Below are 288,358 nucleotides of genomic sequence, written 5' to 3' on the forward strand. Positions count from 1 at the left end.
AGCCTCCTTGCCCAGACAAACTGTTGGCATTCGTTCTCGGTTTCCAGTTGTCACAACTACCGCTGCCTTGCCACAAGAGACACGCACCCCTCCTCGACCAGCTGGCGGACTTACCCATCTCCGGATCCCACCCAACGCCCAGGCGCCCCCTCATTGGCCCGAGTGTCAAGGCCTTCGGGAGGGCGGGATGTCAGTGCGAGCCCTACTGGCCCAAGTCGACGTCGCTCAACCGAGCGCTGCTAAAAGTCAGCCAAACCAAATTGTAGTTGCGGAGAGGCTCGTTCCCGTTGGAATCTATGATTGGTTGAGATCAAGGGCCGTGGCCGGCGAACCGCCTCTCCGAACGCGGATTGGCCAGAGCTTGCCGTCAGTCAGCGAGAACAGACTTCCCCCTCTCCATCTGGCTCCCTGCAGGAGAAAAATTCTCGAGATTTTCCAGCAGGAGGGCCAGTGGCTGTTCTAGCTGCTTGCTCCAGAAATCAGAAACATCGGGGAAGGCAATCTTATTTTCCTACCAGGAAAGCCCCTTCCCCGCCCTCCGTTAACTAATTAGAAAATTTCCAGGGACATTGCCATCGCGAGGTAAGAGCCTAGAGAGTGCACTTCATTTATTTCTAACAGTTTATGATATTATTTATGGGCAGGGTCACATCCCACCGCTCCCGGTCCGTGGAATGGAGAGTAAACGAAGGGTTCGTCAGGGAGGGGAGGGGAAATGTACATTTAAATCCCCCAGTCTGACAAGCAGTGTCTGGGTTCTCTGTGCACCACGTTCTTCCCTTTGGAGGTCATGAATAGCATGTCCCGGCTGGGCCCACCCGGGCTTCACGGCGGGCAGCAGGCGTTTCCTGCTAAGAAACCCGCGCTCGGCCTTGAACTTGACTGCAAGCTGCAGGCGCCACCCAAGCGAGTGGAGTGGGACAAGGTTGGGAGGAAGGAGAGACCATGGACTGGATGGTGGAAAGGGCGGAGGCTGCGCGTTCGCGTTTCCCTGTAGCTAAGCTCCCAGTCACCCTGCTCGAACCCGGATTCTAGGATGCTGCAGGGGTCAGCCCCGCATCGTCGCCGCACATGCTGCTGGGGTGAGGGAGACGTGGAGACATCCAGGATCTGTGCGGGGCGAGGGTGATTGGGGGGCGGAGACCGGGCGGCGGAAGGTGCTGGGGTGAACGCAACCATCTGCAAAGCTGCGCGGGCGGGAGGGTGTGCTTCCTGAGGTGTATCACACTGGCTACTGGCGAGCCCAGAATTCTGAACTGTCCAAGGGTGAGCGTTTCAGGAGACCAGAATAGAGCAGGATGTAGACAACTGGTTGCTGTCGATCTGAGGATGTGGGTTTTGCTTTGCCAGGAGAGGCCTTGTGGCTGGTGGTGTCTTTTTTAGCAGCCGCTTTATTGTAGATTAGAGATTTCATAGGCGACAAAGACCAGACTCCGGTGAAAATAGACGGGGAATTTGGAGTCTCTAAAGCTCCACCGGCTTTTCTGAGCTTCAGACTGAAAATGAGCAGCAAGGCCTCTTCAGCCCTTTGCACCCATCCTCCTCCAGTGCGGAGGAGGAATGAGATTGTCGTAGGTTTCAGGAGTGACTAAAGTGACAAATTATAATGACCTTGAAAAAAGAGTAGTGGTGTCGTGGTATTAGAGGAGAAGAACAGATGCACCACTGGGTAATAAAACAGTTATAATTTTTGAGTAGTGAGTACTAATTTTTTTTCTTGCAACCTTAGTCACTTTCTATTGACGATCAACACAGGCACCTCCCTTGACTGGAATCTTAAAGAAGAGGAAGGACGAGAGGACAGGTGCTGTTGACGTAGTATAGAATATAAAGGAAAATTCTTAAATGAAGTGTAAAGGTACAGGTTTGGAATGTGGTCTGTGAGTTGTATCCACATTAACTAAGATGTTTTAAAAGATATATGGAATTAGAACATTGAATACTTTTCACTACTCCCACGTTCTTTCCTCTATTCACACATCCAAACACGTTCACATCAAACCTAAGGGGAATCCTTTGGGGTTTTTTGTTGTTGTTGTTTCCCTCATATAGACTATTACAGTTTCTTTTCCTTTCTCCTAGCAGAGTACTGATAAAGAAGGTATTGGAGTCCACATTTCCTGAAATACTTTCTGGAAGTTTCCATACCATTTGAATGTATTGGGTGGCAGTGGTTGTCTTTAAAAAAGTAGACAAAAGAAATATTGGCTTTGAGAATGCTAAAATTACCTTGTGTTTCATTTGTGGAAGTTACTGATGTAAAGATACCTGCATGCTGCTTTATAATGGACAAATATGAATACTTTCTAAAATATTTTTGCTGGAGGGATAGATCTAAACACCTTTCTGTAAACTGAACCTCAGAACACCTGAATAATTTTGTCATGTGCTTAAAGCTACAACCATAAATTGCCCTTTTGACCTGCTTTCAGCAGTCAACAGTTTAAACTGTTTAAACTGTTTAAACTCCCAAATGCACCCTCCTGCCAGAGATAGTGAATGCCTCTCTTTTTCCAAAAATAAATTTGGACAGCTCTGAGGTGTTTAAACCATTGAGGGATAATAAAGTGGGAGTGAGATGAAAATGTACAATTGGCATAGCAATTTTATAGCTGTATATGTGGCTTTTCTTCACCACCTTTTATCTTTAAATCAAGTATGTACTTCAAAAGTTTACTACAAACCAAATGCATTTTTTTTTTCCTTCCTGATGCATTTCACCTGAGATTTCCTACTCTCAGGGTGTGGGTTTTTAGCAGTGTGCTCATGCAGTATCTCTGTCTACTCTCATGGTCTCACGGCAAATTTCCAACTTAACCCTCTTTGCTGAGAATCCCTCCTGCTAGTGAGAATTGTTAAACCAAGTGCCAACATTTTTCACTGGGCAAAGAGTTCTATGTCAGGACTTAAAAAAAATTTTTTTTTAATGTTTATTCAATGAGAGAGACAGAGTGTGAGCAGGGGAGGGGCAGTGAGAGAAGAAGACACAGAATCTGAAGCAGGCTCCAGGCTCTGAGCTGTCAGCACAGAGCCCAACGTGGGGTTCAAACCCATGAACTGGGAGATAATGACCTGAGCCAAAATTGGATGCTTAACTGATTGAGCCACCCAGTCGCCCCCTATGTCAGGACTTTAAAGTATCAGATTAAGCCATTAAAGCATTAAAGAGGAAGATGGAGAAGTCTGGGTCACAAAAATCAATGTGAAAATGATGAAAACAGAAAACGTTTTTGGCATTTCTTTATTGACAATATGTAGACTATATTGGGTTTCTGTGTGTGTGCATACTCACACTCTTAAAAAAATTTATGTGATTAAAGTAAATCTGTGGGTCATGCATTTTTGTTTTGATTGGGAAATAAGAAGGAATTATGGCAAAGTTTGGTCTAGAAGGAGGATTATCCATTTTCTTTTTCCTTTTGGTATATGGCTATCAATATAGTTCAGGTTGCTGATATGTATAACCTGTTCTGTCACTAGAATTCCAATCAAGTTCTTTATTTTCTTGCTTAGCATAGTTTTTACATTTTAGTTTTGCTAGTAGAATATGGTGTGTGGGTAATGTGTTCTTGTGCTCTTTAACTTTTGCTCTGACATTTTTGTCTTTAGATGGCTTTCAAGCAGAATTATTTCTGCCCTTTGCCTCTTTTGGATGATTTTTACTTTCAAAGCTTGAATATGAATGTTAAAATGGTTTATAAAAATATAAGCTAGTCCTGACTTCTGACTGAGAGATTGACATAAAGGATTCCTGAATAACTTTTTTAGTTTGCAGAATGATAAATGCATGCGAATTTATAATTGCTGAGCTGACAAATAATAAAAATATCTCTTAGGTGTTTGTCAGTTCTCCATTCTTTTTGTTATGAAGAACACTCATGCCTTTTTTTTTTTTTTTTTTTTTTGCAGACTTTGGGTTTTTTTTTTTTTCACATCATAAATTATACTCTTTTGTCTACTAGTCAAGGTGTAGTCATTTCCATGGGCATCTGGAGAACTGGGGGCAGCTAATGGCTGATTACTTTTTGAATTTCTGGAGGAAACTTTTCCTGATGTGCTGGTTTAATTCAAAGTTGTTATTTAGCTTGGGAACACAGGTCTTCTTTGAATTGTTTCCCAAGGAATATAGAGATTAAATGATATAGTTCTATTGCATTGGAAATATGCAATGTCACCTGCTTGCATAAGTGGTGCTGACCTAGTTTTGTAAACCAGCTATATATCTGGTTCACATGTCATCTCTGCTAATAGTATTCCTTATAAAATATATGTTTTCTTATGACTATTCTGCTTACTTTCTGAGATGATTGTGCAAAGAATAAATGAGGAAGGAGGCCAGGTTGATGATTGACTTTAGTCCATGCAGGCTTAAAGAAACTGCCCAACTTGCATTTTACTTCACTCTTAAGTGTTTCTAGTTGATATTTGTTTCCTGCTAAAATGCAGCTCTGTTTTATTTTTTGAGTTTTGGAGGAGAGAGGGAGAGAGAGAGAGAGAAGAAAGACAAGAGCAACCTAGAAAAGTAAAAAAATTTATTCAGTATTTGTTTCTAAATCTAGAACTCTTGTTTAAAGTAGGTGAACAACTACAAAATAGCCCAAGGCCGAATATGGCATGCATGATTTCAGATTGAAGCCAAAAGAATAGTACTTTGCTTATACAAAATAGACTCATTATATTGTGCACCTGGAACTAATATAATGCTGTGTTGTCAGTTATACCTCAGTTTGAAAGGAAAAAGAATAGTACTTCACTAATTTCTGGTGCACTCTTCAAATGTGAATGGTTTCTAATAAATTTTTATTAAAATTTTTATTTTAAAAGTTTATTTTTTAAAAGTTTTATTTTTTTCTATATGGTATAAAGCTGCTCTGTGAATTATCTCTATCAATAATCAGTACTTAGTTCTCTAGTGTAGATTGTAATACAGCCTGAAATTTCTTCACAAGTCATTATCTTTATAAACACTTTTTTTTGGGTAATATAATGTGTTGTTTCTCTTTGATACTTAATAACCAGAGATACTATGTCTATTCCACCCCTAATATTGTCATAAAAAAGTGAGTTTTGGTCTTTTATACTAAAAGATATTAACTAAAAGGCCAAGAAGGAATGGTCTCCTAAGTCTTTCACGATACATTAATTCTTTGGGAGGCCATTTTTATTCTAAATTCTGTGGAGGCAGGGCTCATATATTGTTCACTGGGCCCTAGATATCAAGGGCGCTTTTTGGAAACTGATCCTTTCCTTCTACTGTTTTATTTAATGAAAGGAGTAATGGCTGTTCTGATACAGAGCTAGACTGATTTCCAGAAATGTATTTGAAAATGATTGTTTGAAATCTCTAATGCATTTACTTATGGGTTCACTCAACTTGGGCTTTGTGTGTGTGTTTTTGTTTGTGCTTTTGCTGAGATATAGTTTTTCAAGTTCATTTTTTATTGTGAAAGAATTCAAACATACAACTGAGAATAATATAATACCTGTATACCCTGCACCAGCATTATAAAATCTTTTCAAGTTGGTTTCTAATACATAAAGGAACAGAACAAAGTACTGTGGAGTTGAATTCTTACTTAGGACCTTATTTGTATGGAAAACTGCCAGAAACACTGCCCTTCCTTCAGGAGTATAGGAATTCCCCCTGACAACACCCAGGGGAGGCCTTTGGATTCAACTTTGGGACAGAGTCCAGAAATGGGGTGCAGAGTAATAATTTCAAAGAAACATAGTCTAGTGTCAGGTGCTGTCTCCTGCTGCAGCAGTCAGCAGGCGGTACTTGGAAGGGCTGGGCTGCTGGGCTTGTAGAGAGGAAACCTGCAGCTGTAGTGTAAATGCATAAATCAGTTGCTTTTAAGTCACAAATGTGGTTCCCTTCAGTCCCAGCGATCACACACATCAGAAATGGCTTATCCTGGAGTCTCTAGGAGTGTTTGCATGAACCATTCTACATTAACCATAGTAATAAAGTATGTGAAATTTAGTAAGTTGATAGATCTTCAAAGAAAATGGAATTTAGATCCTAAATTGTGTCTTTGTTAAAACTTGGGCACTCTGAGTACAGAGCTGTCATAACTATTCTATTAACCAGTTACTTTTCTTATTTCTTTCCCCCTTAAGAGACTTTGTTGTTGTTGACATTTGCCCCTACCTTTTCTTCAGAGCAATGGAGTTAATGAAGGAAGACTATTCACTCACACCGTGTTCTATATTGTTGCTACTCAAAGTATGGGCCTGCTGGGTCAAAAGTTTAGTGTCTTGAAATGCAGCATCTCAGGCTCCGCCCTGGACAGACTAAATCAGAATCTGCATTTTATTTATTTTTTTAAAGTTTATATATTTGTGTGCAGCTGTGCACAAGTGGGGGAGGGGCAGAGAGAGAGAGGGAGAAAGAGAGAATCCCGAGCAGGCTCCATGCGGTCAGTACAGAGCCCTATGTGGGGCTCAAACACCCAAAAAGGTGAGATCACTGCCGGAGCCAAAGTCAAGAGTCGGACTGGTAACTGACTGAGCCACCCAGGCACCCCCAGAACCTGCATTTGAACAAGTTCCCCAGGTGACTGTGGGTTAAAGTTTGAGAAACGCGTTCTATATGATATATATACATTGGCACATTTTAATAGAATTTAAACACTGTGAAAGGGGTAGGCAAATCAGTTCGTTTTCGATCTGCTATTCTTAGGAGCAGGCTGTTAGCTGCCATATTCTTTATGGCCTTACATGTTGGTAATATCCAATGATATATCAGTTATATATGAAGTTACTGATGGAGTCTCTGTCTCTCTATTGCATCTCTCTCTCTCTCTCTCTCTCTGTGTCCTCAGTCGCATCATTTTTCTTAAAGACATTCCATTATTGTTCTACCGACCTTTCCCTCATTCCCGAGTCCTCTGGAGTTGAGTTATGTCAACAGCTGCCTTAATTACTTTGGTCAGAAGTGGCGGGAACCACGTGAGGAGGAGAGTGCTGCTGAGCTCCCGCCTTCTGCAGGACGACCGGCGGGTGACGCCCACGTGCCACAGCTCCACTTCAGAGCCTAGGTGTTCGCGGTTTGACCCAGATGGCAGTGGGCGTCCAGCCACCTGGGACAATTTTGGGATCTGGGATAACCGCATTGATGAGCCGATTCTGCTGCCGCCCAGCATTAAGTATGGCAAGCCGATTCCCAAAATCAGCTTGGAAAATGTAGGCTGCGCCTCGCATATTGGCAGGCGGAAAGAGAACGAAGACCGGTTTGACAGCGCTCAGCTGACCGATGAGGTCCTGTACTTTGCCGTGTACGATGGCCACGGAGGACCTGCCGCCGCTGATTTCTGTCACACCCACATGGAGAAATGCATCATGTACGTACAGTGACTCAATTCTTCACTTTGCAGTTTGCTTTGTACTTCATGTTTAAACTTTAAGCTTTTGGCTGAAGCATTCACTGTTAACCTAGTTAGTTGAGTGGTTCCATTGTGTTGTTTTAAGAACAAACAGTAGCTTAAGCATGCCACTTATTACTGATGGTTGATGGCTATTACCATTTCGGCAGTGTATGTTTCTTTTTTTAAAGTTTATTTATTTTTGAGAGAGAGAGAGGCCCAAAGAGAGGGGGACAGGGGATCAGAGGCAGCCTCCACACTGACAGCAGAGAGCCCAATGGGGGACTTGAACTCATGGACCCTGAGATCATGACCTGAGCTGAAGTCAGATGCTTAACTGACTGAGCCCCCCAGGTGCCCCTAGGCAATGTATGTTTTAACAACTCCTCTGGTGAGGCCGTTGACCAGAATCAACAGCCCTTGATTTGTGATCATTTCAAGTGAGTTAGCATAAAGTACATGATCTCATGTGCCATGAGAAGCACTTAACTCCTACCAGTGCATGGCATATAGTACTTCAATAAATGGTAATTATTCTTGCAAATGGTATGAATAGCTTTGAATATTTGTTAAGAATAGCTTTAAATGATTAGCATTAGTATGAGGAAAATGCATTTAACGAGGCTGTTTTGGAGGTCTTTAAATAGTTTATTTATTGCAGTTATTATTAATGTATTTTAGGGGATCACACTACTGCTTGAATTAAAAGGGGGGGAACATGTGACTATTTCTTGTCTTTCTGTGTTTAGTTATTCATGCTGCTCATCAGTTGATTTATTCGTATGTTGAACTCCGTGGCTTAATTTAATATGAAAGAACTCTTGACCTCTCAGGGTTGTAGATAGAGAGGATTAGATTAATCTTTTAAGGATTAAGACTTGGACTTATATTTTACCGTTCTTAAAGGCTTATGTCTGTGCTTAGTTATTTCCTAATTTGATTTGTTAATCTGTGGATTTTAAGAGTCCATCTGAAAGGTGAACCATGAAGGTCCCTTATATGGAATAATAGCTAGCCAGCTAGCTAGAGGAAGAAGAGAAACTTATTAAAAAATGATTCTTTGGGACTCTTTTTTTCTCCCCACCAAGGGATTTGCTTCCTAAGGAGAAGAACTTGGAAACTGTGTTGACCTTGGCTTTTCTAGAAATAGATAAAGCCTTTGCAAGGCATGCCCACCTGTCTGCTGATGGTAAGTAAAACAATCACATTCTGTAGGGGCCTGGGGAATGTCTAGTACAGAGGAAACAACTTAAGCCCTTTAGGGGTGGGAATTTTAATGTAAATTTATTTGTAAGGATGCTTATGTTGAAAGTGATTTTATATAAGTGATAAATTTAAATGCTGTTTGGAATCCAAGGTTATGTTAGCACCTCACTTTTAAATCAAGTATATTGGACACATTTTGAAAAATTGAAGCTCTAAAATGGTTCTGATATTGAATTTAAATTTTAAAGAGATTTAAGATTTTTAAAATTTGCTCTTTTTATGGATAAAAGGTCCATACTATGAGAAGGTTTACTGTTTTTGTTTTTTTAGATGAATCTGATGAGCAAGTACTGAAATACACTATTGGGTAGTCTTGTTTAGCCAGGTAGAAGATAAGAAAAAATTACTAACTGGTCCTAAATAAGAAAAGACAATGGCTAATATGCACTACTTTCTTTAATTAGAAGAAAGATCTGTGTTCTCCCACTTTTTTATTTTAATGCTTATTCATTTTTTGAGAGAGAGAGAGAGAGAAACAGAACATGAGCAGGGAGGGGCAGAGAGAGAGGAGACACAGAATCTGAAGCAGGCTTCAGGTTCTGAGCTGTCAGCACAAAGCTGGACACAGGGCTCGAACTCACGAACTGCAAGACTATGACCTGAGCCAAAGTCAGATGCTTAGCTAACTGAGCCACCCAGGTGCCCCTCTCCCACTTCTGAAAAAGCCTGCTCTTGCAGCTTTGTGGTAAATAGTGATATTTTTGTTTTTATTTGTTAAACACAAGGGCATGTCAGCTCAATTTAAAAGTTTGTGTGCTATCCTTAAATTTGGAAAGTAAAATGTTTCTGATTTTGACTAAATTTATCAAAAGCATTCAGAAAAATGTAGCTAGTGTTTTCTAGTTAGCTGGCCCTAAAATCTTTTGCTCATAAAGATAATCTTGAAAACTTCTGCAGTGATCATGTAAATGTACACATACAGACCTCATAACTGATTTGAAAGTGAATCATGCAATATTAATCAGTGTTTGGTTCATCTTTTTATTTAAAGGAAGTCAAAGCATCACAGAATAACATTTCACAATTTTCAGTGAGAGAGCATAGGGATGGAAATTCTCCTCAAATTGCAGATAAGGCCAGTTGCAGAGTGAGGGCTGGGATTTTCCTGGCACCCACAGTGGCCTCTCTCATGGGCATGTTTACTGATAAAGCGTACAGAAGATGACTAAGATGGCTCTATTTGCCATCTTACGAGATTTTTCCTGCCCTTTTTTGAGAACCTTACCATCATCGTACTTCTTGGAAAAGCATTAGATTGCACTCTCTTTGTTCAGGGATTTATTTTCTCATTGATAGATTGACTTGGCCCATTTTCTCTTCATGCCTTTGGACTTTTTCCCTTCCAGCTGGCTCCTTACTTTTGAAAAGAGAGGTTGAGAGAAGGTACATTTTAGGTAGAAGATTTAGCTCTTGTCCCTGACGGATAACAACGTGTAAGAGAACAGTAAAACAGTTATAGTTTTATCTTTATAACTCTGAATATTGGTGTGCCTTTGTTTCATCCATTACCAGGTTGGCTGTATCTCATACCACAATGTTTGCTGGCTGTAGTCCAAGTGGGTATCCTGGCTGTTCTGTAAACAGGTAGCCTGCTGGGCAAGGTTTTCAGAGGCAGACAAGTTTATCATGGGAATGTGGCCCACAGTCAAAACATTAACCCTTTATGGGTGCAGTCAGCCCTTCTATAAAGGATCTAATTGACAAAGATGCTTAAAACTGATAGATTCGGCGCAAAAGATGAGAGGAGCCCTCTCATTTATTAAATAATAAATATAATTAAAGAGCATTTTGTACTTAGGGAAAGAATTTGTTTAACTTGCCTACCTTAAAAGAAACTTTCTAAAGGTGCCTTACTCATAAACAGTTGTGCAAAGAAATTAATCATAAAAATATAATTAATTTTGAATAAGAAATTTAAACTGTATTTATTTAACTGAGTTCATCCATCCTATGCTTTGAGTTAATGATCTCAGACCTTTCATAAGATATTTTAAAATTTACTTTTGTTTAATAGCCATTTATTTGTTTGCAAGTATAATGGGGCACAACAGAATGATACCTAGTGTGCTGCTAAAAGAAAGGGGTCTACTGTGACATTGCTGTTCTTAAATCTCGTTTTATATGTATTCCTATAGATCACTTGGTGTGTGTGTGTGTGTGTGTGTGTGTGTGTGTGTGTGTGTGTGTGTTTAAATAAGTATTTTGAAAACAACTTTGAGATTTATTCGTAGTAAGTTGTCAAGGCTTTCAACCTTGCTAAAAATTGCCTTTTGATATTTGGGGCCCGTTTTATCAAATATGTTAAAACCACTGAAAGACAGAACGCTGTAAGTTGTTTAACTTTTCAATTTGTGTATTAAAAGAACATACCTCGTTTCAGATTTCAAAGTTATTCTTTAACTTTAAAACACTTTAGTTTTGGTTTTTAGTAAGAACTGAAGCGGTACCAGTATTATAAGAGTGGATAATATTCCTTTTAGCAAAGTTATATTAGGACCCAGGGCTAGTTAAATAAAATGGTGAAGTAAGTGCAGTTTGCCCCCTCCAGTTGCTTTTACCTTTTCTATCAGCATCAGTCCCATTTCCTGTCCTTGAGCCCTTCCTGTGAGCAGCTTAAAGGTAGGGACCATGGCTTACTCATTTTGAATCTCCAGTGCTCAACAAACACCCTGTACAGAATCTGGAAGGCACTCAATGATTATTTGGACTGAACTGATCTTCATGCCTGCTCTTTCTCACCAAAGTTATGTTTTAAAGTATTTTTTAATGTTTATTCTTTTTTCTTTTTTTTTTTTTTTTGACAAAGACAGAGTGTGAGGGGAAGGGGCAGAGAGAGAGGGAGATAGAGAATCACAAGCAGGCTCCAGTCAGCACAGAGCCCAATGCAGGTCTTGAAGTCACCAACCACGAGATCGTGACCTGAGCCCAAGTCAGATGCTTAAGCAACTGAGCCATTCAGGCACCCCACTCACCAAAGTTATTATAATTTATTCTTTGATTATCCTGGAGCCGATTTAACCAAATTATTAATATAATATATATGTTTTAATGAATTATCACTCCTGTGTGGATTTGAATTTTAAGTAGGGGGAGCCTGAAAATAGGTTAAAACCTAGGAATGAATCACTAATGGTGGAATTTGGGGGTATAAATGGGAGATGTACCCCTCAATTGTACTATATTACCGTTCTTGAGGGGTAGTAAAAGAAAGTGAACGTAAAACATTTTTCTCTTTTCAAGACTTTGGTCCAAAGCTGTCACATCTGCATAAAGTGCTTCCAATTATCCCATTAGCATTTAAAATAGTTACTATTTCGGGGCGCCTGGGTGGCTCAGTCGGTTGGGCGGCTGACTACGGCTCAGGTCATGATCTTGCAGTCTGTGAGTTCGAGCCCTGCATCCGGTTCTGTGCTGACAGCTCAGAACCTGGAGCCTGCTTCTGATTCTGTGTCTCCCTCTCTCTCTGCCCCTTCCCTCCTTGGTCTCTGTCTCTATCTCAAAAATAATAAACATTAAAAAAAATTAAAAAAAAATAGTTACTATTTCAGTTTAAAGTGGGGTGGTTTGAGGAGAATAAAATCAGAGTGCCACCTATGAAGAAACTGCAAGAATCTTGACCTTACAAAATTGCTGGCTCTTTTTATTGATTTGTTGTTGACACATTTTGAAATCACCCTTATTTATGAAGCTAATTTCATCATCGTCTTTAAATGTTTTGTAATTCATGCCAGTTATATATATTATTACAATTAATGAAACCAGGCAGTAAATTCAAATGACATCCCATTACTCTACTGTTTATGAACAAACTATCACTTAAAACAAATGGGATGGTAGAAAACTAAGATTATATATTGTATGTCCTATAAACTCTTCCAAGGGTTTCTAGATTGCATAAGGTTTGAAAGCCGCAAAGCTCCCCAAGAGACAAATGAATCAGAAAGAGAAGTCTTGCTCTGATTTCAGAGTGTGAGATGTTGGTGATAGCATCATGAGTTCCACTGGAAACTTCCATGCTCTTCACATTATCTGATCTCTACAAAATAACCGGTGTTAGAAAGGTGGTTTTTTGACTACCCTTCTCACACTGAGGGCAGCCAAAAGGAAAAACAATAGGGACAATGTGGAAGAGATACTTACTGTGCTGTTACTGCTTCAGCTCATTACTTTGATTTTGGTGTTCGTGAGTCATACATGTCCAGAACACCCATGTTTAATAAATATTGAAAGTGTATTGGTTTATACAGATAATTGTTTACACAGTAAACAGTAATTGCCAGGGGGGTTATACTTTGAAAAGTACAGCTTTTACTCTTATGTTGCCATTCAAAATCTTGATCATTTTTCTTTTGATATGTCGACCTGCAACACCGGGGAAAAGAGAGAGCTGCAGAAATACCCATTTTATGAATTCATAAACTTATAAACATGCATTAGCACTCAAGAGCCTTACTAGCCTATATTTAAACAATGAATTTTAATTAATCATTCTATTCCAAAACAATGCATCAAGCCTCATTAACAAATATGGTACTTCTTGTATCTTGGTATAGGAGGTGCTTTGATTCCTTCCTGATACAAATTTAAATCCCAGTTAATTTGGTGGTATACTGTAGTTCACATCCTCTCTAAATTGTCAGATACAAATTATTCACTGCTATTCCCATGAATTTTCCTGTTAGTTATTGGGACCGTTCTGATATTAGCACAAAACAAATTGACAGGTGTTTTTTTTTTTGTTTTTTTTTTTCAACTCAGTAAAGGTACTGATTTACTTTTCAGGACTGTTGAAGTGTGTGTGTGTGTGTGTGCATGTGCGCGCGTGTGTGTGTGTGAGAGAGAGAGAGAGAGAGAATCAGTATATAGATGTGTGACTGTGTTATACAACATATGTGTTTTGCATACATGTGTTTGTATATAGTTTTTCCTGCCTTGGGAAGCTGTAAAACTGAGAAGTTTTACTCTGATGAAAAAATAGACTCAACTACAAAATACCATCAATTTAGGCAAACTGAGTCTTGGAATCGCTGATTTGGCATCTCCTGGAATATTATATAATTTGCTAGTGAAATTTCTACCAAAATAAAAACCCTTGCCCTTATTTTGCAGCTCTTTCTCTGTCCTCCCCTGTGTTGCAGGTTTGTAATGTTTGAGCACAATTCCTGGGTGAATTTCCTATTTGCCTCTGTGCGTGTTATTTGTGGCAGAGAACTGTGCCCGGTCAGCAGCTCTAGACCTGGAGCCCGTGGACACTATATGCTGGGCTTCAGTGGAAAGAGAGATCTGCTTAATTTTGTCCCAGGTGAAGGAGTCCAGCGGTTCCTAGCCTGGACTACTGGAAGGTTCCCACATCCTCTCTGTCCCATTAGTTGAGATGACTTGCAGTAGGAAATGTCCAGTGAGTGTTAAGACCTTATTGACAGATGTCTTAGTTTCATAGTTCTGTTGTTAGGGCAAAAGTGAGACTTTTTACTTCCATGTTAAATGTTAAATGAAATAAATGCTTATTTAATATTTACTTCTTAGATGCTTAGCAAGCCAGAATCAACAGTCAGTTTTGAAAACTTTCCCATAAATCTGGGATTTTGGAACTGTAAAGGTGGGATGGTAAAAACTCAAGGTCTTTTATTTGTGTGTGTGTGAGAGAGAGAGAGAGAGAGAGAGAGAGAGAGCAGTGGAGGGACGGAAAGAGAGGGGGACAGAGGATCTGAAGGTGGCTCCGTGCGGACAGCAGACAGCCCGATGTAGGGCTCGAACTCACGAGCTGTGAGATCGTGACCTGAGCATGCTCAATCAACTGAGCCACCCAGGTGCCCTTAAAATCAAGCTCTTTTAAATTCCTAGGGGGCAGAGCCATGAATTACAATAGAATCCTAAACAGCTAAACTTGGAAGTTTTTATTTATGAAATTTTAACTCTTTTGATGTAACTAATTAAAAACCACTTTTTAAAACAGCTGCTGCTGACCATTTAGACAAAGGAGAGGAATACTAAGTTCCCTGGACAGGTAGCATCTAAGTAAATGCCTGTGTTCTCTTCCTGGCTCTTCCCATCATTGGAAAAAAATCACAGTAGTGAAACTGTGAAGATTCCATCACATAATGTTTTGGGAAACTCAAAAGTTAACTTTTATAATGTAAACATCACTGATACTTATGCTAAGACATTTACGTTATACGGTGACAAATATGTAATATGTTTTAGCATTGCAGAGATATTACCTTGCACAACAGTTCCAAAATCAAAAGATAAATGGGAAGATAGTGCAACTGTAAATGCTATTTCTCGAGAAAGTAGATTGAGCATGGATATAAAAGATTAAGTAGGGTTTATTAATGTTTTTTCCATTTTACTTCTCTGATTAAAGCAGGCATTTTAATATACCAATTGGAATAAATATATATATATATAAGTATATATATCCTTCCAAAATGCATTACTGATGAAATTTTTTAAATTGTCTTTTTGAAAAAAAAAATTGGTAAGATTGAGCCTTATTCAGTCAAATCAGTAGCACTTCATTTTTCCTAAACCTACTTTTGTAGAAGACATCTTTGGATGATCACCTGAGTATTTTATGTAGATGCTTTAAAGAATTAACCATGTTATTGAAGATAATACCTGCTTTAAATAAGTTGTCTTTTTCAGTTTATTCCAGTTTGCTTTACTTTTTAGCCCTTAATTTCACTTTTCCCTTATTCTCACTTTTGGCAAGGCTCAATGCACCTTCAAAATTTGTAACAAATGATAAAGAAAGTAGGGCAGACACTGTTCGAATAAATCAAAGAAAGATGCAAAAATGCAGTTTGGACTGGATGAAGGAAACAATGACGACCTCAGACCAAGTAACATTTAATTTTGATTTTAGTCAGGGAAAATTAAACATGAACTCCAAGGAAGCATATGGGAAGCTAGAATGAACTTCATTCTCCACCCTCCCATACTTTCCTAATATAATGATGGCTGTAACTTTGTTTCATGTGTGGGAAGGACAAAGATAAGTAGAAAAGAATGTGAACCTTTAACTGTTTTAGGATTTTTTGGTGAACATTTATAATATTAGAACCATTGTAAAAGGAAAGAATATAAAAGACAGCACTTTAAGAGCAGATGGTATGCCCTTGGCATTCTTGCTTAGCTTATTAACCGGTAATACTTTCATGGGATAGGAGTAAGAAATGGAAGAGAAAATCTTCTGAGTGCATAGATTATAGAAAAGTCAGCTTGCCTGAATGGGCTCATACCTAAAAGTCATCCTGCTGTATTAACCAGTCTCATTAAAATACTTTTAATCCTGACAGCTGACGTAGACACAGGCTGTCATAATTATTATATGTTCAAGTCAGTTTTAGTTTATATAGAGGCCATTTGGAGACAGTGATGCACTTTTTACCAAGTAAGGTTAGCAACTTTTTCTGTTTGCATGGAGCCTTGTTACTGAATTAAATACTTCTTTCTCTGCATGCTCTTACTTACATAGTTCATTTGCATTTTATTTGCATACCTCTAGTTAAGTTAGAATGATACATTTCAGTGTTAGTTTAACATGCCTGTGTTCTATTTTGTAATAAAAATTCCATATCCAATCATTTGACTGTCACTGACTTACCCTCTTTTTAATACTGTTTGCAGCAACCCTTCTGACCTCTGGGACTACTGCAACGGTAGCCCTGTTGAGAGATGGTATTGAGCTGGTTGTAGCCAGTGTCGGGGACAGCAGGGCTATTTTGTGTAGAAAAGGAAAATCCATGAAGCTGACCATTGACCATACTCCAGAAAGAAAAGATGAAAAAGAAAGGTACCATCTCCACTGATCATTCTGTGAAGATCATGTTTGTATAGTTCAAAGTAGAAATGTAACCTCGAATTTTAAACTGATTTCATCTTAAGTTTAACCATGCCTTCATTCCTGGGGTATCATGTCATAGCCTTTTTTTTTCTTGGACCAGGATCAAGAAATGTGGTGGCTTTGTGGCTTGGAATAGTTTGGGACAGCCTCATGTGAATGGCAGACTTGCAATGACAAGGAGTCTTGGAGATTTGGATCTTAAAACTAGCGGTGTGATAGCAGAACCAGAAACAAAGAGGGTCAAGGTAACGAAGAACCTGCAAACATTTGATACGTATGCAAAGAATGGATGCAGGATTGTTCCCAGCTACAGGCTTTCTTAGAAAGAAAGAAAGCCACAGTCATGTGGCTGTTAATTGAAGCCACATGACTTTTTTTTTTTTTTTAACTTATTCATTTATTTTGAGAGAGAGAGAGAGAGAGAGCAAGTGTGTGTGGGGAGGAGGGGCAGAGAGAGAGGGAGAGAAAGAATCCCAAGCAGGCTCAGTGCTGTCAGCTCAGAGCCCCAGCTAGGGCTCCATCTCACAAACCATGAGATCGTGACCTGAGCTGAAATCAAGAGTCAGACACTTAATCAACTGAGCCACCAGGTGCCCCCTGACCAACATGACTTTTGTTTTATTTTAATTTATTTTAATTAATTTATTTATTTTTAATTGTTTTAATGTTATTTATTTATTTATTTATTTAATTTATTTATTTTTAACATTTATTTATTTTTGAGACAGAGAGAGAGCATGAACAGGGGAGGGTCAGAGAAAGAGGGAGACACAGAATCTGAAACAGGCTCCAGGCTCTGAGCTGTCAGCATAGAGCCTGACGCGGGGCTCGAACCCACGAACCGTGAGATCATGACCTGAACCGAAGTCAGACGCTTAACTGACTGAGCCACCCAGGCGCCCCAATGTTTATTTATTTTTGAGAGAGAGAGAGAGACAGAGCATGAGCAGGGGAGGGGCAGAGAGACAGAGACACAGAATCTGAAGCAGGATTGTCATGCTGTCAGCACAGAACCCAATGTGGGGCCCGATCTCACGAACCACCAGATCATGACCTGAGCCGAAGTCGGAGGCTTAACCAACTGAGCCACCAGGCACCCCCCCCCCCCAACATGGCTTTTAAAAGGAGTTTATGGGGGCGCCTGGGTGGCTCAGTCGGTTAAGTGTCCGACTTCGGCTCAGGTCATGATCTCACGGTCTGTGAGTTCGAGCCCCGCGTGGGGCTCTGTGCTGACAGCTCAGAGCCTGGAGCCCATTTCAGATCCTGTGTCTCCCTCTCTCTGACCCTCCCCTGTTCATGCTCTGTCTCTCTCTGTCTCAAAAATAAATAAACATTAAAAAAAAAATTTAAAAAATAAAAGGAGTTTATGAAAGGATAGATGAACTTTTCAAATAAAATAAGATACTGGCCTACTGTACGATGAAGTGAGGTTTGGTTTTGCTTCACTCTGCACTGGAATTCACCCGGTAGAATGGCTCTACTGCCCTTCCTCCCCTACACGTGATCATCCAGTCACCACCACTTGGAATGTGTCCCTCACTTCCCTTTTCCACCAAACGAAATAATCGCCCCACCTCTGTTTCTCTGACATCTTTTGTATGCTACTAATCAGTGCCTCCATTACACTACACTTCCCCTAACACACACCCAGTTGTGAGCTGACACTTCCCTCTCTGCATGTGCTAGTACCTAGCACAGTATAGTGTAGGCTCCCAATAATGGCAGCGAATGATTGTTAATTGAATGATTCCTTGTCTTCTAGTTAGTTCACTTGTATTCATTTTGTCAAACAGATACTTACATAGGGTTTACTCTGTGCCAGGCTCTGTTCAGGATAGCTACCCCACCCCATTTTACAGAGACAACAACTCTAGAGCATAGGTGAATTTACCTGTGTTTGCCCGGCCAAAAAGTAGAGGCAGATTTCAAATCCAGGGAGCCTGGCTCCAGAGATAGTGCTCCCAACCATTACAATGTGCTGTCTCCCATCATTTGGCTATCTAGCTTCCTTTGTGGTGATGCTAAGTAAACGTTAGGTTTGTCCCTGGTGGTTGATGCTAAATGTTGCTAATTTCATCCAAATTATAGGCCTTCCATTTTCACTGTGAAGCTTTTTTTAAAAAATGTTTATTTTTTGGACAGAGAAAGAGTGCGTGAGCAAGGGAGGGACAGAGAGAGAGGGAGACAGAGAGTCCCAAGCAGACTCTGTGCTGTTGGCGCAGAGCGCGATGCGGGGCTTGAACGGCCCCCCAGGCGTGAGATCATGACCTGCACCCAAACCAAGAGTCGGATGCTTAACCAGCTGAGCCATCCAGGCGCCCCTTCAATGTGAGGCTTTTAAACACAGATGACCACTCAGCAAACAAAAAAAATTTTGTGGATTTTGAAGATTATTCAAAGACTGAGTCTATGCATTTGGTTCTGATTGCAGCTCCATCACGCTGATGACAGCTTCCTGGTCCTCACTACAGATGGAATTAACTTCATGGTGAACAGTCAAGAGATTTGTGACTTTGTCAATCAGTGCCATGATCCCAACGAAGCAGCCCATGCAGTGATTGAACAGGTGACACAGCAAAACTTCTGCTAGAAAATCCCAATTGTGGGTGGTGGGGGAGAGGAGGAGAGAACAACCCAGATGCAGGTCTTGGTACAGCCTGGAGGGGCTGCCACAGGCTTGAGATTTCTTTGAAATTTCGTGTTTTAGCCTGAGTATTACAATGAATGTTACACTTGACTCCATAATATTTCCAATTTAAATTTTTTTTACAATTCTCCCAAATAGTTAAGTAAAACTAGTATGCCAAGGAATGTGCTATGTTTATTTTTTGGATTTGTACACATCTGGAAAAGATAGTAATAGCAGCAGTAAATTATAATAATAGTTAATAGTAATATCAGTATGTGTCAGACACTCTTCTGTTCATACATATTTAACTCATGCAATCTTCACAGTAACCTTCTGAGGCTAGAGCTAGTATTATCCCTTATCACAGATGAGGAAAACTGAGGCACAGAAGCTGAGAAGTTAAGTAACTTATTCAAGATCACAAAACCATCAAGTTGTGGAACTGGGCTTCAAACCCAGCCAGTTAAGCTTCTGAATTCAACCACTGGACCAAACTAAACTGTTCCAAATAAATATCCAGTATAAGAACACTATAGCATAGGCAACTTCCGGTTTTTAAAAATGGGTGTGTGAAAAAAAAAACAACAACAGAAATTTAAAAAGGTATATGGATAGGTTATGTGTTAGTGTGTCAGTTAGAGCTAAAACTGGGAATATCCAGTAATACCCAATGAAGAAAATGCAAGATTTCCATGTGCTGTTTAATATTCTGTTTGGATCAATAGCTCTTTTAAGTTATAGCCATTGCTTAATCATTAGAGATATGCTTTAATTTAACAGCTATTTTTTACATTTCCCAATTCTTACATTTGCAACCAGGAAGGCATATTTAGCCCAAACTTTTATGTGCTAATATTTGTAATTAAGACATGAAACCTTACTTAAAAATACCTTACTTTTATTTGCATGAAAATAGACGGGTGAGCATGAATTATTCTCTTGGTTACTATGTGTGTTCATGAGATTAAAGAAATGGGCCCAATTCCATGGATGATCACTTCTCTCCTAATTTCACCTACCTGTTTTGAGATACATGTGTTCTCATTCACATAGGTAGTGATATTTTAATGACTCCGTGGTATTCCACTATATTTGTGTGCCATAATTCATTTACTAGTTCCCCTAATCAGCAAATTTAGTTTATGTTCACTTTTCCATCTTATGGGGGGAGGGGGAGCACCGTATAAACCTTATTGTATCTCTGTGCATATCTGCTTCCTTCATGTATTATTTTCTCAGGTGAAGTTCTTAAAATTGCTAGGCAAAAAGAATACAATGTATTCTAAAGCTTTTTTTTTTTAAGTTTATTTATTTATTTTGAGAGGGGGAGGGGCAGGGAAAGATGGAGACGGGGAGAGAAAGAACCCCAAGCAGACTCCACAGCAGTGCAGAGCCTGACTTGGGGCTCGAACCCACAAACCGTGAGATCATGACCTGAGTCGAAATCAAGAATCGGATGCTTAACCGACCGAGCCACCCCGGCGCTCCATCTAAAACTTTTACTAAGGTTGCCAAATTGCCCTCCAGAAATGATATTCCAATTTACACTTTTCTCTAGCATGTTTATAAAGTTTGTTTCTCCAAATTCTTGTCATAGTTTTTTGCCAATTTGATAGGTAAAAATAAATCAAATTTTAATGTTTTTGGTTTGCATCTTTTTTCTTTGTTAGTGAAACTAACCATTTGCACAGGTTTGTTAGCCATTGTATTTCTTGTCTGTGGATAGCTGTTTTCCATTCTTTTATAGACATGTCTGTCTTTTTCATGGTTATTCTAAAAACCTCCTATATGTTAAGTATATATATTTTTTGTCTTTCAATTTGTTTGTAAAACTTTTTTATATTTTGATGCTTTTTATATCAGATATTTTTAATCAACCCTTTCCTTCACAGTTTTGGCCTCAGGCTGTGAATTCTTTTAAAATACATTTGCTGTTGAATATAATCCCAAGCACTTCTTACAATGACTATGTCATTTCCTGTTTGAATTAGTCCCTAAAATTGATTTATAATTCTCCTACTGTAAGAAAATTTAGTTTATGCCACTTTTCCATTTTGTAGGGAGCATAATAAACTTTATTGTCATTATATCTTATACACATCCATTTCCTTGGGGTATTAATTTTTAGGCTAAATTCCTAGAAGCAGAATTGCCAGGTAAAAGCTAACACTGAATTCTTACCTTGTATTAGTCTTTGTGCTAAATGTTTTATATTTTTCTTCAAGAGCTGTATATCTTGTACCTTAGTCCTTTTGGTATTTCTGTTGCTAAAATTGCTACAGTGGGATATAGTTAATATGGTTGTTTGGGGGGGATCATCTGTTATTCTATGTGCAATCTAATAAACTGTGTGGACCTTGATACATGTTGAATGAATCACAAACCATTGTGAAGTATCTGGGTTAGTAACCGCATTTTTATTTTTTTTTAATTTATTTTATTTTATTTTTTAACGTTTATTTATTTTTGAGACAGAGAGAGACAGAGCATGAACAGAGGAGGGGCAGAGAGAGAGGGAGACACAGAATCTGAAACAGGCTGCAGGCTCTGAGCGGTCAGCACAGAGCCCGACGCGGGGCTCGAACTCACGGACCGTGAGATCATGACCTGAGCCGAAGTCGGATGCTTAACCGACCAAGCCACCCAGGCGCCCCAGTAACCGTATTTTTAAAAAATTTAACAGAGAGAGAGAAACAGCAGGGGAGGGGTAAAGAGATCCAAAGCAGGCTTTGCACTGACAGCATGGAGCCTGATGCAGGGCTTGAACTCACGAACTGTGAGAGCATGACCTGAGCCAAAGTTAGATGCGTAACCAACTGAGCCACCAGGCGCCCCAGTAACTGTATTTTGAATGAATTTATAGCCTTCTAGAGGAACAATTATTTCTCTTTGTACAGACTCTGATTTCCTGTGTTTTTCTCTTCCTTCCTGCCAAACCTTGCAGGCAATACAGTTTGGTACTGAAGATAACAGTACTGCAGTAGTAGTGCCTTTTGGTGCCTGGGGGAAATACAAGAGCTCTAAAATCAACTTCTCATTCAGCAGAAGCTTTGCCTCCAGTGGACGATGGGCGTGACTGCTTGCTGGGACTTTGAATTTCTGGGAAACGGTTTTTCACTGAGTATGTCAAGACGGTTTTTCACTGAGTATGTCAAGAAACTTACTAGATCAAACAAGTCAGCTGTGCCAGGCAGGATGCCTCTGTGACTCACTAGATCAGTACACAAGTCAGTGTAAACTAAGTAACCATTTACATAGTAGTTTTTCATTAATAACTCATATTTATGTTCAACTGTATGTACTCAGTATAAATATATGTGTAATTCAACTGTGGTGAATCTTTAAGTTGAGTGAGCAAATGAAAAGTGGTTCTGACGCACTTGCTGAATGTTAAATTTCTAATTTTTAGAACTCTTAGGCAGCTACGAGTTTCGTCTGATCATTTCTGTTCTTTCTTCATTTGAACAGATTCTTGCCTTCAAGTTCTTCAAAACTAGTAGATATTTTGACGGCTCTGCAATGTGTTAGCTGCAAGTGTTTATTTTCAATAGTTCTACCAAGGAGTAAGTGTGAAAACAGAGTTCTGTGTGACTATATTTTGTATTCTGGACCACTTGCTGGTAAATTTCACAATGCAAAAGACATTAATTCAGATAATATGGCGCTGCTAAATTGTATGCATATTTACAACAGTGCAGTTATGAATGTCAGCTGTGTCACTTAGTCTTCCCCCTTCCCCCCCAACCCCCTTCATTGCCTCTTTTTCTGTAGCTAAGAATGTTATATAGATACATAGACTACTTCTTTATATCAGAAGAGTATGCACAGGCCGAATCTTTTGGTCAAAGCCATACAAACTTAAATACTGATGGTATCCAGTATTTTGTATGAAGTTTCCATTTGTTATCTTTAACTCTGTGTTTTGTGTTTTATATGTAGTATGTTTATATCACCTTTTGTATAGAATAAGCAAGTTGGATAATTTGTCAGTAAAAATAATACCACATTGTCTGATAATATGAGAGAGATAGTGTGAGGCTTATGTCTCCTTTTTGCTTCTTTCTAAGATTCAAAGCAAAGAATAAATCTAAAACGTTAAAGCATTCTATATTTCAGCTTGCTAATGTAATTTAGGAATGTAAAACTCTACTTTATATCTGCATGTAAGTTTGCTGTTAAAATGTGAATCTCTACATGCGTGTTTGAAATTATATCTGCAGTTTATTTTGCAGACCATGTAAGTTTGTTATATGTGTGGGGGTATGTACATATGTAAATTTTGGAGTAATAGAGAATTAAAGGGAACAATCCTGCATAGCTCCTTCACCAGTGAGATTTAAATTATTAATATGTTTATCGCAAGGGCTCTTGACAGACGGAGGACAGCTTTATAGTGGAGAACAAATGGTTATTGGCAGGTGAAGAAATAGATTGAAAATGGCAGAGACATTTTATGGCAGGTAAATTATGCAGAAAACACAGAAGCAGACTAGCATGTTGAAACTACATTGCTCTAGGTAATGTGCAAATAAAATAATAGGATGTGAGAAAAATGCTGAGTGTTAAGAATGGCGTGGAGTTTTGTTGTAGAAACCAACAACAAAAAAAAGAAACCAAGAAGGTCAAGTTGATATAGTCTATTCCTTCCACTTTGGGTTTTCATGGTTGAGTTTTTTTTCTGTCTTTATGTTTTATTTAAAGGTTTGTTAGAAGGAAGAGGGCCCAATATAAATATTCACATCTTCTCACCTTTTTGGGAATGGAAGAAAATAAATCTTGAGTTTTCCTGCATATGTTAATCAGGAATTTTCTTTTGATAAAAAAGGTGACAAAGAAATATTTGAATTTTTTTTTTTTTTTATTTTCAAGGAAGCTTAGTGAAAAGTAAAGAACATTACAGGAAAGAAAACAGTCTTCTGTTCATTGTCTGGGAAGTGAGGAACCAAAAGTAGGCTAAGAAAGCTGGAAGACTTTCTTGTTCTTGCTGAGTTAGGTCCCGGAACCTAAATGTAGAAGCGTCATTTAGGAGTATGGAGAACTTACGAAGTAACAAGCAGACGAAAACTCTAAAGCACAAAATGACATTCTGAAAATGTAGGTTTCATTTCTGATTTGAATTCTTCACATTACTATTCCTCTCTTTTACTTTAAAAACTGAGAGTGGGAGTGATGTTGTCAAGCTCAGAAGTCACTGATTCACCGAGGTGGATTGCCAGGTTTACAAAGAGAAATTTGTAGGGCTGTGTTGGCCTTGGTCTGGGGTGGGCTTTGCTCTGCTTTACCCAAAAAGCAGAAATCAGTCAACTTTGCTTAAGCATAAAAACATATTGGTGTTTGTTTTTCAAGCCACAATGTTAAAGTATCATTTGTAGATTATTATAATCCACAAAAGATAATAAGCTTACATGTTTTCAGCTTCTAGGCCTATTACAAGGAATTATGCAAACAGTAGTGAAAAAAAAGAACTGTTCTAACTATAGTCTTTTAGTTATAACTGTGAATTTGCTATGTGGTTATTAACATGTGGGTATAGGTATAATGCAGATTATATTAATGTAATTAAATTTAAATCCATTGTAATTTATGTTTGCCTTTCATTTATGTGTAGTACATAAATCATCTTTATAAAATGTGTTGCCAAACTATTTGCCAACATTTATTTGGCAAAATATGCTTAAAATCATTGTGATTTTTCACAAGTATAAGTTCTTAAGTACCTTGTATATTCACAAGTAAATGCAGTCCTGCTCTCTATCAACTGTTCATTTGTTGTAGATTTTTGTGTTTCTGAAGTGCTTCAAAGTATTATGCATTTTTTTCTGAAAAAAATTAGTTTTGAAGGGATCAGTTTAGAATCTCTATACTCTACGATGTGAACTTTTCTCAAGTTCCAAAATAAAAAAAAAAATTACTTGCAATGAAGAATTATTAGCACATAATCTAAATAGAAATTATGTTTTCAAAGTGGAATTTGATTCTTTTTTGTCTAAGAATCCTGGCAGAGAATGATTAGGCCTATGTGAACTCCTCAATATCAGAAAGGACATTTAGTTTCCTTTCTAAGAAAGGACAAGGATTTATTTCATGGTAATATGATAGTAAGAAAATGAGCCAAGGCAGGGTGAGGGGAAGGAATGGTTAAAGTTTAGCATCAAACAGTTAAATACAAACATGGGTTTGAATTTAGCATTTCATTTCAGTTGTTCACATACCCTTGTCTGTGGAAAGCGACATAAAATTTTGGTTGGATTACATTTTATTGTATTCATGAGATTCACTTATCTTGATGACCTCAGCAGAAATAAAATGTCATGTCTTTAGAAGCCAAATGTGATGACCTGCCTGTTGCTTTTGGCATCTGGAATGAGACTGACTGACTCTGGCAGCTCCCACTGGTTGTTAGATGGTTGAAATGGTCCAGTGATGGTCAACTGAGTGTTCCGGGCTGTGAAACCATGGAATTCTATCATGGTTCTACCACTGGATGCCAGTACAAAATTTAGCAGCTTAATGTGTTCTGAATTAATTTAATTTCTGCTGAAGTGCTCTTGTGTACATTGTTTTATAATTTAACCAAAGTGCTGCTTGGGTGTACTTTGTACTTTTCCCAGTGAGTTGATATGATTGCTGCTTTGACCATTCTTTTAAATGTATGTATTCGAGTAATTGTGAGCAGACTTAAATCATATATCTCAGTGTTCAAAACACCATTTTAATAAAGTATATCCATTAAGCCCTTTTTAAAATCCAAGTGTGTTTATTTGGAATCCAGACGTTCCAATATTTATTATGTGCTCCTGTGACACTGATATACAAGAGTCAATGAATGGTTGGAAATTTAGTAGACAAAATGAGGATGTTTGCAAAATTAACTTGAAGAATCTTTGAAAAAAGTGTATATATACATTTATCTGTTCAAATCTTTTTTATTTGATCTGAAACAAAATATGGCTTTTTTAGTTCCTTCTTCCAAAATATTTGTTGGTACATCAGAGGAAAATGGTCATGATCATTTTTTAATATTTTGCATGTGGTATATTTCACTGTATCATTTCTTTGTATTAAAAAAATAGAAATAGGTGTTTGGCAGTGATACTGCAGACCTCAGCATTATGCATTTAACATAAGCAATTTTCTTTTTTCTTTTTTTAATGTTTATTTATTTTAAGAGAGAGAGGAGGGGAGGTACAGAAAGAGAGGGGGACAGAGGATCTGAATCGGGCTCTGTGCTGACAGCAGAGATCCTGATGTGGGGCTCAAACTCAGGAACTGTGAGATCATGACCTGAGCAGAAGTCAGACACTTACCCAACTGAGCCACCCAGGCACCCCGACATAAGCAATTTTCCATACCCTGTTGTTGACTGAATAGTTGCACTCCATAGGCACAAGAATTTCTTCTAGGTGGTATTCCCTGAAGGTAACTTGGTAAACTCCATGGCATTAGAGATCTATTTGTCCTGTTTTGTTCAAACTCCATACCTAGCGCTCTTTATAGGTCTTGCAATGAGGAGAAAATGTTTGTTGAATCACTGATCATTAATGTTTGTTGAATAAGTTAATGTAGTGCACTGGATTATACTTCCATTAATTTTACGTTAGTGGGGAAATAGTCATTAGATATGTTAAATATTAAGCGAAACATAGTATTTAAAAATTTTTTTAAAATATTTATTTATTTTTGAAGGAGAGAGAGACAGTGTGGGGGCGGGGTGGGGGGGACAGAAAGAGAGGGAGAATCCAAAGCAGGATCCGGGCTCTGAGCTGTCAGCACAGAGCCCAACACAGGGCTTGAACCCACAAACCGCGAGATCATGACCTGAGCCGAAGTCAGACGCTCAGCCGACTGAGCCACCCAGGCGCCCCACAAAACATAGTATTTAATGATGAAGGAATGATATCTCACCTCTTTTGGTGTGTCCTTAGACGATAGTCAGTTAAGCATTTGTATATATATGGTTCAGAGGCTTGTTCCAAACAAAAACCTAAAAGAGCAGTGCTGCATGAACGACTCTAACCTTGCTTTTTTTTTTTTTTTTTTTTTTTTTTTTGGAGACTGAGAGGGGAAATGAATATTAAGGGTCTCTTTCGAATATATTATGTCACTTATTCTCCACAACAATCACACAGGGAAGCCTTTCTAATTATCCTTTTTATAGATGAGGAAATGGAGCATTTGAGTAGCTAATAATGGCAAGATCTAATTCAGACCTCTTTGACTTCAAAATCTGTGTTCCTTCTTTTCTACCCTAACCTCCTTTTATACATTAGCAAAAACAAAACCAATTCACTACTATCAAACATCCATTTTTGCAGAAGGCTCTCTGGTGGACATGAAAAAGAATTACAAGAAATGATCCAGAAATTCTAACTTAGTGGATGGATGAATACATTAGAGTTAGTAACTGAGCATATACCACAAAGATAAATTAGGGTAGAGAACTAAATTATGTCTAAGCCAAGTAAGTATAACTGGGGAGTAACTGTGAGTGAATGAACAGAATTTCTGCTTTAATCAGTACAGGATTTAGATGACTACTTATGGATATCTAATAAGTCAGTTGACCAGTGACAAGCATTTACTGAGAACCTACTTCATATATCTGTATGACAGCAGGGTGGGCCTACCAGGGCTTGCGGAAGGTAGCTGCTTGCTCATCTCCCTAGAAGAACTTTGTCAGAAGGCAGAGAAGTGAGAGAAGTGAGTTATACCAGAGCTAGTGTTCACCTGGACAGGTAAAGCAAAGATGTTTGGAGCCAAAAGAGATCTAACCAATGAAGTCGTTAAGCCTTTGCTCACATGTCAAGGGTAGGTTCTTTCAAGGACCAGGAGACCTATGTCATGTCTTAAGAAGGCAAGTGGACAAAGGCAGAACCAGTTATATATTTTGTACAAAATGAAAATGCTAGGCCCTTATTCAAAATGTGTTAAGAATTTCAAAGACAACAACACAGAACACTAAACTGAATGTGGAGCCCTTCTAAGGTTGTGCACCATGAAGCTGGCCCTGACCTGAGTGAAAATACTCAAGAGCAACATTTGCAAGTTAATGCAGAGCACAGAAAAGAAAGGAGCACATCAGTAAAGCAAGAAGAGTACCCTACAACACAAAAATGTATACCAGCTAGGACAGCACAAAGTCTTGATAGAAAACTTTTCATGATGAAAGCCAAAAGGACTAACTTTCAGTAAAGGTGCCCAGGAGTTGTCCAAGACACCTTTACTTACATTGTCTTATTTATTCCTTTCTAAAATACTGAAAGGTGAGACTAAGCTATTGCTACAGATTGGGTTCCCTAGGAAGCAGGCTCTGAGACAGAGTTCAGATTTGGAGTTTATTAGGGAATGCTCTTGGCAACAACACATGTAGCAGGGATGGGAAAGAGGCAGGGGAGAAGTTGGGCTGTGATGGGGAGAACTTTGGCCCTCCACAGGGAGCTCTGAAATTGGGATGTCCCTTTAGTGTTGCTTTGTTTTGTTTGATTTTGGCTTAACTAATGAGGCCTTTATTACTTCACAAACCAAAGCAAGGTGAGGTAGGTGACAGGTTGGTGACATTGTGAGCATCATTGGAGAATGTTTATGAAAGTGACTCTCTTCTGCAAGTGGCCAGCCGAACTGAGATAAGGTCCTTTAGGACACAACTGGGTTAGGCATGTGCCCTCATTAGAGAGAAAGGTACAGGTCCCCATGAAGCCTCAGGCTGCTCATTACATTCTCTAGAGAGAGCACAGATGTCTACTTCCCTAAATAGGTTGAGGGTGACCACCAAGATGTGGCAGGTAGAACTGAGATGACTTGTGTCACAGAAACTGGCAGTGCCAATTTTGGCAAGGGCCCCAGGCAAGTTAGGAAGTACAATACAACTGCTGGAAGCTTCCCACATATCTAGAACTTATAGGGAGATCTCCCCACTGTGTATATTCAGATGTATGAGTTTCAACTTCAGGAACATGTCTCCCTCATAAAGGTTCTCCTTCAGTGTCATTATATTGAACAAGGAGATAGCATGTTCCCATGTTTCCTGTATGTCTATGGCTTTGCTTCATGTGAACTTTCCTGTGCCCAGCGAGGTGAGACCTTCAGCTGAAGGCTTTCTCAAATTCACTGCACTCATAAAGCCTATCTGCTTTGTGAACTTTCTAGTGCTGGATCAGAGCAGACCATTGGCTGAAGACTTTCCTGTATTTGCCATGCACATGAGGCCTTTCTGTGTGGTGGTGAACTTTCTGGTGCCGAATGATGTTAGACCTTCAGCTGAAAGCTTCCTCCATTTGTTGCACTTGTGAGGCCTTTCTCTCATGGGAATTTTTTGGTGCTTAGCAAATCTGGCTCTAAAGGATTTCCCACATTCCCTACACTCATGACGCCTCTCTGCCATGCGAAGTCTTTTGTGTTGAATGAAGTCACCATTACTGGTACAGAGTTTCCCATATACTCTGCACTCATAATGCCTTGCTCCAGTGTGAACTCTTTTGTACAATAAGGCTAGAGCTTTGGCCAAAGAGTTTCTCATATTTGCTGCACTTACAAGGCTTTGCTTCAGTGTGAATTCTCTGGTGTTAAAGGAAAATGAAGATGTGGGTGAAGAATTTTCCACACTGGTTGCATTTATAAGGCTTTTTTCTCCGGTGTGGGTTTCTGAAGCTTAAAGAGGTTCAATCTTCCAGGGAAGGCTTTCCCACATTCATTGCACTCCTAAAACCTTTTGAAACCACTAAAAAAATGTAAAAATGGATGGAAATTAAGATGCACACGCTAATGCTTTACTAAGACCTGACTTTGAACACTCTTTTCCCCCTATTCCTCATTCTTGGAGTCCCCCTCTCCCCTCCACTTTGTTTTTCTGTAGACTCCTTTGTTCCAAGAACTTTGTATGAATGTTGACATCTCGCTGACCTTAATGTATACTTAGTGATGAGACTTAGACGGTCCGTGCCAGCGCTAGTCATGAGACCACCTTGAAGACGTAGGGCTGGCAGCTGGGACCAGATTACTATCGAAACCGCCCAGATCCCATATTTTCCTCTAAAACCGCTCAGCCTTTTACCCCGACGGGTCTGCAGTTTTGAAGGCATTAGTCTGCTGCAGCCTCCTTTGCCTGCCGAGGAAACAGAAACTATTGTTCCTTTGTACCCCAAACGCTGTCTTCGTGTTCTATTTTGGCTCCGGGGCACAGAGGTCGTTTTTCCACGACAGTTTCTGCAGCGCGGAAGATGCACGCCCTCTGGCGCCTGGCTCTGAGGGGCTGCTGAGGTGGAGCCGCCGCGAGGATTGGCGGTATCTCCTACCCCGCCGGGCGCCGGGCCGCGCAGGCCAAGCAGGCGGCGGGGAGCCGCACCCGACAGCAGCCAGGGCGGCGGGCTGCGCGCTGAGCCGGCTCCCTGCGCTCCCCGCGCTCCCAGGGCGGTGGCACTGCGCCCCGCGGCCGCTCCCCGGCCCTGCGGCGCCCGAGCCTCATTTCCTTAATTCCCTTGGCATTTGCCGGACAGACAGTGGCTTTTCGACTCCTCTTTTCTCTTTTATTTCCTTTCCTAGTTCTTTCCTTCCTCTCTTTCTTTCCCGGGAGGCGGCTGGGACGAAACCTCCGCTTCAGACCTCTAACTGAAGTGGAGAGAACCGCCCCCGCATCCGCTCCAAAGCCCCTCTTTGGGCACCAGGCCTCTACAGCCCAGCACGGAGCGGTCAGCGGATGCAGACTGTTCGGAAAGAGGACACGACTGTCAGCTGTCGGCGGGGAGGCTGTCCCCTGCCTAGGGGGCTACTCGGAGAGGATGGCAGATGAGAGCTGTGGTCTGGCAGGGCGCCCAGCGGCTGGAGGAATAGGTTCTTCAGTCCTGAAGGTAGGTTCTGGAAGCATAAGGCAGCATCCACTAAGTGTCAGCAACACTAAGATAAGGCTGAAAAGATCGAGGGATTTGCCCAGGGTCCCACGGGGGTTTCTGACCAGCTCAAACCCTCATTCCCAGGAACCGTGCCCGATTCATAATTTGTTAAAATGTATGGCGTGGGTGGCTATGTTAGCGCCAATGGACACTAGTTGCGGTTTGGACAACATTCCGGATAGAGTCAATCCTTAGCTAGTCAACACCAATCAGATTCTGTCTTTAAAATCTGTATTAAGGGATGGGCGGGCTCTCTGACTGTATAAGGGGAGGAGCTAGGATCAAGCTGAGCAGGCTGGTTTTTTTTTAGATAATGTGAGTATGCAGAGAGAAGATACTTCCCCAAAGGTGCACAGGAAAGTGGAGGGAGGAGCTGCCTCCATCCCCACAGAACTTCCATTCCAAACCCATGGCTAATCTGAGAGAATTGCTATACAGACCAAAACTCCTGCATGACAAAATACAAAAAGTACTATTTGAGGGTGCTGGCTGGGGATTCAAATCTAACCCTATTTCATCCCAGAGTCCATTATTTTGCACTGCAGAAATAATCAGCATGTATATATTAGTAATTAGATGGGGGAAAAAAATTCATAGGGAACCTGAGAATGCCACAGCTGTTTACTGGAAGCCAGGAAGAATAGAATAATGGGAAAATGTGTCAGGGCAAGAAAGAGAGGACATAGTAAAAGCACACCAGACCAAGACAAAAGTTAACCAAACTCCTATGCTACATGCCTGACTGCATTTGAGGCTCCTACTTCCCCATTTCTCATTTACTGCATTCTACCGTCTGACTCCACCACACCAATGAAACATTCATTTCAAAGGTCCACAATGACCTCCTTGGATAAATACACCGAGTCCTTGTAGCTTTTTTTTTTTTTTTTTTTTAAGTTTACTTATTTTGAGAGGGAGCATGCAAGTGGGGGAGGCGCAGAGAGAGAGGGGGAGAGAGCGAGAATCCCAAGCAGGCTCCGCACTGTCAGCATGGAGCCCAATGTGGGCCTTGAACTCAACAACCACAAGATTATGACCTGTGCGAGCTGAAACCAAGTCAGATGCTTAACTGACTAAGCCACCCAGGCGCCCCCTTGTTTTTATTTTATTTGACCTCTCTTCAGCATTCAGTGTTCCTGCCTACTCCCCTGGCGTTCAGTCTCCTCTCTTAGCTTTCTTATCACCTCTTTTGTGGTTTTCCTGCAAAATGTCCTGCAGGACAAGTCTCCCCTCCTGGATAAATTAAAACTCTTCAGCATTGCATAAAAGACCCTTTCTTTGTGGTCTGTTCTCTGCTACTGCTCCAGTGTAATTTCTTCCACTTCCAATCTCCTTCCTATGTTAAGCTTTATGCAAGTGTAGGTCTATTTTTCTCTCTCTCTGTAACACATCCCCCTACTTCTTTCACAGGCAAAGTTCAAAATTCAGACATCATTTCCTCTAGGATGTTTGTTGTGGGACTCCTCCCATGTGAGTTAAGTTCCCCTTCTATTTATTCCCATGACATCCAGTACTTAACTTCTATCCTAACACTTACTACCCAATATTATAATACTGTGTTTCCTTCCCTTTCTTCACCTTTAGTTTGTGGATTCCTCAAGGGCAAGGACTTGGTCTTCCTATATAGCCCTAACGGTTATCGCTGAGTGGAACATAATAGGCCTTCAAAGAAGTTTGGAATGCATGAATGACATAATTCAAATAGGGGAGAGTTATTATCTCCTTCCTGAGCCTTATTTTAAAACTTGAGAGTACCTTCCCCTTCCCAAAAGATGAATCATGGAAAGAAGCAGAATCACTGTATTACTGAGAGGAGTGAAGTCCTCAATTTCTTCAGTTACAACCCAATTGGATAGGTGGGCTGAGCACCATTGTTTTAAGATCCTGTTCAGTCGGTGTTGGCAAGTTATGCTGGCATAGCTGAGAAAGCATGACTACAGTGCTTAAAGTGAGAAACAATTATGATGTAAGAAGATCCCAATCTAAGAGTCTTCTTAGGTGCTGCGAAGAACATCTTTCCACTGTGATGTTTCTCTGATGCTAAACCTGCTTTTAGAGATCAGATAAATGTGAGACACATTTCTAATGCCAAAGCTTAAAGCCCAACTCATGAGGGAATTCCTGCCCCAAAGTTCTTATGTAGAAACTGAGAGAAAATAGGAATCTGTTTTCTTATAAAGTTTTTTTTTTTATGTTTATTTATTTATTTTGAGAGAGAGAGAGAGAGGGAGAACATGAGCAAGGGGGGGAGGGGGCAGAGAGAGAGGGAGAGAGAGAATCCCAAGCTGGCTCCATGCTGTCAGCACACAGGCAGACATGGGGCTCAATCCCACGAACTATGAGACCATGACCTGAGCCAAAATCAAGAGTCAGATGCTCAACTGACTGAGCCACCCAGGTGCCCCAAGAATCCATTTTTGTTTTGTTTTGTTTTGTTTTGTTTTGTTTTTTGTTTTTTAATCTAACCCTCTTGTTTTCAAGATTACACAGTTTGTTAGATGCCAAACCAGGAACTGGCTTCCAGGCCATACCCCAGAGGTTGCTGTGTAGTTCTTTGGGGACAGGGGACAGGTAATTTTACTCAGGCATAGACAGACACACAGTGGGTACTCAATCTGTTGAATGAAGGAGGGAATGAATGAATGTGCTCTATCATAGTGGTGTAGATGTAAGGGAAGGGCACTGTCATTTCTCCAAAGATGGGAAAATTTAAAAGTTTGGGGGGGACACAAATATTTATTTCAAAAGTAAACTTTATCAAAACAAAGGACGAAAAAATGTTTTGGATGTCAAAAAGGTCTATGTTGCTGAATAATTTGTCACTAATTTCAAAGGATCATGGAGGGGCGCCTAGGCGGCTCAGTCGGTTGGGTGTCCGACTTTGGCCCAGGTCATGATCTCGCAGTCTGTGAGTTCAAGCCCCGCATCGGGCTCTGTGCTGACAGCTCGGAGCCTGGAGCCTGCTTCAGATTCTGTGTCTCCCTCTCTCTCTGCCCCTCCCCTGCTCATGCTCTGTCTCTCTCTCTCTGTCAAAAATAAGTAAACATTAAAAAAAAAATTAAAAAAAAAAAGGATGATGGAAAATCATCTTCTGAAATGTTGACATGTCTGCATAAGAAGCATAGGGGCAAAATGCTTGAGTGTGAAGTCCCAGTTGCCTGAATCCTGCCCTCTTCACCTACATAACTGAGCAGGTTATTTAACCCATGCTATGAATCAGTTTCCTCATTTGCAAAATGGGGCTAATAACAGCACATCAGGTTGTCATGAAACAGTGAAATACACACAACCTACACAGTCATATGCCCATTTTCTGCCACTAGTTCCCGTCTATCTAGATGTTAGTTTTGCTTTTGGTAAATGTTTTCTTTCTATGGTTTTTTCCCCTTCCCCTGGTGTGCCTTTCTTTTCCTTTCACTAACCTTCTACTTTTTCTCTCTTTTCATTTATTTCCCTCTCTGCCTGACTGAATTTCTTCTTCATATTCTTTTTTACAAAAAAATTTTTATTTATTTTAAGAGAGAGAGAGAGGGAGTGCAGAGGAGGGGCAAAGAGAAGGAGAGAGAGAATCCTAAGTAGTCTCTGCACTCTCAGCGCGAGGGCCATGAACCGCGAGATCATGATGTGAGCCAAAATCAAGAGTTGGACACTCAACCAACTGAGCCACCCAAGGACCCCTATCTTTAATATTCTAATACCTCTTCCTCACTTAAAAAATGACTGATGGTATGAACTTTAGTATATCTACAGAACAAGAAACTTAATAATAACTGTTAAAACCCTGTTTTCTTTTTTCCAAACGAATTTTTGATATCTGCCATGATCATGCATCTTTTTTTTTTTTTAACATTTTAAAGTCAGTGAATACATTTACGTTATTTTAGTTCTGTTTTTCTTCACCTCACATAACTTTATGTGGAAGGGGATCAGGATATGCCACTTTGACATAAGGATTATTTTGAGTTGAAGAAAACTGAAAATCAACAGATGTAGAAAGAAGCCTTCTTGGTGCCTCCTGTATTGCATTAAAAGCAGAAACTTCTTAGAAATGAGGCTGTCATAAATCCCTCTCCAGGATGGGTCTACTCCTAGAAGAGAGACCAAGAGTAATCCTGCCATAAATCAAATCCTTCGTGGCCATGAAGAAGATGGAAATGACCACTCACACATTCATAGACAAATATTATCACAAACTTTTTAATCTCCAGTTTGTTCTTCTAAAAACCCATTTGTCTTTCCTAAAGAAACTTATTTATTCTTCCCAAAGAGGTCTTTTTTCCACTCTCCTCATTCCCCTACCAAGTTCAATAGAAAAATTTCTAACTTTAACCATTTAGCTTCTAGTTACTTCCATATGAATAACCTTTTTTCTCCTGTTAATCTGTCATTTGTCAGTATAGTTTGCAGGTCCCCAGGAACTATAGCTTAGAGGGAAGCAAAAGGTTTTCTTCCCCAGACAGTTCATATGCCATGTGTTAATGTAGACCATCTACTTGTTAACTTTTGTTGATTGTGATATCATATACTATAGTTTATGCTGCGTTCCCCTCTTGTGGGGCACATTGTTTCTAATTTTTGCTGTTTCAAACTCTCCTTCCCTTATGCCACTTTCCCTTGCCTTCTCTGCCACAGCAGATCTATACAAATGCACAAATGCATGATTATGTAAAATATATATAAAATGTACTATATTTCGTGTCTAGATCTTCAGCCTTGCGAAGAAAAGGAAGAACCAGGCAGTGTTGCCATCTAGAGAGTCTCTCTTCTCTAGGGAACTGATCTAGACACCAATCATAAACTTTATTGTACCTTGAATTCTCAGATTCTGAATGTTTATTAACAGCACAAATGTACCAGGCAATAAAGAGAGGTGGGGTCAGTCTGCCAAATAAAAATACTTCCTTTGATGTGAGCTTTCCTCTCTTAGAGCTTCTTGTGTCACCAGTTCAGTACATAACAAGTATGAAGAGTTAACAAAGACAATTTGTCATAGTTACTAACTTTCTAGTGTGCTGTTTGGCTTTTAAAATTTGGAAGCAGCCACCGAGGCAGATTTGGCATTTCGAGATTCTGCTACAAGTGTAATTTTATTTTTTCTAATGTTTATATATTTATTTTTGAGAGAGAGAGAGAGAGAGAGAGCGCTTGGACAAGTAGAGGAGGGACAGAAAGAGAGGGAGACACAGAATCCGAAGCAGGCTCCAGGCTCCAAGCGGTCAGCACAGAACCTGATGCGGGACTTGAACTCACCAACCGCAAGATCATGACCTGAGCTGTAGTTGGACACTTAACCGACTGAGCCACCCAGGTGCCCCAAGTATGATTTTATTTTGGGTGATGTTTATAGGCTCAGTTTATATTGTCATTTGTTTTATAATGCTGATTATAAAGCCTTAGTTAAATAATACTATGTGAACAGAACCATGCTGTTAGACTACAAAAGCCCCAAATGAGGTCCTTAACTCTCAGAAGCTTATAATTGATGAAATGAGAAACCAAAGCTGTGAGTTCTGAGGAACTTGTAAATAATCATTTTGAGCCTTGATAATAAAGATATGGAACATAGAATTTTTGACTCTTAATAAACAGTTGCTAAGTCTTGGTTTACTTGTAAGCCTTAAAGGAAATTTGGAGCAACTGTTCCATACCCTGGAACATAGGGATAGATTATCACAAATTTCTCTGGATTCATTCTACAGAGTTCTGAAGACTCCATTACAAACCAGTAGCTAGAAAACAAAAAGTTTGGGATACTAGAAAAGGCCCTTTCATGATTTCCAATGGCTAAGCTAAGAAGTGGTCTCTGTTACTGCCTCTCAGACCCCTGAGAAATGGTTAAAGACAAGAAAAAATAGGACTGGCAAAATATTTATCTGGGACCGCCTTCCTTACTTCCATCCCTTGGTAACTTGGAGTGGATTCCTCTCCAAGGAATCCACTGATTCTGATAAGAATCATCTGTGTATGTAAAAGACTTCTGTTCTTTGACGCAGGGATGGTGCTGGCTGCTTTCAACCTTTCCCTCTTTCCAGTTCTAAGGACTTCGGTCAACCTGCTTAAACAAGATTGGGGATTAAATTGCACCTACATTCTTATAGATATACACTTTTTGAAAGAAATGAAGAATTAATAAACATGATTTTTGCCACAACTTGTCACCTTTGGCACAGTGTTGCCCTTATAAGAAATACTTGCCCTCTGTCTCCGTAAAGAAATAGCTGGTGATTTCACAGAGGTTCTAGGAACTGTCAGTTTACTCCTAGTTGACTGCAAAATAATACACATAGTTAGATAGTGTGGTAAGTCAATGGAAGGACTTCCATTCAGTAAGTTTCTGTCTCCTGTGTTCTATCTTATTTAGCTTGGAGCCAGCGATTTTCAAATCTTGTTCCACAGAACCCAGGAGGGCCTCAGGCATTTTATTCTAAGTTTTTAGAAGTTGGTTTTTTTGTTTGAGATTGGTGGTTATCTTTGATTCTTAAGCATATACAAAAAATACATGAATATATTCTTGTGAAAATTTGTGACTTTATTAAGTACACTTTATCAAGCCTCTGTCCAGTGGTATACTTGACACAATTCTGGGGACTAAGGATTTTTTTTATGAACAAAGCAAATAAAAATCCATGCCCTCATAGAGCTTACATGCTAGTGGAAGGAGAAAAGCAAACATAATTAATAGGGAAATTACATGTTAAAAGGTGATAAGTGCTATCATCAAAAATAAGATGAGGCAGATCAAGAATGCTAGCAGGGGCGCCTGAGTGGCTCAGTCAGTTAAGCTTCTGACTGACTCTTGATTTCGGCTCAGGTCATGATCTCACAGTTCATAAAATTGAGCCCTATATCAGGCTCCTTGCTGACAGTGTGGAACCTTCTTGAGATTCTCTCTCTCTCTCTCTCTCTCTCTCAAAATAAATTAAAGAAAAAAAAAGGAATTGCAATTTTAAGTTAGGAGGTCAGGGCAGGCCTAATTGAGAAGTTACCATTTGAAGAAAAGCTTGAAGGGAATGAAGGAATGAGCCATATATATAATAGGGGAAGAGCATCCTGGGCAAAGGGAACAGGAAATGCAAAGACTCTGAGATGGGTCAGTGTATGTGTATTTGAGGTACTGCAAGGAGATAGGTCTGGCTATATTACAGCTAGCAAAGGGAAAATGAGATCAGAAAAGTAGAGGTGGGAGATACAGATTGTAAAGGTCTTTGGCTTTTACTCTAAGAGAAATAGGAAAGTATGAATACACATTAAACAACAGAGATGTATGTTGTCAACAAAGCATCCCCACCTCCTAATCCCATACTGCCCAGAGATTGCTGCCATTTTGGGTCATGATTCTCTAGAAGTTGTTTTTTTGTTTTTGTTTTTGTTTTTTTAATAAAAAACCCACATAAGCGTGCCTGGGTGGCTCAGTCAGTTAAACGCCAGACTTCGGCTCAGGTCATGATCTCACGGTTTGTGGGTTGGAACTCCACATCAGGCTCTGTGCAACAAGCTCAGAGCCTGGAGCCTGCTTCAGATTCTGTGTCTCCCTCTCTCTCTCTGCCCCTCCCTTGCTCGCACTCTGTCTCTCTCTCTCAAAAATAAACATTAAAAAAAAAAACCATGTAAGTTTTTTTATATGGGTACCTATAAAAACATGTAATTTTGTTTTGTGAGGATGTGCATGTGTTTTAACATTTTGTATGTCCTGTGTTAATTAGCAATTTGCTTTTTACAATTAATTTATTTTGGAGGTCTTTCTTTGTCAAGACAATACATATATTTCTACCTCATTCTTTTAAACTGTTGAATACTCCATTGTATGCCTGCGCTACATTTTATTTAACCATATCCTTTCTGGTAAACAACTTGATGCTAATTTCTTTCCTTCTTTCCTTCTTTCCTCCCTCCCTTCCTCTTTTGACCTCTCTCTTCCTGCTACCTTCCTTCCTTTTCTTTTTCTCCTTTCCTTATTGAATTACTATTGTCTTAATAGTATATTTAATAACATAAAATTACATTACATGAAACATGGGAGAAAACTTTAAAATGAAAATTTGTGTTCCCTTTTGTCAAAAAAGCAATATGAATTTCCTAAATTGAGATCACTTAGATCTGCCTCAGTGGAAAAGAAGCTTCAGTGACTTCTTAAGCAAGGATTTATCTAACGTTTATTGCTCTGTAATAAGGGGAAATCATGAGAGCTTGAGTCCAGTTACTCCGAGCCTTGCTAAGAGTTCACTGGGTCACCTTAGCCAAGTTGACCATAGGTCTGTATCAGTGGGAAGTGAAGATCCAGGGTCCACAGTCTATGCTGGGTTGTCTCTTCTCCCCTCGATACCACCTGAACCAATATGGAATTCAGCCAGCTTGGCTGTTATAGGTCATGTGTGTTAGTCTTTTCTACACAAACTTGATGTCAGTTCCTGGAGTACAGGGACCATGTCTTACATTCCATTTTTTTCCCCAACAGTGCCTAGCTGATTCTTAGAATCATCATTACTTATTTTTAATATGTATTTAAATTATCCTTAAAATTGTATTTGCAAAGTTAGCTCTATTTGGTTTAGAATAAACCTTGCAATAAAATTTCAGCCATGTCTATGGATTTATCAGCATTTCTTTTAAACGTACCATTGATGAGGAAGTTTGTAATTTTGCACTACTTTTTACCTTTAGGCCTTGCCCATATACAATCGCATCACTAGTATAATGCACACATGCTTTGCTTAATTATATTCCAGACAAGATATCTCTGCTTTGCCATGCTTACAACACAGCAAAATGGTCAACTGTGCAAATGTCCTATTATTTCACTTGACATCATCATGTTTTCAGAATACAAAATGCCTATCTAATATGGTCTTACCTTCCTATTCTATTTCTGGCTTAGAAAAGGAGAGCATTAGCAGGCTAGCGTGTTCTAAATATAGCCTCTGTCTCCTCTTCGGATCTCTGGTGGGTCTTTGCCCTGAAACCTAACACTGTCTTTGCTTTGTTTTCTTTCACTTCCTTTCAAATCTGTTGTCTTCCTGCTTGTACTTTTTTGCCAGAAGGCAGGGCCTATGAGAGGAGACCCCCCGATTTCGTCAGAGCTGGCAAAAGACAGGAAGTTTACACAGAGCAAAACTATTTGCTAGGATTGGTTTTGACCCTTCCTCAAGTTGTTGCTTGTGTCAGAGATACTGTTGTCAGGATTCTGTCGTGCAAAGAGAAAGATAAAAATATCTTTCTGACTCGTGCATTTTCTCCCTTTCCCATCCTCTTGCCAGGAACGCTGGAAATGGATCCCAGGCTGATTGGAGGCATTAGGTCATCAGTTTGAATCCCAGTGGTCGAGAAAGAAATGTGGGTAATAACTAGCTGATGGTGGAGAAGAAAGGAACTCAAGGAGGTATGAGAACCGTTCATTTTACCCTGGACATTTCCTCAAGGCTAGTTTTTCTGGAAAGCCTCCGTCTTCCTGGTTGTTGCAGGACCTGGCTGAGGAACTGTTCCATTTCCTCTCTGATTCTTTCTCTTGCCTCCTGAGGACTGGCAAAGGGAAGGTCCTGGAACTTTAAAGAGCTGCAGTGTCTATGGGAGAACCTGTAAGGAGAGAAGTCTTCTCAGTATCACCACTTCCTCTCTACCAAGGCTCGGGCTGCTTTCCTTCGAGCATCACACATCAAAAGTGAAGTGAGTCATCTGTTTTTAATTTTTCAAGTGTTCAAACTAAGTAGAGAATCTTGGTTCTATTTTTGTATGGGCTTTAACAAATTCGTCACATAAACCAGTACTTCTCATACTTTAACGTGAATATGAATCACCTGGACATTTAGTTAAAAAGCAGAGTTCTGTGGGTCTGGTTTGAGCCTGAGACCCTGCATTTCTGCAGGCTTGCAGGCAACCTCAGATCTGCTGGTTCATGGACCATGCCTTGAGTAACAAGGCCTTAAATCCTCTAGGCTTTTTGCTTTTTGGGGGAAAAGGATTGGGGGATGCTGGTGGAATGAAGGGACTTAACCCAGTACATGATTCATGTAGAGCACCTGAAAAGAAAATCAGTCACCTTCCCTGCCCTGGTTGTACCTGCTTTGGCAGACTGTCTCTAGAATTTGGGGTTTCTGTTAAACAGGTTCTAGATGTGGGAAGCAAAGTCACCCCAAGTGAGAGAGAATGTTGGGCTGCTCCTTACACTGCATGGGTCACATTCAGCAGAGCCAGAAATCTTTAAGTGTTGTAATTTTTGGGATTAAGTGTCCATGTCATGCCTCAACCAGTATAGCTACTGGTCACTTTGAACATTTCAGCTTCAATTAAAAATTATGCGTTCTTGAAAAATAACTGGTGTCCCTACCACCTACCATTTCGAGGTGAAGAGTGTAAGATACAGGAATCTATTACATGGTTTAAAGTCAGTTCAAGTAAGGAATATAATTAATAGGTTTTGTTTTCTTATGAGAGGCCTTTAAACTCTCCCAATAGTAGCTCCATCTTAAGTGATTCACATTTATCTGAAAGTCACTTTTAATCCAAGAGACAATCCAAAAGGAAAAAAATGAATAGATTGGAAGTGTACCTATTCTGTCCCTAGTTGAAGGGAGAAAATAGCAATGGGAGAAAAGAAGGGGGAAAGAAAAGAGAGTGGTGGCCTGGGATATCCTAGCTTTGCAAAATGAATAAAAGAAACCCACCCTAGATATCAAATTCTTACCCACACATGCATGAGAGTCCTTCCAGAATGGTAGCTTGTGTCTTCCTCAGCCAGAGAAATGTGCTAGAAGCAGAATAAGTAAATATAAATTTTGTTGTTTTGATGAATGAACATGCTGAAACTATTTGTCATTAAGTTGAGGATTATGCAATGGAATCAAAGTTCAGAGGAATAGACAGGCCTGGTGAAGCCCAGGATGAACCCATTCAACCATCCAGAAAGGGGAGAATTGCTTCTGTTTGAAATAAACTTCAAATAACATTTCTTTCTATTATGGAGTATAACCAGAGGTGATATTTAAAATTTTAACAACCTGAGAGGCACAAACATTGACCAATCAGAACAGAAGCTACTGTAAACAGCCCATATAATAGCAAATGCTAGGCCGTAAGAATGCACAGGACTGAATATTGGCCTAAGCTATTACAGGTTTTAATGAAATATTTATGGGAGGAGAAATTATAAAGCTACTGATGAGTTCAGAGATATATAATGATATTCCTACTACCATCTGCCAATACTCTGGCCCCATTTTCTCAGTGAGGACACTTCTCTCTTTTCCTGTCTTGTCAAGGCCAGAGCAACCCCTCATTTCAGCTGTGTATCTCGTACAACCTACACTAAAGAGAATTCTCTTAAGTCACTGCAAGACTCGAACTCCTATCCACTTCCTGAGTAGCAGGGAAGATGCATCTATTCTATTGTAATGAGTTGCAGCAGAAAATGAACCACGTTATCCTTCCATACAAAGCATTGTCACATACATTATCTCACTTGATTTTCACAAACATCATGGGGTATAGGTCAAGGGGATTACTATTTTACCCTGACAGTTAAGAAATTGAGGCTCTGGTTAAGCAATTGCTAAAAGACACACAGCAGGTTAGTAGGTGTGTGGATTTGACCTGGGCCTGATTGCTTGAAGTTCAGGTTTATCATGTACTTTTACTCATCCTTTCAAGCATCCTCTCAGGACCTTTGACAACCTATATTGTTCTGTAGTAGGATCTTTTTTTTATGACATAATTTGAAAGCTTTGTACATTAAAAAGAATTTGCTTTCTACTTCTTTTGTCAAAATTATTCTCATGTTTGTCTTAAGCTTTGCCTCCATTAAGGCCTTTACTGCACAGGAATAAATGTTTTAGAGCAGTGAATCTCAAACTTTGTCATGCTTAAAAATCACCTGGGGAGCCTGCTAAAACTCAGATTCCTGGGCCCTACCTCCAGAGACTCTGACTCAGTGGGTCCGGGGTCAGGCCTGAGAATTTGCACTTCTAATAAGTTTCCAGATGAACCTAATGCTGCTAGCCAGAGACCATGCTTTTAGACTATGGGCACAGCTTCAGTATTTTTTTATTTTATTTTATTTTATTTTATTTTATTTTATTTTATTTTATTTTATCTTTTAATTTTTTTTAAGATTCTGTTTTTAAGTAATCTCTACACCCATCATGGGGCTCGAACTCACAATGCCAAGATCAAGAGTTGCATGCTCTACCGACTGAACCAGCCAGGCACCCCTTCAGTAGGTATTTTAATATATATTTTTTAATGTTTATTTATTTTTGAAGGAGAGAGAGACAGAGAGTGAGCGGGGGAGGAGCAGAGAGAGAGGGAGACACAGAGTCCAAGGCAGGCTCCAGGCTCTGAGCTGTCAGCACAGAGCCTGATGGGGGACTCGAGCCCACAAACCATGACCTGAGCCGAAGTCGGATGTTCAAAAGACTGAGCCACCCAGGTGCCGCAGTCAGTATTTTAAAATAACATCTTCATGGTTTAGTGAGGGAGCTTAATGTGCTTAATAGCACAGATTATAGAGCCAGAATTCCTGAGTCTGAATATTGATGCCCTCACTTATACAAGCTGTGTAATTCTGGGGAAGTTAACCCTTCTGTGCCTCAGTTTCCTAATCTGTAAAATGGAGACAATGACACTACTACCTTAGAAGAGAGTTGTGAGGATTAAATGGCTTAGCAGTGCCAGGCTCTCTCTATACAAATTTGCTCTTTTATTACTGAGTCTTGCTCAATTCATAATTATACTTTACAATGGAAACAAGAGCAACAAGAATTCACACACATATCAGACGTTCTTTGATGTAGATGTTACCCATGACTTAATCATGAGCCAAACGTGCTCTTATGTTATTTGTGTGAGTCGATGTCCCAGGCTGTCAGTTAGCACTTCCCACCAAGGGGAGAGAGAGCAGACAATGCTGAGAAGTTGGGAAGAGCTTGGTCATTCAGGGCCTTTTGTGTCATCCTCAGGATTTGGACTTAACTCTAATAGTGATGAAAGCCATCAATATAGTTTGAAGGTGGGGAGTACAATCATAATTACATTTTAGGAGTTTAATGCTGCAGTTTGGAGGGTAGTTTGGAAGATGGTGAGGCTACAGGCAGAGGCTGTTTGAATGGACTGTTTGTGATCATCCTGGAGAGAATTAATAAAGGCTTGAACCAAAGCAGTAGGGTAAACTCAGAGCAGCTCCCATGGTTCAGGTGATGGAATGGAGCATATGTCATGAATCAGAAAGGAAATTTGATCTGTACTAAAACTCCTTAGCTTACACCTCTTCCCTATATTGAAACCCCTTGAGGTTGAGGACTGAGCCTAACTCCTATGTAGTCCCAGCCTCTGGCTCCCAGTAGGCCCCTGATAGATGTTTGGTGAGTGAATGGGTGAGGGAGAACAATCAAATCCTCTTGTGGTCTATAGGTTTCTGTGATCTGGCTCTTACTTATCTCTCCAATCTCACCTTTCTCCTCTCTCACCTTTATTCTGGTCACACTTGCCTTCCTTTGGACCTTTGAAAATGGTCCAACTGTGGCCTCCAGCCCAGAGTGTCAAACTGCTGCCTTTGGGGCAAATCTGTCCTGCCACCTGTTACTATAGATACAATTTTATTGGAACACACTTGCGACCCTTTGAGTGTGTCTTGTTTATGGCTACTTTAGTGTTATAATAGCAGGGTAGAGTAATTATGACAGAGACCACATGGCCTGTGAAGCCCCAGATATTTGCTATCTGGCCCTTTACAGAAAAAGTTTACTGATCCCTACTCTAGTTCTTTGAAATTGCTGTGACCTCTGATTTAAAACTCTAACCTCGACAAAACGACATTAATCAAAAAACTGTGGTACTGACATAAAGAAGAACATACAGACCAATGAAATAGAGTGGAGAGCCCCCAGATAAGCTCTAATGTGTGTGCACAAACGATTTCTGACAAGGGTGTCAAGACCATTCAATGTGGAAAAGACAGTCTTTTGGAAAAAATGGTGCTAAGAAAATTGGACATCCACGTGCAAAAGGACTGTCAGACCCTTATCTTGCACCATAGAAAAAATTAAGTCAAATGAACCACATGCCTAGACATGAAAGTAAAGAGTACAAAACTCTTAGATGAAAACATAGGAGAAAAGCTTCATGATGCTGGATTTGGCAGCGATTTCTTGGAAATGATACCAAAGCACGGGCAACAAAAGAAAAACTAGATAAATTGGACTTCTTCAAAATTAAAAACTTCTGTGTATCAAAGGACATTACTAAAGTAAAAAGACAACCCACATAATGGCAGAAAATATTTTCAAATCATCTAATAAGGAGTTAATAATGTAGAATATATAAAGAATTCCTACAACTTAACAACAAAAGCCAAATGACCCAATTAAAAAAGGGTGAAGGACTTGAACAGACATTTCTCCAAAGACGATATACAAATGGCCAATAAGCACACGAAAAGATGCTTAGCATTACTAATCACTAAGGAAATATAAATCAAAACCACAGTGAGATACCACTTCATACTCAATAGATAGCCATAATAATAATAATATAATAAAAGGCACAAAACAAGAGCTGGTATGGATCTGAAGAAACTGCAACCTTTGTGCTTTGCTGGAAGGAATGTAAAACAGTGTTAGCTGCTATGGAAAACAGTTTAGCAGTTCCTCAAAAAATTAAACATACAATTACCATATGATCACTTCTGGGTATACACTAAAAGAATTAAAAGCAGGCACTCAAATAGACATTTTATACTTCTATTCATAGCAACATTATTCACAAAAGCACAAAGATGAACACCAGAAGAATACCACAAATATGGTATAAATTTACAATGGAATAGTCATCTTAAAAGTTCTGACACATGGATGAAACTTGGTGATATTACGCTAAGTGAAATATGCTGGTCATCAAAGGACAAACACTGTATGATTATACTTATATGAGGTACCTAATAGGAGTTGAATTCATAGAAACAGAAAAGAGAATAGTGGTTGCCACTGGGGCCACTGGGGAGTGAGGAGTTATTGATTAGCGTGTGCAGAGTTTCAGTTTGGGGAAATGAGAGAAGTTCTGGAGATGGGTGGTGGTAATGGATGCACAACAATGTTAATGTACTTAATGTCACAAAACTCTACTCCTAAAAAATGGTAAATTTGGGGGTGCCTGGGTGGCTCAGTCAGTTAAGCGTCCGACTTCAGCTCAGGTCATGATCTCACAGTTTGTGAGTTCAAGCCCCACATCGGGCTCCTCATTGAGAGTGTGGAGTCTGCTTGGGATTCTCTCCCTTTCCCTGTCTCTCTGCCCCTCCCCTACTTGTGCTCTCTGTCAAAATAAAATAAACTTTAAAAATGGTAAATTTTATGTTATAGATATTTTACCACAGTGCATGGCTGGTTCTTATTCAGTTTTCAGCTTAAAAAGTGGTATTTCTTCAAGGAGGACTCCCATTACTCTTTGTAACTTCCTTGTATCACATATCACTCTCTGAAGTGACTATATATATATTTGATCATCTGTCTTCATAGAATGTAAGCTTCCTGAGGATAGGGTCTTTGTCTAAGTCAAAGCTATATCCTAACACTTAGTTCTTGGCACATCATAGATGCCCAGTAAATATTTGTGGAATAAACTACAGTATACTCTTGAACATCATGAGTTTGAACTGTGGGAGTTTACTTATACATGGAATTTTTGGATAAATATATTGGAAAATTTTTGGAGATTTGTAACAATTCGAAAAAAACTCATAGATGAACTGCATTGCCTATATATATCAAAAAATAAAGAAGTTAGATACGTCATGAAAGCATAAAATATACGTAGATACTATTTTGTCACTTACTACCATAAAATATACACAAATGTATTATAAAAGGTTAAAATTTATCAAAACTGATGCACACAAATGCAGACCATACATGGTGCCGTTTACGGTCAAAAGAAATGTAACCAAATGCGAAGATGCAGGATTAAATCATAACTATGTAAAATTAACTGTAGCACATACTATACTATGCAAGAATTTTGTATCCATCTCTCCTAGCTGTGATGGTGAGCTTAAGTGTTGCCAGTATCCACTTCGAATGCTGTTCGTGATGATGGTCTTCATATGACTGGGTTTTCTCTCCAGTATATTGTGAATCACAGTAAAATGTTTTCTCTTGAGGTTCTTGCATGTTTTTCACCATGCTTAGTGCCACACTATAAACCTTGAATAGTGCCATGGGACCCATGCAAAGTGCCACTAGTGATGCTCAAAGTGCTTCTAAGAAGCAGAGGAAAGTCATGACATGACAAGAAAAAGTTGAGCTGCTTGATATGTACTACATGTAGATTGAGGTCTGCAGTGTGGTTGCCTGCATTTCAAGATAAATGAATCCAGTGTAAGGAACATAGTAAAAAAAAAAAAAAAAAAAAAGGAAATTCATGAAGCTGTCACTGGAGCTACACCAACGGGGGTGAAAACTTTGTACTTGTTGCAAAATACCTTTTTATCTCCTATTGAAATGCAGCTCTTATTTGGGTACAGGATTAGTATAAGAAAGGCGTACCTATAGACTCAAATATGATTTGAGAAAAAGTGAGGTCATTATATGAAAACTTGAAGCAAAAGGAAGAAGAAAGATCTAAAATTGGAGGATTTAATGCCAGCAAAGGATGATTTGATCATTTGAACAAGAAGTTTGGCTTGAAAAATGTCAAGAAAGCAGGAGAAGCACCAACCAAGAGGCAGCCAGATGCATTCTCAGACACAGTTTAAAAAAATCACTGAGGGGGTGCCTGGGTGGCTCAGTCGGCTGAGCATCTTGGTTTCAGCTCAGGTTGTGGTCTCACGGTTTGTGAGTTCAAGCCCCGTGCTGGGCTCTGCACTGGCAGTGTGGAGCCTGCTTAGGATTCTCTCTCTGTCTTCTACCCCTCCCCCACTCACTCTGTCTCTGTCTCTCTCAAATAAATAAAATAAAACTTAGAAAAAAAAGTCATTGAGGAGAAAGGACATCTGCCTTAACAGGTTTTTAATGCAGACCAAAGTGCCCTATTCTGAAAAAAGTGTCACAAAGGACATTTATTAGTAAGGAAGAGAAGCAAGCACCAGGATTTGAGGCAGGAAGGCATAGGCTAATTCTATTTTGTGCAAATGCAGTCGGGTTTATGATCAGAACTGCCCTATCTATAAAGTTGATAATCCCCAAGCCTTGAAGGGGAAAGATAAACACCAGCTGCTACTGTTTTGGTTGTACTACAAGAAAGCCTGGACAAGGATTGGTTCCTTTTTCTGGATTTGTTCCATCAATACTTTGTTCTTGAAGTCTGGAAGTACCTTGCCAGCAAGGGACTGCCTTTTAACATTCTTTTGATTTTGGACAATGCCTGTCTACTCAGAACCCCATGAGATGTTGAAGCGGTCTACTTGCCCTCAAACACAATGGCTCTAATTCAACCTCTAGATCATGGAGTCATAAGGATCATTAAAGTTCATTACACACAGTACTTTAGGGAAAGGATTGTCAATACTATGGAAGAGAACTACAATAGAGAGAATATCATGAAAGTCTAGAAGGATTACATCATTGGAGATGCCATTGTTGTTACAGAAAAAGCCACGAAAGCCATCAAGCCCCAAACAATAAATTCCTGCTACAGAAACTGCCCAGATGCTGTGCCTGACCTCACAGAGTTTACAACAGAGCCAAGGAAATCATGAGAGAGATTGTAGATATGGCAAAAAAGGTGGAGGGTGGTTGTGGTGAAGGGTCTCAAGATCTGGATCTTGGGAAATTTAAGAGCTAACAGACATCACACCAGAGGAATTAACAGAAGACGACTCAATGGACATGAGTGCTTCCAAACCAGTGCCAGATGACGAGGAGGAAGATGTAAAAAAAGCAGTGCCAGAAAACAGACTGGCATTAAACAATCTGGCAGAAAGTTCTGACTATCCAAGACTGCTTTGGAGTTCTTTTACAGCATGGAACCTCTGTGATATGGGCACTGAAACTAAAACAAATGGTGGAAGAGGACTGGTAGTATATAGAAACATTTTTAGAGAAAGGAAGAAGCATGAAAGTCGGACAGAAATTACATGTGTTTCCATAAAGTTGCACCTAGTGTGCCTGCCTCTCCTGCCTTCCCTTCTACCTCCCCCATCTGTGTCTCCCCTGACACAACAAGACCAACCAACCTCTCTTTCCTCCTCTTCAGCCTACTCAACGTGAAGATAAGGAAGACCTCTGTGATGATCCACATCCACTTAATGAATAGAAATAATCATCATGATGTACAGTTACTAAATATCTGTTGTGTATGTCTGTGTGTGTCTTTTTGTGAAGATCTAGTAACTGTATAACAAGAGCTGTATTGAGACATTTCGTGTCATTATCATCATTGCCTGAGCGTTCATCATTCATCATGTAGAACATTGTGTGCAAGAATTGTATGGAAGTGGATAGCCTATCCTTACACAGGCATAACATGAGTGATATTTAATGTAAAATTAATATTGTGCTGGCTTTCTTACTGTTTTACAACTTTGCCTTCAGCAGATTACATTACTGTACTGGATGCTTCTCTGTCTCTGTCTGTGTCTCTCAGTCAGAATAAGTATATATCAGCCTATCATTACAAGTAAGTGTTTTTTTAAAAAAATGTAACACTGTTTTCAATACTGTATTATGGGGGGACACCTGGCTCAGTAGGTGGAGCATGTGATTCTTGATCTTGGGGTCGTGAGTTCAAGCCCCACACTGGGCCTAGAGCTTACTTTTTAAAAAGGGGACAAAAAAAAAATAATAAAAAAGGGGACAATACTGTATTATGAATATGACTATAATGCTATATGCCATAAAAATTTTATAGTGATTGATTCATTAGTATATTAGCTAGGCTATCACGAAGCAATCATACTGGTTACACTAGGCTACCACAGAGCAATCATACTGCTGCTTCTTCATTATCAATGCATGATTATACTGATAAATAAAAATAATTTCTTTTTCACATTATCTTTTCATTTTTGTTAATTTTTGAAATGTTCATTTATTTTTGAGAGAGAGAGAAAGACAGAGCACAGATGGGGGAGGGACAGAGAGAGAGGGAGACACAGAATCCGAAGCAGGCTCCAGGCTCTGAGCTGTCAGCACAGAGCCTGACATGGGGCTCAAACTCACAAACGGTGAGATCATGACCTGAGTTCAAGTCAGACACTCAATCGACTGAGCCACCCAGGCGCCCCTATCTTTGCATTTTTAAAGTCTAGTTTTAGTGATATATATAACATCTGTAGTGTTTTGTATCATATAAGATAATATTGAGGTGCAGCCACTCTGGAAAACAGTATGGGGGTTCCTCAAAAAGTTAAAAATAGAGCTACCCTATGACCCACCAATTGCACTCTAGATATTTACCCAAAGGATACAAAAATACTGATTCAAAGGGATACATGCACGCTGATGTTTATAGCAGCATTATCAACAATAGCCAAATTATGGAAAGAACTCAGATGGCCATCAATGGATGAATGGATAAAGAAGATGTGGTATATAAATGCAACGGAATATTACTCAGCCATAAAAAACAATGAAATCTTGCCATTTACAGTGATGTGGATGGAGCTAGAAAGAATAATGCTAAGTCAGAGAAAGACAAATACCACATGATTTCGCTCATATGTGAAATTTAAGAAACAAAGAAATGAGCAATGGAAACAGACAGAGAGACAAACCAGGAAACAGACTCTTAACTATAGAAAACAAAATGATCAGTCCAGAGGGAGGGTGTGTGTGTGTGTGTGTGTGTGAGTGAAATAGGTGATGGGGATTAAGGAGTGCACTTGTGATGAGCACTGGGTGCTGTTGGGAAGTTTGAGTCACTGTATTGTACAACTTAAATTAATATTACACTGTATGTTAACTAACTGGAATTTAAATAAGAACTTAAGGGGCACCTGGGTGGCTCAGTTAGTTAAGGGTCCAACTCTTGATTTTGGCTCTGGTCATGATCTCATGGTTCGTGTGATCGAGCCCCATGTCAGCCTCTGTGCTAGGTGTGGAGCCTGCTTGGAATTCTCTTTCTCCTTCTGCCTTTCCCCCTGCCTCAGTAAATAAATGAATAAATAAAAACTTCTAGGAAAAGGCAATATTGATGTAGACACTGAGAGATTTTTCATCTTATAAACAATGTAAATTTAGAGTATCAATAAATACAGTACAGTACTATAAATGTATTCTCTCTTCCTTATGATTTTAATAGCATTTTCTCTAGCTCACTTTGTTGTATATAATGTATGAAATATGTGTTAATCAAATGTTTATGTTATCAGTAAAGCTTCCGATAAACAGCAGGCTATTAGTAGTTAAGTTTTTGGGGAGTCAAAAGTGGTATTTTCATCTGCAGTGGTGGTGGGTACCCCCAACCCTCAAGATGTTCAGGGGTCCATTATAATAAAACCAGCTTAATGAGAAAAAGAGAAAGGGCTCCACCTGGAGGTCGTATTAGTAAGTGGGTTCTGTGGGAGTTTTAAAAGTACAATATTCAGGGGCGCCTGGGTGGCTCAGTCGGTTAAGCGTCCGACTTCAGCTCAGGTCATGATCTCATGGTCCGTGAGTTCGAGCCCCGCGTCGGGCTCTGGGCTGATGGCTCAGAGCCTGGAGCCTGCTTCTGATTCTGTGTCTCCCTCTCTCTCTGCCCCTCCCCTGTTCATGCTCTGTCTCTCTCTGTCTCAAAAATAAATAAACATTAAAAAAAATTAAAAAAAAATAAAAGTACAATATTCAAAAATCAAAGCCAAACTGAAAATCTAACTTCAGTAGTATTAGTTGTGATGGTGGCATGAAAGGGCCTGAGAAAGAAATGAATCAAACGTATTTCTGTAAAGTATTTCCGTATGAAGTCCCTTCTTTCCATATTAACTCCCTTCTCAGTCTCCCAATTCCTAGACCTTCAGCAATTCCTCTCCTTCTTCTGCATGTATCCTCTATTCATTTACTTCCTGTCTATGGCTGCTTTCATGCTACAGTGCCAAAATGGAGTGGTTGCTACAGCAACTGCATGGCCCACAATCCTCAAGTGTTTACTCTCTGGCCTTTTACAGAAAAAGCTTGCCAACCAATCCCTAATGTAGATAAAGATAATAGACTAGATATGTTTATTTACTATTCCTCAAGAACTTTCATGATACTCATTCAAATCAATTTATAAATATTTTTTGAGTGCCTACTATGTTTCAGGCACTGTCCTAGGCACCAAGGGTAGAAGAGTGAATGAAATAGAGAACCCTGCTCTTGTAAAGTTCACCTTCTACTGGGAGAAGACAGATAATAAACAATAATGAAATCAATAATATAGTATGTTAGAAGGTGAGAAGGGCTAGAGAGAAAAGCATTGTAAGGGAAGGGGTAATCAGGAAGACAGAGGGAGATTTTGCAATTTTAAATAGAGTGGAGGTGGGATGCCTGGGTGGCTCAGTCAGTTAAGCATCTGACTCTTGATATTGCCTCAGGTCATGATTTCTCAGTTTGTGGGATCAAGCCCTGCCTCAGGCTCCGTGCTGGCAGCACAGAGCCTGCTTGGGATTCTTGCTCTCCCTCTCACTCTGCCCCTCCCCTTCTCATGCCCTCTCTCTCTCTCAAAATAAATAAACAAAAAATAAAAATAAAAAATAGAGTGGAGGAAAGAATTTAGGTAGAGGAAATGGAGGCAGGAGAATGTCTAGCATGGTAGAGAAACACCTTAGGAAGTCAGTGTGCATAGAAGAACCATTCTTTTCCATGGTCCCCACACCTATGCACTCTGGCTCTGTGCAATATTGGCTGCTGGTTTATAGCATACATCCTGTGCTGTAGGACAATATCCTAGCATTACATGGGGTACCAGCTGGCCCTACAATTGAAACTTCAACAGGCCAGATCACTGTTCTATCAAGCTTCTGCAAGATGGAGGACTTTGAAAGCATGAGCCTATCTCTAAACCTGTTTTTTCATAACTTATGACCATAGTCAGAGACAGTTATATGGGATACCATGGCAATGGATTAGACATCCTGTAACTTCAGGATACTAGGGATGGCAGAAGCTCTGTAGGCAAGGAAAGTAAATTTTTACCCAGAATATGAAGCTATCCCTGAAAACATAAATAATGGTTCCCTTTATGATGAGGAGAGTTCATCATAACCAACTGCTACTACGTAGTCACCTGCCACCCTGGACATTGGTACTGTATCAGTACCTTAGTATTGGCTTCTGCTGTTGACAGATTGGGCACTCAGCAGTAGTTAAAGGCAAAATGGTCTTGGGGAGCTAAAAACCATGTTGTTATCTCACACTTCCTTCCATGCTGCTATGGCCACTTTGTGTGTGGATGTGTTAAGCAAGCATTGGGATGCCTGGAGAAAGAGGCTTCCTTACATTCGCAAAATAGATCCTCTTGATTATCTGATTTTTGACAGCCTTTGCAATCATGGATACCCTCTATTGGATATATACTTGACACTTAAATATTCTCACATTCCAAGAGGCCCATATGCAGTCCATCTTGTCATCTAGCTCCTAGCTATCTGTCCAATCCAACAGCCACTGCCCATAAATAATTATAGGTCTTTGTACCTCAGGCCATAAAACAATCAACCAGATGTACTCCTCAAAGTTCTGTCTGCTTGGGGAATTTCTGTCAATCATGGTTTTCTGTGGTCATGCCTAAATGGGTCATAGTACAGTGAACATTCACTTTTTGTCAGTGCAGTATCAGGTAAAGATCCATCTGAAGACTAGGCCCATGCTTCATTCCCTTCTGTGAAATGCTCACTGGGAAGTCCCCAAGAGGACTCCCACATAGGTTGAGGAAAAGGCAAGAAAGTGGTAGAAAAAGATATCTTAGTAGTTGTAGCCAAGTGGTTATGCACATTCCTTGTGCTCCTGGACCTGCTAGGACCTGGTCTCCTATATACTACTTCCATATGACAGTGGAAAAGTTGCTGTGCACACGCAGCTTTGTGGCTCATCATGGGAAGTTCAGTGTATGCGGCCATGTGGTAGTGTGTGGTAATGTGTTCGGTCTCAAAAACTTGGACCAGTAGCAAGCCAGGAGCTCCTTTTCAAGGGGAGAATATATGTCATAAGAGGAGGTGTGGTCTTACTAAACACCTAGAGGTCTGTGCTGTGACAATCCCACTGGAGCCTGCCTCAAGCCATATATACAATCTTTCTCTACAACAATATACTTCTACTACCATTTGGTCTACCAAATTGTTGTCACTCCATGTCCTAGGGCTCAAGTAGCAAGACAGCTTCTTTTGAAACTTCAAGAAGTTTCTTATACCTGACTCCACTCAAAAATGGTAGCTTTACAAATTATCAAATGAAATGGTTCGGAGCAACATGCTGCATGTGACATGTGTTGCTTCCAAGTTTGAAAGAAGCAAGTATGGTGGGTTTTTGTTTTGTTTCTACTTCATGGTGTGAAGTGCAAGGTACAGAAGCTTACGTCTCATTTTATAGAGGGCTATCCTAATGTTCCCCAAATGATGGAGCCTCCACAAATATCACTGGTGTAGTAGACCTATTAAATTTTATGGAATTTAACTCCCATCCTTTGACATATATGTAAATAAGGTATTTTTGATACTTGTTTCTTCCTGTTGGCCAGATCCAATTGGCATAATGACATTAATATACAGAATTGGCCTGATGTCCTCTGGGATATCAAGACAATCAAGGTTCCTCTCAACTAAATTATGATGGTGGGAGAGAGGCTATAGCTCTGGGAAATGAACATAAATGTATACTGTTTTTCCTGATATGGAAATAAATGCAAATTATGTTTAATTTTCCTTATTGATTAGAAAGGAAAATAAAACATTTGATAAGTCAAGAGTTGTATACCAGGTACCAGGTGCTGTGTTGATTGTCTTCACTAGAGAAAAAACATCTTGAGTGGCTGCTGAAATTGGGATTACTACCTGATTAAGACCACAATCATCTAATGTCATTCAGTATGATCCATCTGACTTTTGTACCAGCTAAACAGGTGAGTTACCTAGCAAGGGTGGAGGAATCACCACGCCAGTATCAGAAATTTTTGTTGTTGGTATTAATCCCTGCAATTCTCTCAGGATGTGGTGTTACTTTTAGGTCCATGTCTTGGTACAGAGGAGGCAGGAGTGGGAGGGCAGCCCCAGGGGATTCTTTGATGCTTCCTGCCATAATTGTTGTCACTCCATGTGGGGTCCAAGTTTAGACTAACTTAGGCCAAGATACCATCTATCTGCTCATCTCCATAAGTTGCTACTCTGAATTTTTGAACCTGGTGGCACATTGTGTCCCTGGGAGTCAATGTCATTTAGGAAGCAATATCTAATAATTCCCAGAATCATTGGGTATTTCCTTTCCTCTAGTGTATAGTCACCCAGCAAAAATCTCTGGGGCAATACTCTTTAAGGCTTCTCCCTGGACCAGCGACCATTAGCACCACTTAGAAACTCATTAAAAATGAAAATTCAGAGGCACTGCACCAGCCCCAGTAAGTCAGAATCCCTGGGAATGGGCCTTTAAGAATCAGTGTTGTAATGAGTTCCCAGCACATTTAAAGAGGCAGTGTCTTAGATCAGTAGTTCTCTACAAAATGATTTTACCCCTCAGGTAGGGTTGACAAATAACATATAGGGATCCCGATTAAATTCGAATTTCAGATAAAGAACAAGTATTTTTTTTTTTAGTATAGATATCTCCATGCACTAGTTTGAATCTGAAATTCAAATTTAATCTGTGTTTTTATTTGCTAAATCTGGTAACCCTACTCTCCAGAGGATATTTGGTAACGTTTTGGCAAACATTTTGGTTGTCACAACTGGGGAAGAGGGTAGGTATGTGTGCTACCGGCATCTTGTGGGTAGAGACTAGATATGCTACCAAACATCCTATAATGTACAAGATAACCACCTACAACAAAGAAATACCCAGGCCAAACTGTCAGTAGTACAGAGGTTGAGAAATGCTAGCTTGGCAGAAGATTTGTGGCATACGCCTATGGCTGTGTCGCAGGATCTTTTCTCAGAAGTACCCAGATTTTCCCCTTCATTGAAGCTCTTAGTCTCCAAAATGACTTAGGTCTGGATATTGGGCACAAGGCATACTTTGGCAACTTGGGTTAGGTTCCACCTAACAGACTTAGGTCTTTTTTTCCACATACGTATGTTAAGCAGCATCTTAGCATGCTGTCAGTTTATGAACTTTTGGGACTCCAAAATCAGTTAGCCATTGGCACAAAGCACAGAAGGTCAAAACACTGATTTTTTAAACTTATTTTTTTACTAAATTTTTTTTCTTTAATTTGAGAGAGAATTTTTTAATTTGCTTGAGTCAGGGAGGGGCAGAGAGAGACAGAGATAGAGAATCACAAGCAGGCTCCACGCTGAGCCTGGAGCCCAACTTGGGACTCGATTCTACAACCTTGGGATCATGACCTGAGCCAAAATCAAGAGTCAGACACTCAGCTGTCTGAGGCACCCAGGTGCCCCAAAACACTTATTATATGCCCCATCTGTGGCTTGTTGAAGTCATTGCCCCATATTGTTTCTAACAGTCCAGCACTCTGCCAGGCCTTCACCACACCGAATCCCTCTATCCTTATTGATATAAGGATACATTTGCACTGCAGCCTCATCTGCCCATATCTCTGAACTGCAGAGCTCTGCAGGGATGCTGGTGCTTGCCTCACTAATGCATTTCCTAATGTCTTGGTGTCTTTTAGACCTTCCCAGAGGGGTGTAGTCAGGGGGTGTTTGAGGAGGTTGCATATAATGGATCCATTCTTATTTTCCCGTAACTTGGCATTCCTTTGCCAAGAGTATGCTAGAGAATATCTGGCATTTCAACCTCATTAACTCTGTGTTATTGTTGAATCCAGGCTTTCATTAGCCGACAGTTTCAAACAGGTAGCACTATCCCCAGTCTTCCAGTCAAAATGTTATATTCCTAACCCTGGAGGAGTACACTTACGTCAATGCTCTTGGCTTAACTGAATATATTTTATCCCCATTGGCTTAACACTTTTAGAATCTATATGCTCAGCTGCTCCCCAGACTTCTGTTGATAACATGTTGGCAAAATCATGTAACTCTGTTAGGGAATAGGCTGCCCCCGCCTAGGCCAGGCTCCCACTGCTCTCTTGGGGGTATCGTTCCAATTTCTTTTGCTGCATGACCAAACTCTCTAAAACCTAGAGGCCTAACCAGCAAGTTGTTGTTATGTCTCATGGTTCTGATTAAATGGATGTGAGAGAGAATGGGAGAGGGATTGATTGGAGAAGGGAATATAGAGAATTCTTTTGAAGAGTTTTGTTGTAAAAGAGAGCAGAGCAATATAGCAGTGGTCATAAGATGTGAGATGAAGAAATATGTTGTTGAAGATGAAAGAAAAAAACAACATGATTGTATGCTGCTGGGCATGATCCAGTAGTAAGAGATAGATATAGTAGTAAGAGATAGATACATCAGTATATAGTATATAGATATAGGTAGTATATATACCTATTGGCTATATCCATATCAATATCAGTATGCGATGATATATAAGAGAAAGGAGATGGGATTTACTGACAAGTGGAGACATTGTCTCAGGCCTCAGATGAATAGGACATTCATCTAGGCCAGAGTGATAAGAGGGAAGGCAGAGTATGCTGGCCAATAGGCAGATATGGTAGAATCTAGAAGTCTCTTTTGCTTGCTTCAGTTTTCTCAGTGAAGTAGGAAATAAGGTTATCAGCTGAGCTACCTGGATAGCTCAGTTGGTTAGGCATCAGCTCTTGATTTTGGCTCAGATCATGGTCTCACAGTTCATGAGTTCAAGCCCCACATTGGGCACCACGCTGCCAGTGCAGAGCCTGCTTGGGATTCTCTCTCTCTCCCTCCTCTTCTTCCCCTCCCCAACTCACACATGTGTGCACACTCTCTCTCAAAATAAATAAACAAACTTAAAAAAATTAAAAAAAAATTAGATGAATTGTTATTCTTATGTGTTTTTCTCCCCCCACATTCGGCGGCAAGGATATAGGCGAAGAGTGGGAGAGATCTGGATTTAAGGAGAGTTTGTGGTTTGGCCACACAAATGGCAATGCAAAAGAATAACAAGGGAGTTTGAGGGTGTTTGCTAGGGTATTATTATAATGAATGATCATGGAATTTCATCTGGTATGGAGACTAAAGTGAACAGTGAGGGATGAGGCACAGTGAAGTATTAGCAAAATTAATGGATTGTACATTTTGTGGTGGTCAAAGGTTTGTTGGAGTGGGGTTACTAGGAGTCAGGTGGAAATATGGGATTTGGTGGTCAGAGAGCAAGACAGATAAGATGGCACCGGTAATGACAGTGTCTATGGTGTGACTGGGAGTGTCTGACTGAAGCAAGGTGGAGAGCAAGGACGTTGGAGGAGAGGTTAAGGTAGTCAGGGCCAGCGTGGTGGGAAAATTACCTATGTGTGTATTGAATTTACCATGAAGCAAGACAGACGTAGCATTAGAGACAGTGGGCATGTACCAGGGACTAAAGTTACTGATAAATGGGGCAAGCGAGTCCTGGAGTCTAAAGATAGCAGCAACTGTGAGAGGCAGTCAGTGATAAAGTCTGATGACATGAAATTTGAAGCTGAGATCTTTGTGTGGAAATTAGTAGTAGATGATCTACTTTGGGATGTTCACATTTTGTGGTGGTTTGTGGTGTGAACATGCGATATCAGAATGTGAAATTCCCCAATGTAACCTCAAGGAAAAGGTTTCCATAAAGCCTTTTCATGCTTTAAACACAAGAGGGCGCCAGAGTCTAGCAAGGCTAGGATTATTTTTGCCTTTCCTCCTGCCAAAGCCAGGACAACAGTTACTTTTGAGAGTGAAAGCGGACACAATTAATACTTACTTGGGGCACTACATGCAAACTGGGACTTTCCTATGCAAACTGGCACATATGCTCACACTCTGCTCTGCACTATATAAGCATGGCCAGTTTAATTATGAGCTAAGTCTACACTGAGAGTTCTAATTCCAAAAATCGCTGTAAATATTTTTGACACACAGATTAGAAAGACAAAAATTACCAAACCTACTTTTATCTTGAAGAGGAGATCAAGAAAGACTTTCTCCTCCACCCCACCTCCCTAATGATGTTTATTGCCTCTCCCACTTTTCCCCTCAGGGCATCTGAGTTTGACTTTAAAGTAAGCCAATTGCTGTAGTCCCCCAAAGAATCTCAGGCATTCGAAAGTAATCCAAAGTGTTCTTTAAATTCCTGTAGTGCTTGGGGTTCCTGGGTGGCTCCTTTGGTTAAGCATCTGACTTTGGCTCAGGTCATGATCTCACGGTTTGTGGGCTTGTGAGCTCGAGCCCTGTGTCGGGCTCTGTGCTCACTGCTCACTGCTTGGAGCCTGCTTCAGATTCTGTATCTCCCTCTCTCTCTCTGCCCCTCCCCTGCTCATGCTCTGTCTCTCTCAAAAATAAATAAACATTAAAAATTAAAAAAAAAAACTTAAAAAAAATTCCTATAGTCCTTTTCTATATATCACTTATCTTCTGTATTACATAGTTTTAAAAAGAAAACCACAGGCCCAAAATGGAGTCACTTACGTTAAGAGCCCCAGGTCAGTAAACCAAGACTTAATATCCAATCTAACTGTAGTTTTAGCTCCACCAGGAATATGATCTTTAACCAGTCAACATACATTTTCCTGGTTGGTCCTAGGAACTTTACTCATAGATCCCTCTGTTCTCTTTTGGAGGAACAGTGCTTCTTTACTAATAATTTTCCCTTTCCTGATCCTTTTCTGCCTTTAAAAACCTTTCCTTTTCTGCAGCTCAGTGGGACTGCCCTCTCTTTTCTGGGTGGGATGCTGCCTAGTTCATGAATCCATTAATAAAACCAGTTAGAGTCTTTAAGATGTACTTGGTTGAATATTTGTTCTTTAGCAGCAGTAATTATTTCTGTACTTGTTTATTTCTTCTTTTAAACATGATTTACAGGCTGAAAACATTAAGAAATTGATGCTAAAAATGGTTCTTCTTAAGGGCTCTGTTTACCACATTCTCTCATTTCTTAATAAGCCAAACTGTTCTTTATTCTTAGTTCAAAAAAAAAAATTAACTCTTGCATATGTTTTTCTATCTATTATCTATCTCTATCTCTATCTATCTATCTATCTATCTATCTATCTATCTATCTATCATCTCTAGCTGTCAGTAATGCAGTATTAACATTATGGAACTTATTTCTACCATTCTTTTTGTTTTGGAGATGCATCCTTCATCATCACTTAATGGGGCTTAATGTAAGCAGTAGTGATGTGGGAAACAAAGGCAGAAGGAAATGGCAGATAACATTAAGTTTCCTTAAACCCTGTAGCCCATTGACAAATAGTTGAGACAGGTGGAGTATAACATTTCCCTAAGAACTCCTTACTGTCTTAATGCTTTGTTAGAGGGAAAAACAACCTTAGCTTGACAATATTGGAAGCATCATGGAGATAGGGGCATAAATGAGTGATATGCAAATAATCACCATTCATGTGTCCTTATTTGTACCCTAACACTGGTACTTCTTGGTGAAATTTCAAGTTATGCCAATAGCCAAGAGTACACAGTCCAAGCAACATAGCTGATAAGCTTGGCTTGTCAGAATGCTGAAGCAGTTCCTGAAGAGATAGTACATGGGTATATGGGCCACAGAAAGAATGAGGACTAGGACAAAGATTGTAAGAATCAGTTATACCAGACTAATTATACTTCTTTCCAGTATAGTGGTTTTGCCTTGTTAAATTAAAGGAGTTTAATCTGGACTATAGTTTCCATAGAATATCAAAGACACAACCCAGAAAACAGTGAATGATGTTGGAAATAAAATACAAAGTTATGGGGGGCATTTTATTCTTAATATAGTTAAAATTTATATAAAATTACTGAAAAAAAAAGTTGTAGTTAATCATCAGATACAATCATTCATTAGGGTTTCTTCTCTAGAGGGTACCTTCGGAAAGGCTTGACTCTGAGAATTGCTAGTAAAAAATAGATGCATTTTCATTTCATGTTGGCGAATGCTTTGGAAAATTGCACCTGTATTTTGACCAAGCCATGTGCACACTTAATAAGCTTAAATGAATATGACTCATTTACAAAATGATGACAGTTGGCATTCCTCTATAGCTTCAGGCATGACATACTACATTATTTCTGTTTCCCACCTCTACTCTTTCCTGGTCTTTCCTGACCAACACAGATATTTTTTTTTTTTCTTTTCATTCATTCCAATTAAGAGTGTATTTAAGGTTTCTTCTCTATGTAGCCCACACGTATTCACCATTTAGTACTGAAATTTTTTTATGGATGTTAAGGAAACCAGGCTGTACAAGGCAAAGCCAGTTATTTTCTTAGGAATCAGTTTGGGGTCCCTTTTAGTACACTAAAGAGGGGGGAAATATTGATCAAGTCTACCTTGTCTTACCCCTATACATTGTTTCTCCTGGGACACCTGGAAGTATTTGTTTAAATCTAGATTTCTCGGTCTGTTTTTTATTATTTATTTATTTATTTATTTATTTATGTATTTATTTATATTTTGAGAGAGAGAGAGAAAACACACAAGAGGGGGAGGGGCAGAGAGAAGGAGAGAGAGAATCCCAAGCAGGCTCCACACCATCAGTGCAGAGCTCGATGTCGGGCTCAAACTCATGAATTGTGAGATCATGACCTGAGATGAGATCAAGAGTCAGATGCTTAACTGACTGCATCACCCAGGCACCCCATCTCTCTCTCTCTCCCTCTTTTAAAGCAGTCTGTACAACCAACGTGGAGCTCAAACTCACAACCCCAAGATCAAGAATTGCATACTCTACCAACTGAGCCAGACAGGTGCCCTGTTTAAATCTAGATTCTGACTTATTATCTACTGAATATGAATCATGTTTGGGGACGTGTGTGTTTCTTAAGAGTCTTAATTTTTTAAAAGCACCTGCAAGTGATTCTGATGTAGCCTAAGTTCAACTGTTATGGCTTTATAATTAGTTGTATCAGTTTAAGTTTAGTGTGTCAGCAGTTATATTTAAGAATCTGCCAAATGAGGGGCACCTGGGTGGCCCAGTTGGTTAAGCGGCCAACTCTTGATTTCCACTCAGGTCATGATCTCATGGTTTGTGGGTTCAAGCCCTACATCAGGCTCCATGCTGGCAGTGCAGAACTTGCTTGGGATTCTCTCTCCCTCCTTCTCTCTCTTTGCCCCTCCCCTGCTCACTTTCTCTGTCTCTCAAAATAAATAAACTTAAAAAAAGGGAGGGGGGTGCCTGGGTGGCTCAGTTGGTTAACTTCGGCTCAGGTCATGATCTCGCGGTCTGTGAGTTCGAGCCCCGCATCAGGCTCTGTGCTGACAGCTCAGAGCCTGGAGCCTGTTTCAGATTCTGTGTCTCCCTCTCTCTGACCCTCCCCCATTCATGCTCTGTCTCTGTCTCAAAAATAAATAAACGTTAAAAAAAAATTAAAAAAAAAAAAAGAATATTGTAATAAAAACATCTCCTAAAAGGGGCAAAGAGCACAGTCTAGGAGAATTTGACCCAGCAACTTTTTTCTTCCAAGCAGGCTGTGTTAACTGCTAGGATCATATCAGTTTTAACTTATAATTTTTTTTGTTTTAACTTATAAAATATTGCCGCTTGCTAATGAAATTATAAGCTTGAAGGAATAGCAAAGTGAATAAATAATGAATACATTGTTAATTAAAATGTCTACATATTAACTATAATTAGTCACTAAATATAGATTATCTAGTTATTAGACATAAATCAATTAATTTTTTAAGTATGCCCAAGATAACAATTTTAATTTTAGAATATTTGATATTGAGAATTCTTCTTGATAACAAGTAGATAGCAAGACTACATATTGAAACCACCCAAAGCAATAAAACTGTCTTCCCTTTAGGAAAAACAAGGACCTAGTCAACAATTTGAAAAGACTATATCTGAAAGAAATTGACTCAGTAATTAATAACCTTCTACAACACAGAGTACATGGCCCAGATGGGTTTACTGGGGAATTTCACCAAACATTTAAGGGAAGATTATACCAATGATTTACAATATCTTGTAGATAGAAGCCAAAGGAATACTTCCTAATTCAGTCTATAAGATCAGCATTATCCTAATGCCAAACCCAGACAAAGATATTGCAAGAAAAGAAAACCATAGATTAATATCTCTCATGATATAAATGCAAAAATTATCAACAAAATAATAGTAAGTTGAATCCAACAATGTGTAGAAAGAAATTACATCACTTGGGATTATACACCAAAAATTATACCCAGCTGGGATTTATCCCAGATATGCAAAGGCTAGTTTAACATTTGGAATAAATTAATGTCATCCATCACATCACAGGGCTAAAGAAGAAAAATCACATGATCATATCAATAGAGGCACAAAAAACATTTGACAAAATCCAACACTCATTCATGATCACAAACTCTCAGTATAGGAATAGAAGAGAATTTCCTTGAAGAAGACACAAAGAAATGGAAAAAGATTCCATGCTCCTGGATACGAAGAACAAATATTGTTAAAATGTCAATACTACCCAAAGCAATCTACATATTCAACGTGATCCTTATCAAAGTAACACCAGCGTTCTTCACAGAGCTAGAACAAATAATCCTAAAATTTGTATGGAACCAGAAAAGATCCTGAATAGCCAAAGCGATCTTGAAAAAGAAAACCAAAGCAGAAGGCATCACAATCCCAGACTTCAAGCTATACTACAAAGCTGTAATCATCAAGACAGTATGGTACTGGCACAAGAACAGACACTCAGATCAATGGAATAGAATAGAGAACCCAGAAATGTACCCACAAATGTATGGGCAACTAACCTTTGACAAAGCAGGAAAGAATATCCAATGGAATAAAGACAGTCTCTTCAGCAAGTGGTGCTGGGAAAACTGGACAGTGACATGCAGAAGAATGAGCCTGGACCACTTTGTTACACCATACACAAAAATAAACTCAAAATGGATGAAAGACCTCAATGTAAGACAGGAAGCCATCAAAATCCTTGAGGAGAAAGCAGGCAAAAACCTCTTTGATCTTGCCCGCAGCAATTTTTTACTCAACATGTCTCTGGAGGCAAGGGAAACAAAAGCAAAAATGAACTACTGGGGCCTCATCAAAATAAAAAGCTTCTGCACAACGAAGGAAACAATCAGCAAAACTAAAAGGCAACCGACAGAATGGGAGAAGATATTTAAAAATGACATATCAGATAAAGGGTTAGTATCCAAAATCTACAAAGAACATATCAAACTCAACACCCAAAAAACAAATAATCTAGTGAAGAAATGGGCAAAAGACATGAATAGACATTTCTCCAAAGAAGACATCCAGATGGCCAACCAACACATGAAAAAATGCTCAACATCACTCATCACCAGGGAAATACAAATCAAAACCACAATGAGAGACCACCTTACACCTGTCACGATGGCTAACATTAACAACTCAGGCAACAACAGATGTTGACAAGGATGCAGAGAAAGAGGATCTCTTTTGCATTGTTGGTGGGAATGCAAGCTGGTGCAGCCACTCTGGAAAACAGTATGGAGGTTTCTCAAAAAACTAAAAATAGAACTACCCTAGACCCAGCAATTGCACTACTAGGCATTTATCCATGGGATACAGGTGTGCTGTTTTGAAGGGACACATGCACCCCCATGTTTATAGCAGTACTATCACCAATAGCCAAAGTATGGAAAGAGCCCAAATGTCCATCGATGGACGAATGGATAAAGAAGATGTGGTATATATATACAATGGAGTATTACCGGCAATCAAAAAGAATGAAATCTTGCCATTCGCAACTATGTGGATGGAACTGGAGGGTATTATGCTAAGTGAAATTAGTCAGAGAAAAACAAAAATCATATGACTTCACTCATATGAGGACTTTAAGAGACAAAACAGATGAACAAAAGGGAAGGGAAACAAAAATAATGTAAAAACAGGGAGGGGGACAAAACAAAAGAGACTCATAAATATGGAGAACAAACTGAGGGTTGCTGGAGGGGTTGTAGGAGGGGAGAGGGGCTAAATGGGTAAGGGGCATTAAGGAATCTACTGAAATCATTGCTTCACTATATACTAACTAATTTGGATGTAAATCTTAAAAAATAAAAAATAAAGTTAAAAATAAATAAATAAAGAAGAGAATTTCCTCAGCTTAATAAAGAACATCTACAAAACGCCTACAGCGAACTTCATACTTAATCATGAGAAACTAGAATAAGATCCCAATAGGATCAGGAACTAGGCAAGGATGTCCCTTCTCACCACTCCTTTACAACATCATACTGGAAGTTCTAATGATTCAATAAGACAAGAAAAAGAATAAAAGTTATGCCAATTGGGAAGGAAGAAATAAAACTGTCTTTGTTTGCATGTGATATGATTGTCTATGCAAAACATCCAAAGAATCAACAACAAAAACTCATAGGGCTAATAAGTGATATAGCAAAGTTGCAGGATACAAGGTTAATCTACAAAAATCAACCACTTTTCTACTTACCAGCAACAGCCAAGTGGAATTTGAAATTAAAAACAATGCAATTTACATTAGCAACCTCAAAATGAAGTCCTTAGGTATAAATCAAACAAAATATAAACAAAATCTGCATGAGGAAAACTATAGAAGTCTGATGAATGAAATCTAAGAATAACTAAATAAATGGAGAAATATTCCACGTTTATGGATGGAAAGACCCAATATTATCAAGATGTCAGTTCTTCCCAACTTGAGCTATAGATTCAATACAATTGCAATCAAAATCCAAGCAAGTTATTTTATGGTTATCGACAAACTGATTCTCAAGTTTGTATAGAGACAAAAGACCCGGAATAGCTGACATAGCATTAAAGAAAAAGAACAAGTAAGAGGATTGATACTCCTGATTTCAAGATTTACTATGAAGCTACAGTAATCAGGACAGTGTGGTATTATTAGTGAATGAATAGACAAATAGATCATGGAACAGAATAGAGGGCCCAGAAAGAGAACCAAATAAATATAGTCAATTGATCTTTGACAAAAGAACAAAGGCAATACAATGGAACAAACAAAGATAGTCTTTAGTAAACAGTGCGGTGCTGGAACCAATGGACCTTCACACACACACAAAAATAATAATCTAGATAAAGTCTGTACACCGTACACAAAAATTAACTCAAAGTGGATCATAGATCTAAATGAAAAACAAAAAATTCCTAGAAGATAACAGAAGAAAAGGTAGATGACCTTGGATATAGCAATAACCTTTTAGATATAACACCAAGGCATGACTTAGGAGAAAAATCATTGATAAGATGGGATTCATAAAAATTAAAAATGTCTGTCCTGCACAAGACAATATCAAATGGATGAGAAGACAGACTACAGACTGGGAGAAAATATTTGCAGACTCTGTCTTTTCCTTATGATCTACCTAAGTGTATATCCATGCTATGTTGCTATGATTAATCTTAGCTGTGAGTAGAACTATATACTGAGTTCTGTAAATCCTTCCATGAATACAGAATCCTTCCATGAATCTCTGAATATAGGGGACCCCCCCAAAACACTAAGGAAAGGGTATATTTTTCTTCCAAGTGCAGTTTTAAATGTTTGGAAGTATTTTAATTAACTAAGTTTATAAATTAGATCAAATATTGAAAGATCTCTTAGAAGTGAATAATAAAATGTGCTAGATTTAGAAATAGAGAAATAGTATTTGTAACCTGAATTTAAGGGCTTGAGGAAAACTAGAGTCTGAAATTTGTAACTTTAATCGTCAAATACTAATTTCTAAAACCCAGGTGAACCTGAATACACTTTACAGCTCACAAAGATGTCCCTCAGCAGGATTCAAAAAACCCTCAAATTTAATATATCTCATCAGCCTGGAGCAGATTGCTTGCCCTCCTAGTCTCAATGGCAGAAAGGCATCTGTTCAAACAGTCCATAGCTCCATATCATTAAGATTTCAGTTAAAAAGAAGGAGCCTAAGATCCAGCCCTATGTATACCATTTGATAGTATACCGTATCACATCATCTTGCAGAATCTGCTTCTGATGGTGATATTGAAATGTGATTTCTAGGGACGCCTGGGCGGCTCAGTCTGTTAAGCGTCTCATTCTTGATTTCAGCTCAGGTGATGATCTCGTGGTTCCTGAAATTGAGCCCCGAGTTGGTCTTCACACTGATAATGTGGAACCTGCTTGGGTTTTTCCCTCTCCCTCTCTCTCTGCCCCTCCCCCCCTCAAAATAAATAAATGAACTTCAAAATAAAATAAATTAAAATAAAATGTGATCTATAAAAGCATCAAGTAGGTAGGGCGTCAAGTTGAATTCATGTAACAGCTGGTAACTCTATGGTGTTAAAGACCCAGGAAAAGCTAATAAAGACTAGTCCTTTAATATTCTTTAATACCCTTGACATATTTCTCCATTGGATGATGAAGAGTGTGGCAGGGGTCTCTAGTAGAACAGTCATGCCTGAAACCTACTTGTTATGCATTAAAAAAACAACACTATAGGGGCAACAGGGTGGCTCAGTCAATTAACCGGCTGATTCCAGCTCAGGTCATAGTCTTATGGTTCCTGGGTTTGAGCCCCATGTGAGGCTCTATGCTGACAGCTCAGAGCTTGGTGCTTCAGATTCTGTGTCTCCCTTTCTCTCTCCTCTCTCTCTCTGCCCCTCTCCGACCTGTGTGCTCGTGCTCTCTCTCTCTCTCTCTCTCTCTCTCTCTCTCTCTCAAAGATAAATAAATAAACATAAAAAAACAACACTACAGTATAAGGAGAAAATAGAGATTTCCCCCCCATACCTAGCATAGTACCTGGCATTTACTAAACCTACCAAATATTTGTTGAATGAATGGAGGTGAATGGGGAAAGGGTTAACATTAGGCAGGGATAGATAAGGCTTCAGCTGCAAGTGGAAAGCTAAAGCAGGAGTGGGGCTTGGGGAGAAGCAGAAGGATAAACACATTCCAGACCTGCCTGGGCAAGGTGCCTTGAGTGGAGTCTCACAAACTTTCTTATAAATTCCCAGTAAAAAGTCAGAGACAACAATCCTCAGCAGCAACCCATTTGGGACCCCTCTCACTCTTGAGAGCTGTATACTTTCCCTCAACAAACTCTATCACTTTGCTCACTCTCTATTTGAGAGATTCAGTCTTTGACTCCACAAGACAAGGACCAGCATCTCTCCCACCCTCCTGTAACAGAGGAACTATTGATTTACTTAGGGCATTAAGATGTAAACATCTCAAAGTTAAATGATAATATGAGGCAGTGGTTCTGGAGACATAAGAAGCAGTAAGTGATAAATTGCCAAATGAATGGAAGTGAGAAAAGTGTTAAGAACTCAAAGTAGGGGGAGACCACTGTAGGCTATACTGATCAAATAAAGCTTCATGGAGAAGGTTAGTCTTAGAAAGTCTTGGCTTTAAAAATATTTAGAATTTGAAGATGGGTGGGGAAAGGCATGAGAAGCAAGAGTATGAGCCAAGGAAGGGAAGTCAGAAAATAAGATGCATGAGTTTGAGATCATGTTGACCCTCTAGCATGGCCACCTCATCCTCTTAAAAAAGAAGAGCAGGGAGAAGCCTCCTAACACCAGGTTGTGGTGGTCCTGCTTCTCAGGCTCAGGAGTTTGGACTTGATTCTTTTATTTTAAAAAATGTCTTTAAAATTTTTTCTTTTAAGTTATTTATTTATTTTGAGAGAGAGAGAGAGAGAGCAAGGGAGGGTCAGAGGCAGAATCCCAAGCAGGCTCCACGCTGCCAGCACAGAGCCCAATGTGGGGCTCAAACTCATGAACTACAAGATCATGACCAGAGCCGAAATCATGAGTTGGATGCTTAATCGACTGAGCCACCCAAGGCGCCCCTGGACTTGATTCTTTTAGTAAGGAAAAGAATGAATGGTTTTTCAACAGGCAGTGTTATAAAGAAAGACTTCGGTGATTCTAGAATAAAGATTATACTCGGGACAAGGGCTAGTAGGATGGTTTAAGTTGGATTGGAGGAGTAAGTGTTGTTGGAAGAGAATAGTTAGGAAACAGATACAACATAAGAAAGGGCTAAGCCACAAGATCAGAGGTTATGGAAAGAGATTCCTTAGACATTGTAAAGGAAGAAGTCATGGGATGGTGACTACATAAGGAGGGCTAAGAGTGTCTTTATGAAAGTAAGAGAGGAGGGTCCATTTTCAGAATGAAGTATACATCTATAGATTGTTTATATTTTTAGTTTTGTTTTGTTGTAATTTTTTTTTTTTTTACACCAAATGAGCTGGAAGCAGTGTCTACATCAGAAGGTAGTGTGGACAAAAGTGTACTTTTTCAAAGACAGAAAAGAATATTTGCAACTCACAATGTTTTTGGAACACGTTATTCCTGGGGGTTTAACTCTTATGTATTTTAAGATTAGAATCTTGGCTTTTCCAAATAAACCTCGTGAGAGTTAAGCAACCCATACTTAGAGGGATAATGAGTGTGCTAATGAACAGGAATGTTGCAGTCGGCTGGGGACTTTGGAAGACGTTTCAACCATTTTGTAGAGAAGAACTCAAGACATAAACAGATTGTCCTTCAGGACAGAGGACAGGTTGTCAAATACTCTGCCAGTGCAAGTGAAGGGAAACACAATTACAGGAATTTTTTGCATGTTTTTTGATGTGTCACTGCTGGTAAATACGCTTCAGGAAAGGATGAACAGCTCCTGGCCAAGGAGGAAGCTGCTTTAAAGAAAGCAAAGCCAAAACAAAGAATTGGCAGTACTCTTAAGAGGCTGGGTAGCTTTGTTCAGGCCAGCCTGGGCTTCCTGTTTTGTGGGCTTCTCAAACATTTTTTGATTTTAACTGACAAATATTGTAGCAGCTTAGGGCCTGGATTTCAAGTCTATTTCCATGCAGAACCCACTCCTCTGATTCTGAAATCAAGTACTCCTGTTAGCATCCTAATCCTCACAGCCAATGCCTCTAAAACAATGCAATGAATCCCTCTGATGGAGTGAATAATGAATCCCCTTTTACAAAAAGCAACCGAAGCCCTTTATTCCTTCAAAGCACTGTCAACTACCCCGTTTATCTGTAGGCAACAGAACACATAAAATAAAATGATGCTTTCTTGCTTAGCCAAGCGAGGCCAAATGATGCAAAACCCAAAATATACTGAGTATGTACGAAACTTTTACAAACACCTGGACCCATGTGGCAACTGTGGGTGAGCAAATTTATGCCCAGGCTGTTGACCGTTGAACATCTGTAGCAAAATCATTCTCTGTGTCCAAATGCTATGCTAACCAAATAAAGTCAATTTTACATACCTGTTATTCTTGGAGCAGGAGACTGCTTTGCTTAAATTCTTTTCTAGGTGGGGGATGTGGGCTTTTTTAGAAGAAACAAAATTCTTTCTTACTTGAAGAAGAAGAAAACTAGAGAAATAGAGAAGAGGAAAGAGAAGATTTGCAAAGTGATTACAAGGAAATCATTGTATTTAGAGGGTTTGGAACCAAACCTCTTCAGGTTTGGAACTAAAACCTTTGGTCCAGCGCTATTTTAAGACTTTCTTGTGTGAAAATAGAGAATAAGTATCTCAGGGTCATCTGTAGACATGATCCTTGTGCCGATGATATCAAATTTTATTTTGATACCATCAATAACATTTAGTTACTCTTCTTTCTCAAATTTAAAGAAAACCTCGTTTCTTAGGTGTAGCTCTCGAGTTATTTTGGAGCTCCAGGTTTGAAATGCTCTAATGAAACCACTCTGAAGCAACAGTCCTACAGTTTGTTAACTACAGCTTTCTTTGGAAACCAGCCATGGTTATCACTTAGCTATAGCCTTGGATCATTGACTCTGGTTGCTAGAATGCAGTTGTTAACTTCACAAAACCTACAAGAACAGGAGAATGCTCCCTTTCTGTAGTCTTACCCTTAGTTCTTTCGTTCTTCCTTTCTTTTTAAAAATTTTTTTGTTGCTTATTTATTTATTTTGAGAGAGAGAGAGATAAAAAGAGAGAGTGCACAAACAGGAGAGGGGCAGAGAGAGAGGGAACTGGAGACAGAATACCAAGCAGGCTCCAAGCTGTCAGCGAGGAGCCCAATGCAGGGCTCATTGCAGGGCTTGAACTCACAAACTGTGAGATCATGACCTGAGCTGAAACCAAGAATCGGTAGCTTAACCAACTGAGTCACCCAGGTGCCCCGCCCCTCAGTTCTTTCACATCTTCATCTTCTAGTCAGTTCCATCCCTCCTTCTGTTCTCACTTCTCTAGTTCTTAAATAACTTGCTATACAATCTCTTAAATCAAATTTTCATTGGTTATGAATGGAATCTCACTGTATTGGTACTTGGCTGAACACCAGTTTCATGAAAGTGACATTTAAGTGGAAACTACCCTCTGAGGGTTAAGGAATTTGGGTGGTAGTGAAAGAGAAAAGGGAAAACAAGGAGAGTTTTATTCCAGGAGATTCCAAAGTGCAGACAGGTTGAGAACCAGTTCTTCTCAATCCTTAATGTGCATATAAATCACCTAAGGATCTTGATAAAAATGCAGATTCTAACCCTGTAGATCTAGGGTGGAGCACAAAACTCTGCAGTTCTAACCAGCTTTCCAGGTGATACTCCTGCCACTTCTCTCTGGTCCCTGAGTAGCAAGGGAGAGGTCACAGGGTCTAGATCAAACTTGGGTCCCTATCACAATCACCTGGGGAATTTGGTAAAACTACAAAGGCCTAGACCTCTTCCTGCTTCAAAGAAGCTGGGACTCTGTGATTCTTGTTAGCTTCCAGGTGATTCTGATGCAGGTCAAGATATAAGAACCCCTGGTCTATTGTGGATTCTGAGCTGTCTGACTGCCCTGCCTGTTGTAACTTTCTTGTGGCCTCTCTTGTTTCCTTTTTTGTACCTTCTGAAATTCTAGAAAAAAATACCAGAAGAAACTAAAAAATCAGAATAATGGATTTTAATGCAGTCTAACATTGGGTATACAAAATGCATTACTCAATTTCAAAAAGAAAGAATGGGTCATGTGGCAGATATGTCCTGCCAAACATCCAAGGATGTTTGACATCTTATTTGCAAAAATCTCATTTTGCCTCACGTTATGCAGTAATCTTTATCTCCCTCAATTTTCAGTCTTATATCTCCTCAACCTGAAGCTTATAGTTATATATGGTATTTCTCCATATTTTAAGGATGACTCTACTTAAAACTATAACAATATCACCAAATAGCCTTGTTTAATTAAGTATATCAAAAGAGATTATCTGGTCTATAGATCATATTTTGTCATTATATGCTAATTTCTTTTTTTAAATGTTTATTTATTTATTTATTTTGAGAGAGAAATACAGAGAGTAAGTGAGTGGGGGAAGGGCAGAGAGCGAGGGAGACAGAGAATCCCAAGCAGGCCTCCATGCTGTCAGCACAGAGCCTGATGCAGGGCTCAGACTCACAAGTCATGATATCATGACCTGAGCCAAAACCAAGTGTCTGACGCTTAACCAACTGAGCCACCGAGGTGCTCCTGTACGCTATTTTCAGTCATATCTTAGGGCCCATACTTGTCTTATATTGAGAAAATCTAAACATTTCCCCCCTCAGAAGACAGATACATCTCCTGGCATGATAGACTTTATAAAATATTGTGTTGATATTTTGTTCTTTTAATATTAATAATAGCTAACATTTATTGTATACTTACTAACTGCCACACACTTCGTGGTTTAACTCATTGTTTCCTCCCAGCAACTTAGGAGATAAATGTCCTTTGTTTTTGACAGATGAGGAAAGCAAGAATTTGGCCAAGGTCGCAAACCATGATGAGCAAGACGGGTAGCTAAAGCCTGGCAGTCTTGCTGCATGATTTCTGCGTCATACTCGTTTAGTGTTATTGTTTACCTGTACATGTCTCTTCATTAAATGCTTGTATGTCTTCCTTTCCCTTTGAATAGGCTCTATTTTTTTGGAGCAGTTTTAGATTCACAGCAAAACGGGACAGAGAATGCAGAGAGTTCCCACATAACCTCTGCCCCCACACATGCACAGCCTCCCACACTACCAATATACCCATTAAGAGTGGTGCATTTCTGGGGCGCCTGGGTGGCTCAGTCAGTTAAGCATTTGACTTCAGCTCTGGTCATGATTTCACAGTTCTTGAGTTTGAGCCCCACATCAGGCTCTGTGCTGACAGCTCAGAGCCTGGAGCCTGCTTCAGATTCTGTGTCTCCCTCTCTCTCTCTCTCTCTGCCCCTCCCTGCTCACACTCTGTTCTGTCTGTCTCTCTCAAAAATAAATAGACATTAAAAAAAAAAGAGTGGTACATTTCTTACAAGTGATGAACATACCTTGGCACAGCATTATCACTTATCACCCAAAGTCCTCAGTTTATATTAGGGTTCACTCCCACTGTTGAAAGTTCTATGGATTTTGACAAGTATACAGTGATGTGTATCTACTATTATAGTATCATACAGAATAGTTTCCTTGCCCTAAAAATCCTCTGTAAGTTAACTGTTTATCCTTCACTCTCTCCTACCTCCTACCTTTCCAACCACTGATCTTTTAACTGTCTGCACAGTTTTGCCTTTTGCTGAATGTCATATATTTGGAATCAGATTGGCTTCTTTTAATAGGCATTTAAGTTTCCTCCATGTCTTTTCAATGGCTTGGTAGCTTTCTTTCTTTCTTTCTTTCTTTCTTTCTTTCTCTCTCTCTCTTTCTTTTAAGTGTATTTACTTTTGAGAGAGAGAGAGAGAGAGAGAGAGAGAGAGAATTAATGAGTGGGGGAGGGGCAACGAGAGAGGGAGAGAGAGAGAGAATCCTAAGCAGACTCTGCACTGTCAGCGTGGAGCCTGATATGGGGCTTGAACCCACAGTGAGATCGTGACCTGAGCCCGAACCAAGAGTCGAATGCTTAACCAACAGAGCTACCCAGTCACCTTATAGCTCATTTCTTTTTAGTGCCAAATAATATGCCATTATCTGGATGTACCACAGTTTATTTATCTATTAACCTACCGAGGGACATTTTGGGGGATGCTTCTAAGTTTAGGCATTATGAATAGAGCTGCTATAAATATCCATGTTCAGATTTTTGTGAGGACCTAAGTTTTCAACTCATTTAGGTAAATGAACACGATTACTGGATCCTGTAGCAAGAGGATGTTTACTTTTCTTTTTAAAAAAATTTTTTTAACGTTTGTTCATTTTTGAGAGACAGAGACAGAGCATGAGTGGGGGAAGGGCAGAGAGAGAGGGAGACACAGAATCCAAAGCAGGCTCCAGGCTCCCAGCTGTCAGCACAGAACCCAACACAGAGCCCAACATGGGGCTTGCACTCACAAACCATGAGATTATGACCTGAGCCAAAATTGGATGCTTAACCAACTGAGCCACCCAGGCACCCTGAGGATGTTTAGTTTTGTGGGAAGCCACCAAACTGTCTTCCAAAGTGGCTATGTGTATTTGCATTCTCACCAGAGACAATTTGGTGTCATCTGTATTTTAAATTTTGGCCTTTCTAACAGGTGTGTGGTGATATCTTATTATTGTTTTAATTTGCAATTCCATAATGACATATGACGTGGAGCATCTTTTCATAGGCTTATTTGCTATCTGTATATCTTTTGTGAGATGTTAGATCTGTGGCCTATTTTCTAATTAGGTTATTTTCTTATTGTTGAGTTTTAAGAGTTTTTTGTATATTCTGATGCTTTTTCAGATCTTTTGCAAATATTTTCTCCCAGTCTGTGGCCTGTCTTCTCATTCTCTTCACAATATCTTTTGCAGAATAGACGTTTTTTAATGTTTAATAGAGTCCAACTTATCAATGATTTCTTCCATGGGTCATGTTTTTGGTGTTATGTGTAGAAAGTCATCACCATACTGATGGTCACCTACATTTTTCTATGTTATCTTCCAAGAGTTTTTTAGTTTTGCCCTTTCTGTTTAGGTCTATTACCCATTTTGAGTTGATTTTTGTGAAGAGTGTAGGTCTGTGTCTAGATTCATTTTTTTGCATGTTGATGTCCATTTGTTCTTGCACCATTTGTTGAAGACTAGTTTTGCTCCATTGTACTGCTGCTGCTCTTTTGTCAAAGATAAGTTGACTGTGTGGGTCTCTTTCTGGGCTCTCTGTTCTGTTCCATGAACAATTTATTTGACTATTTTTTTCTCCACTACCAGTGTCCTGATTACTATAGACTTGTAGTAAGTTTTGTTTTATTTTGTTTTTGGATCATATGTATATTACGTGATCCAAATGTGTATAATTCTTTTTATACATTGTTAGATTCAGTTAACATTTTGTTGAAGACGTTTGCCTCTATATTCATGAGACATATTGGTCTTTTTTCTTGTTTTGTATTTTCTTGTAATGTTTTATTTTCTTTTCCTGTAATATCTTTGTCTGGTTTTGGTGTTAGGGTAATGTTGGCCTCATAGACTGAGTTTGGAAGGACAGTTGACCCTTGAACAATGTGCGGGCTATGGGCACCAACTCACTGCACAGTTGAAAATCTACGTATAACTTTTGACTCCTTAAAAAACTTAATTACTGGGGGCGCCTGGGTGGCTCAGTTGGTTAAGCGTCCGACTTCGGCTCAGGTCATGATCTCATGGTTTGTGGGTTCAAGCCCCACATCGGGCTCTGTGCTGACAGCTCAGAGCCTGGAGCCTGCTTCAGATTCTGTGTCTCCCTGTCTCTCTGCCCCTCTCCCGCTCATAATCTGTCTCTCAAAAATAAATAAACATTAAAAATTTTTTTTAAATAAAAAATAAATTAAAAAAACTTACTTTTAAGCCTGTTTATAGCTTACTGTTGACTAGAAGCCTTACTAATAACATTATATATTGTATTCTTACAGTAAAGTAAGCTAGAGAAGAAAATATTAAGAAAATCATAAAGAAAAGAAAATACACTTATAATACTGTATTTATTGAAAAAAAATCCCTGTACAAGTGGACCCCTGCAGTTCAAACCCATGTTTGAAGGTCAAGGGTCAGTTCTATTCTCTTGGCTTCTATCTTCTGAAAGAGATTGTAGGGAATGGGTATATTTCCTCCTTAAATGTTTTGTGCAATTACCCAATGAACCCACCTGGGCCTGGGGCTTTCTGCTTTTGAAAATTATTAGTTATTGATTCAGTGTCTCTAAAGATATAGGCCTGTTGAGATTGTCTATTTCTTCTTGGGTAAGTTTTGGCAGATTGTGTCTTTTATGGAATTTGTCCATTTCATTTAGATTATCAAATTGTAGGCAGAGAGTTGTTTAGAGTATCTTTTATTATTTACATAATATCCATGGGTTCTGTAGTAATGTTCACACTTTCCTTTCTGATGTTAATGCTTTGTGTCATTTCTGTTTATTTTTATTTCTTAGTTAGCTTATCTAAAGGATTATAAACCCTTTTGTTCTTTTAAAAGAACCAGCTTTTTTGTCCTTCATTAATTTTCTATCAATTTCCTATTTTCAATTTCATTATTTCTGCTCTAATTTTATTATTTTTCTTTTTGCTTACTTTGTATTTAATTTTCTCTTCTTTTTCTAATTTCTTAAGGTTGAAACAGATGACTGAATTTATATCTTTTTTCCTTTTTAATATATGCATTTAATGCTGTAAATTTTCATCTAAGCACTGTTTTTGCTTCATTCCATAAGTTTTGATAAGTTGTATTTTCATTTTCATTTAGCCCAAAATGTTTTTAAATTTCTCTTGAAATTTCTTCTTTGACCCACATGTAATTTAAAAGTGTTATTTAGTCTTCAAATATTTTGGGATTTTCCAGTTGTCTTTCTTTATTAATTTCTAGTTCAAATCCATTATGATCTGAGAGCATACATTGTATGATTTGTTTTTGTGGAAAAAAAAACTATTAAAAATTTTTTTTAATGTTTATTTATTTTTGAGAGAGAGACAGAGACAGAGTGTGAGCAAAGGAGGGGCAGAGAGAGAGGGAGACACAGAATCTGAAGCAGGCTCCAGGCTCTGAGCTGTCAGCACAGAGCCCAAATGGGGCTTGAACTCAAGGACTGCGAGATCATGACCTGAGCTGAAGTTGGTCGCTTAACCAACTGAGCCACCTAGACACCACAAAAAAAAACATTTTTTTTAATGTTTGTTTATTTATGTATTCTGAGAGAAAGAGAGAGAGCATGAGCAGGGGAGGGGCAAAGAGAGAGGGAGAGAGGGAATCCCAAGCAGACTCCATGCTCAGTGTGAAGCCCAACACAGGGATTGATCTCAACCATGAGATCATGACCTGAGACAAAATCAAGAGTCGGATGCTCAGCTGACTGAGCCACCCAGGTGTCCCTTTTCTTGAAAAATTTTAATGATGTGTTTTGTGACCCAGAATGTGGTCTATCTTGGTGTTTGTTCCCTATGAGCTTAAGAAGAATGTGTAATCTGCTGTTGTTGGAAGAAGTAGTTTGTAGATGTCAATTATACCCAGTTGATTGATGGTGCTGTTAACTACATTCTTACTTATTTTCTACCTTGTGGATATGTGCATTTCTGATAAAAGGGTATTACAGTCTCTAAGTATAATTCTGGATTCATCCATTTCTCCTTGCAGTTCTATCAGTTTTTCCTCATGTATTTTGGTGCTCTGTTGTTAGGTGCGTACACATTAAAGATTGTTATGTCTTCTTGGAGAATTGACCCCTTTATCATTATCTAATGTCCCTCTTTATCCTTGATAATTTTTCCTGCTTTGAAATCTGCTCTGTCTGAAATCAATATAAGTAATCTGACTTTCTTTTGATTAGTGTTAGCATGGTATATCTTTATTTATCCATTTATTTTTCACCTCTCTGTATCTTTATATTTCAAGTGGGGATTTTTCTTTTAGACAACATGTAGTTGGGGCTTGTTTTTTTTTTTTTAACCACTTTGACTGTTTCTATCTTTTAATTTTTGTATTTGGACCATTGATATCTTAAAATGATTATTGCTGTTTTTGGATTAGTATGTATCTTATTTGTTATTGTTTTCTTTTTATTGCCCTGTTCTTTGTTCCCATTTTTGTCTTTCACTTTTTTCCCCTGCCATTTATGGCATTTATGGCTTTAATTGAACATTTTATATAATTATATTTTCTCTCCTTTGTTAGTATATAAATTATGTCTTTTTAAACAACTTTTTTTAGTGGTCACCTTCAAATTTGTGATCTATATCAATTTCCTTCTCTCTAAAGAAATTCTTCTTTTTTTTAAGTAGGCTTCATGCCCAGGTTGGAGCCCAATGCAGGGCTTGAACTCACAACCCCAAGATCAAATCTGAGCTGAAATGGAGAGTCAGGTGCTTAACCGACTGAGCCACCCAGGTGCCGCTCTAAAGGACTTCTTTTAACACTTTTTTTTTTTTTTTTTTTTTGCAAGACAGGTAAACTGGAAACAAATTCCCTCAATGTTTGTTTGAGAAATTGTTTCTCCTTCACTTTTAAAGGATGATTTTACAGGGTACAGCGTTCTAGGTTACTGTTTTGTGTTTTTTCTTTTTCAGTACCTCACATATTTCACCCTACCTCCTTCTTGTTTGCATGGTTTCAGAGAAGTTGTACATAATTTTTATCTTTGCTTCTCTGTAGAAAAGGTGCTTTTTCCTTCTGGCTTCTTACAAGATTCTTTCTTTGCCTTTTATTTTCTGCAGCTTGAATATGATATGCTTAGGCATGTTTTATTTGGTATTTATCCTGCCTGGTGTTCTCTTCATTTCTTGTGGCTTTGTGGTGTTATAAGCTGAATGTTAGTGTTTCCCCTAGAACTCATATGTTGAAATCTTAACCCACATGTGATTACATTAAGAGGTGGGGTTTTGGGGAGGTAATTAGGTCATGGGAGTAGAGCCCTTATGAATGAGGATTAGTGCTTTTATAAAAAGGGACATGAGAGATTGCTCTTACTCTCCGCCATATGAGGATACAGTAAGAAGACAGCCATTTACACACTGGGATGCTGGCTCTCACCAGAACCAAATCTGCCAGCACCTTAATCTTGTATTTCTCTGCCTCCAGAACGTTGAGAGAGAAATTTTTGCTGTTTAAGTCACCCAGTCTATAGCAATTTGTTGTAGCAGACAGCTAAGACATATGGTTTGCTGTCTGACCTTAATTTGGGGGAAATTCTCAGTCATTATTGCTTCAAGTATTGCTTTTGTGTCATTGTCTTTTCCTTTTCCTTTTGGTATTCCCATTATGTGTATGCTATGCTTTTTATAGTCACACCGCAGTTTTTGGATATTCTGTTCCTTTTTTTTCTCTTTCTTCTCTTTGCTTTCAGTTTCTGTTGACATATCCTCAAGTTCAAGAGATTCTTTCCTCAGTTGTGGTCAGTCTACCAATAAGCCCAGTAATGGCATTCTTCATTTCTGTTACAGTGTTTTTATTCCCTAACATTTTTTTTTAATTTCTAGAATATTCATCTCTGTTTACATTACCTACTTGTTTTTTCAGCTTTACTTTTTTCATTAGAACACTTATCATATTGATCATAGTTGTTTTAAATTCATGATCTGATAATTCCAACCTCCCTAGCATATCTAAGACTGGTTCTGATTCTTGCTCTGTCTCTTCGAATGGTGTTTTTTGCCTTTTTGTGTGCCTTTTAATTTTTTGTTGAAAGCCAGACATTATATACTGGGTAAAAGGAATGCTGGTAAACAGCATTGTTGGTAAGGTGTGGGACAAGGGGTAGCATTCTGTAGTCCTACGATTGTCTTTTAGTGAGCCTGTGCTCTTAGTTTGAACTTCACAAGTGCTTCTCAGTCCCTACCACCCAGCCTTAGAGAAGACAAGATGGCTAGAGGGGGCTGGAGTTGGTTATTTATCTCTTCCTAGGTAATTTTAAACTTTGATAAAACCCTAATAGGTGGTTAGGGTCTGATAAAATAGTATCTCTTGAAGACAGGCTTTGTTAAGAACAGAATGCTCTGGTTTGTTTCAAAATTGTTTCCTCTTCCTACGGGAAGCTGAGGGGGATTTTTCTCTGATCTTTACTGTGAGCACCTGGTAGAACTTCAGGAGCTAAAACCCACAAAAATGAGGTGATCCTCTTGGAGTTTTTAGCTCATAGACCTGTCCACCAGCAATTTATCAATTGCAGTTCAGGTTTTCTTACCTTGGCACTGGTTTCCCAGAGTTTTTGTTTGTGAGTTTTTGTCCTATTAAGTTGTGATTCTCTATTCACCTGTCTGTCTCCCATTTTAAGGGAAGCAGTTTGCTCCTTGTCCTCACTTCTCTGACAGAGCTAAGAAAAGCTATTGATTTTTCAGTTTGTTCAACTTTTTATTTGGTGTTAAAGGAGTCCAAGGTCCTTATGTGCCTGACTGGCCATTGGAAGTCTGCTTGAATGATTTTAACTACCAAATTCTGTCCTCAACAGCCATGTTTGTTTATATGTGTGAATTAGTTCTCAAATGATCAATTGCTGCTCAAGTGCTTATGTCTTACTGACATAACATCAACCTAGTTAAGAGGCTGGGCCTCACCTACTTGGGTCTAGAAACTGGATCTTCTCAGTGTGCTTGTGCTGATGGGCTCAAGTTGCTGATTCGTAATAAGTTCACAAGAAATTGAGGTATGAATTAGAATGACAATTGATTTTCTTATGGACATTCTATGATTTAGAAACTCAAATCTCCCAAGTGGGCCCTTCTAGATATCAGAGTAGAGAAAATGGGGCACATTTAAGAGCTTTGTCATCCAAGTAATGGAAAATTTTGTGTGAGCTGTCTCTACCCATAATAAAGAAAAACCTCTCTAGGGACTGGAAATTTCACACTGTTCTGATCCAATGTTATTATTAGTCTAATAATTGTGATTACTACTAATAAAGACACCATTTATGGGATGATTCTTCTGTGTCAGGAACTATGCTAAACACTTAATCCTCAGAGATAAAGATTATTATACTTTGGTAGATTAGGAAGGTCATGTGATTTAATCAAGATCACCCACCCAGTTAGTAAAACCCTGAAGCAGGATTCAAAAGCAGAGCTCTCTGAGCCCAGCATATACTATATGGACTCTCAACAATTCTTGGACTATCTGTTTTTTAGTTTCTATAAAGAAGAAACTCTTTGTGTTAAACACATTCTTTATTCTGGTAAGTTATTGTAAATAAAGTTATATATAATTCAGTTTTAGCTTTGGCCAGTTAACAAAGATGATTGTGAAAAGTTTTCTATGAAATTTTATAAACTAGAATATATTACGTATATAAAAGAAGTGTAGAGAATATTGTAATAAATGCTTATGCACCACCATGAGGATTCTTATATGTTAGCATCATTCTCTTCTTTACAAAGAGATTCTTTTAAAATAAAAATCAATCAGGTCACTTTTCTTTTTGAAACCCTCTGATGCGTTTCCACATCTAAATACAACCTCAAAGTACCAATAAGCCACTAAGCCCTACACAATCTTTTACCATTTTCCCTCTCATTATTGACACTCTAACGTTGCTATGCCTTGAAGATGCCAAGCATTTCCTGTCTCAGAACTTTCGTGCAGACCTCTCCCTCTATCTGCAACACTCTGATATCAGTATACTTATAGGATTAAGTTTAACTGAAAGATAGTGGTATAAACAATATAGACACTTATTTATCTCTCATGTTGAAGACATCTTGAGGTGGGCATTCCAGAAATAGTATAATGTTCATGGTTTCAGGGGCATCTGGGTGGCTTAGTTGGTTAAGCATCTGACTTGAGCTCAGGTCATGGTCTCCCAGTTCGTGAGTTTGAACCCTGTGTCAGGCTCTCTACTGTCAGCTCAGAGCCTGCTTTGGATCCTCTGTCTCCCTCTCTGTCTGCCTCTCCCCTGCTCACATTCTCTCTCTCAAAAACAAGCATTAAAAAAAAAAAGCTTAAAAAAAAAGTCCATGGTTTCAAAGAACCCACATTTTTTCTTTGTCATATATGGCTTCTACTCTCAAAGTCATTTCACAGTCCAAGCTAGCCACAGGGATTCCACTCATCATGTTTGAATTCTAACTAAAAGGAAAGAGGAAGGCAGTAAGAATACTCTAGGTTACTATGAAATGTTGGATCAAGGAGGAAATGGAATACCTCGGTTTTTTTAAATGTTTTTTTGAAGTTAAACCTTTGTTGTCTAAGTACGATCCCATCACCTTCATGGCAGCCTCAGAGGACAATAATAAGGTGTCCTTTCAAACTGAACTTGTTTCTATTCACCCTTCTAGTAAAAATGTAGTTGAGCTTGATCTTTCTGTACCACCTATGGCCCAGAGAATTCAGATTTCTTTTATTTTAACAATAGAAACCTTTTTAAAAATTAAAAATAAATGCTATAAAAATTTTTTTTCACAATCACCTGTATTAACAGGTCAAAACTAAAACTAAATCATTTATAACTAGTTTTATAATAACCTATCAGAATAAAGAATGTATTTAGCACAAATGGGGTGATAAAACAGTCCAAGAATTGTTGAGAGTCCATATAGTACTTGTAAAATAAACTCCAGTATATAAAAATATATTTATTGTTATTTATATGTTAAAATTTATAGAATTTACTTATTATGGAGTCAGTGAAAATAGTATTTTTGATGAACACAAGGCTGTTGAAAAGAGAGTTTATTATAGTTGCAGGAAGCCTCTGAAATAAACTTATTTTTGATTTTGTTTTGGTTGTACACTATTGAGAAAAATCTGATTTACAGACTAGTAGTTGGACATGGTTTCAGGTTTTTGTATTGCGTTCATCATCTTAATAATTTTATGATTTTCTTTGATTAAACAGAGATGACAAGAGAAGACTTATTCTGAAATACATATAAACATACATAAATTAGCTTGTATGCTTCCAATATGTTAAACTTACCAAAGTTTAGTATGTGAAAGATAGTATGTGAAAGGGCACTATATGTTTTTGTATAATTTCTTAAAATGTTTAAAAACATTTTTTAATGTTTATTTATTTTTGAGAGAGGAAGAGAGACAAAGCACGAGTAGAAAGGGGCAGAGAGAGAGGGAGACACAAAATCTGAAGCAGGCTCCAGGCTCTGAGCTGACACCACAGAGCCTGATGTGGGGCTCAAACCCATGAACCATAAGATCATGACCTGAGCCGAAGTCAGACAGTTAACCGACTGAGCCACCCAGGTGCCCCTTAAAATGTTTTAAATAAATAAGGAAATACTTCTCTATATATTTATATACTACATGTTGAACTGGAATGTTCCTATGGTATCAGAGGATAATTCTTCTGATGTCCAATGTTTTTAGTTTAATGATATCTTATGGATTGGCAAGTTGCAGGTGACATTCTCCATGGCCTTTGACACCCACCAGACGGGAGATTTACAATCCCAACAAAATTGAGGATGTACTTGCCAGTTATGATACTTTTTTTTTAAGTTTATTTATTTATTTTTGAGAGAGAGTACAAGTCAGAGAAGAGCAGAGAGAGAGAGAGAGAGAGAGAGAGACAGAGAATCCCAAGCTGGCTCCACATGATCAGCAAAGAGCACAATGTGGGGCTTGATCCCACTAACCATGAGATCATGACTTGAGCCAAAGTCACAGGCACAACTGACTGAGCCACCCAGGCACCCCACCAGTTATGATGCTTAAACTTCTGTTAGTGGGTTCACACACAGAATCCCATATGTAGTCAAAGAATAATTGCTGTCTTTCACAAACTCTAGTAGTGTTTGTTTCTGAGAGAACACTTGTTGCTCCTATAAAACTGCTACAGAAGGCAGCCTGTTTGTCTCTTGGTAAAAGAGGCAACACCGCCTAGTACTTTTTGGCAGATTAACTCCACGGGATTTAAAATTCCCTTTTCCTGGAGGTGTTAAAGTGACAATGCTCTTTCAAAAAAAAATTCAGGTGACACTTCTCTGGTAGGCTGACTAAGCAAGTAGGGACCAGGCCCTAGGGAAGAGAAACAGACCTCATTCATAAAGTGTTTAGTGGCCATGGGCAGTGGGTTATATGACCTGTACCATGGCCTACTAGTATGGTAGGTTGGAGAAGTCATATAAAGGTCAAAAGCCCAGTGAGACTACAGAGGCTTCTTCCTTGACTAGCAAATGAGGGAGCCCTGCCAGTTGTCTGGGAGGGCCAGCAGTGGAGATCACAAAGTTCTCTGTGGCTGACCCCATGTTGCAAGACTGTGTTGCTGAAATGGGGGCCAAGAGGAAAGGCCCCCTTGCAGTGCAGTGTGGATTGATGTTCACCTAATGCGTTCAGTACCACCTCCCTACCCATACTTTTATCCTTTCAGGAACAAACAGGCCTGGATTCTAAATGTGCCCCTGCTTGGTTGCTGGTGTGGCCACAAGCTCTACTCCTCAGGTTGCACCCCAACCATCGCCCCCCGCCCCACACCTATCTCCCACAGTGGGCCTCAGGGCAGGGGGCTGGCCTGGGCTTAGGAGCCTGAGGCTGCATGTTCAGACCCTGTCAGACCTCAGAGACTGGCAGGCTGGTGCACTCTGGCACAGCCCTGATGAGGCCAAACAGCCCTGGGGCCAATCCCTAATATCAGCTTTGCTGAGTGGGCCACAGGGCAGATCCTCCCTCCCCAGGTCTACAGGCCCCTTGAACACCATCAGGCTTCATCCCCTGCCCCACCTCCCTCTGGCCTTCTCACTAAGCACCGTTTTCCACACAGCCATTCAGACAGAGGAAGACCCAGAAACTTCAGAGCCACATGAGCCACTGCCATTGCCGTACCTGCAAGCACTGGGACTCACCAAGAGGCTGGTGTAATGCCGGTGGCATGCATCACCACCAGATCGACTGAGACAGCTACCACCCAGGTTACTTTGGGAAAGTTGATATGAGGCATCACCACTTAAAGAGGAAGCAGAGCTTCTGCCTAACTGTCAATCTTGATAAATGGTGAACATTGTTTAGTGAGGAGACACATGTAAATGCTGCCAAAAACAAGACTGGAGCTGCTGCCATCATCGAGGTGATGCAATCAGGCTATTCTGGGGACAGGAAAGCTCCCAAAACAGCCTGTCATCATGAAGGCCAAATTCTTCAGCAGAAGAGCTGAGGAGAAGACTAAGGGTATGTGGAGGGGACAGTATGTGGAGGGAGGTTCTTAATGCTAACAAAATGCTTAAAAACAAAAAGAAAGAAAAGAAAAAAGAATGAACAGGCCTAGGGCAGGAGTCCAGCCCCTCTTCTCTAGCTGGAACTGAAGGATTTATGCACTGATCAAAGTGTGTTGGGAACTTGATGACAGTGGGGCACAGGTTGCCATGGTTCTTAGAGTCCCCCATTGGCACAGTCAAAATCTACTTTGGATGTGGAAACAAATCTCAAATTGGACTATGGACTGACGCAGGTTTATGGGTGGGCTCTTTTGAGCCAATATACAGAAGATGTAACTGAGAATGCCAAATGCATTATAGGAAGTATATTTAAAAAACAAAAACCAAAAAACAAAAAACTTCCTTGGGGTGCCTGGATGGCTCTGTTGGTTAAGTGTCCAACTCTTGATATCTGCTCAGGTCGTGATCTCATGGATCACACTTGTGAGATGGAGCCCCGTGTCGGGCTCTGCACTGATAACTCAGAGCCTGCTTGGGATTCTCTGTCTTTCTCTGTGTCTCTCTCTCTGCCCCTCCCCTGCTCTCTCTCTCTGTCAAAATAAATAAATAAACTTAAAAAAAAATTCCTGAAGCTGATTTGCAGTCATTCCCCTTTTCCACCCCAAGCCCCAGAAAACTGCTAACTTACTTTCTGACTCTACAGCTTTGCCCTCTCTAGGCATTTTGCTAAATGGAATCCTATACTCTTTTTACCCTGGCTTCTTTCACTTATCATGTTTTTGAGGTTCATCCATCTTGTAGCATGAATCATTCATTTTTATTCCTGAATAGGGTTCTATTGTATGGATACAACAAATTTTGTTCATCTTCTAGCAAGTTGATAGACATTCAGGTTGTTTCCAGTTTTGGGCTATTATGAATAATGCTACTGTAAACATTTGTTTACAGGCTTTTGTGTGAATATGTGTTATTATTTCTTTCACATAGATTCCTAGGAGTGAATTTGTTGAGTTATATGGTAAATTTATGTTTCACTTTTTAAGAAACTGCCAAATGGGGGAGCCTGGGTGGCTCAGTCAGTTAAGCGTCTGATTGCAGCTCAGGTCATGATCTCGTGGTTCATGAATTCAAGCCCCACATTGGGCTCTGGGCTGACAGCTCAGAGCCTGGAGCCTGATTTAGATTCTGTGTCTCCCTCTCTCTCTGCCCCTCCCCCATCACATTCTGTGTCTATCTCTCAAAAATAAATACACATTTAAAAATTAAAAGAAAAAAAAAAAAGAAACTGCCAAATTATTTTCCAAAGTAATTGCACCATTTTACATTCCTACCAGCAATGTATGAGAATTCCAGTTTTTCCACATTTTCTTGCTAACATTTGTTATTGTCTGTCTTTGGTTATAGCCATTTTAGGGTAGGAAGTGGTATCTCACTGTGACTTTAATTTGTATTTTCATAATGACTAATGATGTTGAGCATATTTTCATGTGCTTATTGACCATTCATATATTTTTGCTGAAATTTCTACTTAAATCTTTTGCCTATTTTTAAAACTAGGTTAATTTTTTGATATTGAGTTGTGTTATAAATTCTGGATACAAGTTGTTCTATAGTACACGTGTTTAAAAAAAAGACATATGCAGTATTTACATTAAAAAAAATGTTTATTTATTTATTTTGAGAGAGAGAGCAGGGAAGGGGCAAAGAGAGAGAGGGACAGAGAGAATCCAAAGTAGGCTGCGTGCTGTTAGCACAGAGCCCAGAAGTGGGCTGGATCTCACAAATGGTGAGTTCATGACCTGAGCCAAAAACAATGGTCAGACACTTAGGTTCCCCACTTACATTTTTAGTTTCACTACAGGATGGAACGAAAATATATGCATGTTATTTATTTATTTATTTGGGAAGAAAAAATCCATGCTATGGACACAAGTTATCAGAAATATGATTTGCAAATATTTTCTCTAAATGGCTAAAATATTTTAAAAACAACATTTACATAAATGGTTTGTGGAGTTCCTGAAGCCTCTCTGTGTTATCCTAGGATTGTCAGACCACAATTTGAAACCCACTGCTAGTGAGCATTTCAGTGGCATTTTATTTTTTTTATTTTTATTTTTTTGTTTTTTTATTTATTTTTTTATTTTTTTTTTATTTTTTAATATATGAAATTTACTGTCAAATTGGTTTCCATACAACACCCAGTGCTCATCCCAAAAGGTGCCCTCCTCAATACCCATCACCCACCCTGCCCTCCCTCCCACCCCCCATCAACCCTCAGTTTGTTCTCAGTTTTTAACAGTCTCTTATGCTTTGGCTCTCTCCCACTCTAACCTCTTTTTTTTTTTTTTTTTTCCTTCCCCTCCCCCATGGGTTTCTGTTACGTTTCTCAGGATCCACATAAGAGTGAAACCATATGGTATCTGTCTTTCTCTGTATGGCTTTTAAACTCAGCAAGCTGAATAACTCATCTCCGGCAGAATCACTGACTGGTGGAGTTGAAAGGGATCTTACAATTAACCAAATGTCCTTCTAACTTTGTAAATAAACTCAATAGCTTAATTGCAATGCCTGTATGCAAGGTTTTATGGAACACTGGAGGCGGAGCTTAAATTGAAGATAAACAAAAACATCAGGAGTCATTGAGTTTAGCTAAGGCAGGAGTACAAAGAGAGAGAGTCAGTATTTCCTGTTAAGATTGGGGTTTTATTTGCTGGCTCATGATAAAGAAATTTAGACATTAAAGAGAAGTGAGGAAGAACTCTGTAGGAACCAGGCTTTAATAGTAGAAGTCCACCTCATTGGCTGTTGTTTAAATAATAACAACAATAAAAAAAACTCATGCTGTTAAGGAAATTGTATTGTGTTCAGTATAGAAGGGCCAACTTTGCACATTTACCTCAAACCACCCCATGCCTCCTTTGCACATATGATTTGTATACATTTCTTTTTGTACACTCCTTTAAACTTACCTCTTTTGTTCATTTAACAATGAATTTGTTGAGTACCTCTTATAAAGCTAGAAACTGGCCTTAAAATGTAGTTCACACTCTTTTAAGGCAAATATTTAACTAAGAAGTTATAAAGTCATGGACTAAGTACTAAAACAAGTTTTATAGGTATGTTTATAAGTATAAAACAAACAAACCTTTAGCTAGATTGACTAAGGAAAAAGAGAGAAGACTCAAATTATTAACGTCAGTTGGGACATTGCTACTGATTTTATAGAAATAAAACATATTATAAAAGAAAACGATGAACAATTGTCCAACAACAAATCAGATAACTTAGATAAGAGGGACAAATTCCCAGAAACATACAATCAGCCAAACCAACTCATGAAGAAATAGAAGAGCTGAGGGGCTCCTGGCTGGCTTAGTTGGTGGAGTGTGTGACTCTTGATCTCTGGGTTGTGACTTCATGCCTCATGTTGGGTGTAGAGACTACTTAAAAATAAAATCTTAAAAAAAAAAAAAAAAAAAGAAAAGTTGAATAGATCTACAACCAGCAAGGAGATGGACTTGGTAGTAAAAACCTCCCAACAAAGAAAAACAATGGACCAATTAGCTTACAGATAGATTCTACCAAATCTTTTCAGAACTAACACAAATCCTTCTCAAACTCTTCTAAAAAACTGAAGAGAAGGGAACACTTCCTAAGTCACTCTGTGGAGTCAGCATTCCCTGGTACCAAAGCCACACACAGACACAATAGAAAGAAAGAACTATAGACTATTATCCTTTGTGAATATAGACACAAAAATTCTTAACTTAATAATAGCACATCAAATTCAAAACTTATTAAAAGGATTATAAACCATGACCAGGTGGGATTTAACCATGGAATGTGAAGATGGTTCAACACATGAAAAACAATCAGTGTACTATACCACATTATTAGAACAAACAAACAAACAAAAAACTGTGTGATCATCTCATATAGCAAACATATTTGCAGAAAAGATATTTCACAAAATTAACATGCTTTTATGATAAAAAAATCACTCAATAAACTGGGAATAGAAGGAAACTTCCTCAACATGATAGAGGCCATATATAAAAAATTCATAGCTAACATCATAGTCAGTGGTGAAATACTGAAGACTTTTCCCCTAAAATCAGGAACAAAACAAAGATGCCTGCTTTTCCCACATCTATTCAACATTTTAGCCAGAGCAATTAGGCAAGAAAAAGAAAAGCATCCAAATTGGAAAGGAAGTAAAATTATCTCTGTTCACAGATGGTATATGATCTTATACATAGGAAACCCAAAAGATTCCACACACACACAAAATTGTTAGAGCTGATAGGCAAATTCAGCAAAGTTGCAGGCTACAAAATCAACATGCAGAAATTACTTGCTTTCCTGTACTGCGGCAATAAACAATCTGAAAAGAAAATTAAGAAAACAATTTCATTTACAATAGTATAAAAAACAATAAAATACTTAGGAATAAAATTAACTAAGAAGGTGAAAGACTTATACACTGAAAACTGCAAAAGATTGCTGAAAGAAATTGAAGAAAACATAAACAAATGGAAAGATATCCTGTGCCCATGGATTGGAATATTTAATATTGTTAAGATGACAGTGCTACCTAAAATTATTTACAGATTGAGTGTAATCATTATCAAAATCCCAGTGGCATTTTTTTCAGAAGTAGAAAAAACCCATCCTGAAATGCATCTGAATCTTAAGGGACCCTGGATAGCCAAAGTAATCTTGAAAATGAAGAGCAAGTTTAGAAGTCTCACACTTTGTGATTCCAAAACACACTACAAAGCTCCTATAATCATGAGTGTAAGGACAGACATATAGACCAATGGAATAGAATAAAGAGTCCCAAAATAAACCCATGCATATATGGTCAACTGATTTTCAACAGGGGTACAAAGACAATTTAATAGGAAAAGGATAATCTTTTCAAGAAATGGTGTTGGGAAAATTGCATATCCACATGCAAAAGAATGAAGTTGGATCTTTTCCTTATACCATAAACAGAAAACACTCAAAATGGATCAAAGACCTAATGTTGAGAGCTAAAAGTGTAAAACCTTAGAAGAAAACATAGGTGAAAATCATTATGACATTGGATTTGGCAATGATTTCTTGGCTGTGACACTGTTGCTTATTTTACAGGATGTTTTCCATCCTTGGCTTATGATCATTGTGTGACAATGGCAACTCTCAGATATCACGACCACAAAAAGACTACTGGACATTTCCAAACATACTCTGTGTGTTTGGGGTTGGGGGGCACATTATGAAAATATTTATGAAATACGTATGAAAATACTTATGAATAAAATTATTTGCTATCTGAAATTTGTTTCAAAATAATTTGTGGGAAAGGGGGAGAAAAGGAGAATATGAATGAAATGAAGATTGGCCACTAGTTGTCGATATCTACATTGAGGCTCAGCATATCTTTTTCTAACTTGTGAAATGTTGTAATTTTCCATTTTCCATGAGAAAATGAAAAAGATGATGGAGATATTTGAGGACTTGTATTTTCAGCACTACTTCAGCATTTGAGACCCTGAAACTACCCAGCTACATAATATCTAAAAATATTTGATTAAAGATTAAAACCCACTTTTACAAGATTAGGTGAGTTCACTAAGATCAGTAATGGAACAAAGGCCAAGCAAGTAAGCTAACTCATTGGGTATCTGAGATCTACAGTGATCGTTTTGATCTGAGCTGCATCGCACAGAAAGGATGGGGTCAAAGCCTTGAGTTCACATAAAATGGAAATGTAACACCTAGACCCAGGAGAGGTATACCCTCAGATAGGGCAAACTAGAAAGGAAACCCACTCTGCCAACCACAAGACAACATTGCTATCTTGGCATACACTATGAACGGATATTTTAAAAAGAAGGAAAAAAACCCCTCCCCTGAGAATTTGTAGCCACTGGCCCAATCTTATGTAGTTTGGGATCTGAATGTACATTCTTTGCATGATCCAAAAACACAAGCCTATAATTCAAAGGCTATGAGGATGGGTAAAATCCCCAGGTGTCTGAGAGAAGGAAATTCAGACTTTTCCAGGGCTCAAAGAATTCTTTCATATAGGTTGCCCAAAAAACTTAAAAAATTACAAAACAAACATCAAGCAAGCCATGGAGAATAGAACCAGAACCATAAAGACTTAAGATATTATAATTATCAGAATTGAAATGAAAAATAATTCTGTTTGAAGTATTTTAAAATGTAAAAAAAAAAAAAAAAGATACTGAAAACATGAACAAGAATAGGAGACTATCAAATAATTAGGCCAGTTTGAAGAACAACATACTATTTTTAGAAATGAAAAGTATCCCTAATCATTGAAATTAAGAATTTGGATAGAAGATAAATACAACTGTATAGAGAATTAGACATCTGGAAGACATATCTGAAGAAATTATGCAAGATCCAACACAGAGAGATAAAGATGTGGAAAATATGTAAGGGCTAAGAGACATGTAGGAAGAGACATGTAGAAATGGAGCAGCCCATAGGCTACATCCCTAGCCAGAGCTTAGTAGTGCCTTTTTTTCAGGATTAACATGATTTAATTCATTATCAGTCTTATACACTGCTGAGGTTGGGAAGGCCAGGATGGTGGCTTGAGTCACTCACACTTTCATTGTGGAGGAATCTGATTTGGGAAGTCTTGTTACTGAGCAGGGAGCCGTGGAGGTGCCCGAGTTTATCCAGCAGTGTTGAAGACCTTCCCAAAGGCAGCCTGAGACCAGGCACTTCATAGCTAAAGGTCCCCCCCAGTGGCTCTCAGTGCCCGCTGCCCTCTTTACAGAGAGGAGGCACATAGACCTCTAGAGGCACTAGGGATGCAAGATGGCAGCTTGGGGAGGTTCCCCTGCAAATGTGCTGTGTCTCTGCCTCAATATCCCCATCCACACAATATAGCCACACATCCCTAGGCAGAGTTGAACAGCATTGTCTCTCACCACCTCTACCCTTTTATAAGTGGGCAGCAGCATCCCTGCCTGAGGCTTCAAAAAGTGAGCCTGACTCCAGTCCCCTGCTTTGTGTGGTTTGAGTTCCTTTTATTTAGCCAAACTCCTTACCACCATTACCTGCTTCCAGCCCCAAGTCCCTCAACCTGCAGGCTTTAGTAAAATTCTTATCATTTGGGGTTTCTTTCATGGAGTTTCGTATCTTAGATTCACCACTGCCTAGACTTTCCTATTTTTCTTCTTTTACTTTGGTATGTGTGGCGGAGGGGGATTTTGAAGGGTGAGCAAATTCATTCTGCCTTCTTTCTCCAAAAAAAAATTTTTTTTTCTGAACAGTTTTTACAGGAAATAGTGGTGTCATTGTTTCTTATATCAGCACTAAGGTAAAGGGACATAATGCGAGCATAAATTGTCTTCTAGCTGTATCACCTTGGGCAAATTCCTTACTCTCACTATGCTTCAGTTTTATCATCTACAAGATAGAGATATTAATAGAATCCACCTAAGGGCATTGTTGTAAAGATTGACCAAGTTTTTTAAAAACCTCACAAAACTTAAAGGCACTTAGAATACTGCCTGGCAAGTAGCAAGTTCTCAATAAGTATTAATCAGTAAGTTATTATTGGCATTGAGTAAACATCGAGGTTACCTTATGTTTTCCAAATGCACGTTGTTTTATTTTTATTTTTATTTTTTATTAAAAAATTTTTAATGTTTACTTAGTTTTGAGAGAGAGAGACAGAGAGGGAGTGGGGGAGGGGCAGAGAGAGAGTGAGACACAGAATCCAAAGCAGGCTCCAAGCTCTGAGCTGTCAGCATAGAGCCCGACATGGGGCTTGAACCCATGAACTGTGAGATCATGACCTGAGCCAAAGTCAGACATTTAACCAACTGAGCCACCCAGGCATCCCCACATTATTTTATTTTATCTTTATTCAACCCTGTAGCATGGATATTATCACCTTTAATTTGTGGAAAGAAATTGAGGCACCCAAGTATCAAATAGCAAAAACTCGAAAGAGGAGATAAAACATGGGTACATCTAGATTGACTTATGGCTTTGTCACACATAGAATATTGAATGTACGTTTCCTGGGTCTAATATGGGTTCTGGGTGAAGTTATAAGTGTTTGGCTTTATTGACATCATCCATTATAATATTAAACATGACAGTCAGATGTGAAAAAACTCTAACACATTGTATAATGAACCATGTGTCATTTAATGCCCATTAGACTTTAACTTCATTCGTTCCCAAAAATGAACTCTTATCTCTGCAGACAATGAAGTGTTTATAGTAGTCAGTAATGTATCATATGAAAGAGATCAGTCATTGATGAAACCCTCTTCCATTTTAACAACATGACAAAGTCAGGTAAGGGTGGATAGGCCCCTGAATTGCATAAGATAAACCCACTTTTGTTATTCAGTCAATCAAGTTTTATCAATTATCTGTTGTGTTCAAGGCCAGAGAGAGGCAATATTTAGAACACACACTGAGGACAGATACATTACTTTCTCATCATTTCCATTAACAACACCATGAGGTTTTCAGCTTCTCAGGTGTGAGATCTTGATGTCAGTTCCAGCTCTTTTGTCTTTTACCTTCAATGTTCCACCAGTTACCAGGTGCTATAAACTCCTCCTTTGCAATGTTTCTTTCACGCCCCTTTCCTCAAAAATTTTTTCACCATTGCTCTAGTTCAGTGTTTTTTTTTTTTTCATTTTCAGACTGATCTCTGCCTTCTCACACCCCATCCCCATCATCCATTCTGTATGTGAACAGATTAATCTTTTGAAAACACTACTTTGACAATGTCATCCATCTACACTAAAATTTCATTAGTTTCTCACTCTCAAGATAAGTTTAAACTCCTTAGTTTGGCTTTCAAGTCTTCCACAATTTGGTTCCAGAAGATTCTGTCCATTTCTGTTAGTATGTTACCAAGAATACAGCCTTTGAGATGCTTCTTGGGGGATAGGTTCCATGAATAAATGCTGTTCAGTAATGATGAAGCCTACTTAATTCACTTGTTTTAACCTGGCATTTCCCCATCCTTCCTTTCCTCATACCACATATCCATAAAGTCTTTTGTTTAAACTTTTTCTTATTTAAAAATAAATACCCAACATGAGGCTTGAACTTATAACCCCGAGATCAAGAATCACACGTTCCTTGGGGCACCTGGGTGGCTCAGTCAATTGAGTGTCTGACTTTGGCTTAGGTCATGATCTCATGTTTCATGAGTTCTAGCCCCCCATCAGGCTCTGTGCTGACAACTTGGAGCCTGGAGCCTGCTTCGGATTTTGTGTCTCCCACTCTCTCTGCCCCTCCCCGCTCACACTCTCTCTCTCTCTCTCAAAAATAAATAAACATTAAGAAATATATATATATATATATATATATATATATATATATATATATATATATAAAATCACATGGTCCTCTGACTGAGCTGGCCAGGCGCCCCCTGTTTAAGTAAACTTCTTAATTGACGTATAACATAGATCCAGAATAAGTACAGACCATCTAAGTAAACAGCTTAATGTATAGTTATAAAGTGAACACACTTGTATATCTGCCACCCAGATCAAACACACACACATATATATGTATATGCATTTGTTCATTATCAACACTGCCAAGTCTCCATGCTCCACCCTAGTCATTGTCCCTTCCAAAGGTAACTACTGTTTTGACTTTTATCATTATACATGAGTTTTATGTGGTTTTTGTTTGTTTCTATGGAGATATAATGGACATATAACAAACATATATTTGATCGGGGTTGCAGAAACACAGGTGTTTTCACTTTGTAAATATACATAAAGCTGTTTACTGAGATTTTCTGTACTTATTTTGGATGTATGTTATATTTCAATTAAAAAGATTACTTAAAAGACTTTATGGATATGTGGAATTTAGTTTGTTGAACTCTCAACATTTAACCTTTTAGCCTATTTTGCAGGACAAATGTTATTATCTCACTTTCTGACTCTGCAGGTCAATTATCAGTACCTAATCATATTTTTTTTCCTTGCTGTGCTCATTTTTTAGGGCTTGGCTACCTCTGTGAACTTTATAACCAAATGAATTATTTCTTTTCTTTCTTTCTTTTTTTTTTTTTAAAGTTCATTTATTTTGAGAGAGAGGGAGAGAAAGAGAAAGTGTGTGAGAGAGAGTGGGGGTTGAGGGGAGAATGAAGGAGGGGCAGAGAGAGAGGGAAAGAGAGAATCCCAAGCAGGCTCCATGCTGTCAGCATAGAGCCTGAAGCGGGGCTTGAAACCACTAACCATGAGATCATGACCTGAGCCAAAAGCAAGAGTTGGTGGCTTAACCGAGTGAGCCACCCAGGTGCCCCCAAATGAATTATTTCTTACTGGGTCTCTAGTCTGCTGTATGAAACAAATTACATGAACCAAGGTAGTATGGCTCCACATCTGGGCTCTTAACACCCCCTGGCCCCCACCGCTACTCACACATAGACACACAGACACACACACACACTGTCTTTTTCTGTATTAATGCCACCTTCTGTCTTCTCTATGATTTTAAGACTTTGACCACTGGTTTTTGGCATTTCTCTTCTCTCCAAGATGGTCACTACCTTGGCAAAGTCTGTTTATTTAGATGATCAACCCACCACCCTGGCTTTTGTGCTCTTTGATCTCAACTTCCCCAAGGGTAGGCACAATTTTAAAGATCCTCTTTTCCCCAAACCCCAAGATTCCAGTTCATTCACTGGTTATTTACCCATATGTGAATCTAGGTACGGCTCTGAGGAATTTTGCAGTTATTTATTTATTTATCTATCTATCTATTTATTTATTTATTTATTTATTTATTTATTTAGAATTTTGCAGTTATAATTACAGTCCCAAATCAGTTGACCGTAAAATGGTGAGATTATCAAGATGGGCCTGATTTCATTACACCAGCCCTTTAAAAGGCAGAAGGGGAAGTCTGAGAGATTCAGTGTTTGAGAAGGACCTGCTTTGAAGATGCAGGGAATCACATAAGGAGGAATGTGGGCAGCCTGGAGGCGCTGGTTGACAGTCAGCAAGGAAACAGGGACTTCAGTCCTGCAAAGAATTGGGTTCTGCCAACAAGGTGAACTTAGAAGCAGGTTATTCAGATAAGAACCTTCCTTCAGGTAAAAGCCCAGCTGGCTGACACTTTGATTTGTCCCCATGATATACAGAGCAGAGCCGAGCCTAGCTGCCCTAGATTCCTGACCTCCAGAACTATAATAAATGAGTGTTGTTTTAAGATGTTAAACTGATAGAAAACCTCCCTTCCACCTCCATAATCCTATTGTCGTGTCCAAACCATGCAACCTTGTCAAAACCTGGAATTCTAGTCTTAAATGCCAATTTCCTGTGCAGTGATCTCATCCTCCTGTTTCCACTCCTCAGCCTCCAAGTGATGCCTCCATGGGTTCCCTTTCTACCTGTCTTTTCCTGGCTTCCTCTTTCTTTTTCTTTCTTTCTTTCTTTCTTTCTTTCTTTCTTTCTTTCTTTCTTTCTTTCAATTTTTTTAAATTTATTTTTGAGAGAGAGAGAGAGAGAGAGAGAGAGACAAACAGAGTGCCAGCAGAGAGAGACAGAGACACAGAATTCGAAGCAGGCTCCAGGCTTTGAGCTGTCAGCACAGAGCCTGACACAGGGCTCAGACTCACAGACTGCAAGATGGTGGCCTGAGCCAAATTCGGGCGCTTAACCTACTGAGCCATCCAGGCATCCCCCTGGTTTCACTTTCTTATGATGAATCACGTCACCCACTCAACTCCTTGCTCCATTTTTCTATTGCTTTATCCACCTAGCAAAACCACATTCTAGACTTTATTCAACCTTCTAACTTCTCTATCTTTATTAATGGGAATTCATAAGCGAGAATTCTTTGTGAATGGGAAAATCATGCCCATTTGTGGCTTTGATGCTGCTATATTTGTAGAATCTACTCTTAGGGGTCCTTAGTGTTGCTGTGCAGTCTCTCTCTAGGTCCCTTATTACTACTGGGAGGACAAATGTTCCCTCTACCAATTTAGGTCCAGTGGGGTGGGGAAGGAGCTGAAAGTTAACCGACAACAGATTAAAGGAGAAAAGATAGGGTTTATGGGGTTTATATACCAACTTAATAGGGGCACGTTGGGGGGGGGGGCAGGAGAAAGGGCTTCCATGGGAGAACAAAGGACTTTTAGGAAAGACAAATGGGTTTTTAGGGAAACAAATGAAAGTATGACCATTTGTGATAATGTTTGTTCATGCAATTTCTTATCCATGTGGGAGTGCTTGGTCCTTTTCCTGGCAGTGAAGTTCCCTTGAGAGGGGCTTTATGGCTGTTTTACTTTCTGAAGATTTTGTCTTTGGTCAGATAAGGGAAGCTGCGAGAAGGCTTCTTTCAGCATCCACTGACTGCATCTCAAATATCTTTAGTTTAAAATCATCTTTAGACCAACTCCATGGGGCTGGGTGGATCCCTACATTAGTATCCAATTTGTTTACTTAGGCCCTTGTGGTAGGCAGAATAGTGGCCTCACAAAGATGTCATGTCCTAATACCCAGAATGTGGGTGTGTTAGGTTACCTGCCAAAGGAGAATTAGGGTTGCCTATGAAATTAAGGTTGCTAATCAGATGACTTTAAAATAGAAAGATTATCATGGCTTATCCCATGTGTCTAATGCAATCACAAGGGTCCTTTAAAGTGGAAGCAGGAGGCAGAAGATAAGAGAGAAAGAGATATGATAACAGAAGCAGGGGCAGAGTGATGCTCTGTTGTTGGCTTGGAAGCTACAGGAATGGGACCATAGGCCAAGGAATGCAGGTGGCCTTTGGAAGCTGGAAAAGTTCCAGAAAGGAGTGCAGACCTGCTGACATCTTTGATTTTAGCCCAGTCAGGCCCATTTGGACTTCTGACCTATGGAAATGTAGGATAATAAATTTTTGTTGTCTTAAGCCATTAAGTCTGTGGTATTTTGTTATGGCAACCATAGGAAACGAATATAGCTCTATTCCAGGGTTTATCATTTTCTCAAATCCCTGGTCTCCTCACACTGTACCTTCAGCAGATCCTCCAGCTTAGGAGAGAAAGTACATTTCTTTCCATTTTCTTTCTTTTCCCTAATGAAAATATTTATCTGCATGAATCTGCATGACTCATCCTGACTCCCTTTCCTTCCCCCACAATTAAAAAAAAAAGTTTCCTTTTTTTTAATGTATTTTTATTTTTATTTATTTTTATTTTTTTAATGAAATTTATTGTCAAATTGGTTTCCATACAACACCCAGTGCTCATCCCAAAAAATGCCCTCTTCAATACTCATCACCCACCCTCACCTCCCTCCCACCCCCCATCAACCCTCACTTTGTTCTCAGTTTTTAAGAGTCTCTTATGCTTTGGCTCTCTCCCACTCTAACCTCTTTTTTCCTTTTCTTTTGTAATGTGAATGCCTCTAGATTTCATTTCCATTCCCTTCTTAAGGGACCTGATTATACCAGTTAACCACCTTTTCTTCTTTATGACTTATCATCTTGGCACGCACACACATTCCAGCCTGTCCAATCAAATAAGAAATATTCTTTGAACCCAAGATGGCCTTAAGGGATACTCCTTTCTCTCACCTTCTTGTTATAGTGAAAACTTTGGGAGGAGTTATCTGTACTCTGTTTCCATTCCTTCACTTACTCATGGGTGTTCAAGTCATTACAGACTGACCTTCCTGTCACAGACTTCACGGGGGAGCATGGTGTACATAGCTGCTTGCACTGTTTTTTATTTGCTTTATCTTGGAAGTGGTGAAAATAAATATACCTTGGACACATTACAGATGTTATATACATAACCCAAATGCCCCATGTCCATAAAATAAGTCCTGTATGAAACCTGGACTTGATAGGGGAAAATTGACTCTGAGAAGCTCACTCCTTGGAGTGAGCATTAAGGAATATACTGAGCCCTCACTAGCTCCTTGCACTTGGTGGCCAGGCTGGCAATTAGACTGAGAGCTCAGGACAGCTGGGAAAGGCGAAGAAGGCATTAAAAATCCTGTGAGAAGGATGAGCAGAGCTTCTCATAGGTCTATATGGGAGCTTTGATAGTAGGGTGACTGATTCATGGAATTACAGGCCCAGAAAGTTTGATCCTTTAATGAGAATACTGTTGTTGATTTTGCTTTGGTTTGCCATTCTGTATAATAAGCCATACCCTTAATCAACATTAAACAAATTTATATCTTTTGCCTGTGTCTGTTGCTGACATTCCATTAAGCACTGATACCCTTGTGAAAACCATACAGGCAAGTCCCTCACTGGTGTGATTATTGAAAAGGAGTATTACCACCTGACCGCCACAAAAAAAGAAAAACTTCCAGTTATTTTTGGAGTTTCCAAAAAGCAAGGGACACTCAGGAGTGGGTCAGTCTGTTAAGCATCTGACTTTGGCTCAGGTCATGATCACGTGGTTTGTGAGTTTGAACCCCACATCAGGCTCCGTGCTGACAGCTCAGAGCCTGGAGCCTGCTTCAGATTCTACATCTCCCTCTCTGCCTCTCCCTCGCTGACACTCTGTCTCTGTCTCTCTCTCAAAAAATAAATGTTAAAAAAAAAAAGTGAGGCTCAAGTGATTTCATGAATGAGTTTGTTTGCTCCCTTCACCTGAGGTCAGCTTCCTTATCTATCTGTTCGTGTCCATGCATACTGCCTACAAAAACATAAGGTGACACCCCACCCCTGCCAGTGCCCACTTAGATCTTCAATGTGTGTTTAATGGGTGTGGACTCCAGATGGCCCCAAAGCTTTCAATTAGGATTGTAAAGAAATCTTAATTTTGATAATTCTGTAGTTTGATTATAAGGCTCATAAAATATGACAAACAGTGACTTCAACTAGCTTGGAGAGAGTTCAGGAGATCAATGTTCATCAGAGATCCAGTGTCCTTCTGTTTACTTGCTCTGCAGCCTAAGAAATCAATAGAGAGAAGTGGGCAAAGGTCTTACATAGAATATTCATGAATAAACCACAAACGATCATTAAACATTAAAAAAAATTACTCTCACTAAGTCAAAGAAATGTACATTAAAACACTGACATTTGTCATGTATCAAATTTTAAAAGATTAAAATTATTATTCCATCCAGTATTTGTGAGAGCTTAGAGGAACAAACAACCTTTTAAATTTTGGGAGACTGTGAATTTGGCACAAATAATTTTGTGGGAAATCTGGCTATATACATTAGAAAAATTTTTTTGCATTAAAAATTTTAAAACAAGCAATACCTTTTGCCTGAGCAAGGCACCTTCTGGAATTTATCTGGATGTGTGTGATGAAATAGCTACAAGAATGTTTTGTGACTAATAGGAAGATTAGTTAATTATGGTATATAACAAACAAATGAATACCATGCAGCTATTAACTATAAAGTTGTAGAAAGATATTGAATGACAGAGAACCATGTTTGCAGTTTACAATGTAGCAGTTTACAAAATAATAATAGTTACCATCTATTGAGTGCTAACCAGTGATAATAATTCTGTTCAGGGCTTTACACACATTATCTCATTTACTCTTTCTAACTACCCTAAGAGATTGTTTCCACTGATTACCAATAACCACCCGAAGATCAAGTAATTAGTACAAGCAGAAATCTCCAGGGTTTGGGTGAACCAGGGTACAGATGTAGGCTATCTGACTTCTGGGATGATGACTTCCATCTCTGTACCTATTGTATGTAAGCTCATTTTGTTTTTTAAGAAAATGTGTATGCATGGAAAAAGACTAAAAGCAGATGGTATGTGCTTGCTGGCTTAAAGTAATTTTTTTTTTTTTTTTATGTTTCTTTTTGAGAGAGTGAGTGTGCCAATTGAGAGGCAGAGAGAGGGGGACAGAAGATCTGAAGTGGGCTCTGTGCTGAGCCACCCAGGTGCCCCTCCAAGTCATTTTTTTTCATCTTGTTTGATACTACAACAGGAGAGAAAAATAAGTTTAGTTAAATGGTAAAAAGAAAAAGTGCCAGAATGAGAATGCATTCAGTGGGAATTCCAATATCAGGCTCTCTAAATACTGGGCAGTTACTCTTCTCTGGTAATATAAAAAAGGAAGGTTATGAGGTGGAGGGCAGAGAGCAGCAGTCTTAGAAGCTGTGAGTTCCCCATTTACCCTAACTTTTGACCCTGTGCAAACTGGTCTCCTTTCCACCAGGTGACTCACCTGTAAATGAGGAAGGTCATCTTTAGGTTCCTCCCTCCCTATATTTTGTGACCTAAACTACCCAAACAGCAAAACAGAAGGCAGGGCATTTGAAAATGATTAGTGCAGGGGCACCTGGGTGGTTCAGTTGGTTAAGCCAATGACTCTTGGTTTTACGCTCAGGTCATGATCAGGATTCATGGGTTTGAGCTGGATTGTTCAGCCGGGTTTGAGCCCCACGTTGGGCTGTCTGCTCTCAGCACAGAGACCGCTTCAGATCCGCTGTTTCCCTCTTTCTACCCCTCTCCTGCTCGTGCTTGCCTACACGTTTTCTCTCTCTCAGAAATAAATATTAAAAAAAAATAACTAGCCCCAAAATAAAATGCTAACTTATAAGCTAAAATGACTCATTTCTTAACAATGCAATACATTTATGAAATGTTGGCTTTAGTCTGAATTTATCAAATTGATGGCAATGATCAGCTTTAGAGAAATCAGCAAATTGCTATGCTTCTCTCCCTCCACAATTTCCACCTAGAAAAGGAAGAGGCACAAATCACTTCTGGAGAATAGTATAGAAAAGGTAAGCTTCCTGCTCTTACTTCCTTCTGAGTGCAAAAGAGATAGCCCTTAAAGCTTGGTTTTTAGGTGGATCTTTAGAGTGTATTAGAGTGAGATTAGGAATTAATGTAACGTTAGTTAGCACATACACTGACATATCAATACGAAAAAAATCAAACTATTCTAAAAATTGGACTAAAAACAGGCAGAAAGTTTTAATTCTTTTAGTTTTTTTTTTTTTAGCTCTATTTTGGGTGAGGTTATGACTCTAAGTATTGTCATTGTCTTTATACATACATTTTAGTGACTAAAACACTGACATTTCATTGATTTATTTTACTTTTAAACAAAATTATTTTTCCCAATATAAAGGTTGCATATCTGCATGAAACAAATATAGAAAATTACACTAAAATAGAAGGAAAAAAAGAACAGTAATGTCATAACCCAGAAAAATAACACTTTCTTGTATTGCTAGCTATTTTCTAGGTATAAGTTTTTGGTTTGTTTTCATTTTATGTAATTGCAGAATGCTATATTCAACTTATTCTTTTTTTATGTGCTTTTAAAATCAAATTCATGTGTATTTTTTCCATTTTAATAATTCCCCTCTTGGAATTGCCTTCAGAGTTTGCTGGCAACTTTTAAAATCTTTACTGATATCAGTAAAGCTTTATTCTTCAGAGGGCGTTTTTAAATTTTGCAGTTATCAAGAGCCAGCTTTGAAAAATTTTACTCAGCCTTGGCTTAAAGTGACAAATATATTTGTATATGGGTCTTTAAGCATCTTTAAACGGTCTCAAAATTAATCCAAAAAACCAATTTCATCCAAATGTTTGAGCACATCATGGATATATACTTTAAAATCCTTTAAAAGTATACAGTATGGTATTTTTAATATTCTAAAAAATTATGTATAATCAATTCCTCCCTCCCTCTCTTTCTCTCTTTCTTTCTGAAGGAAAGAGAGGAAGCTGGGGAGGAGCAGCGGGAGAGGGAGAGAGAATCTTAAACAGCTCCACCCACAGAGCCCCACCACTGAGAGATCATGACCTGAACTGATATTAAGAGTCCTGCCTCCAACACTATGTTAAACAACAGCAGTGAGAGTGGACATCCCTGTCGTGTTCCTGATCTCAGGCGGAAAGCTCTCAGTTTTTCCCCATTGAGGAGGATATTAGCTGTGGGCTTTTCATAAATGGCTTTTATGATATTTAAGTATGTTCCTTCTATCCCGACTTTCTCGAGGGTTTTTATTAAGAAAGGATGCTGAATTTTGTCAAATGCTTTTTCTGCATCGATTGCCAGGATCATATGGTTCTTATCTTTTCTTTTATTAATGTAATGTATCACATTGATTGATTTGCGAATATTGAACCAGCCCTACAGCCCAGGAATGAATCCCACTTGATCATGGTGAATAATTCTTTTTATGTGCTGTTGAATTCGATTTGCTAGTATCTTGTTGAGAATTTTTGCATCTATATTCATCAGGGATATTGGCCTGTAGTTCTCTTTTTGCTGGGTCTCTCTCTGGTTTGGGAATCAAAGTAATGCTGGCTTCATAGAATGAGTCTGGAAGTTTTCTTTCCCTTCCTATTTTTTGGAACAGCTTGAGAATAGGTATTATCTCTGCTTTAAATGTCTGGTAGAATTCCCCAGGGAAGCCATCTGGTCCTGGACTCATTTGTTGGGAGATTTTTGATAACTGATTCAATTTCTTCACTGGTTATGGGTCTGTTCAAATTTTCTATTTCTTCCTGTTTGAGTTTTGGAAGTGTGTGGGTGCTTAGGAATTCGTCCATTTCTTCCAGGTTGTCCAGAGCCTAAATGTCCATCAATTGAATGGATAAAGAAATTGTGGTTTATATATACAATGGAATACTACTTGGCAATGAGAAAGAATGAAATCTGGCCATTTGTAGCAACGTGGATGGAACTGGAGAGTGTTATGCTAAGTGAAATAAGTCCTACAGAGAAAGACAGATACCATGTTTTCACTCCTATATGGATCCTGAGAAACTTAACAGAAGACCATGGGGGAGGGAAAGGGGGGGGAAGAGAGGGAGGGAGGCAAACCATAACAGACTCTTAAAAACTGGGAATAAACAGGGTTGATGGAGGATAGGAGGGAGGGGAAAGTGGGTGATGGGCATTGAGGAGGGCACCTGTTGGGATGAGCACTAGGTGTTGTATGGAAAACAATCTGACAATAAATTTCATATTTAAAAAAAAAAAAAAAAGAAGAAGAGTCCTGGCTCAACTGACTGAGCCACCCAGGCGCCCCAAATCGATTTCTTATATAGGCTTCCTGGCTAAAACTTGTCTTTTTAAAAATAGAATCCACACCCAACACAGGGCCTGAACTCACAACCTTAAGATCGAGGGTCGCACACTCCACCAACAGAGCCAGCCAGGTGCCCCATAGCTAAAGATTTCAAGCAATGGGTGAAGAATTAGCAGTAATCCCTAGTGTTGCTTTCAATAACGATTTTTGTTTGTAAACGCAAACCGGAAAACAGATGCAAGTACTAATTTCCAAGGGTAGATGCAGTAGGCAAATTTTGGGATAGTCTTATACACTCATAAAGCCTGATAACCAAACTTTTTCTCGAATATGCACACTTTCCGGCTTTTCCACACGAACACTGCTGCAGAGAAGTATTTATTACAGGAGTGTGAAGAATACAATTGAACTGTTCATAATAATATTTTTATTCAAAAATCCGCTCCTCTCCCCCTTAGATTCAGTTCCTGAACTTACTGTCCTGGGGAGCAGGCACCTAATTTCTCAGAAACTCTTTAGATAGCGACCTACTTGCTCTCTGGGTGAGCAACGTGTGTGAGAGACAAAAACCACGGTGTTAGCGTCCCCTGGTGCTTAGGGGCGCGGGACAGACAGTGACCCAATCCAGAGAAGGTATTGATCAGCTTGGGTAGCGTCCTGTGATCACCAGGGCTAACTGCCACTGTCCCTTTGGTACAAGCCCTGGGGAGTTTTGGGTTCAACTCTGCGCTCTCCAGGAGTGTCATCTCCGTGACCAGACCCCGCGGGAGTGTGGCGGTCCGATCCAATGTCCGGCTCTGAGCACACGGAACCAGTTCCCGCCCTCCGCTCGGGCGCCGGGCGGTTAGGACAGCCAGGCAGGCTGCGCCTCTCCTGCTGTCCGCCTGCGGGCACCTACCCCGAGGGAGCCACCGCCCAGCGCTCTCCCCGCCTGCAGCCCGAAGGTAGCGAGGTGGGGCCCGCGTGCGCGCTGCCTGTGTTCGCCTCTTCGCAACCCTTACCCCCGCCCGACCTCGGCCACCCCGACCCGCTGCCAGCCGCCCCTGACCTGCACCGTGCCCTAGAGCGGACGCCTCTCCAGGCCAGCCGCGGCGCATGTGAGTGCGCGGCCCACCGCCAGCGCGCCGACACCATCGGTGGGCTGCCTGCGGCCCGAGCGCGCGGAAAGTAGTCCCGCGGGGAGGGGGAGGAGGAGGGGGGAGGAGGAGGGGGTCTGCCGCGCGCTCCAGCTGTGCCCTGAGTCCTCCGTCGTTACACGAGTCGAGAGCCCGCAGGAGGGAAGTGGGAGTCCTGGACCATCCCGCAGAGTTTCGGAGTCACAGGAAGGAAGCAACCTGGAAAGGAGCCGGGGAGATTTTGGAAAAGCTCTTCAGGATTTAGAAAGCGCAGGACAGATGCTTGATGCCATTGTTAGGAGCTGCTTCCCTAGGGTGTGCTGGAAGGTCTGGCTCACTCAGCTCGGCGTTTATATAAATGATTGTTAGTGCTCCTCCTCTGAGCACACGGACCCTGAGATCGAAGCCCTCGGTTCAGCTGAACCACTATTAACCCGAGTGAGTAAATGGCGAAAGCTACTGGGGATGTTGTGTGGCTTGAGTGGTCCGTGGGGGTATTGCATGTATATTTGGTTGAAAATAGAAAACTGTTCAGTTGAGATGACTAGGTTTGAGTTAGTCCCTCCCACTTTCGTTTGAAAAACGAGTGTGAAATACCAATTGAGAATTCACATCGGTTTTTCAGAAATCCATGTCTTGGTGCAAACGGATTTTGTGTCTGGTGGTGTGTGTTAAGAGCCGGTGGGTGAAACTCTCGTCTTTCTCCAAATGTACGAAACAAGAGTTGATATAAGATGGATAAAAACTTATTGAACATGGAAGTTACTACAAGGTGGGAGAGAAATTTGTTGATATTAGTATTTTTAAAGGGATTAACCAATATATTTTATGTATTTTTCTTATCTTCAGGGCATAAATTTTTGTCCCTAACTTTCTTTGGATGGCTGGCTTTTTAAAGAGCTATTGAGTTCCCTTTTGTAATTTTTTTTCTGTGGATAGTTGATTTTTAATGATTGACTTCAAAAAATTAACCAGCTTATTACAATACTTATTAGAAATAGTACTGAAGAAGTTAGAACAATACAGAAAAATACAAGACCAAAATGTAAATATAGCAGTTAAAAACAAGAACTGTAATGTTGCCTAGTGTTATTTTCTTGCCTAATAGTAAAAATACAAAAGCTCATTCCACTTTTAGAAAAAAATAGATTTATAGTAACAAATATGTATTGGTTATCTTTGTTCCAAACCCTGAGTATTCAGCAAGATTAGGAAACACATTCTTTTGTATTAAGATGCTATTAAAATACACTTAGAGCCAAAATCTGTCTCTGCATTTATTTTTATTAAGCTTCCATGAAGCATTTGAGGTGAGCATAAGTATTACAAGTGGAAAATAAAATACAATCAAGAGTAAAGGGAAGCAGGTTAAAATGGACTTGGACAGATGCTATGCAAATTAAAGTTGCCTCCTGGGAGCCACAATAAAAAGGGATGAATAGTCACACAATTCAATGAGGATAAAGGCGGAAACTTACCAGCTCCTTAGAAAAGCTTTTCTTGGCATTTATTTCTGAGGGAAATGTTTTGTGTTACAGAAGATGCAGAGGGGATTGAAGAACAGCAGTGGGAGAGCAAATGTGTGCCCATCCTAGTAGTCCATGCAGTAGTACATTTACTAGCTGTAGTTGCAATTTTCCTTGCCCTAAGTGTTGTGAGAAGCCCTTGTTGGATGCTGAGACCTTATGGTCATACATGCTGCTGTTTGATGGTTTGGGGTTTATTCAGGGATGAGTCTAGACTTTTTAGAGGGATAGATGGACCTAATGTTCTTCAAGTACCCTGTATTTCTATGTCAGGAGTTTTTGATAGAAGTTTGGCAGCAGATACAGGTTATATCAAGAGGGAAGGCTTATTCTCTGTTGCTTACTGGGGTTATAGGATAGGGTTGCAATTTTTTAGTGAAAATTAAAAAAAACGAATGGCTGTCATCTCTATAGGATATAGGATCTGTAGGTCTGCCTACAGAAAGCTAAAGTTTATCCTTTAAAATATCCATTCTCGGGGCGCCTGGGTGGCTCAGTCGGTTAAGCGTCCGACTTCGGCTCAGGTCATGATCTCGCGGTCCATGAGTTCGAGCCCCGCGGGCTCTGTGCTGACAGCTCAGAGCCTGGAGCCTGTTTCCAATTCTGTGTCTCCCTCTCTCTCTGACCCTCCCCCGTTCATGCTCTCTCTCTGTCTCAAAAATAAACAAACATTGGGGTGCCTGGGTGGCTTGGTCGGTTAAGTGTCCGACTTCGGCTCAGGTCATGATCTCACGGTCCGTGAGTTCGAGCCCCGCGTCGGGCTCTGTGCTGACAGCTCAGAGCCTGGAGCCTGTTTCAGATTCTGTGTCTCCCTCTGTCTCTGCCCCTCCCCTGTTCATGCTCTGTCACTCTCTGTCTCAAAAATAAATAAACGTTAAAAAAAATTAAAAAAAAAAAAACATTAAAACACACACACACACACACACACACACACACACACACAATATCCATTCTCTGTTCACACTAGGTTGTGAACCAGTAATGATAAATTGTCTTGGTGGTTTGGGCCTCATTTCCCACCCCACCGCCCCCCCCCCCCACACACACAGTTTTATGAGAAATAATTCACATATCCTACACAGTTCACCTATTTAAAGTGCACAGTGTGTGGAATCATTTTCATCATCCCCTCCCTTAGAAACCCATTAGCAGTTACTCCCCCTTCTCATGATACCCCCCAGCATAGCTTTTTTTTTTTTTTTTTTGAAGCAAGATATTCTGTTTCACTGAGAGACTGTTACAAAGTGGCTATCTATTTTTTGAGCCACACAGCTTATTTATAGAGATAAATAAAATATCCATTCAGAGAATCATAACATTGAAAGTTAGTACCACACTGGTTGTTGAAACCCAAGGTGAGTGGACGTGAGTAAAGCAAACGAACTGATTTCAATGAAGAAGTTTTGATTTTGACAGAAGGGTACAGTCAAATCTTGGCAGTGTCTGAAACCCCATTGAACAAAGTTTCTTACACTTTTGCTGATCACTAGCCCAATCTCTTTGGGTTTGCAACTAGAAAAAAATTTTACACTTTAGACAAGAGCTGGCTGGAAATCAGTATTTAGGGGCCAGGTAGCAGTAGGTAGCTCTCTGTCATTTCTCTGGTATTATGTTCTCAGAGTTATCTGGAAAGGCAAAACCGGAAGGCTCTAGAAAGTAATAAGCCTATGATCTCCCTCTGGGTCCATTTGAGTGGAGTGTCTTACAAGGTAAGAAGAAAAACTCTCTGACAGGTACCCAAAGTTTAGATACTTTCACACAGGAGGTCCTGCCCTATCTGCTTCCTGACCTGCACAGCCCAACCCTGGCTCCACGCTGACTGTATCCTAGGACAGGGGAGAGAAGGGATAGAAAAGTTGGAGGGACAAAAGAATACTTAGAAAGGGAGAAGAAAATACTTCATTTTGCCCCTTTTATTCAACCATCCTGTATTAATTTGGAATGCCTTAAGACAAGATCATTATCTTCTGGATAAAAGGAAGTGGCCATCAATGGGTGGTTGAGTGCTTTCTCTGTGCAGGTGTTTTTATATTCGTTCTCATTTGATGCTCAGACTAAACCTTCCAGGGAGTATTTCAATCCCATATTTATAGGGGAGGAAGCTGAGAGTTCACTGGGTTACTCATAGTGGGGACAAAAAGACCATATTGAACTTTATTAAAGTTTAGCATGCCTGCCTTCTGTCTCCCTTTCTTTTTGTTTCCCTCCTTTTCTTTCTTTTCATTTCTTTTTTCTTCTCTTTCTTCTTTTATCTTTCTTTTCTTTTTTCTTTCCTTCTTTCTCTTTCTTTCTTTCTTTCTTTCTTTCTTTCTTTCTTTCTTTCTCCTCTCTCTGTCTCACCTGGTAATTTGTTTCACAGTTTACTTACATGTTTACAGAGCAGCTCACTGTAAGTCATGTCGGGGCATAAATTGTTAGGGAGTAGGGAGGCCAGATCTAATTAGGGTCTGATAAATGTCATTCGTTCATTTTCTGCATTTGATGAAAGCACTTCATCTCTCTGGACCACAGTTTCTTCATGGGACCAGAGATCATGTGGATTGGGATGGGAGGGATCTATATTTTATTTAAGGAGTCTAGAAGTGGAATGTGGGGTCAGCTGACATTGCCAGAGTGGTAGTGCAGAGTATCAGGCGTCCTGAGGACATTTCATATTCCTATGTGGCCCATCACTGGGAATGCTAAAGGTATTCCCATTATTATCCTATTATTTTTAAATAATGTTCAAGCTATATTTTACAACATAAGTGTTCTGCCAGTGGAATCATTACTCAGTAAAAGTCTAAAGACCTAGCATCTGGTACGTCAATACTAGCTCATAGCCTCTTATAAAAATTTTTTTTTAAGTTTATTTATTTTGAGAGAGAGAGGGAGAAAGAGAGAATCCCAAGCTGGCTCTGCACTGTCAGCACAGAGCCTGACACGGGGCTCAAACTCACAGCTGTGATATCATGACCTGAGCCGTAACCAAGAGCCAAACCAGGTTAAGTTTGACACTTAACCTACTGAGCCACGTAGTCACCCCAGCATAGCTTCTTCTGTAAAATGGGAATAACTGCCCAATTTGTGAGGGTCAAATGATCCTTATAAAACTTACTATTATTTGGAAACTGTTAAACACTGTCTATATCTGTCTCTCTTTCTATATAAACAATATCTTCAAGATAGAATTTCAGTATGCAACCAATATAAACTTACTGAGATATTTTACATTCTTTTTGTCATATTAAATCTTTGAAATCTGGTGGGTATCCTACATGTACAGCACATCTCAATTCTGACTATGCACATTTCAAGTATTTAGTAGCCACATGTGGCTAGTGGCTGCCATATTGGGTAGCACAAGTCTGCAGCATTAATTAATACATTGGTAGAAGCTGGTTTGGGTGATGCCTTTTCTATTCTGAAAATAATGCTTTTAGTAACTAATAACTTGTTCCTAATACCTACCTGTTACTAATAAAAACAGAAGGAATAAAACTGCAGGAAATGCAAGAATCCAGGAAATAATACTTGTCCATTATTTTAGTGCATACGTACTCTTTGCAAGGAAGTCTAGAGACTGGAGTCTTCGTTCTGCAAACCTACCACCTGACTTTGATTTATAACCTTTCTGATCCATTTATCCTGTTCCATCACATGGGGATACTGTATGTCTTCCCAGTGTACCTCATAATAGTTACCTCAAATAAAACGTGTACTTCAGAAATCATAAAGCAGTAGGCTAATTATAGTTAAAAATCTAATGATATCAGTTCAGTCATACCTAAATCTAATAGTACTATTGATATCATGCCAAATCACTCACCACTTCCATATCAAATCTAAGTTAGGAGTAGAATCCATTTGACACATGCAGCATTGATTTATGCGGATATTACCAGCAACCTAGGGCCAGTTGACCCACTCCAGTTGCGACAGTATAGATCTGGTCTTGCTACTTAGCTGTTCCCTGGAGCTACAGACCACTCATTGTGTTCTGACCTCAGATGTAGATACATATCTCTCCACCCCACCCCACCCCCAGGGAGATATATTCCATCTTACCTGGTAGGATGCTACCCTATCCCAGAGGCAAATTGAAGTGGTTTGAATTTTTCCACAAAAGGCAAATTGCTATGCTTCTCTCCCTCCACAATTTCCACCTAAATAAGGAAGAGGCACAAATCACTTCTGGAGAATAGTTTAGAAAAGGTAAGTTTCCTGCTCTTACTTCTCTTCTCAGTGCGATAGAGATAGCCCTTAAAGCTTGGTTTTTAGGTGGATCTCATTACTCTCATATCATGAATTTCAGCTAATCATAATTATGACAGGGTAACAAGAAAAAGATGTTATTGATGTGTTATCCTTTATAAAACAATGCTTTTGAGAAGGCATTGAAAAGCTGTGATTGGGTTTGCATAGCTCTTGATGAGGTTTTCAAGAACAAAGATGGCATTTTAAGCCTGACATCATGCTTCCATTATAAACATTGAAAAAATTGGGGGTTATTTCATTATTGATTTTAATTTGTTGTTTTGAAATAATTTTTAGGCTTACTGAAAAGTTGCAAAAAAATATGGCACAGAGAGTTTCTGTAACATCTTGTATAACTATAGTAAAATTGTCAAAACTGATAGATTAACATTGGAACAATACTGTAATACTATTAACAAAACTATAGACTTACTTGGATTTCACTGACTTTTCATTATCCTTTTTCCATTCAGGATCCAGTTCCAGGAACTTGTGAAGAGTACTGGTCAGATATCTTATAGAATGCTCCTCAGTTAGTACTTGGTGTTTTCTCATGATTAGATTGAGGTTATGCATTTTGGGGGAAAAAATACCAGAAGGAATCTCAGTACATTTTGTCAGAGGTACATGACATCTTATTGCTGACGTAAACCTTGGTTAAGGTGCTGTTCGCCAGGTCCCCAGTGGAAAGTTATTTTTCTCTTTGTAATTATTAGGTATCTTGGGAGAGAAACCTGGACTATGCAAATACCCGGTTTCTCCTTAGACTTAAATTTGGACTATGCAAATATCTTCTTTCTGCTTAAACTTTGTTCACTAATTTTAACATCCATTGGTGGAACTTGATGTACATTTTACTATGTTGTTCTAATAGTGATTTAAAATTTTTTTCTCCTTCTAAGTTTACTAATTCTTCTTACCCATTTAGTTACTCAACTATTTGTATCAGTAAAAATTCATGGATATTTGTTATTTTATGGGTTATAATTCAATATTGTCATTATTTAATTTACTGCTCAACCTGTTCCAGCCTTGGCCACTAGAACTTTCTTTCAGGTTGGCCTATGTGCCCTTTTGACATACCACCATTCCCCCTGCCTCCTTGCCCAAACTTTAAAGCTTTATCCTTACTTTTTTTTTTTTTAATGTTTATTTGTTTTTGAGAGAGAGAGAGAGAGAGAGAGAAAGAGAGAGAGAGAGAAAGAGAAGGGGAGGGGCAGAGAGAGAGGGAGACAGAAGATCTGAAGTGGGCTCCAAACTGACAGCAGAGAGCCCAATGTGGGGCTCGAACTCACAAACCGCAAGATCATGCCCTGAGCTGAAGTCAGATGCTTAACTGACTGAGTCACCCAGGCACCCCTATCCTTACTTTCTGATACTACAGAATGCTGCAGGCTCAATTTGTATTTTCCATGTCTCAACCCTGGAATCAACCATTTCTCCGAGACATGGGTTCCTCTTTTGGAGAATGTTATTAGAAACCACCATCTGGGCACTAGCTATGTTATTGGGGTTACTCTGGGCTTTTTAAGTTTAATAGATTTGTGACCTAGAAGTGCATGTTTACAAAAAGAATAATGCCTTCAATTTCAAACATTATAGAGGACCTCACTGTAGTTGCCAGTTTGGGTTTAGTCTCATGGGAAATACATAAAATTTTTAGGGTTCAGAGTTTTTTAAAAGTTCCTAGTTTTTCTCAAATGATGACCTGTAAGTGCTTAGAAAACAAACACAGTGAACACGTGAACTTTTATTTATTAGGCTCTGGTAAGAAAGCAGGATTTTTGTTTGTTTTGTTTTTTTAGTTCTGTAGCTTAAAGATATGCATAGGTCATATCTTTGTGATGTGCAAATGTCTTTAAAGAAGTTATGAAGAGAGTAGAGGGTTAACTTTCAGTGGGATCAGAGGGAGTCCTAGGGGTGTTGTCCTGTGATAAGTAGAGGCAGTGCACCAGAAAGATAGGAGATGGATAAAAGATGAGAAAGATAGGTGGATGTGAAGACAGTGCCAGTGTTGGGAGCATGCAGGACTAAGATAGTAGGAAGGACAAGATCATTAGGGGAGAGAAGGTCAAGGGGCTAAAAATTCACTGTAGCTGCCAAGATCCTAAACTTTACAATAGTGTATGACAGTGTCAATCCATAAATGCCTCTTGGAAAACAGTTTATATTTGGATGCTCAGTCAAATGTGGGTCTGTAGCGTTTTGTTAAAAAATAAAAGAATAATACATTATTGCATGATGAAGACCCCAAGACACTGGGGGTGGGGGATTGTCATCCACAAGTCTTACTTATGGTTCTCAGGTTTTTTTTAAAGATTTTATTTTTAAATAATCTCTATACCCAATGTGGGGCTCAAACCCTTAACTCCGAGATCCAGAGTCACATGCTGTACCAGCTGACCCAGCCAGGTGCTCCTCACTCTGTTTTTAACCAAAGGTAGCTATCTCTCTCTCAGCTATCTCACAGGCATCTAAAACTTAACTGCATTGAACAGAGTCTTTGAGGTTTTTTTAAATTTTTAAAAAAATTTTTAATGTTTATTTTTGAGAGAGAGAGACAGAGTGTGAGTGGCGGAGGGGCAGAGAGAGAGGGAGACACAGAATCTGAAGCAGGCTCCAGGCTGTGTCAGCACGGAGCCTGATGTGGGGCCCAAATCCACAAACCACGAGATCATGACCTGAGCCCAAGTTGGACACTTAACTGATTGAGCCACCCAGGCGCCCCGAGTCTTTGAGTTTTTGATGTCCCCTCTGTCATTACCCAGCTCATCTCCTTGTCCAAGTATGTTTTACCTAGTTTCTGCACTAGCCACCTAATGGCCCTTGCTGCTGCATTTGCCACACAGTGCTGCCAGAGTGGTCATTTAAAAACATAGTTAGATCTGTAGTCCTGCTTCTAAGGCCTCAGTGGGGTCTAATTGGTTGTACAGACCTTCCATGATGGGGTCTCTTCCTCTCTGGCTGATCTTGTCCTTCATGCCATGTTTCCCAGATCACTCTGCTGTGATGCTGTGGGGGCCTAGAGTGCCAGACTGGGATTGTTTCCTTGTCCTGAAGACTTCAGCGATCTGATTCTAACTCTCTGTTACTGAGTAGCCTTTGGACCTGAATATAGTGTCAACATTGGATGGTTCAAAGTGGATGTGTCAAATCAGATAACATTAAAATCCATTGATTGATACTTTCGAAATGCAAGGGATGATTTATGGAAGTTAAAATTCAGATTTTAAGTTCCCTTTCTAACAGTGCTCAATACCCTGCTAGCTTCTGCTTTCTGTCCATTCATAAGTTTTGTAATGATCACCTGACAGTGACTTGAGACTCCTAACTCCTTGTCAGGATTTAATCTCTTGGCATTATAGTAAATGTTTGCAGGAGGTATGTGCTTAGATAGCATGTCCTTATGCCTATGAGGCAGAGTTGAAAACTCTCCATTTACTAGTATTATCCCTAGGAAAAAAATGTAAGAGGACGGCACTGAATTCTTGACCTGAGGCTACTCTGGCTTCTCCCAGCATGAGCAATAGTTATGACTGTGGACAGGTGTCTGGCTGAGAACTTTAGAATTAACTTGTGTGCTTTTCTTATCTATGTGCAGTTTCCATTGTGTTATGCATTCCGCTTATAGTAGACTATCAGATTATGAGTGTAGTAAAGAGTAAAATAGAGAAGAATGGTATTTTAAATGCAGGTTATCATTCTTATAATAGATATGCCAGCATCTATGGCAGGAGACTGTTTAAACTTTTTAAAAAAGTAAAAATGTGGCTTCACTAGTTGGAAAACCATAAGGAGAGTAAAGATGACACAGGTAAACCGCCAGAAAAGGGACAGCTGAAAAGTGGAAAAGAATCTCATTAAAGCCCCTCAGTCATGTGTGAAAGAGCTTTTCCACCTGGCTAAGGGACATAATCAAGCCAGATAACAGAGTAGGCTGGGTTCAGGTGAATTTTTAAGCCATTTGGATACTTCTTTTATTTTTATTATATTGTTATACCCATTATCAACAGTGTATTTATAATTCAATTCATATTTTGTGTATCTGGTTGTAAATTTTATATCATCTAATTTCACACTTAATATAAATCCATTTGATTTGAATATGGTGATGTGTGTGTATGTGCTGTGTGCACACTTTAGTTCTATGGGCCTTGGGAAACTGACTTTACAAATATCATATATAGACATAAATGTGTAAGGCTTATTTTTTTGCACAGTAATATATACATGCCTCTTGTTTATTAAATCACTGGTTTCAATGTTACGTTAAGGTATTTGCAGACGAATTTCAGAACAGAATTAAAATATTGTTAAAATTGCAGCTTAATAAATGTTTTTGCAGTGGGTCTAGGACACAGAAAGGGATAAGAACCCAATTAGGACCAGCAGATGCTCTGGAAGAAAGGAAGCAGCAGCAAGTTGGGAAGACGATTTTTGTGATAAGGAAATCTAGAGGTGATTTAGGTTGTTTTTTATATATAAAAGAAGATAAGGCTAATTCACTGGTAGCAACACATATGCTCAGAAAGCTTCTGAACATAGGGAAATATTAATGTTTACTTGGAAGCAGTTTCTTTTGGTGACCCATCTAAACTCAGTATATGATATTAACTGGAGACCCAGCACTTTGAAGTTAACATGGTACTGAGGTTGTTGTATTTTCTTTATTTTATGATCATTAGTATATATTTTTTGTTTCATCTTGGAGTAATGCATTGTTCCAAATGGTGTTAGAAAAAAAAAGTTTGTTGTTGTTGTTGTTGTTGTTGTTGTTGTTGTTGTGTGTGTGTGTGTGTGTGTGTGTGATGTGCTTTAGCTGGATGGTATGCCTAGGTTATACCTGTCTAATCTCTTGATTTGTGACTCAGGAGAATTTCTGAAGCCAAGCCGTCTCTCTGAGGAAGATTGTTGGAATCCTAATGAGGAACTGAGCAGCTTCTAGACAGTATGAATCACAAACTTAATCCTATCACAATGAAGGCGCTTTGTATGCACACCCTTCTAAAATGTGATTGTATTGATAAGTTTTAACCATCTGCCTTGTATGGGCATAGATTATCTTTCTTGGGCACTTTAGTTCCAGTTGGTGCCTTTTATTAGTAGAAAAATCTCAAAAAATCTCTTAAAAATTTCCATCTTGAGCCAATGTCCTATTTAGATTTGGTATGTTATTTGATTGTCTTAATAAGTCTTAGGAAAGGATTAGTGGCTTCCTCAGTGCTAAACATTAAATGAGGATGACTGTAGAAGTGATTGCTGGCATTAGAACTGGCATATTTTGGCTTCTGAAGACATGGGGAGATAGCTTAAGAAGTTTATAAAGTCAAGATGTAAAGTTTATAGATTACTTGTACCTTATACCTTTGCTTTCACTGCTTTAAGAGAATAGGATTTTGGCTAATTATTACCATTCATTGTGTTCACAGATTAAAACTAAGCTATTTACCTTTAATTTCCTGAGTGCCAGTCTTTAGGTGTTTTCCTACTTTACCAGTTACCAAAATTGAATGGAGTGTTATACATGTGATGACAATAGAGCAGATTCTGGGTGCAGAAACAATTACTCAGCTCTTCCTTTGTTTTTTAGCTGTTTTACTATGATATGCCTAGGTTGGTTTTCTTTTATTTATCCTGCTTTGATGTTCCTCGAGCTTCTTCAGTTTGTGGCTTGAGACCCTCATCAGTTTTAGAAAATACATGGTTAGTATTTCTTAAAATGTTGATTCTACTACAGTTTTTCCACTTTGAGGTCTCCAGTTACATGTATGCCAGACCTTTTTCATCATATCCCATATATTTCTTAGACTCTTTTATGTAGGTTTCATCTTTTTCAATCTGGAGGACCTCCCTCCACACACACACACCATATTGATAATTTTCATCCATGTTTCAAACTAGATGTTTGCTGCATATGAGTCTACCAATTCCACTAATTCTCTTTTCTAATCTGTGTCTAAACTGTTATTAAACTCATCTATTGATTTTTTTGTTTTTCGATATAGATTCTGGTTCTTTGGTGATAATATCCTTTTATTCATTTTCTTAAACATATTACTCAGTTATTTTAATGTCAATGTCTGATGATTCTAGTCTGCATTACCTGTGGGTCTATTTCTATTTTCTTGTTTTTAGAACATTAGGTTCTGTTAACTGGCATGTCTGGTAATTTTTTATTGAAAATTTGGATGATGATGTCTTTCAGAGCGGATTTAACTTTCTCCTTGCAGACAAATCAAGTATGAATGGATCAGTAGAAGTTGGTCTATTTCTGGGTTGCCTGTATTCCTGCGGCATAGCCTTCCTGGGACCTGAAAAGCTTGGGGATTCCAGCTGATAACTTGCAACTCCAAAGTTTACCTTCTTAGCCCTGGGAGCTATTAACACAAAATGAACAAACCTTTTTAAAAATTTCAGAGAGTCTTCATTTGGCTTTGGATTCAGGGTAATGCTGGCCTCATAGAATGAGTTTGGAAGTTTTCCTCCATTTATATTTTTTGGACTAGTTTGAGAAGAGTAGGTATTGGTTCTTTTTTAAATGTTTGGTAGAATTCCTCTGTGAAGTCATCTGACCCTGGACTTTTGTTTGTTAGAAGATTTTTGATTACTGATACAATTTCTTTGCTGGTTATCAGTCTGTTCAAATATTTCTATTTCTTCCTGTTTCAGTTTTGGTAGTTTATATGTTTCTAGGAATTTACCCATTTCTTCCAGATTGCCCAATTTGTTGGCATATAATTTCCATAATATTTTCTTATAATTGTTTGTATTTCTGTGGTATTAGTTGTGATTTCTCTCTCATTCATGATTTTATTTATTTGGGTCCTTTCTCTTCTTTTTGATATGCGTTTATCAATTTTATTAATTTTTTCAAAGAATCAGCTCCTGGTTTCATTGAACTGTTCTACTGTTTTTTTGTTTGTTAGTTTGTTTTTGGTTTCTAAATATCACTTATGCTCTAATCTTTATTTTTTCCCTTATTCTGCTGGTTTTGGGCTTCATTTGTTGTTCTTTTTTAGCTTTAGATGTAAGGTCAGGTTGCTTGAGATTTTTCTTACTTTGTGAGGTAGGCTTGTATTGCTATGTACTTCCCTCTAATGACCTCCTTTGCTGCATTCCAAAAGTTTTGGACCATTGTGTTTTCATTTTCATTTGTTTCCATGCATTTTTAAAAAATTTCTTCTTTAATTTCCTGGCTAACCCATTCATTATTTAGTAGGATGTTGTTAACCTGTATGTGTTTGTGGTCTTTCCAAAATTTTTCACGTGGTTGACTTCAAGTTTAATGGCTTTGTGATTAGAAAATATCTATGGTATGATCTCAATCTTTTTGTTGAGGCCTGATTTGGAAGTTAATATATGATCTATTCTGGAGAATGTCCCATGTGCTTTTGAAAAGAATGTGTATTCTGCTGCTTTAGGAGGGAATGTTCTAAATATATCTGTTAAGTCCATCTGGTCTGGTGTGTCATTCAAAGCCATTGTTTCCTTGTTGATTTTCTGCTTAGTTGATCCATTGCTGTAAGTGGGGTGTGAAAGTCCCTACTATTATTGTATTGTAATCAGTGAATTCCTTTATGTTTGTTATTAATTGTTTTATATATTTGGGTTCTTTCAAGATGGGGGCATAAATATTTATCATTGTTAGATCTTCTTGGAGTGTCCCCTTTATTATGATATAATGCCCTTTTTCATCTCTTGTGACAGTCTTTAGTTTAAAATCTAGTTTGTCCACTAAAAGAGAGAACTACACGCCAATATCCCTGATTAACATGGATGCAAAAATTCTCAACAAAATACTAGCAAATTGAATCTGACAGTACATTAAAAGAATCATTCACCACAATCAAGTGGGATTTATTCCTGGGTTGCAAAGGTGGTTCAATTTTTGCAAATAAATCAACTGGATACACCACATTAATAAAAGAAAGGATAAGAACCATATGATCCTCTCAAATGATGCAGAAAAGGCATCTGATACAGTACAGCATCCATTCTTAATAAAAACCCTCAGCAAAGTAGGGATAGAGGGAACATACCTCAACATCATAAAGGCCATATACAAAAACCCACAGCTAATATCATACTCAATGGAAAAATACTGAGAGCTTTTCCTCTAAGGTCAGGAACAAGACAGGGATGTCCACTCTCACCACTGTTATTTAGTACTGGAAGTCCTATTTTCATCAATCAGGCAACAAAAAGATATAACAGGCATCCAGATTGATAAGGAAGAAGTACAACTGTCACTATTTGCAGATGGCATGACACTATATAGAAAATCCAAAAGATTCTGATAAAAATTTGCCAGAACTGATACACAAATTCAGTAAAGTCACAGGATACAAAATCAACATACAGAAATGGAATGGAAGCAGGCAGCAGAAACCTGATGGGTTTTTCTGCTTTATAGTTAACATGTCTCTGGTGATCCTTTTGAGTGGCCGATAGAGCAAAGGCACTAATATTGTATATATATATATATATATATATATATATATATATATATATATATGGCAATTTCTCTAAAGTTTATCGTAAGTTGTTCAGCTTCAGTTTGCAGGACTTCAGGAAGAAGGGCAGTTTTAGTTCTTAATGATTTTAAGATAAAAGAATGGGAGAAGATAGGAAGCCTTAGTTTGGAGAGATAGCTCCAAATAGCCAGATAGTCAAAGAAACCAGAATTCAGGATCCAGCCCAGTTTTATAGGCAAACAGCAAACCCTCAAAGATAATTAATCAGAACTAGAATCTAACATCTATAAAGGTGTGTTTTTGAAATATAACCTTTCTCTCTAAAGTCACCTTCATTCCTGTCAAAAATAGCCCAATAAAGACTAATTTGTTTGTAAAATAAGTCCAGTTTTAACAAACTTGGCCTAATTATTTACCTAAGTATTTACATAAGTATTTATAGCAGGAATAGTAATTGAATATATAGATTCTTTTAAACCTGTTTTGTTGGAACTTTTGTAATGAATTTCAGTTTGAACCTTTGACATTTTTTAAGGCCAAGAGTGAAACCAAATACTTGCCATAAGATTCTACTATAATACCTATAGATTTGGGTGAATTCCTGTCTTCTTGAGGTCCCCCACATTTCCTGAGGTTCGTGCTTCTGTCAGGAAGTGATATTCTTTACTCGCCTGGTAAAGCTGCTGGGAACTCTGTAAGCACGGTATCAGGCCAACACCTCCTAGGGGCTTTATTGGCTCCATAAAGTCAATTTCAGTTCCTTAAAGCTGTCTGGTCATATCTGAGTCTACACATGTGTCTCTCAAATATGACATTCCAGTCAGAGCCTTGGTAATATAACCAGTGTTTCCAATGGTGTCCTGTAACAAGGAGAACAGATTCTTATTGTACTTTTGCAAATAATTATAATTGCCATGAAAGCAAGAATAATTATTGAGAGTTTCTAAATTCTGGAGGGTTCAGGTAGGGAGAAAAGATAAATGTTTTTATGTGTTCACAAAGGAATATTTTATCATATTTTTGTAAATCATAGATATTTTAAGAGAAGAAGTTTCCTTAAATCTGGAAGAGCAGAGAACCAGCAGTTTTAAACTACAGTTGTAAAAACTATAATCATTTTTTCTTAATTCACTTAGTCCCATGTTATTAATTTCTGTTTTGTTTGAGTGCAGTTTTTTTGGTTAGTCCTGGAAATTCTTAGTTTAGTTTTGTGATCTTAAGGGCATCAAAAAACTATATTTGTCAAAAGTCCTTTTTGTGAATCTCCTTGAAGATGAAACAGATTTTGTAAGAGCATCAGACAATAACTATAAATGACAAAAGACTCAAAGATGGAGATGGTTAAAGGTCTGATGAAAGTTCACTATAATACAGTTGACAAGGAAATCCAGTTATTTCTGTGACACATAACAGTTTAATGTTTCAATAATTGGAATTTGAAGTGATGACATTATACCAGGACATATTAAAACTTTAGGAATTTTCTATAATTTCTGGAACAGTTATATAGCATTTACCCACATAATACAATCTAAGAAGGTTTATCATTATTTGTTTGACAGTGCTTCCCATGTAACTTAACATCCAAATAAACAAGGCTAAAGTTTTTGTGAAAAACTTTATTTAGAATTTAAAGTTTTGGGAAGTTTGTTAAAAATATCAAAAAGTTCGAAAGCACATGCCTAAATAGGATTACAGATCATTACAAAACTTAAGTTTTAAGTTTTAACCAAAATGGCACTAAGAGATTCTATAGAAGATTAAATAATTCTTAGCAAAACTCAGCTCCTTTAATATTGACAAGTTTTAGTTTTCTTTGGTAATTAGAGACCTGATAAAAACAAATATAGAAACCCTTGTTTTTCTAAGCAGATAAAGAAAAAAAAATGTTGTAATTTCTTATCAAGAGCAGATCAATAATCTAAGTAAGTCTTATCTTTTTAACAGAGAGAAAAACCAAATTTTAATTTTATACTGGTGTACTTTTTTTCATTTTAGGTTTTTATTTCAATTCCAGTTAGCTAAGCATCTAGTATTATATTAGTTTCAAGTATACAATGTAGTGATTCAACAATTCCATACATCACCCACTGCTCATCACAAGTGCCCATCACCTATTTAATCCATCCTCCCTAGCCCTCTCTCCTCTGGTCAATATCAGTTTGTTCTCTCTAGTGAAGAGTCTGTTTCTTGATTTGTCTCTCTCTCTCTTTTTCCCCGTTGCTCATTTGTTTGGTTTCTTAAATTCCACATATGAGTGAAAACCTATGGTATTTGTCTTTTTCTCATGGACTTATTTTGCTTAGCATGAAACTCTATAGTTTCGTCCATGTCATTGCAAATGGTAAGATTTCATTCTTTTTATGGTTGAATAATATTCCTGTGTGTGTGTGTGTGTGTGTGTGTGTGTATATATGTGTATATATATATATATATATATATATATATATATATATATATCATATTTATCTATTCACCAATTAATGGATACTTGTAAATAGCATTGTTTTTTAAATTTCTCTTTCTGTTGCTTAATTATTGGTGTATAGAAATGCAACAGATTTCTGCACATTGGTTTTGTGTCCTGTGATTTTACTGAATTCATGTACTACTTCTAGCAGTTTTTTGGTAGAGTCTTTTGTTTTTCTATATACAGCATCATGCCATCTGCCAATAGTAAAAGTTTAACTTCTTCCTTACAGATTTGGATGCCTTTTATTTCTTTTTGTTGTCTGCTGTTGTGGCAAGGATTTCCAGTACTATGTTGAAAAAAAGTGGTGAGAGTTGGACATCCTTGTCTTGTTATTGATCATAGGGGAAAAGGTCTCAGTTTTTCTCCACTGAGTATGTTAGCTGTGGGTTTTTTGTATATTGCCTTTACGATGTTGAGGTATGTTCCCACTATCCCTGTACTTTGTTGGGAGTTTTTCTCATGAATGGCTGTTGTACTTTGCCAAATGCTTTCTCTGTGCCTATTAAAATGATTATATGGTTCTTATCTTTTCTTTTATTGATGTGATGTATCATGTTGATTGATCTGCAAATGGTGAACCACCAGGAATAAATCCCACTTGATCATGGGAATGATTTTTTTTAATGTATTGTTGAATTTGGTTTGATAGTATTTTGTTGAATATTTTTGCATCTATGTTCATCAGGGAAATTGTCCTGTACTTCTCTTTTTTGTGTGGTGTCTTTATCTGGTTTTGATATCAGGGTCATGCTGGCCTCATAGACTGAATTTGGAAGTTTTCTTTCCTTTTCTATTTTTTGGAATAGTTTGAGAAGAATAGGTATTAACTCTTCTTTGAATGTTTGGTAGTATTTACCTGTGAAGCCTGATCTGGGACTTTTGTTTGTTGGGAGATTTTTGATTACTGATGCAGTTTCTTTGCTGGTTATCAGGTCTGTTCAAATTTTCTATTTCTTCCTGTTCCGTTTTGGTAGTTTATGCATGTCTAGGAATTTATCCATTTCTTCTAGGTAGTCCAATTTGTTGGCATACAATTTTTCATAATGTTCTCTTATAATTGTATTTATGCGGTGTTGGTTGTGATTTCTCCTCTCTCATTTGTGATTTTATTTATTTGAGTCCTTTCTCTTTTTTTGTTAAGTGTGGCTAGAGGTTTACCAATTTTATTATTTTTTTTAAAGAATCAGCTCATTCTATTGTTTTTTTAGTTTCTATATCATTTCTGTCTGCTCTAATCTTTATTATGTTCTTCCTTCTGCTGCTTTTAGGTTTTGTTTGTTGTCCATTTTCTATACAAGTTTACTTTTAAACTTGTTTATTCTGAGCATAGTCATTCCTGACCATGCATCAAATTCTTTTCCCCTTCACAGACCTTCTACAACTTTCCTTTTCTTTTCGACTTTGCCGTAAGCTTTCCCTCTGTAAAACAATCAGTCTTATTTTAGGACAAAATTATTTTTTTTCTCTCAACAAAAATGTATTCTCATTCCTTATATCTTTCTTGCACATCTTCTACTTTCCTACATACAGAGTTGCTTTCTTTGTCATTTCCAGCAGTCTCCATTACATTTAGCAGAATTTTCACTCTTAGAAACCTTAGTCTTCAGTGAAAACTAAGTAGTTAGGATTTTGAACTGTTACACTAGAATTCTTTACATTGGCAAATTTATGAACACATTTCAGTTTTTGGAAACGTGTTTTTTTCATAGTATAATTTTCAATAAAGGATAAAATCATTTAGCAGCAGATCTAAGTATTTTTAGTTTCTCGGTAATAATACAAAAGCAGAAAAGCCTTGTTTAGTAATAAATGTTTCCGGATTTTATCTTACTTGGAAAATTAGATACCCAATGAATTCAACCCAATTTTTCATTTAGCCTAGCAAAAGTTTTAACTTACCAGAGATTTTGAAAGCTATAAACCTTTTTATGTATTTAACCTATTTGCTTTTAACAATTACCCATGAGAACTTCATGAGACAGACAAAATCCAATAGCATTTTAAGTTATTTTTGCTGACAAATTACAACAGATAGAACACGAATTGAATAAATTCCGGTAGAATAAAAGCTGATTATTATATTTTATATTGATAACTGCAAAAACGTGTCTATTTTAATTAAAGCAGCCACCTTGAGTTAGCTTTAATACCGAATACGTTGCACCTGTGTTCACTTGAAAGTCAATCAGTTTGTTCCTGTTCTCCACTGTCAGTTTTACCTGGGGCTTCTGTGGGGAAGTCTCAAGTGAGTGGTTTAAGTCCAAGGGAGCCCTCGGGCCTCTTCATGCTGATTTGGAGCTGCTCCAGTTTGGACCTTCATAAGGAGGGGGCCCAATAGCTTGCGGTGCTTTGTGCTCCTCGACAGTGACGGTAGGATGAGCAGGAGTGGATAGCGCACGAGGCCTTGGTGTAGGAGCCGCCTGTGTGCGAGACCCGGATGGTGGTACAGTAACAGGACGGGGCGGAGGCGGCAGGAGTGCTGCTGGCAAGGTCAGACGCATAGTCAAAGTTTGGACTAACTTTACTTTATCTCCGTCTCCTGTATTTTCCTCCTGCAGAACCGGCTTTTTTTCTCTGCTTGCTTTTCAGGCCACTGGAGGAGGTGGAGGAGCAGGCAGTGGGTTGGTTAGGCATTGGTCCTGGTGTTTGTGTTTAAGAGGTGTTTTTAGGATTTGCGGTGTCTGCCTGTCTTGCTCCCTTTTTCTTCATTTTTTATGACTATTGAGAAGTGGGTCAGGTATCTTAAGTCTTTGTCTATCCTTATTTCTTTGGCCCATCAGTTGGGTTCCTTGCTGTGAGGCATCTTTATTATGGAGTAACGTAAAAGCCAGAATGTAGGGAATTTTATTCCAGATCATGTGAACTTGAAAAACATTTGAGTTATTTTTATCTTTCTGAGTTCTAGAATGCCCAGTTTCTAGAGCTCTTGCTTTTAAACTAATTAAATAGAACTCCTTTACAGATTAATTTTAGCAATACCAATTGGAGGTAGAGAAAATACCTCATCTGTAACGCATATAGACATTTACACAAACAAGGTGCACACATAATTAGCCTCTGTTTCAGTAATATTTGTGGAGAGGACATCTAAGACCCAACTTCCAAATATCCTCCTTTTATTAAAACAAATCTGATTGCAAGACAGCAGGATACTTTCTGGATCCATTAACTAGTTATTTTCCATTTCCAGTAAGAACTCGGTCGGTTTTGTCCAAAGATATGAAACGCTACAGCAACGAACAAACCGAATGAAGCCCAGAGTACCTTTGTGAGGGTTGGGTCCTCCCCCAAAGCCAGGGGTTCACTGGTTACACCAAATGGCTCCCTAGTTTCTAGCTGCTTGGTCTTATAGCTGGCTTTCTCTCATAGTGTACACAAGAAAACTAATCCAGACATGTCGAAGAACTGCATTTGGGATTTGAGACTCAGGTTATCCTTAAATTTCCCCATTAGTAAGCACTTGCCGTGTGTAGTCTCCACATGTATTGTACGTACAGCCTGCCAGAGTTTCCTGTGGGTGGTTGTTGGTTTTCCAGCAGCGTTAGGCTTTTGAAGCACGGTTCCCCATTCGTTTTAGTTTCAGTTTTATTTGTAGAATAAGGCTTGACTAAGATCTAAGGATATCAAGTGTGGTGGGTTGAGAGGGTGCTGCTTGTGAGAGTTACTTCCAAGGACCGTGATACACCTTCTGATGTCTCTGGATTTCTCTCAGTGAGGTAAAAACCATCGAAGGGGCTGGGAGCACTGGATGATCTGTCTTTATGTCTGTGTCCCTGGACCATCCAATCATTAATTACCTTATTAGATGGAACATTCCTATGGGACCCCTGCAGGTCTTGAGGAATATCCTCTGACACTTCCATTACAGGCTTTCAGTCATCTGAAAGGATCATTTGGCCAGAAGTAGCAAATGTCCTTGCTGCTTAGAGCTGAGTGATTCGGTCTCTCATATTTCTAACCAGAAAATTTACTCAAGCCTTACACTGAAGGTCTAGCAATTAGTATAATGCCAAATTCAAACATCCAGCCCATCAATTCCAACCCCTGTAGGTTATTCCCACCTGAGATCATTCCTGTAACTCTCAACAGCTTGAATAAAAGTCAGGACCATCAACTCAAATTGAGGAGGTGCAGATATCAGGAGAACTCACCCGATATATCTATGAGGTGCTGGGAGTTCACAGGGGTACCTGTGCTGGTACCCAGCGCCTGAGTTGCTCGGAGGTCTTGCGAGAGTTTCTCTAATATCCTGTCCTTCTATGCCAAGTAACATTGATGCAAAATGAACAAATCTTTTTAAAATTTTTAAAGAGAAAAGGAAAGACGAGCCCAATTTAGCACAATAGCCCAGGATACATAATCTTGACAAAGAAGAGAGTGCTTTGGGGAAGGAACATTTGGTGCAGTGTTCTACATGTTTTTTTACATGAAGAGTTACACATCATGATGAAGAAGGGCATTCCAGAAAGTTACAGACTTTATGTTTTCAGCATGTGCAAGGCTGTATGATTTTAATCTTATGGGAACCAAGAGGTTTCTTTTGTTTTTCCTATCTGTATGTTTGATGTTCCTTTTTGGTTGTTTTTTGAATGAAGCAGACATGCAATGTGTGCTCCAGACAGAGGTAGAGCCTATGCTTTGAGGTTTTGCCAAGTCATTTTGACCTTGGTGGGAAATGTAAAGTATAGCTTCCCTGAGAGCCCAGGAGCAGGGTCCACAAATGTTAAAAGTTAAAAATTTTCTTTATCATTGGCTGCTTAAATATTTGCTCAGATTTTTAGCCTCTAGCAGCTTCTTTCTGCCTGTTTTTGTTTTGTTTTGTTTTTTTTTTCTGAAATTTTCCCCATGTGTCTGCAATTTGCCTTGAGAGGAAAGGGCACAGAATGCTGGGTTTGCCTTTGCATTCTCTCCTTTCCAGGATTTTGGTTCTGCAACTCCTAGCTGCTTTGGTTACTCTAATCACACAGAGCTCTTCAAATAGTTGCATGTTACATTTTATCTACTTTTACAATGTTCTCTTTGGAGGATGCTGGGTTTGGAACAGCTGCTCCATCATAGCCAGAGAGAAAGTTCTTCATGGATAACTTTCATTTTTATTTATTTTTTAAAATTTAATTAATTAAATTTATTTTTCTTTTAGAGAGAGAGTGCGCGTGAGCAGGGGAGAGGGGCAGGTGGGGTGGGGAGAGAGAGAGAGATTGAGAATCCTAAGCAGGCTCTATGCTCAGCATGGAGCCTGATGTGGGGCTCCATCCCACAACCCTGGAATCATAACCTGACCCGAAATCAAGAGTCAGATGCTCAAGAGACCGAGCCACCTGGGTGCCCTGATAACTTTGATTTTTAAAAATTAAAACTGGGATGTCAACTATACTCTAACAAAACAGAACACTAAGTTGATGGTCATTTGACATTTCAAACCTAGTTCACAAGCTGTTAAGTTCATCTTAACTTTAGTCTAAATCTTTTAAATTTTTTTTTTTAACGTTTATTTATTTTTGAGACAGAGAGAGACAGAGAGAGACAGAGCATGAACAGGGGAGGGGCAGAGAGAGAGGGAGACACAGAATCTGAAGCAGGCTCCAGGTTCTGAGCTGTCAGTACAGGAGCCCAATGTGAGGCTCAGACCCACAAACCACGAGATCAAGACCTGGGCCAAAGTTGGGTGCTTAACCGACTGAGCCACATAGGCGCCCCTAAACTCCATTTATAAACTTAATACTCTGTTTTTGTTCTAAATTCTATACCTGCTTCATTATTGGTTTGATTTTATTAATAGTTTTTCTACTTAATTCTAAAGCTTCCTAGAAGTTAAATATGTTCACCCATCATGGAAATGATTATGTCATCTCAAACAGTTTTGGAGCTTCTCTTCTTGGCTGATTGAGGGAGCGTAACAGACAGGGATATAGAGTCTGGAGCAATAAATTCAGAGAAATTTCTCTTGTCCCTGACTGCCTGGATTAACTCCCTTTTTATAATAATAACTATATCAAGAACCCAAAATGAAACAACAAAAACAGGTGATGGTAATCATGTGGTCTGCCCCTAATCTTGAGATGTATCGTAATATGATTTTCAAACCAGGCAAGTCTAACTCCCACTTATCTTTTTCCTGTTTTATGAGTTTTGATTAATTTTCATTGTCTGTATTTACTTATTAGATGTTTAATTAACAACTAATTGAAGTTTATGCATTTGGAGTTGTGTCTGCCCCCCTAATATAGGTCCCATGGTTGTTCTTTTCACAATATAGCCTGTTCATTGGAAATGGAACTATTTATTGCATTGTAGTTTAAAATCGACTTGTTTTTAAAGCATGTTTAATAGTGTATTTTATTGAACCCACTGTACCTAAAATATTTTTACTTAAGCATGTAAAAAAAGGACTAATCGGGTATTTTACATTCTTTTAAAAAATTTAGATCTCTATTTTTAATTTTTCTGAATAGAGCTAAAATTGACAAATACCATTACATTGGTTTCAGGTGTACAATATAATGATTTAATATTTATTTATATTGTGAAATGATCACTGTAAGTCTAGTTAACATCTATCACAAAGTCACAATTTTTTTTCTTGTGATGAGAACTTCCAAGATCTGCCGCCTTAACAACTTTCAAACATACAGTGCAGTGTTATTATCTGTAGACACCATGCTGTATATTACATTTCCAGGATTTATTTATTTTGTAATTGGAAATGTGTACCAAAATGACTTGTTTTAAGTGTACTGTTAACTGGTATTTACAATCTGATTTATCTGGACTATCAACTTATTGTTGCTTTTCCCTCTACAGAAAGGCAGAAACTCTCCAGATGTCTTCCAGTAATGACGAAGTTTTTATCCCAATGTCACGAAGAAATACCAATGACCTCCCCACGACAACCTCCAATGACCTGAAGACATTTACCGAAGTAGCTGTGTTAAGTTTTCATAACATCAACTATCGAGTAAAAGTGACGAGTGGCTTTCTTCTTGGTCGAAAAACAGTTGAGAAAGAAATATTAACAAATATCAAGTATGTTCATGAACTTGTATTAAAACAGCTTTATTGACCTACAGTGAGCTTGACAGGTTTTGCTTATTGCAAATAAAGGAATTACATTTGTGTACAACTCTATACAGACATACAGACACGTGCTTTTATTTCTTGTGGCTGAACTTGGAGTGAAGTGGTTGGATCCCATATTAGGTGTGTGGTTAACTTTAAAGGAACTGCCAAATTGGGAAAGTGGTTGCTCTATGTGTATCAACTTTTGTTTGAGAAACTGAACAATTAATGTGTCGTTTAATTATTTCTGGGTACACCCTGTGGTTTACTGAATGGGAATGGCTGTATAATTTACTGGTTCTTGGTTGTGGGGATATAATTATCATCTCTGAACTTTAGTTTTCTCATCTGTGGAACAGAGAGAAGACCTGCTATTGTACCTTATGAGCCAGACACTTTTCGGTACTTATGTCCTTTATGTCCTTTATGTCCTAGATGCAAGAGCCAGGTAGTGGAAATGACAGTATATTGTAAAAGTACTTTGGTTTTCAAATACACTTGTTTTAAATGAGTGTTCCATTTATACAGTAATTTGTACCATTTACTTAATGCTTCTCCCCATTATATAGGCAGACAGAGTCTATTTACATATAAGACAAACTATGGCTTAGCTTAAGTGATGCAGTGGAATTCCAAGAGAAATTAGGAACCAAATCAATACATTTAACTGTATTTTAGAATCCAAATCAGTACAAAACTATGGTTTTCATTCTCTTCATCCAGGGCGAATGCATCATGTCGTGGTGGAGTGGGCGGTAGAGTGGGGAGAGAAAAATGAGCATTTATGTAGAATCTAGTTGGTCCCAGATATCTCTACTCTTTCACAAATGATAGCCATCAGGGTTTTAATGTTTTTCTGATGTCTACAGAAGTGAGCTTGATTTTTCCTGTCTGTGGAGGGGGGAGTGAGTCTAGGTATGCTCAGACAGCATAGTCTGTTTGTTTGTTTAATAGGAGCAATAACTACTCCTAGACAAAGAAAGTAACTTTTTCGGGCTCTTTTATCTGTGGGCAGGGAGACTCTGGGGATCTGAGATCGACGGGGTTACCAGGAGGCCAGGTGCTTTGTAGGATTAGATAGAACTTTGTCCATGGAGTAATACCTACTGTCAAGCTTACTTCCTTGTTGCTTTTGTGTGTTAGTTGAGAAACCCTGAGTAGGAAAATAGGAGAGGAATGGTAGATGCAAAGTTTCCTTTCTGAAAAGCTGATAATTTTTTTGTGGAACATCATAATCAAGAAAATGTTGGTCATGTGGTGCCTGGATGGCTCAGTCAGTTGACTGTCTAACTCTTGATTTCAGCTCAGCCCACGATCTCACTGTTTGTGGGTTTGAGCCACATGACCGGCTCTGCACTGACAATGTGGAGCCTCCTTGGGATTCTCTCTCTCTCGCTCTCTCTGTCCCTCCCTCACTTGTGCTCTCTCTCTCTCAAAAATAAATAAATAAACTTAAAAGAATTAATACTCAAAAAAGAAAATGTTGGTCACTTCAGATTTTGTGCTAAGTGGAAGGTAACAAAGGACCTGAATATGTGCAGGTTGAATAGATTTAAAATGCGTGCTGTGCAAGCATATATTTATCTTGCTTATGTTTTAAAACTACTAGATTTAGTAACTTGGTACTGTAAAAGTGTCATCTGTTCAAGGCTTCATAAAGTTTTATGGTTCACTGGTATGCATTTCAGCAATGGATGAGTTCATCCTTGCGTGCAGAACTAGGTTCATAAAAACTCAGTCAAATCTTGTAATTCTTTATAATTTTATAGTTAAAAGGACAGGTGGGATTGGTTTCCTTGTTTACTCACATGTCTGGTTTAGGGATCACTGAGAAAGGTCATCCCTGTTTTTGCTGCAGTGATTCTTATGTTTCCCCTATCTGTTGATTTCAACTAAGTAGAGTTTCTGGGATGGGGAAAGATTGCTTCCATAAACCTAATTTTTGATTTGTGTTTGATAGCACTGCCATCATTCACAGTAGTAACTGTATTTCAAGAAATCTGATGAGAATCTTGAGTTTTGTTTTTCCTTTGGACATTTTGTAATCTCATTTGTAGATCTAAGTAACTAGAACCTGATTTCCTCTGTCGGGGGAAGAAGACAAAACAAAATCTGACTATTAGCATTCAAAAAGGTAAGATTTTACTTCCTCATGAAAAACCTTTTTGTTACACTTAGTTTGTCCCCATATCCAGTATTTGGGCTTTCCTTCACGAAGGTTGAAGATCTATGGAAAAAATAGTCCATACCAGTAGATGTGTGGATATTTTTTAATCTCCAGGGAAATTTGTTATACTGTTTCAGGATTTTTTTAATTTATAATTTATTTTGACATAATTTTAAAAAGTTTTGAGGTTTATTTTTCAAAGACAGAGAGAGACAGAGCTTGAGTGGGGGAGAGGCGGAGAGAGAGGGAAACAGAATCCAAAGCAGGTTGCAGGCTCTGAGCTGTCAACAAAGAGCCTGATGTGGGGCTTGAACTCATGAACTGTGAGATCATGACCTGAGCCAAAGTCAGATGCTTAACTGACTGAGCCACTCAGGTGACCCTATTTTGACATAATTTTAAACTTAAACCTTGCACTTTTTACTCAGATGCCCCACCTGTCAACATTTCACTGCATTTGCTCGTTACTTTTACTCTTTATATACCCATTATCATTAGTATTTTTCTAAAAGCAAGCTGTCCATATGGTGTTTTATTATCCTTAACTCCTTTGGTGTATGCTTTCCAGAAATAAGGATCCTCTTTTATATAGCAACTCAGTCATTGTTTTGGAGCAGCCCAGGGGAAGTGCAGCCTCATAGTGAATGCAGTGGTGGGTGCTAAGGGACTGTCCGTCAACCATGCCTTTAACATACTTAACTAACCACCACATCATGTGTCTTTTGTCTCATCCAACCTGGTATTTTTCTGTCTCACCCATGAACCTTGATTACTTAGTCATGTTGGTGTCTACCAGCCTTTTCCGCCGTAATGTTACCATTTCTACTTTGTAATTGATAAATACTATGAGGGGAGATACTCTGACATTATTCCAAAACTGTAGTCCTCATTAATCTTCAACCCACCAGCTTTAGCCCCCATTGATTCTTCCTTCCCAAGTCAGCAGTAACAATCACTATGATAGCTATCAAAAGGTGATTTTTCTGTTTTCATCCAACTCTTCAGTATGGATTAGATTGTAGTCTACTAAAAGAAAAAAAAGCTCTATTCTTCCTTTCTTCAGTCATTTCTTTATATCAGTATAGACTCATGGATTTCATATTCAATACCATTCAATAGAATTGCATTATTATCATTATTCTTCTTGATAATCTTACTGTTCCTGATTGGGTCAGTGGGAGACCTTTGCTTTTTTTACCTTGTTCTTTTGATATATTTTCTCATTTGAGTATTTTCTTGGCACAGCAAGAAGTTTCAGACTCCCTGAATACTTACCCTGCTTCAGACCTGGAATTAGCTGTTGTTCCTTTTCATGGAGGATGGTATTTATAAACCAAGATCTGGGTGTTTGGAATGTTCGTTGCCATTGGGATGTCATAGCTTCTAGGCCTTCTCAGTGGGTAGACCTAGGGAATATATATATATGTATATATATATATATATATATATATATATATATATATATATATACACACACACATACATGTACCTAAAGCTTTCTATATCTGTGTATATAGATTAAAACTCATGACTTCTCAGTAATACCTTCAATTCTAATTTTATACCTAGGGTTCTTTCTACATTTCTATCTTTATAAAATATCTCAAAAAATAAAAAACCTGGTTCTCATTATCCTTAATATACTTACTGATTTGCTTACTTTTCTTATTCCTTAATATAAGTAATTACCCTGCCCTCTAGCTGTCACCTCTGTTCCTTCCATCTCCCTTCACAGCCTGTGTTCTGTTACAGCTGTCAAGAAGTTTTTCCTACTTCTTGACATTTTTTTAAAGTTTATTTTTATTTTTGCAAGAGAAAAAAGAGAAAGAGTGCATGTGTGGGGGGTGGGGGAGGGGGAAAGAGAGTGAAAGAGACAATCCCAAACTGACAATGCAGAGCCCGACATGGGGCTCAGTCTCACGAACTGTGAGATCATGACCTGAGCTGAAATTAAAAGTCAGACGCTTAACCAACTGAGCTCCCCAGGTGTCTTTTGACATTTGTTTTTATTGAAAACTTTTTTTTTTTTTAGCTTTCCTGTAAGTAACTGTCATTTATAAAAATGTAGAGACTCATTTATTCAATACATTTTAAGTGTCTATGAGGTGCTTGACATTGTATATGATGTTAGTGACACAGTTATGTCCTCTGTTCCAGAAACCTTCTAGTCTAATGGTGGATTCATACAAGTAGAGCACTTTACTCTTTAGAGGGACAGATAGGGGGATTAGAAGATACCATGAAAGCCCCTAATCCTAAATTGGAGGCCCAGGGGAATGAGAGAGAGAGTGAAGAGTGTGTGTGTAGAACAAGGTAGGGAGGGAAGGTAGCTCCAAGCAGTGGGAATGGCATGGACCTCTTCATAAAATGAGACCAGAGGATTAACCATTATGCACTAAAATGTGATAGATGTGACATGAATCCTTTAGCTAGGTTTCATTTGATGTATTCAATGATCTACCCATTGTACCACTGTGCTGCATGCTATGGTGGGGTGGGGGGTGACACAAGATTGCACCATCTTGTTGACAAAGTTTTACAATACAGTGAGGGAGATTTTCCTGCATGTACATGCTGTAAAGCAGTAAATAAGGGTGGGAAATGAGTTCGGAGGGATGATAGTAGAGTGGAGGGCAGGGTGGGGAAACAAGGGGATTGTAGACCATAAACCAGAACAAACATTAACAGACTTTCTATAAAGGGCCTTATAGTAAATATTTTCATCTTTATGGGCCATACATCTGTGTTGCAAATAGTCAATTCTGTCACTGTAGTGTGAAAGCAGCCATGGACGTAAATGAATGAGTGTGGCTCTGTTTCAATGATACTTTGTTTATGAAAACAGAAAACAGGTGACCAGCTCTTTTTTGCTGGCCCTTGGACTGTAAACTCCAGGAGGCCTAGGACTTTGTTCTATTCTCTGTCCCATGTCCTAGAAGAGTGTCTTGTACATACGTAGTAGTCACTGGATAATTGTGTTGAATGAATGGAGGGAGAATTAGCCACTGCTCCCAACTGGAACTCTTTCTTGCATTTGTGGTTGTATGTTATTGTTGTTTTCTGTAATGCTAGGGTTTAGTGCCAAAGTAAGCCCAGCTTGGGGACCTATAAAATTGTCCTAGAACATTCACATTCAATTTTGGGCTAGTCATTTAGGATTAGTTGGTCTTTACTTGAGTAAATATTTTTAAAACCTGGAGATTTTTTCTGATAATGAAGTCTTAGTGAATGACAAGCTTATTTCTGGTCATTTTAGAAACAGTTACTAGGTAGCTATTAATAAAGAAGATGAATCAAGAGCTACAGATAAATGCATCTTGAAAGTTCACTCAGCCAGTATGTCTTTTTACTTTTGGGGATGGGGGGAAGAGAAGAGGTCATTGAAAGAATAAGAGATTTTTCTGTTCTACAGCTTGTTCCTAGTTTACCAAACTCATTGTATTTGTGCAGTGTTTCTGTGCGAGGCACCATAGTTGAGTAACAGAGTGAAAGCTACATTTCACCCTAGCATCCACCAGCCATTTTACAGTTGTGACAACTTAAGTTGTCCCCTACAGAAAGTGGCATCTATCACTTCTACACTGAGAATTTCCCAGTCCAATTACCTGAAACTTTATAAGGAAGAAAATGATACATATTGAGAATATATATTTTACTATTTCTAATTTAGTAAAAAATTTGTGAGGGTTAAGAACGGGTGATGTGTTTTTTGTTTGTTTTACCTGTGAGGTGCTTTATTCTAGCCATTGACTTTCTACTTCAGATATATTGTTTTTTAGTCTGAGTAGATTTAAGCAGTGAGAACACTCTTACTGGGGATTCTAGAAGTCCATTGACTTGTTAATTGTGTAGAACTTGACTAAGTAGCAAATGAGGTGACTTGAAGATAATGTCACTGAACATTAGTTAAGACTAAAGGTCTTTACACTGTGTTTGGGGGGATAAATGTTAACAGAGATGTTTCACTAGACTCTGCTACTTTGAGGAAACTTGAACTTCCTTGTGTCCTTTTTCAAAAAATATAAATGATTTAGAGAAGAAGTGAAAGGAATTTAGAGGGACCCAAGCCATTTTTCTTAGATGTCTTGAGTATTGATTAACTTCGTTTGTATGTGGGACTTATGTTAATTGACAGTTCAGTGTCTTTTTCTTTTAAGAGTTGGTTTGTGCTTGTTTTTTTTTAATCACTTTCATTGAGTGTATTAAATGCAGACCCTAAATTAATAGAACCAGTTTTGAAACAAGCTATTAAATTGGTATGTCTCTGTGTTTACAGTGGCATCATGAGACCTGGCCTCAATGCCATTCTGGGACCCACAGGTGGAGGCAAATCTTCGTGAGTATAATAATATAAGTCAGCTTTTTCTTTGCAGTTTAAATGTGCTTTTCAAGATTATTTTTACATGAGCATGTATTTGTTGAGCATTTGTAGCCTATCTAGTCTGGTTCTAGGCTCTGTGGGTAACGTGCAATAGTGCTAGCTTGTGTTTGTTTCAAGGACCGGGAAATCTTATTTGGTCAGCTTACTAACAGGACATGATAACAGGACATGATTGGCATACAGCTGTTGGCTATGATTTGAGCTATGGGGAGAGAAAGGAGGGAGAAAATATAAAGTGGGGAGATGGAGCCAAAGGCATAAGTTAAGGCCTGTGTCTTAGACAAAGGAGCACATTGCTTGCCTTGAGACCCCCCAAGGTCACAGCCTGGAAGGTTCTTTCGGAAGTCTGTGCTGGATCAGCCAACAGTGCCTCGGTTTCATGTCTTTGGGCTTTATTGTAGCATATACTAAATAAGGGAAGGTAAGAATTTAAAAATATACATAATTTTAGGTAATCTATAGACTTTCTTGATCAGTTAATTTTCTAACTTGAGCAGAATTTGGATTCAGTGGAGCCGAGAGATACAGCCTGAGTTGGAGAAAAACCACAACGTATATGTCCTCTCATAGGTTGTTAGATGTCTTAGCTGCAAGGAAAGATCCACATGGATTATCTGGGGATGTTTTGATAAATGGAGCACCTCGACCTGCCAATTTCAAATGTAATTCAGGTTATGTGGTACAAGTAAGTATTTATGCATTTTTTTTTTTTTAGCTTGCTTCTATTTCTATGTGGGCAAGTACCTTGGCTGATAGTTCAGTGTACTTCCAACTGACTATATGACATGCTCATAGAACCAGTTTTCTTTCCACCAGCTTTTCATAATCCCCCGTAAGATTCAGAGTAGTGTGAAATGAAAAGGCAGGGAGAATCTGGAATATAACCATGGTAAGGGCAATGGTATCCATTCTAGTTATCATTTCCATAAGACACTACTGAATTCCCTTTTGGCCCTACCTTCACCCCTGTCCTTCTTCGAGCTTAGAAAGATGTTCTGGTAAATCCTGTATAAAGCAGTCTGACATGTCTGCTGGTAATAATCATAATGACCTGTGTCTCTTTGGGTGTACCGATATAGAATGAAAATTATGCCATCAGGCTTTTTCAGCTGTCTATATGTGAAGTTGTTGTCATTTGTATGATTGCAAATACATCATTAGCTAGGACTTTAAATTGAGTGTGTTATTCTTGTGGATTACATTACATGTACTTAAGGGTGATGGTATTAGAAAAGACCTAATACGTGTTATTCAAATGCCATTTTGCTTTAAGGATGATGTCGTGATGGGCACTCTGACGGTGAGAGAAAATTTACAGTTCTCAGCAGCTCTACGGCTTCCAACAACTATGACGACTAATGAAAAAAATATACGGATTAACAGGGTCATTCAGGAGTTAGGTCTGGATAAAGTGGCGGATTCCAAGGTAATGTGGAAAAAACAGGATCATAGCTGGCAAATAGGATCTTACCTGTGTGGATAGTGTAACTCTTATTCAGAAGTTTTCTATAATATGTGTGGTCAAAAGTGACTGCTTTGTGTAAAGATGAGAAAAACATAATATGGAGATGGAAATTAGCCAGAAAAAAACTAAAAGTGTTTGAACCCTGCAAATGAAGTGTGGCAGTGTGCTCTAGTATATAGAAGTGTCTTTGCAAAGAGCACAAGGCCCTTTCCATGTGATGATAGCTCTTGACGCTTTCCCACACCGTTTGTCATGGGTCATCCACTGTCTTTACACTAACTTTCCTTCTTCCTGTTTTCTTTCCCCTTTTAGCTCTTCTTCCTCTTCCTCCAGGAGACTTTGTTCCATTGCTTTTGAGGTATATTTCTGGAATTCTTAAATGGCAAAAATCCAAGGGTTCTGGCTCTACGTTTCACTTTGCTATAATTTGGCTTTCAAAATTATATTTAGTCAAAGTAGAGTTTCATTCCTGTTTTTTTAAGCTTATTTATTTTGAGAGAGAGTGTGCGCATGGGAGGGGCAGAGAGAGAGGGAGAAAGAGAATCCCAAGCAGGCTCCACACTGTCAGTGCAAGGAGCCCAATGTGAGGCTCAAACTCACAAACCCGTGAGATCATGACCTGAGCTGAAATCAAGAGCCAGATGCTTAACTAATTGAGCCATCCAGGCACCCCTAACTTAGGGTTTATTTCTAATTTGTGTAGCATCCCAGTCGTTTTTCTATAGCTTTTCTTTTGGTACTTTTGTCTCTTATTCCCCTCTCCTCTTCATATCTTCCTTTCTTCTGCCAATATTTACTTACATATTGTCTGTTATGTGCTGGGCTCTTAGGTTTTAGAGATAACAGTTTGGGGCCAGAGAGACAAAAATAAATCCTTTTGTGGTTGTGCAGAGTCAGGAGGAAGAAATGAAATGAATGAGAGAACTTTACAGTTGACGACTAGGGATGAAAGATTTGCTGGGAAGACATTTGAAGCTTTGGGTGAAGATGAGCTTTTTAGATTGTGGTGGCTGTAGTTTAGCATTCTTTATTATTTTAAAGATTTTATTTTTAAGTAATCTCTACACTCAATTTTGGGCTCGAACTTACAACCCTGGGATCAAGAATTGTACCCTCTACTAACTGAGCCTGTGGTGGCAATAGTTTAATCCCCCTGTGAAATCTATCCTCGACTTAGAGATAATGAAGAAAGGGGGCATTCTGCTGGCTGCTGCTTCTTGTGATACTGACATTTAAAAAAAAAGGTTAAGTGTATTTTGCTATATTTTGCTTGGAAGCAGCACTCCGGGATGCCACTATTTACTACTTTTGTTTTATGAGTTTATGGGTTTGGGTTTCCTTTGCTTTGGCTCTGTTTTTCATTTTGTCTTTTTAGTAAGGTGCTTTCCAATCTTTATTTTTAGGTAAAACTTCTTTACAAATAGACAGCCATTGCCCTAACTTATTTGCATAGAATTCCTGGGAAATGAGCTGAAGGTAGTTGTTCACTTCTTAGAATTTATTTATCTAATTGATTGAAAATACTTTCAACATTTTTTTACTTTTTATGAAATTTTAAACATAGAATAGTCTGATTACTATCCTAATTGTATGATTATAGTATAATTAATATAATGGTATGATACTAATAACATTCACCTAGATCTCCCAGTTGTTGACATCTTATCCCATATGTGCTTCAGCTTTTTTTTCTGAAGTATTTTTTTGAAGTATTTTAGAGAAAGTTATAAATATCATATTTCACTCCTGAAAACTGATTATGCATCTTAAAAAAAAGACATTTGCCTACATTACCACAATACCATTATAAACTAACAAAATTAACAGTGTCTTAATATCAGTTATGTTAAGCCCCTATTCATTCACATTTTCCCAATTGTCTCCAAAATGTCTGTTACAGCTCAATTGTTACAAGATCCAGCCAAGGGCATCAGTAGCACTTGATTATCTCTTTGAAGACTCTTAATGTAGGAATTGCTTCCTACCTCCCCCCAAACCTTCTTGTCCCCTCCATCCCCACTACATACAATGACATCGACTAGTTGAAAAGACTGAGCCAAAAGAAAAGACTACAGTTGCCCTGTAGAATGTTCTGTCTTCTGGATTTGTCTGAAAGAATGAGTGAGGAATTCTGCAGTGAGTTGGGATATATGCAGGGTCAATTTGGGAAGCCTTATGGTGATTTAAGAAGTGCTAATGTGGTATAATAGAAAGTGAACTTTCTGTTTCCCAAACCACGCTGAGGACTTTTGGAGGGGTGAGGAGGGAGAGTGTAAGAAGATTAATAAATTATAGATGCTTTCCCCTTCTCCTCTCCTACCTTTATCTCCCTTTTGGTTTGTGATTTCAGTATGCCAGGGCCAAATCTTTTACTATTCTAATTTGACTTGGTAAGGAATATATAGTACTGTTAAGCATGGCTTTCACATCAGGCTTAGCCACTTAGCTGATTTGAGCCTCAGTTTACTCATTTTATTAAAGCGAAACCTACCTCTTTTCCGACATTTTTATTTACTTGCTATTTTGAATAAGCAAGGGATGAGATATTGCCTCTTACAGGGTCAGCTCATTGTAGGACCTCCACAAACAATAGTGGCTGTGGTTGTAATTGTTAATAATGATATTTGTGTTTTAGGTTGGAACTCAGTTTATCCGTGGTGTGTCTGGAGGAGAAAGAAAAAGGACTAGTATAGGAATGGAGCTTATTACTGATCCAGCCATCCTGTTCCTAGATGAGCCCACAACTGGCTTAGACTCAAGCACAGCAAATGCTGTCCTTTTGCTCCTGAAGAGGTAAATGCTATAGGAACATTATTCTCTCATCCATGCTGAGAGAATATCTGATCACCTGCTGTATATCAGGTGTTCTTCTTGGTATAGGGAATTCAGCAGTGAGTGCAATTTCTTCTGTCTTTGTTCAAGGGAAACAGTTGATCGACAAATATAAGCGTTTCAAGAAAAATGAAGCACGGTAAGAGCGTAGCAAAAGATGGCTGTAGTGGGGGTGGGGGTGCTATATTAAACAGTAGGATGGTCAGAGAAAACCTCAATGATGTGATATGTGAGCTGCGAGCAAGTAAGCAGGACCTGGATGTCTGGGAGAAGAGAGTCCTCTTTGGAGGGAAGAGCCAGTGGGTCCTGAGGCAGAGTGTGCCTGATGTGTTTAGAATATCAAGGAGGCCAGAGGGACTGGATGCTGGTGAACTAGGTAGAATGGGGATTGCTTATCGATTAGTTTGCTAGGACTGCCATAACGTGGTATCAATGGACTGGGTGACTTAAACAACAGAAGTTTAGTTTTTCATATTCTTGGGAATCTAAAAGCCCAAGATAAGAGGGTCAGTAGAGTTGTTTTTTCTGAGGCCTTTCTCCCTGGCTTGGCTTGTCCGGAGTTATCTTCAATCTGCATCCTCACTTAGATTAAGGCCCACATATGACCTTGTTTAACCATAAGTCCCTCTGTAAAGACCCTGTCTGCAAATACAGGTGTATTCTGAGGTCATAGGGGTTAGAACTTCAACATGAATTTTGGGTGGGGGACATAATTCAGTCCATAACAGAATAGAACATGAGATGGAATTGAGTGGGTGGCAGATTACAAAGGCTTTGTAGGCCACTGTAAGAACTGTGGCTTTTATTGTCTCTAGGTTACATGGGAAACTTTTAGGGAGTTCTAGAACAGCAGAGTGGCAGCTGTGTAGAGAAAAGACTGTAGTGCAAGGTGAGTATAAGGAAAGCAGTCAGGAGGCTGTATTAGCTCAGTGGAGATATGATGCTGGTTTTGACTAGGAATGGTAGTGGTGAGTTGGTGAGAAGTCATGGATTCTGGATCAATTGTAAAGATAGAACCAACAGAATTAGTTCATGAATTGGACATGGGAAGTGATTATTGAAAGAATGAGTTTCTAAAATTTGGGACCTGAAAAATGGAAGAATGGAGAAAAGATAATATAGATAATAAAAAAAATAATAAAAAGAAAAGAAAATAATAAAAAGAAAATAAATAAATAATAAATAACTGTTACCATTTATGTGCATTTGCTCTCCCTCCGTCCCTCCACCCCACATAGTCTTTTTCTGACATCATGTACCATCACCCCTAGATACTCTGGAGTATAACTCTAAGAAACAAGGACACTCCTCCTACAATTCCATCTTACACACCTCCCAGCCAAGGAGTCCACATTGCTGCCAGCACCACCGTCCAACCCATGAACTCCAGCTGGACTTCACCAGTTGTCCCAAAAGTGTCTCTTTCTCCTTTCTGGCTTAGAATTTTCTCCAGGAATGATTTTTAAAATATTTTCTAATTCTGAACAGTTCTTTAGTCTTTTCTGGCTCTCATGTCCTTATCTGTCTTCAAGAGTACATTTCGTAGAGTGGCCCTCAACCTGGATGCATCCAGTGTTTCTCTATGACTAGACTCAGGCCATGAATTCTTGGTAGGGATACCACAGAAATGATGTTGTATTCTTGTGCAAAAATCAGGGGCTGTGTGATTTATTTTATTTTATTTTATTTTATTTTATTTTATTTTATTTTATTATTTATTTTATTGTATATTTATTGTCAAATTGGTTTCTGTACAACACCCAGTGCTCATCCCAACAAGTGCCCTCCTTAGTGCCCATCACCCATTTTCCCCTCTCCCCTACCCCCCATCAACCTCAGTTTGTTCTCAGTATCCAAGAGTCTCTTATGATTTGCCTCCCTTCCTCTCTATAGCTTTTTCTCCCCCTTCCACTCCCCCATGGTCTTCTGTTAAGTTTCTCAAGATCTACATATGGGTGAAAATATAAGGTATCTGTCTTTCTCTGACTCATTTCACTTAGCATAATACCCTCCAGGTCCATCCACGTTGCTGCAAATGGCCAGATTTCATTCCTTCTCATTGCTAAGTAGTATTCCATTGTATCTATAAACCACATCTTCCTTATCCATTCATCAGTTGTTGGACATTTAGGCTCTTTCCATAATTTGGCTATTGTTGAAAGCACTGCTATAAACATTGTGGTACCTGTGCCCCTATACATTAGCACTCCTGTATCCCTTGGGTAAATTCCTAGTAGTGCTATTGCTAGGTCATAGGGTAGTTCTATTTTTAATTTTTTTGAGGAACCTCCACACTGTGTTCCAGAGTGGATGCATCAGTTTGCATTCCCACCAACAGGGCAAAAGGGTTCCCATTTCTCCACATCCTCACCAGCATCTGTAGTCTCCTGATTTGTTCATTTTAGCCACTCTGACCAGTGTGGGGTGGTATCTCAGTGTGGTTTTGATTTGTATTTCCCTAACGAGGAGAGGGGCTGCATGGTTTTGACTTTTCCATGGGTGATGTTCACTACCATCAGCTGGTCATGTTGGTGTCTGCTGGGTGTGCATGGTTTTGACTTTTCCATGGGTGATGTTCACGACCATCAGCTGGTCATGTTGGTGTCTGCTGGGTGTACCTGCTGTGAAGTAATTATTTTTCCCTTTGTAATTGATTAATATTTTGTCAGGGGAGATAACTGGTTATTATGTCCATATCCTGTTTCTCATTAAATCTCTACCCACCAGTTTTAGCATGTACTCACAACTTTTGCCTCGATCAATTATTGGTGTGATGGTTGCCAAGTGATTTTGTGTTTACATCATTCTTTCTACATATATTAGTTGGCATTCTACTACCAAGAACTTTTCCTCCTTCTCTATTCATTTTACTCATATTATTTTAGTCAATAGATTATAATCTGCTATTACTTATTTTCTATGATTAAATTAGCCCTGATTTGGCCATTGGAAGCCTCTTCAGTCTAGCTTTGTGTCCTTTTGACATGCTCCCTAATCATTCTTCAAGCATTTCTCTACTTCCTGGTCAACAAGATGATCCAGGCTCATCTTGTCCTTTTCCTGTGTCAGATGTTTCTCTAAGGAGCCCCGGTACCTTCTGGTGTAGTCAGAATTTAGAAACCAAGATCTGCTTACTTAGTGTAGTGTGCTTGCTGCTACTACACTGGAAGTTTCATTGCTTCCAGACCCACTTAGCAGACATACCTAGGAAATATTTGTGTACATGTGCGTTATGTATGTGTATATATATAACACAGAAATATATTTTTATATTGTTTTTATCAAAGATTTTATTTTTAAGTAATCTCCACACTCATCATGGCACTCAAACTCATAACCCTGAGATCCAGAGTTATATGCTCCACTGACTGAGCCAGCCAGGCACCTATTTCTATTTGGAAAATATATGGAATATTAATTACATATGTGTATACATATATATATTTTGAATAGAATGATAGATACAAACATACATCTGTAACTATTGCTCTGTTAGTATGTGTGTATTAAAAAACTCAAGAATGTGTAAAATTTCCAATCTAGTCTAACATGAGTCCTCTTTTTAGTCTTTTCCCTTTTCACGTTTGTTTGTTTTTTAAAATGTTTATTTATTTTGAGATAGAAAGCGAGAGTGAGCACATGAGTGGGGAAGGGGCAGAGAGAGCAGGAGAGACAGAATCCCAAGCAGGCTTCGTGCTATCAGAGCAGAACCTGGTGTAGCACTTGAACTCACGAACTGTGAGATCATGACTGAGCTGAGATCAAGAGTCAGACACTTAACTGACTGAACCACCCAGGTGCCCCACCCTTTCCATGTTTGTAAATGATTTTTTAGACAGACAAAGTCTTAGCTGTCATTATCTCAATATATTTACTTACTTGGTCAGCCAAGTAACTTAACTGTTAAATACTACTAATCTCTTAGTCACTCTGGCCATTTCCTCTGCCCGCTACCTCTGGGACTGCTCCCTAACCCCCACTTTTTTAAAAGCTACCAAACACATCACCTTTAATGACATCCCCTCCTTGTCATTACCTTGCTTCCTCTGATGCCCATGCCCTCATAAGCAAGTCTCTATGCTAAGATAAGAAGCAATAGGAAGATTTTAGATATCTTAAGTTTGAGATGTCAGTTGCACATATAAGTGAAGATGCCAACTAATGGGTCTGGGGTTCGGGTTCAGTTAGAGAATGCATGATATTTTTGTCATCTGTAAGTATGTTAACAGCATTCAGTAGAGAATGGTGAATTGATGTGGCATACTTGACTGTGTTATGTTTTATCATGTTTTGTTCTAGTTAGCACACAAGCATCGTTCACCCTGTTGGAGGGCTCTAACCTGGTCCTTTTCACACTCCACTGTGCACACTAATCACTAGGGTCGTGTTAAAATCAGATTCTGTTTCTACAGCATGGAGTACAAGAGTCTACATGTCTAATAGGAGATACTGATAATGATGTCATTGGGCCTCAGACCACAAGGCTTTCACACCAATCCACTTTCCTGCTTCCAGTGCTTCACCAGCCCTTTCTTACCGTCTGACTAAAGCTGCAGCTTCTGAGTGAAGGGATTCATCATGGGCTTATTTTTTGATGCAGTCTCTCTTACTAACTTTTTCCCCTCCCCCAGTCCCAACTCCTGCACATACCTCTGGGCTCTGCAATGGCATTGAACTACTTGTAGTTTCCTTAGTAGACCTTTGTTATTGCATACTTTTTTTGCCATGTTCCTTCCACCTGACTACACTTTCTCTTCTTGGCTTACTCCGGTTGGCCCCTTTGACACACTACTTATATTATCTTCAGAATGGGTTATAGTCTTCTATTTTGCTTATAAGAAACCCTCAGCTTCTTTTATTCCACACTGTATTGAAATGATTGATCTACTGGCCTGTTCCTATTTGGGGCGGAAGGAACTTATAGACACTACTAGCATATAGTAAGTAGGTACTTAGAAAATGCCTAAATTGACATGATACCTCTCATAAAATATTTCCAATAATGACAGATTTTTAACTGATTTGGCCTTTGTTTTTTTTCTACCCATAAGTAGTAACTCCTGTGTAAAGGTAGTTTAACAATGTTTTGGCCATGGAATTAGATCAAATCCCAACCCCACCCCTTAAGTAACTGTGACACTTAGGGCCAGTTGCTCAGCTCTCTTAAGTCTTATCTGTAATATAAAGGTAATGGTAGTATTGGTACTGCCTTGTAACAATATTGTGAAAATTTAGGTAAGGCTATCTATAAAGTATGTAGTAGCAAAGACATAGTAAGTACTCAGTAATGTTAGTTGTACCATTAAGGGAAAAGAATGAAAACCAATTCCTAAAGAGCCAAGAGATTTAAATGATCAGTGAGAATGGGGCATGCAATCATTGTTTTAATATTTAGTCTATAATATGTTTTCAAACTTGAGTGTACTTACAGGACTACCTGGGTGCTTGTTAGATGTATGGATTCACTAGGCCCAATAGGTCTGAGAATGTTCAGGGATCTGCATTTTTAAATGGTTCTTTATTTTTGAGAGAGAGAGAAAGAGAGAGTGTGCATGCACTAGTTGGGGAGGGGCAGAAAGAGGGGGACAGAGGATCTCAAGCGGGCTCTGTCCTAACAGCAGAGAGCCCAATGCGGGGCATGAACTCATGAGCCATGAGATCATGACCTGAGCGGAAGTAGGTCGCTTAACTGACTGAGCCTCCCAGGTGACCCTGGAGATTTGCATTTTTAATTACTCTTCTGGTTGATGTAGACTGCCCATAGAACACACTTTAGAAACCCTAGTGCTTCATAGAAGCACCAAATTGAGGTCTCCTAACTATCAGATGGATAAGATGAAATGAGAAGTTAGTAAGAGAAAATCAAGTCGAACTAAGAATAGATAACCTAGAGGCAGGAATAAAGTTGCCACGATGTTCACATTTCACATGTTTAATGACTCAGACATTTAATGACTTTTATTTTTTTCACTTTTAATTTAGGATGTCTGAACAGGGACGAACAATCATTTTCTCCATTCATCAGCCTCGTTACTCTATCTTCAAGTTGTTTGATAGCCTCACCTTGTTGGCCTCAGGAAGACTAATGTTCCATGGGCCTGCCCAGGAGGCCTTGGGTTACTTTGCATTAATGGGTATGCTTGACTTTTTCACGTAGTAAGATCCTTTATTAAGAGAATCCTAAAGAGAGTAAAAGGGGTCTATAGGAATGCTGTTGATTTTTGAGTAGACATACCATGGCTTCCCCCATTCCAACACAACTTTGGTAGTTTGGTGTTAGAATTTTTCTTCACTTTGCAGCACTAGCTTGTTCTTTGGGTCTTTTTCCTGACCTGGTTGAGTATGGCTGCATGTGTGTGCAGGAGTATTTCTACTGGGCCTTACCTGATCTGCTTCCCACTTCAGTTCAGGATATATGTTGGCTTCATAGCCAGTTATGTCTGTTGAACATTTTGGGAAAGGCCTAATAGTATCCTCCAATTATCTTCTTGACTGTATTATGGATCAGGCTCTATCACTGTGTTCCCTCGTAGAAGATGTTAGTCTCCTTTGGTGGAGGTTCATAAGATGCTACTTAAAATTTTCTAGTAACGTTAGATTGCAGATTTAGGCCTTGAGGGGGTGTGAGTGACTTGCCAGTTAATAGAATGACTAGTTGTCTTTGAGGGACCGACATTTCTGACAGTTTTGGACTGCTTGGTTCTATTTAGAATGGAAGTATGTAATTGTTTTTTTACGACTCATGTTGTCTGCTTTATTTTATTAAAAACTTTTAAATGTTTATTTTTTAGAGAGAGAGTGCACGTATGAGCAGGGGAGGGGAAGAGAGAGAGGGAGACAGAGAATCTGAAGCAGGCTCCATGCTATCTGCACAAAGCCTGACATGTGGCTCGAACTCACAAACCGTGAGATTAGGACCTGAGCTGAAGTCGTACGCTCAATCAACCGAGCCACCCAGGCGCCGCTGCTTCATTTTAGAGATATTTGGATACGATTATAGATGATGCTCCATGACTCCAAATATAGTTTTAAATATTCACTAGCCAGTTTTAAAAATTTCCATTTAATGTCCATCATTTAAAGTTAATAAGCACACACAGGTCTAGGGAGTTTAGGGGAGATGAACCTAGAGTCAAACTGGAGGCCAAGTTGAGTCCAGAGGATTGTGCCGCAGAAGCTGAGATAAGCATTCAGCTGTGTTGTGCCAGTCACATTCTCTTGGGAGTGCTGCTCTGGTGATTTGTTCTCCCTATTGGAATTATGACAGCACAATGAATGCATATTTGGCTATCCCCAGGTGAACTTGGAGAGCAGAACACACCCCTGGCCTCTCCCAAGGACAGTCCTGCTGTGCTGTAGCATTCTTTGCTTGTGGCCTTGCTTTGAAGAGCATTAGTTCCAGCTACAGCTTTTTTTTTTTAACTTATTTTTATTTGCACCTATATTTCTATTTTTGAAGAAGTTCTGATAAGCTTCAGAGCATACTGAGGATAGCTGTTTCGGGTCTCATGAACTAAGATGGGTAAGGACCTAGTATGAACTTTCTGAGAGTCCTAGGTTGGTTTTAAGTGTGTATTTTTCTGGGAGACAGAGCATTGCTGAAATGTTGTGTGATTGAATATATAAAAAGAAAAGGTAAATTAGTGAAGGGAGAAGAGAAAAAAAAAAGTAAGGGAGAAGTTGTCAGATTCTCTCCCTCTCCCTCACCTCTCTCACCCCTGTAAGTGAGTTTTTGTTTTCCAAGACCATCAAGTTTGTGTACTTGAGTTGCCTTCTTTTGTAGGTTACCAGTGTGAGCCCTATAATAACCCTGCAGACTTCTTCCTGGATGTCATTAATGGAGACTCCTCTGCTGTGGTATTAAACAGACAGGACCAGGCGGGTGAAGGTATGAAAATCTGTTGAGAGTCACAGGTTATTGCTTCACTGCATTAACTGAAGTTTAACAATGTGGCAACTCATTAAATCATGGCTTTGTGAATTTATATTAATACTGTCCTCTGATAACCGTTGTCTTAGTCCACTTGGGCTACCGTGACAAAAATACCATAGACAGGTGGCTTAAACAATAAACATTTATTTTTCACAGTTCTGGAGTGGGAAGTCCAAGATGAAGGTATCTGCAGATTCATTGTCTGTTGAGGACCTGCTTCCTGGTTCAGAGATGGGTCACCATCTTCTCATTGCCTCCTCACATGGTGGAAGTAGGGAGGGAGCTCTCTGAGGCCTCTTTTATAAGTTTACCAATCCCATTAATGAGGACAACACCCTCATGACTTAATAACCCCTCAGAGGTCCCGCCTTCAAACATCATCACATTGGGGATTGAGTTTTAGCATATGAATCTTGAGGGATCACAAACATTCACTCTATGGCACTGGTCAACACAGATTTTGTTTTCCTTGACTGTTGAGAATATTTTTGATTTAATTTATAAATAAGCATTTATATGATAGTATCAGTTCTAAGGAGAATTTTTATTTAAAAAATGTCCATGGATTTTATAGTGTTTTGAAATGAGAAACTTGGCAATTTATGTATTTGCATATAGAAGAAAACAAAGGCAAGATTTTTCTATTAGGAATTATAACTTGCTATGATAAGATGTCTATTTTAAAAGAATTAGGGTTCAAATATTATAGTTAGGAAAAGGTCAGTAGGTTTGCTGTATTCATAAGTTTATGGGAGTAGTCAGTCAATTAACTGTATTTTTCTTTTTTTTTTTAATTTTTTTTTGAATGTTTATTTTTGAGAGAGAGACAGAGCATGAGCGGGGGAGGGACAGAGAGAAAGGGAGACACAGAATCCGAAGCAGGCTTCGGGCTCCGAGCTGTCAGCACAGAGCCCAAAGCCCGATGTGGGGCTCTAACTCATGAGCCATGAGATCATGACCTGAGCCGAAGTCAGACGCTCAACCGACTGAGCCACCCAGGCACCCCAATTAACTGTATTTTTCTAATGTTGTAGAGCAATGACAGATCTAATAATTTTTTATACTCAAGCATTAGAATTAAGGTATTAGGGAAGAATCTAAGAAAAGGGTTGCCGAAAAATGGGCTAAATCAGTTGTTACTCTATTAATAAAGTTCCCTTTCTTTATCTACTTTTATTCCAAAGCCAAGGAGACTGAAGGACCTTCCAAGAGAGATATTCCACTCATTGAAAAAATAGCTGAGTTTTATGCCAACTCTGCCTTCTCCAGAAAAACAAAAGATGAGTTAAATCAACTCTCAGAGGGTCAGAAAAAGAAGAGCTCAGCCTTTGGGGAGATCACCTATGCCACCTCCTTCTGTCATCAACTCAGATGGATTTCCAAGCGTTCATTCAAAAACTTACTGGGTAACCCTCAGGCCTCTATAGCTCAGGTAACCTGACAGATTCTTCTGATTATGCTCAGACATATCATGTGGGAATATTAGGTTGTAATATAATCTATTTTAGGATTATGCTTATCTTCTACTCAACATTCTATTTATTTATCCCCACTCCATTTGGGATATAGAAACAGCCAACAGAACAAGTAAAACACAATGAAATTTTTACTTAAGGAAAAATATTTTCTTTTTTTATGGGGTTTTTTTTTTTACTACCTAACTCAGAATTTTTGTTGATTTAGACAAGCTGTAATGGATAATCTTTGTAGAAATTTGTTTTCTTCAAAATTGTGAAGTAAAGGAGATGTTTAGCCACATCTATAGTTTTCTGATAGCTGCATGCATTCATTTCCTGATCCACTCAACAAAAGTTCTTACTGATCACATATGGCATTTTGGGAGCTTATATACAGCAGTGAACAAAATGTGCAAAAATAAAACCTCTGTTCTCATGGAGCCTATTTTCCAATGAGGAAAACAGATGACAAATTCATACAGAAATTAACTATATAGCAAGTCAGGTGGTAAAAGAGTCTGTGGAGAACTTTTAAACAGAAAAGCAGAGAAAGGAAGAGAAAAAGATAGAAGGAACAGGGAGGGGGAAAGAGGGAGAGAGTGGAAAGGAGTTGATTGCATTTGAAATCGGTTGGCCAGGGAAGCCTGGATCTGGAAGTCACTGAATGCCTTAGAAGGTCATAGGGGCCAGCTGCTTTCTGAGGGAAGAGCCTGTGTACAAATGTTGTTCCTTATAATTGACCTTCTTCATTTTGGGATTCAAATCTTAGGAGAGCACTAAGATACCTACAACAGTTTGTAGTTACCACAGTGTAGTAAGCAGACTTTAATTCTGTTAAACAAGGGTATTCACTGTCAGATTGACTTTCTTTTAATAATGATGAAATCCTGTTCTTTTTCTATTTTGGCTGGCTCTGTTCAGAGTTGTATTTTTTTTTCTGTAATTCTTTTTTTTATTTTTCTGTAATTCTCAGGTGCTCTGTCATATGAAACTCTAGTATTCCCAGTTCATTGGACCATTCTTTTCAAGGAAGTCAGTTTAGCTAGTTATTTTGGGGGTTATTGATTTTACTGTCAATCGTTGAATTTCTGTCAAGTACTAAAAGATGACATGCTGTTGGCACTAATAAGATATTACTGACTTCTTACCACATGCACCATAATTTTCATACTTCAGTACAGTTGCTTTGTAAGTATTAATACCAAGAATCTGTATCCCTCTTTGAGATACACTGCCAGTTGCTCCAAACATTTTTGCTACTTGTTATTTGACATTTCTGTCAGAATATGCACACTTCTGTGTACTAGCAATCAAGGTTAAATTTTTATTCTTTTATAGTATATTTGATGTCTTTTGGGTACAAGTCTGGTAAACAAAGTCAACCTGGTTACCCATTGTTCCAACGTCACTATTGGAATGTGATGGAGTTGGTTCTTTAGTGTGATTTATAGATTTTTTTATAACTTGGAAAATAACTTAAATTTCTCTTGCCTCTGAAAGTGATTTACAAGTGTCTTGTCCAAGTCACAATATGGTAGTCTGAGAAGAATATGATTAGAATGTGGAGGTATTTCTTTTTTTATTTTTTTAGAAGTTTTTATTTAAATTCCAATCAGTTAACATTTAGTGTAATATTAGTTTCAGGTGTACAATTTAGTGATTCAACACTTCCATACAACACCTGGTGCTCATCACCACAACTGCACTCCTTAATCCCCCTCACCTATTTAACCCAACCCCTCGCCCCCCACCTCTGCTCTGGTAACCATCAGTTTGTTCTCTATAGTTAAAAGTCTGTTTCTTGACTTGCCTCTCTCTCTTTTTTTTTTCTCCTTTTCTTGTTTGATTTGTTTCTTAAATTCCACATATGAGTGAAATCATATTGTCTTTCTCTCTCTCACTTATTTTGCATAGCACAATACTCTAGCTCCATCCACGTTATTGCAAATGGAAAGATTTCATTTTTGTTTTTGGCTGAGTAATATCCCATTACATGTATATATACCACATCTTCTTTATCCATTCATCGGTCAGTGGACATTTGGGATCTTTCCATAATTTAGCTATGGTAGGCAATGCTGCTGTAAACATAGGGGTGCATGTGTCCCTTTGAATTCGTGTTTTTGTATTCTTTGGGTGAATACCTGGTCTGAAATTGCTGGATCATAGGGTAGTTCTATTTTTAACTTTTTGAGGAATCTCCATACTGTTTTGCAGTGTGGCTGCACCAGTTTGTATTCCCATCAAAAGTGTAAAAGGGTTCCCTTTTCTAAAATGTGGAACTATTTCTAATACACCATGACTCTGCATCTTTTGTTGCTAGGCTTACTTCAGATGTAGACCCAGGCCTAGTGCCTCCAGGTTGCATATTCAGCCTACTTGCTTCCTCAATGAACTCAGTTCCACTAAAGGAGTCCCAACAGTGTTCAGAGTAGTGGCAGTCTCCTAGAACAAAGATAGGACATTGCATCTCTCTGAGTATCTGCTGTTCAGATTTGTAGATACTGGAATGTTTGCTTAGAACAGGAGCAGGCAAACCTTTTTTGTAAGGGGCTAGGTAGTAAATACTTTGGGCTTTGTGGGCCATGTGGTCTTTGTCTCTAGCCTTTCCCGTTTTAGCTTGAAAGGAGCCATAGATAATGTATAAACAAATGAACATAGTTGTGTTCCAATAAAACTTTATTGATGGATACTGAAACTTGAATTTCATTTAAATTTCATGTGGCAAGAAATATTCTTCTCTCACTTTTGTTTTCTCCCAACCATTAAAAAAGTGGTAAAAACTGTTCTTAGCTAGAGGCTGAACAGAAATAGGTGACAGGCCATGTTTGACCTGTAGACCCTAGCTTGCTGACCTTCGGTTTAGTGGTTTTAAACTCATGTATGTTGTTTACTTTTTAAACTATTTGAACATGAAGCTGTTAAACTGTTTTATGGCTTCCCGCTGATAAATCCTGTATCAGTTGTATTACAGCCATACCTAGATTTCAACTAGTCACTTCCATGATTCAGACTTTGCTTCTAATAATGCCCTTTAACCAAAGGTTGTATTTGAATGATCTGGGAGTGAATGGATCATCTGTATAGAAGGATTTAATGTTCATTTAATGTGCCATGGGTTTTTCTGATCAAATCAATTTGGAAAACACTATCGTATCTCTTAAAGATTCATTTTTTCTACTGGCACATTTTACATTTGACTAGGGATGTTTTTTGAGTAATGGCCATAATTATCCCTCAAAACTCACCTTGAGATATATTGCTAAACACAGGTGAATAAGACAGAATAACATATTTAGAGAATTTCTTTTTTTTTTTTTTCCTTCTGTTCAGAACAGAGCCCAGGTGCACAGGACTTACAGTATCTCTTCTTTGTGTGCTCTGTTGAGCAATGCTTAGTTTGCCTATTTTTTTTCTCTTTTCTGTAATCCAAGAAAGAATAACGCGGATTCACCTTGTAAAAGCATGACAAAATTATGAGATTGATCATAGCGAACATCCTTTGGTAATATTGACTATCGAACCTTTAGCGAACATCCTCATGGTAATATTGACAGTATCTTTTATATGCAAAAGGAACAAGCATGTAGAGTGTCCAGATTAAAAAGTCCAGACATTCTTAAAGCTATACTGGGTGAACATAGAGACTTGTATACATACACATGCACACATGGTAATGGAGCCATCATCATTTATTTTGGACGCTTATCTGTTGGCATGAAGTACAGTATATTCTGAGGGTAATGAAAATATACCAGGGTAATAGATTTTTTTCTCCAAATTTCTGACTGTCTTATTAGCAAGGGAATTTTAAAGACATCTCAGATCATACTTTTTCCAGACTGTGGTTTTCACAAACTAGCCTCCACAGATCATGATCCTGTTTACCAGTTTGGTTTGCTTCATGCCAAAATATGCTTCAAAAAATTCCTTCAAGTCTTGATACTATTGTACTGTAGTAGTACTGAGGTTTTGTATTTTATTTTTTAACTTTGAAGGTTCCAAGATACATGGTGGGATATTTTGTTTTCTTCAGATTACCATTTCTTACATTTTTTAAATTTAATACAACATAAAAGTACAATACATAGAACTTTCCTAAATAAATTGTGTCATAGTATAACCCTTAATCCTTTGCTTATAGAAGTGTCCTTAAGAGATATTTTGTCAATCTTAAAAATAGAAGTAATGTTTATCCAGTCTACTTGAGTCCTCAAACAGACCGAGTAAGTGAAGGTAGGTAAGAGTGGCAAAAAACTGGCAGCTTAGTTCTACTCGTTTGGCTGCAGGCCCTTGGGCTGAGGTTGCTGGAGAAGCAGTGACAAGAGAATGGGTAGTGAAAGTACTCGGGTACCCTCAGAGAGAGCTGGTTGAATGCTTTGGTGGCAGTGACAGTGCACTTTTCCAGTGCAGGCATAGACTGTCCCCTGGGTCAGATAGGCGAGCCCCAGCTTATCGCTGCTTCCTTATCACATGAAATAACATTGTTAGAATTGTTTTATATGTGCTTGAAACATTTTATTTATTTTTTTTTTTTTTTAAATTTTTTTTTTTCAACGTTTATTTATTTTTGGGACAGAGAGAGACAGAGAATGAACGGGGGAGGGACAGAGAGAGAGGGAGACACAGAATCGGAAACAGGCTCCAGGCTCCGAGCCATCAGCCCAGAGCCTGACGCGGGGCTCGAACTCACGGACCGTGAGATCGTGACCTGGCTGAAGTCGGACGCTTAACCGACTGCGCCACCCAGGCGCCCCGACATTTTATTTATTTTTAATGTTAAAAGTAAAAATATCCTGGGGTGCCTGCGTGGCTCAGTCGGTTAAGTGTTCAACTCTTGATTTTGGCTCGGGTCCTTGATCTCACAGTTGTGAGACCGAGCCCTGTGTCGGGCTCTGTGCTGAGTGTGGAGTCTGCTTGGGATTCTCTCTCTCTGTCTCTCTTTCTCTCTCTCTCCCTCTGCCCCTCTACCCTGCTCTCGCTCTCGCTCTCTCTCTCTCTCTCTCACACACACACACACGCACATATTCTCTCTCAAAATAAATAAACATATTTTTTAAAAAGTCATTTTAAAAAAAGAGTAAAGATATCCTGTTTTTACTTGAGCCTCTTCAAATATAAAACTGCATGTTCACTAGCACAAAGGTTGAAAGTTCAGGTCAGAACTCTTTAGCCACATGGACTTTATTTTATTTCTCAAATGACTTAGCCACGCACTTGCATTGCTTCCCTACTCTATATGGCCTTCCCAGGCCTGGTAGTTTGAACTAGACCTTGAACCGGCCTGGTGAATCAGTGGGGGGATCCTTAGAGTTCTAGGAGTTTACTGTGTTCTACTGTCAGCCTCCCCAACAAACAGATAAATTATTTTTTAATTTAGAAAGCGGTCTAATAACATACACTGTTCCATATTCTCCCAAGGGCTTTGGCTGAACGATTTGAAGTATCTATCTCAATGGAGAAATTTGGTTACGTAGCCATATAATAATCATAAATGGCGTGTTGTTTTTGTCTTTAATTAAGACTTTTCTTCTTTTTTTTTTTTTGAAAAGATAATTGTAACAATCATCCTGGGATTGGTTATAGGTGCCATTTTCTATGATTTAAAAAATGATTCTACGGGAATCCAGAATAGGTAAGTAAATTTGGATCTTGATTTTGAGAAAGTGTTGTTACTTCTTTCAAGCTTATGAAAATCCATTAAGAATTTAAATTTGAGGGGTGCCTGGGTGGCTCAGTTGGTTAAACGTCTGATTCTTGATTTCAGCAGGTCATGATCTCACAGTTCATGAGATTGAGCCCCATGTTGGGCTCTCAGTGTTGACAGTGCAGGCCTGCTTGGGATTCTCTCTTTCCATGGCTCTCTGCCCCTCCCTGTTTGTGCTCGCTTGTGGGCACACACACACACACTCTCTCTCAAAATAAATAAAATTAAAAAAAAAAGAATTTAAATTTGAGACAGGCTAAACTGAAGAGTAGGGTAAGTCAGTGAATTGAAAGCTGGAGGGATATATGTATGTGTGTGTGTGTGTATGTGTGCATGCATATGTATACATATATAGTGGTAATTATATATATGTGTGTATGTATGTATATGTATACATATATAGTGGTAATTTACATAGTACATAAAATTTACCTTCTTAAACAGTTTTAAGTATATAGTTCAGTGGCATTAATTATTTCCCATTATTGCATATTTCCATTATTCCATATAATCCACATTTATACTTTCTGTCTCCCAATTTGATTACTCTAGGTACTGATATAAGTGGAATCCTACAGTATTTGTCCTTTGGTAACTCACTTATTTCCTTTACATAGTATCTTCAAAGTTCATCCATGTTGTGGCACATGTCAGAATTTCTTTCCTTTTAAAGACTGAGTAATATTCCAATGTATGGATATATCATATTTTGTTTATGCATTTATCTGTCTTGGACACTTGGATTATTTCTACCTTTTGGCTGTTGTGAATTTTGGGGAGGAAGAATACTCTGCTCTTCAGAGTTCCTCTAGTAGGACTAAGAATCACGTTGACATAAGACAGATTAACAGGAGAAAATCAAATTCAGTAGCATGTGAACAGGGAATCCACACAGACATGAAATTCCAAAAACAGGCAACATGATGCCTATGTGAGCTAAGGAGAGGGGTGGGTAAGGTCTGAGGATACACTGGGAGAAAGATCTTAGGAAGTTGAGAGATGATATTTGGAAAACTAAAGTTGCCTCTTATGCAAATAAGTTTCTTAGGTAAAGACAATCTTTCTTAGTAACTTTCTTCCTGGTATAGGCTCTCCTTTCCAATGTAAATTTAGGCAGTTGAGGGAGCGGTAAAAAGCTTTTCCAGAATCTGCAGGTAATTGATCGCTTTTAGCTCAAAATAGTCTTCATGTCAAAGTAACCCAAGTTGGAGTGACCCGCCCTTTGCCTCTCATTGAGTAATGCTGCTATGAGTGAGGATTTACAAGTAAATATCTGTTTAAGTCTCTGCTTTAAATTCTTTTGGGTTTATACTCAGAAGTAGAATTACTGGATCGTTTGGTAATTCTATCAAGTATCCTGTCTTCCATAGCAGCTGTATTATTTTGCATTCCTACCAGCAGTGCCCAAGGGTTTCAATTCCTCTGCAACCTCACCAAACTTGTTATTTTCTGTTTTTTTTTCTTTTTCTTTTTTATAATAATAATAACCATCCTGATTGGTGTCGAGTGATATCTCATGCGGTTTTGATTAGCGTTCTCCTAATGATTAGTGATGTTAAGCATTTTTAATATGCTTATTGCCATGTGTATCTTCTTTGGAGAAATGGCTATTCAAATCCTTTGCCCATTTTTTTATTTGGATTCTTTTTATTGTTGAATTGTAAGTGTTCTTTTTATATTTTGGATATTAACCCCTTATCGTGTGTAAATTTGCAAATATTTTCTGATATTCTGTGGGTTGTCTTCACTATTGAGTGTGTCCTTTGATGCACATGAGTTTTAAATGTTGATGTAGTCCAGTTTGGGTTTTTTTTTGTCTTTTTTTAAATTTTTATTTATTTATTTTGAGAGAGGGGAGAGATGTGTATGTGTGTAAGCGGGGGAGGGGCAGAGAGACTGGGAGAGAGAATCTCAAGCAGCCTCTGCACTGTCTGTGCAGAGCTCGATGCACGGCTCTATCTCATGACCCTGAGATCCTGACCTGAGCTGAAGTCAGGAGTCTGACACTCAACTGACTGAGCCACCCAGACACCCCATCTGTTTTTTTCTTTTGTTGCTTGTGAGTAATTTTTTTCTCTATTTTTTGATTTGTTTGCCATGAGGAGGTGGATGAGACTCAGGTTTTTCTGTTATGGTTAGCACTTATATTAGTCTACCTTAGCGAGTTTTAGTCATTATGTGCCCTTAAAAATAGTTTTTCATAATGAGACTTTGTAATGAGGTCTAGCATGCTCCAAATGTAGATGCTCAGTGATGTCCAGGACTGTAGAGTTCTCTTTATACTTCATGTGTAAAACTGTTCTGTGCCAGGCATTGTGCTCTACGCTTTAAATCACAGACTCTGGTTACCCTTCTGCCCAGAGGGATGGGTGATATTATCCCCATTTTACCATAAGGATATGAAGAAGGTGCAGTAGCTTAAGTTGAATCTGTTTTGATGTCTGGAGAAAGCTGATTGTTTATGAAAGAAAGAATAAGCATAAAAGTCAATTCTTCACTTAAGTAAAATAAATGATCTCCAAAATAAATGGAATTAAGTAAGTAGTGTTACTCTACGTTGAGATTATTATGGCAGCTCATTTACAGAGTTATGTCATTGTTTTTCTCTTTACCTCTTCCCTGAAGACAGTGTTCTCTCACTTCCAAGCTTGCTAGTAATTGATGATTTGTACCTTCTGTAAATGCCATATTTTTACCAAGCACAGAGTATAGGTCACAAGATCTATAGAGCCTGTGGACCTTTTGTGTTGTGCAGTTGGAAGCTTTTGGAATAAATATTGGAAAACCTGTCCTTAACTGGCATTTTAAAGGGAAACTGGAAATCTAACCATTAAAATTCTTGATAGAAGAATCCAGAGAAATAAAGAAGAGCTTTAGCAGTTTCTTCAAATTTATTCTGGAGAAATAGGGCATTGGATTTATTTTAATTTGTGTGGTATTTTAAAAATATTTTATTTATTTTTGATAAAGACAGAGTATGAGTAGGGGAGGGGAAAAGAGAGAGGGAGACACAGAATCCAAAGCAGGCTCCAGACTCTGAGCTGTCAAGCCTGACATGGGGCTTGAACTTGTGAACCACAAGATCACAATCTGAGCTGAAGTCAGATGCTTAACTGACTGAGCCACCCAGGCGCCCCTTAATTTGTGTTTTTTGACTTAAACTTGCTGCCACTTTTTCATCATTTGAAATTGCTCAGGAGGCTGGGGGTTTGGTTCTCTTCTTTGGGAATGAATTATCCCAGAGAGGCGCGCTCTGCTCTTTCTCTAACCTGTGTAACTGACAAGCTGGGTTTTATTAGTATATTGAGTTTAAGCTTTTTTTTTTTTTTTTAATGTTTATTTATTTTGTGAGAGATAGAGCACATAAACGGGGGAGGGGCAGAGAGAGAGAATCCCAAGCAGGCTCTGCACTGCCAGCACTCTGTACAGCCCGATACAGGGCTCAAACCCATGAACCATGAGATCATGACCTGAACTGAAGGTAAGAGCCAGATGCTTAACTTAGTGAGCCACCAGGCTCCCCGAGTATGAGCTTCTTTGACCTAATAGTTACCTTACAGGGTTGTGGTGATAGCTAAACAAATTAATGCATATTAAGAAAAAAGATAGTTTTAAAAATATTTGGATAATAAGGAGATATTACAGACATGGATTACCCAATTGAAAAGTATTAGAATACCTTAAATTCTTTAGTAATAAAAGCTGTATTTACTGTTAAATAAATCATCTTATGATTTAGAAGTAATGTCACTATCTACTAGTTCAGAATTCTGATGAACAAACAGTATTATTAGATATAAGATCTGACAAATTGAGCTGAATTGTTGCATGTCCCATATTTCTGAAATTAGCTTTTATTCTGATAGTAGGCTTATTTGTGTGGAGAAGGTTGCATAGCTGCCTTTGTACTAGGTCTGGCTATTTCCTATTTATTAATTATGGGTTAAACATTTACTTTTAAAACAGTCTGTTTTCTGTCTTCTGTTTTATTTATTTTTGGCATTGAAAACAATTACTGAGTATCTGGACTTTTTTCTTTCTTTCTTTCTTTCTTTCTTTCTTTCTTTCTTTCTTCTTTTTTTGAGAGGCTGTACACTTGAGTTTCTATTTGTTCTCTCTTATTTTTGCATCATTTAAATGATGGGTCACTTCAGCTCTTTCAGTTTCAGCTCACATCCTCATGTCAATTAAATGGTTTGGTTATGAAGGGCAGCCTAACACTGTCTGAGGGATGTTAGCATGCTTTTGTAAGATGCGTATGTCTATCCAAGTGTCTTTCCTTTTTGAGCCTTCGTTATTTTACTGAGAAACAAGCATTAGTAGTCTTCCTTTTCTTACAGATGCAAAAATAAATTTTTCCTTTATAAGCATCATTTTGTTTTCTGAGCACGTTTGAAGCCATTTTGGTGATGGCCTACCAAGGATAATATCAAGGCTGTACTGACTGTTGTGTGGTGGAGGTCTATAATAAGGTGTCGACTGAGGTTTTCCTCCCCCGTCATTTTGCCTCTTCATATCCTAGTTTCTTCTTTACTTTAAAAATGTGGCTAATGGAGGCTTTTTTTTTTTAAGCTCTACAGACTTTATTTGGTTCACTATTTCTTTGTTCATACATTAGGAATGATACTTGTTGTTTTTGTTAGGTAAAATTCAAGATAATATTTTTATGACCTGTGTATTCATCAGCACAGGCTGCCATCAGAAAGAACCATAGTCTGGTGGCTTCAACAACAGTTTAAACAACAACTTCTTACAGTTGAGGAGATGAGGGTGCTTCTGTTGTCAGGTTCTGATGAGAGCTCTCTTCCTGGCTAACAGATGGCCACCTTTTTACTGTGTCCTCACATGGCAGAGAGAGAGAGAGCACACTCTGGTGTCTCTCCCTTTCTTTTAAGGACACTAATCCTGTCATGGGGACTCTACCCTCATGGTCTCATCTAAATCTCATTACCTCCCAAAGACAGAATTGTCTCTAAATATCATCTCATTGAAGGTTTAGCCTTCAACATAGGAATTTGGGGAGGACACAATTCAATCCATAGCAATCCAGGACTGTGACTTCCAAACTGTGCTCTGTGGAGTCCCAGGGGTACCACTGTGTGTACAGAGAGATGGTAGGGAGAGAGCTGATGGAGCTCATAGTTCCCTCTGTTTAAACCAGAACAGTGTTCTATTTGATGTTATAAGGTATCATTTGAGGAGAGAGTTTCATGGGTAGAAAATTGATCTAAGAATGTTTAATCGACTGCAGTGCTTTTTTTTCCCTTTCTCTCATTGCAGATCAGGGGTGCTCTTCTTCCTCACGACCAACCAGTGTTTCAGCAGTATCTCAGCTGTGGAGCTTTTTGTGGTTGAGAAGAAGCTCTTTATGTGAGTATGTCTCTGTTCCAGGAAGGGGGCTGTCTTGTATCAGGGGGTGTTGGTCAAACTGGTCATATCCTGTATTGGGCTGCAGGGTGGTACCTAGGGATTGCCAATGTTGAGAAAAAGCATCCAGAGACTGAAAAGGCAGTCATGAACCTGCGGGACCTGATACCAAGGGAAAAAGGAGTTCAAGATTAGGGCAGAGCCAGCAAATCCAAATGCTGCAGATAAAGCCAGCAATAAAGGGGCTGAAAAGGAGCTTTTGTTTTTAGCAAATGATAAGTCTTAATGGCCTTTCACAAGAAAAGTTAGAGGGGCTTGGTAGAGAGAAAGTAGTGGATTGAGCCAGTAAATATAAGGTAAGGAGGTAAAGTTGACAAAGAATGTGAACCCAGCTTAGCCCTCAATGGGAGGGGGACTAGAAGAAGGCAAAGGGCAGCCTTAAAAGAAGGTATGGGCTGTTTTGTTTCTTGTGTTTTTTAAAGTTGGAAGAAATTTGCCCATATTTACATGCTGAGGAAAGGAATCCTTCCAGAGGGAAAGAATAAAGATGTTGGTGGAGGAGTTTGGAATTATAGGAGGAAGATGTCAGGAAGAGGAAGGGATCTAGAAGTAGAGAGGAAAGAAAACAGGATTTCATAGCTGACAGGGATGTATGGTTGGAGGATTTGATCATTGAAGGAAGAAGTGCCATTTTCTATTTTATCATGAGGTTGGAAGAAGTGATCCAAGACTGCATTAGGAAGTTCAGAGGATAGCAGTGTCACCTTCTTCATAATCAAAAGTGGGGAGAAAGTAAAGCTGATACCACAGCTGAGCTCCAGTGCTGGGAGAGAGGGAAGAGACAGATCTGCTCACTGGGAGCAGGTGCTCAGGGAGCAGAATGGGTGGCACTCGGAGGGAGTTCTATAATGAGAAGAAGGGTGTTGCACAGACCTGCATGGAGGTGACATCCCAGGAGAGGCCCCCACCCAAGATGGTGCCTGATGCTGACAAGGATGGAGGCCGGGTGTTCACCTCCAGGATGTGAGAAGCTGTAGTTGTTAGACCCCTGGTGGCAGCAGAAGTCTGTACAGTGAGCAATCTAATCTGTTCTCTGCCTTCCTAAACTAATGTAGGATGAGTTTTTCTTTTTCAGACATGAATATATCAGTGGATACTACAGAGTGTCATCTTATTTCTTTGGAAAACTGATATCTGATTTACTACCCATGAGGATATTACCAAGTATTATATTTACTTGTATAATATACTTCTTGTTAGGTAAGCAACATGACAAAAGGTATGTGTCTTTAGTCTTGGATATGAGGGCGGGCCAATTTGTTTATACCAGCATGTTTTTGGTTCTCAAACTCTAAGCCACGCCAGTGAGATAAGGAGACATCTATCCATTGTGCACACTCTCAATAACTTCCCTGAGGACATTTTTTCAAGACTTGTCCCCAACTAACTTTAAAAACTTTTTATAAAACTGTATTTTACTGTGAGATGCTATGTATCATTTACAAACATGGAAAGAATTCACAAGATTGTTTGACACTGTGCTGGAGGAGCTGGAATATTTAGTACCATTTATATTTTTGTGTGTGTGCATGTGTTTGTGTGTGAAGATAGTGAAAGATGTGACTTTTGGGGCTTCTTAGTTTAATACAAATACTTGTTTGATAGGTGTGGTTATTAGATTCATCTGTGCATTGTGTTTAGGCTTTACCCCAGGCTCACTGCATCAGAATTTCCATATATTTTACTGATACACATAAACACATACACATCAGAAATATATATTTTAATAAAAAATATATATATTTTTTATATAAATATATATTTATATTTTTATATAATATAAATATATATTTATATTTATATAAACAAATAATTATTTATTTATAATATTTAATATTATTAAATATTATATATTTATATTATTATATAATTATATATTTTAATTATATATTATATATATAATATAATTATAAATATATATTTATATAATATTAAATATTAAAATAAATATAATATTTATATATTAAATAAATAAATAAAATAAATTTATATTTATATTTATATATAAATATATATATATATATATATGTATATATATATATATATAACTAAAGCACTAAGAAGATTCACTGATTGAATTAAACTTCCATTTTACAAATAAGAGGTGTGTCAAATATTTAGGCATAGAACCTAGATCCTCAGGCTCCTTCCAAAATCTTCAGATTATATGACCCATAATATTAGTCCATTATGATTTGTAAAGTAGTCTTATGAAATTTATTTAGCCCCACCCTCAATCCCAGAGTTATATGGTGATTTGTCTTGGGAGACTTGGCTTGTGGAGACATTACCCCAGATAGTGAAACCACTGGAAGGTCACATAATCTTCATCTTCCCAGTTTCTTCACACAACGCAGTTATAGCCAGTAGTCATGTGGTGATGTCTGGGTAGAACAAATGTGCTCTTGACAAGTTTCCTTCTTAGAAGAAATGGCTGTAGAATTGTGACCACTTGTGTTGCCTACAGCTGTCCATCTCAGGCACTCAGAAATTGTTAATAATTACACATAAAGGAGCATAGATGTCACATAGAAATGTGCTTATACAGTAAGTATAAAAAGAAAGTGTATGATAACTTTATACAGTAGGATGGGGTGGTCGGATAGAGGATGAATTTTCTTCATTCTGATATTTGTTTCTCAAAATATAGTGCCATTTGCACAGAGCGCTCTCAAATACACTGTTACCTATTGGATTCAACCCCCTCTTTTCTTCCCAACCAAGGATTGAAACCAGTTGTGGAGGCTTTCTTCATCATGATGTTTACCCTTATGATGGTGGCTTATTCAGCCAGTTCTATGGCACTGGCCATAGCAGCAGGCCAGAGTGTGGTGTCCATAGCAACACTTCTCATGACCATCTCCTTTGTGTTTATGATGGTGAGTAGAAACTGTGCTTCACTAAGAATAAATTATTTCCCCTTATTCTTTCCTGCAAATTTATCTGTTACCTGAAACCAGCTTGGAGGATTCTGTAAATTAGATTCTCTGCTTTAAGGAGGCCATGTATTGAAGGATAGCTTATATTAGAGAATGTACAGCTTTTTCTTGACATTCCCTAGCCTTTTTGGCTACTATTCTAATATTATTGCTATAAATTTAGTTAGCATTTTGTTGCAAATGAGTTTTTAAAAGATTCTTCTTGGTGGCATATAGTGAAACCTTGATAAACTGGAACTTCAAAAACCAAACTAGACTTTAAACGAAAGACTAAGATGCAGAAGGGCACTATATCATAATAAAGGGGACAATCCAACAAGAAGATCTAACAATTGTAAATATTTATGCCCCCAACATGAAAGTACCCAAAAATATATAACTATTAATGAGACATAAAGGAACCCATTGATAATAATACAATAATAGTAGGGGACTTTAACACCTCACTTACAGCAATGGACAGATCATCCAAGCAGAAAATCAACAAGGAAACAATGGCTTTGAATGACACACTGGACCAGATAGACTTAACAGATATATTCAGAACATTCCATCTTAGAGCAGCAGAATGCACTTTCTTTTCAAGTGCCCATGGGCCATTCTCCAGAATAGATCACAAATGGGTCAACAAATAAAAAAGATTGAGATCATACCATGGATATTTTCATGTAACAACCCTATGAAACTTGAAAATCAGCTACAAGAAAAAATTTGGAAAGACCACAAATACATGGAAGTTAAATAACATGCTACTAAACAATGAATGGGTCAACCAATAAACCAAAGAACAAGTTAAAAAAAATACATGGAAACAAATGAAAATGAAAACACAATGGTCCAAAACCTTTGGGATGAAGCAAAAGTAATTCTAAGAGGAAAGTATATTACCTCAAGAAGCAAGAAAAATCTCAAATAAACTACCTAACTTTATACTAAAGGAGCTAGAAGAACAACAAATGAAGCCTAAAGCCAGCAGAGGAGAGAAATAATAAAGATTAAAGCAGAAATAAATGATACAGAAGCTAAAAAGAAAGAAAAGAAAGAAAGAAAGAAAGAAAGAAAGAAAGAAAGAAAGAAAAAGAAAGAACCATACAGCAGATAAATGAAACCAGGGGCTGAATCTTTCAAAGAATAAAATTGATAAACATCTAGCCAGACTTATCAAAAAGAAAAGAGAAAGGGCCCAAATAAATAAAATTAAAAAAGAGTGGAGAGGTCACAACCAACACCACAGAAATAACAATTATAAGAGAACATTATGAAAAACTATATACTAACAAATTGGACAACCTGGAAGAAATGGATAAATTCCTAGAAACATATACACTACCAAAACTTAAACAGGAAGAAATAGAAGACTTGAACAGATCAATAACCAGCAAAGAAATTAAATCAGTTATAAAAAGTCTCCCAACAAACAAAAGTCCAGGACCAGATAGTTTCCTAGGAGAAATCTACCAAACACTTAAAGAAGAGTTAATATCTATTCTTCTTAAACTATTCTAAAAAACAGAAAAGGAAAGAAACCTTCTAAATTCATTCCAAGAGACTAGCATTACCCTGATTCCAAAACCAAAGACTCCACTAAAAAAGACAACTATAGGCCAATATCCCTGATGAACATGGATGCAAAAATTCTCAATAAAATACTAGCAAACTGAATCCAACAGTGCATTAAAAGAATCATTCACCACAATCAAGTGGGATTTATTCCTAGGTTGCAAGGGTGGCTCAGTATTTGCAATCAATCAACATGATACACCACATTAATAAAAGAATGGATAAAAACCATATCCTTTCAATTGGTGCAGAAAAAGCATTTGACAAAGTACTACATCCATTCATGATAAAAATTCTCAACAAAGTAGGGTTGGAGAGAATATACCTCAATATAATAAAGGCCACATAAACCCCACATCCTCAATGGGGGAAACAGAGGTTTTCCTCTAAGGTCAGAAATAAGACAGAGATGTCCACTCTCACCACTTTTTTTTCAACATAGTACTGGAAGTCCCAGCCACAGCAATCAGACAACAAAAAGAAATAAAAGTCATCCAAATTGATAAGGAAGAAGTAAAAGTGTCACTATTTGCAGATGACATGATACTCTATATAGGAAGTTTGAAAGACTCCAAAAAATTTTACTAGAACTGATACATGAATTCAGTAAAGTTACAGGATACAAAATCATCATACAGAAATCTGTTGCATTTCTATACACCAATAATGAAGCAGCAGAAAGAGAAATCAAGCAACCAATCCCATTTAAAATTGCACCAAAAACCATGAGATATGTAGGAATAAACCTAACCAAAAAGGTAAAAACATCTGTACTCTGAAAACTATAGAACGCTGATGAAAGAAATTGAAGAGGACACAAAGAAATGGAAAAACATCCCATGCTCATCGATTTGAAGAACACATATTGTTAAACTGTCTATACTACCCAAAGCAATCTACACATTTAATGCAATCCCCATCAAAATGCCACCAATATTTTTCACAGAGCTAAAACTAACAATCTTAAAATGTGTGTGGGACCACAAAAGACCCCGAATAGCCAAAGCAATCTTGAAAAAAGCAAAGCAAAGCTGGAGGCATCACAATTCTGGGCTTCAAGTTATAATACAAAACAGTAGTGATCAAGACAGCATAGTACTGGCACAAAAACAGACACAAAGGTCAATGGAAAAGAATAGAAAATCCAGAAATGAACCCACAAGTATATGGCCAATTAATCTTTGGCAAAGCAGGAAAGAATATCCAATGGAAAAAAGACCGTCTCTTCAACAAATGGTGCTGGGAAAACTGGACAGCTACATGCAAAAGAATGGACCATTTTCGTACACCATACACAAAAACAAATTCAAAATGAATTTTCCTTTTCATTTTGTGAAGAATGTCTAAATGGCTGTCAGAATGGCTAAAATTAACAACAAAAGAAACAACATTTATTGGTAGAGATGTGGAGAAAGGGGACCCCTCTTAGATTGTTGGTGGGAATGCAAACTGGTGCAGCCACTTGGAAAACAGTATGGAGGTTCTCAGAAAGTTAAGAATGGAACTACTCTATGATCCAATAATTGTACTCCTAGGTATTTACCCAAAGGATATAAAAATACAGATTTGAAGGGATACATGCACCTCTGTGTTTATAGCCACATTATCAACAATAGCCAAATTATGGAAAGATCCCAAATGTCTATCCACTGATGAATAGATAAAGAGGAGGTGGTATATATACACAATGGAATATTACTCAGTCATAAAAAAGAATAAAATCTTGCCATTTTTAATGACATGGATGGAGCTAGAGAGCGTTGAGTGAAAGAAGTTAGAGAAAGACAAATACCATATTATTTCACTTATATGTGGAATTTAAGAAACAGAATGAACAAGGAAAGGGAAACGAAAGAGAGAGAGGCAATCTAAGAAACAGACTCTTAACCATAGAAAATGTGATGGTTACCAGAGGGAAGGTGGGTGGGCAGATGGGTTAAATAGGCGATGGCAATTACGGAGTGTACTTGTTGTGATGAGGACCAGGTATATGCAAGTGTTGCATCACTAAATTGCATATCTGAAACTAATATTACAGTGTATGTTAGTTAATTAGTTAGAATTTAAATATAAACTTAAAAAAAAACAGAAAAATTTTGATTTTAAGATTCCCTATATAAACAGCAGTCAATTGCCCAACTTCTATGCTAGTGTTAGAGAACTGCTGACTGGTTTAAGCAATAACTTAATGGTTTGGATGTATCTACTCCTTTCCAAGGGAATAGCTAAGTTCCATGAGAAACAAAATGGTCTGCAGTGTGGGTAGTCTGTCTTGGGTCCCTCCTGTATTTTGAAAAGGAGTGTCTAAAAATACTGAAGCATTCCAGAACCCACACAGTACTGTGTCTCTGCCTTTCTGCGTTCCTGACATTCCCTTATATGAATATATTTCTACTTACCTTTTTTTTTTTTAAGTAGTTACTGAATCCTAATCTTACATGTCCCTTAATTTTACATGCACATAGATGAATCAGTACATGAATCAACTAGTTACCACATTGCCCCCTACAACATGAAGTAAACAGGAATGCTTAGTCTATTAATATACATGTTCTTTCTGCTAGAATAGGAATAGATGTCTTTAAAAGGAAAATAATCAGCACAAACTTTGACAAACTTTGTGAGTTTGAAATCTAAACATTATTGAGAAATTGATAAACCTTGCATGTATTTTCTGTATTATCCAATAAATAACATGTCATCAATACATAAAAATGTCTTGTTTTATATTAGATGCTTCGTCTTATTATTTAAATGTTTGTATATAGAACTTTTAAAACCAGTCATAAAACCATGTTACTCAGAGATGCCATGTGTCGTATATTAAGCACCTGGTTAGGTGGAGTTCAAAAATATGTAGTCCCTCAGCGACGTCAGGTTATGTCTATCCCAGCATTCCTAGGGCCAGTTAGAAATTTTATATGAACCTCTTCTCATGTAGCCATCTGTTGCTGGAGTAATCCTTCCTGGGATCTTCATTGTCATACTGTTTTATGGTAGCTTTAAATTTTTTTTTTAATGTTTGTTTATTTTTGAGAGAGAGAGAGCATGAGCAGGGGCGGGGCAGAGAGGGAGGGAGACACAGAATCTAGAGCAGGCTGTCAGCATAGAGCCCAATGCAGGGCTTGAACTCATGAACCATGAGATCATGAGCTGAGCTGAAATTGGATGCTTAACTGACTGAGCCACCCCGTCACCTGGTTTTTGGTAGCTTTAAATGAAGGTATTCACCATATTTTATGCTTCACTTCACCACATTGTGCTATATACCAGTTCCAGGCTGTAGGTTAAGTATGCATCCTGACCCCCAAATTATTTTTATAGTCATGCAGAGATAGAATGCAAACGTTTTTAAATAACAAATCATACTGTGTTTTGGAAATAGAGGAATGAGATGTTCAGGATATGATCTGGTGTATGTATTGGTGGGAACATATAGTGTCTGTATCGTGAGAACAGTCAGTACTTCTTGACCTTTCACTGTGTGCAGTTACAGAAAGTAAAAGCCTTGAAATTTAAGGGTCTTCCAATTAAATGGCACATATATTATATATTGTCATTCCCTGAGAACCATAAACAGCCTCAGTGATAGAGAGGCATACTCATACAAAGAGGAATGGAAGGAATGTCCAGAGTTGGTCTTAACAGAAATGTTTATAAAGGTTGTAGGGCACTTAAAGGAGATATTCTCTGTAATTCTTCATGAAATCCCCTTACCAGGTCTAATTCTTGGTATTTTCTTTTTGTAGATATTTTCAGGGCTGTTGGTAAATCTCACAACCATCCAGCCTTGGCTATCATGGTTTCAGTACTTCAGCATTCCTCGATATGGCTTTGCGGTGAGTTTTCCTCATCTGTTTCTGTGATCCTAGCACAGGATTAATTCTAGGATTAGAATTCCCAAGCTAGGGACAACCAGAATAAAGCCTAACAACCTTGTCTCCCACTGTGAACTGTGAAGGTCTCCAGGGGTTTCTTTTTTAGGAGCAATGAAGGAGAGTTTTCTATTAAGCCTTAGATCACCTTGATAATCACCTGAGGTTTCCCCAGTTACCCAGTTGTCTGAAGGAGGTGAAGGGTGGGGAGATAACTCCTCATGAGGGAGAAAGATTGACTAATTGATATAAAGAAATATAGTTGTGTTTCAGTTCACTATGAAAATAGAGAATGGGGGGCCTAGAATACGTATTTTATATTGAATTCAGAAAAAAACAAACAAAAAACCCCTCCCAAAAAACAAAGAGCATATAATACAGCCACTATCTTGGTTTTAGAAAGCTAATCAACTCCAAAGAAAACTGTCTTAATATAGTATAATTGGGTTCCTAACTCCCAAGAATTAGCACTGGTTTTGATGAAAATAAACACGAATAACACAAAAGATTCTCACCATAAATAAACGATAGTCACGGAGTACTGCTGTATGATTTTGAGTACACTGTGGGATTATAAAATTGGGGAGAGAAGAAGGAAGGAGCCAGAGGTCTCCCCTCTTTGCCAACTACTTTACTTCCCTTTGTTTTGGAAGCTAAAATCTCAACCTTAGACTACTCAGTTGCCAAGGAAAAGAATTTTAGTTGCTCTGGTGTGGCAGAGACTGTGAACGTGAAGCTTGGTTTGTTTGTAGAAATAGCAATAAAGATTAAACTGGGAGTACATGATAATTCTTTGAAGTTTTTTGAAATTTAAAACTGTTTACCTTGCCCCATCCCCCTTGTGTTATAGGCTTTGCAGCATAATGAATTTTTGGGACAAAACTTCTGCCCAGGACTCAACGTAACAACAAATAATACCTGTAGTTATGCGACGTAAGTTGGTATTCAGTGTCGTAGTGGATTTGTTTACTATTGTGGTGTATGTAGAAAGCCCACTGGGCCGCTTGGCTGGTGTAGGTCCTTTCACTGACTTCTCTGGGTTGTACACCAGTGCCCATCTCCTTGGCACTTGCTTCAGTGAAAATTGTACTTCAGATGGAGAAATGTTTCTGATACGTTGTTCATTGGGGGCCTTTAAAAAAGATTCATTGGCTGTTTTGATTGTGAGTTTTAGTTTTGACTTTCCGAACACTTGAGTTTGAAATGAGCTGCTTTGATATTTTACCAAAGCCTTGGAATATTGGAATTGTATGGAGTGTGTGAAGTGTATGGATCCATAAACTTATGGCTTCCTGTAAGCCCAACCCAAGGCCAGGAGCAAGAGCTAAGAGGGCAGCAGAGGGGAGGATCGTTGTCCTGCCGCGCTGTGGGCACTTGCCTCTTCCTCCTGCATTTACTAGGAGACATTATGAAATCGAGGTCTACAGGACTATCTTTTTTTTCTTTTAAACTGACCCAGAACATCCTTTTTGAGGGATGTATCCTCCAAAGGAGGAAACACCTTTCAGTAAACTGAGAAAGAAGTCCCATTTTTTTGCATAATGTCAAACAGAAATGCAGATTTTGATAAAATCAGAGGATGTTGTTTTAAAAATTGAATAACCCTTTTCTTGTCGATGATTGTTGTTAATGGTTTGATTTTGCTACATCGATCAATGAAAGAAAAGAGAATGCTGGTATCCAGAATCTCATGAACTATTCTCAAGTAGAATAGAAATAATTCTTAGTAATAGGGCAAATTGTTATTTTGAAGTATTTCTGAAAAACCTGTATGAAGAGAAGTTTTCTATATTCTGCCCACTCTCTTCTGTCTTGGTATATAACATTTTTGGAGGAGCTGCACACACATGGCGTACCAGGTAGTCAGTATGGCTTCACCAGGTAGTTTTAGGACCAGGCGCTTTTCTAAACTGTGGCAGGGCCGCTCCATCCTGCTCTAGCTCAGCCCCCACCGAGGCTTACACCTGATTAGGTGGGCCTGCTGCTGAGTATCTGCAGTGCTCATTCCAGCCCTGCTGCGAGAGCAGCGGGGGCAGGAAGCCCTCGCTCACCTCTTTTCCTAGCTTTAGAATTCTTAGCGTGTGTTTCTTTGTATATCTGGTTGGTGGGTAGTGAGCTCTGTAAAGAGCTTTGATCAACTTGGTAGGGGCCTTAGATGTCAGCTGTTAAAACTGAGGTTTTCCCTGTCAGGGGTGAGAGCAGCATCAGAGATCTGAAAACAAATGAATTTTCAGAGATTAGCGACTGAATTCAAAGTGTGAATCAGTGGACTTGGCTAAGTTCCTTAAACCTTAGTCTCTTCATCTTTTTAAATGGGTATAATATTTATTTCACTGGGTTGTTTCAGGGATTAACTAAACTGTTACATATGGACTGCTTAGCATAGTATCCAGCAGAATTGTAAGCCCTCATTGTTACCCATTATATATAAAGGCATAGTTCTTTAAGACTTGGAACCTATGGGAACTGTGAATACATTAAGAGTAAAACTTGACAGATAACTAAGGGTAAAGTTATATTCTTTTTCTGTTGAATTTCAGATGTACTGGCGAAGAATTTTTGGTAAACCAGGGCATCGATATCTCCCCTTGGGGCCTGTGGAAGAATCACGTAGCCTTGGCATGCATGATTGTTATTTTCCTTATAATTGCCTACCTAAAATTGTTATTTCTTAAAAAATTTTCTTAAATTCTTCTTGAATTTACATGATTTATGTGCACATTAAATAGGGAGTGTCTTGATTTATTTTAAGCATTCAATGAAGTGTTTTTGTCGTCTCTTCATTTGGCATCATACTGTTCAGCAAGAATTATTTTTCTAGAAACCGCAGTGAACTGATTTATACATGAAAGAACTCAAGCCATAAACTAGTGATATTATGGACTGTGTATTAGTTCATCTGGTCATACAGTAACCATGGGGAAGACATCTAGTTTATCAACCTAAAACAGAATTGAATGCTGGGAACTTGTGACAAGTTATTAATATTTCTGGTATTAGTTTCCTCATCTTTAAAATGAATAGAGAGTTCATTGCCCTCCAGCTCCAGTATTAGATGAATCTGTGATTTGCCATTATTTAATAAATCATAATAACAAATGTACAGATGCAGTGGTGGAAGTACGAAATCTAATCTATGTTGGAAAAACCCAGTGTTATTTATAGGGCAAAAAAACCCCATTGTGATAGAAAAAGCTTTGATGAGCCTTTTAAGATTATTAGAACGTACTGAGATTTCTCTAGTGGAATCAGAGCACCTCAGGGGTCTCTGCTGGCCTTTGTAGGTGTGGAGGACTGGGAATTGTGACCCTTGCTGGAGCAGTTCAGTGGTCTGTGATCAGGGCAAGGATCAGAGCCTCTTGGGGCACTTTGCTCAAATACAGATGGCCAGGCCCTATGAGCCCCGCTGCATCAGCATCTCCAGGGTTACTCCAGAAAGCCCTGCCCATGCCAGGACCTGGTCATTTCCAAGATTCTCTCTGCCTCTGAAACTTAGTTATGATACACTACCTGTCATAACTGCCCCCTACAGACTTTTTCATTCCTACATATACATCTCTTATTCACGGATCTTCTCTTTGTTCTAACCCTTATCAGTAATAGGGAACTATTTCTTAACTTCTTTTTTTTTTATATATAATTTTTTTTAATGTTTATTTATTTTTGAGACAGAGAGAGCACAGGAGCAGGAGAGGGGCAGAGAGAGAGGGACACACAGAATCTGAAGCAGGCTTCAGGCTCTGAGCTGTCAGCACAGAGTCCGACATGGGGCTCAAACTCGTGAGCTGTGAGATCATGACCTGAGCTGAGGTAGGACACTTAACTTAGTGAGCCACCCAGGCGCCCCTTAACTTCTTTTTTATTGAAGGGTCATGTGGGGAAAAGTGTAGTCCAGTGAAGTATCAAAAAAGGAACATGCTGGTGGAGCTACCAATCTAGGCAAAGAAACAGGACGTTAGCAGTGCATGGATGCCCGCCGCATGCCCCCTCCCGATCACTACTTCCTTCTCTCTGTGCTATTTCTGAAATGATGCTTGTATACTCCTCCTTGTTGCTGTTCTCATGTTTTGTGTTCCTGTGTGCATAGGTCCAGCCTTACTTAAGTCCTTTCCTCCCCCTTTTAATGAAGTATTAATTCTGGAATAATTTTAGATTTAACAGAAGAGTTGCAAAGGTAGTATGGAAAAATTCCCAGATATACTTTACCCAACTTTCCTTACTAACATTTTATATATCATGGTACATGTCAGAAGTAAGAAGTTAACATTGGTACATTACTATTACTTAAACTACACACTTTATTCAGATTACACTAACATGCTTAGTCATTCCAGGATCCACTCCAGGGGATCGGATTGCAATGAATCCTCCTTTTTATGAAAGTAAACATTTTTCAGAATTGAGGTTGAGGATCACCAGTGTGGACCCTTTGCAACTGGTCATCTTGGAGTATCACTTAGTGTCATTGGGTGCCCTGCCATATTGTCACAATATCAGTCCAGGGAGGGACATAACATTATATATATATATATATATATATATATATATATATATATATGTGTGTGTGTGTGTGTGTGTATGTGTATATATATGTGTATATATATATATTTCATAACATTGTATTTTTCAGAAACTTTTTTTAATGATATTTCATTAATGCACTGTCTTGTAACATGTTGTCACACACTCTTTTTACCCTATTATGTGACCATTAGGGTTAATCAGTTTTTCCTGTTCTTGGTGTATAACTCTGGCTTCCTCATAGTTCTCTGTATACAGTCTTCTCCCATTATACAGAGAGTAATATCTGTGCTTCACACACAAAATACACTTAACAGAAGAAACAAAACAGCCCAATATATTAACACTCACTTTTAAAATAAGAAAGAGGGTCATGGTTCAGTGTCTGACATCCTCTCAGGTCATGATCTCATGGTTATTGAGTTCGAGCCCCACATCCAGCTTGCTGCTGTCAGCCTGTCAGAGCAGAGCCCACATTGGATCTTCTGTCCCCCTCTGTCTGCCCCTTCCCCACTGGTACTCTGTCAAAAATAAACAAACATTTAAAAAATGAAATAAAAAAGAATTTAAATGTATCCTCTTATACCTATCATCCTTTTATAGTGCAATTTCCTTATATCCTTTTTTAAATTTTTTTTAACGTTTATTTATTTTTGAGACAGAGAGAGACAGAGCATGAACAGGGGAGGGTCAGAGAGAGGGAGACACAGAATCTGAAACAGGCTCCGGGCTCTGAGCTGTCAGCACAGGGGCCCGATGCGGGGCTCGAACTCACGGACCGCGAGATCGTGACCTGAGCCAAAGTCGGCGCTCAACCGACTGAGCCACCCAGGCGCCCCCCTTATATCCTTTTTATATAATTCTGTTTTTAATTATTATGGTAAACCTATAACATAAAATTTGCCATCTTAACGGTTTTTAAATTAAGGACCATTTTTAAAAGTAACGTAAAAGCGTATATCCTATAAAGTATAAAAGAACATACTAATTTATAGAAATTTAGAAATCAGACTATGTCTATATCCTTTTGAATTTTGTTTTTATTTTCTTGGATGTCAGAAGTACTAATCTGTAATGGGAGAAGATATATTAATTTGGTTTAAAGTAAAAGAAACCTGGGGCACCTGGGTAGCTCCGTTGATGGGGCATCTGACTTTGTCTCAGGTCATGATCTCGTGGTTCTTGGGTTCAAGCCCAAAGTTGGGCTCTGTGCTGACAGCTTGGAGCCTGGAGCCTGCTTCAGATTCTGTGTCTCTTCTTTCTCTTCCCCTCCCCTGCTCACAGTCTGTCTCTCTCTGTCTCTCAAAAAATAAAATGTTAAAAATTTTAAAAAGAAAGGAAATCTCAGGAATAAATGAAAAGTGTTAGCTACTGTTTATACTCTTCCCATTGCTGTCGTGGGGCTTTTACAAAAGGGTGCAGGAAGACTCATTGTGGAAGGCTCCATGGTGGGTTAGGTGAGGCAGCAAGAAAGGAAAGGAAAATGGGTGGCTTGAAGAGAGTTGTTGAAGGGGCAGTGGACATACTCCTCTGTTTCTTCGTCTTGGAAGCCATTCTTCATGGTCTTTAGATTTGAATTACATTAACCTCAATACCTCAATGTTTACATATATTTGAAAAGCAGCATTACTCGTATTTATATGAAATCTTTAGGCCTCCCCAGTGCCTGCTCAGTGCGCCCCAGATCAGACTAGCAGAGCTGGGACAGATGCCATTCTTGGGTCCAAAAGCTTGGGCTCTTGCCAATGCTGATGTCCTGATGGCCACTCCTGATGATGCCTCAGCTGTTAAAATGTTGATGAACCAGATTTCTAAGAAATTTTCTGGTAATTTCACTAAGATACTTTTCAAGATATTCTATTGAAACCCTGTTTCTGTATTACAGAACAAATATGTTGCCTCCTAATAATTTACTCTTCCATAAGAGATTTGGCTACCAGTTGAGATGAGGGAGGCCTCACTGGGTTTGTGGGAGAGTGTGTTTTGCATGTTTAGGAATTGGGACTTTATTTTTTTCAGTGTATGCAAGGGGCATTATGCTCTGAGGAATTAATTCACATAAGCCATCCTCAGAAGGGGATTGGTAAACCAGAGCACCAGTTTACTAATTTAAACAGTAAAATGTTACATAGCCATTTACCTGTGACATTCTTCTCTCAGGTGTGAAACTGAAATCAGAGGATTCTTTGGGCTTAGGATTTAAGGCTAATTTAGACAATGTCCACTACATCCATAGGAATTTGTGTGTCAAGCAAACCTGAATCGTTGCAAGAGCTCATCCTCACCAAGTCCATTCAGGAGGTAATCCGTAACTGCCTTACCGTCCGAGGTTTGTGCTTATTCTCAGTGGAATAAAGATCCCAAAGAAAACCTGGAACCCCACCAAACATAGCTACTGTCTTGCTGTACCTGCTGGCCTTCTGTCTCTTGTTATACACATTAAAAAAATGGTTGACTCACATGTTGCAGCCTACTTTCTGTCCCCATTGAACAATATAAGATACCTCTATTCTAAATTGGAGTAACTCTGTGACTGTGAGATTCCACATTTCTTTGCGGTTACCCAGGGTTTCCCAAGCTTGCCTGGTAAGAATCAATGGTCATCTGGATGCTTATGGAAGGAAGGAAAGAAAGAAAAAGCTATTTTTTTTCCCATCTGTTGAGAAATCTCTGAGGAGTGAGCATAGGAATTCCAGGTGATTCTTTGGGATTATACTGATTTAGGATTGTAATAACCAGTTAAGGTCATTTAACCCTACATTCATTATAATTTGATCTTGATCTAATCGGTGTGGCAATTGCCTTTAAAGGCATATATTTTGTATCCACCTAAATACTGGACTCACATCTAGAACTAAGTGAGCTCATTAACATCACCTGATCTTCAAACTTTTTTTAAGCTGAGGAATCATTCTTGCACCTGGTAAATCCCCCAAGAACAGCACCTATGGGACTCTCATAAGTGACAGCTGGTGATGATTTGGCCGCCTCTCTACAGTTACTCATGTGTCACCCAGGTTTGTGACCTTGATGGACTTATTTAGCTTAATGTGTATCTTTCTCTTTTTATTTTTTTTTAATGTTTTCATTTTTGAGAGACAGAGTGTGAGCAGGAGAGGGACAGACACACACACAGAATCTGAAGCAGGCTGTAGCCTCTGGGCTCTGAGCTGTCAGCATGGAGCCTGACGTGGAGCTTGAACCCACAAACTGTGAGATCATGATCTGAGCTGAAGTCGGTGCTAAACCGACTGAGCCACCCAGGTGCCCCAGTCTGTATCTTTCCTATCCATAAAATAGGGATTCTAATAGTTTCTATCTCTCTAGAAGTGTGAAGATCAAATAAGGTAATGCATGTAAAGTGCCTAGAAGTACTTGGCTCATAGGATGTCCTCAATACATTTTCGCTATTACTGCTACATCCCATAGGACATCACACTGGTTATTAGCGTCATGCTAGTGCCAGTTCATGGATGACACCCTGCGCAGGGACAAGAGCACCATTCTCCAGGACATGTTCTATGCACTAAACCAGGAGTTAGCAAACTATGGCCTGCAGGCCAAATCCCGCCCACTGCCTGTTTTGTAAATAAAACTTCACTGAAACACAGTCACGCTCATTCGTATTAGTATTGTCCATGGCTGCTTTTGCACTATGATGGCACAGGAGTTATGACAGAGACTACTGTGGCCCATAATGCCTAAAATATTTACTATCTGGCTCTTTATGGAAAGTTTGCCGGTCCCTGTATGAGACCAAGAGTTCCTGTTCCCAGCATTTATAGTGTAGTCACACTAAACAGGTCTACATACTAGTGATATTGGCCTCTCTCAGTATCATTTCCTTCAGCCCATTTGCAGGATTTGTGCTTCCCTGTCTGCAGCTGGAGGCTCTGCTCTTTTGGAGCTCCTAAATCCTCATGAAGCGAGCACACTTTTACCTGGGAATACAGTGAGGGTTCCACTGAACCTCAAACTGTCTGCCACTTAGACACTTTGAGATTGGCACACTGGTGATCAGTAGGCAAAGAAAGCAGGTATCGCATTGGTCAACTCTGTTAGGAGAAGCTAGACTTTACTGCTGTATAATGGGGCAGAGAATTCACAGAGGTAACCTGGTATGCTAAACAGGCAATCACAGCCTGGTAAAGGACAAGGACTTTGAGCCCTCAGCAATGAGGGTGTGGATCACTGCACCAAACAAGCAATGCTGTAGAGCTGAAGTATTGGCCAAGAATGAGGAACTCTAGGAAGGGTGGTAGAGGAGATAAGGAGTAACTATGGCCTTGTGAGCAGCAGCAGCAATGGGGACGAGTCAGTTCCACTAACCCTCCTGTAGTATGTTTTCTAGAGATCATAGCTGGGCTCCCTCAAAAAGTCCAGAGTGGACTTTACGTGGACACAAATGGATCTGAGTGGTGCAAAGGGTGGATGAAGGAGATGTTTTTGGTGCTCTGTGGCATACCTCCTTGGCACCTCTGATTTCAGCTGCAGCTGTAGTGGATAGCTCAAGTGAGCTCAGATCACGTCGATAGCATCCCACCTCAAACCTGCACCACAAATCTCTTCACTTTCCTGCTGTGAGGCCTCCAAAGCTGAAAGAAACTCTTCAGCCCCAGTGCAAGTGTAGCCTGAAAGTGTGGGGTGTTCACCCCTCCACCAATAGGGATCAGGACAAAGCCTCAGCCCAGTGTTCTTCAGACGGGGAATTATGAGAGGCATTCTGTAGGGTTCCCAGAGACGGAACTGAGCTTCTGTTGCCTACCTCATTAACACACCAGTATGCTTGCATCTCCTCCTTTCCTGGCTCATTCTGTTTCCTGCTCCTGTTTCCTAGTATCACCTCCCAAAGGACTCAAGTCCTTGTCTTGACTTTTATTTTACGACACTAAAACACATTCCCATTAATACCAGAAACAAAACAAGCATGTGTAGTCTTACTGCTATTCTCCAACATAATACTGTCCTTACAAATGAACTAGCCTTACCCCCAGAAAACCCAAAGAATCAATACAGAATCTATTAGAACTAGTGAAGGAGTTCAACACATGTGCTACATGTAAGATTAATTTATAGAACATTAGTAATTTCCCTTTATATCAGCAGTAACCAACTAGAAAATATAATAGAAGATTCTGTTCACAGTACCAATAAAACCATATTATAAATACATAGGATCATTAAGAAATTTTAAGAAACACTTAAAGGACATTAAAGACGTTCTGAATAAGTGAAGAATTGTTTCTGATAGTGTTAAGATGTCAGTTGTCCCCAAACTAAACAATAAATTCAATGCAATTCAAATTAAATTCCAGTGGGAACTTTTTCTCTGTCCTCCCTCTAATAGGAGCCCACCAAACTTGTTCGAACACTTGCATGGAAAAATAAAGTTTCACAAAAGTAGCTCAGTCAATTTCATAATAAAAAAAAGACCTTACCAAAAAAAAAAAAAAAAATTGTTGTGCAAGAATATCCATAGATCAGTTTGCAAAAGGCTAAAGAGTTTATACATGACCCTGAAATGACATCATGAGCCAGTAAGGTAAAGTGACTTATTCAATAAAAAACTGGCTCATTATTTGGAGAAAAATACCTGTGCGCCTTATACAAATTTACTCTTGGGATGTATTAAATGTGAAAGATAAAACTAAGTTTAATAAATAAAAGTTTTTGATCTTACAAAGGTCTCTTTAAAACCCCAAACACAATAAAGCAAAAAAAAAAAAAAATTGATTTTACTATATAAAAATTAAGGAAATATTGACAAAGTTGTCAGTTGAGAGACATTAACAAGCAAATATTAACAAGAGTCCAATACTGATAAGGTATTAATATTTAAGCCACGCAAGGAACTTCTGGAAATCAACAAAAAAAGACCATGACCCAATAGAAAAATAAGCAATGAACAAAAACATACTTGTTTCCCATCAGATCAAAGTGTAAGAGTTTCAAGGTTTGAATAGGCAGCTTACCAAAAGGGAAACCCAAATGTTGAACATTTATATGAGGGGATGTTCAACTTTAGGAATTAGGAATCAGAGAAATGCAAAATAAAATGAGAACTCACTTTAAAACCATGCCATTAACAAAAAGCAGGAAGCTGGATGGGACTGATGCTGGTGAGGGGACGTATAAAACTGGTAATCTCATGCATGTAGTGGAATCATGGACGGATGCAGTCATTCCGGAGGGCAACCTGAGAGTTCTGAATAAAATTAAATATTTATAGGCCTGGCACTCAGCAGTCTGACTCCTGTTATATACCCATGGGGGAACTCATGAAAAGTCAACGAGGGAATTAACATTAACGTTCAAAGATTTTGAAATAACAGAAATATTAAAACCAACTATTCACTATAGAAATGCATAAGTAAAATGTGGTTGCACATTAGGGAATACTATACAGTCATCAGAATAACTTAATGAAGGTACATACTGCTGAAGAAGTAATGTGTCAATCATATTTTTTGGACATAAAAGAGAAGATGCCTGTTTCAAAGTCTAAACCTTTAGTAATTAGTCTCATGATACAAGGCAAATTACCCCAGCTGCTTCTACTTAGGAAACAGACAACTATTACATCTGTTATTATACCAAGTCTTTATTAAGAAGTAAAGTGCTCAATATTACACATTAATGAAATTCTCAATTGTCGAGAGACTTGCATATGTAACATCTTCTTAAAATCACAGATATAGAGGGGAAGATGATAGGAGAGGGAAAAGGAGGGAATTCTCCATGACTAAAGAGAAAAAAAAGTATGTAACTTACGGGTAAAAAGAAAGAATTTTGTAAAATCGTACAGGTGAAATGAGAAACAAGATGATAATAAGTACATAAAAAGATTTTCTAGTGACCATAATTAATATATGGCACGTGGTCAATACACATGGATACCACATAATGGCTGCACTTCAAATTGAAGTTTGTACATGTAACAACATGGTACACACACATAAATATGTACACTCAATATCCCTGGAATGCAAACTTCAGTACCTAGTAATAAAGAACTTCATGTAGCATATTCAAAAGAAAGTAAAGATGGAAATAAAGCATGAGAAATAACTATTAAAGAAACCCAATGCATATCACTTCTATAGAAGCCAGCTTAGGCAGGTTTGTTTGCTCAGGCTTTAACTGAAGATTTGACCGACATATTCTATCAATCACGTAAACGACTTAAAGCCAGGCATTCAAACTCAGGCCTCCCTTCTGTTGTTCTCCAAGTCAGAGTTAATTCACCAGCAACGCATTCTCTCTTGCTTGTCCCATTAGCTCTCTCAAAAGGTCACCTCATTCAACACTTTTGAAAAATTAGATTTTTTTATTTTTTATTGAGAAATAATCTCTTCTCTATAAATTTGGTGGGACCCTCTCCTAATGAAAACACAAACAAACAAACAAACCAAAAACTGCTGCAAACTCAAACTGTGGCTGATACGTTCTGATCATGAATGGATTTTCAATACCAGAAATTCCTTCTCATTAAAATTGAGCTCCATTTAGATTATACATTCAAGTTTTGAACTGCTGAATCAGACTATTTGAGTTCCATATTCTTAAAACAGCATAAAACTCAAACTTCAGTTTTATAATGTTTGCATATGAATTTCAAAACTCCTGTAAATTTTTGTTTCAAACGAACATATCTGCTGAGTTAAAACCCTCAGTACATAATGAAAACATTTAGGAAGTCGGCTTTCCCAGATTAGTTACAACGTTCATTTCAGTTGCAAGTAAATTGAACCATGCGGGAAGAGAATATATGGACGAATCTTTATACTAAACTAATTATAAGAAAAAGTCAAACTGATGGGGCACCTGGGTGGCTCAGTCAGTTAAGCATCTGACTTCGGCTCAGGTCATGATCTCAGGGTTTGTGGGTTCAAGCCCCACATCAGGCTCTGTGCTAACAACAGCTCAGAGCCTGGAACTTGCTCTTGTGCTAATAGCTCGGAGCCTAGAACTTGCTTCAGATTCTGTGTCTCCCTCTCTCTCTGCCCCTCCCCTGCTCATTGTCTGTCTCTCTCTCAAAAATAAACATAAAAAGAAAAAAAAAGAAAGAAAGAAAGAAAAAGTCAAACTGAGTGACAGGGCTCCTTCTAATTTTCCTATGTCATGGCTAGAGATGACATTTTAACCTACAATCAATCTGGTGGTTTGACGCAGCTCATTTTATTTTTTATTTTTTTTTTTAAACGTTTATTTATTATTAAGAGACAGAGAGAGACAGAGCATGAGCATGGGAGGGGCAGAGAGAGAAGGAGACACAGAATCCAAAGCAGGCTCCAGGCTCTGAGCTGTCAGCACAGAGCCCGACACGGGGCTCAAACTCACAGACCGCGAGATCATGACCTGAGCTGAAGTCGGACACTCAACCGACTGAGCCACCCAGGCGCCCCATCACGCAGCTCATTTTAAATGAGAGTGAAAACAGTATGAACAAATGAAACAGTTATTCCCACGGACATGAACTATAATACAATGATAAAAAAGCACAGTATTCAACATGTATCTTCACCATTCATACACATTCTAGCATAATGACTACATACCCATTCCACGGTTCATAGTTCTTTTCCAGCTCATCTTTTGGAAATGTTTGCCCCAGGAAGGTAGTTGAAACAAAGGGTTCCTTTCTTTAAAGCAAGCTATGTTTTATGTCCATAAACCAAGCCCGAGTGGGAAAGAATGCCCCTACTTTCCCTTCATGCACTGGGCAAAAATGACAATACTGATTTTTGTGACTGGAAATAAAACTCAGAAGGCTTTTGACAATTCTCTCCTAGCTTTAAAGGCTACATTGTTGTCCACTGAGAAGACTCATCCATGGTAGCAAGTGGGCAGACCACTCCATGTACTTTACAAAGATTTTTTTTTCTGTACTCAATATTTACACCTAGGTTTCTTATATGAGAAAAAAAAATCTTCTTTGATCCATGGGCAAAGTTTATCTAAAATAAATTAAAGTGCAGAAGAATTAACAGTTGGTCACAAAGACCAGCATCATATGGTGGTCAGGGCATATAAATAGTGTACTTGCTCTGGCCATTCAGGACAGCCCTTTCTCCCCTATTAGGAACACACACTAACACACATCTTAGACTTGGATATTGGAACTCCCATTTGCACCTGCGCCTTCTATTCCGTCTGCAGACTGGGAGGAAGAAGGGCGGGAGCTTCTGGGGCGCGGCTGACCATTCAGTCCCACCGGCGTGCCTAAACCATGACTTATCTGGGAAGCTGCATCGTCAGACTCCCAGCGTTCCAACTCTTCCCGCACTAGTCGTTCCATCTGCTCCCTGTGGATTTCACTGTCACGACCCAGTCTTTCATCCTAACAAAGGAAAAAGAGATCAGGATGTTGGGGGTTGGGGGATGCACACTTTTGTACTTAGAAATTGCCTTAGGAAATCAGGGGGCCAAATAATCTGTCAACATTAAATAACACTGGCGATTTATAGCATATATAGCAATTCTCTGAGCTACTGGAGTGACTTTTTGACTTAATTCTACCCTTCAGTGAAGGCAGAACCATCCGAACAGTATTAAGAAAGTAATACCTCCAGACTATCATCTGATCTGCACTGATCTGCAGTTATAGACATCTCAGAAAACCTCTCAGATGAAACACTACAAAATATGACTACCCTGATATTTTCTAGAATCAGTGTTTCTGTGTCAGATGACCACTTACCTCCGCCACCCCATCCAGCAGCCTTCCCAGAACCTCCCTTCTCTTCAGTTTGGCCCGCTCCATGATCTCCAGCTTCACGATCACAGCATCAATCTTGGACACGATGCTGCCGATGGAATGCTCCATTCGGTCCACTCGTCTCACCAGGCTGCAGGAAACCACAGGTGAGAGGGGGAAAGCCACGTTGTGTGGTGGGCTGCCTTTTCAGCCCAGCTGGCTTTTCATTTAAAAAAAAATTTTTTTAAACAATTTTTTTTACATTTATTTATTTATTTTTTTTTAATTTTTTTTCAACGTTTTTTATTTATTTTTGGGACAGAGACAGACAGAGCATGAACGGGGGAGGGGCAGAGAGAGAGGGAGACACAGAATCGGAAACAGGCTCCAGGCTCCGAGCCATCAGCCCAGAGCCCGACGCGGGGCTCGAACTCACAGACCGCGAGATCGTGACCTGGCTGAAGTCGGACGCTTAACCGACTGCGCCACCCAGGCGCCCCGACATTTATTTATTTTTGAGAGACACGGTGAGACAGTGCATGAGTGGGGGAGGGGCAGAGAGAGGAGACACAGAATCTGAAGCAGAGTCCAGGCTCTGAGCTGCCAGCACAGAGTCCAACACGGAGCTCAAACTCACGAACCGTGAGATGGTGACCAGAGCTGAGATGGACACTTAACCAACTGAGCCACCCAGGTGCTCCCCAGCTGGCTTTTCAAATGGAAGTGCTAAGATATTTTTCTTAAACAAGATGATAATCAGCAGTCTCAAACTTTAGCTATAAACTCATATATTGCTGATGGGAATGCTAACTGGCACAAATTCTCTGCAAGTCAACATTGTATTAGAAGTCTTATGTATGTTTAGCTTTTATTCAGGTATTCCATTTCTTGAAAATTTTCCGAAGGAAGTAAGTATATGTGTGATTTTTTGGGCTACCAGCATGTTCATTAGAGTTCTGCTTATTAATAGTGGTTCACTGAAAAATGGTTACATTGAATAATTAATAGAAAAATTTTCAAATATGTTATTTTCATCTATACAATGGAATTCTATGGAGATACCAGAAATTGTATGGTGATAGAATATTTAATGGAATAGTGGTATTTACAATATATTAAATAAATAAAGCAGTTAGAAAACACTGTTCACTAGTGATCCCATTATTTTGAATAAAAAAATTTATGTAAATGCTTTAAAAACATAGAAATAGGAGACAATTTCTGGAATGGTGACAGGAGGGCTTTGTAAGCCCTCTCCCAGTGAAACAACCGCCACTGTTGAAAATTATCAAAAAAATTTTTTTCAAAACTCTGGACATTTTCTTAAGGGTACACAGCAAATGAAGAAGCATTTATTTAAGAAAATCCACTGAATTTCAGAGAGTCTGCTCCCTCTCTTTCTCCCCCAGTTCAGCGTGACAAAAGTGCCACTCCAGTTGGGTTAGGCAATGAACACAGGACTCCCACTCCCTTCTACTCCCAGTGGGGGGCTCTGGTATCTCACAGGAAGGGGTGGGCTGCGCAGTTCTCATCCCTGTGCCTCCACCCCCGAATCCATATTGCAGAGGATCTAATCCAGACAAGAGTGGCAGCGAGCTATGAGGCTCTCTTCCTCCACTCATCTGCCAACTATAGGGTGGAGTTTCCATGCCCTGAGAGGCAAGCTGAGAAGACTGAAGGCTGCCATCCCAGCCCAGTGCTTGATTCATGAAACAGGGGTATCACTCTGGGAAGTAGACCACTGTCCCTGCCCCTCTCTCTGAAGCAGTAGCACAGGGGTTTTGCCCAGGGGATAGTCAGGCCACAGAACAGAGAGCTCCAAAGCTTCCCCCCAAGAGAACTGTCTTTATTTGGAACAAAGTGCTAAGCCTAAGAGTGCTTTTGAAAACAATGGAGATTATGGTGATAAACAGTTAAGATGAAGCTGGTCTGCTTTGGAAAATATCAACAAAGAGATACAGATTATTTTAAAGAACCAAATATAAATTCTGGAGCTGAAAAGTACAATAAATGAGATGAAAAAGTCACTTAAGGGTCTCCACAGTAGATCTGAGCTGGCAGTAGAAAGAATCAGCACACTTGAAGATAGATGGATAGAAGCTATGTAATCTGAAGGGCCGAAGAGGAAAAAAGTGAAGAAAAATGTAGGATACCTGTAAGCACCCCAACAAACACAGGGTAGGAATCCCAGAAGGAAAGGAAAGAAAGCAGCAAAAAAATACTTTAAGACATAATGGTTGAAAACTTCCTAAATGTGATGAAAATATTACACATTGTAGCAGCTTAATGAACTCCAAATAGGATAACTGCAAAGAGATCCACACTCAGATCAGTCAAAATACTGAAAGACAAAGACAAAGAAAAAATCTTGAAAGTATCAGAGAAAAGTGACTCATCATGTATAACACTGAGGTAAGATTGCTAAGGTAAAATTGCTGAGGTTAAGACTGCTAAGATCTTACTGCTAATCTTAGCAGTAAGATTAACAGCTATCTTCTCATCAGAAACAATGGAGACCAGAAAAAAATGAAGGGGAAATAAAAATATTCCCAGATAAAAAAAAAAACTGAGGGAATTCATGCTAGCAGGCCTGCTTTAGAATAGCTACTAAAGGAAGTTCTTTAGGCTGACATCAAGTGATCCAGATAGTAATCAGAAGCCACATGAAAAAACGAAGAGCACTGGGTACAGCTAATTATGTAACTATAAAAGGCAGTACAAATTCATGTTTCTTTTCCTTTTTTTCCTCTTAACTGATTTAAAAAGCAATTGTGTAAGACAATATGTACACAATTGTATTGTTGGGCCCATAACATACAGAAATATAATAATATATTTGACAGTAGCAGGACAAAAGAGGGGTAAGAGCAAAGTTGTACTGGAATATGGAAATAACACCAGATGGTAACGTGAACCCACAGGAACGAATGAAGGGAACCAGAAATGGTAAGTAGGAAAAAGAATATAACAAACTCTATAAATATATACTTTCTCTTCTTTCTTGTCTCCTGTAAGAGACCTAAAATTATATGAAGTGATCATTATGACAATGTTGTATTGGATTTGTAACATAGATTAATATGTATAATATGGCACAAAACAGGGGAGGAGTTATATAGGAATATTTCTATATCGCCTTGGATTAAGTTAATATAAATCTGAAGTAGATCCTCATAAATCAATTTGTATATATTACATGCTAGAGCAACTACTAAAAAAATAACTAAAAAATGTAGTGAAAAAATTATTAAAGGAATTAAACTGTAGCTCTAGAAAATATTACTTTATGTAAAAGAAAGCAACAAAGGAGAAAAAGAAGGACAAAAAAAGATATGACACCTACAGAAAATAAAAAATAAGGGACCCCTGAGTGGCTCAGTCAGTTGGGCATCCGACTTTGGCTCAGGTCATGATCTCACAGTTCATGGATTCAAGCCCTGTATCCAGCTGTCTGCTGTAAGCACAGAGCCCACTTTGGATCCTTAGTTCCCCTCTCTCTCTAACCCTCCTCTGCTCACATGTGTGTACACATCCTCTCTCTCAAAAATAAACATTTAAAAAACAATAAGAAGAAAAATGGTAGTTGTAAGTCCAACTATATTAATGATAACATTAAATGTAAATGAAGTAAATATTCTAATCAAAAGGCAAAGATTACCAGACTGGATGAAAAGACCAGGTCCAGCTATATGCTGTCTACAGGGGACACACCTAAGATTCAAAGATACAAACAGACTGGAAATGAGAACAGAAAAAGGTGTATCATGCAAAAAGCGATGATAAGAAAATTGGAGTTGCTATATTAATATCAGACAAAAAAGACTTTAAAACAAAAAAAAATTACTAGAGATAAAGTAGGACAGTTTTTAATGAAAACGGGGTCAATCTATTAGAAAGATATACCAGTTATAAACATTTATGCACCTAACAACAGAGTTCCAAAATACACAAAGCAAAACCTTACAGAAATGAAGGAACAATTTAATAATAATAGTTGGAGACTTTAATACCCCACTTTCAAAAAGTAGATGAAACTAGCCAGAACAACAGGAAATAGGAGATTTAAGTAACACTATAAACCAAAGACCTAAAAGACGCCTATAGAACACTCCACTTAACAACAGTAGTACATACATTCTTCTTAGGTGCTCATGGAACATTCTTTGGGATATACCTTGTGCTAGGCCATAAAAACAAAAAACACATGAAAAACAAAAAACATGTAAATGGAGATACAAACACCAAAATTACATTTTGGGTTAGCGGGAATAGGAGAGATCGTAATGTTTTCTTCTATTTATTTGCTAACTTTCCTATAAGGAACATATTACTTCTATTGAAAAAAAAAACATTAAAAGTTATAAAAAAAAAAAAAAAGAACCTGATGATTAGTAATGGAAAGAATTAAACTGAGAGAGGTGGGAGAAACTGCTTTATCTCATTTAAACTCTTGTCAACACAAATCCTGCCAATTCCTTTATACTTACACTTGAAACTCTTCATAAGAAACCCCACTGGAGATGCTTCCCCTCCTTCTGGAGCTATGCCCACTGTCTTCATCATCATCCTCCTCAGAGTCATCCAGGCTTCTTGGGAAACTTCGGCTGCTCATGGGACGTGGTAAAGAGCTGTGATCCAGATCCAGATCCTCCTGAAGAACATGGGATCACTGGGTGAGGAGCGAGAACACCCAGTCCCCACAGAGCTTCACTGAGGGCTTGGGCAAATGGCAAATGGGTATGTACCAATTACCTAGGATTTCTTTGTGGCTAACACCAGACTGTGATTCCCACACTTGTAAATTTCATGGATTGGCAAATTTTCAAAACAGGTCTTAATGACCAGCAAGGGACTGCTAACTTGTTTGGACAAGAAAGAACATTAAAAATAGAACAAAGCAGAGAAAAAGGTAGAGGAAGAAATATATTATCACCTTTTCATAAAAGATAACACATTTAATAGCCACAAAGTTGGAAGGATATAATCTTACAGTAAAAATTTTGACTAAATGCAGCCTTGTGAAAGGTGATTTCACTATGCCTGGGGAAGTTTTTCACTTACTGGCACCATTCAGTGGGGCAGAGTTTAGAAACTACTCCTCATAGAGAAGGAACTTTAGAATATAGTATTCACCTGCATTCTCTGTACCTCAATTACAATGGATATTTTTTGGTTCGTTTAACCATTTATTTTTAATGTTAATGTTAAAGCTTTTAGTTATCCTTTCTGATTATAAAAGACCATGTGAGTTTACTTCTAACAGTTTCATAAGAAGTATTCAAATGGAAGGCAGTAGTTAGTTTTGTTTCATTATAAATGTTAAAGAACAATTAGCTTTACATCTCCTGGGAATCTTTTTTCCTTCACTCTCATGGACACAGTGAGGTGTGTGACTATACAGGTTTCCCTTTTGAAGCTGATGGCCAGAAAACTTAGGGCCAGACTTATAGCCCAATCTTTAATCAACATACATGTATTTTTATGGAAGCATTTTTAGCTTCCTAGTCTAGTTTTATATTTCACTTTTGTTTTACCTCATTTTTTCATTTTGATTGTTTTACACTGATGCCAACTTATTGCATTTTTACATATTATTATGTTATATATCCTTTTTAGAATAAGCTGGGCATTACAACATGAATTGAGACAGAGAGAGGAGAAAGACTCTCAGTAATCCATGACTTAGCATGGTGTCTGAAACACTGTGGGTACTGAATCAAATCATGTTCTCCTAAATGAGACCCACCCTCTCTTTTTCCAAGTCGTCTCTCATCTGTTGATGTTCATGTTCGGTCAGTTCTTGATCTCCATCTTGGTCGTATTTTGTGAATATTGCCTCAATCTCTGCATCAGTATGGCCCTTCCTGAAATTATTGAGAGGTTACAGATGAAATCACTTGTGTACATAGTACAGTGCAAACAAAGGGACATCAAAATGCAGGAATAAAGGAGAAATTGCTGAATCAGGGCCAGCTCTTCTCTTATTAATATGTGCCAGAAAGACACCTACTCTGAAAAAAGAGCATCTCTATGAGTAAGTGGTTGGGCCAAAAATATCCTTATCACCAAGAACTTATCTTTCCATTAAGAATTTCCCTGGGCCTCAGAAAGAGTGATTCTTACCCTTTGAGATCTTGTCGAAGTTCATCAAAGTTTAACTTGCCTCCGCCTTGCCTCAGACTCTCAGAAATGTCATCCACGGTATTTTTTTTCAGTTTTAGTTTGACCAAGGCTTTATGGTAGCCCTGTTGAAAAGATTTGGTTTAGTTTATTCTCTTTTTACATGCACTTTACCATCCATTTACAGTAGTAACTAACTACCTGTGCAGACCTTGCTCTGCATGGTAGTTGCAGGATTATAAAAATGACCATGCAAGCCTGAACTATGTGAAGTGATGTTAATAATCAACAGGAAAAATTATGATTGCTCCGTGACCTTTAAAACCTTTTATGAGGGGCACCTGGCTGTCTCAGTCAGAAGAACTTGCAACTTTTGACCGTGGGGTCATGTGTTTAAGCCCTGTGTTGGGTGTGGGGATTAATTAAACAAACAAACTTAAAAAAACAACTTTTTTGAACAAATCAGGAGACTACAGATGCTGGAGAGGATGTGGAGAAACGGGAACCCTCTTGCACTGTTGGTGGGAATGCAAATTGGTGCAGCCGCTCTGGAAAGCAGTGTGGAGGTTCCTCAGAAAATTAAAAATAGACCTACCCTATGACCCAGCAATAGCACTGCTAGGAATTTACCCAACCCAAGGGATACAGGAGTGTTGATGCATAGGGGCACTTGTACCCCAATGTTTATAGCAGCACTCTCAGCAATAGCCAAATTATGGAAAGAGCCTAAATGTCCATCAACTGATGAATGGATAAAGAAATTGTGGTTTATATACACAATGGAATACTACGTGGCAATGAGAAAGAATGAAATCTGGCCTTTTGTAGCAATGTGGATGGAACTGGAGAGTGTGATGCTAAGTGAAATAAGCCATACAGAGAAAGACAGATACCATATGGTTTCACTCTTATGTGGATCCTGAGAAACTTAACAGAAACCCATGGGGGAGGGGAAGGAAAAAAAAAAAAGAGGTTAGAGTGGGAGAGAGCCAAAGCATAAGAGACTGTTAAAAACTGAGAACAAACTGAGGGTTGATGGGGGGTGGGAGGGAGGGGAGGGTGGGGATGGGTGTTGAGGAGGGCACCTTTTGGGATGAGCACTGGGTGTTGTATGGAAACCAATTTGACAATAAATTTCATATATTGGGAAAAAAAAAACAACTTTTTATCAAAGCATTAAAATTTTCTTGGTGTTGGTTATAAACTTATTAGGAAAATTTTAAAAACAGTAAAGTGAATATTTATTTGGTACACTGAAATTTAAAACCTCAGAAACACTGAAAATTAAAATGTTTTATTTCTTTGTAAAAAAATTATCCAGACTAGTCTGAACAGCACATGCCTTCTTCCTGTATAACATATGATATGGAGTAAGCATCTTTTCTATGTCTTGGGGAGCTTTCATAATCTTTTCTTAATATGGGTCAGCTCCCAACATTTTATCCTTTGCATTTTCCATGTCATATCTCCAAGAATTCCTTTAATGTGAAGTTGTTTGTCAGTGTCACTTCCTTGAAGACATTGTCAGCCTTTTCCTCATAACCACTGCCCTCATTCATGTTGATAAATGTGCTTCACTAAGCTCTTTGACTGTATATCTGTCTATCCATTGATATTCAAGACCTTGAAGGGTAGTAATGTCAACATTTCCACGCCCAGCTACGTAGCCTAGAAATCTGTTACACTGGTTTTGAATTTCACTTTCAGTGTTGTCATTCTTTGTTTCTTTGCTATGCTTTCATCTTTGCTGGCCCATTCTCCTTTTCCATCACGCATTCTTGCAAAATGTCACATGGGTTTTCCACGGGGAGATACAGAAGCAACACAACTACATGTTCTGTGCCTGAACTGAACAGCAGATGCTCAGGGACCAATCCTAGACTTTGTAAGAAGTGATGTTATGCTCACCGGTTATGATACACATCTGTTACTTATGTAATGATTTGTAGACTGAAGAGCCAGCAGTGAAGTTTATAGTCATGCTATTACAGTTAATATACTGTGATAACTAAGATATTCTGTGAGAATTGCAAGTTTGTACTTCTATACTATTATTCATAGTCAATATACTGTGATAACTGATATATGAACTGCATTGAGAGGCTGGTGTTATTTAACTGAACTAATTGAAATCTGTGCATACCAAAACCAGAGCGCAAAGTAAGGACTGCTTGGATATACTTTGGAGATTTGCTAACGTGTAATAAGCTGTTGTTGCAAAATTCAGGATAACACACATCTTAGGTCCCATGGAAGGGACTTTGTTTTAAGAACTGGAAGTTCTCTGTTCAAACAGGACAGACAACATAGTCCTATGACTTGAACCAACAGAAAAAGATCAGTCAAGGAGCCACTGGTATCTTAGCAAAATGATGTTAGGGAACAAGCTGTGTACTTCAGATGTAGTTATTTGTTGTTGCTTAAGTTTTATACTTTAGACCAAATACAGAAGTCACATTGAAAAGAACAAAGTTACCCAGCTTTCCTGTCCTGCCCTTCCATTTAACAATTAACTTCCTGAGAGGGTGCGTGCTTAAGTGAAAGTCCTCAGACCCTTAGGCTGTGGCCTGATGCCATGGACAGTTTTCCTTTGACTATTTAAAAACTTCTCTGGAAGATCAAGGGTAAAGGGTGGACTACAAAATATTTGTTTCTAAACTTTTTTTTCTCCTTTTAAATTGTATTTGAGATAGAAAAAAGCAGAGACGTCTTCATATTTTTCTCTTCCAATTTATTCTGAATTCTGGAACTGCAAGTGAGAGCCACCTGGAGGTGTTGTCAAAATAAGTGAAGGTGATGAAGCCAGTAGCTCAGCTCTCAAGAGTTGAAAGAGATTGTTGAGAATTTAATTCTAGGGCGTTTACGGGTTCCCAGAATTTAAGTCCAAGTTAACAGCATACCGATCTCTAGCTCTGAGACAGAGAACTTTTTTTTTTTAATTTTTTTTTTTTAACGTTTATTTACTTTTGAGACAGAGAGAGACAGAGGATGAATGGGGGAGGGTCAGAGAGAGAGAGAGAGGGAGACACAGAATCTGAAACAGGCTCCAGGCTCTGAGCTGTCAGCACAGAGCCCGATGCGGGGCTCGAACTCAAGAGCCGTGAGATCGTGACCTGAGCCGAAGTCGGACGCTTAACCGACTGAACCACCCAGGCGCCCCGACAGAGAACTTTTAAATCATTCCTGAAATGTAGCAATCTACTCTTTATTTTAACAATGACAATGGATCAGTGTTGCTGTGGAAAGCTGGCTGAAACAATGCTCATTATATGTAGAGGATGAAAACAATTCTGAGAATTAGGGCTTGTCATACCTTTCTGATAAGATCTGAGAGTTCCATTTCAGCTTTCTGCTGGGCCAAATCAGATTTAACTTCGGAGTAAGTATCATTGATGATGGCCAAAAACATATTCTGTTTGTAAATCAAAGGAAAGTTGAGATTAAAGAAGAAACCTAAATATACTTTCTAAACATCAATCCAAAATTTGACATATGTATTTTTGTTCAGTTTTTTTTTTAAGTAATCTGATGTCTTAAGAAGTCATAAATTAATAGTTTTGCTGTTATATTCTTTGGGAAAATTGTTTTTTCCATTAAGTCATGCCAAAGGAAAATGCAATATATTTTCTTACTTACAAACCATATATTGTGATACATTGTGCAAAAAAAGATAAGAATGAAATACAACAAAATATTGATGTATTTACTGATGGATGGTGGTATTACTCTATTTTATTATTTTTGCTTGTCTATGTTCTCTACATTTTTTTATTTGACATAAATTATTAGAAATTTAGAACTCTACACAGTTCTTCAAATTACAACAATCAATACAGACAAGTGGAATCCTATGCTTATTCCAAATGTTGTTATATATTACTTGAGATTTACAGACCATGTTTTGAAGAGTTAAAAAAAGATCTCTCCAAATAGAAATACAGTAGGCTTCACAGAAGAGGGTCAAGAAAAGCTTAGTGAAAAAGACAAAGACTTTGGAGTCAAGCACATTAGGGTTTCAGTCTTAGCACTGCCAAGACTATATTGTTCAAATTTTCTAATCTTTAGGGGTGCCTGGGTGGCTCAGTCAGTTAAGTGTCCAACTTCGGCTCAGGTCATGATCTCATGGTTTGTGAGTTTGAGCCCTGCCTCAGGCTCTGTGCTGACAGCTCCGAGCCTGGAGCCTGCTTCTGATTCTGTGACTCCCTCTTTGTCTGCCCCTCCCCTGTCTCTCTCTGGCTCTCAAAAATGAATAAAAACATTAAAAATTTTTTTCTAATCTTTATTTTAAAATTTATTTATTCTTGCATTAATAAAGTGGAAGAAATAATACTACAGATTTTTATAAGAATTAATGAGATAATCTATGTAAAAGTACTTAGGACAGGACCTAATGCATGGTAAGTGCTACATATTTATAGCTATTATTATTCAGTGACGGTTAGTTCATTTTCCTAACTTTTCCTCTCCCGAGGATAATGGTTTGTATTTCCAACAGGTTTTTCTTGAAGCACCACACCCAACTGATCCAGTCCTTCTTTAACACGCTCTTCCTTCACTTTTCCGTTTTGACACATAACTATGGTTTGAACTCAGAGTTGTGTATTTGATTATGTCTGTTTTCCCCACAAATCTGTGGAATTTTCATGAGGGCAGAGCTGGTCTCTTACTTTCCTTACCACTGTACCCCCAGTACATAGCAGCTTGCCTGGAAATAGTGGCTCGGCAAATATTTATTGAATAATGGATGAATGAACAAATGGGAGCTCTATTATTGTAATGGGCTACTAAACCATTGCAAGTTAAGGAGGAACACTGTTTAAGATTCTGTAGCAGAAATGAGAATAAAATATAAAATGCATGTAAGTTCGTGGCTTAATGTTTAATTCCGAGCACAGACCTTTGCATTTGGAGCAACATTCCCACCTTCTCCCTCCCAACCCAGGCAACTAATGTTCTCTTTTTAAAAGTTTCCAAATGGCTGTTAGCTAATGCCTGCAAATATCTTAGGTGTAGGGTTAAAGGGTGGGTCCTCTGAAGAGATTTTTAAAAAACCGAAAGTGGCTGAGAAAGACTACTGAAAGTGTGGGGAGAGGAAGCCCCCCTCCTCTCCACCCTGTCTCAGAAGGTTTGCTTAATTGTGCAATCAGAGGTCTTTTCCCGGTGATGACAGGATTTTGCTTCCTGGCTCATTTGGGCCACCTCTCACCACGGTAGCTTCTTTTACAGCCAGGGCAATAAATTAACACCCGGCAGTCATCACAGAAAAATGGCCAACCCTGCACTCGGCTTGTCATTTCTTTAAAGAAAAATCTGTATTGACTGTAACTCCCCACCTCTCTCTGGGGGAGTGAGGGGTAGAGGAGTGGAGTTCAGGGAGAGCAATTCCTTTTTGTGTAACAGCACAAAAAATTACTTTAGTATAAAGACAGAAGCTAAACGCTTCTTTTCATGTTCTAGTGACTGATTTGACGAAATGACTGAACAATTGCAGGGCACTGCCTACCAGAAGACAACATTCAAACAAGTCCACATTTGACCATTTCAAATTGCCACAGGTATGTTCCTCATTTGGCAGAAGGACACACAAAGAAAACTTAGGTGGCCAGCAGTTAACGAAAGGGTCCACTGCAGAGCTCTCAATTCCTGGTTTTTGTTTTCCTAGTAGAGATTCGGGGATTCAGATGCTCCAGAATCCAAAGTACTACCAATATTAGAGATGAAAAAGGCTTACTGTTCCATTTTTTTCTTTAACATATGATAGAAAAAAGAAACTAGAGAGGCTTAACTTTAAAACTAATAACACATTTGTGCAAGATACAAATGGACTTGCGTGATATTGCTGACTCTTTCAATCCTACCAAGGTAGATCTAATACTCAATCTGTAAATAACCACTAAATGCTTGGACCAACTTTGGTAATATTATGCTGAATTACTGAACTTTACACAAAGGATCTTATAAAATTTATTGAAAATGGAGACAATTTTGTTGTTTTCTTATGATGGTGATTAATGTAAGGAAAGACTTAAATATTAGGGTTTGGATAAAGAACACCCACCGCTGGGGTGCCTGGATGGCTCAGTCCGTTAAGCACCGTACTCTTGATCTCAGCTCAGGTCATGATCTCTTGGTTACTGAGTTCAAAGCCCTGCGTTAGGCTCTGTGCCGACAGCCTGGAGCCTGTTTTAAATTCTGTCTCTCCCTCTCTCTGCCCCTCCCTCCTTCTCTCTCTGTCTCTCAAAATAAATAAATAAACTTAAAAAAAAATTTTTTTTTCAATGGTTATTTATTTTTGAGAGAAAGATGGAGTGCAAGCAGGGGAGGTGCAGAGAGAGAGGGAGGCACAGAATCCGAAGCAGGCTTCAGGTTCTGTGCTGTCAGCACAGAGCCTGATGCAGGGCTCGAACTCATGGATGGCGAGATTATGACCTGAGCCAAAGTTGGATGCTCAACCGACTGAGCCACCCAGGCACCCCAAATAAATAAACTTAAAAAAAAACACCCACTGCCTAGGTTAAGCTAACTTAAATGAATAATTACTCAGTAAAATATGTAAATGTTAAGATGGAGAACAAAATGCCTTTTAAAAAATATTAATTAACTTAGGGTCAAAATGTTAAAAATGTTCATTTGTACCAAATCAAGAGAATGAAAAGTTATTTTTGAAAGTAACTTTTAAAGCAATTTCTATCCATTGTTAGCTAGTTTTAAATTTAAAATTTGAATACTCTCTGTGGGCAGTCTCTAGATGTGTTAAATATAAGTAATTCAAGACAAAGTATCTTAAGCTTGACAAGCAATAATTAACTCATATATTACTCTTGACATCCTGGATCTAGCTTGCTTTGTCAGTTCCTATTTCTTTTTTTTTAAAGAAAAGAGGAAAAAGAGGAATGAAAAGTCATGCTAGCAAGTGATCACGAAAGTGCTGACATCTGTGTTAAAAAAGGCTGTAAATATGTAAGTAGTCTACTTTTTAGGCAAAGCATTATTTTAGGTGACTTTATCAATTTGCATGTGACCTAATTTTTTTTTACATTGAATAGACATATATATGGATAAATGAAAGACAATGCAAAAGATTATTTGGTGGCGACTTAAAACTGAATCAATGAGAAGTAAAATAAAATATGTATTCTCATCTACAGTTTTTCCTGAGTCTTTTAAAAAATAAGGACTCTAGAGCATGAGAGAAAAAGGAAGATGGTGATTTATGAAGTTTAAATCACCTCACTGTAAACAAAAGTGTACATACCAAAAGAATGAAGAACATAAAGAACACAAATGTAGTGAAATAAATTGGTCCCAAAACTCGATTAGCTTCCTCAATCTCTGCGAAGTTGATATCACCCAAAATGATACGGAATTGAGTGAAGCTATAAAAACAAAACAAAACAAAACACTACAATACAAAAACAAAGACTGTTCAGCATTGATGTAACATTTCCTAAAGATGATTTCACACTTTTGGACCTCTTTATCAGTGTGCACAGCTGCCAGATAATAGAAAATTGTCAGTCTCCTTGGAAAATTCTTGCTAATGCTAACTATTCGAGCAATTGAAGCTTTCTGGAATAAAAATCATATACTTTTGTGCTAAATACATTATTTCCATTTGGTTAAAAAGAAAACACAATAATTATTAGATGACTCATAAAGCAACCAGTTACAAGAATTTAATCCATAATCTGGCTAAAACATGGATGGTTAACTCTAAACTTCACCATGGTCACCCTGGGTCTGAATTTAAAACCTCTTTAAAAAAAGACTTTGAAAGATAGCCAAAATTGTATGCATTCAAAGATCCAATATCCTCACACGCTCTCAAAGTGGTGTTGAGTGGCCGTGTGTTGCCAATGCTGGGGTCTTAATCAGTAAAATCATTTCCCTTTCCGACTTCCATCGAACAGCAACATAATTTGGTATCCCCCAGCACAAAAAGCCCTTTTAACTTCTATTATCATAATCCTCTTCTCCTTTCCTGACTGACTTCTTTCCAAATGGCGTGGAAATGTAATACTGGTTATTTTTTTTTTAGTCTTAATATCATATATGAGAACTTTGGAAAAGGACAGAAAATTCCTACATCAGTTTGAGTTTCTCGTAGAATATTAGAAATACTATTTTTTTTCTAGAAAATAACCTGAAGTTTAAAATACATGGCAACAATATTGAATAAGAATGAAAATCTAGGCAAATGGTCTCTTAAAAGCTACCATTGGCATTTGGTGCTAAGAAGACCTCTGTCTTTGTAATCATATTGGTTTACTGTAGCTGTTCTACTATCTCTTATGACTTTAGAGTTGCTACCTTAAGTTTATCAGTATTATACATTGCCATCTTTACATTGGTGGGTAATTGCTTCTGGGAAAGATAATTAATTCTTATTTTTAAATAACTATTTAAAACTACTTGGTGGTTAAATAGCAACCATAAAGATTTCTTTATCCTTGAGGAGGCAAGGACGGCTCTGATTAAATTTTTCTTTTATAATTTCATATATACTTACATACAGTCTTGGAAGGTACTGAAGTCATCAACCTGAGTGCCAAAGACAAGGTATGCCAACTGAGCATATGCTAAGAAGATGATGAAGAACATAATTGCAAAGCCAAAGAGGTCTTTGGCACATCGAGACATGGTTGTGGAGAGCTGACTCATGGTCCTGTTAAAGTTGATGAATTTGAAGAGCTGTAAGAGAGGGAAGATATCAACAGATGAATGGGTAAACAGATATAGTATATACACATAATGGAATATTACCCAGCCTTACAAAGGGATAAAGTTTTGATCCATGCCACAACATGGATGAACCTTGAAAACATTATGCTAAAGTGAAATAAGCCAGACATAAAAAGACAAATATTGTATGACCCCAGTAACATGGGGTAGCTAGAATATGAAAATTCATAGAGACAGAAAGTAGAATAGCGGTTACCAGGAGCTGCGGTGAGGCGGGAATTGGGAGTTAGTGTTTACTAGATACAGTTTCAGCTGGAATGATGAAAAAGTTCTGGAAATATATATGATGGTTGCACAACATGGTGAATGTAACTAATGCCACTGAATTGTACACTGAAAAATGGTTAAAGTGATAAATTTTATGTTAATGTGTATTTTACAACATTTTTTAAAAAGTTCATTATTTATTTTGAGAAAGAGAGAACGAGCATGAGTGGGGGGATGGGCAGAGAGAGAGGAAGAGAAAATCCCAAGCTTCCCAACATTTTTTTAAGAGAGAGAATAATGACTTGCTTTTGTCCCCAAACCCAGCAACTTCTATTTTCTCATTCAAAAAGTACTTGTTGAATGCCTACCATGTGCCAGGCACTATTCTTGGAGTTGCAAACAGCAGTGCACAGAACAAAGCTCATCCCCTGATGTTGCTTACATTTTACATGATGGTTACAATACAGTAAAAATTGGTTTAAATCATAATTAAGATGATTAGTGATATTTTTACCCCAAGAAAGATTGAGATAAAAGAGGAATGGGGAGGGGCACCTGGATGGCTCAGTCAGTTGAGCATCTGACTCTTGATTTCAGCTCAGATCATGATCTCAAGGTTCATGTGATTGAGCCCCACATTGGGCTCTGTGCTGATAGCACACAGCCTACTTGGGCTTCTCTCTCTTTCCCTCTCTCTCTCTGCCCCTCCCCTCCTTGCTGTCTCTAAATAAATAAATAAATAAATAAATAAATAAATAAATAAATATTTTTAAGAAAATAAATTAAGAGGGAAAAAAACCAACAAGTGAAAACTAGTTAAAAAAAATCCCTCCAGGAAATATTCATCGCATGTTATTAACTGTCATTTATTGTTTAGCAATGATGTGTCAGGTACGGTGGAAAGAGCAATGTACACTGCCTCAAGTCTTTGCAATGATTTAAATATTGGTATTCTACCCCCAGGTGTCAGCCAGGGCTCAGAGCCAGCCGTCTAGCCCAGCGCTATCTGACTGCCAAATCATATTAAGCATTTCTGTAAACGAGGCACTAAGGATGTCTGTTCAGGATGTTCCTCACAGCCCAGGGGCATGACAACCTGTGGCATAAGTCTTGGGGGAAGAACGCTGGGAGGACACATCAGAAGTCAAGTTGCAATCCCTGCCTTAAAGAACTTAATGGTTCTTAAAGTTTTGGGAGAATGTTTACAAGCAAAACACTAAATAAAATGCTCAACCTGAGGGACACATTGAAAAGGAATCTCTAGAATTTTACTTAAAGAACTCTTACAAATTGTTTCTGGCCACAATAAAATTTTTTTTGAGGGTTGTGGTAATCACATTTCTTTATGTAATTCCCATTAGATTTGGATTATTATTACTATTTTATGATAAAGGTTTGGTGTATTAGTGGTGGTTTTTCCTGAACAAGCATGTAACTAAATAAATAGGAAGAGAGGATGAGATCTATATCCTCTGATAAATCTCAGGCCTTTCAGGTGTGAATACCAATTCAGGAAAATAAATAACTGCTGGTGACTACCTTTTAGAACAGTGCTGTTCAATCAAACTTTCTGACATGATGGAAATGTTCTTTATTTCCATTGCCCTATATAGTAGCCTTCAGCTATATACAGACATTGAGATCTTAAAATGTGGCTAGAGTGACTGATGAACTGAATGTTTAACTGTATGTAATTTTAATTAATTAAAATTTAAATTTCAATAGCCACTTGTGGGTAGTAGCTATTGTCTTGATAGCAGAATGATAGAATTTCACAAGGGACAGCTGGGGAGCTACCCCCATTATTACTAAAATTTTATGCATCTCCAGAATTGAGGCTCATTTGTGTATGAAATGCCCTAACCTTGCACACACATGGAAATGCACACTGTTTTGGAAAAGGAGATGAGTCATAAAGGTACTACTCAGAAGTGTATGTATTTGTCCCAACCTCAATTCTAGGTAAAGCCATATGGCCATATGGCCTCCACCTGGGAAAGAGACAATTCTTCCACAGATCATTTCCAGTGCATCTCTCTGTCCCTCTCCATTCTCCCCAACTTGTTCTTAGTTCCCTTTCCTTCACGTGGTCACCCGATATCAGGTAAAACCCAACCTGTCCCTGTGTTAGTGTAGCTGAGGGCCACAGACCCAAAGGACACTGAGAAGGTGTCTTATTGCATTTGTGAAACAAATCTGCAGGGACTGGTTTTGCAAAACCGCAGGTAGTAGGAAGCATCATACACAGTTAGATGAAAGATCACATGAATCCTGCTAGCTTACTTGTAAAATATGAAGCAGCTTTGGCTGGCATTTGAATTTAACCACAAAAGCACATTCAAGTCCTCCAACATTTTGTGTGACTCATGTTAATAAAAAGAAGGGAAAGGGGCACCTGGATGGCTCAGTCGGTTAAACGTCCAACTTTGGCTCAGGTCATGAGCTCACAGATCATGAGTTCGAGTCCCATGTGGGGCTTTGTGCTGATAGCTCGGAGCCTGGAGCCTGCTTCAGATTCTGTATCTCCCATTCTCTCTGCCTCACCCCCGCCCCCACTCTCCCTCCCCCCTCACTCAAAAATAAATAAACATTAAAATTTATTTTAAATAAAAAAAGAAAGGGAAAAATACTATTGAAAATCCAGAACATGAACTTTGTAAATTACCTTAATCCAGACAAAAAATACTATGACAGCAGCTATATTGTTGAACTGTATTTGCCAGTATGCCAGATGTTCAAAGTTGGGAAAAGTATTTTGATCTTCTAGAAACTGTAGTAGCACCTCCACATTTGATGTTCTATATATGTTAATTCCTATAGCTACCACTGACAGCTGGAAAACAAAAGATTTATATATTATTACAGTGTTTTAGAAATATGCAACTTACCTTAAAATGACTATTTTTTCTTACCCATGTATTACTCCTAGGGCTCAGCAATCTACTTATCCAAATCACTCATACAAATGTTAAATGCTGAGCACAGCCATAATACAAGTAAAACAATAAGCTGCTTGCATTCCCTTTGCTAGCAACAGAAATCCAATAAATGCACGTGTCCATGTGCACAAACACATGAGAGATGTTGCTGTATTACAAAATCAAATTCAAATAGGATGCCTTTTTTGTTCTGCCACTCTCATTTAAATCACTTTCCACCCTTCTGCTTTCTCAGCCCCATCTTGCTTTTTTTTTTTTTTTTTTTTCCAGTTGCCAGCCATCCATTCCTTCTACTATTTAACAAATACATAGTGGACATCTATGTATACAGCACTGTGCCAGGGGCTAAGAGGAACAAACAGAAGTAAAATGCACAAACTCTGTTCTTAAGAAACTTACACTCTGGTTCAAGACCAGGTACACACACAAAAATAAGCAACCCAAAAGCCTACTAAGGAGTTGGCATTGTACAACATAAGGTGAAGGGTAAAACAAGACATTCTAAAAGGGGTGCTCGAAGGAAAAAGAATATGCTTGGTCTTAAAGGATGGTGGGAATGATGGTCAGAGAGGGCTCCAGAAGGCTTGCAGTGGGAATATGTGTGAGCCAAGGGTTTCCCTCTTGTTTCTGTTCCTTAACCCACGACCATGCAACTTTCCACATTTACTTCAGTTCTGGGCCTACAACATTGGTCCCTACATGCATCCATCATCACTGGATTAAGGTATATGTATGGAAAGTGCTAGGGGTTAACCATCACAACCTGGGCTTCCTAATGGGCTCTGAATCCACAGCAGGTGTGCTGTCCTAGGTGCTGAGACCCTTACTGTCCATTCCTTCTCTCTTCTCATGAATGATGGTCAAAGACCACTTCATTAGCCCTTCCTGAGATGGCTTCTTGATCATGACTCCAGGTGATTATCATAGCAGAAAACTGCCTGGATGCCAATCTTTACCATCTTTTGTTTTCTGTGAAGGACTTCCAGAGCAAATCTTGTATTTTTGTGCTGGTGGTAGGATTATTTTCTTTGAGCTCTCTGAATACACTGAAAATGCTTCTCTATGTTGACTTAGTTGAGAGGGAAGGGTTGACTGACTGAATAACAATAGCCCTTTACCCAGCTCTCACTAGGTATAGTTGCTTTGGTCATTTATACAATATCAATATCATATCAATATACTAAATTTCCTTGAGATGTTTTCTTCAAAATACAGAATGAGAGAAAAGATGAGAAAAGAGATTTTGTGAGCATTTGAGTTATGTCCTGAGTTTTCTCTGGGATTGTCATCCTTATCTACGAAAGAACTTTCCTTCCTTAACATAAGCTTCATAAGGGCAGGAGTTTGGGCTGTTTGGTTCTTTCCTATATCCCCAGTGCCTAGAACAATGCCAGACACATAGCAGGTGCTCAGAAAATCTTTGTTGAATAAATTAATAATTATCACCCTTGAAACCTACCAATCAACAAAATTATTTGAATTTAGACTTTTTAACAGTCTTCTTTTTTCAGTAATTCCACTAGTTTTGAAAGACTATTGTTTAGGTCAAACGGTTGACTAAATTAAGTCTATAGATTTCAAAGTCTTTGATGGAAGAAACAAAAGGAAAACACAAAAAATGATTTCAGAGTGGTTCCAAGATGTTGTAATTATATTTATCACATAATTACTTTTCAAGTTTCGGGTGTGCTTTAGCACATTTGGGCCAGATAAAATGAAAACACCTTTGCTTTTTTCATGGGGTTGAAGGTCCAGTGGAGCACAGGGCTTGTTTTGGGGATGAGCAGAAAGCATGCCCTTATTTCTGCAGGGTCAGAGAAGGTTTCAAAGGAGAAGTAGGATTCCAGTAGCCCTTCCTTGTTCTTTACAAAAGCACACTGTCTGAATTATTGTCTTGGCAGTACTAAAAGTTAAAAAAAAAAAAAAAAAAAAAAGAACAATAGCACAGTGAAGCAAGTTTTCAAAGAAATACTTGCAAAATCTTGTGGCTGCTGAGCCAAAGAAACTATCCTTAATTTCCATGACATCATCAGTTATTTTCTCCAAAGCAGGTACAAGGCGATTCACTTAGGTGTGGGAATAAAATATTAAAACTTCTATCCAAGTGAAAAGAAAGTGCTAGAATTCTATTTGTATTTATTTTTAACCAAATCTTTCAAATTTTATGTTGTGAATGTTTGTACAAGTGTATACACACACACACACGCTACAAATATATGGAATACATTAGGGTGTGTTGTCAAAGTTTTCACTTATAGGTGTACATAATCAAAAAGGTTGATTGCCACTGACTAGTCTTTTGTTGATATTAAAGGTATTTGGTTAAAACCCAAACAAACCTGCCACTAACTAGCATATTATCACACTTTTACCATTATTCTCAATGACCTAAACTATAAATATACCCATATAAACTAAAAAAGCAGGGTTTGCAACCTTGGAGTCCCAAACAATAATTGTTTTCTAGAATAGTTTTCAATGTAGATAGACTGCACTCTTCCATCATGTAGTACAGAAATATTTTGAAAAATTCTTCCAGTCTCATGGCCTTTCCTCCCTCCTTAAATAGCGAAATGTCTTTGTTACTCTGTTATTATTAATGTATTGAGAATCTGGGGATCAAGAGCTTACCTACAGGAATTGTGTGATGTGACACAAGCCATTGTGCATCAAGGTTGAATGGCTTCCACACAGTATTCTGGAGGAATTCTTATTTTAAGTAAAAACCCTTTATGAAGAGCACATGCATGTAGCTTGAGAGGCAATAGAAGAGTGGCTAAGAGGGTTATTGTGAGGATTAAACATACTTCTGTATATGAAAAGCACCGGGAACTGTGTCTGACACACATAACTTCTAAAGTGTTAGTGATGATGATTATTATTATTGCTCATGTTAATATTTGTGCAGTATATATCTATATAGTTCTTTTCAATGTCTTAAGCATTCTTTTATTCAAACATGAGGATTTTTTTCTATGTTTAAAACATATTAATAACATACTTCAGAAAATATTTTTCCCTATTTTGCCAACTAATTCTAGTGATGATCTGATAATGACTTGATGTAAATGCTTCACAAAGCCCAAACGAATTTTTGGTTGCTGGGGGCTGGGGGAGAATAGTGGCCAAGAAGTAGGGTAACAGAAAAGGGCACCCTGATAGGATAATGCATCACTTAACTGAGATTTCAGAGGGGCATCTCTATCATCAGACGGAGGATGATGGTGGAAAGGACGGACTTTTAGGCATGTAACAATTAAACATGTCTTTATATGCTTCAATGTGTAACAGGACTCGGCAAAAGATTACACATTCTCATTGATGGGAGAAAAGTTTGCAAAAATGCATTTCTCTACGGAAGCCCCTGGAAGGAAGTGATTAAGCTGATGTGGAAGGGAAACCATATTGAACAAGTGTAAGAAGTTATAATAGAGTCAAGGGCACGCAGGGGATCTACAAGGTGTCATAGTCTCGACTCTATCCTAGCTGCCTTCTGGTTTCTTGCACCTGATACATAAAACGTTGATGGTCCCTCACCTGTATTTTGTACACTGTGGACTATTTTCAGGAAGTTTTAAACTACAAGGAAATTTTCTCTAATTTTTTAGAGAAAATACTTCTCCCAAATATTTTTGGGAGAATATTCCCAAATATTCCCAAATATTTTCTGGATGCTTCTTCTTGCTCTAACTTTACATATGTGAAGAAAAATACAAATTAATTTTTGTTAGCAGTTGAAGAAAAATATAATTAACAAAAACCAGAATAGACAAAACATTGTTTTCTGTGTCCCATCTCATATGGCATGCCAAAGCCAAATGTGAATTACTAAGTTATTCTTTTTTTATGTCTTGGAACTTGTGTGTATCAGCACATAGCGATCACTTTCATTTTTTTTCAAGTTTATTTATTTATTTAAAGTCATCTCTTAAAGTGGGGCTCGAACTCACAACCCTGAGATGAAGAGTCGCATGCTCTTCCAAATGAGCCAGCCACATTATTCTGGTTATTTGTGTGGCTAATTGATAGCTTATTATAAATACCTCTCCACTTCTATATTCAGAAGGGTTACTCATACAAAATGAGAAAATAATTGGTAACACTTAAGTTGATATATAGGAAAGAGAACTTTTAGATTCTCCTTCAGGAATATCAGGATCCACAATACAGAGGAGATAGATCAAGGACTCTAACATGTTTTTATAACAGAGTACGGAATTTTCTATTGTTCTCAAACCTACCACAACAATCACAACATCCAGACAATTCCAGAAACTTCTGAAATAGTGTAGCTTGTGAATGCGAATTTCCAGTATCTCTTCCACCACATAGTAAAAGATAAAAAAACAAAAGATAATCTCACAGGCTGCCAGGAAGAAATCAAAAGTCGTGACATAGCGGATCAGCTTTACAGGCTGAAATTGCCAAGATGGAATCACACCGCCTGTTGCTGGAAATTCAACCAATAACCTGCATTGCAATAAGAACAGTTAAAACAGTAACAAAACAACAACAACAACAACAACAACAACAACAACAACACATGGATGCAGCCAGGAAAGGACATCCATCTACTCTGTCCCTGTACTAACAGGTCCTAAAATTGTAACCACAAGTCACCTCAAACTAGTGGCAGAATATTTTTGATCACAGCTAATAGCTGTGTTCTTGTACAATTCTGTGCCCCCAAAGGAACAAGGCTCCCCAAGTCCTCCTAAAGAGATTATTCCTCCTCAGTTTCCCCTTTACTTTTCTGTTACTTATACTGCTCAAAATGCTCTATAGTTCTTTTTTTTTCAAACAAGAAGGATGTTTCTTGCCAACTTCCCATTTTATAGGTGTCACACTGAGAGAGTTAAATGATTCACTTAATGGTGCAGTTCCCCTATCAAACTAGAAATAGAATATCTACCTCCTTAATGTTAAGATTCTGAAAAGACCTTTAGTTAACTACCAGGTGTAACCTTCTCTTCCGTTACAGGATGCATAGCCACACCCAGAGCCTGAGTATCTAAGACTCAAGCATGAGCAATAATCAGGTCCAGGCAGAGACAATGGTAAATTAGAACTGGTCAAAGAAGTATGAAAATTTTTCCTTCCTCTTCACTGTCAATCACTGTTTTTTGTTTTTTTCTCATTTGATGTGTTGGAGACCAGGGGCAATAAACAAAAACCTGGGAGAGCAATACAGAAACAGCGAGCCTCGTTATAGCCTCAGTGTAAATGTGGAAGGCAGAAAGTAGCTTGTGTGTGTGAAGTAATCTCTTTTTGTCCTGTTCTGGCCCTGCATCTGTTAACTTCTCCAGAAACGTAGGCAGCAACATACAGAAAAGAAGTAATTGCCTTGACAATATTCACTCTTAAAGTATGGGAAGGAAGTGAAAGACATACTCAAGACCTTCTATAAATAGATATTTCCTTAAATGTCAATCAGAGTTGACTGCCTGAGTTGACTGTTTTTTTCCTCTTTCTATTTGCCCTGAAATCATTAGGAAAAGTTCAATAATAATTGCAATCATTATTCAATCATTTCTAGTAATAGCTGTTATTTGACTTAATGTGACATCATTTCCTGTGAAAGTTGTTAAATAAGTGGTCTGGGAAAATCCAACTGGCCTTGTAAAGCAGATTTGAGTTTAGCCTCAAAAATGATCACAAAATAAGGATATTATGAGAATTTATGCTTCTTATTTGGTAGGTATATATATGTGAAAGTAAGTCATGTCAGTGATGTCTGGGTGTTGCTGACACATTCACCAGGAGGATTAAAGTGGGTGAACTCTGACTCTCCCTTGCCTTGTTCTGCTTTTTTCTTTTTTTATAGCACATATTACCTTCTAACCTACTATTTGTTTCTTTTGTTTGTTGTTTCTTGTCTATTATCTATCTCCTCCTGGTTTAACACAAGCTCTGCTAGAGCAGCTATCTTTATTTTGTTCACTGATGTGGCCCAAGTGCTGAGAACAGTACCTGACACATATTAAGTGTCCAATAAATGTTTTCTGAATAAGTGGATGAATGAACAAGAGGCCCCAGACAAGCCAGTAGGTCTTTGTTAGTTTCCTCACTGCCAACCAATGTGACCATGATGGCAATGTCACAGGATCTGTAGAAGGAATTTTATGTGCCTTTGGTGAATCTCAGTGTTAGCAGGTACCTGGGTATCCTACCAAACCTAGGCATACCCTCTGACTACCGTGCTTGTGTTCTGATAGCATGGGCATCATTTGAGAGTGGGAAGCTCAGGGAAATGAGTCACTGTTTGATAGCAGAGGCCGTGGTAACAGAGTATATAGCATTGATCATCATTATAATGAGTAAGAAGAGATGTTAGCAAAACACAGTGCTTTTTTTCTGAGAAGGTTCCAGCTTTGGGATAAACCTGGACCAGTCTTAAGGTTCTTTCCAACTCATAATATTCTAGGATTCTAGTTCCCTTTCCCCAAATATATTTATCCCACTGAGCCTTTGGTTTTCACCCTTCCCTTGCTGTCAGCTCTGATCTTTGGTAGTCCTTTAGCCAGCCGCAGGCAATGGTCTCCTGGTCTATCTCAAGACTAGGATATACATACAAAGACACTGAGGTGGGAGGGAACAGCGCCCTTGGTACACACCTGATCACACAGAACAGGTTAATGTTGGCGTTGTATACCGAAAAGTCAATAAAAGTTGCCCTGGTTCCTCGGTCCAGCCAGACATTGTTCTTGAGGCTAGCGACCTGAGCGGCTGTCTCCTCTCTTGTTCTTGACAAATCCAGGTAATAGCCAGCTCCACTATAGGTTGCAATCATTCCCCAGTGGCTACTCCCATTCAAGTCTTCTTCACTCGTGTATATCCAACTAATTAAAACATGAAATGAAAACAAAACAAACAGATAAAATCAGTGGAACACTTGTGGCATTTATAAAGATAGTTGGGGGGCGCCTAGGTGGCTCAGTCGATTAAGCATCTGACTTCAGCTCAGGTCACGATCTTGCAGTCCGTGAGTTCGAGCCCCGCGTCAGGCTCTGGGCTGATGGCTCAGAGCCTGGAGCCTGCTTCCGATTCTGTGTCTCCCTCTCTCTCTGCCCCTCCCCCGTTCATGCTCTGTCTCTCTCTGTCCCAAAAATAAATAAACGTTAAAAAAAATTTTTTTTATAAAGTTAGTTGGTTCCTGGTGAGATAGAGTATGTAATAAATAAATGTAAGTCTTATCAAGCTGGGTAATGTGCTTGGAGTAGTGCTTCATAAATGTCTTTCTTTCTTTCTTTCTTTCTTTCTTTCTTTCTTTCTTTCTTTCTTTCTCTCTTTCAGAGAGAGCACAAGCAGGGGAAGAGCAGAGAGATAGAGAGAAGAGAGACACAGAGAGAGAGGATCCCAAGCAGGCTCTTCACTGTCAGTACAGAGCCCAATGTGAGGCTTGAACTCACAAACCAAGAGATCATGACTTTGAGCCGAAACCAAGAGTTGGACACTTAACTGACTGAGCCACCCAGGTGCCCCTAATTTTCTTTTTAAGTTTATTTATTTAGTTTGAGAGAGAGATAGTATGTGAGCAGGGGAGGGAGAGAGATAGAATTCCAAGTAGGCCCTACACTGACAGCACAGAGCCAGATGTAGGACTTGAGCTCACAAACTGTGAGATCATGACCTGATGATTCAATCCCTTTACACTAAATCTAGCCAAAACCTAGAACCAGAGGCTTAACCAACTTAGCCACCCAGGCACCCCCTTATTTAATTCTTATACATTTATTATCCCCCTTTTAGGTACGAGGGCCCTGAAGCTTAGTGAGGTCAATTCAGTCTCGATGCTTTTGAAGGTATTGTCAGGAACCTACACCAGGACTGTCTCTAGAACCTGTGCTATTAGCCCTTAGTTTATGTAGCTGCCTTCCCTGGGTAACTATACTCAGGGGCTAGATGACTCTATGCTCCCAGAGAAAACTGCAGCCAAGAAGTACAAGTTCATCAAGTACCACTGTTGGCAACTGAACTAAACAAGACTCCACAGGGCATTTGGGTGTTTAATCCACAAGTATTGAGAGAGGCTCTCTTAGGAACCAGAGGCTTCTTTCGCATTAACAGGGATATAAAGATGGACCAAGTTCCTTTCCCTCTCACATTTATAGTAAGTAGGAAGATAAAAGTTGTAATTAAACAATTAAAATACAAGGTAGATGGATGATAAATCCAACAGAGAAGTATAGAGAAATTGCTCTGGCAGATCCTTGTCTGGGGTCCGGCAACAGCAAACGTGCATAGAGAAAGCTTTGGGAAGAAGCCACAGCAGACCTGGGCTGTGAAAGATAAACAGGATTCAGGCAGGTTTAAGTGGATGAGAAGGGCATTTTCAAGCCTGAGCCAGGTGAGGCCGGAGAAGTACAAGGCATCCAGCTGGTAGTTGAGTTCAGCTCCCATATGATGAAGAAAGAAACGTTGAAAGGTAGACTGTGATCAGATTGTGAAGAGCAAGCACGAAGGAGTCACTGAGGGAAGGTTTCTGAGAGGCACTGAACGGAGTTCCTCTGGTGGCTGCAGGAAAGACTGGAGTGGTGAGGAATAGACACCTCATGTGCAGAAAAGCTGCCATAGCAGGTCTGAGATGGCCCTTTATTCGGAAGGCCTGCTTGCAAGATTGGGCCTTGGCTGCTCTGAACCTTGACTGATAAACAGCTCCCTATATTGACATAAAACTTTGATACATAAGAGTGGCTAACTGTGCCTAGCCTGTCTGTACAAACACAGTGGCTTATGCTCAACACCTTCTTTCCTCCTGGGAGTCTGGGATTTGGGTACATGCCAGGCAGTGGCTGCCTATGTGACCAGAAGCCGATAAATACCTCAGGCAGTGAGTCTCTAATGAGCCTCTCTGACAGATATTGTTGGGACTCGTTACTGGAGGAATTCGGCATGTCCTATGGGACTCCACCAGGAGAGGACTTTTGGAAGCTTGCACTTTGTTTCCTCCAGACTTTGCCCCACACGCCTGTACCTTCTTCTGCTTTTGCTTTTATCTTTTCACTGCATTAAACCTTAGCCACAAACATTACTAGATGATAAATCCTGTGAATCCTTCCAACAAATCCCTGAGCCAGGGTGTGGGCCTGGGGGACCTAACACAGCTCAGTTAGCAGTCCCTGCAATAGGCCAGACATGATGAGGCCTGAGCCAGATCAGTGATAGGAAGATAGGAAGACAGACAGGAAGGACAGAGATAGGACACTGCAGTGACCGTCAGAAGAACTTGGCCTCTGATTTGGAAGTTGGGGCAAGGGAGAAGTGACATCTGAAAAATGATTGGAGGCTCTTTGAATAATGCAAAGGAGAACAGACCCGATAAGAAAGTGAGGAATTCAGTTTGGTCAGACTGAATTATAGGAGCTGGTGGGACATTGGTGGGATATAGTGTTATTTTTTGTTTTCTGTCACTAGAACACAAGCTCTGTGAAGACAGGGGATTTGTTTCTGTTTTGTTTCTTGCTGTTTTGTTGCCCTAGCCAGCACCAAGGGCGTTTCTAGAAAAAAGAGACCTCACTGGGAAAATGCCTGGCACAAGTAAACGCTCGGTACATTTGATGAAGAAATGATAAATTATCAAATAGGGATGAGAGAGGAAGTCAACTGAGTGTCAAGGGAAAAAATGTACAGAAAGAAAAGATCTGAATATAGAATGAACGTAGGAATAAGACAGAAGTGGGAGGGGTTAAGAGGAGGATTACAGAATGAAGGGAACTCAAGCATCACTCTCAGAAGTCACAAGAATGAACAATCAACACCGCCAAGTTCTGCAGAGATGCCAAATGGGATGTACATCAAGAATGGGTCAGTGGGTTGGCAAACTCAATAAATCCACTGGTGGCTTCCAAGAGAGATGTCCAAAGCACAGGTTTAAGCTTTAAGGGGTGAATCAATGGTAAGGAAATGGACGTGGCGAGTGAAGGCTATTCTTGCCGGAAGTTTGGAGTTCAAGGGAAGGAGGAATGGGAGTAATTTGAGAATAGGGCAGAATCAAGGGGTGGTTTAGACACATGGCAGTCCATCCATGGTGGATGGACATCACCCACTCACCCATGCCTCCAGCAGACATTTACTGAGTAGCTTCAGACAGCAGGCAGTGCTCAAGGCTTTGAGAATACAGCAGTGAACAAAATACAGTCCCCACCCTCAAGAAGCAGGAGTGCTGATAAGGAGCTGATGGTGGCAAGGAGCCACCCTAACAGTGTAATTAATAGAGAAGAAGCAATGTGGTTTAGTAGAAGAAACATGGGTTTTGGAGTCAAGCTGGTTTAAGTGCTGTGACACTTTGGGTAAGTGAGCTTCAGTTTTTTCATCTACAGAACGGAGATGACACCTATTTTCAGAGTTGTTTTGTGAAAAGCAGATGAGATAATGCATGAAATCCCTTCTTAAGTAGCGTCTGGTAGTGGCTGTATCCATTTCTCTCACTAATGATATGAAATTGAGTAAAATATTAGACAAAGTACCATAGTTTAAGGGCAGGAACTAGAAAAAGGAGCAGTAGACAAAATCATTACCAAACCTGGAAGAAATGTCTTTGGGATGATTCAATCCCTTTATGCTAAATCTTCTGACGTTTACCTAGTTTGTTCCTTACGGACCCTGGGACTAAATAAAATATGCATCGGATGATAAACAAAGAATCTGATCATTGGAGAGCTGTTTGCCCCCACAGTATAATTGACAAATCTGGAGTGTGGGTGTCTCAGTTCCCAAGAAAGGGATCTAGGGGAACTGATAGAATTAGGTTAGAAAAGTTTAGAAGACACTTCTAACCATAATGACTCACTCAGGGGCAGTGACCCTAAGAGGGCCACCTTGGGACCGCTTGAGAGCTCTTCTTAAATCTTTATAGTAACTACCGTAATTCTAAAAGTAATGACTATCCTCCCTTAACACACAAGATATTTTAAGTATGGTTACAAAAGAATACCAAAAATCCCTGCAAATACCCACAATGACAATACATACTCAACATCATAAACACATCTTTGAGAGGACAGGCTTTAAACCAGACAAAAAACTGCCTCCCAAGCTTATTAGACACTTTAAATAACTGTACTATGAACAAAGATATATTTGTAAATTCTAGTAAGATGAGAATTTCTGTACCAGAATAATTTCCAGTAATAACCTAGTGAATTATATCAATGGATCTAGAAAAATAGGAACGAGGCATCTTAAAAGAAACCACCAAAGGCCCAGATAGCCTCTTTCTTGTGGGCCATGTTTCTTGTGTCAACAATTTAGCCTGTTGAAATATTTGTGTGCAGAAATTGAAGGGGGTAAAAAGTAGAGAAAACCTGAGAAACCAAAAGTCAATTTGGCCATCGCCTCAAGTGTAAGCACTGAAGGCTCACTTAAAGCATCTTCTCCTTGGTTGGGGTTAGAGAATAAATGATGAATGAATGAATGAATGAATGAATGTCAGTGAGAGGCAAGGACACATGGCAACGGGGCACAGACACTTACGCCGTTCCATTTCTTGGACCGAACGGAGCCCTGTCTTCACTACTGACAGAGTAGACATCATAGCACTCTTTAATCTCATCTCTCAAGTCCTGGGGGATAGAACAGGACCCGTTCCTGACTTTGAGCTGCCGTATACGTGGTACGCCTAATAGGAGGTTCTCGTAGTAGATGAAGCTTCGGTTGTCGGCGTCAGTATTGTTGCTGGGTTGTGTCTTCCAGTAAAGCCCATCCAATAAGGCACCTTCTGTGAACTGAAAGTGAAGGAAACAATTAAAAAAATTTTTTTTAACGTTTATTTATTTTTGAGAGAGAGAGGGACAGAGACAGAGAATGTGGTGGTGGGGGGTGATGGCGCAGAGAGAGAGGGAGACACAGAATCCAAAGGAGGCTCCAGGCTCTGAGCTGTCAGCACAGAGCCCAGTGAGGGGCTTGAACTCACGGACCATGAGATCATGACCTGAGCCAAAGTTGGACGCTCAACGGACTGAGCCACCCAGGTGGCTTCACCCCGTGAAGGAAACATTTTTGAAAAGTTCTTTGAAAAGCTCCAAGCTTAGCAGCTTGCTTTGCACTTTCCTGGAATGTTTGCATGACCAACAGTTTGGCAACTCTGTGAACATGGTAGCATGACAAGAGTGGGTTTCTCTGTCAGAAAGATTAGGGTTGGATCTTGCTCCCCTGCTTACTAGCTGTGAGGCCTTGAGCAGGATCCAACTTCGAGCCAAGGTTCCTGTATCTATAATACTCATTAAAAAAATATATATATCCATTTTTTTATATGGTTGCTACCCTTGGTGCCTAGGACTAAAGGTGGGGGGTGTGGTTTACATAAATCCACAACTGTGATCATTTTACTTTTCCCTTATTAAAATAACATCCCACATAACCATGGTTCCAAACTTGCTTGGAGAGGAAAAGACTACAGTTTTGATTACCAGTCTGCCATCTGGTGGATCTTTTAAGTGTCTGGACTATTTTGTCACATTGTGAACTCTAACTGCCCCTGCCCCTGCTTTACCATGGAATTGTGTATATGTGAGAAGTCTCTCATTAGTGTGCCTGTAGGGAAGAAGAAGCTGTTTCTCAGTGTCTTATCCTTATCAGACAATCAAAAGAGATGGATTGCTTTGCTCTGTTGAGGTGGGGAGGGATTCATATTATACAAGAGTGGTTTTGGATGCCAAGTATTTGGATGCCAAGATGTGTAATACACTCTAATTCCTGATGCCTAACTAGGCATCAATATTAATGGGTCCACATGGTCCAGTTTCCTCTATCTTTACAACCACCAGCTCTGACCCCAGCATTTAGTAAAAATTTTAGAAAGCATCTCTGCAGGAAGAAACAATTGTTTCCTTTCCAATTTCCCTTCCAATTTTCCTAGGTTCTGAGCACCATACCTCCCAGATCAGTTTAACATTTTTCCTATGGTATCACTCATAGCTTATCCTCTGCTACTATGTTGGATCTTGTGCAATTTGGGAAGGCTGGATTGAGTTTCACATTAGAGATCTCTGAAAGAAAGTGCCTGCCTTATATCAGGTGCTGTTCTAGAGTATATGCCATCGTAAACAAGGAGACAAAAGACAAAACAAAAACAAACAAAAAAGCAAGACTAAATAACCAGATTTTGCCCTTATTAGGCTGTATATCTAGGAGATAGTCAACAGATATTTATTGAATCAAGAATGGATGAATGAATTATAGACTAGGGTGAAGAAGTTCCTGTCAGGCTAGAAAAAAAGTCCATTTTTCATACTCCCTAGCCATGTGTAAGCATGCTGAGTCTTAGTCTCCTCATCTACCACCCGGGGCACAACATTAGCACTTACCTTGTGTGGTTACTATGGCACTAAAGAAGGTAAAGTATGAAACATTCAACATGCTGCAAGAAACATACAAGATTCTCAACTGGACCATAACTTCCAACAACTCACCATAACCTACATCTCACTCGGTGTTAGGCACATAATGGGTCCTATATATACTGGTGAATTAATTTATGAAGCCAAATGAATAATTTTCAGTGATAAAGAGGTACTTTGAAAGTCATTTACAAAAACAAAACAAAAAACAAAACAAAAATAGAAAAGTCATTTGTAAATACCTTCCAGAAGTCTTCCATTGAAGAAAGAGTTTTAAAGTTTGTTTTCTCTGTTTTGGACACTGGGGTGTCCAAGAAGAGTTGCGACATTATCCGGGTGTAGTAGTACACACTGGAACTCATCATCCCATAGGTCACTGGAACACAGAAAGAGCCACATAAACCCTGTGAGGGAACCCACACACTTACTAGGACACTCCCACTGAATGGGTAGGTATCCACAAACAGTCTGCTCTGTCCCTTGCCTTCCTTCCCTTCACCATTCTTCTAGGATCTCTCCCTAGCTCTCAAGCCTATAAAAGAAATAAATTAACATTGGCTTATGTGAAACAAAACTGGCTTACTAAAGAGCATTAAGTTAAGATCAAGTGCCTTTACTTGACATCTGGGACATGGCTATTCAACTTCATCTCCCCCTCCCCACCCAGATCAGCCCCTCAACACAGGGAGGCTGATCTGCATGGGTTCCTACTGAAGCCATGCTGAGTGTCTCGTCCTGAGGCTGTGCATGTGCTGTTATTCTCTCTACAATAAAACGGGCAGGCGATTCTCTGTTTTACATCAATTCTCCACCCTTCTCTGCTCTGCATACTGTGGCTGACCTCTACAGATGGTACCATGTAGGCTCCCTTGACCTTTGACATCCCATGCATTTGGCCCATAGGGGGTGGAACAGGAAATGGGGGGGGGGGGTGCTGAGGAAAAAGAGATTGGGTTTGTTTCCTCCACCCCTCCTCCATTCCCTCACCACCTGGATGCACTTTGGCAGGGGACCCTCTAACCTTGGCCATAGTTGCTGGGGGAATCTCTCCTCCCACAGCCATACTGGGTTCATGCCATGCCACTCCCTCCCCTTGTCCCCTCAGGCCTGGAGGTGGTAACTGTTCTGAGGGCCTCACTCCCCTTGTTGGTTCCCATAACCCTGCCCCACCTTTGGACATAGTGCCTTCATTAAACGTTCTTTAATTACCACTTTGAGTTTTCCATCCCTTTCCTTGCAGGATGATAACACAGACACATCTTCCTCCCATCTACCTATCAAATCTTGTATGGAACCCTCTAAACTCAAGCTATACTCCTTCCATAAAGATTTTCTGATTATATCAGCTCATTCTGAATGGTCCTAGAGGGAGGTAGGAGGATTAGGTTACAGGAGATCAAAGATTGAATCCTGGCCTGCCTGCTGTCTACTATGTGAACTATGCAAGCTGCTTAAATTTTCTGAGCTTCAGCTTTGTTTTCTGTAGGATGGGGATAATTAGCTACCCCACAGGAGTTTTTGGTGCTTAAATAAAAATAATAACTAAAAATTACCCAATACAGTGGCTGACACTTAAATATCCAACAATGGTGGTTCTTCCTCCTTAATCAGCTTGCTGTAACACCTGCATTAAAAATTTCAGTATTTGAACAAGGAGACGGCTGTCTTACACTGGACTCTAGCAACTGCATGTGTAATACACTCTAATTCCTATAACTAGCTGACAAAAAGCTTCAAGAGGAAACACTTCCCTTTTATAATTCTTTTGACCATAGTTCTAAATATCCAACAAGTGATTAACACTTAGCTGATTCTGTAATAATCTTAAGGCATCGTAAAATGCATTTTATTTTATTTATCTATTTTTTAAAGTTTATTGATTTATTTTGAGAGAGGGAGAGAGTGTGAGCAGAAGGGCAGAGAGAGAGAGAGAGGGGATCCTAAGCAGGCTCATGAATCGTGAGATCATGACCTGAGCTGAAATCAGGAGTCAGATGCTTAATCAACTGAGCTACCTAGGTGCCCCATAAAATGCATTTTAAAACCTTGCATTAAATGATCACTAAATACCTATCAAATCTTGTATGGAACCCTCTAAACTCAAGCTATACTCCTTCCATAAAGATTTTCTGATTATATCAGCTCATTCCGAATGGTCCTAGAGGGAGGTAGGAAGATAACTTACAGGTTATCCCTGTAATCCCTTCACTAAAAGGGGGATTAAGTGCTATTTAATAAAATCTCTTCCTCATATAGTTCCCTTCTCCACCTGAGCAGCATAGATAATTAAGATTATTTAAAAAGAGGAGCAGATAATAGTGATTCAAACATAAGTGTGTTTTAGAGTCCACCTCGAGCAGTCAGTGGATCAGCAAATACATACAATCATGCGGCGTATCTATTTTATCTGGAGGGAAAGGAATGTTTTCCAGTCCCCTTAGTTTTAGACTCCCTCACCTGTCCTCCTGCAACCCACAAATTAGGGTAAGAACATTCCTCTTCAAGTGCTCCATGACTTGCCACCTCTCAAAACTGTACTGGGCCACAGTTAAGGGTTTAGACTTTTAATCCATTCATATTTATGGGACAGAGTGCTTATGAAGATAAGCAAGGTGTGATCTCTGTCCTCAAGAAGAGAAGCTAATAAGTATCCCTGGGAAGAGCATTGTCCAGCCAGCTCCCATAGAGGGATGGACAGGGTACAATAAACTCTACAGAAGCTTTCTGTGGATCCAGAGACAGCTGAGGGAACAAAGCTGATATGATGCTAAAGAAAAGAAGTGAAGGATCCCCGAAGCTGAATAAAAAATTATTAAGTTGATTTTTTCAGTTAACTTGAAATTTGAATTTGCTTTGGATTGACTGATTAATATAGATCATTCTCAAATTTTTTACCTGTGGGTTTTATTGTTTAAAAAGATTTATGACAGATGATTTAAACATTTTGATGTATAAATATGCAATAGTTCTCTATGTATATAAATGTGAGTATTTTAGCCACTGATTAAACATTGTAGCTCTCTTACTTTCCTATATTGTTAATATCGATTGCTTTTGAAATTCTCAGGACCTGTATGAAATTTCACGCTTCACTAAAAGGGAAGTGATGCGTCCCCTTGACTATTTAGCACTATCTGTCAGACATCTAGAGAAACAATGCCATCTAGCTTTGAAGGGATGATTATTCTAACACATTGAATCAGCGAATATTAACTCAGCTCCTCCCTTGTACCAGGCCCTGGGATAATCCATGGGATATCTTTTTTATTTTTTAATTTTTTTTTTTTTTTGAGAGAGAGAGAGAGAGAGAGAGAGAGAGAGAGAGAGAGAGAGAGAAAAGACAGAGACAGAGAGCACCTACAAGTGTGTGCCCACAAGTGGGAGTGGGGCCAGAGGGAGATGGAGAGAAACTCAAGCAGGCTCCACCCTCAACACAGAGCCCAATGCAGGGCTCCGTCTTACAACCCTGAGATCATGACCGGAGCTGAAATCAAGAGTCAGATGCTTAACCAACTGAGCCACCCAGGCACCCTCTCCATGGGATATCTCTGAGAGACAGCTTCATACACTCCAGGAGTCAGCTGTACCATGAGTCCATATTAGGAAAAGTTCTGTGTTAGTGAGCAAGAAGTACTAGCAAACAAGACAGAGAGTGAAAATGGGCAAAGCTGTCAACATTTTGTAAGAGCACCTATGTGGCATCTCTGAGATGTGCCTAAGAGCATCCCTTTCGCCCTCTCTGTGCTGAGGGAGACAGGTGCATAAACCAGTCTGGCAATCCAAGGTGAGGACTGCAGTGAAAGAGGTGGGCCTGGACTTCAGCACAGCTCAGGGAGGTGGGATAGTTGATAAAGGCTTCTCACTGGATCTGCCTCTTGAGCTGATCTTAAGGGATGAGGAAGAACTGAACAGACCAAGAAGGTGACAGCCTAGGTCAAGGCCTTTCTGAGACTCACAGTGGTGTGGTGTGGTTGAAGTAACAGAAGTCATAGGGAGTGGCAGGTCCGAAGAAGGTAAGCAAAGACTGTATAATGTCTTTATTATGTAAAGATTTTAAACTTTATCTTGAAACTGAGGGATTATAGCATGTTAAATGGAAGAGTGACCTGGGTTAATCTGGTTTCAGAGACCGTAATCTGGAGCAGTGCCTGGGAGTCCTAAAAGTCCAGATATTAGATACTAAACAATGTTGTCTAAGGTCACTGAGTCATCTTAAAACTTAAATAAATCTTGTCACTTCTCTACTTAAAAAACCCAGCTTTCCACTGTAAACCCCTTACAAAGCCTACCAGACCTATAGGGTCTGGCCCCTGACCACCTTTCCATCCTTATCTGATAGTACTCTCTTTAGTAACTGTCTTCAGTTTCTGGAATGTTCTGAGCTTTTTCCTGCCTCAGAACCTTCACTCATAAAGTTCTCTCTGCATCTGACTGGCTCCCACTCTTAATTTAGGTCCCAGAGAGGCCTTGTCTGTAGGGGAATCCTCCTCCCCGATTGTCTTGTTTCATATTACTTCTGCATTTAAGGGCAGGGCCTAAATCTGTTTTTAATTAAATTACTGAACAGTTGACTGAATGAATAAATGAATAATCCAGGACAGAGATGATAAAGGTTAAAATAGGAACAACAGTGATGTATGAAGGAAGGCAGATTCGAGAGGCACTAAAGAGGAAAAATGAGAAAAGTGAGGGAAAGCATCTAGAATGATGTGTAGCTTTGGGGAGAGGCATCATGTGGGTAATGTTCACATTAACTCAGAGAGAACATGAGTGAAACAAGTTTGGATGGGGAGGATGATGGGTTCAGGGTTAGGAATGTTAAGGATGAGATTGCTAGGAGATACACCAGTGGAGATGCCTGATAGAAGTTGGCACAATTTTTGTAGTTCATGAGCAAGGTCTAGGGGGGACCTGGAGTCACCGGCATCAAGTACCAGTTGAGAATGTGGAAAAGACCCCCGAAGAGAAAGCCAAAGATCCAGTTGCAGAGAATACACTGGCTAAACACATTTCATAAGGAAAAAAACTAAAAGTGAATAGAGCAAGGAGAAACACAGAAAGAGAGGGACTCCTAGAAGCCAAAGAGAAGCTTCTAGAAAGCCAAATGCCATGCGACCAAATCCCAGAAAAACCTGAAAAGAGCTCTAAAATTTGGCAATTAAGAGGTCCCTAAGTGGGGTGCCTAGGTGGCTCAGTCAGTTGAGTGTTTGACTCTCAATTTCAGCTCAGGTCATGATCTCATGGTTTGTGAGTTTGAGCCCCATGTTGGGCTTTGCGGTGACAGTGCGGAGCCTGCTTGGGATTCTTTTCCCCACTTCCTCCCCGCCCCCCGCGCCCCCCCCCCCCCCCGCCCCGCCTCCTCTGCTCCTCCCTTGCTTGTGCTTTCTCTCAAAATAAACTAAAAAAAAAAAAAAAAAAAAAAAAAAAAAGTCCCTAAGTGACTTTGGTGAGGCCTTTCAAGAAGTATAGGTGAGACCACAGAATAAACAAGAGAGGTGAAAAAACATTACTAAAACCTCCAAATATTTTAATCCAGTTTTGGTTAAAATTTGAAGGAAATTGTAAGTAACACACTGAGATGGAAATCTTTGAGGGATAAAGGCTGACACAGGTGCTTTTGCGAATGACTATACTGAGCTCGGATTACTTCTTCTTTTGAAACAAAAGAGAAAGATATGTAGTATTAATAAATGTTATCACAAAGACATAAAGAAGAGAAAGCTATGCACATGGAGTACAGACTATGTATAAATTAATATTTATAGAAGAATAAATACACATTTCTTGTCATGTGGTTTTTGCTCAATTTACTGAAAAGGACAGAGAGCTTTGTGGGCATAGGCAGTCTTTAACAGTTACTTTCCATGGACTACAGCCTGTGATCTTAGGACTGAATATGTTTGCTGTGAGAAGCTGTTGGAATGTTTGTCACCGGAAATTGAACTAGCTTCCCACCAATGTGATGATTAACCCATGGCCTTTGATTTCCCTGACCTAGTTATCAACAGTGAGTCTCCATGGATTCTCTTGCAATGAGGAAAACTATCTTGATTAGACAACAATCCTTGCAAGATTTTTACAAGTAAAATAAAATATTCATTTCCTTTTTATTGAAATATAATTGACACATAATATAGTATAAATTTAAGGTGTACAATGTGTTGATTTGATACTATTCATTTAATTTCTTAAGAATTTTTTAATTTTAGGGGCGCCTGGGTGGCTCAGTTGGTTAAGTGTCCGACTTCGGCTCAGGTCATGATCTCACCGTTCATGAGTTTGAGCCCTGTGTCAGGCTCTGTTCTGACAGCTCAGAGCCTGGAGTTTGCTTTGGATTCTGTGTCTCCCTCTCTCTCTGCCCCTCCCCTGCTCATGCTCTGTCTCTCTCTCTGTCTCTCAAAAATAAATAAATATTGAAAAAAAAATTTTTAATAAAAAAATTTAAAGAAGCATTTTTTAATTTTAGTTTTTTTAGTATACTAGAATATCTTCTTCCAGAGAAAAAGAAATGGAGACACACAAATTACTTCTTAGAAGGGCTCTTCCTGTCCTAGGATACATCATGCTATTTTAGGACTATGTTGTTTATTTCTCCAATTTCAATACTTCTTTGGACACTGGTGAGTTTAAAGTTAAAGACTTTCTCACAATAACTGATTACATTTTCTACTCTATAAAATATGTTCTATTTTCTACTCTGTAAAATATTTACTGAGGTCTTGGTGTTTTTCTCAGTGACTTGTGGGTTACAAATGTGGTAAGGTATTAACCCTTTGTAATATTTCTTGTAAATATTCTTTACAATTGTTTTCTGCCTTTTAATCTTATCTATTTCTTTGACATGTACAAATACTACATTTCTATGATGCTAACTCAACTAACATTTCTTTATGATTTCCATTATAATGTCTAAACACAGGAAATTTGAGAAACTTCAAAGACTGGAGGGAGCAGAAAAAAAGAAGAGGCAAATGTATTTTTATCACAGATTCACCAAAGACTTTTTTTTGCCATTTCCAAAGATCTTTAATAATATTTATTCCTTTCCTTAACTTTAGCATCTAAGTCACACAAAGAAATACTCTTACTATTTATAACAGTAACCCATATAAAAATAAGTACTTTGATGGTAGATTCATAGCAACCTTAGGTTTCAAGTAAGAATAAATTCTAAATTACAGAGAAAATAGGATTACCTAGTCCCCATGTTATTTCTCTCCTCTGGGTTTATTCAGACTGATTTTAAAGATACAAGGGTTTAGAACTAACACTGATAAAATGGAAGATAACCTTTGAGGGACACTTAGGGGCTCCAAATAAATGCTCAATTAGAACCTATACTTCTTAGAACCTACTGATGAAAGAGTTCGGCCGTGGTCAACGATCTCTGGGAAGAATTTTGCTTTTACTATTCTCACATGATAGTACCTAGGATCTTTTGGTGTATTATTCCCAACCTGCACAAAATCTTTCAAAATAAGTATTTCACAGATACAGGAAGGTTAAATAACTTAGTTCAAGCTTACCTAGTATATAAGTAGTGGAGCTGGAATTTGAACTCAGACCTCTGTTGATGCAAAAAAAAAAAATCTATACTTTTCCTACTGTGTCAAGCTGCCTTCCAGATCCCTATCTATTTCATATCAAGAGCTTCCCATGTGCAAGGCATAGGGCTAAGTACATTCTCTCATATACCCACAAAGTAATGAGTTTGATATTATTGGCCTTCTGATACTGATACTGTTGGCAAGATTTTAAAACTAGTAATTAAAGAGATGGTTTCTGAGCAATGGGGAAAGGGTTCAATCACTAGGAGCCAGTAAGGCATTGCTAGGAATAAATCATGTCTGCTTATCTCATTTCCTTTTTGATTCGGCCAACAGCTGATAGCAGAAGAATGATGGAGTTATTCAGACGGGCATTAATAAGAAAAAGTCTTTCTTATTAACCTATTTCTTGAACATTCTGACCTATATGATAATATAATTCAGTGAACTCCACTCAAAGAGCTTTCACTAATGGATGATGCTCTTAGATCAAACTTTTTTTGATTTATTATTAATCAGGATAAGAGCATGGATGATATCAACTCTATTGATCCAGTGAAGCCAAGAGGAACAGCTGATACTGACATGAATGACTCCAGATCCAAGATAATTTCAACAGATTGGAATGATAAGCAGGTGCTAATAAGATGGAATTTAACAGAGCTGAAAGGGAAGTCCTTTCAGGACTCTGTTCCAGGAAGAAGTGTTCAAATACTAGCTGGGGAACACAGTGATTTATAGTTTGGGGGGAAGAGACTGAGGAATCATTTATGTGAAGGGTCAGGTGATGGGAGGGCGCAGGAGCCACAGCTTTGTATCTGAATAAGGACACTCATAGTCCCACTTTTTCCATTCTTTCATCATGAGGCTCCTACTATACTTTCTTTCTTTTAAAGTTTATTTATTTGAGAGAGACAGAGACAGTGCAAGTGGGGAAGGGGCAGAGAGAGAAGGAGAGAGAATCCCAAGCAGGTTCGGAGCTGTGCAGAGCCTGACATGGGGCTAGAACTCACAAAACTGTGAGATCATGACCTGAGCTGAGTTGGATGCTTAATGGACTGAGCCAACCAGGCAGGAGCTACTGTACTTTCAAACGGACCTGATAAACAGAACATGTGCAGGGGGAATTTCTATCGTGTGGGTACTCAAAGGCATATCACCAATGACATGATTAACAGTTAAAGGAACTGAAAAGGTTTAACCTAGAGGCGACTTAAGGGAGACTTGAATGGCTGTCTCCAAACTTCTGATAGGCTAAATTGGAGAACTTGGTAAAGGTACTTGGTAAAGGTGGGCTTGGAGGGGGCACTGAGAGAGGAAGTTAGACAGCAGTAGACTTGGCTTCATATAAGGAAGAACATTCTAACATAGCCATAGAAAAATGAAATGAATTATTTAAAAGAAGTAAGTCCCTTAACTTGAAACTGTTACTCAATCAGACATAGGATGCCTGACCACTTGAGAGGAACGCTGGAGTGCAATTTTAGCATTCAGTGGAGGTTTGATCATATGGTTGCTAAGATCCCTTCTTAACCAGAGATTCTACAATATTCTGAAAATAAAACTTTGCCTATGTAAAATATGTAGCTACTGGTATAAGAAAAAAATGTGATTAGTGTGAAAAGGAACAAAAAAGCTTTAAAAATTCTAAAATAAACAAGAGAACCCTAATTATATGCCTTAAGGCATGTTTCCTAAAACTCTAGCTATTTGGTTTATCTATCTGGCCTAGATCCCAAACTTGTCAGTGCATCTGAAAACTCACTTCTCTGGGACACATCTAGAAGGCTCTGATTTAGCAGATCTGGGCAAACGGCAATTAAAAAAAAAATTCTCTTGGTGATTCTGATGCTCAAGCAGTTGGTGTGGGCTGGGGGAGGGGGGTGGGCACAGAAAACCTAGACTTACTTATAGGGATACTTACATTTTGCATAAGACATATATGTATGTATGTGTCTATGTCATGCTTAAAAAAACTTAACAATGATCCCAATCAACCTGTTAATATCTAAGGCCACTGTAGTTTAATATTTAAGCTCCTATGCAGGGAGCAAAATCTCCTTCAATATTCTAAGCTCTAACAGCTTAGAACATAAAAGTTAAAGATACCACATCTCTGCCTTTACAACTCTTATTGTAATGAATAGATCTTTTCAGGCTTTTCAGCATTTCTATCATAGACAGAATGTTTTAAAAAGTAATGACAGGGGTGCCTGAGTGTCTCAGTCAGTTAAGTGTCCAACTCTTGATTTCAGTTCAGGTTATGATCTCGCTGTTTTTGAGTTCAAGTCCCCAGTTGGGCTCTGGCACTGGCAGCATGGAGCCTGCTTGGGATTCTCGCCCTCTGCCCCTCCCCCACTCGCGTTCTCTCTCTCTCTCTCTCTCTCTCTCTCTCTCTCTCTCTCTCCTCTCTCTCCCTCTCTCTCAAAATAAATAAACTTAAAAAATAAAAATAAAAAATAATTAATGACATTTCCTTTCTAAACAAGTAACAGAAAAAAACCAAGAAGATGGATGTTGTTGACACATACAAACTTTGTAGCTTAAATAACTTCTTTTTTGCTTAAGTTCCCACTTGGAAATGCAAAGTCTCAGAAAATATAAAAAGAAGTCATTCCCTGTTAAAGCTCATCAAGAGCTGACTAGCATTAATAAAAACTGTGTGTGGGAATAGTAAATAAATCAGTATTCAATTTCTTTTTTTTTTTTAATTTTTTTTTAATGTTTATTCATTTTCTGAGACACAGAGACAGACAGAGCATGAGTGGGAAAGGGGCAGAGAGAGGGAGACACAGAATCCAAAGCAGACTCCAGGCTCTGAGCTGTCAGCACAGAGCCGGATGTGGGGCTCAAACTCATGAACTGCGAGATCATGACCTGAGCCGAAGTCGGACGCTCAACTGACTGAGCCACTCAGGCGCCCCAATCAGTATTCAATTTCTTAAAATTACAACTGAAACTTAAATGTTTCCTCAATCCTTTATGTTCAACTTAGAAACCTTTTTTATTCTTTTTATATAAATCTGATAAATTCAAAAAACTTTTTGCACTTAGTCAACTGAATTCAAGGTGGTCAATTTTAATGTACTAGGAATGGCATTATCAAACTGTTGATTAAATTTTGATTTTTTCCATATACAAAGAAGGGGAGTCCTTTCAAGATTGGCGTTAATTTTTCAGCATTTCTAAGTGTGCACGATAAGAATGAACTCCTTTCCCAGGAGTATGGTAAGAGGTGCCGGTTGCCATAAATCTGCTTCCTTGTCTGTTCTCATAAAGGGCTTTCGAGAGAACAGGACAGGACTCCCATCATTCAGTCCTCTTTGATTGAAAAGATAAAACCCATTGTCTATGACCTTCTGGACTCTGAAGCAAATGGTTTCTAAGACTTGTTTCTGGCTAAGGCTGGACTCCCCTCCTTTCCCCAAGGACGCATGGACATATGAAAGAAGAGAAGAAGAAAGAGGTGAGTCTGCAGTAAGTTTCCTTAGAGTACATGTCCAGTGCTCATTGAAGATTTGGAAGATATTAAGAACTAAATGAAGGAACCCACACAACAAACATATCAAAATCCAAAAGACTGGGACTTTTAAATATGTATATGTATATCCATAAAAGCAGTATTAGGTGACATTGTTTGTATTTCCTGAAAGTTACACTTGGAAAGCCGTTTTGCTAAAAATAATTCTTATGTAGACTTTACATTAACTGATGTAAAAATAGTGACTGTGTATTTACCAGGAAATCTAATACAAAAATCCTTTTACTTGGTTTCTTGGTGTCTGGCAGTTTGCGAGATGCGTGTCATAGTGAAAATGGTCACAACTGGCAATGAACTGGCCAATCAGATAATGCTGAATTTTAATTAATGTTTACCAGAGGAGAGAGGAGGGCTTTACTAAATTCTAAATTGAAATTGAAAACAGAGAACTCCTGAATTAACCCCTCTGATGCATACACAATTCCCTTCAATTATAGTTTTGACAGGTCAAATATTTTCAAAACTTTTCTTTTAGTAGGAGAAAATGTTCTACTTACAAATGCATAAGACTATGAGAAAAAGGAGGTATGTGGCCAGTTCCCGTAAAACACTTTTAAGATACTTCTCACGGTTAGTGTTGCTTTCTTCCATGAGTCTTGTTCCCCAGAGACCTTTAAAATAATGAAAAATATGACATTTTATTTTTCAAATAATGAATGGCAGAAAAAACATATAAAATAAATAGCATAACCTTTAAGGGAGATTCTCCTGCACTTTTCTTGGCATGCTCTGAATGTAACTGGGAAATTGTTTAGCAGGAGTGCCTTTTACTTTAGAATATATCAACCTCTACTGTCCCCCCAAATATGCAAATCACAAGGCGACAATCTGATCATTGTCTAAACTCCCAATCCTATTAGAAAATGGCTTAATAAAAATTTAGGAAGAGAACAGGAAATGAGGGCAGCCTAGAAGAGCAGATTAAATACTTGTGCAAACACATCACCTCTTCCTGTGTGGGGGGAGGACGCAACCTGGCAATTATCCTATTACTGAACCGTTAGTACATGATGTAACTGCATGGCACATGATACCTTTCAGGTCACCCTGATGAAAAGAAGGGCTGCCTGGACCATCATTTCACTAGGGGAATATCCATTAAACTTCTAGCACGCTGGCATAAAATCTCTCTACTCTGTACCCATCTTTGTCCTTAAGAAACTCAATGCTGACTGACTACACTAAACATGCTAAGCTTAACAGATTTTTAAAATGCTAATTAACATATCATCTTTAAATTAAAAGCAACAATCATCCAACTTCTCTCTCTCTCTCTTTGGAGAAAGAGTAAAATCAGCAACCATGTTCCACATTTTAGCAGATGGAAAAAGTGTTCGGCTGGCTGAGTGGGATGACATAACCCTCCGTGAGCTTGCTGGAGGCAGTTACCGCAGTTTTGGACTCAGCCAGCAGACAGACATGGTGGCCATCCAAAACCCCCATTAATGAACAGTGTGGTAAAGTCACATTTCTGGTTACTTGGAAGAGACTTAGTATTTTCCAAAAAAGACAAACTTCTCAATCCTCTCAGTTAGATTAGGTCGGCTATGAATGGCAGCCAACCTGGCCCCTGCATTCTGCCTTACACTCCTATTCCACAGACTTGAACCCCTTCAGTCACTGAAACTCACACAGCCACTGGAGCCACCATGACACCACACAGAGAACAGGGAGAAACGGTATCCAGGCTTTTACTTCATAAAAATGACTTCATCACTAGTGTTTATGTATTTTTTAAGTCTTAGAATAATACATTAATTTTACTCCTAAATTTGGATATTTCATTTCCTTTTCTTTTTTCTCTCAAATTTCCTTTAGGAAAATCAACATCGGAATTCAAAGACACTGTGTTACGCATCACAGGTTTCAACACACGGAAAGTGGAGCATGACTTATGACCAGGTTTGCTTCTGCCAAGATCTGGTAGTTGTCAGGGAATTACTCACTCAGAAGAAATGCAGCAAGCAGAATGTTTGTTCGCTCAAACTCTATCATATTTAAAAATTATTACAAATTTAGATGACATGGAAAATTACAACTCAGAATAACACAGAGGCAGCCAAATATTAGGCTCAGTAGCCCTGGATGCAATCACACTCTTTCTTTGGATATATTTCTTTTGGAGGCCAGACCTAAAGTATACACATAAGTAGGGATTACTAGTCTCTTTATCTAATCAGGAAAGATTGTTGTCTTGCCTCACTTGGTCAGTGATTTCACTCTTTCCCATGGTTTATAAACAATTATGCACTAAGGAATAGTCACAGTTCTTAATATTTACAAATGGTATTGCGACCTATAAATAGAAAAACCAAACTCCCATCAAATTTTATTCAAGCTAAACTTGCAAGAGCCTATCGCAATTTAATTCTAGCCCTCAAATGAAATATTTCAAATAAAAAGAAACAAAGTCCCCTTATTTATATTTTAATATACTTTATGCATTTGATTGACTTTTTCTAAGTTAGTCTACTTCCTCAAATGCTTATTGCTTTAAAAATTTCATCCAATTCCCTCACTGGGTGTGTATATAGGGTCTGTCTGAGGACACAGGGACCTGTTTATATTCTGATGGGTGAGAAATGGCTACATCCACAAATAGAAAATAATTGCTGTCTTGTAACCAACTACTTCCATGTTTAGCACAGCTGATAAAATAAGAATAAAGACAGAGCTCATGTCCCAAATGGCAGCATTCTTCAGAATCAGCTGTTGTCTTTTCCCACAATTGGCCCAGCTACAGAGGGAATACCTGCCTGGCATTTTAGGTACTCACGCTCAGTACATAAAATGTCTCCAGCTGTTAGGGAGAACATGCTGTGAGGGGGACAATCAGACAATATCCAACTTCTCTCATGTTTAAGAAGGCACTTATTCAACTTCAGAGCCCAAAATTGGAGCACTTTATCTAAACAGTGTATATTCCCCTGGGCAGTGGTACTGATATGAATATAGGGGAACTCTGAGATGGAGAATCCAAAACACCAAAGGTGTCTCAAACATAAATAACTGTGAAAAAAATGTCATTGTTGCAACTGTCTTATTCACATACTTCCAAAACCTTTTTATTTTGCAATATATTAAAAAAAAAAAAATCACAAAGAGAGAATGACATAATGAACTCCTCATATTCTTATGTATCTCTGACTCAGCTTCAACAATTATCAACTCAATGCCAACTTTGATTCATCTAAACCCTCACCCATTCCTCTGAATTTTGAAACTAATTCCAGCTATCATGTCATTTCATCCTGAATATTTCAGTTCTATGGTTATAGGACTCAGTGTGGATCATTTGCCTTACACTAACCCCATCCCATCGGAAATACACTGAATGCTCATGACTCATTGATCATGACAATGAGGAATAATGAGGAATAATGTGGAATTTTGGAGTTGGCTGTGTTCAAATGAGGGCTCAGAACTGTGAGATCTTTTCTGACATCATGAGCTCCATTTCCTCATCTGAAAATGGGGTAAGACTACCTCTTTGTGGGGTTGCTCTGGGAATTACAATATTATGTGTAAAGCACATAAAGTGCTTGGAAGAGGCCTGTCTACAGCTCCAGAAACAGGTACAAATCTGAAAAAATGTCCTACTTCTGACATCTAGTTGGTCTAAATTTCAGAACAGTGTAAATGCCCAAATCCATATGAATTTGGATTTCACTGTGAATAGCCTGACCAAATTCTCACTGCATTTATATCATAAAAGAATCCTGTTCTTTTGTGCTTAGATACATGTGGGCTTTGTTTAGGAAGACAAACGCAATCCTTCCTAATAGTTACTTGAATTTCATGGCCACCTTTAAAATGGGAAGTGATGGGTGCCTAAGTGGCTCAGTCAGTTAAGCATCTGACTCTTGATTTTGGCTTAGGTCATGATCTCATGTTTGGTGAGTTCGAGCTCCATGTTGTATTCTATGTTGACAGCGTGGAGCCTACTTAGGATTCTCCCTCTCTCTCTTTCTCTCTCTCTCTCTCTGCTCCTCCCCCACTTGTGTTCACCCTCTCCCTCTCTCTCAATAAATAAACATTAAAAAAAAGAATAAAATATTTTTAAAAAAAGGAAGAGACTTTTTACTACTATTGGGCCATTTAATATAGAAGATTCAGTTGCTACCTTATTTGATACTGACTCCTGAATCTTGAATTCTTAGCCTTCTCCTGAGGTCCAGACAAGCAGATACCACAGATAACAGCCAGCTCCACCGTATATCCCACAGATAGTTCATACTCATATGCCCCATGCACTGAGATTTTTCTTTGTCTAGAAACCTACTTGCCCTGTTTGAGTTAATGGTATCAAGCCAGAAACATAGGTTTCATCCTAAAACAGGCCCTTTTCTTAACCCTCATATGGAATTGGTCCACAATTCTGATGGCTTCCGTCTGTCTCCAGGCCAGCTTCCCTCTGTCCCAGTTCACATGCCTTGGATGCAGCCTTTTCACCCCTCTGTCTCTTGCTTAAGCCTCTCCTGACCTATTCTCCCACCAACCAGTACTATGCGCCTCACCCCATTCTCTACATTCTTGCTAGAATCATCTTCAGATTGACATGTAAAGCCCTCAAGAGCTCTAACTTTTTAGAGGGAAAGTACCAAGAAGCTACAGGCTTGCTTGGTCTTACTTCTGCTATTTTTTCCCTCCTTAAATTCTCTCCTCATCCTTCAAAATGTTAACTCAAGTTTCACTTCCTCTGACCTCTCCAGGTAAAGCTGGCCCTCTCTTCATTGGGTCCCTTCCAAACCTGACACCTGGCATTGCAATTATTTACTTACATCTGTTTCCCCTACTAAACTGAGCTCTTTGAGAGTTGGGTGAATGATAATTCACCTTTGTATTCCTAGTACCCACTACAAAGGAGACTCTCATCAAATGTTTGTTGATTGCCCAAATTCTGTTACTAGCATAACCTTTCCACAAACCCCACAGTAGCAACCCTCCCTCAAAAAATTCTCCACAGCTATGGAAATACAAAATCTCATTTGTTCAAAATTATAGTGCAAATAACAAAAGGAAGAAGTGATAGAGCGAGGTTTAGATTAAAAACAAAGGGAAAGTCACAATAGCCAAAAGGTGGAAACAACCCATGTGTTGATCAACTAATGAATGGATAAACAAATGTGTTGTATACATACAATGGAATATTATTCATTTATCAAAGGGAATGAAATTTGGATACATGCTACAATATGGATAAATCCTGAAAACATTACGCTAAGTGAAATAAGTCAGGCACTAAAGGACAAATATTATATGATTCCACTAATATGATGTACCTACATTAGAAAAATTCAGAGACAAAGTAGAACAGAGGTCACCAGGAGCAGGGGGATGTGGTAATTGGTAGAGTTTCTGTTTGAAATGATGAAAAAGTTCTGGAAATGGACAGTGATCATACAACATAGTGAATGGGAGAGGAGGCATCTATTTCTTATAGTAGCTTAGCCTACCCTGACCAATACAATCAGTACTTTAGGATTTCTCTAGGAAAACAAAAACCCCAAACCCCAAGCATAGGTGTTTAAAATAACAAACAGGAAATGACTTTACCAGGTTGATACATCCATAGAACACATTCAACTCTGGAAATTCAGAAAATTTGATAACTCATGCAAAGTATCAGATTTTATTTTTGCTCTAAAGATTTTGAAGAAAAAAAAAAAAAAAAGTAAGCAAGACCAGTGAGGATGTCTTTAAGTTTGGGGGCAGTCTTTAAATCTTTCAGCCATCTTTCACTGCTTTTGGTCCAGATCTTTACCACTTCTTCACTGGCTGCCTCCTACATGGCCCTCCTGTCTCTCTGTCTCCCTGTGCAAGATCTCCTGCACAGCACACCCCCTGATATTCCCTTTCTGCATGTTCTGGTCCTGTTAAAAACTTGCAACCACTTCCTAATATTTAGGAATAAATTCTCAATTCCTTGGCTGGACACAAGGTGTCCCACAACCAGGCCTCAAACATTTCTTCTTTACTATCCTACTTCTGCTAAGTAGATCTATCTACTGCACAAAGAGCAAAAATGACCATTTGTTGTCCATATTGGATTCATGTCATTAAAGAACAACACAGAGTATGTTGAAGCTGGAAAAGACTTTGGAGATTAAGTTCAACTCTTCCACTTTATAAATCAGGAACTGAGGCCCAGAAAATCTGAGTGAGTGTATAAAACCACGAAGGCAGGAGACCCCCAGGGAAACTCTAGACCACTCTAAGCTTGAGTAATCTCTCCTACCTTTATAAATTGCAAGTTACTTTCTGCCTTTGATCCTAGGGTACTACTTACATATTGCATGTAAGATTTTTGTCATTGGTATCCATGAGGGGGGAAAAAAATCACAACTCATTCATGGTTATTTAGTTTACTTTTCTTGGTTTCTGTCCATAAGAAAATGGTGCTGGTGCTGGTTTAGTTCTTTTGTGTGTGCGAGGGGAGGGGGGAGGGGGAAGGGAGGCACCTAATGCAGGGCCAATGATTCAACAAATGTCACTTATTTAATAAGTGACAAGTATATGTTTAATTTTTAATATATTTAACATTTAAGAAAATAAAATTTATTCTAAAATTTTCCAAAATTAACATTTTCCTGAGTCTCTTCCCCTACTAATTAGACCATTGACCAGAAGTTCACTATGAGCTTATACATTGTCAATTTTCTTTTTAATTTCTTTAAATTTAAAAAATTTAAAAATTTTTGAAGAAATAAACTTGTATATAAACTCATACAAAGATACATATTTCACTTCATTATATTCTTTTATCGAGTTTATTCAAAGAAGGTTAAATGTGTTATCAGACGCTTAACCTTAGTTAAAAGGATCATGACTTATTATTCATTTGCTTATAAAAAACTTCTCTCACATCAGTGAATATGCACATTTAAAATAAGGTAAAGTAATATATAATTTGTTTGGATACAGTTTTGAACCTTAAAAAGTGTTAGGGCTTTTCACTAACTCACATAGGTTGTTCAAAAAGGATCTTTTGTTCCCTGTCACACCATGAGTCAGATTACCTAGCATAAGCACCTACATGAAAGTACCCAAGTGTACACAATTAAAAATTTATGATTTAACTTATATTTATGAAGCACTCACAACATGACAGAGTCATGCTATGCATTTTACAAGTTTCATCTCATTTAATTCTCCCCACTCAAGAACTAAGTATTATAATGATCTCTTCTTAAGAAAAACAAAAATTGGGGATCAGAGAGGATAAGCAGTTTGCTCAAGGTCATAGAGTCAATGTGTGGTGGAACTAGGATGTGGGTAAAGGACTGACTTGGTCTCAATCACATTGCTGTAAAAACACCTGGGTTATTTTGTGCAAGATTTTCAAAACTGACAGGGAAGAGAGGGGAAGAGAAACTTTCAAAAGAACTGAGCATGGAAACTCTTAAAAGTGGAGATTAAAATAATTTGAACGGCGAGAGCAAATGCAACTCTTTTCCAAGGATGCCTCTGACAAAACTTTGCAAAAACAGGATCCTATCTGCTTCTGGAAAATCTGTGTCCTCTAAATAGGCACTGGCAAATCTGAAAATTCCTTTCCTGCCTTTTGGAAAGTTGGGCGCACCGAACTCTGACACATTTACACGCTGCTGGTATCTGGTGACTCCACTGATTTGTTGGAACTTCAAAGAACATTGATTTAATTATTTAGAAACATACTACCAAGTTTTTTAGACAATGTAACTTGTTCTTTGCAACTGTTTCAGAAAAATGCCTAGATTAGAAGTGGCTGCACAACTGTTTTTCTCAGACATTATTTTATTCTGTTTGTGGTGATCTCAACAGCCCGCTCTCCCCAAAACAACTACACACATCACCAAAACATCAGTGACAACTCAGTGACACTCCTCCCATAACTTGGATAACACTACTGTTAACCCTTTCCAGAATGGAATGAGGGGCAATAGGGCATCCAGACCAGTGGAAGCCCCAGATATGCAGTTGCAACCAGTCAGTTGTATCAGAATGTTTTTTCATTCTCTACAAGAAGAAAAATCTCCAGAGGTACCCTTTCATTCTATTACGGCTTTCACGTAGATCCAGCGGTAAAAATGTGCTGACACACCTTCTTCTTTTAGAAGAAGGAGGTATCCCATAAATTTGCACCTACAAGGGCGCAGTGGCGGTCCGCCATGGGTACCGGAAGTAGGGCACAAGTAGCAGAGGTGGGGTACGCGCCTGCAAGGGAGGCGGGGACACAGGAGGGATGCGAGGTGGAGCCCCGGAAAGCCGCCCGCAGCTGGTTTGTGCATCAGCCGCTGCAGGTCGCGCTCTTACCTCGCAGCCCGCGAACCAGCCTCTCGGCCCAGGCCACTCGCGGCGGCTGCCCGTCCAGGGGGAGGTGGCGATGAAGCGGGTCCCCGCCGCCGGCCGGGCTGGGGCTCGGCGGGCCCTGGTCCTCTCTCCGGCGCCGCCTCCCGCTTGGGTGGCCGGTGCCGTGGTAGCCCCCCAGCCCCCGGCCCCGGGCGCCCACGGAGCTCACGGACGAGGAGGCGGCGGACCTCCGGCTGCCCGGGCGCCACTCCACGTCCATCTCCACCACCATTCCTCCTTCCTCGCCTTCCACCTCCTCTTCCTCCTCCTCCTCCTCGGCCTCGAAGCCCGGGTTGTCACGGCTCCATGCCTGCCGCGAGCACGACGAGAGCGGCGGGGAGGGAGAGGCCGAGGCTCCGGCCGGGGGGTCCCGCGCGGCCGCCTGCCGGATACGCTCCATCTCGATCTCCAGGCCCCTCTGCTCGCGGAGGCCGCCCGGAGCGGCGAGGCCGGCGCCCACGGCCGCGCCGCCCGTCATCAGCCGGCCGGGGCCGGCCGCTCGGGCTGCGGGCGGCCGCTTCGGGTCCCCGGGCTGCTGCGGCTGCACGCGGCTGGAGTTCACCATCGCGGTCACTGGCGCCCGGCGCGCCTTCGCCCCGGGCCGCGCTCGGCGCAGCCCGCCGCAGGAGCCATGTTCCTTTCTTCCCGGGGCCCGCCGCCTCCTGCTCCCCGCCCCCGACCTCCCCGCAGTCCCGCGTCCCTCGCCCGCCCCCTCGGCCCGCCTTCCCCTCGCCTCGCCTGGCCCAGCGGCCGCGGCGCGCGGCAGGGGGAGGTGCGAGGAAGCCGCCCCCGCGAACGGCGCGGTTGGCGAGCTGCGCCGGGGCCCACGTTCCAAGTGGAGCCGGCGCCCAGGGCGGGCGCCCACATTCCGTGCGGGTGGAGGGGCTTGGGCAGGGAGGGGGACCTGCGGAGGCGGGGCGGGGAGGGGGGCAGGGCTTCTGGAGCTGTCGCTGCGTGCGTGACCCTGACATAATGCTTGGGTCCCTGTTAACCGCCAGCCCCTTCTGCCTCGATTTACCACATTGGAGAGAGAGAAGAGAGAAAACCATTTTGTGAGATGGTGTGGACTAGCGATATCCAGTCTGCGCTGGTCTGCAGTAGGGGCAAAGAAATCCTCAGTTCATTTGAAAACTACCAACAAACTACTAACGCTGACTTCCTTGCCCTTTGGCGGCCTCCTGTCCCTGATTTTGGCGGCCGCCTGTCCCTTGCCCTGGCGGCTGCCTTTTGGATGGTTTCTTCAAGCTTTGGTCGGCTCCTCTCTCCACACATTGTGGAGACCCCAAGGATTCTGTCCTGGAACTCTCTGATCCCTGGGGCTCCCAGCGTGAGCTCATCCATCCCCTCTCCTCGCCGTTGCCCTGAGCCAGTTCTGGCCTCCAGGTCGAAATCTCACGTTAGGCCCCCCGGGGCCAGAACTTTGCTCTTACTCTACAGAGCACAGCCAACTGGATGTTCTGCAATGGTCTCAGACTTAACCTGTCTCAAATTAAATGCTGTCCTTTCACCCCTCTTCTTTTAAGCCTGCGTCACCTCCTGTAACCTCAGTTGAGATTTGAGGCATCGCTGTCCTCACTTGAAGCTTGCCAAGCTATGCTTCTCCATGATACCCTCATCTGTCTGCTCTTCTCGTCCTACACCTCATCTCCCTAAATCTTGTTACTTCTGCCCCACAAATCTCTGATCGGATCTGTGTCTCTCATCCGTGTTTTCTTGTATATTTCTCATTGGAACAACAAACCTGTCCATTCCACCTCCATTCTCCACTTCAAGGTGTCCACAGGCCCAAATCGTGTTCAGAAACAAAACCGTTCATGTCACATGATGCTTAGATACCTCTTGGGGCTTCCGACAGCTTAAAGGGTAAAATTTAATTTCTGTAGGTTAGGTTAGCAAATTTTCTTCATCTACCCTTGTATTCATTTGTTTGCTAAGGCTGACATAATGAAGTACCACAGACTAACTGCCTTAAACAACATAAATTTATTTTTTCACGATTCTAGAGGTTGAAAGTGTGAGATCAAGATGTTGGTAGGATTGTTTTCTCCCAAGGTCTTTTTCCTTAGCTTGTAGATGGTGGTCTTCCTCTAGTGTCTTCACTTGGTCATCTCTTTATATGTGTCTGTGTCCTAATCTCTTCTCATAAGGACACTAGTCACATTGGATTAGCGCCTATTCTAATGACCTCACTTTAACTTAATTATCTTAAAAACAAAAACAAAAACAAAACAAAACAAAAAAAACCCTGTCTCCAAATACAGTCACATTCTGGGTTGTTGAGGGTTAGGACTTCAACATATGAATTTTTGAGGGGGACATAGTTCAGGCCATAACAGCTCCCAATCTACTTTTCTAGCATTGTTTCCCATCTTGTGTATCCATTTGAGTAGCATCCTTTGTTGGTTCTCCATGTGCTCATAACATGCTGATTTTATTTAGGGGATCATGGCCGCCTATCACCGATTCTGCTGTTTATCTCTTTAGTTATCTGTGTTCTTTACTTAACTTTGAGCTTCTTAAAGACAGGGCTGGTGGTGGGTCTGGAGAACAGGCCTGGCTCATCCTATCCATCAGTTAATTCCCGAGATATTTCCTGGATAGCCCATGCCCTCGGGAGGAGATAGACAAATCACAAATAACTGTCCTGGGTAAGGGTTATGATGCTGCCATCTAAGCAACCTCTAAAGATGCCAGTGCCCTGAACAGCACAATGAGGCTGTGTAGTCAAAGGATTCTTAGTAGTCACATGCCAGAAGAGAGCCAGGCCTGAAAAGAGAGTATAGGATCGGGGCTAACAGGGTCTGCTGGGGAACAGATCTCGTGCAGTATTTTAAAGTGTGATCAGAAGACCTTTAGCACTACTTACAGCAAATGTTAAAAACATGGATTCTGAATCTCTACTCCAGGATTATAGGCCTGAAATTCTGAATCATAGAGGATTCTGGGGTGTTGTGAATTTGAGAAGCACCAATATATTCCAAGCCAATGGGGTTTCATGAAACATTTTCCCATATTCCTAGTGCTTTGTTATCACCTGTGATGCATCAGTGTGGAATCCCAGGCCAAGAAGAAAGTTCCACGGTTCCTGAGTCAAAGGTACTCTTTGTCTTGTCCCTGCAGTGTGCTAAATCTGAACGCCAGGTTCAGATCCTGCTCTGCCACTTCCTACCTGTGTAACCTTGGGTGAGTCACTTTACCTCCTTGTGCCTGGACAAACAGGAGTACTAACAGTGTTTACCATTATGGTGTTGTTGTGAGGAGTTCATGTAAGGCGGTGGAACGCTGTCTGGCATGTGGTAAATGCTCAAGTGCAAGCTATTATTAGCTCTTATATCTTAATTATGATAAATGTTTTCATCTATTACAATAACTCACTTGGAAATTTTTGCCACGACTGGATTATGAGCTTCTTAAGACAGACGCTTGCTGCCTAGCACAGAGGATTCTACAACAAATACTTCTTGAGCACCTATTATGTAACAGGCACAACACTAGGAGAGAATGCAGTTGGTGCAGCAAACAGCCCAGCCCTGGGGGAGTTGCATTCCCTGTGGACCTGTTGAGGGACTGAGTGAACCTAGTCGGGTGTCATCATTTGCAGTCACACAGACAGAGCTTTGATTAAGACTGGGTTTTCTAATTCTTCATGTAGAGTTCCTTTTTTTTTTTTAATGTTTATTTTTGAGAGCGAGCGAGAGAGGGAGACAGGGTGCAAGCAGGGGAGGGGCAAAGAGAGAGGGAGACACAGAATCTGAAGAAGGCGTCAGGCTCTGAGCTGTCAGCACAGAGCCCCACACGGGGCTCAAACTCATTAGCTGTGAGATCATGACCTGAGCCGAAGTTGGATGCTTAACCAACTGAGCCACTCAGGCACCCTTTAGACAAAGAGACAATAAATTTGTGAGGAATTGACAGGATGAAGAAAACAGATGTTTAGGAACTTTAACAAGGAATTCTAAGTGGAATTTGGGTGAGGTAGTAGATTAGAAAAAAAGTAATGAGGTTTTTGCTACACCTTTCTCAGCTTTAAAGTTTCTATCTCTGGTGATGTCTTTTTGCCTAGTACAGGAAGGGTACCCTTTTTTAAAAAGTTTATTTATTTATTTTGACAGTGAGAGAGAGAGTGTGTGTGGGAAGGGCAGAGAGAGAGAGAGAGAGAGAGAGAGAGGGAAAGAGAGAATCCCAAGCTGTCTCCATGCCATCAGCGGAGAGCCTGATGTGGGGCTTGAACTGCGAGATCATGACCTGAGCCAAAGTTGGTCACTTAACCAACTGAGCCACCCAGGAGCCCCAGGAAGGATTTCCTGCTTTCAGGGGATGGAGAAGTTTCTGAGTGTCCTTGTACCTGCTATTTATTAAGTAACTTTTAAAAAAATAATCAGTTCTCCGAAGTGCACATTTTGGGGTGGCTTGCCCTTGGCCCCTACAGTATTAAGTCCATATGAAGGCTTTCAACACAAGAAAGGATTGAGACAGAGAGACTACTCAGGCTGGCATGAGAGAGGAAGGTAGGCAGGGCTAGATCATGGAAAGTCTCAGATGCATGTTCAAGAGTATAGCCTGTATTCTATAATTAATAATGATAATAGTGTGTCTTCATTTACAGTGTCATTCATTCATTCATTCATTTAAAGTAGGTTTCATGCCCAGCATGGAGTTCAATGGGGAGCTTAAATTCATGACCCTGAGGTTAAGACCTGAGCTGAGATCAAGAAGAGTCTGGCGCTTAACCAACTGAGCCACCCAGGTGCTCCCCCCTCCTTTTTTTTTTTTTTTTTTTTTTTTTTTGGTTACAGTGTCAATTATTTAAAACAAAATCTGAAACATTCTTTTAAAGACCATACCATTGTCTCCAAAAGAATTCAAACGGACCAGGGCACCTGGGTGGCTCAGTCAGTTAAGTGTCTGACTTCGACTCAGGCCATGATCTTGCAGTTCACTGGTTAGAGCCCCACATCAGGCTGTGGGATGACTGACAGCTCAAAGCCTAGAGCCTTCTTCAGATTCTGTGTCTCCCTCTCTCTTTGCCCCTCCCTGCTAATGCTCAGTCTCTTAAAAATTAATAAACATTAAAAAAAAAAAGAATTCAGACTGGACAAAAATGCATTCACCCATAGATAATTCAGAATTAAATGTGTGCTTAACACAAGTTTTAATTACAAATTATCACAAGAAATGTGATTTTTTAAAAATTCACAGAATTATTTGTGTAATATAACTTGGATGGTATTTAATGCACTGCATCCTAAAGCCTACATTCCAGGACTTTCACTGCGAATTTAAATCTTCATCTTCATCAACCCTCCACCAGCCATGCAATATGTTTCCTGCTCAAAAACGCATTCACTCTTTCTGGCTTACTAATGTTCTCTTCTGTGCTTTTTCGTTGACATGTTTTTCCCCTTCGGAGCTCCTTGCCTTTCCTCTAGCAGACCTTGAAGCTATAAATTTCTCTCCCTTACCACAGAATTCCTTCCTTTAATATCCATCTTAAAACGCTATTTCTCATAAGAAGTTTTCCTTTATAAAATAAATGAGGTGCACACACTCATAATTTTCTTCACCCAGTTGCCACAATCCTATTGCCTATTGCCATATTATAATATTATTATAATATTATATATTACAATAATCTACAGGGCCTGAAATATTGTGTGGGGCAGATAACAGAGCTGGATACTATTTGGTTTCATTTCATCTGCATGGTTACGTTCTTCTGGAACATGCTATACAAACCCCATCTCTTTGTCTCAGTGCCGTGGTGGCCGTTTAGAAAAGCCATTTAAAAGGCAACTTTACAAACAGTGCGGTCTGATTTAATGCTTAGTATTCCCCACACCTCTGGCTGTATTATCAGACTTGCCTGTTTGTTTCCTGTTTTGCTTTTATTTCCCCATGTGAACAGACGAAGCAGACACAGCAGAAGGACCGTTGGTCCTGCAGATTCCACCTTCCAAAGGAAATCCAAAAGGAGCCTCTGGCGTGTGTGGTGTTGCTTAGCAACCCACCCAAACAAACATGTTTCCCTCTCAATTTTTTCCCAGTCCTTATTTATTCAAGAACACTGTAAAATAAGTTTTTACCACTTGACATCTGAAATCATTAGAAAAAAATTTGGTGTTTTGGGCTTTGTGAGAACTGCTAAGCATACTGAAAATTTTACTTGCTTTTATTTCTCTATTTACTGCACTACTAATACAAGGCTAGGGTTTGTGCTATTCTTCTTCGTGTCTAGAGTTTGGTTTGGATATGTCCCTTCTTCTGTGGGGGGTTGGTTACCTTCGCACTGTTGTTGGGTAACACTGTGATTTTGATGACCTAACTTCTCTATCTCAGTTGCCTTCTGTGATAATGTGGTTAAATATCTAATTTATGAATTCCCACAGAATTTTGCTGAACATATAATGAGGGAATATTGACAAGTTCATCCACTAGACACCAGGCACCATGTTACGGGGGAGATCCCAAGGGGGGAAAGGATAAGACATAATTCTACCTGCAAGGGGATAAAATCTAAGTCAGAGATGCCTGGAAACATCCTTACATCGTTCCCAAGCCCTCTTCTACACCTTGTAAAGACTTAAAATCTTTCTGGACTCAGGCATCGTCTCCTTCTGGAAACTTATGTAGCCATAATCCTGGCCCCTAGCTTGAATTTACTTGCCCCTCTACACTGTAAAACTTTATCTCAACATTTGTCATTTTATATTACAAATATCTGTTAACAGTTGTCTTCCTGAGTAGAATGTAAGTTCCTAGAGAGAAGAAGAGACCCTGACTTTTTTGGTTTGTTTTTTGGCAGTTCAGCAGACATTCCCCTTTCTTATCAAAACAGTAATCAGGTTTTCATGGGGGAACCACGCTCCCCTGTTCTGAGTCCATGCATGCCTCAGATGGGGCTGACATCAGCACTGGCTCCCAAGTGATGAGCGTGGAACTCAGGCGTGCCAACCAGAGCATCATGAACTCTTGGCCCCTGTGAATGGTATTTAAGAACAGGTGTGGGATCTGGTTCTGTTCAATGGAAATCAGGACAGAACTTTTTTTTCAAGTTGTGGAAAAGAAAAGCTTTTCTTCCTGCTAGATTTAGAGTCAAAGGATATAAGTCTAGACAAGCTGGCAGCCAAAATGTTGATACTCATGGGAGAAATGGAGCCAAAAATATTATACATACATAAAAATAAGTATAATGTGAGGGCCGGAAGAATACCAAAATTGATCTAGTGGTAATGTTTGGGTGGCCATGCTATTCAAGAACATTGTGAAATACATTTTTATCATTTGACATCTTCTGGTTTTGTTAGTGACAGATATGATATTTATCATCTATATCTTTATCCAAGTTCAAAAGAATTTTGAACCATGTAGGGCTAAGAATAGAATGCTTTGGAATACTGTGTGAGGCTTTTTTCTTTACCAACTCAAATTTATTCACTAATTCCATTTGGATGTAGTTGTTAAAAAACTTTGAATCCCACTGTATTTTCACTAGCCCAGATTTTCCAAAAGGATATCAGAATTTTTTTTTCAAATGCCTTTTGATGCTGACATGAATGAGACTTACAGCATCCCTAGATCTACCGGAATTTACAGATTACCTGTTAAATATCCATCGAGCACAATCTTAGATGATATAATTAGGGTGCAGAGGAAATTGTCCTTGCATGCAAGAAACTTGTAATTAAGTTGCAAAGACAAGCTATTCACAGATAACGCAATTACTGATAAGTGCTTTGTGGTTCTCATCTGGAAAGGGTTTTTTTTTGTTGTTGTTTTTAAGACTCTGGAGTCCTAACTCCTAAGGATTCTGATTTATTATGTCTTATGTAGGTCTTAGGAGATGAGGAAAGACCAGCTTCTGATGGTATCATTTGAGCCCCTGAACCAGCACTAATTGAAGGCAGATCTAACCCTGGACTTCATTAGCCCTAACATTTCCTTTCTGATTAATTTATTTTAGGTTAGGGTTTCTGTCCCTTATAATTAAAAAATTAACAGATTTCAATAAAAGTGAGTCATACAAACTGTTAAGACTCATGTTAGTTATGTGCATAAGATGCTATATGACCACATGATCAGGCCCCTTGGTCTGAGCATATAGGGTAGCTGTTTTGGCTTCCCACTCTGCAAGAGTTAGGAGATTAGCGACTTTAGAGGATGTTAAACCTTACCTTTCTTTTTTTATATAATTAAATTATAGCTTTGAAATCTTTGCTGTAACATTCCAGAAGTCCTTTTAAAAATGCCTTTTCAGGAGTGCCTGGGTGGCTCAGTTGGTTAAGCATCCAACTTTAGCTCAGGTCATGATCTCACAGCTCATGAGTTTGAGCCCCTGTTGGATTCTGAGCCTGGAGCCTGCTTCAGATTCTGTGTCTCCCTCTCTATCTGCCCCTCCCTGCCCATGTGTGCTCTCTCTCTCAAAAATAAATAAACATTTAAAAAAATGAAAATAAATAAAAATGTCTTTTCATTCTCAGTATTTTTCAATAGCAGTTCTTATTTTTGATCAAGTTCAGTCTATAAATTGTTTCTTTTATGAATTGTACATGTGGTGTAATATTTTTAGAAAAAATCCTTGCTTCAGGGGCACCTGGGTGCCTCGGTTGGTTAAGTGTCCTACTTTGGCTTGGGTCATGATCTCACAGTTCGTGAATTCAAGCCCCGCATCAGGCTCTGTGCTGACAGCTCAGAGCCTGGAGCCTGCTTTGGATTCTGTGTCTCCCTCTCTCTCTGCCCCTCCCCTGTTTGTGCTCTGTCTCTCTCTCAAAAAAAATAAATAATAAACATTAAAAAACAACTTAAAAAAAATCCTGTTTCATCCAAGGCCATGAACATTTTCTCCTATCTTTTCTTCTAGAAGTTTTTCAGGTTTTACATTTAGGCATATAATCCATTTTGAGATAATTTTTGCGTCTGGTGGGAGGTATGAATCAATTTTTTTTCTTACATATGAATGTCCTGTTGTTCTAGCATCATTGGTTGAAAAGACAATCCTTTCTCTCTTGAATCATCTTTGCACCATTTTTAAAAATTAATTGACCATATATGTATGAGTTGATTTCTGCATGTTCTGTTCTAGGATCTAAGTGATCCTAGGTGAAATGCTAAAACTTTTCACTACTATTATGGTTTTTCCCCCTATTTAAAGATTTTGCTTTTTTTTTTTTTTTAAAAAAACATTTATTTATTTTTGAGAGAGAGAGAGAGAGAGAGCAAGCAGGGGAGAGGCAGAGAGAAGGAGACAGAGAGGATCCAAGAGGGCTCAGCCAATGACAGCAAAGAGACTGATGTGGGGCTCAAACTCATGAACTGTTGGATCATGGCCTGAGCTGATGTTGGATGCTTAACTGACCAAGCCACCCAGGTGCCCCCAAGACTTTACTTTTTTAGAGCAGTTATAAGTTCACACAAAATTGAGGGAAAGATACAGAGATTTCCCATGTCCCTGATGCCCTCTCACATTCATAGCTTTCCCCATTATCAACTTTTCCCACCTGAGAGGCACATTTGTTACATCTGATGAACCTACACTGACACAACATCATCATTCAGGCTACAGTTTACATTAGAGTTCACTCTTGGTGTTGTACCTCTGTGGGTTTGGGCAAATGTATGATGACATATGTCCATTATTATAGTAATTCTGGCCTTGTAAAATGAGTTTGGAAGTGTTTCCTTCTCTTCAATATTTTAGAAGAGTTTGAGAAAGATTAGCATTAATTTTTCTTTAAGTGTTTGTTAGAATTCACCCATAAAACCATCTGGGCCCGAGGTTTTTTTGCGGGGACATTTTTGATTACTCATTCAATGTCCTTACTTGTTGTTGAATTGTCCATATTTTCTATTTCTTTATGATTTAGTCTTGGTAGGTGGTGTGTTTCTAGGAATTTAATAATTTCTTCTAATTTATCCAAATTTGTTGGCATATAATTGTTGATAATAGTCTCTTATGATCCTTTATATTCTTGTGGTATCAGTTGTAATGTCTCTTTTTTCATTTATAGTTTTATTTTATTTGAGTCTTCTCTCTCTCTCTCTTTTGGTCAGTCTAGTTAAAGGTTTGTTGATTTTGTTTATCTTTTCAAAAAACCAATACAGTTTTGTTGATCTTTTCTATTGTTCACCTGGAGAGTATTTCATTATTTCTGCTCTAATCTTTATTATTTCTTTTATTCTGCTAACTTTGGCTTAGTTTTTTCTTTTTCTTTTTTTTTCTAGTTCCTAGAGGTGTAAAGTTGGGTTATTTATTAGAGAGCTTTCTCTTTTTCTTAATTCAGGCATTTTGCTATGAACTTCCTTCTTAGAATTGCTTTTATTGGATCCTATAAGTTTTGGCATGTTGTTATTCCATTTTTATCTCTCTCAGGATTCTTTCTGGTTTCTCATTTAATTTTTTCTTTGACTCATAAGTTGTTTAAGAGTGTGTTGTTTAATTTCCATATATTTGTGAACATTCCAACTTCCCTTCTGTTATTGATTTCTAGTTTTATACCATCATGATTGCGAAAGATTGATATGATTTCAGTCTTCCTAAATTTGTTAGGACTTGTACTGTGGCCCAGCATATAATCTATCTGGAGAATGTGCTACTTGTGCTTGAAAAGAATGTATATTCTGCTGCTGTTGAAAGTAATGTTCTATAAATGTCTGTTATGGTCATTTGATCTATAATGTTATACAAGCCCACTGTTTCCTTATTGATTTTATGTCTGATGATTTATCCATTGTTGAATGTGGAATATTGAAGTCCTCTGCTATTGTTTTATTGCTGTTTATTTGTCCTTTCAGTTCTGTTAATACTTGTTTTATATGTTTAAGTGCTCTAATGATGAGTGAATATATATTTATAACTTTTATATCTTCCTGATGAATTGATAGTGATTTTACTTCCTTTGGATAAATATACAGAAATGGAATTTCTGGATCATATGGTAGTTCTGTTTTTAATTTTTTGAGGAGACTCCCTACTGTTTTCCCAATTTATATATCCACTAACAGTGCACAAGGGTTCCCTTTTCTCTGTATCCTCACCACACTTGGTATGTCTCGTCTTTTTGATGATAGTCATTCTAACAGGTATGAGGTGGTATCTCATGTGGTTTTGATTTGCATTTCCCTTGATAATTAGTGCTGTAGAGCACCTTTTCATGTACCAGTTGGCTATCTGTATATCTTCTTTGGAAGAATGTCTATTCATTCCCCTGTCCATTTTTTAATTAGATTGCTTGGTGTTTTTTTTTGATATCGCATTTTGTGAATCCCCAAGTATTTAGGTCATTTTTTTTTTTGGTCAGCATTTTGTAACTTTCAGCATACAGATTTTATACATATTTTCTTAGTTTTATATCTAAATATTTCTCTTTTTTTGGAGCAAGTATAAATGGCACCATTTTCAATTTTGGTTTTAACTGGTTTATTGTCAGTATACAAGAATTGAATTGATTTTTGTGTGTTAATTTTAAATCCTACAGTATTACAGAACTCATTGTTCTGGGAGCATTTTGTAGGTTTCTTGGTATTCTGTACACAGCAAATCATTTTGTCTGAAAGTAGTGTTATTTTTTCTTTTCTAATTTGCATGCTCTTTACTTTTTAATTTAATATTATTATTATTATTATTATTGCCTATTTTAGTGACTAGAAATTCCAGGGCTATATGTTGGATAAAAATGGTGAAAGGGTACATTCATTCTTTTTTTCCCATTCTTAGAGTAGAAGCATTCAGTGTTAAGCATTCCTCCTTAAAAATGGTATTAGCTGTAGATTTTTCCAGATGCTATTTATAAGGTCGAGGAATTTCCCCCCATTCCTGTTTTTCTGAGAGTTTTTGTCATTAATGAGAATTGGATTTTGTCAAACACTTTTACTATATCATTGATATTACTGTGTGATTTTTTTTTTCCCCTTTGGCTTGTTAATATGGTAAAATACATTGTTTGATTTTCATATATTGAACAAGCTTTGTGTACCTGGTTTGAAATGCACTTGGTCACAATGTACTATTGTTTTTACACATTGTTGTGTTTGACATTTTGTTGCTAACATTTTGTTGAGGAGTTTTGTGCCTATATTCCTGAAAGATATTGGTGTGTAATTTTCTTTTTGTGTGTACTGTCTTTGTCTCCTTTTGATATCAGGGTAATATTGGTCTTATAAGGTAAGTTGGGAAGTGTTCTGTCCTCTTCTATTTTCTGGAAGAGATTATGTAAAAGTAGTGTTAATTCTTCTTTGAGTGTTGGAGAAAATTCTCCAGTGAAACCATCTGAGCTTAGAGATTTTTTTTCAGGAGTTTTTAAATTGCAAACTGAATTTCTTTAACAGCTGTAAGAATATTCAGGTTATCAATTCCATCTTTAAAAAATTTTTTTTTAAATGTTTATTTTTTGAGAGAGAGAGACAGAGTGCAAGCAGGGGAGGGGCAGAGGGAGAGGGAGACAGAATCCGAAGCAGGTTCCAGGATCTGAGCTGTCAGCACAGAGCCTGACAAGGGGCTTGAACCCGTGAACCATGAGATCATGACCTGAGCCGAAGTCGAATGCTTAATTGACTGAGCTACCCGGGCGCCCCTATCAATTCCATCTTGACAGAGTTTTGGTAGTTTGTTGATTTTGAGGAGTTGCTCTATTTCTTCCGAGAAATTTCTTCTTTATTTATTTCTTCTATTTCTTTACCCCTTAGGAAGGTAAATTGTTCATAGATGTGCCGGTTTGCTAGTGCTGTTGTAATAAAATATCACAATCTAGGCAGTTTAAAACAACAGAAATGTGTTGTTTCACAGTTCTAGAGACCAGAAGTCTAAAATTACGGTATCATTAGGGCCTTGTTTCCTCTTGAGCCCTATAATGGAACTCTTGCTTTCCTTTTGCTAGTTTCTGGTGATTTGCTAGGAACACGTGGTATTCCTTAGCTTGCAGCTGTATCACTCCAATCTTTGGTGTCACAGGGTGACCTGTGACATCACATGTGATGCCTTTGGTGTCACATGGTATTCTCTCTGTGTGTCTCTCTGTCTTCAAATTGCCTTCTTATGAAGACATCAGTCATGTTGGATTAGGAACCCACTCTACTCAGTATATCTTCATCTCAACTAAACTAATTACATCTGCAATGACCCAATTTCCAAACAAGGCCACATTCATAGATGTAGGAATTAGAACTTCAACATACTTGGGGGGGGGGGGCACAATTAGCTCCTAACAGTAGTATTTCTTTATTACCCTTTGAATGGCTGCAGGATCTGTTGTAATCTCCTATTTGATTTTGACATAATTTATGTCTTCTCTTTTTTTGTGCCCATCCTGCTAGAGGATTTTCAATTTTATTTCTTTTTCAAAGAATCAGCATTTTGTTTAATTACTTTTCTCTATTAGTTTTCTGTTTTCACTTTCATTGATTTCCACTCTTATAGTTATTATTTCCCTCCTGCTGCTTGTGTTGGGTTTGTTTTGCCCTTGTTTGTCTAGTTTGTTAAGTTAGGTTAGATTATTGATCTGACACCTCCAGAAGGGCTTTGGACACACTGCCAGGGAGAGTCTGCCTGTATTCTGCTTGACCCATCTCAAAATGCTTTGAGGCTGGAGGATAAGTGCTACAAACCAACTGTTTGTATGCCTCCCTCCCTGACCAAATTCATATGTTAAAATCCTAATCCCAATGTGATGGGATTTGGGAGATGTGATTAGGTCAGGAGGGTTCAGCCCAGAATGACCAACCTCATAAAAGAGGCTCCAGAGAGATCCCTAGTCCTTTTCACCACATGAGGACACAGTGAAAAGATGGCTGTCTATGAACCAGAGCTCTCACCAAACACCAAATCTTCTGGTGCCATGATCTTGGATTTCTCAGCCTTCAGGACTGTGAGAAATAAGTTTCTCTTATTTATAAACAACACAGTTTGTGGTATTTTTGTTATAGCAGCCCTAACAGACTAAGACAATGGGGGACTTCTTTAGAAGAACATGTCAGCCTTAGCACTTAATCCCCTTCCTCTCCACCATCAGTATCTAGAAGGAGGGGTGATGTGTGGAGAAAGTTAGGTATTTGAGTTTTACCTAGGGGTAGGCCTCCCCTCACCCTTTCTCACCTTCAAGAAGTTGGATATATCATTTCCATGCAAAACTTCTGTACTTTTACTCAATAATATCCAAATAATAACTTCAAAGTATCACCTTGATATGATATAAGTGGTGGTGGTAATACTTAGGTCACCTTTAGGACACTTCTTTTGAATTTTCCCTTAGGTCTGCCCCATATTCTTTTGGTAGTTTCTCAAAGGCAACTGAGCTTTTGTCTATTTAGTTGCTGACCTTTGCTTTCAATTTGACTAGGTGAGTATGTTCAGCCTCATGGATCTCCCACATTTATTTGTTTGCACTTGGGGGTGGAGGGGCGTATATTATTGGAGATTTGGACCTAATATGCAATATGTAGCTGCACTTTGGATTAAAACAAGCAGATTAGATTAGTCAGACATGAATCATTAAGGTGTTTGGAATAAAATAGATGAAGTCAAAGAGACCGCATGGAAACAATACTGCAGTTAAACAATACTGTGTTAGAGAATGTGTACTCTGGTTCTGGATGTTGCAAGTGGAGAACACAATACATAATGCTTTAGTATGTGAATTCACTAAATTGAAGATGTGTAAAAAACTGCCTCATTAAATTGTGAAGTAGAAAATAGTTTTTTCTTCAATCTCTACAAACAGGGTTTTAAAGTCTTTTTTTTGCCTGCTGAGTGCAGATCGATAACAGAACTGCTTTAGTTATTTGCCTCTGCCCTGCTCCACAGGGGAGACTGTCCCCCCGGGGAGTTTTGTTGTTACCGTTATAATTACAATCAAACATTCTTTGGAACCATTGTTACTAGAAACCTGAAAAATTGAGTATGAGATGCAGGAAAAGGCTGTGCCAGGGACCAGTAAAAAATAGTTCCAAATCCTGGTTAGGTTATGCTATTGACATGGAAAAAGGATGATAAGATTGTCAGATTGCGTCCGAAGTGAGTGTCTACAGGGTTATTAATGGATACATATGTGATAGGACACAGTTTAAACAGTTTTTTTATTTATAAAAATGTATTAATTCCTTTTCCTTGACTTTATGTAAGAAGTAAGCCATGAAGGAATTGCTCTAATACTTTTGTATCAATGTATAAGATATTAAAAATATTTTTTTAATATTTATTTTTTTGAGAGAGAGAGATAGAGAGCCAGAGTGTGAGTGGGGGAGAGGCAGAGAGAGAGGGAGACACTGAATCTGAAGTAGGCTCCAGGCTTGGAACTGTCAGCACAGAGCCTGATGCGGGTTTCGAACCCATGAACTGTGAGATCATGACCTGAGCCAAAGTCAGACGCTTAACAGTCTGAGCCACCCAGGTGCCCAAGAATTATTTTAAGGACATTATTCATCATAAATTTTTCTATTCTACTAGCTCTTTCCTCCTACCCTTAATTTTTCAACATTTCAAAACCTTGAGAAAAATTGAAAGAATAATACATTTTGCCACATTAGTTTCTCTAGCTTGTGTACTGTTCCCCCCCCCCCGCCCCGAATCAATAGAAAGTAAATTACAAAAACCATGGCACATCACTCCTAAATATTTCATTTATACATTTCTGAAGAATATGGAAATTCATTTCATAAATATGATGCCATGATCACACCTAAGAAAATTAACAATAGTTCCACAATATCATCTAACGTACTGTGTATATTCAAATTACTGTAATTGTCCCCAAAATGTATTTTATAGTCTTGTTTCTTTCTCAGTCCAGCTGCCAACAAAGGTCATGTTTTGCCCTTGGTTATGCCCGTTTATGCTTTTAATCTCGAATAGTTTAACACCCTTCTTTTCCAGGATTGAAAGATTTAGAAAATAAAAATACAGAATGTTCAGTTAATTTGAATGTCGGCTAAACAATGAATCATCCCTTAGTATAATATATTCCATGCTTACACTAAAAGATGATCTTGTCATTCATCTGACATTCAAATTTAACACAGTGTTCTGTATTTTATCTGGAAACTTAACTTTTTGGAAAGTTCAGACCAGTTGCATTGTAGAGTAACTCAAACTCTGGGTCTGTTTGTTTTCTTATGATTTGATTCTGTTAAACATTTTTCTACAAAAACGTTTCACAGGTGATGGTGCATGTTTCTTATTGCATGACATTAGGACATATACCCAGTCGTCCCATTTGTGAAGCTAAGTTTGATTCCTGGATGAACGTGGTGACCACCAAATCTCTTCTTCCTTTGGAATTACTAATTTGTGGGATGATCTTCTAAGACCAGGTGATAATCTTGTTGCCAGTGACATTTCGTGCAATTATTTTAACATTCATTAGAGGTCATTTCCTGAATCAATAGTACACTGTGGGTGGCAAAATGATTTTCAAATTTCATCATCCTGTCTACATTTACTATTAGTTGGCATTCATCTGTAAAGAAGATCTTTCCTTCTTCTATGCGTACACTATATACTAATGAAACTAAAAAAATTTCAGTCTGTTAGAATTCATTTTTGCCATTATTCTTTTTATTCTCAAATTACTCCAGTTTTGGCCAATGGAAATCCTCAAGTTGGGTCTTGAGTCCCTCGGTTGTGACCCCATTTTGTGTTTGAGGTCTCCCTTGCATTCTATCCTTGAAGAGATTTCCCTGGCTCGTTTTTTACTCATTTTACCCAAGGAACAGGAATCAGCTCCCCCCCACCCCCAAAGCCTGTGACAGCTATCAGTTTACTGCTGTCCTGCTTTGTAATACTAGAATGGGACCCTATAAACATGCTTCCTTTGCCAGCTGGCACAATGGGAAGCTTTGTCAGTAGATGGCACTGGAGGGACACTGCAGGAAACAGGCTTCTCTTGCTGGCCTGTGTCCTCTCTTTTTTGCTCCTCCTGTGCAAGCATTGTGCAAGAACGCCCAGTGGCAGTCACTCTCCAGTTAGTTTTTCTGGCACCTGGGCCTGCAGTATTTTGCTCTGCAGTGGTGGCCCGTGGTTTCCTGCTTGCTGGCATCAGTCTCCTGGATCTCCAGTGGGAAGTGTCCTGTTTGCCAACTTCAGCCCACCAGCTATGGATCAGCTGTAGCAAACTTCTCTACCATCTCCTGGGCTATAGCTACATTCTCTCTAATGAAGTCTGAATCTCAGTTTTAGGGAGAGGGCCCCTCTTTGCAAATTGTCCCTTATTTGGGTACTGTTAGCCTTGTGATGCTGTTTAGGTTCTCTTTTATCTCATCTGGTTAATATTCTGTTTCTAGTTAATAATGTTTTATGTTAAACTTTCCCTGTTCAAATTAGTAGTCTGTTTCCTGTTGTCTAATTGAACCCAGACTAGTACAGTTGAGAGAATAGTGTTTGAATGATGCCACCATTCAGAGATACAGTTTCTGAATTAAATCGGTATGTGTTTGGATTTGAGCATAGTGTTAAGCTGCTCGCCAGTGGGAAAAGGGATGCTTGTATTTTGTCAGGCAGGGACAACACAATTAGTAAAGCTATTACCTGTGGTTGATTGTGATGAAGTGCTAAATGAAGCGGGTCCCAAGGGACTGCTGTACCTCACTAATGATGGCTTCAAGGATGGTGGTGTCTTAGCCTGTTTGAGCTACTGTAACCAAAGTACCAAAAAGACTCAGTGCCTTATGAACAACAGATATTGACTTCTGACAGTTCTGGAGGCTGGGAAATTCAAGATCAAGGCATCAGTAGAGCTGGTGTCTGGTAAGGGCCTGCTTCCTGGATCATGGATAGCCATTTTCTTCCCTTGTCCTCCCATGGTGAAAAGGGCCAGGGAGCTCTCAGGGGTCTCTTTTATAAGGACATCGATCCCATTCATGAGGACTCTACTCTTATGACCTAATCACCTCCCACAAACCCCACCTCTAATACCCTCATGTTGGGGATTAGGTTTCAACAAATGAATTTTGGAGGGACACAAACATTTAGTTTATAGCAGGTGATAGGGGATTGGGTCTTCTCATAGTTAAAAAGCTTTTCCCACACCCAAGTTATAAAGTAACTCCCTCGTGTATTTGTCTAATGGTTTTATAGTTCCCTTTTATTTATTTTTTTAATGTTTATTTTTGAGAGAGAGCGTGCGCACACTAGAGAGAGAGAGAGAGAGAGTGTGGGGGGGAGGGCTAGAGAGAGAGAGGGGAAACAGAAGATCTGAAGAGGGTTCTGCGCTGACAGCAGAGAGCCTGATGCAGGCTCAAACTCTAGAACTGCAAGATCATGACCTGAGCTGAAGCTGAATGCTTAACCAACTAAGCCACCCAGGTGCCCTTTATACTTTCCTTTTAAATTTACATCTCTGGTCTATTTGGAGATTTTTCTGATGTACAGTGTGAGTTATGGACCCAATTTTATCTTTTCCCAAATGGGTATCCAGTCACTCAACATCATTTATTTAAAAGTCCATCTTTTCCCAAGTGATCTTAGATGCCATATACTAATTTTCATAGGTACTTGGGTCGGTTTTTAGATTTACTACTCCCTTCCCACTCTATTTGTTTGCCAGTACCACAGTATTTTTTTTTAATGTTTATTTGTGAGACAGAAAGAGACAGAGCATGAGTGGGGGGCGGGGGCAGAGAGAGAGGGAGACACAGAGTCTGAAATAAGCTCCAGGTTCTGAGCTGTCAGCACAGAGCCTGATATGAGGCTCGAACCCATGAACCGTGAGATCATGACCTGAGCCGAAGTCGGACGCTTAACCAAATGAGCCACCCAGGCACCCCGGTACCACAGTATTTTTATTAGAGAGGCTTTATAGCCTGATTTAATACTTGTTAGGGCTAGTCCTCTCTTACTGCTTTTATTTCCCTTCCATTATTGTATGTTTATTTTTCCGCATGAACTTTAGAATTAGTTTGCATAACTCTAGGAAAAAGTTTACCTTCATTTTAATTGGAATCACATTTATATATTGCATGGGGAGGGTTGTCATCTTTGTGGTATTCAGTTGTCCTATATGAGAACAAATGATGTCTTTCCATTTATTCAAGTCTTTTTTGGCTTACAGAAGTGTTTCACAGTTTTTCTAATATAGCTTTTTTTATTTTTTTACATTTATTTATTTTTGATAGGCAGAGAGAGACAGAACACAAGTGGGGGAGGGGCAGAGAGAGAAGGAGACACAAAATCCTAAGCAGGCTCCAGGCTCTGAGCTGTCAGCACAGAGCCCGACGCGGGGCTCAAACTCACAAACCACAAGATCATGACCAGAGCTGAAGTCGGATGCTTAACCGACTGAGCCACCCAGGTGCCCTGGTTTTGTTCTGATATTAAATGACATATCTTTAAATGGTTACTGTTTGTATTTTGGTATGTGTGTTTCAGGTACATTTTATATTATGGTACCTTACAGAAATTGTTCAGTACTGGTTCTGTTTTCTAGGTGTAGTATTACATGATCTATATAGAGATATAATTTAATTCTTTCTCAAATCTTACGCATCTATATACTTGTGATCATTGGCTCTTATCTCCAATGCTGCCTCTATTGTTTCTCCATTAAGTGTGATGCTGGTTTTTGAGCTGAGATGTGAAACATTTCATCATGTCAAGAAAGTATCTCTTAATTTTAATTTTATTTTTATGAAATTAAGAATGAGTGTTAACTGTTGGTGGGAATGCAAACTGGTGCAGCCACTCTGGAAAACAGTGTGGAGGTTCCTCAAAAAATTAAAAATAGATCTACCCTATGACCCAGCAATAGCACTGCTAGGAATTTACCTAAGGGATACCAGAGTGCTGATGCATAGGGGCACTGGTACCCCAATGTTTATAGCAGCACTTTCAACAATAGCCAAATTATGGAAAGCCTAAATGTCCATCAACTGATGAATGGATAAAGAAATTGTGGTTTATATACACAATGGAATACTACGTGGCAATGAGAAAGAATGAAATCTGGCCTTTTGTAGCAACGTGGATGGAACAGGAGAGTGTTATGCTAAGTGAGATAAGTCATACAGAGAAAGACAGATACCATATGTTTTCACTCTTATGTGCATCCTGAGAAACTTAACAGAAGACCATGGAAAGGGGAAGTAAAAAAAAAAAAAGAGGTTAGAGAGGGAGGGAGCTAAAACGTAAGAGACTCTTAAAAACTGAGAACAAACTGAGGGTTGATGGGGGGTGGGAGGGAGGGGAGGGTGGGTGATGGGTATTGAGGAGGGCACCTGTTGGGATGAGCACTGGGTGTTATATGGAAACCAATTTGACAATAAATTTCATATAAAAAAAAAGAATGAGTGTTAAAATTTGTCAAAAGCTATGCTACATTTTATTATGTGTTCACAATTATTTCTTTTTTCCCTTCTTCTATCATGATATATATTGTTGGGAGAGACTACTTACCTATACACTGGTTTTGGGTTTGAGCATGTGACTTGCTTTAAACGATGGAATTTGATCAACAGTAGTAGTTTGTCAAGTTCAGAGTCCAAAGCATCATATGTTTCTACTCACCCCTTTTGTGTTTCTGCCTCTACCATCAGAAAGACATGCCCTGAGTAGTTGATGATCCAAATAGAGGAGAATATGGAGTAGACCTGAATCCGTCCTGCAGCCTCAAGCATAACCACCCTTGCCAACCCACAGACTGGAGAGTGAAAAAAAGAAAAATATTTGATGTGGTAAGCCACTGAGATATCGGGGGTGTTTGTTACTATTTTCACAGTAGTAATAGCTCACTAACACAAAATCCTTTCTATCATCTACACATCTAATCAACATTTTTCTCCTTAGATCTAACTACATGATGAACTGCTAATGTATTTACTAATATTCAAGCTTCGTTGTCTGGGAATAACCTCACCCCTCCATTATGATACACTCCTTAAACTTGATTTTACATTATTTGGGATTATTCCATTCCTAGTCATGAGTGAGATTGCTTTATAGTTTTCTCTTGTGTGTCTATGTGTGTTTGCGTGTGTGTGTAATCTTTACCAGGTTTGGGTGTTAAAATTATACTTGTTTCATAAAGATCATATGAGAGTTTTCCCTCTGTGCTACTATTTAAATGATATTGGGCTTATCTGGACTTTGAAAGTTTGATAGAATTCCCCTGTAAAATCATTTGGGTCTAATTTTTACAGTTAGTTCTTTGATAACTTCTTCTCTTTCCTTTATAGAAATCTGTCTATTTATGCTTTCCATGTATAGCAAGGTCAATTTTGGTAAATTGTATTTTCCTAGAAAATAATCCAATTCATATAGGTTTTCCATTTTATTTGTATGAGTTGTATAAAGTAGTCTTTTGATATTTAAAAATTTACCTTTCATTGGTTATCTCCTTGTTTTTATTTCTTATTTGTGCTTTCTTCCTTTATTGGGTTAGTGGTTTTTATTTTTTTTTTTTACTTAAAAAATTTTTTTAATGTTTATGTTTTATTTATATTTGAGAGAGAGAGACAGAGCGCCACCAGGGGAGGGGCAGAGAGACAGAGACAGAATCTGAAGCAGGCTCCAGGCTCCAAGCTGTGAGCTGCAAGCTGTCAGCACAGAGCCCAACACGGGGCTCGAACTCCCTAACTATGAGATCATCACTTGAGCCCAGGTCGGGTGCTTAACTGACTGAACCACCCAGGCGCCCTGGGTTGGTTCATGGTTTATCTATTATGTTGTTGTTGTTTTTCACAAACAGAAGACATTTTTATTTATTAGTTTCTACTATTTTTCTGTTCTCTACCTCATTACTTTTGCTCTTTTATTTATTATCTCCTTCCTTCTGGTTTCTTTTGCTCTTTTCAAATTTTGAAGATGGGAGCTCAATTTATTTTCTTTTTATTAATGTGTTTGTAGCTGCAGCATTTTAAGGCTATGGATTTTCTGTGATCACTGATTTAACTATACTCTATTGGTTTTGTGTTTTCATACAATTCTTTTTTATAAATTCTTAATTTTTCCCCTTTTGTCCTAAAAGTTATTTAATAAAGAATTTTTAAATTTCCAAATGGGATTTCTAGTTTCAGAAAGAGCAGAGGAGCAAGCCATGGAACTAAAAATGCTTGCTCAACTTCAGGCTTCCAGAACTTTTAGTTTTGAATGAAATTGAAAATCTTGATTATTACCTGAAACTGCATTTAAGAATTTTCCAGTACAATTTTCCAGTACAAGGGAACTGATTATTATCTATGAGGGATCAAAATAGCTATGGGAAAAAATAGCTATGGAATCTATCAGGGTTTCTTCCAAGGGCAAGAAAGCAATAAATTTGCTGAGCAAATTAATGGTGAGTGAAACAATAAAATTGATTTGTGATTGCATATTGCATACAGGCTTTCATTAGCTTTCGTATCAGCTTTGTGAAAATTAGAAAAAGGTGCTCCATTGGGAGGGAGTATGTGGCCTGTGGAGTCCTGCATGGTTGGAGAATTCCTGGCTGAATATCACCCCCCACTTGAATTCTGTTACCTTAACTAGGAACTTTAGCTCAGCCGGAAACTGTACAGTTAATCCAGAAGACCCTAGATTGCTCTCTACTAAGTTTAGCAGGTTCATTAAAATAGTTACACTTGTTAACGGCTGGGCAATTGTGGGAAAAAATAAAAATAAGAAAAGCAACCGATTGCTAAGACAGTGCATCTTAAACGCTCTCACCCAAAAAAGTGATGATTATGTGATAGGATAGAGGAGGTGACGAGATAGAGGGTGTTAACTAATGTTATGGTGGTCATCATTTTTCAGTATATAAGTGTATCAGATCATCATGTGGTACACCTTAAACTTACACAATGTTATATGTCATTTTTATGTCAATAAAGCTGGGGGTGGGGGGAAGAAAAGCCACAGATACCACCAAACTCTCATTATACTTGAGGTATAAGATTTATTCACACACACAAAAAGTAATCACAACCAAATGTACACTAATTTAAAAAACAAAAGATTATAGTGACATAAAATTTTATATTCTCTTTTATAAGTGTGTAAAAGTATTTTGTTTGCTTCTACATAAATTTCCATTCATAAAAGAATAGCAAACATTAAAATGCGGTGATAGTTTGCATTTCTTACATGGAAAGAACATAGACCAAACCCTGGAGCTTTAGTTTACAAGGATGTTACCATGAAGCGACACACTAAACGAATGATCAAAAATAGTATCTATTTCCAGATCCATATACATATACATTCACCAACTAAGCTGAGAAATAAACATTTCATATTGTCTCCCATCTTGCTATCATGTATTTTTCTTCTTTTTACTAAAAGCAGAGTAAGAAACTGCACTTTCTCCTTTTAATTGACCTCAGAAGATGCACTATCTAATTCATGAGAAACGCGGAATTTCAGGTGTTTATCTTGTTCCTCACTCTCAGCGTGTTGGTCTAGCTCCTTTTCACTGCTTTGAACTGTTTGGCCAACAAGCTCACTGCTGACATCAGAACTTTCCTGACTACCAATCTCATGGGAATGCTTATTGTTCTCATCACTTGCCTTCAGCTTATACTCTTTGGAGTGCTTGCGGCTCTTGGTTTCCATACTGTGGTCATCCACCTGACTTGTTTCCTGACTGTCCTTCACATGGCTGTTGTCCCTGTCAGGAGACCGCCGCACGGTGTGGGAAAGGAGGACGGCATTGAAGTCATCTTTCGTACTCTGACTTTTCACAAGTGATGTGAAGTCCTCCTCTGTAGAATCAGGATACTGAATCACAGAACAAATGGAAGAAAGATGAAATGAATAGTCAGGGATGGGCGTGTTGTAATTCTGCTTCCTAACTTTTAGGCCAATTTATACTAAAAATTGTCTAAATTTGGCCAAAGCAAAAACCAAGACTAGCATGTTACTTTGCATTTTGCCAAGCCTTTTCACATATTCATCTCCTTTAATTTAACAGGTACATCAATTAGGCATATGATGAAGACTATGAATTAGGTCTCATGACCCCTGTTTTACATAAAGGGAAAATGAATTGAAAGTTAAAAAGTAAAATGAATAGTAAATGGCAAGTCTATGTGTCAAATACAGATTCTTCCACTACACATTTAGTGTCATTTGCCACTCTCCAATTCATCTTAGGTATTTAGCTTCAAAACATGACCATTATATTGTGAAGATAATTGCTGTTTTCCAAAGTTTTTTTTCCTTTAATCTAAAAAAGTGAATAGAATAAATGCTTTATAGCCAGGATTTGGAAAAAGAGCAGTGTGATTGAGAGGCAAAATTAGGGAGAAATAGCATGGCCTTAAACATAAAATCACCAATGGGAAAAATATTTGTGTTCTAGAGTCATAAATTAATAATGCTAACTGAATGAATGAATGTGCATATGCACACCTGGAGTTCCTAGAATTGGGCTCTAATCATAAATATCTGATGTGTCTGTTAAAGGATTTACCTGGTCCTCATATCTGTGGGACTTCTTAGATTTGGACCTCAGTCCATAAGCCACACTATCACCTCGGCCATCATATGAGTCTCTTGTGGGGACAGCTGGGGTGAAAAATTGGGTTGCCGGAACATCGGTGGGAAAGTCAGTGACCAGTTCATCAGATTCATCAGACTGGTTAGAGTCGTCATCTGTGTCATGGGAATCAACGGAGTCCTGGCTATCTACATCGTCTCCATCGTCTTCATCATCCACATCATGGCTTTCATTGGACTTACTTGCAAGGGTCTAAAAATCAAGATGGCCAGAAAAATTCGGGTAAAGGTTTTTATTTTCCCTTAGTCTTTACAGTGTCTTTCAAACTATTTTGTTTTCAGAATCTTTGCCTTCAGAACAATGTACTCAGTGACTTTTAGGAGCAAATGTGAGTATCTTCCAATTTCGTTTTAACACAAGGATAGTGGAATCATAATCTGAGGTGTTTTGCTTGATTTTCCATAAACAATTATTTTCATAGACAATTTCAAGCAATATATGTGAGTATGACGTTTAAACTGATAACATTGCTTTTCCTCGTTCATATTAGATATTATTTAACTGACCAAATTCAATGATGAAATAAATACAGATACATAATTGTGAGGTTATTTGTTCTATTTGAAATAAGAATTCTCAGGATATTGGAGCACCCATATATTAATGCATGCACCGAAACCTAAAACCACCTCCTTATTAGCATGATAAACAAAAGGTGGATAAATTGCAGCTCAAAGCTGTCAATTAAATTAACCAGTTAATGTCTATTAAACTTCTGATTCGCAAATATACTGGGTTATTTATGTAGCTTTCCTAATTAGAGATTCTTAACATATTCAAACAGATCTTAAGGAAAACAAATTTAACTTATCTCTCTGTTTAGCAAATATATTAATAGTCCTAATAAAAAGAATAGTTGTCACATAAACAGTTATGTTAGGAACAGTAATGTTCCTAGAGACAAAATCTTGGCTTTCATAGGCATTAATTAGGTGCTTATCGGATATTGGAAAAAACACCTTCAAAATACCTTAAATAAAATGTTAAGAGGCTTAGTATTTCAAATAACAGACATTGGCAAACACTTCCTGCCACCCTAAACTTATCTGAAGAAATCTGATATTTCTGCCATTTGGTAAATACATGTTTTTCTTCTGAGCAAGTTTTACACTGGCAACTTACTGGGAAATTTGCTAACAGAATCTTGTCAGACTTGAACCTGGGCAATGTCATTCGGAGGAAGAGTGGCTTCTTTCATCTCTCTAAGGCATGGTCAGCCTCTGATTTGAGGTGAGAACTTACCTTTTGTTTGAAGTCATCAGTTTCTTCAGAGAGCACAGCATTCTGAAGAAGGAGGGACACATATCAGCCAGTGAACATCAAACGTGCCTAACATTTTAATTCAACAGTCAGCCTTTGCTGTCCCAAGCAGTTCTCAGTTTTCAGCCTCAAAAGTGGGTGGCTTAAAGTGGGAGGAAGCCACTTGACCAGATCAATTGCTAGCCGAAGCTCACATTTACCCAAGGGCTAGAAGGCTCCATTTAACTGGCCCAAATGGCCTGCATGATGGCTACTTCTTGTTGCTGTTTTCTAATTGTGAAAAATTTAATTTTTACAATTAGTTAAAATTAAAAATACCTGTAGTGCTAGGAAAGTCTGCTTCTGAGATGGGTCAGGCTTTGGCCATGTAGCTACAGCACCTGGGTATTTGTTGTAAAGCTACAAAAAATGTTGTATATTTGTCATTATTAAAAAAAGAAACATAAAGGATCTCTAAGAGATAAGCTGAAAAAAACAACTACACTTCACTGACCTTGATGGATAAGAATAATACGCATGTATATGGTCAACCAGAGCTTTAGATACCTCTTTTAGCATTTATTTGCATTGCAGATTCATTTAATATACTCTTCAAAAAAAATTTTTTTTAGTGTTTATTTATTTTTGAGAGAGAGAGAGAGAGTCCAAGCTGGGGAGGGGCAGAGAGAGAGGGGAACACAGAATCTGAAGCAGGCTCTGAGCTGTCAGCACAGAGCTCGACGAGGGGCCGGAACCCACGAACCGCGAGATCATGACCTGAGCCAAAGTCAAATGCCCAACCAACTGAGCCACCCAGGTGTCCCGAGATTCATTTAATATACTCTTACATAGCACTTACTGTGGGCCAGGCACTCTTTCAAAGTGATTTACAAATATTTATTCATTTAATCCTCTCAACACCCTGTGAGATGAGTATCATTATTATTCTCATTTTACAGATCAGGAGAAACTCAACCACAAGGAAGGTTAGTGGTAGAAAGTGGCAGAGCCAGGGTTCAAATCCAGGCAAACTGGCTCTTTGCACTGATGCATTCTGTGCATACTGAATACTGCGCAGTCCTGTGCTTGCTAGCTGAAATTTCCTCTCAGATAAAGCACAGCTAAAGCAGAAGTTCCTTAATTAGTGGTGATCTTCATTGTTTGCTCTATGGAACAAGGGGGAACTCTCTAAGGCTGTGCTGTCTGATATGGTATCCTCCAGCTATATAACATGTGGTTATTTAATTAAAATTAAGTAAAATAAAAATTCAGTTCCTCAGTTGCACTAGCTACATTTTTCATTCAATAGCCACATGTGTCTAGCTGCTCTCTGAGTGGACGGTGCAGAAATAGAATATTAACATCATCACACAGTTCTGTTGCTCTAAGGTGCCAGAGACATGAATGGTTTTTCCTCTAGCCAAGTTATTTATCTGGAAAATGATTATCCTAGTGCAGAGGAACGGAAGTTGCTCTGAGTAAGTGTCATCTGATGGGCTGTATCACCCAGAGCCAATCCCTTCACATCCCTGTCATTGAGAATGAGAATCCTGGTGGTTCCACAGAGTCCCTTTCACAGCCAGCCACCGAGTGGGGGAGGGGCGGGGAGGCAGCCAGTCAGGGGCACTTGGGGTTTCCCCAAGGCCGGATGGCTCTAACCAGAGCAGATTCACAGTGGGCTTCTCTCAAAGCATTTGCTGAAAGAAGGGGTTCCTTGCCTAAAAACGATATGAAAACTACCGGTCTAGATGAGTTCAAGTTTCCCTCTTGGAAAGATTATATACAAATATGTATATAAAGATTATATACAAATATGTTAGAACTTACATATAATTAATAATTAATATATGTATTTCCTGATGAGACATGTAATATGGGCTCATAGAGAATGTATTTATAAGTTCAATTTATGATTTAAAACAAGGTAATATGGAGACAATATAGATGAACAAAGTAAGGAGACTAAACCCCCTAATAGTCCTAACACTCACAAATAACCAGTGTTCATCTCCAGAGGTGTTTCCTATTAACTTTCCCATATTTCCTACTAGTTCTAAGGTTCTAGGATTCTGGAAGGTTGAATCCCCTGACATTTAGTAATTTGTACTGTCATAGCTTCATGTACCATATTTGTTCTCTTAAAAGCACTAATTCTTGCCTCAAATAGTGTGACCTCTATCTTTTCTGGAAATGTTAATTTTTCTGGCTTATTATTGTGATTCAATACTTGTTTTCTCAAATCAATTGGACATGCCTATAACACCTACTTGCACACCCAAATGTGCATACAGCAATATTTCTCTAAATGTCTTCATTAAGCAATCTATTCTCAGTGACCCCAGGCAACTCTCTACGGCCTTTATTCTGTTCATCTGGCATTGAGCTCTGTGCCTTTTTGTCTGAGCTCCTCAGGACAATGCCCATTTGTTGTTTGGCTGGCACAGTTTCACCTGTTTTGGAGAGGCACATACATCTATGGTGCTGGTCAAAAAGCTATAATAAAGGGTTTGATTTGGTCTTCTGTTTGGGTAGAGAATTGTTATCTAAAGTTAGCTGACAAGATCTAAACAGTGTAAACGACTTTCTTTTTATAATGGGCTTCTTAGCAAATATCTTAGAAGATATTTTGAATATTAGAGTCACACAAACTATCCAGTATGTGAGACAAATTTTAAACTTACTAAAGGGTGGAGTTTTCTACGTCTAGCATGGTATGTTGACTCATGGAAAGAAAGTCACATGACTTCATAGAATTCATCTTACATAAGTGATAATGGCCTAGAGCATTATTTTATTATATAAAAAAAAGTCTAATTTGATGTTAAGAGCATATACTTACTAAAACCTATCCAACTCTTTCTTAACTTGCAAAAGGGCTATGTCCCAATAAACCCATTGCAGGTTGAAAATATGGTAGGTCATACAGAGATGCATTGAATACACCTAACCTACCGAGTGTCATAACTTAGCCTAGCCTACCTTCAACTGCTCAGAATGGTTACATAGCCTGCAGTTGGGTAAAAGCATCTAGCACAAAGCCTATTTTATAATGAAGCGTTGAATATCTCATGTAATGTACTGAGTACTGTACTGAAAGTGAAAAACGGAATAGTTGTATTGGTGCAGAATGGTTGAAAGCATATTGGTGATTAGCCTTGTAATCATGTACCCGGCTGAAGGCTGCAGTTCACTACCACTGCCCAGCATCACAAGGGAGTATTGTACCATGTATTGTTAGCCTAGAAAAAGGTCAAAATTCAAAATTTGAAGTATGGTTTTTACTAAATGCATATGGCTTTCTCACCGTCATAAAGTTGAAAACTTGTAAATTGAACCATCATAAGTTGAGGACCATCTGTAACTGTACTTAGTATTGGCCTGGGTTGAAAGCAGGCAGTCAGTACTTACCAATTAACAGCATGACTATGAAAATAAGTAAAATGGCAACAAATATGTTTGTGGTGCCTCCTGTACAACTGCATAACTAATTTAAGGACATGATAAACCTAAAAGATGCTTACCTGCTTTTCCTCCGAGCTCCCAGAATCAGTCTGTTTAATCTTTGAAACAGAAAAGATGAAGAAAGATTACAATGTGAATGTGTTCTTAGCACATGGGAGCACACAATTCATGTATTTTGAGAAATTTCCTTTAGATTCAGCTGTACTCACTGGAATGGCGTAGGCAATGCCCAAGAGGCAAAAGCAAATCACTGCAATTCTCATGGTTATTTTTCCTGCAAAACATTTTGTAAGGAATATTTAATCTCTTTGTAGGGTAAAACCGTGATACCTTTGTTTGCTACCACATTACAAAATAATTACAAATAAAATATATTTTTTGTAGAACATTTTCTTCCTTTTGGAGAAAACTTTTGTTTCGTTCACTATGGTCTTTTGAGTTAATATTTGTAATGCCACCTCTATTCTCCATCTCTCACTATTGGGTAAGGGAGAGAGGAATGTTACGAGTCTATATTTAACTTTAAAATTTAGAGTTCCAGGGATTATACCAATACTACCTGATATCTCCAGCTGTCTAAACCTACAAAAAGATCATTAGTAATTTAATTAAAATAATAAGCTAGTGTTAGTATACTCATTTCTTAGAGAAGAAAAACACAAAAAGAAAGAACATAAAACTACAGAAAGAAACTTGCTTTCTCCATTTTTCAAGCATGCATGTTAAATGTGATTCTTAAATTATTAAAAAGATACTACTTAGGTAAAATGAAGCCATCTCAAAACTCAGTTATTTAAGAAAGACATTCTAGAAATTTGAAACAAAAAACAAAACACTGAAAACAGTCAACAGCTTTTCTATTCATGATAACAAGTCTACATAGTGTCATACAAGTATTTTGGTGAAAAATTTAACGGCTAAATACAGAAGTAAAATATTCAGGGAGGTTTTTTTTCCCCTTGAAAATAGGATGGATACATTAAATCATCAAAAAATAGCATTATTATTAGCTTACATTACCACTAAAGATCCTTTTCCTTTTAAATGCTTCCACAACCATCTGTCCATTAAAACTAATGTATATGGAAACATTTGAAAGGGGCATAGAATGTTTATTTTTTTCTGATTGGAAGAAATAGTGTTAGTTCTTTTGAGGACTCAAAGTGTTTCTGAGTTATATAGATGACTGGCTTTCAAAACAGCCAGTCACCTTTCCTCCAGGAAATCTGTAATGTATCTGGCATGCTCAATGAAAAGACAAGAACAAGTCTGCATAACAGCTTTACAGTTAAACTCTTCCTTACCACTTGCCCTTCGCCCTGAAACGAAGCTGAGTATATAGGACAGTGCACTGCGGGCTTACCTTGGTCTGTGGCTGCTGAGAAGAGAGCCCAGTCCTGGACAGTGTGGCAGTCCTGGCCTTCTCTTCTTGCTGCTGACAGCCAGGACCTCCCAGAATTTAAATGCTGCTCCAGACATTCTCCACCAACACAGGGAGGCGGAGAAATGTGTCATGAGGTTTTTTTGTCACTGCCCCACCCGTTTGCTCCCACACTTCCCCCTCTGGTTTTGTGGTTAGAAAAACAAAGAAACAAACACACAAACTACTCTGCAGTTAAAACATTACTTACGTACAATATCATTAACTAGATTTTTCATTTATGGGATTGTCATTCAGCGTCATGGAAGGGCACTGAGGGGTCCTCTAAAAAAGTGGGGAGGAATGACTAGTTCTTTTAAAGAGTTTTAGCATTTCTGAATTAGAAGAAAAATTATTAATATGAATCAGTCCTAAATAAAATGAAATGGAATAGATTTTTGTTTCTTTTGGGGTAAACAACAGATTAAGGTAATATAATGCAACCACATGTGCCTCACAATTATACTTGTTTAACAGCTGCAAGGCTACTGTTGAGGTGTACGTACGAAAAGTTCAGAGAGGCTCCTTCCATCCTTCAGTACTCAAGCTCGGTTTTGTGATTTCAAGTATGTAACAACTTGTCATTTAGACAAATGACATTAATAACATTAAAAACTATGTTTAGAAATCTATGCCCATTAAGTTGGATTCACAATGACCTCTCAAGGACGTGAATTTTTGTCGCACTGTTTGAATTGTTTGGAGGTGACAAATCTCATAATTCAGTAGATAAAATAGAGGAATGGTAATTTATTCTATATGCTACAGAAGTAAGGCAGTTTCTGACTGGGAGCAGTGTTACTGCTTGAGAATGCTGCTTCTGGGGCCAGAGTGTGGCTTTGACTCCCCCCTGCCACCAGTTAGCCGTTTGGCCTTGGGCAGATCACTTAGCCTCCGGTATTTGTTTCTTCATCTGTCACATGCACACACTATTACCTAGCTCATGGGGGCTTTGAGAAGTTTAAATGAATTAGTATGTATAAAACTAACAATGCTTGTCACATATTATATGCATATTTTAAACACTTTGTGTGTTAACTATTACTGAAATGTTTAGGAAGAGCAGGGAGTCATGATTTTAATGTCTTTAAGTGGAATCATTTATTAGAATGAGGCTAGATGTAAGGTCTTTAAACTGTGTACATCAATAGGGTAATTTGCACATCTCTACAGGAATGGGTTGACTTATGAATTATCTTTTTCTAGTTTTTCTCCCAGGATGTTTAAAGTCGGTTACTTAATAAAATTAAAAACATTTTTTATATTAAAAAAAAACTTTACTGGGTATTTAAAAGGTGTTTAAATGAAAGAGAATTACAGATGAAGCTTGAATATTGGAACAGAAATGAGAGGTAGCAAAGCTTTGAGTCCATTTTAGGTATTTAATATTGTTTTGAGATTACTTAACTACTTCATCTGCCTTTCTCCCTTGTGAAATGGGAATTGTGCTATTTATTTATCTCACACCTCCACTGTAAGAATTATGTGTGAAATGAGATTAATGATAAATGGTCCTTTTTATTATTAGTTCTATCTAAGGTATCAGCTCTTATTTACTAAATGCTGCTTTTAATATAAATATGGATTAAGTAATTTCTTGCAGTGTTATTAGTATAACCATAATCCATAGGTTTTGTGGACATTTGGTGGGGGGAGGGTATGTCTATTTTGGATGTCTCCCAGATGAATTGATATTATTGATTTGTGGGCTCTAATCACACATTTTAATAATTCAGCTGGCAGCTATCTCTATAAAATATAAAGCACACAGTTATAAAGTTTCAAAATAGACTTCTTATTCCTGCTTTTAAAAATTGTTTTTTCCCTTTAAACATATTACACACATAAATTTGTCATATTGTCAATTTTGTGAGGGGAAGTTCACAAATTCTAAAAACAACAAGATTTCCACAGATTTCACCATGGTTTACTCTCTGCCCACGGGGATGATTTAATATGAATTTAGAGAGTTATAGGAATAGATTTCGCTGGAGACTAGCCAGGTTGAGATGAACCATATGACCCACCACAGGACTCTTCCGGTCATTGCTCCAAAGTGCCACACGATGGCGTTTCTGAAAGGGATTTCAGACCACAAATCTGGTTCTATCAGTTTTCTTATTCTGGCAGGCTAGGACATTCCCGTATTTAATGACAGAACTATAAAACAGCTGTGGGGCCTTCCATTTCTTGGAATGCCAGATGAGAAAATATTTCCCAATAAGGCTCTGCGACACAATAACCAGGAACACAGAGGCCAAGAGAACTGAAGCATTCCTGTTCTGCTCTGTCATTGCTTTCTGCAGCCCCAGGTAGACACCATTGTCTCCTTCCCCACTTCCCACACTCACTCAAAAGGTTACTGATTCTGAGGAAAGACCAGTGAATTCACAGTTAAAGAATGCGTCTGGGATGCTCCAGAGATGAGAAGATAAAGTGGTTTGCAATGGAGGCAGTTCTGTAAAGTATGAAGTGGATAGTTTGCCATTCTGACTTTTGAAGAGGCTCATTCTTCTTGCTTTTTGCAATTAAACATGCTGCTGATGCTTATTTTTTCTGAATAAGATTTTTCAACTATCAGAATTAACATGTTAAATGATTGAGGTCAGCGAGGCTTGATCTGTAGGCTTGATCTATTTCCGTTCTTGATTAGGCTAATGCCTGGTTGTTAGAATCAAAAGGTCAAGTTGGTCAAATTCCTTGTAAATCTTGTATGTGGAAAGAAAAAACTTTAGTTGTTAAACTGGAATGTAGACAGTGATTTGTGATTTTAAGATATAGACACTATAAGAGGACATACGGGAACATATAAAGAACATGATATTTTTTTTCTTGAATTACATGAAAATTCCCATATAATGGGAAAATTTAAGTGTCCACATGTCATTGTTTTGTGGAATTTTTTAATACTGACTTCCAGCTTATTTGGATATTTCTAATTATATTCTTAGAAGGTATAATCAACTATTTAAAAATTTTCAGCTCTGCAAATATTTTTTTTCCCCCTGAATCAATGTTCAAATAAAAATCTGATACCTTGGTACCATCATTAATCTGTCATAGAGAAGTTGGGAACTGTAGCCACAATATTCATCATTTTTAGTCTAAGGAAGAGGGGCATTATTTACTAGAGGAGAGGACACAAGGGTGGAAGATAAGAGGAAGCTATTTTTAAGTTCAGATATGAAATGAGAACATTTCATAAATATAAGAAACAAACATCATAAAACTTTTAGTCCATTGCTCAATAACTTAAATAACGAAATTCAGCTCCTGAAAAAGTGGTCTCACTATTGTCAAACGTTAGTTTCACTTAAAACAAAAGAAAAATTTTCATTTTAGATGCACAGAATTGTTATAGAGTAAATAAACATCAATAAGTTGTTAGTGATTAATTACTCAAGTCTCCATCCTTAATAAATTCTGAGCACATAGTTTGTGCTTCTCAATTCAATGAACTATGCTTGTATTCATAGTATATTGTATACTGTTATCTAATATTTGCCAATACTCACCAATCAGATAGTGATTTTCTATTAAAGTATTATCACAGACTCTAAGGGCATTCTAACACTCTTTAAGTGATACATTCTTTAAATTTTTTTAATGTTTATTATTTTGAGAGAGAGAGAGGGAGACACAGAATATGAAACAGGCTCCAGGCTCTGAGCCTGTCAGCTGAGACCCCAACATGGGACTTGAACCCATAGAACATGAGGTCCTGCCTGAGCCAAAGTCGTATACTCAACTGACTGAGCCACCCAGGTGCCCCTAAATGATACAGTGTTTAAAGTGGACTTAAATTATTGATTTTTTTTTCTTAAAAAGACACTTTTTATGGAGACTTTTATTCATGAGAATCAACTAAAAAATTTGGAACTTGTTTAGCCAATGAGATTAAGGGGGTGAGGTTAAATAGTAAACTCAGTGGGACCGTGGCTAGGGAAGTCATATGTTGGAGACCCTGTGTCTACACTAGAATAGGATGGGTATTTTGGGATTGGTCTCAAACAGGAAGTCTCTCTTTCCAGCCAACCTCAATCACAGCAGCATTGAAGGCTATATCTGCAGCAGTATGGGGAACAATACAGAAGCTTATAGTTAGAGAGGACCCAAAGAGGGCTGGGGACAAAGCTGCAGAAATGTACAAATAAAAAGTCTAGCAGCTTAGGTTCCTGTTGGTATGGAAGATGCATTTTGCCACAATTAGCAACCAGTAATTAGCATTCTGCAGAATGAATGTGAGGGGAGAAAAGCATTCTTCGAAATCGGTTTATGAAAATTTTTATTCAAAGTAAGATATTTGAGTAAGCTTTGGTAGAAAATCCATTTTAAGGTTAATATGAAAAAGTGACCATTTTAAAATAGAACAGAAGAAGAAAATCTGAAGAAATAGGACAAAAGCTGGACAACAAAAAAAGCAGTTAAGGGGCACCTGGGTGGCTCAGTCAGTTGAGCATCCGACTTCGGCTCAGGTCATGATCTCATAGTTCTTGGGTTCAAGCCCCACCTCAGGCTCTCTGCTGTCAGCACAGATAAGCTGTCAGATAAGCTCCCCTTATCTCTCTACTCCCCCCCCAATAAATAATACTTAAAAAAAAAGGAGTCAAATCAGTTATCTTTCTAGCCACACCTGACTAAGGTTTTTTCTTTTGTTTGTTTTGCCAGTTCCTATTAAGGAAGAGCTCACACTGATGTTTCTATTCAAAGGCATAACATTTATGGTTTAAAAATATGATTTAAAATAATTAGTAATTAAAATATGGTCCTTTAATGTTTGAATTCTTTAATAAAATGAAAATCCATATGTCATCCCATAGTTTTGTGCCAACAAATATTTATTCAGTGAATGGAAAAAAAAAATAAACTCATTGTAAAAAATGTATAATTCTCATGTAAGTTGAGTCATTCCTAATTATTTTCTGTTGCCTTTTTTAAAATGTCTATTTGTTTATTTTTGGGAGAGAGGGAGGGAATGTGAGCAGGGGAAGGGCAGAGATAGAGAGGGAGACAGAGAATCCCAAGCAGACTCAGCACTGTCAGCGCAGACAGAGTTTGATACAGAGCTCAAACTCACAAACGGTGAGATCATGAGCTGAGCTGAAATCATGAGTCCGATGCTTAACCGACTAACCAACTGAGCCACTCAGATGCCCCATCTGTTGCCTTTTTAAAGTCCCAAGTTGAACATCTCTTCTAGGTCCTATTAGAAGTCACTATCAGGCAGAATGGATTACACCTAACCACAGGCAAGATTCCTATAGTTAAAAAACTACAAAGAGGGCCAGCCAGGTGAATGCTATTTTTTACAGACCATGAGGTCCTCTGAGGACTGGCGTTCTCCTGCCTCTACAGCCTTATCTTTCACTGACTCCCTTTCTTATACTCCATGCAACAAGCACACAGAACCCATTGGAGCCCCACAAAGTACTATGCTAGTATAAATTTCCACGCCTTTGCTCACACTGCACGGCACCCATGTCTAGAGTATCTCTTTAGTCCCCTCCACACCTGCTTGTGAAGTATTTTCTTTTCAGACTTAATTCACATTAAACATCAAGGCATCCCCTATAACGCCTTTTTTGACCTGAATAGAAATAACCACTTCCACTTTTGTACCCCTAATGCACCCTGCCCATGATACTTTATTGCCATTACATGCTTGTCTCCTTACACTAAGTGAACTCCCTCCAGGCAGGGGCTTGGTCTTATGTTTGTATCCACCATTTCCTGCTGGCAACTCAGTGAATGTTTGAGGAACAAGTGAGCAAAGGGGCACACCTTTAATATAATGCTTAATCCCAAAGGGGCGCCTGGGTGGCTCAGTCGGTTGAGCACCAACTCTTGATTTTGACTCAGGTCATGATCCAGGGGCATGGAATTGAACCCCACATCTGGCTCTGTGCTGAGCATGGAGTCTGCTTAAAATTCTCTCTCTCTGTCTCTGTCTCTGTCTCTACCCCCCCACCCCCCGCCCCAACCCTCACCCTGCTCGTGCTGTCTCTCTAAAATAATAATAATAATAAAAAAATAATAATGCTTAATCCTATAGATGCTACATATAATACTTGCATTTAGCATCAACTCTAAGGAGCTAGAACAACTGCTGGGTTCTTAGAAAAATTTGAACAGTAATCCCCCTTTATCTGCAGTTTCTCTTTCCAGTTTCTTTTTTTTTTTTTTAATTTTTTTTTTTAAGTTTATTTACTCTTGACAGAGAGACTGAGCATGAATGGGAGAGGGGCAGAGACAGGGAGACACAGAATCTGAAGCAGGCTCCAGGCTCTGAGCTGTCAGCACAGAGCCTGACAAGGGGCCTGAACCCACAAGCCATGGGATCATGACCCCAGCCGAAGTCGGAGGCTCAATCAACTTAGCCACCCAGGTGCCCCTCCATAGTTTCAATTACCGGCTGTCAACAACATCTGTAGGCAGATAATCCTCTTTTTGACGAGTCATCAGAAGGTCAGTCGAGCCTAACTCTACATCATAATGCTACGTCATTCCCCCCGTGTACCTCATCTCATCTCATAGGCATTTTATCATCTCCCATCATCACAAGAAGGGTGAGTACAGTACAAGATACTTTGAGAGAGACCAATTCACGTAGCTTTTATGACAGTATTTGTTATAATTGTTCTATTTTATTATTGTTATTAATTTCTTACTGTGTGTAATTAAACTTTGACCATAGGTATGTAAGTATAGGAAAAAATAGCCTTTTTATAAAGGTTTCAGTACTATCTGCAGTTTTAGGCACCTGCTGGGGGTCTTGGAGTTTATTTTTGCGGATAAGGGAGGGACCGTATACACATTTAAAGACACCGTTGCAGAATCTGAAGAGCCAGGATCTTTCCCCCTTATCTGTGGGGTTGTTATACCTTTAACTTGTCTGGGTCTCAGGTTTCTTGATAGAGTTAATCTAGATTCTTTTTAAGGTCAGTTCCAGCTCTAAAATTCTGTGATTTTATGTATCTTTTTAAAATTCATGAGAAGTAAAATATTGACATTGTAATAGGAAGAGAAAACAAGTTGTAGACATAGAGACAACACTGAGATTGTAAGAGAAGTTCAGATGAAATACCAGAAAGGGAAGATTTTGACACAAAGCTTCTCTAATAAACTGGCAGTCAGGTGAAAGTTGAAGAGTCTTTAATATGTTTTAAAGGAGACTATCATGTATTTTTTTCCTATATTTTAAATCATAGATAAAAAGTTAAGAACAATTTTACAATAATGTTGGTAAAAATAAAACTTTCTAAGAGGGCAATCACTTCCAACCAATGATTCTAATGACTCAATCTTTAAGGTTCTGTGAATTTTTTATCCTTACCTCCCCAAATATGTGTTTTCTTGAGGCGTATTCTCAGTGTGGGTCACATGAATTTGTTTCAAATTCTGTTACACTGAGAGTGGGAGATTGAAGAGAAAGTGACTGAAGAGGTTGGCTTGTTTCTTTCCTGGAAAATGCCTCCTGTGGTTTTAGGAGGCAATTTCGTTGCCAAACAGATCCAGAATATCAGGCTTCTCCATAATCTGGAGATGTTTTTAGATTTTTCTTTCCCGCACTCACATCCTCTTCATTTCCAAGCATCTGTAGATGTGACTGGTCTAGACAACCTGTTAATTTCAATTTGAGATGAAATCATCTAAGAGTTATCTAAAATCAAAGTTTGTGATCACATTTTGTCCTCTTTTAACCCATTCACTCGTAACAAATTTCTACTGCTTATTTTTACCCTAAGAAACACTTCCTCATAATTATTATACCCTCAGCATTTACCTTTTCTATCATAACAAAGAGTGAGCCCAGAACTTCTGCCTTTGCTTGTGAAAAGGAAAAATATTCAAAATAATAACAATAACAACAACAATAGTAGCAGTAATTGTATGTTTCATGGGAAACCTATAATATCTAGATTTTAAAATACACATTCTATCTAATATTCCTAACAACTGCATGAATTCAGTAGTAGGATCTCAATTTTTCAGATAATTATATGAAAGCCAATTACTGTGCGGTCATATCTATATGCATGATTTCATTCACTCCTTGCAAAAACCTGAGTATATATTTTCCAGGGTCAGTAGAGGCCCAGCGAAGGGAGTGACTAGTTTCACCTGTCTAGGTTGGAAAGGCTTTCTACGGGATGCTGGGATGCAATACGGAGGAGGAACTGGTGTTTAGAGACTAACTTCTAAGATGTGAATCAAAACAATGAGCATCCAACTTTGACCAAACTTGGTTGAAAACAAACAAGTATGCAGCGAAAGCTCTAAGTTACCGCAATATTGGTGAGAAATCTTATAAAGAGAGTGAATAGTTTTGTTTCTTAAAGGCTCAAATCTAATAAAAATGCAGAGCTTTATTTACCTGCATGCCAACCAGCTAGTGTCATGCTGTGATTATGAGCCATACGGTGTCAGAGGATGTCAATACATCTTGGCTAATCTTATGCTGCTACGAATCACCAATTCAAAACACACAGATTAGTGATTATGGGTTAGTATCATTAGCTTCATGCTTACTACATACAATGGCCTAAAATATTAGTTGTTTTCATTAGCTACACTTTGAGTGAATTGCTTGTCATATTTTAACAGTCACCATATACCTAGATAAAGGGAAAATTCAAAGGCACAATTTCATAGCTAGCCTTATGTCTTGCTACCTTTCGATTCGTTATAGCACCTACTATAATTGGGACAGGTATTGCTGGGTGTACACCAAAAATTCATCTTCTTCAGAGTAGTTGCTGGGAAGTGGCTGCCCAGTTGAAACTACATTTTTCAGCTTCCTTTGCATCTAGGCATGGCCATGTGACTAGTTCTTGCCAATGGAGCATAAACCAACTGACATGCTTTACTTTCAGGCTATGGTGCCTGAAATGTTAATTGTGCCTCCTCCACAGTCTGCCTCCTCACCTTTTGGCTGAATGAAGAGGACCATGAAGCATTTTTGGAGGGCAGAGACCCAAGGAGGAGATAGCTTGAGCTGTCTGGTGACCAGGAACCCTGATATAAATATTATATGAAACAGCGATGTGCTCTATGACCTCAAGTCCCTGACATGTCTTCCAATAGCAGGTGTTACCTTAATTAATGCAACCCCTTCCATTCCATTATAATGATCAACCCATAGTTTTTGAATGTTAGCAGCTAGGCTCCAGACCACTAAACTCTTGAGACTGGATTTACATTATCATGCCCTAACTTTATATATATAATTTTTGTAGTATAATTTCTACCTATATGGAGAATTTTTCATTCATTTTTGCTTCCCCATTCCTAAAACTCTAAATTAGTCCATGTGACATTACTAATATGTTAAAATTTGATTTGATTATTTTATACAATAAGGATGTGACCACTTAACTCCAGAAGGAGATGGTGTATATCTCACTTAATTCCAAAGGGAGTATCAATAGATATTTTAAGTAATTTGGATAGCAGGTTTCTCTTGGGCCTCTGTTTTTGTTTTTCTCGCTTTTACCCAAAGAGAATTAGCTTTGGTATAGATTTTTGTGGGTAGCATCAAATGTTGGTAACCAGGGAACCTGACTTTATCTCGACTATTATCTACTATTGACTATTATCTCGACTTTATCTCGACTACAAACTCCATTAAATATTGTCAAATTAGCTTGCCTCTGAGAAGAAAGAGGCTAAGCTATGATCAAATAAATAATAAACTGACCTTGCATCTTCTCATTATTCACACAACATCATTTACTTTTATTTCTTAATTAGGCCATTTGTTTTTTGGAGCATGTTTTGCTTTTCACCAGGGGCCAGACAGGGGAAGGTAGAGATGAAGTTAAAATCAACCTACCTAGTTATATTTGAAAATTTAAAGTCATGTTCTCTAAGGGTTTTGGATGACTTCTATTTCCTGGAGGGAGTATGTTTTTGGATTAATTTTAGTCTTAGGTGACTTTTACCAGATCAAATATTGTGGGTGGTAAATTCTAAGGCACTTGAAAAATTTTAAGGCACTCCACCATGGTTCCTAATATGGACATAACCATAATTAGAGGAAACATAGATTACATTAGATACTGTTTATGGTGGGAAGCTGCAGTTTTGACCCTGTCCTGTATATCTCACTGATATTCCCCAACTTATAACAGTCTTTTGGTTCTGTGGATCGTAGCTTGGCCAGGGGGTTAGCCAGAGTTCTTTGTGAAGTAAAGAGGTCATGTACAATGTATCAGCAAAGCTGGTACACCCACTTGTCTGGGTTGGGGAGGAAGTGGAGGCTGGGGTCAGGCAAGGGGCCTTTTTCTGCTTTTAGACAGTGGCAAAGCATCTCAGACTGGGGTTTCATTTTATTTTTGTTTATGTGGAGTTGGTCCAGACACAAGTAAAATTGCGGTGTCTTAACCTCTAGTAAGATTTCAAACATACATCTTGCTTCATCAAGGTTGGTCTCTTAAGAATGCAGTTTGTATCTCAGAGATGATGGCATTCTAAATTTAGAAGGTTAAAAATGACACACTTTCATTTAAATCTCATAATCTTTGGGGACATAAATTAATGAAAAAAAATTTATTTTTCTTTTTAAGAAGAAGGATAAGAACCCTATACACAGGAAGTTAATTTGCCTAAAACATATTTTACTTTCATAATATTTTTGTAAAATTGGGCAACTGATTTATTTCTTATGGTTCTATCGTGTGTTCCAAGTTTTATCCATGTAAGCTAGAAGACAAGAACCAGGAAATAAAATCAGTTAAATTTTATCCCATTGTACCAGGTATGTGTGAACACATGGCTATCTGTGTGTAGATCTTTCTCTCACACAAAGGATTTGAGTTTTGTTTTTTTTTTTTTTAACAAAATCCATGAAACATAAAAGCATATAATACATACTTGAGAGATTTGGGAAAGAATGCTAAGAAATCAATAAAATTTATAACTTTTGGAGCAAATTTTAGTATAAAAATATAAAACGCCTAGTTCTATACATTGGTTAATAAATATTCATTTAGTTTCTTTGAAACAACATAATTTAGTATCAAATGCTTAAAAACACTGATTGCAGTCAATATGATTAAAAATATATACTGTGTATATCTGTTTGGCTATTAAGGATGACATTTCCCAAACTGGTACTATTGTCCTAGTCCTGGAATCTCCCAAGAAGCTGGAGGAGGGATGGTAAGAAGGCAGGGCATTCAGAAAAGAAGGGGTATTCTTGACCTGGCTTTATTTTAGCTCCAAGGCAACTCAGGTTCTGGATGGGCAGAAAATCACTAAGATTGGAAATCAGATTAGAAGTTTTGGTTCAAATAAAAACCAGTGTCTTCAATAGTAGTCAAATCAGTGTGTTCAGAATGCAGCACTGGAATTGGCATTATGAGCTAGGGGAGTTCTTCTTGGCATCTGGGTCTTTTTAAAAAAATTTATTAAAAGATTTTTTTAAATGTTTATTTATTTTTGAGAGAGGGAGAGACAGAGCATGAGTGGGGATGGGGCAGAGACGGAGAGGGAGACACAGAATCTGAAACAGGCTCAGGCTCTGAGCTGTCAGCAGAGCCAGATGCGGGGCTCAAACTTGGGAACAATGAGATCATGACCCGAGCTGAAGTCGGATGCTCAACCAACTGAGCCACCCAGGCGCCGTGGCATCTGGGTCTTTTAATCAGGTGCCAAAGTGAAAGACTTCAGCTGTCTTGGATATCCTTTGTTTTAATTTTCTAGATAAGGGCCCAGTAAGCTCTTGGACCAAATCCACCAAAGTTTATTTTTGTAAATAAAGTCTTGTTGGAATATAGCCATGCCCATTTATTTATATAGCGCTACAACATTAGAGTTGAATTGTTGGGTCAGAGACCATATAACCTGCAAAGCCTAAAATATTTAGTATTTGGCTCTTTACAGAAAAGGGCTCACACCTGTTCCAGATGAAAAGCCTTTCTTATTTTAGTCTATTCTTTAACTCAAGCATATGAGTCAGACTCTCATCCTAGTTCCCACCCTGTCATTTCTGGCTACACCAAGTCATTTTTGAGTTGTGATGAACAGTATTCCATGTACAGTCAGTGTCAGATGCATAGACGTGGCTTTGAACCATGCAATACAATGCTTTTTGTTTTGTTTTCACTCATCTTGATAATGTTCTGATTTACAGTCAGCATAGGACACTGAACCAATGATATTAAGGTTAAGTGGTTAATGATTTTGAGATCTCTTCCTAGTCATAAGCAATAGCTCACTAGATACAGTTTTGTAAATGTACTTGTTATTTCTGCCAGATATAAATATCCCTTTTTATTTATTTATTTATTTATTTATTTATTTATTTATTTATTTATTTATTTTTTAAACGTTTTTATTTTTGAGACAGAGGGAGATAGAGCATGAACGGGGTGGGTCAGAGAGAGAGGGAGACACAGAATCTGAAACAGGTTCCAGGCTCTGAGCTATCAGCACAGAGTCCGACGTGGGGCTCAAACCCACAAGCTGCAAGATCGTGACCTGAGCTTAAGTCGGACACTTAGCCAACTGAGCCACCCAAGTGCCCCTAAATATCCCTTTTTATATGGGCTCATCTGTCACTCTATCTGTCATTTATCTGTCACTTTTTCTACTATTTCCATGTAGTCCCATGTAAGATAATTCTGTAATTATTCCTGTTCTTGCCTTCCTCAAAGATCTTAGTATCATTTATAAATCTGGGAATCTTAGTATGAATAATTCTATTAATACTTTATTTATTGTCTTTTAAACATTTAAAGTGCTTTCAGATTGATGATCTGAATTGATGGTTGTAACAGGGTTTTCCTCTGGGAAAGGGATCTGACTGGCTAGAGATAAAATGGGAAGGAAACTTAAATTTAATGGCTTTTAAATTTTGCATCATGTGTGCATTTGTTATCTATTATTACACAGCAAAATTACCAAAAACTTAGCAGCCTAAAACAACACACATTTATGGACTCAGAGTTACTGTGGGTCAGGGATCCAGGCCTGGTTAACTGGGTCTTCTGTGTCAGGGTCTTAATACAGCTGCAAGGGAAGTGTTGGCCAAGGCTGGAGTCTCTCCTAAAGGGCTTGCTTGTGGAAGAATCTGCTTCCAAACTACATGGTTGTTGGCAAGATTCAGTTCCTTGAGTACTATTGGACTAAGAACATCAGTTCCTAGTTGTTTGTTGGCTGGAGCCTTCCCCCCACCCCCATTCGTCTCCAACATGACAGCCAGCTTCATCAAAGCCAGAAAGCCAAGAAGACAGTAGAAGTCTGCTAGCAAAATGGAAGTCAAATTTTATGTAACCTAATCATGAAAATTACATCACATCATTTTCATCCCATTCTGTTTGTTAAAACAAGTATTTAGGCCATTCTACAGTAAAAGGGAGGGTATTACACAAGGGCATGAGTACCAGGAGTTGGGAATCGTAGGAGATACATTTTAGAGTCTGCCTGCCATAATGTGTGTGTTTTAACTATTTAGAAAAATTAAGTAAATAAAAGTGTTTTTAGGCATCCGAGACTAAATGAAAATGAAAGTCTTAGTGTAATATATGGAATGTGATTCATTTTTGTAAATAAAAAATAGCATGTGCATACATACATATATACATGTGTGTGTGTGTGTGTGTGTGTATATATATATATATATACATATATGTATATACAAAATGATAACAATGATATAAATCAAATGGTTAGTGTCTTTATTCAGGCTTCTATAATAGAGTACCATAGACTGAATGGTTTATGAGGAACAAATACTTTTTAAAAGTTTTTATTTAAATTCCAGTTTGTTAACATACAGTGTAATATTGTTCCAGGTGTACAATTTACTGATTCAAGACTTAAAACACCACTCAGTGCTCTTCACAACAAGCACACTCCATGAATAACAAATATTTATTTCTCGCATTTCTGGATGCTGGGAAGTTCAAGATCAGGGCATGGGCAAATCTGATGTCTGATGAGAGCCCACATCTTATTTCACAGACAGCCATTTTCTTGCTATGTCCTCACATGAGGACAGGGGTGAGGGAGCTCTCTGGAATCTCTTTTACAAAGGCATTAATCCCATTCATGCGGGCTCCACCCTTATGACCCAAGCACATCCCAAAGGCCCTAACTCCTAATGCCTTAACTTTGGGGATTAGATTTCAACATATGAATTTCAAGGGGGCACAAACATTCAAACTATAGCAGTTAGCAATAATTACTTCTGTGGAAGGAAATGAGAAGAAATGGATGTAAAGGAATTTTATAGTTTAACCTATCTCTTTTTCTTCTCAATATGACAAGAAAGTGATTAGAATCATTTTATAAAGTTGCAGAGGATAAATGGCTTTCCAGTGCCATATGGTAACTTAATTGCAGGATCAAGATTCAAAACAGTTCTCCCGAACATCAAAGACTTTTTTTCTCCTATTTATTAATTATATTATTTATTTACTTCAAAACTAACTTTTTTTTTGTTCAGAAAAATTGTTAACAATTTTAAAAGCTACTTTTAAGAATTATGGGTGTTTGTTCCTTTGGTGATGCATGGCTATCTTCATTGGATGGCCATTTCTGTTCAATATATCTGGTAAGTAAGCCGTTTTTAAGCCATGATAAAACAGAAATTTGTATTTAATTTTTTAAAGTTTATTTATTTATAAATAGAGAGAGTGAGTGTGAGCAGTGCTTAACATAGTTCTCCTTTATTGTTTTTTTAAAACTTATTTATTTATTTAAAAGTTTATTTATTTTAAGAGAGAGAGAGAGAGAGAAAGAGAGAGAGAACTGGGGAGGGGCAGAAAGAGGGAGACAGAATCCCAAGTAGGGGCTCAATCTCATGAACCATGAGATTATGACCCGAGCCAAAACCAGGAGTCAGACATTTTACCAAGTGTCTGGCACCAACACAGACACCTCGGTTTATTTATTTACTTTGAGAGAGAGTGTGCAAGTGGGAGAGGGTCAGAAAGAGAGGGAGAGAGAGAATCCCAAGCAGGCTCCATGCTGTCAGCACAGAGCCCCATGCATGGCTCAATCTCATGAACTGTGAGATCATGACCTGAGCCGAAATGAAGAGTTGGATGCTTAACCAACTGAGCTACCTATGCACCCCTGTATTTTATCTTATGCTATATTTGCCAGATTAAGCAAATGAAAATATAAGATCCCCAGTTAAATTTGAATTTCATATACACAATGAATAATATTTTATTATACGTATGTCTCAAATATGCACATATTTGTAGTATTTGGACATACACTACAAAATTGCTCATTGTTTATCTGAAACTCACATTTGACTAGATGTCCTGTACTCTTTCTGGAACTCTATCCTCTGGGCAATGAAAAAAGCAGTGTAGGTTCTCAAGCAGAAGGATTACATAGTAAAAAGGAATTTTAAAAGGATCACTCTCTACTTCATGAGTGTCTGTGATACCTGAAGATCTTCATTCTTCTCTTTCTTACCAGGGCCCAATCCATTCAACCAACATTTATGAATGCCTGCTGGGTGTGAGGTACTGCACCTGCTACTGGAGATACAAAATCAAACAAGCTTCCATTCTCACCCTCAAAAAACTCAAAGCCTTTTCTTTTTAAAATTTTTTAAAAATGTTTATTTATTTTTGAGAGAGAGACAGAGCGTGAATGGGGAAGTGGCAGAGAGAGAGGGAGACACACAATCTGAAGCAGGCTCCAGGCTCCGAGCTGTCAGCACAGAGCCCAGCGCAGGGCTCGAACCCACAAACCATGAGATCATGACCTAAGCCGAAGTCGGATGCTGAACCAACTGAGCCACCCAGGTGCCCCAAACTCAAAGCCTTTTTTGGCCAATACTTGTTATAGGATTTGGGGGGAGATTATTAAAGGTAAGAATATAGCAAATCTGATAAAAACAGATCAAAATGTTGTGAATGTCTCTTAGCTCTCAAAATTTTGTACTTTGGGGTGGTTTTAACAATTATAAGCACAGTATGCTTAAGACAATATTTTTGAAAATTGAGAAATTAAAAAAATAGTTTTAAAGAGTTTTTGTTTTCTTTGAGTCCTTATCATTATTTCTATTCTTCTGAAATAGTCACTGAAATATCTCTGTGGAAGTATAAAGAAGTAATATAATTTTGTAGAATGTGATTAACCAACATAAGTTTGCCAAATTTGACTTTATGATTATATTCCAGGAAAATAGAGAAGCAAAACTCAATAAGGAAATAATGTGCAACTAAATTTTAATAAACGTCCCAGAGATGGAGCTTTGTGTCAAGTTCCTTTGTACCTTGATTTAGTGGATTTTTTTTTTCTGTTTTAAACACATTATTCCTTGAAGTTTATCCCAGTGATGTAACATAGTTGGATGACTGACCAGTTAGTTACTGCATGACTTCTAAAGTTTCATATTTTTAGATTGAGTAACAGCTTTCTGGTGGGGAAAGGATGACTATGTGTAGCCACAGAAAAATGGAAGAGAAAATTGGAGTGTGTTGTCCAAGGCCTGATTGCTCGCAGATCCAGGGCTCACATCCTCCTTGCCTGGCTCTGGGTCAGAGGGAATGACCTTGGAGCCTGCATTACCAAGCCCTCATGTCAGCTCACCTTTGGCTAGTTTTAGTTAATGGGAAGCCTCCCTCCCCCACTGCCACCCCTTCTCTCTTGTCCTGCATAAGGCAGCATCTCTGACAGTGCCTGTGCCTTCCTCAGGGTCCCAGCTTTCACGTGGTGCCCCGGGACCTGTGCTATGCCATTCCCTTTCCCTCCCTTGATTTAGGGAGAGCCATGGCTACCTGATGTTTTTGCCTCATGGAGACTATTTGTCTTCTCAAGTCTTTCATCTTCCATAGTATCAATTCCCTGAGTTAAATTATTTCTGTTATATGTACTTGAAATGGTTTCTAGTTTTCCAGATAGATTTGGGGAACATGGGAGTTATTAGAAGAATATCCAGAAATCAAGGATCCACATTTCTCTCTCCTTGGCATCATCTTCAGGGCTTTTCAAATAACCAAATAAACACCTGTTCCTTTGTCACTAATGATTTCTCTGTTTCAAGGATCAGAGATTGCTCGGGGTCTTCCAGAGCAGAGGATTCCTGAGAGTTTTGGGCTGGTAGAGCATGAAACTGTCTTTGCCTCAAACCAAGTTTTCCTTTATTTTGTGAACACATACAATTTCCTTTTTTTTTTTTTTAATAGAGGGGGGTTAGTATCATTTCTAGATCAATAAATCTTAAATATATAAGTGAAAGGAGAATGAAATGGGAAAAAAACGAATTTTGAGATAAGGGAAAGACTATAGGAAGATGAAATGGAGTCAGATAATATAACTATTTTCTTTGAGAAGGGCAATAACTTTAATTAAAAGGGGATTAAAAAATCTATTTTCTCAGAAATGTTACTCAGAATCCTGAAGTTCGTTAACACATTGCAGATATTTGTGTGAAATCATAAACCGTACTAAATATAGGAAATGATGTTTGCTGTAACATTGTAAATAGTAGCAATCACAACCTCTCAGTGAGCTGTGTTTGCTGGCAAAGGAAAGGAAAACATTTCATAGTGAAAGCAGTGTGTTTTGTCAAATGGGCAGCGATAGCACAAACCTGATGAAAGGGAGAAGGCAATCGCATGTCCTTGGTTTAATATACAAGTGTAAAATGCCTTACTCCAGAATACTTACAGCCTGGTGAGCTAAGGGCCTTGTTAGCTGAATTGTTTAAAAAGATCAAATGTTGATGTAGGATTTGCGTAAATCATAGTTCCACTCACTGCTTTCTGGCATCAAATATAAAGAAGACAAGGTCTTTCTTAAATGTTCCAAGGCTTGACTGTTGTACAATATACCATTACCCTGAAGGGCAAGGGCTCTGCAGTCAGGCTGCCTCAGTTCCAACGCTGCCTTGCTCACTTCCTAACTGAGGCATCTTGAGCTAGTTAACCTCTCTGGGCCTCTTTTGTAAAATACAGACAAAAACAGCGTCTCTTACATAATGTTGTTGTGAGAATTAAACACACTCATAAAACTTAGGCCAGTACCTGGAACTTAGTAAGCCCTCAATAAAGGTTAAATGTTAGTATTACTCAGAGATGATCCCTGTGATTTTAGAGCTTGTGTTAAATTCAAATATGGGAAATACATTTGAGATAAATGCATAGTCATGTATTATATTAAATGTAAGAAATTCTGTTGGCTTGTAACTTGTTCTATCTTACAAGAAGACAAAAGAAAACAAAAACAAAAACAAAACAAAAAAAACAAAACAACAAAACTCAACAGTGATAGGGAGAGTTGACAGACAGGAAGAAAAACATTTAATATGAAATTTCTTTCAGGCACGTTCTGCACATATATGTTGAAAAGAAATGTGTCTATATGCTCTAGTAGAAAAAAAGCAGAATAATTGGGATTGGGAAATCTGCAGCAGCATAAAGTCACTGCATTTAGATGGACAATATGTAGGGAATATTAGGTCTGAAACTGTAACAATTAGCATATGTACCCTCTGTTTCCTGAGAGTTTTTAGGTTACTGAAGTCAAGTGACATTTTTTGACAGATGGAAATTTATAAGCTATTTAGGGAAATAACCACGTGTCTTAATGGGCAACATCACCTTTTCCATAACTGTAGATGAAACTTTGAAAAACAGTTTAGATAGAAAACAATTGGTAAAAACCTTCTTTCTTTTCCACTCTTTCCTGCTCTCTTTCTCCCTTCTCTCTTTCTTCCCTCCTTCTGATGGATAGTGGTCCCAATCTTCATATTAACAAATATCAACCCAGCAATAAAGGCTGCCAGCTTCATTTTTAAGTGGACATCCATTTTGCCACTGTCATTGTTAGGACACCAGTTTTGTAGCAGGCGCTGACCAAGTCCTGCTATGACTTGGATGGTTGATAGGGTCCATGTAGAATTTTCAGTATGAGAACTCTGGAAACAAAAGATTTAAACAGCACTATTTATAAATGCAGTCAGGTTTAGGAAAGTGTGAATGATCATGCACACGCTTTCAGGGAACTTATGATCATACTCTTCCCCTCCAGAACAAAGTTAACACTTGTTGACTCAAATAAGTTGGCATTCCTATCTCATCCAATTCATTTGGCTGGAACAAGTCTATATGCCAGTGTGGGGATGGCCACATGATTCTTCTAGGAAAGATAGGAGTATATCAGTGTGATTTTGAGTTCATAGGCATTGAGCAATCCTTCTTCATAGTGGATTCATTGACCTACCTATGGCACTTTATGCCGAACACACACTGTGTTTTGACACCAATCCCTCCTCTTTAGCATTTGGAAACATCTGTGGTTTTTGAATAGAAAATTAAATACTCAAGTGTGCAATGGTAGCACAGAACATTTATTAAAGATGACCTTAGAACAACATTTACAGAACTAGAAATAAGAGCACATGGATGTGAGTAAGATAATAGTCACCATGTGCCCTGTCCTAAAGGGAGATGAGTGGGAGGCTCCAAAACCCAGTTTTCTGTCTTTCTCTTGATTTTGTTTGTATATTCTGTGGAATTGCTACCACATCACTGCTCCTTGACTCCCTCCTACCATGAGACTCTATACCATTTTGCAAACACTCAGAGGGCCCAGAGCAGCTAAGGTAAATGTGGTTTATTACAATTTCTTAGTTACTAGTTTATGAGCATAGGAGAGGCAAATGACTGTAGTAAAAGCAGTGAAGTTTGACAAATGGACAACAATAGCACAAAGCTTACAGAGGACAAGACGCTGGACTCAAATGGGGCAACTGTTCCCTTTTTTCTAAATAGCACAATAGTGCTATTTAATTATTTAATTAATTATTTATTTATTCGGTTAACAAAACCCAGTGAAACAAAACCCCTGCCTTCCCGGGGTTTGAATTCTAATGGCAAGGCTAACTATAAAAAAGTTATAATAACTTTTAATATATATAATATATATTTAATATAATATATAATATATATGTTTAATAAATATAATAAAATATTATGTAATGATAAATGTATTAAAATAGTGAATTATGGGGCTCCTGGGTGGCTCATTCGGTTGAGCGTCCGACTTTGGCTCAGGTCATGATTTTACAGTTCGTGGGTTCGAGCCCCGCATCAGGCTCTGTGCTGACTGCTTGCTCAGAGCCTAGAGCCTGCTTCAGATTCTGTGTCTCCTTCTCTCTCTGCCCCTGCTCCTCTCACGCTTTGTCTCACTCTGTTTCTCAAAAACAAATAAATGTAAAAAAAAAAAAAATTTTTTAAATAGTGAATTGTGTTCATAGTGTTGACTATCAAAATACTTATATTCAAATTTGGCCATTATAGAATCTTTTATTTTTGCCTTTTTAGAAAATCATGGAAAGAATGCTTCTTTGTAAATACAATCAACATAGTCTGCTTACTGTAATAAGGAATAATTTGGAAGGTAACTTGGATCTAAAGAAAAAAGGTATCAAATACCTATTTTGGGTTCTAGTTTATGCAGTTTTTTTCCAATATGCAAAGTTAGGTTTGTGAATAAAGCTCTCATCTCTTTAACTTCCTGTTTAAGTAATAAAACAGAAGTCTAGGAAAGTCCATTATGACCAAGCGATAATGACAGTTTATTCATTGGAGAACTTTGTTTTTCCCTTGCCCGTAAGCATAGGCTTAGGAAGATGAAACCCTCACCACAGCACATGTGTACATTTTGCTGAATTGACCAAAAATTGCATAATCCAAGTCCCAATCTAGAAGTTGGGAATTACACTGGAAAACCTAAATGAAACTGACAAAAGACTATAATTATAAAAGGATTAGTATTTGAGACCCCAAAACTCAGTTGTTTAAAATAGTAATTACTAGAAGCAAAATTCAATAATATTTTTAAAATTTATTCTTCAAAAACTGGTCATTAGAGGGAAAATTCTATTCCTGTTATGTAGAAATCCTTCTTTTAAAAAAATTTTTAATGTTATTTTTGAGAGAGAGAGAGAAAGAGCATGAGCGGGGGAGGGGCAGAGAGAGAGGGAGACACAGAACTTGAAGCAGGCTCCAGGTTCTGTGCTGTTAGCACAGAGCTCAGCACAGGGCTTACACTCATGAACCACGAGATCATGACCTGAGCCAAAGTTGGATGCTCAAACAACTGAGCCACCCAGGCACCCCCATAGAAATCCTTCTTTAGCTGGCTGGAAAAATAAAGTATTAAAAAAAGTAACCCTGTTCCATTGTATTTGTTTTGCATCTTAGTTAAGACCTTTAGAGGTACTGAAGTACTTAGAATATCCAAGAAAAAACTTTTTAGTCTACTTTCATTCTTTCCAGTATCTTTCACATTAATGTACTAGGGTATTTTTTATTGATTATGTACCAGGGTATTATTATCGATTATATGGCAATCTATCAAGACAAAGATGCAGATTGAGACACTAGTCTAATCAGGATTACTCGCCATTAAATTTAGGAGCGTAGATGCAACACATACCTCTAAGTTCCTGTTTTCTGCTAATGTTAAATCAGCAAAATATTGACTACTTACTTCATTGGACCTTTACAGAAGGAATCGGTGTGAAGTCTCAGTGAGTCTATGTAATTGTCTTGACTTAATGTGAGATTCATTGAAAACTAATATGCCAAGTGATAACTATCTATTGTGAAGTTCCCTCACTGGATGTGTGGAGTTGTCTGAGATGCCTGGTTTTCTTTTTTGAGCTCATGTATTTTCTCTTGAGTTTACTCACTTGGCTTGCAATAAGAACCTATAGAGATATTAATTCAGAGACAGGAGGAAATATCCTGTCAGGAAATATCTTGTCAGTTGCTAGTATATAGGCCTCAAGATTTTTTTTTCAAACAAAAGGTATACAGTACATAACTGTTAACCTAACATTAACAAGCCAGAGGAATGAACCTGACTCTCCATACCTTTCCTTTCCCAGTCTCTCCCATTCTGAAAGCCTCTCCTTCTTTTTCAATTGAAGTTCACTCTCAGCACCCAGTCATTCAAGAAATTCTTATTAGCAATTGGTCTATATTGTCTTTGATCTTTTAGATATTTTTGCAAGATAGGCATTATTAAACATATTAGGTAGTTGAGAGGTTATGGGTTAGGGCCTCATAGAATGTCTTAGTTTCACGCTGTTTATTGACAGAGTGTGAATTTGACCTAATGTCCCTGCTCTTTTCATTCCACAAGAAGAGCAGATATAAGAAACTTCCATTTTTGAAATTGTCATGAGATTTTAGAATTCTCAACATTCTTAGTCCTCTCTTCAAATATTTGGATACTGTAAGGTCTATCCCTATTTATGCTCCTCTTCTCCTCTTTTAAAAATTAAAGAATTTTTTTTTTTTGGATAGGATTATCCCAAATCTAATAATCCCCTAAGATTAGTCTCATTAATTTTGCATTTTACCTTACCATCCTGATTGACCTCAGTTAACATATTGACAAGCCTCCTTGGGCAGCCCTTGGCACAGGGCTTGCACTCATGAACCACAAGAAATTTTCAAGGAGAAAATTGAGTCATGCCAGTCAAGGTCATACACAGCAGGAGGAGGTGCATAGCAGTTGGTGGGAGGCACTGAAGGGAAGGAGTCCTGCATCAATGCAAACGAAAGTAAATTATTGAGACATTGTTCCAGGAAGCAGAAAGCTGGTGAAAGTTTCGGGAAATAAATGCAACTTCATGAACCAAGAAATAGTTCAAAAGGTGAATCAAGATGAAAAGCCCAGGAGAAGAGGCAAGGGACTAAAACAAGATGGCCAAGGGCCAAAAGAAATAAACATAAGGTGAAGTGTGGTTCAGGAACAAAACCTTCGATTGTGGTGACATTATCCTTTATGCATTTCTTAGCTATATCCTTAAGACCCAGTTAAAATGTCACTAAGACTAGAATTTTGGGTCTACCTCTCTATGATAAGAAATTCTTGTGTTATAGATATCTAAGTTAACTGCTTGGTGAGTATTATGTGGTTCTTCTGAATTCCTTTTTTTCTAAAGTCATCATGATGGGGAAAAGAGACACAAATATAATCATAGGAAATTTTAATTGCATGCTTAAATCCTCCTAACACCTCTATCAGTGAAGTATATTATTATTTTCATTGTACAGATGAGAAAATGGAGGCAGAGGAATGCTGAGTAACTTTCTCATGTTTACACAATGGGTAAATGGATTAGCGAGGATTTGAATTGATTACTATGCAGTGTTTTAGGAGATAAAATAATGATACAGTATAAACAAATGAGGATCCAGTGAATTATTCTTGGATGAGGATCAGAGAGAGTTCTGCTAATGGGATGCCATATCTCTTATGGGTCATCTCACAACTTGGTGCCCATGTAAACATTACCTCTGATTGTGCTGTAACATTAATATTACCCTTGATAGTGTTCTCATTACCCAGATACTAAAAGCAATACATGAAAAAGGATTCATCCTGATTTTTCGTTTACCAACCCTCCTCCAAGTTTTAAAGACATTCTCATTCCACAGGGCTGGGGTGTCCCATTCAACTTAACATTTGTTACAGAAATTCTAGATGTGAATAATTTTTCATTGCCTGAGCTGAACATTTTGTAAGAAATAGTAGAGTCAGATAACATGTTAAAATCCACACGACAATTTTTATGCTTGAAGTGGTTTGGATAAAGGGAGAAGTTGCTTTCTGAACAAAATGTTTTCCTGTGAATAGTTCTTCCTGTAATCATTATCCCAAGCATAAGAGTAGACTGGGCTATAAATATTAGTTCAATTTCCTTTTCATGGTCATGGGTCTTTAACAAAACGTCCCATAAGAAAAGTTCAACAGACAAGGAAAATTATCTTCCCAAGAATTTGTCAGTTAGTGTGAAAGGTCTAGTTTCTCCATAGTTTTCACCTAGTTTTAGGTTGTATGATCATAGGCTTAAAAAATGTCTACAGTAGTGTACACAGCAAATGAATTTAAGGGGAAACCATGGCTAATTCCAGTGCTCAGGAAATGGAGATTTTTGAAAAGTGATTTTGTCATTCTGAATAATTCCGTAATTATCATTACACTTACTTGTAGACGTGGAAGGTAATGACATTGAAGGGATTAATTATTAATACATCACATTTCTGAACAGGATTTTATTAAAACACAACAGAATAAAAATATAAAAAAAATAGACTTCTGAGAAAGATGGCAGAATAGGAGGATTAGTATTCTAAACTCATCTT

The 288,358-nt window shown here is 38.7% G+C and overlaps 4 protein-coding genes and 1 pseudogene across 11 annotated transcripts; 3 read left to right on the forward strand and 2 right to left on the reverse strand.

Moving 5' to 3' along the window:
• Positions 1-374: 374 nt before the first annotated feature.
• PPM1K (protein phosphatase, Mg2+/Mn2+ dependent 1K) lies at positions 375-25,854 on the forward strand. Of its 5 annotated transcripts, none has more exons than XR_006201828.1 (8): positions 375-582; positions 6,825-7,343; positions 8,453-8,553; positions 16,263-16,428; positions 16,580-16,724; positions 18,911-19,045; positions 22,053-22,335; positions 22,577-22,613. XR_006201828.1 is itself a non-coding variant. In XM_042935928.1 (8 exons), the coding sequence occupies exons 2-7, from the start codon at positions 6,904-6,906 to the stop codon at positions 22,182-22,184; spliced, it is 1,119 nt and encodes a 372-aa protein (XP_042791862.1). In that variant the 5' UTR covers positions 375-582; positions 6,825-6,903; the 3' UTR covers positions 22,185-22,229; positions 22,577-25,854. The 5 variants fall into 5 exon arrangements, 4 of the variants coding, with proteins under 4 accessions (XP_042791862.1, XP_042791861.1, XP_042791866.1 ...); XM_042935928.1 differs by having other exon boundaries at positions 22,053-22,229; positions 22,577-25,854; XM_042935927.1 differs by having other exon boundaries at positions 22,053-25,854.
• Positions 25,855-40,494: 14,640 nt separating this feature from the next.
• ABCG2 (ATP binding cassette subfamily G member 2 (Junior blood group)) lies at positions 40,495-171,428 on the forward strand. 3 transcript variants are annotated; one of them, XM_042935935.1, is made up of 16 exons: positions 40,495-40,653; positions 128,672-128,893; positions 135,370-135,429; positions 136,045-136,159; positions 136,748-136,900; positions 139,575-139,732; positions 145,754-145,905; positions 147,555-147,659; positions 148,889-149,136; positions 154,714-154,796; positions 160,149-160,238; positions 161,371-161,495; positions 163,020-163,174; positions 168,544-168,633; positions 169,520-169,602; positions 171,210-171,428. In XM_042935935.1, exons 2-16 carry the CDS (start codon positions 128,691-128,693, stop codon positions 171,355-171,357), a joined length of 1,968 nt encoding a protein of 655 aa, XP_042791869.1. In that variant the 5' UTR covers positions 40,495-40,653; positions 128,672-128,690; the 3' UTR covers positions 171,358-171,428. The 3 variants fall into 3 exon arrangements, with proteins under 3 accessions (XP_042791869.1, XP_042791868.1, XP_042791867.1); XM_042935934.1 differs by lacking the exon at positions 40,495-40,653 and adding an exon at positions 105,267-105,599; XM_042935933.1 differs by lacking the exon at positions 40,495-40,653 and adding an exon at positions 111,477-111,546.
• On the forward strand, positions 84,401-90,315 carry LOC122218465 (annotated as a pseudogene).
• Positions 171,429-181,542: 10,114 nt separating the features above from the next.
• On the reverse strand, positions 181,543-234,216 carry PKD2 (polycystin 2, transient receptor potential cation channel). Its single transcript, XM_042935936.1, has 15 exons — positions 233,616-234,216; positions 225,818-225,931; positions 214,475-214,608; positions 212,368-212,618; positions 207,510-207,734; positions 205,137-205,365; positions 200,622-200,789; positions 197,517-197,698; positions 196,263-196,383; positions 192,321-192,419; positions 189,011-189,132; positions 188,634-188,751; positions 187,375-187,538; positions 182,891-183,038; positions 181,543-182,530 (listed from the first exon to the last, which is right to left on the reverse strand). Exons 1-15 carry the CDS (start codon positions 234,214-234,216, stop codon positions 182,294-182,296), a joined length of 2,913 nt encoding a protein of 970 aa, XP_042791870.1. The 3' UTR covers positions 181,543-182,293.
• Positions 234,217-256,473: 22,257 nt separating this feature from the next.
• SPP1 (secreted phosphoprotein 1) lies at positions 256,474-264,267 on the reverse strand. 2 transcript variants are annotated; one of them, XM_042935937.1, is made up of 7 exons: positions 264,165-264,267; positions 263,011-263,075; positions 262,861-262,899; positions 259,679-259,759; positions 259,343-259,384; positions 258,014-258,292; positions 256,474-257,319 (listed from the first exon to the last, which is right to left on the reverse strand). In XM_042935937.1, the coding sequence occupies exons 2-7, from the start codon at positions 263,062-263,064 to the stop codon at positions 256,912-256,914; spliced, it is 903 nt and encodes a 300-aa protein (XP_042791871.1). In that variant the 5' UTR covers positions 263,065-263,075; positions 264,165-264,267; the 3' UTR covers positions 256,474-256,911. The 2 variants fall into 2 exon arrangements, with proteins under 2 accessions (XP_042791871.1, XP_042791872.1); XM_042935938.1 differs by lacking the exon at positions 259,679-259,759.
• Between the last annotated feature and the right edge of the window lie 24,091 nt (positions 264,268-288,358).

The sequence above is a fragment of the Panthera leo genome, chromosome B1, assembly GCF_018350215.1.
Source record: "Panthera leo isolate Ple1 chromosome B1, P.leo_Ple1_pat1.1, whole genome shotgun sequence".
In the NCBI taxonomy this organism is placed as follows: Eukaryota; Metazoa; Chordata; class Mammalia; order Carnivora; family Felidae; genus Panthera; species Panthera leo.

Excerpts from the sequence above, each read along its gene's own strand:
- PPM1K (XM_042935927.1), top strand. The coding sequence starts at position 6,904 with ATGTCAACAGCTGCCTTAATTACTTTGGTCAGAAGTGGCGGGAACCAC. Across the intron at positions 8,554-16,262 it reads TGCCCACCTGTCTGCTGATG|CAACCCTTCTGACCTCTGGG; the intron begins GTAAGTAAAACA and ends TACTGTTTGCAG. Across the intron at positions 16,429-16,579 it reads AGAAAAGATGAAAAAGAAAG|GATCAAGAAATGTGGTGGCT; the intron begins GTACCATCTCCA and ends TTCTTGGACCAG.
- ABCG2 (XM_042935933.1), top strand. The coding sequence starts at position 111,494 with ATGCATTTTGGGGGAAAAAATACCAGAAGGAATCTCAGTACATTTTGT. Across the intron at positions 160,239-161,370 it reads GTTGAGAAGAAGCTCTTTAT|ACATGAATATATCAGTGGAT; the intron begins GTGAGTATGTCT and ends TTTCTTTTTCAG. Across the intron at positions 168,634-169,519 it reads TTCCTCGATATGGCTTTGCG|GCTTTGCAGCATAATGAATT; the intron begins GTGAGTTTTCCT and ends CTTGTGTTATAG.
- PKD2 (XM_042935936.1), bottom strand. The coding sequence starts at position 234,216 with ATGGTGAACTCCAGCCGCGTGCAGCCGCAGCAGCCCGGGGACCCGAAG. Across the intron at positions 197,699-200,621 it reads TATTTTTTGTCTGGATTAAG|CTCTTCAAATTCATCAACTT; the intron begins GTAATTTACAAA and ends CCTCTCTTACAG. Across the intron at positions 189,133-192,320 it reads TCTCAGATCTTATCAGAAAG|GGCTACCATAAAGCCTTGGT; the intron begins GTATGACAAGCC and ends TCTTTTCAACAG.
- SPP1 (XM_042935937.1), bottom strand. The coding sequence starts at position 263,064 with ATGAGAATTGCAGTGATTTGCTTTTGCCTCTTGGGCATTGCCTACGCC. Across the intron at positions 259,760-262,860 it reads GGAGCTCGGAGGAAAAGCAG|CTTTACAACAAATACCCAGG; the intron begins GTAAGCATCTTT and ends CATTTTTTGTAG. Across the intron at positions 258,293-259,342 it reads CTGATGACTTCAAACAAAAG|ACCCTTGCAAGTAAGTCCAA; the intron begins GTAAGTTCTCAC and ends CTTGATTTTTAG.